Genomic DNA, 244232 nt, shown 5'->3' with positions numbered 1-244232 from the left:
GCGCTGTTAATAAAAATGTTAGGGGGAGGCTTTGCTGGGAGGGGTCCCCTCCCTCCCTCTCTCACTGGTCTTTGGTCATTTCAACAGCCTGGAAAAAAAATCAGAGTCATCAGGAGACCCTAGTTTGTTAGGGGCACGTGTTTAAATGTAGACATGTGCTTAGGTCCCACTGAAGACGAAGGAAGGGTTTGGCTACATGGGGAAATTTATTCTGGAATAGCTATTCCAGAATAAAAGTGTCCACACAGGGAGTTAATCCAGAATGGCTCTAGCTCTTTACATTCACGCCCTGCCTTATTCCCAATTAACTTCCCCACGTGGAGAAGCCATAAGGTTAAGAACCGTTGGATTTCCTGACTCAGTATCTTGGGCAGGACTGATGCTGTTTGTTAGCATCATGGCCTAGTGGCTAGAGCAGAAGACTCCAAGGCCTGCTCTACATACAGGTTTGACACCAGTATAACTGTGATTGGTTGTTCTCCCGTGTCCAGTGAAGTAATGGACAAGAAATATTGGGCTGAACCTGCTGCAAAGCAGATTAAGGGTGTGCATTTTTTTCCCCCAGTAGTTTTGCTGGTACAACCCCCGTAGTGTGGCCCGGCAGCAGCTCCAAAGGTGCCGTAGCACCTGGAGGGATGGGCCCACATGACGCAGGGAGTCTGTGGTGACTAGGGGCTTGAAGCTGAGTCTCCGGAGTCCCACTGCCCTGCATTAAGCACAGGGAAAAACTCAAGTGCCATCCCCCTGCCTGCTCAGTCAGTGGCCGTAAGATGATCGGCAGGGGAACCATTCCAGCCCAGCCAGGCAGGGGCTGAGAACAGGATCATGCCCACCTCCAGGGGGAGATGGATGGATGGATGGGTGGGGGCCCTTCCCCCCCCCAACTCCTCTACACTCCCACAGCCCCGAAGCAACCTGCCTCAGCAGGCAGAGCGGCGCTTTCAAGCCCCCAGCCGGTGAGGAACGCCCAGAGGCGTCCCCCGGGGCTTAACTTTGTTCCCGGGGAGCAGGTGAAGAGTTCCCCTCTGGGGCCGCACAGAGCTGGATTGAAACACCCACGCATTCAATGGCTGCCTATTAACCCCTGACATGCTGGAGGAGGACAGCTCAGCACCGAGAAGCTCCACTGAGCTGGGACGGCTCCTGCATGGGTCATGGCTCCGCTGGCACAGCAGGCAGCTAGCGTGTTCCACCTTCTTTGGGGTCATCTGCTTTTGACGGACCAACCGGACCGAGCCCCACTCATCTCCAGGGCCGGGGGGGGGGCTGCCATTCAGGGCACATGCCAGGAGAGCAGAGTGGGGTTGTTAACATCCTTGAGGCTAGGGGTGCTCAAACTATTTTGCTGAGCTCCCCCCCCCTTTGAAAATATTTCAGGCTGTGATGACCCCCACCCCGCCAAAAGGGACAACCCTGCCATACCATGCCACCCTTACTTCTGCGCTGCTGCTGATGGCAGCACTGCCTTCAGAGCTGGGTGCCCGCCCAACAGCTGCTGCTTCTGGCCACCCAGCTCTAAGGCAGCGCAGGAGTAAGGAGTACCGTGACCCCCCCAATAGCCTTGCAACCCCCTTTTGGGTCAGGACCCCCAGCTGGAGACACTCTAGACCTTTGCCTCATTGTCCTTGGCTAGGCTCATCTTCTGAGCAGCCCAATCGGCTCAAGTTTTTATGATGCATCAAGTGTGTTTCTGTTCTAGGCAGGTTCTTATTCCATCCTCATCACGGCCTTTCAGCCACTTCCAGTCGCGCATTCAGCCAGGTGGCTCGCATCCCTCCTGTGTGGTTCCTTCTGTCTCAAGCCCAGGGAAGAAGGGAGTATGTGCTGGGGTGGGTGGGTTGTTTTGGTAGGGTCTCCTATTTAAATGGTCACACTGCTCTGTGTTTCTATCAGAGAAGGCTGCTTGGAGGCATGGTGAGGAGATGTGGGATGATCCTTTGCTCCCGTGGGAGTTCGTTCCAGGGTCTGGGGCCAACCCCGATGTGCCTGAGTCCAGGTCCCCTGACTCCTGTATGCTGGTACTCAAATCCATAGTTTATCCCTGCAACAGCATCCCAGGCGTCCAGCCCTCTGTGTCTGCTTGAGGCTGCCAACGAGGGAGACCAGTGGAGGTGGTTTGTGACACGGACGCCTGTCCATGAGTGACTGGCCTGAGGCCCAGCAAACTCACTTCCCGTAGGTCACCAGTGGGGGGTGGCCACTTTCTTTCGCTACCGACCGGAGCAGGATTCAAATTGGTGACCTTGGACCGAAGGGTTTCGGCTTCCATTACTATGGAGGGGCCCAGGTCTAGTCTATAGACAACATCCCCTCCCAGGGCTCAGAGACCCCACAAATTCTGATCACTCACGGTCTTCCTGATCTGACCATCAGCCACCACTGCCACCCAGCTACGAACAGAAGCCTCTGCTCTAGTCACTAGACCCAATTTGCCTCCCACAGCGGGGAAAAGAACCCAAGCTTCCTGACCCCCATTCCCCTCCCCACGCCACCCCTCGTCCTAACTTCTAGGCAACACACCCCTCCTATCTAGCCTGCCGTGCAAAGGGGCGAGGGCCTTTCTTTCGGTTTAAATTTCCTCCTGCAGCCCGAGGGGCACAGAAAGCTCCAACTCCGCGTTAATTAAGGGGATTGGTTGAATTAAATAATGAACAATCCTGTCTCCAAGTGGCACATATTTGAGCCGAAGCCAGGAGGTGCGGCCTTAACAGAAGGGCTCACCCGTTTTGCAGGGTCTGCCTGCTGCCCTGGATTCAAAGCCAACTCATTCTCTTTCTGGCCTCGGGGGTTGCCGCTGGCTTGCAGACAAACCCATGGGCTTCCCAGCCCAAGGAAGGACCGGGGCATCGTTGGGTGCATGTGTCACTGAGGGTATTTAGTGCCTGCAGGCACTGTGCTTAGGTGGTCTGTGGATCTCAAAGCCCCTTTACAGACTTGTGTCAGTATCATGACTTTCCTGTCTCAGCTGGGGAAACTGAGGCACAGAGAGGGGACGGTAGCCTGACCAGGGTGCCTGTTTCCTGCTTTAACCATTAGACAAAACTCCCTCCAAGTGCCAGAAATGGAACCCAGGAGTTCCGGCTTGTAATCCTCTGCTTTAACCACTAGGCAACATTTCCTACGTATTTAGCTTAGGTACTTACCTGGCCTCGATCACGGTATGATTTTATTGCCTCAGAAGGCCCCTGTGCAGACAGGGAACAGAGAGAGAGTTGGCCAAGGTCACGCAGGGTGCAACATTACACCCCCCACCACACACACACATTTTCATTCAGATTTTTGTCCCTTGCCTCCCATGTGGGCCTTATGTTGCTCCAGCAGCCGAGCAGCTCCAAGCAACCCTGGCACCACCTCCTGCCAAAGCCTCCTTTGTGCTCAGGTTTGCCAGACCCCTCTGTCCCCGATGCACCACCTCTGCCATTCAGCTCCCCATGGCCCTCTCGCCTCTGTCCTTGATTTGCCTTTGGCAGAGTGCAGAGCCCCCAGAGATGCAGCCTTCCACTGCCTGCTCCCAGCCTCTGCCCTGGCTCCCAGCCCCTCCCTTCCCCCCCTTTCCTTCCACAGCCACATGGGGAGGATGGTACCAAATCAGCCCTGTTGTTCTTTCCTCTAATCAGTTCATTACAGACCCTGGGCAGGTGGGAGGGTCAGATTCCGAGATCAGAGTAAATCCAGAGTCACTCTGTTGACACTGACAGAGCTAGGGCCTGATCCTGATCTCAGTCTCACCACTGTAAATCCGGAGTCCTTCCTTTGACATTAATGCAGTTAGGGCCAGAGGCTTATGCCAGTTATACCAGTGTAAATCCAGAGTCCCCCCTGTTGACTTTAATGAGGTGACTCTGGATTTACATCAACATAGCTGAGAACAGAGTCTGCCCTATGTTCTCAGCTTCTGCGGGCAAGATTCTGTTCTCCCACATGCTAGTGTGACCCCATTGACCTCCCTGGAGTTACTCCTTTTCACAAAGGTAAACCTGATTGGAATCCGGACCAGTGTGTCTGACTCACCTAGGTACTAAGTTATTAATTAGTTAGTATGTTGCACCTAAGGATCTCACAGCACTTTGCAGTCATTAACAACTTAGCACTTTCACCTTCAGATATCAAATAACTGAGCAGGGCAACCCTCTACTGTTCCAGAGGGCATTTTCTCCCCATTTCATGCATGGGGAAAACCGAGGCACAGAGTGGGTAATGACTTGCTTGAGGACAAACAGAATAGAACTCAGGAAACTGACCCGAGCAAGCACTACACTAACCTCTAGACAACACTTGTCTCCCAGAACTAGGAAAGGAATCCAGGAATCCTGATTTCCAGGACTTCGCTCTAACCACTAGTCCACACAAAGGTGGCATCAGATCACAGTTGATGCAATTATTGGATGATGTGGGGGGATCCCGCATTAGCCCATTTTCCAGAAGGGCCAGAGGCTTTGACTGCTGTGAATCTGTTCTTTTTTTTCTTTTCTTTTCTTCTTCTTGTCTCATTCTCAAACAGCCATGGACTGTCTCCTCCCAGCCACACTCCCTGCATCCCTCCCAGCTAAACAAGTACAGCAGAAAATCAGAACTGGTCGAGCCCAGGGTCCCAATTAAAAGTTGAAAGGAGAGATTTTTCTGCCGGGGCGCAGCATCTCGATGCCGTCGGCACGGGAACGACCACTGGGAGGGGTTGAAATCTCATGGGAAATACACGGGAGCCTTTAGTTTTTGTATTACAATAGCACCTTGCAACCGAAACTGAGATCGGGCCCCGTTGTGCAAGGTGATGGACTGATACCTAAACAGCCCCACCCTATGCTGAAGAGCCTACGACGGACATACAGAAGCCAGACCAGCCTCCTCCGTTTACAGATGGGAGTTTGGGCACAGAAGGACAGATACCCCGGGGCTCAGTCCCCACAGAACTCGGCATTCATTTAGGGGCAGGTTTTCAGGTGCTCATGCCCCAGCAGCTCCCACTGTGACCCTTAGAGCCAGTTACTCCACCCAGCGCCTTCAGCTCTTTGGAAGATCTGGCACTTCAACGGGAGCTGGACTCTTGTGAAAATCTGGCCCATTTCTGGTTGGGGAGTCTTGGGAGAAAACACCCCCATGCAACTTGCCCGTGTCTACACAGGGAACCCAGGACAGAGCCAGGGAAAAGAACCAAGATCTCCAGGGCCTTCAAGCCTGTCCTCTCGTCTCAGCTGAGCCTTCCTGTAATGAACGAGGGACCTGCGTATTCTGCCAACATTCAGCGCCGGCCAATTCTCAGGGCAGGAGCCGTGCCTTGCTGCTGGTTGGAACGAAGGCCGCGGCCAGGAATCCAGAGTGCGCCATGCTGCAAAAGACTGACTCGAACGAGTTCCTGGGCTAACCACTCTTCCCAGAAGGGAGAGACAAATTCTTCCCCGACACGCTGCGAACGAACTCGGAGCCCGCGCAGCGCCAAGGACCATGGGACGCGGCCCCAGAAGTCCTAGTGCCACAGTGCCGGTCTGGGAGCAGCACCGCGAGGCAGCCTGAGAGATGTTATGACCACACCCTGTCCATGTGGTGCTGTCCTCATTTAGTGTCCCCTTGGCTAGGAAAGGAGACTGAAAGAGCTTGGCTTGTTTAGCCGAACCAAAAGAAGGCAGAGGGGGGGATACGATTGCTCTTTATAAATACATCAGAGGGATAAATACCAGGGAGGGAGAGGAATTATTTAAGCTTAGTACCAATGTGGACACAAGAAGAAATGGATATAAACTGGACACCAAGAAGTTTAGACTTTGAAATTAGATGAAGGTTTCTAACCATTAGAGGAGTGAAGTTCTGGAACAGCCTCCCAAGGGGAGTAGTGGAGGCAAAAGACATAGCTGGCTTCAAGACTAAGCTTGATAAGTTTATGGAGGGGTGGTATGATGGGAGAGCCTAATTTTGGCAATTAATCGATCTTGATTATTAGCAGGTAAATAGGCCCAATGGTCTGTGATGGGATGAGATCTGAGTTACTACAGAGAATTCTTTCCTGGGTGCTGGCTGGTGAGTCTTGCCCACATGCTCAGGGTTTAGCTGATCGCCATATTTGGGGTCGGGAAGGAATTTTCCTCCAGGGCAGATTGGCAGAGGCCCTGGAGGTTTTTCGTCTTCCTCTGCAGCATGGGGCAGGGGTCGCTTGGTGGAGGATTCTCTGCAGCTTGAGGTCTTCAAACCACGATTTGAGGACGTCAATAGCTCAGACATAGGTTAGGGGTTTGTTACAGGAGTGGGTGGGTGGGTGAGAGTCTGTGGCCTGCATTGTGCAGGTCAGACTAGATGATCCTAATGGTCCCTTCTGACCTTAAGTCTATGAATCTATGAGCTGGGTCTTTTACCTCAAGCTGAGGAGGTTCACGCATTACGCTCCTAAGATTCTGGGTTCTATTCTTGCTGCCGACAACTCACCCAGGAAGGTGGCATAGAGACATACCCTGGCTATACCTCCCAGCAGTAGGGTGAGCAAGAGGCCTGAACTGTGGCTGGATTAGCCACGGGGATCAAGCAGAGGAGCAATTAGCTAAAGCAGCCGCATTTGTGAGGGATTAGAGCTGGGGGAAGCTAAGGCATTGCAGGAGTGAAGGAATGTATCCAAAAGAGAGAGCGCGATTAGTCAAGGTGCTGGAGCTCCAGGGACAGAGAGAGAGTAGGTACAAGGCCCAGCGATTAGATAAGTGAATCAGGACTTCGGAATGATTAGGGAGAGAAATCAGGTTTTACACCAATTAGGTAAAGTCCCCCAGCGATTAAACAAAGCTTCCCAGAGGCCCTCAGTGGAGATGGGGCCGAGAATTGATTAGAGGAGGCATGGGAGGCCGGGAGGAATTTGATAAGAAAACAAAACAGTGGATCAATTAGCTGGAGAAAGAGGCCGAGGCTGGGAGATAATGAGAAGAGGGGAATGGAGCTGCAGAAGGACTGGCTGGTAAAGCAAATCAAAGAGGGTGCCTTGATCCAAAGAATGCAGTGAGGACTTGAGAGGAAGAAGGATCTAACAGATTGGTTCTCAGTGTGTGTGTGGATGGGGGGGTGTTCTCCAAAACAGGGGGCTGCAAACACTCTTGTTTTCTTTATAGCTAGATGAGGACTTCCCCAAAACTTTTATTTTTTCTCTGTGAGGGCCCTAATACAGTACAGGTTGAGAGAAACTCGTGTCGGGGTTAAAACACTGGAATGGGACTCAGGAAACCTGTGTTCAGCTTCTGCCTCTGCCACAGACTCATTATGTGACCTTGGTCATGTCACTTAAGTCCAGATTTTTTTTTAAAAGTATGAAATTTGAATTGAAAATTGAAATGAGTGGGAGTCAGGTGCTTTTGAAAGTCCTGTTAGGCACCTATCTACATCTTTAGGTGCATAAGTACCTTAAAAAACCTGGCCCTTTATCTGTCTGGGCCTCAGCTCCCTATCTGCAAAAGGGGAGATATCAGGATTCTTCTTGGCTATTAGTTTGTAAGCTCTCCAGTTCAGGGACTGCCAGAAAGAGTTCATGTGCCCCTTGTATTTGAAGCAGCTAGGAAGGTAGATCCAAGCAAGAAAAGGCTTGGAATAACTGGGAGTACATTGGGCCTGATTCAGATCTCATTTACACAGGTATAACTGTTGATTTGGAGTAATTCTGGATTGATACCTATGTAAGTGGGCCATTGGGTCAAATTCTGCTCTCATTTATACCAGCATTAACACAGAGTAACTTTACTGGGCGAGGCCAACAACAAATTTCACCCTCTGGCTTCAGTGAAGTCACTCCAGATTCACACCAATGTAACTGAGAACAGAATCTGGCCTATTAACTCTTAATTATTCATGAGCCAGATTCTGCTCTTGTTTACACCAACATAAATCTGGAGTAATTCCATTCACTTAAAATGGAGTCACTCCAGATTTGCATCCACGTAACTGAGATCAGAACTGACCCCAGGTGCTTGGGGAGCACCTAGATGAGGGAACCAGGCTGGCAGAAAAGCAATTAGGTAACGCAATGGAGCCTTGGAATAATTAGACCAAGGAATGCAGCTTTAGCGAGCCCAGTTCAGTGAGGAAATGGAGCCTTAGAGACCGAGATGAGAGAGACAATCAGGTTGTGATGCAATTATCTAGAGAAAGTCTGATTGGAGGAAGAGGAGAGAACTGTGTAGGCAATTAGGTGAGGAAGATCGACTCAGGGCAGGAGCTGGTGAAGGAAACAGGACCTCGATGACATGAGGATAGTAGATCACTTGGAAGGTAGCTATCCAGTGATCAGGAATTAGACCAGGTAGCTAGATCAGGAACTTCAGCCATTGAGGAGGGAATGAGGTTTAAGGGGGATTTAGGGTGGGGAACAGAATTTGAGGAGGCCCGAGATGGGTGGGGATTGGAGAGGGCATTAGGGAACAGAGCACAGGGCCAGGGTGCTATCTGCCAGGGATTAATTGTGTGAACGTGAGTCTCTTATGTGGTGAGGAAGGGGAACCAGGAATCCCAGCCATACATAGAAGGAGAAGAAGAAATGGTAGCTTGGAAAGGTAGTAGCTGGGAGGTGTGGATGGCCTAGTGGTTAACACACAGACCAGGGAGTCAGGCTGCCTGGGTTCTACTCCTGAGCCTAGGGGAGTTATCTAGTGGCTAGATCTGCAGTGAAGACTCCTGGGTTTTATGGCCGCTTCTGGAGGAAGCGTGGGTTAGAGCAGGGAACCAAAAGTCCCAAAAAAAGAGGCTCTATTTCAGACTCACCATGTTGCATGTAGTTTCCCTAATCTGTAAAATGGGATTTGTACTTTGTGCCTGGAGAAGCTAAGGGCAAGCAGGTATTTTGCACTTTCATGATATTTATTTTAGGTCAAGAAAATAACAAAGCCAAAGAAAGAACAGAAATAAAGTCTCAGAGAGGGAGAGAGCGAGAGAGCGAGCACAGTGTGTGCGTCTATTCTATAACAGTCTGCACCGAAATAAACACAGAATGGTTCCCAGGCCCTGCAGCCATCAGTGACCTTAGAGATTTAAAAGGTAGAGACCACAGAAACAGAGCTGTAGCAATGACGTATGAAGCTATCGATACCGCCTGACCCTTCAAGGGCATTTTGAGACTTACTCACAGGACCAGATTTTCAAATGCTCAGCACCCACAATTGTGATGGCTAAATGGGAGCTGAGCTTTTTTCAAAATTCTGGTCTTTTTTTAGGTACTTACCTGGTCCCTGTTATCATAGTATGTGAGCACCTCATGTTCTGTAATGTATTCTCCTCCTAACACACCTGTAAGGTAGAGCAGTGCTCTTATCCCCATTGCACAGATGGGGAAACTGAGACACACTGACTTGCTTAAGGCCACACAGGAAGTTTGTAGCAAAACAAGGACTTGAACCCAGATCTTTAAGTCCTAGACTAATGACCTAACCACTGGATAACCCTTCCCCTGAACAACCAATACAGCTGGTGGTGATCAGTAGCTACGGCAGTGACCTGGGAGTCCAGAGACAATCGTTCTACTCTTGACTCTGCCACAGACTTCCTCTTTAACCTTGGGCAAGTCATTTAGTTTCAAATCCTCAAAAAGTGCCTAACTCTCCTTGGAATGCTACTGAACTCCCACTGATTTCAATGGGAGTTTGGTGCCTAAATACATCTGAGGATCTGGGCTGTAATCTCTCTGTGCTTCAGTTACCCAATATTGCCAGCCTCATATATTCAAAAAGCATGAGTCAGGCCCTCCCAAAATCACGAGATTTTTAACACAGCACCCGTTTGGGCGCTCATTTTATGGGTCTTCTGGATTCTGAGCTTTTAAGTTTACACTCGGTTCACATTTTCAAGCTTTTCTCTGCAACACAGAGTTAGAAACTTGCTCTTTATTTTAAAAAAAGCTGCGATTCTCATGTAATCACATGACTGCAGCAGCTGGGGCTTTAAGGAACACACCAAGTATTGCCTACTTGTTACATTTTCAGACAAGCATCTTTGTGCTTTCTCCCACGCTTGGGAGACGCCCCCAGGAACCATCCACAAAACTACCTCATTCCCCTTCCAGTCCCTCCTTAAAACTCTCCTTTGCCAGTTAAGCTGCTGGTGTGCTGATGTCTCAGCCAGTCATGCTGACCAATACTGACTCATTGTTTCCCTGCACGCCCTCCTGTCTGTCTGTCTGTCTCCCTCTGTTGTTCTATACTTCTGTAACCCTTCTGCCAGGTGTTAGCAGCAGCAAGTCAGGCCGGATTCAGTTATCTAGGGATGCCTTCTGTCTGAGAACTGAAATAACACCAGCTCGAGCCCCCTTGTACAAGCTTGGGACAGCGATGGGTATGTCTACTTTGTGATGATAAAGTCCCACAGCACCGAGTCTCAGAGCCTGGGTCAGTTGATTCAGGCTCGGGCTGTGGGACTTAAAACAGCATGGGAGGCGTTTGGGCTAGAGCCTGGGCTCTCGTGGGGACTCGGACCCTGGACTCCAGCGTGAGCCCGGAACAGCCACACTGCAACTGTATAGCCCCAAGTCAGCCGCGGCCGTGCCATGGGCCTTTTATTGTGTGTAGCCCTATTGTGAATTACCTGCATGTGGCCCCTGGGATGGGCAATACTTCCTCACCTGCAGGCACTCGGTCCAGGCGGTTGAAACCAAGCTTGGGGCTGGGACGTGAAGGGGGAAGGCACAGAATAAACATGGGAAAACTGACAATTAATAAATCAATAATATCCATTAGGTATGGACCCTCCCTCCCCACTACCCACCCAGCCTTAGTCTTAGCCTCTGTCCTCCACCCACCATTGTGAGTGACTACGGAGGCAACGTATTCTAGCATTAACCACTGCTGCATGCTCACCCTTTGTTGTCCCAGGATTGGCGGAGTCCAAAATTCGGGAAGGTCTGTCTCTAGCCTGCTAAGGGAAGTGTTGCTGCTGGAGCTCCACCACTGGTCCCAGGTGAAAGTGATCATGGTTTGGTACCAGGAAGGGAGGACCCAGCATCCCTCACCTAGGCTGCAGCTCCAGCTCAATATATCTTAAAGCCAACACTTTGCTATCTGTGGCTCTGCCCTGACTTTTCAAAGAGAGACCTGTAGCATATAAGACCCTTAACAGATTCCTTACCACCAAAGAAGCATCCTAAATAGAAATGCCTTTTTTATGCTTGTTCTGGCCTCTGCTACCCATCCATGCCAGACCCTAGAAAATCAGGGTGACTCCATAACTTCAGGCATATTTGATGCATTTCTCTTGTCCTTTCATTTTCCAACAGGGACAACTATGTTCTATGACCCCCAAACTCAAAACATAACTGTATTTTGACCGAAATGTCCCCAGAGTGACATAAAACTGGCATGAAAATGAGGCCTGGCCCCTTCTCTGGTGTCCTCTGGCTCACCAACAGATGGCAGCAGAGAGCTCCTTCCCTATGGCGCCCTGTCCATCTGGCATTCTCAGGCAGCTCTGGGCCACTCTTCTCCCTGTTCACCTCCAGCTGTCAATAGCGACCTTTGTAATCTCTAGGGCTTCTGGCCACAGAGTTTATACTTAGATTTTTTCATTCTTTGGAGGCAGGGCCATCTTTTTGTTCTGCATTTGTACAGCACCTAGCACCCTGGTGTCCTGGCCTGTCACTGGGGCTTCTCCGATAATACCAACAATAAATCCTATTAAATTCATGACAGCTGGCAATACTGTTTACTCATCTGTAACATAGGGTCATGTCCATTGAAACTGTAAGCTCCTCAGGGCAGGGGACTGTCTCACTATGGATTTATACAGCACCCTGCTCTTGCATACTCCAGGTGCTATCATGAAACAAGCAATAACAGTGAGCTGTAAACAGAGCCAAGTCCAAGCTCGCGTAGCAGGACAACAGCAGCGATGTGGCTAGCAGTTGCTGCAACGCTGGGGGATGGATTGTTATTCAATCAGCTTTGGCTGCCCGTTGCTGCATGGCTTTCTCTACTCCAGCATGCTCTTTTGTTCGAGTTTGCACGCTGAGCTGGGATGGGGCTCTTTGCATGTTTGCTCCATTCACGCAAGAGGAGAGGAAAGCGAAGCCAGCAGAGAGGAAAGGACAGAAACACAGCATCCTCCTCACACGTGATGCTGACTTGGGCACTGTTGGAGGGGAACTTGTGGTTTCGCTGTCAGGTCAAATATCAGGCCTTGGAAATGACCCCTGGGGAAGATAAGCGGTGGCTTACCAAGTATGGTAAGGACTGGAGCTCTGCACTGCTCCCTTCTCCGGGTGAGGAGGAGAGATTGCAGGACATCGGAATGTCACTGAGCTCAATGCTCCAGGGTTGTAAATGGTCCCTTCTCAGACGCTTGCCTCACCGTGCAGGGGCCCTTCCAATTCCCAGCCACACCAGCAGGAGACCAGGAGCTCAGCGCTTCACAGGATCGGGCCCTTTGAGAGGGACTTGCATACAGGGGAGCATTTTTAAACAGCGATCAGGCCTAAAAATAACAAACCCGTTTCCCTTTTGCAGGCTTCAGCATTTGTCTTACCATGTGGTTGGACTGGAGATAGGGTTAGTCATATAATCTAAGGGTTGGTCCAGGAGTAGGATACAGAGTTAGTCATATGGTCCAGTGGTTGGAGCAGGATATTGAGATTAGAAGATCTTTTTACATAGGGACCATTATTATTATTTTTTTTTGTTCTGTCCCCAGCGCCTACCACCATGGAGTCTACAGGGTTAGTCCTTGGCTGATATAATTCAATCTACACCAGTTTATACCAGCTGGGGATCTGGCCCCTGGATTTTATTCCTCTGCTGGTTAACCTCAGACAAATCATTTAACCTCTTTGTGCCTCGGTTTCCCCACCTGGGAAAATGGAGGCAGTCAGATCTGAGGCTGTGAAACCTGAATGCCTTTTTTTCAGTCTACTTCCACTGTACATCTTTCTGGGAACTGCCTGTCTGCTGAAGTAGCAGCTCTCTTGTTCTCAGAGCTGCTGCAGGCTCTTAAAGAAGAGATGCACACACTGTGCTCTCTCTTGTTCTCCATGAAGACTTCACTTTTGCTCTTTCTTGTGGTTCTCCTTAAATCTAAAATAAGCTTCATTCAGACTAAAAACATAAGATACAGGAAAGATAACAGCCCCTGGCTTTTAACTGCCTAAGATCCCTGGGTGAAAGGTGCTATGTAAGAACAATTGGCGAGATCCTTATATGTTGGGGAGGGAGAGTTGCCTAATGGGTAGTGCACTAGGCAGCTGGAGACATGGGTTCTATTCCTGGCTCTGTTGCTAACCTGCTGTGTGACCTCATGCAAACCACTTCCTCCCTCTGTGCCTCTGTTTCCCCATCTATGAAATGCAGATAAGGATACTGACATGCTTTGAGATCTGCTGATGAAAGCAATAGCTCTGTTGCTATCCCTGCAGCTAAGGATCTGGTCCAACAATTGCAATTCCCTCTCTGGAGCATTGACCTTCCAATGATTCTTCTCCTACTTACACCACCAGGAGCTTTCATAGCGCAACACCTGATTTGCAAGTGGAGGACGCAGCCCTGGGATCTCTCATGAGCCACCTGTGGCACTGTCTACTTTAATGACATTGGCTTGGCACGAGTGTACTACATTGATATAATGACACCCTTCATGGAGGACATAAGCCCCACTGCGGCAACACAGTTTCATTGCTTCTTATTATTTGCATTACAGTAGCACCTATGGGCCTCAGAGCAAATTAAGGCCTCAGTGTGCTAGGCACTGCACAGGGTAAGACAGAGGCCCTGCTTCCAAAGAGCTTGTAATGTAAGCAGAAAGGTGAGAGGGGAAGTGACTTGCCCAAGGTCAGCGAATAGGGCAGTGGCGGAGGTGAGAGATTAGCCGCTAGGTCTCCTGCCTCTCAGCAGTCCAGGCAGGGAGCCATGTAGACAAGTCCTCTTCTTCCCCTGACAGGCCCTATAGCAAAGCTACTTGCTCGTGTCCCTGTCTCTCGCTCAGGGAGCCGTGCTGCAGCAAGAAAGAAGCTGTGCTGACAGCACACGGGGCGGCCTTCAAGACAATCAGCTTGAGCTGTCACCAAACGCCCTGCAGTGTAATAGGCGCAGCCTTCGCTTCCTGCCAGTCAGCTGTTTGCACCACACAGGGCTGCGGGGGAGCTGACTTCGCCCCGTTCCCGCATGAACAGGCCGACCCCAGAGGCGTTGAGCTGGAAGAGGCGCCTGGAATTCTCTAAGGCACCCACACGAGCGCTGTGGTTTTTGGCTTATGCAAACACTTAGCATTTTTTTAATTTAAATTTCCTAGTGGGCTCACTGAGACCTCAGCTTCTCTTCAGAGCCAGGGGACCAGCTGTGTGTGTGGGGGCGGGGGGGACGTGTCTGATGGCAAAGCCCATCCGCTAAGAACTGAGACCCACCCTACTGATGTCATACAGACCCCCAAAGAGCTCTCGGGTCCAAAGAGGCAGGGTAGACCAGTGGGTAGGAAGCTAGCTGGCCGTTCTGGGGAACAAGGTTTAATTCCGCCCTCTGCCATGGACTTTCTAGGTGGTCTTTCAGGCACCTAAATATCTTTGTGAATCCCACCTTACATGGTTTGCCTAACTCTCACTGATTTCAGTTTCGAAGCGAAGCACTTTGAAGCACGCGTGGACCTCTGTGCCTCAGTTTCCCATCCACAGCATGAACTAGTAATCTTGTGCACCATAGATCCCTTGGGGATGGTGAGGTGCTCCGTTACTGTGGGGACAGGGGTCACAAATCTACCAGCGATCCAATGACTATCCGCCCGGGCTGAATTTGAGCTTGGTAGCCTAGAAATTCTTCATCTCCCAGGCCCCTCTGGGCCCCCCAGCCCTTTAGACAAGGAGCCTGCACCTTTTCTGGGACAACCCCAAGGATCTCGCGTACTTCATCCCATCAGCACCCTCGGAATGTGGGAAGAAAAGCAGGAAAGGCTCTGAAATGATGGCGCCAGTGGAGAATAGCACCGAGCTGTTTGGGAAGCCGTCCCTGGGCTCGATTCTGATCTCTTGCCAGCTTTACGCAGTGCAACTCCATTGCCTTCAGTGGAGTTACTTCTGAGGTGCACCCGCATGAGAGGAGACTGGGGTCACGTCTACATTTAAACCTGTCGCGCTTCAATGTAGACACTCCCTCCAGCCATGGCAGGGGTGTGCCTGTCGCTGTCGTTAATCCACCTCCCTGAGAGGCGGTAGCTAGGCTGACAGAAGAATTCTTGCGGGGGTCTACACCAGGGACTACATCAGCCTAACTACACTGCTCAGGGGTCACACCCCTGAACGACGTAACGAGGCCCATGTAAGTTTTCAGTGTAGACCCGCTCTCATGCATTGACCTCTGTGGAGTCAGGAGCACCCGAGAACTGAGGCCCCGCCCCCCGTGCTGTGTCACCCCTGTGGCCCCGCCCGTTCCTGCCGAGGCCCCACCCCCACACAGCCTTTTCTCCTTAAGACCCCGCCCCCTGTTCACTCCTCTTCCCCACATTGGTTGCCCTTAGGGGTGGTAGGATCATAGAATATCAGGGTTGGAAGGGACCTCAGGAGGTATCTAGTCCATTCCCCTGCTCAAATCCCCAACTAAATCATCCCAGCCAGGGCTTTGCCAAGCCGGGCCTTAAAAACCTCTAAGGATGGAGATTCCACCACCTCCCTAGGGAACCCATTCCACTGCTTCACCACCCTCCTAGTGAAATAGTGTTTCCTAATATCCAACCTAAACCTCCCCCACTGCAGCTTGAGACCATTGCTCCTTGTTCTGTCCAAAGCTACTCTGAAACCTGTCAACAGAGTGTGTGGGTGGTGTGGCCTGGCTCTACTGCGTAGAGTTACTTCTAATCTACACCAGTGAGCGGGGAGACTTGGGCATTGAATTCAGTGGAGTTACTCCTGATTTACACCAGTGTAAATGAGAGCAGATGCCGCACCTATACATCTAGCTTTAGTCTTCTCCCTGCTGTCAATTGCTGTTGTGCCATTAAAGTCGATGGGCCAGATCCCTGACTGACGGACAATATGGGCTTCAGCGGTGTGATTTTTTTTTTTAAATTGCTTTTTACATTTCAGTGAAAATGGATAGGAGGAAAATAGAAACTTTGAGGCATTTCCCCGCCTGCCTGCAGGGCTGGGAGCTTTCTGACCATGGAGCACAGATTGCTTGTATGGTTATGAACCCCAGCACAAAACTCAGGCTCCAAAGGTGTGTGTGTGTGTGTGTGTGTGTGTGTGTGTGTGTGTGTGTGTCCAACTGCCTTGCCGTGAGTTCACACTGGGATCAAAAAAGTTTTGCACATCAAGGAGGAGAGATGCAGCCCTGCCAGCCCCACCTGTTCAAAAGCGGTGACACGCAGGTCCCCCTGAAATCACGAGAGATAGATAATTCTTGGATACACATTTATTTACCCTTCTGGTTTTTGAAGCTTTATAGGTCAGGCTTTTCGGCTAGAAGCTTGGGCCCGGCTCCTCAAAGGTTTGAGAATCTGGGTCTCGGTATTTATTTGTAAATGAAAGTTGAGCGTCTCGCGTCATCACTTGAGTCCACGAGTGGCAGCTTTAAGTGGTGCACAGAGCAAAAGGCAAGAGCTAATACCACCAGAGGTTGGGGAGTGTTAGGCAGCTAACAATGCGCCATCCTCTCTCTGCTTGCAAGTTCAAATCCACCGTGTGCCAGCTGGGTGGGTCTCTGTTATACAGACCCGATTCATCGTTGCCATAGAGACCGGAACAATCCTGCTCTATTTTAGGTACTGACAGGGCTCGTATAACGAGAGAACCTCACAATCTTTAACATAGTTATAGTCACCTCTCCCCTCTGGGGCAGGGCAGTGCTATTATCCCTCTTTCACAGAAGGGGAAACTGAGGCACAGAGACACCTGGAGTACTTTAGGTAAAGTCATGCAGGGAATCTTCGGCAGAGCAGAGACCCGAATGTGGTTCTGCTAAGCCCGAGGGAGGCAGGATGCAGAAGGGAAAGGGTGTAGCTGGGCAACCCCGTACCACTGCAAAGGCCTTTGGAGTGTCACCTGAGGCTGCCCTGACCTGCGCCGAGGGCTGAACTGGCCTCCCAGTAAAGGCACAAGCTGCCCGGGCTGGTCCCTGCCTGTGCCAGTGCAGGCATGAAGCTGCCCCCTAGTGGGCAGGTGGCCATACTGCAAAATCCTCCATCCACCTTGCTGGCAAGCTCAGCGGAGAGGACTGAATGGGCCATGGAGACCCAGCTCCCCCTCTCCCCCCCAGCGGAGGTACCCGCAGGGAGTGAGGAGGGAGCTCACTGCTGTGGATAAACAGGGGGGATGGGGAGAGAGAGGGGTCTGAGGTTCCAGGAGGCTCCTGGATCCAGCGCTACCTTCCCAGGAGCCAGAGAACTCCCCCCACCCTGAAACTTTCCCTGCCCCACCCCATTTTTCTATCACAGCCTCATTCTTCATCTCCGGGAGATGCAGGAGAAGGGGCTAGACCTGTTCCCCAGAGCCCAGGCCGGGCTGTAACCCCACCCGCGGCCAGGGGGGACTGGAGTATCAGGACTGCGGAGGCCTCTCCCTCCCTCTCCCCTTCCCCAGGTCAGGGAGCTCCGTCAAGGGATGCTCTGCTTTTGTTACGTGCGAATATCGGCGGCCCCCCCACTCCCATCTCGTGACTGGATCTCTGCTTTCAGTCACCCCCCCCCCCGTTCCGCACACATGCTCTGCCACCCGCCGGGAGGTGGGCATTTCACCCAGCCCTAGTGGCCCTCACTGGATCCATCACTGCCCCATGGCTCCTGTAGGGCCTTTTGTCAGAGGGTTTGCGACTGTTTCCCTCCAATAAGGATCTCACAACAGCTCATCTGATCACCCCCCCTTCCTCCAGAGTGCTGGCATCATAGCAGTGTGGGGCAGGGGCAGCCCTGGGGCTCGGGACACCTGGGTTCTGTTCACAGCTCTGCCCCTGACGGCGGCCAAGCCGCTTGCCCTTTCTTGGTCTTGTCTATTTCGATGGTAAGCTCTCCAGGGCAGGGCACACTATGTGTGTGTGTACAGCACCTGGCGCCGTGGGGGCCTCTGGCTGCTACTGTTATACAGGGGTGGGAGCGGGTTAGAGCAGAGAGCTGCAGAACTGAATGGAAGCCTTCCAGTAAACTGGGCCAAAGGGTCCTTTCGGTTGCCAGAGGGCTGGGGCCCAGTTGTCCAGCGGGCAGGATGGCCTGTGGCTGATGATGTTCCCAGAAGGTCCTTTCTCACCTCTAACTCCTGTGAGGCTACAGATCTGTTAAGTTTGTCTTGTTTCCTCCCGCTCCCCCCCTTCCTCCCCCTTCCAATGAGTCACCAGGACAGAGAAAAATAAACATGTCTAAAGAGAGCGACGCCTGTGACTGTGTCTTAAAGGCAGCGACTGCAAACCAGTGGGCTTGACAGCTCTGCTGTCTGGATCCAGCCTTACGTTCCACGGGCTCAGGAGAACAGCTGGCCTCTCTAAGACAGAGCCGGGAACAGGGAATCAGGGCGCCTGGGTTCTGTTCCCAGCCCTGGGAAGGGAGCGTGGGAGTGGTCTAGGTGGTAGAACAGGGGAGTGGGAATCAGGAGTTGTTGTTCTCTGCTCAGGCAGGGTAGGACCTAGTGGTTAGAGCAGAGGACTGGGAGCCAGGATTCGAGTCCCAAAATCTGCAGCTGTGTGACCTTGGTAACCCCTAGTTTCCCCCTTTTCCATCTAGGGCGCAATGAACCCCACCTCCCAGGCTCAAATAATTCGTGTTTGGGAAGCGCTCTGCAATCCTTGCACTGAAGTTGGTACAGGAATGCCAAGTATCATCACTAGCTGCCTTTGGAGACAGACTTACTTTGCAGCCCTGCTCTGAGAGGAGATTTCTCCAGCTACTTTTTTTATTGGCTATGAAGAACCTCATACTCCCAGAGCCTTTGCTGTATGAAAGGTTGAAACTTTCAGCTGCGTCAGGCCAAAAGTTGGTTGGGTTTTTTTAAAGAAAAATGATTCTACTGCCATCTACTGGATAGAATCAAAACAATTCAGGTATGTGTCAAAGGCCCTATATAGCTGTTGGAGATTCTCCCATCGCTCAAGTGGCCCAGACTTTAGAAGCAGGAGACCCCGAGTTCTGAGCAGACATGAAGTCTTAAATGGCTGCATCTCCATTGCAAGGAGATTTTATTTGGAGATTGTGGATGGATCAACTCATTAGCTGACCCCAGGGGCAGAGTGCTGGGATCCGTGCTGGCAAATCCTTTCCTAAGGTTTCACACTCTGGGTGGGAGGCAGCCAGCAATTTGCAGGCCCTAGCCAGATGCCATTTACCTCGTGGGTGGCTCGGGCTGTGGGTGGGATCCAACTCCTTCCCCCCACCTCTCTCTCTCTCTCTCTGCACTCGTTAACGTGACCCCTTATTACACTCTGCAGGCTCTGCATCGCTGCCGTTGCCGAGGCAACGTGTCGTCTCCACGGCAACCGTGACAACCTTATGTTCATTAATTTAAAAAGGTTCACAGTGTAACAAATGAAATAGTTATAAGCTTGTCAGGGTGTTAAGGAGCAAGGGCTGGGAGCGCATAGCCCCCCCTCTCCCTGTCTCACTAGTTCTAGAATATCAGAGCCCCATCTGTCCCCCCTACCCACCACCCTAGACTCATCCTTGCCCAGTAGTCACTGAGCAGCCCATTTTAGAGGCTTGCCTGTTGTTTTACATAGGTAAGGAAGAGGGGAGGTGTGCCCCAGAGACCTGGATCCAGACACTGATCCATCTCCGGATATAGAGCCCACTGGGCAAAGGTGGCTTTCCAGCACCATTGCACTTCCCAAAATCTGGGTCTGGCTGGGTTGAAGAGGCCCTGTTTGTTCCCCAGCGTAAATTAGAGCAGTCCCAGGGCTGCTCTGATGTTTGGTGCTTGCAACGGCCCCCTAAGGAGCTGTCCAGCAGTGCAACTTAGCTGTTGCACGGAGCAGTCTGGCCCTGTCCCCTTCCACGTCTGATTCTTGCTCCTTCAGTGGGTGAGTGATGTTGGATTGTTACCCTCCTCTCCCCTGTCCTGGGGGGGTTCCCAATTAGGGGGACCCCTTTGAGGACCCCAGCAGAGACAAGGGGCTGAAACGCAGCCCAGTCAGCATCTTGACTTGGATGTTTGACTGCACTTGTCAGTTTCACTCTTTCCCTCGCACAGTCAGTTTCCAGGGCTGTTTGTGTGGGTCTGGCACAGCCATGGGGCAGAGAGACACAGAGAATGAAAGAGGACATTTGCGATTGTAAATCCACAAAAAAATTGGCTCGGGGCAGGTGTAGTTCCTGAGCCTGTACTCAGGGCCAGATCCCCCCCGGTGTAAATCAGTGTCACTCCATTGAAGTCAATAAAGCGATGCTGATTTACATCAGCTGAGTAGGTTGCGTGTAATTCATTTGGTTTTTTTTAACCTGACTAGACTGTTTGACAGTCCCTTTAATCTAAAACAAAGGCCACGCTGGGCTCCAAATGTTGGTTCTCTGTATGTGTAGAAACATGAAAGGAACTGATTATAAAAACCTCCTGCCATTGAGATGCCACTCAATGAGCTGAAAATAAGGTCACTTTTCAGCAAGAAAAGCAGGAGGGACCAATTGGAGTTAAAAACTCCTGAGCCGTCAGCCAGGTGATCAGCTGGTATAAATCAGGTTAGCTGTGGAGCTGCGCTGATTGACAGCAACTCAGAACCTGGTTCTGTATTTTCAAGCACGAGTAGAATACAGTTGTAATATTTAATATTTCTAGAGGGTACCATAGGTGTGGATGGAACCTTACAGAGCGCTTTGCAGAGGAAGTCAGTGTCGTGACTCCCCATTGTACAGCTGGGGAAACCGAGGCACAGAGAGGGGGGAAGACACACAGTGGGTCAGTGGCAGAACCAGGAGTAGAATGCTGGTTTCCGAACTCCCATGCCAGAATTTTAGCCACTAGGCTGTACCGTCTTGTACAAGGAATCTGACTGAAAGAAAAGTTACTGACTTCAGAGTCTGCAGGATCGGGCCCCAACTTGGAGGCAGTGTGTGGCAAGGGAGTATGGCCTAATGGGGCCCAGATCTTGGTCAGGGCCTCTGAGTGCTGCTGTACTACAAATAATAATCCCTAGCTCTTATATAGCCCTTTTCATCAGTAGATCTCATAGCACTATACAGATGGGGAAACTGAGGCACAAAGAGGGGCTGTGATTTGCCTAAGGTCACCCTGTGGGCCAGTGGCACAGCTGGGCACAGAACCCAGGTCTGTGTCCTAGCCTAGTGCTCAATCACTAGGCCACACTGCCTCCCCTACAGCATGTGAAGTGTCTGTGGTGGATGTTGGCCTCTTCCCACAAAGAAGTGGTGCAGTGGGAAAAGAATTGCATGGGTGCGCCTGTCATCAACTCCTGAGCTTAAATAGATCCTTCAAAATCTTTCTCAATAATTAAACAAGCCAGGACTAAAAATAGCAGAGAGTTCTACAGTCTGTGGCAGGATAATTTAAGGGGAAAGCAGGGCTCTAGGGAACAAAATGTCCTACCCCAAGTCTCTCCCGATGATTCAAATAACGGGCATTGGACGGACATATCAATTTTGCCACATATTAGATGAAAGACTCCTGCTGATGGATGGTCTGGGTGTCCTTCAAAATGACTGGGCAAAATGGGCACTGAAAAATTTTACTCTGAGGAGGTGAAGCTGTTTATTCTTTCTTTGTATCGCAATAGCCCCTAGAAATCCCCAAATGTTCTGCCTTGTGCAGATCCATACACAGTCTCTGCCCCAAAGAGCTTGCAAGCTGTTGTGTCCCTAGCACACACATGGAGAAGTTAGATAAAAACATAAAATACTCTTTCTGGAAAGCTGTGATGCAACACAGCTTTCTTGCGTAGAATCCGGAACGATAATACATAAGACACCCCCCCCCCAAAAAACCCGAGAGAAACAAAACAGGCTGCTCCCTAATACAGAATGGCACCACCTTGCTCTAGTATGGCTCTTTGCAGACTGCCTTAGATGGATCCCATGCTTCCGGACAGAGCCCCCTAGCCTGCAAGCAGGCCCAGGAATTTAGAAATTAAAGTGACAGCATGTTGGTTTAACACACTTTTAAATGCAAAGAGCCAAGAGGTATGAGAGGAAACAGAGGTGGGAAGTGATGTGATCTAACTCAGGGTGATGGCACAGCCTGGAACTGCACCCTCAGGTCCTAATCATAGGTCACAGCCAACCCGCAAACAATGGCATCTCTTCAATGGGCTACCACGTCGATACAGTCCTGCTGTCGAGCCGATAAGAATATCACCTCTAAGGTGAACTCTCCTCTGTGTGGTTTCAGAGTAGCAGCCGTGTTAGTCTGTATCTGCAAAAAGAACAGGAGTCCTTGTGGCACCTTAAAGACTAACAAATTTATTTTAGCATGAGCTTTCGTGAGCTGCAGCTCACTTCTTCTTCTCCTCTGTGTAGCTTCCATAGGGAGGAAGGCTGGTTTGTGGGTGGGTCAGGCCATGTCTACATGACAGTGGCTACAGCAGTGCCACTGGAGTGTAAGTGCTTCCTACACCGGTGGGGGGAGGAGTTTTCCCATTGTTGCAGTTAACTAGGGTGCTCCTGGCACAGCGTTTTCCACAGCCCTGAGTGACGTAGCTGGGTTGATCTCTTTTTTCAGTGTAGACCAGGCCTCAAGCACAGAGCTAGGACTCCAGAGACCTGGGGTCAGTCCCTCGGTTTGCTACAGGCACGGTGACGTGGGGCTGAGTCCTGCCATCTGGCTGGCGATTCCGATGTCTCGGTTTAGACTGTCAATTCTTCAGGGCAGGGACTGTCGCTCGCACTGTGCATGGCTGCTTAGTAGGCTAGGACCTTGCTCTCCGCCGAGGTTCTTGTGTGGTCCTGTAAGAATAATCGACCGATTACGGAGCGCTGCAGCAGGGTGAGTGAAAGGTGTATCGAGCCCAATGGTCCACATCACTGAGATCTGAGCACCAACGGGTTTAATCTCACAGCTCTGCTCTGGTAGTGTAAATGGGTGTAAATGATACTGATTCTCATGGGGCCTGGGTGTGACTCTGTTGGAGTCAAGGAGAGTTACTCCTGATTTCCACTGATGTAACCGAGGGTTTGTCTACACTACAGAGGCACAGCTAGAGCGTAGGCACAGCTAGAGCGTAGACACAGTGGCATAGACGCTTCCTGCATCAACAGAAGGGTGTATTTCTGTCGCTGTAGTTAATTCACCTCTCCAGGAAATGGTAGCAAGGTCAGCAGAAGAATTGTTCCCCTGGCCTAGCTGAATCTACAGGTCATCAGAACTATGGCTCTCAGGATGCAAAAATTTTCACAGCCGTGAGCGATGTAGAGCTATGATTTAGGTTTAGACCAGGCCCAAGAATCAGGCTGTACTAATCAGATGCGGTAGCATTTCACCCCCCACTCAGTACTGGTCTAGACGACTGCACAATGCGCGGGCAACAGACTTCCCCAAAGTCATCCAGCGGGAGAACATCAGGGCCAGGAATAGAACCCGGAACTCGTGAGTCCTACACCGGTGCTCCATGGCAGTCGAGGAGCTGGATCCTGCAATCTGAGCAACGCAGAGCTCCACTGAAAAGAGAGAGAGAGAGATCTTGGCTGGCCAAGTGGGTCCATGTGCATGGATCCGAATGCAGAATCCGAGGCCTGACTGGCAGTGACTCACGCAGGGTGGGGAAACGAGCGCAAACAGCCAACATACAAGCAGAGCAAACCAGGAGATGGGGCGCGGACGTCATGACAGCTGAGCACGTTTTCAGCGTGAGAGGAATGACACTAGGGCTATTACCGCTCATTAATTTAGTGATTATGACAGTAGTGCCTAAGGACCAACCAAGAATCGGGCCCTGGCCTTAAATTCCACTTACCGTCAGACAATTACAATTTCCCAGGCTCAACGTGCCTACGGCCTCTCCTCCTCACGCTAGGCGCTATACATGGTCTCTGCCTTGGAGAGCTTACAATCAAAATAGACCAGACCAGGGTAGGAGGAAAGGGGTGGAATGCACCAGCAGAGGAACAATAGGGGGGAAACATGCAATTTTTGGGGGGTGGGGAGGGGTTTAGTTAGGAGGGGATCAGCTAAACGGAGAGAAAAGTGGAGGGAGGGGGACACAGAGGGGAAGGAAGACGAGGGAGGCAAAGCAGGGGAGAAGAGGCATTATGATAACAATCGTTGTGATTGCTGTTCCCTGCATTGCAATAATCAGCTGGCAAGGGGTTCCCCTCCCTGGCCCTGTCTCCAACACGTCCCCTTGCAACACGAGGAACGCAGCTCAGCCACACATTACATAATCGGGAAAAATGTGTTCTCTGGAGCCCAGTGGCTCCAGGCCAGGGTTTGGCATTAAAGCGAAGGCTGCTGGGAGGGAAAGTTGGATTACATGGGTAGGGGATGGCGGCAGGTCGCTGCACAATAGCAAATGAGCAGCAGGCTGCAATGGCAGATGCTTTCAAGGGGCTTTGTTTTAAAGGGGACCAGTCTGGAGAAGTATCACTAGCGATTGCTTCTCTACTGCCCTGCACCTTTATGCCACCATCAAGTGGGTGTAAAATGCTCCCAGGCCAGCTCCTCTGCTGAAGGCAGTGGGACCATGTGGATTTATGCCAGCTGGTGCCCAATCATGGTTTGATTGCAGACTCACTTTGCACAGGTGTGACAATTTGCAGGACAAGCCAGAGTCTGGTCCTATCATTAAAGCCTGATCTACACAGAGACGTTGCTCTTAAATTAACCCAGCAGCATTACCATGGAGTGCCAGCTGGCATTCTTTGCATGATGAGAACGGGGGAAGTCTTGTAGATTTCCACTGAGGTGTTCTAGCCACATAACCTGGGGCCTGAGTCTGATCTACTGGTGGAATGCCATTAACTTATTTGGAGTTCCTTCTGATTTAGGTCAGCCAGGTGTATCTTTAAGCAGTCCACTGAAATCAAACTGCAGCCGTGCAGCAGTACTCCGTGTGGGTGCCAGGAGCTTGCTGAATGAGTGCCTCACTGAGCTCAGAATCGGGCCCAAGATAAAGCCACACAGCTCACCAAAAAAGGGAAAGCCGGGGTGTCATTTTGTGCTTTAAAAAGAGAGTGAGAGATCTGGCTAATTTGAAATCTCAGACGCTTTGCATTTTTGTTCTGTGAGATAGACGCTTTCACAGCCGTGTTAGCTGATAAGCGGCACTGCTGGGCTCAGTCCTCCAGGGTGCTGCAACACACCTCCCTTGCCAATAAAGCGAGAACACTGGGAATTGGGAAAGGATCTCTCCATACGGCCTTGTGCATGCTGGGAATTTGCCCCAGTTGCAGCCAGGGAAAGCTGCGATTAGCTCCGACTGACTTTATCCCAGGCAGGGGTAAACTCCTTAGCAGTTTTGATGATGTTCAGCAGGTTTACCGATGTAATTGTACCAGTGACTGTAATGTTCTGTCCAGGTCCTCGGAAGTGATGAGTCCACTCTGGCAGCATAAAGGGGCAAGAACAGTGTAAAGGAACCTCAGTGTGAACCAGCTGTCGAAAAATTTTCTACAAAACTTTTTCCCACTGAAACACCACCACTTTGTCCAAACTGTTTCTCAGGTCCAGGATGGGCTTTTCTGCTCAGGAGGGAAACCCCCTGGAAGAGGGAAGGGTGTAGTGCTTAGGGGAGTCGCCTGGGACGTGGGCCACCAGCGTCAAGCCCCTGCTGCAAATCAGATACAGCCGGGACTTAAACATGGGTCTGCTACCTCCCAGGGGAGCGTCCCAACACAGAGCAAGTGAATGCCCTTCGGTTGGACGGTCTCTCCTATCTTTTCCTGAATGTTTTTGGAAAGGTCTCTGTTTTGTGCTGCTGCGGGATGAAAAAAAGTTCCGAAACCTCGAAAGCTTTTGCAAAATGGAAATGTTGTTTTCCAGCCAGCTCTACAAAGAGGATTTGAAATCCAACTTTGGCAGGTAGGGCCACTGGGCCCTCAGCTGAGGACAGTTGGCTTCACGGCCTACAAAGGTGCTGTGCTCGTTGACATCAGCTGAGGACCCAGCCTTTTATGTGTATAGCTAGAGCTCTGCAAATCTGCAGATATTCACATCCAGGGATATCTGTGGGCCTGCGGATCGGATGCGAATACCAATGTTGTATCCACGCAGGACTATATTTATAGGGGACAATGGGCCAAATGACTGGATCTGAATGCTGGGGTATTTGAAATCCAGCTCCAAATTCTGCAGCTTGATCAGCTTTACTAAAAAGGAAGGTTGCCCTTCTCCCCCCCACTCCCCAATCTGAAAATAAATCCAACCAACTGGACTGAATAATAAATAATAATGTAGCAAATTAGATCCCATTCCCTGCAATTTCCCACTACCTGCACCTGGCACAGTTGTTATAGAGATGTTGTAGCCTTTTCCACTTATGCCATAGAAAGGAAGGTTGGCCTAGTGGTCGGGGTGCTAGCACTGAACCTGGGATCTGTGGGTTCAACGCCTTACTCTACCGCAGACTCCTTGTGTGATCTCTGGCTGGTTTCTCGCTGCCCCAGCTTGGAAATGGGGACGGGTGGTGTCTGGCCTCACAGGGGGAGTTGTGAAGATGAATACGTTCCAGGCTGCGTGTGTGTGGGGAGGTGTGCTCAAATGCTAGGGCAATGGAGATATAAGTACCTAAGAGATACTTGATGAAGAGCTCTGTGGCAGCTCGAAAGCTTGTCTCTCTCCCCAACAGAAGCTGGTCTAGTCAAAGATCTTACCTCACCCACCTTGTACTGAGTGAATGGCTGCATGGTTCCCAGCTGTCACTTTATTGAGAACTGTGCAATAAAACTGTTGCAGTGGGGGAGGTCTAGGTTGGATATTAGGAAACACTATTTCAGTAGGAGGGTGGTGAAGCACTGGAATGGGTTCCCTAGGGAGGTGGTGGAATCTCCTTCCTTACAGGTTTTTAAGGCCCGGCTTGACAAAGCCCTGGCTGGGATGATTTAGTTGGGTTTGGTTCTGCTTTGAGCAGGAGATTGGACTAGATACCTCCTGAGGTCCCTTCCAACCCTAATATTCTATAAAATCAGGGCTAGAACTTGGGTCCTCCAGCCTCTAAAAGCCCTAAGCCCTTCTTAAGCCAAAGGAGAATCTCTGTTAGCTGTATAAAGTCCGTGACACACAGCTCTGGTGTTCCAATACCATCCAGCAGAAGGCAGTGACACTCATACCAGCCACCAGTTTGTTACAGTATTATTACGTAGAGAGGTCAAACGATCCTATTTCAAGGCAGAGGATTAGGCACAGGGATGAAAGTGCTCATGCAAATACTATAGGAACCTAGAGCTGCAGAAATGTATTGCAAATAATAGAGGGGAAGGGAGCAACAATACATCTCACTGATGCACTGTTGGCTTACGCAGGAAGTGGAGAGTTTATAAGGGTGTGTGGGGGGGAATTTCTTTAGCTCCCCCCAACCCTGTTGCATGAGAGTCATTGGGAAACTTCACCCAGTTTGTTTTTTAGAGTTATAACAAAATGCCCAGGAGAAAAAACGGCAAATGGATCTAAAGGAACACACCTGTGACCTTGCAAAATTCATGTACCTCCCGTCTGAGACCGTGCACAACTCATTCTACCCAAAGTCCTGCATATCGCATTCTGCCCAACACCCCCAGACAACTCCTTCATCCCATCCCCAAGATCCTGCAGAACTCAATACACCCCACACCCAGCTCAGACCACGCCGTGGCTGAGACCACACACAAATCATTCCACCCCACATTGCAGCCCCTTCCCCTCGCGTGCAAACTAAAGCCATGCGATTCCAGCGAGTTAGGAAGTTCAGCCAAACGTCATTCAGGGTTTTGGGTTCCTTGGAACCCAGACCTCCAAGCAAACCTCAATTGAAACCATCAGGCTTAGCTGGCTCAGCACGCCTGGTATGTCAATAACAAAGGGACACAGCACAGGGGGTTGACCTGGCCACAGCGTGTCCTGGGGCTGCAGCCTGGAAGGTTGGAGAAACGCTGCGGAGCGGAGCGTGGTTCAAGGCCGTGACGAACGGTTTGCACATGTGGCTCTAACGCAAACCACTTTGCTGGGCCCATTACGATTCCCTGACAGGGAACGGGTTTCAGTTCAGGATCTGGTGGAAGAGCTGCAGCTGTAAGGATGGAACATGCCGAGATATTGGCCTGGGGGCAAATTCCCCAGTCGCTGTGCCCTCCTTTCCTGCGCCCGCAAACTCGAGGCCTGCGGTTTCCCTAGGGGATCTCAGCTCAGCCCAGCCCCTGCTGCAATCCAGGGCTGCAGCCCCCGAGGGTGCCCCCAACCCCTGATGCAGTCCAGGGTTGCGGCCACCCAGGAGGCTCGAGCCCCTCATGCAATCCCAGCCCCTGAGGGCCCCTGACTTGCTCTGGTTGCGTTTGCACCCGCGACGCCCCCCTCTTGCAAGCGGGAGCCCGAGGAGGCGCCTGCCCCTTTAAATCTCTCTCTCCCACGTGCTGTCTGGTCGTGCTGGAGACGGTGACGCACGCGGGACGTCAATGGAGGCTGTGGGAGAATTTAGGTGGTGGGGGGCAGGGAGCCCCTTTGCACTAAAGCTCTGCCCAGCCAGGGGTGGGGGGTCGCGGAGCAGCACTGCCCAGAGGCTCGTGCATGCACTATCCAGGGGGGGGGCAGCCTCAGCCCCTCCCAGGGTGCATTCACCCCCCCCGCCCCCTTGCCCAGCCTCTGATCAAACTCCATTTTCTCCCTAAGTGACAGCTGCACCGCCCAGGCCGTGCGGTAAACACTGTGTCCCTCCGCCACCAGCTGGGGAGGGCAAAGAATCCGCCGCCCGCGTGCGCCCTGGCCAGCCCTGGCTGGGGGTGCGGGCACGTGACGGCACGCGAGGGGGGTGGGGCAGCTGGGAGCAGCCAAGCAGCTGACTTGGGGCCACAGAGCCAGGGCTGCCCCCTAGCCCCACTGCCCAAGCTGCCCCTGGCATCCCGCCTGCACCCAGCCTGGCTCCTTGTGGCAAAGGCTGGTGCATGGCCAGATCCCAGGGCTGCTGCTCCCGGCAAGGGCCCTGCGGGCATGGCCCCAGATCGGCCCCTCGTTTGACTATGGCTCTGCTGCCATCACTTTGCAAGGGGGACCCACCGGCTGGGGGTGTATGTGTCCCCAGCTGTGCCTGAGCGGGCCCCCCCAGGGCTGCCCCTTGTATATCCTGCATGCATGCAGCCTGGGAGCACTGATTCCCCGTTTCTCTTCTCTCCAGGGGCCTGGCCCAGGGCATACACAGTGCTGGCTCCTAGATAGAGCTCTTGGCCAGTCACCAGACCTAGGGAGAGGCCCCTGGGGAGAGGGAGATGGAGGAGGGAGTGGGCTTTTTAAAATGTTGCCATGGAAATACTGGGAGAGGGGGAGGGAGAGGGAAGGGATGGAAAAAACGATAACAAAAATGATGAAATATTTTCATGCTGGGTTTTGAAAGTAAAAAAAAAAAAGTTTTGGTCTCTTTTTTCATCCACAGAATCAGTCATTTTTGAAAATTACCAGGAAGTTTTTATTTTTGCAAAAACATTTGTGTGTTTGAAAAGGGCGAGTTTTCTTGGGAAAAAAAAAAAGTCGACTAGGTCTAGTGATCCGGGAGCATTTCGCACACCGTTTCCACTGGAGCAGGTAACCCTGCAAGGTAGAGCCCTGTGCGGGACGAGTGCAGAGCCCTGCAGCTGGACCAGGATCCCATGGGTCCCGCAGGATCCGCTGCCATAATAGCAGGAGCGGGATTAAGAATAGTCCTGGCTCTTGCACAAGGTGCAAGGCTACAGAAGATGGAGGCTGCAGTCTCAGGCTCCCTCCTGAATTCCCTGTAGCGCCTTGAGGGGTGGCGTCAGCCATCAACCATGGCCCAGTGGGACTGGAAAGAACAGCCTGCAGTGTTGTGGTACTAAACTCGATCCTGAGGGAAATTGCTGGTCAGGGATATGCCTTTTGCACCAGGGAGCAACTGGGAGGACTTACATCTTGATGAGCGATAGACTTTGCCCTTATGCTACACAGTGCTTCTGTCTCACGTGGCTTCACAACAACCGTCCTAGTGGCACCACACCCCTGCGTGGTAGGGAAGTATTAACATGCCCACTTTGGAGATGGGGAAAACTGATACCCGGAGTGAGCCCAAAGTCAGCACAATGAGTGTGGGAAAGGCAGTGTGGGCTAGTGGATAGGGCAGGGGGCTAAGAGACCTGGATTCTGTTCCCAGCTCTCTCATTAACCTGCTGTATAACCTTGAGTGAGTCGCTACTCTGCCTCTGTTTCCCTTCCTGACCTTTGTCCTGTCTATTTAGATTGTAAGCTCCTTGGGGCAGAGACTGTTTATATAGCACCTGGAGCCCTGGGCCCTGATCTCAGCTGGGGCTTTGAGCTGCTGTTATAATACTATCAGTCATAACAATGACAGAATTAGGAAGAGAACCCAGGAGTCTTGGCCCTGTTGTCTAGCCACTAGACCATGCTGCTTCTTGCCAAAGGTGCGAAACTGTTCACATCTGCCATTGACTCGCTTCTTCGTGCCTCAGTTTCCCCATCTATAAAAGGAGGCTAATGGCACTCGCCTACCTTGGGAGGAGGTTGTGTTAAAAATACTCTTAATGATCCTCAGAAGTACCAAGTATAATTATACTTATACTCAGCTTTTTCCAGCTGTGCATGACCTGCTGCAGGGGAGACCCTAGCGCATTGGCCCACAGCTCTGGAGACCCAGTGCTGTTCATGGCTTTGCCATGGGGCAACCTTGGACAAGTCACGTCACTGCTCTGTGCCTCAGTTTCCCTACGTGTATCTCGGGGATAATGATGCTGACTTCCCTTTGTTCTATGGATGAACAGTGCGATATAAGAGCCAGGGATTGGTTTTTAACCCCATTATAGACCCAATAAACTCACCCCACAATAGAGGCCGTTCCCACAGCAGCCTGATTGCACTGGAACCAAATTCCAAAGGACTTCTCCCGGCTTGGAGGTGGGCTGGGGGGATGTTGTGTGTGGCAGGTGGAACAGCATCAGTGGAAACAAGCAGAAGTGGCTGACTGGCCAGAGGCAAGAAGCACTGGGAAATGCCCAGATAATAACAACCCTCCTGGGGCTCATCAGCAGGGTCTGATGCAGGACTTTCAGCCCTGCTGCTACTTGGGCTACAGGAGGCCTGCCACGGTGCGCTGGGACTCTGCCTTGTCCTGTAGCAGCTACTCCGCATACGTTGGCTAATGGAATCCCTTCTTTAGCAAAAGCTAAACGCTCCAGGGCCGCCGGGGGGGGGGGGGGAATGGGGCAATTTGCCCCAGGCCCCGGCCCCCACAGGGGCCCCCCCAAGAATATAGTATTCTATGGTTTTGCAACTTTTTTTATGGAAGGGCCCCCCGAAATTGCTTTGCCCCAGGCCCCCTCAATACTCTGGGCAGCCCTGAAAAGCCCTGTGAATTTGAACCCCACTGATGGCCCCAGTGAGTGCTGGTTCCTCCGGCAGCAGTAGTAAGTCATTATCCTCTAATTGACTAACCACTAGAGGGGGATGTGGTACATGTCAGTGTGCTACCCATAGTTATACCCGAACGGCCAGATCCCTGGCTGGGGTAAATCCACATAGCTCTGTTGAAGTCAATGCTGACTTACACCGGCGGATGGTCTTCATCCCAACTGCGGGGAAATTATATTCCTTCTATTTGTACAATGTGTGAAAGTAGCAAACGTTTTTCACCCTTTGTCTGAGCTGCCCAAGCGTAGATGGCGCGTATTTATGTTTGAGCACCCAGGAGTCCTCCTCCTACCCCCCTCCCGCCCCCGGTATGGGGCAAGGAAAAGTAATTTCCATTGTCAATAGACTGCATACCAGCCGTACGAAAAGATCAACCCATCGCCGTAGTGTGGGAAGAGAGTTACTCAGCATTTGGTTCCCAAGAGAAAAATTGCAGCTGAAACTGACTTTCCAAAATACTTTGAGGCTCACAGAAATGTTCTAATCTTCCAGGAGCTGCCAGGAGCCTCGGAAATATCCTGGGCTTCATTCTTCCCTTGTTTGCACCAGTGCAGATCAGGAGGAATTCTCCTATACTAAACTGGCGTAGGAGAGAGAGTGGGGCCCATTGGAGATGTTTTTTTTTTCTGGTTATATGATTGCAGCTGATTGGAAAACAAACACCCAAGATTCTGTGCAAACAACCCTCAGTGGGATGACTAATTCCGTCTCAGCATAAACTGATATGGTGCTAAAAATAGGACCAGTAACAATAATAATAATAATAATAAACCCAACCACGAACAGCCCCAAAGCCAAACAAACCGAAAAGTCCACCAGAAAGATGCATCTTAAGATGACGTAGGAAGGATCTGACATGAAATCTGCTAGGGTCAGCTGGGCATATCTTCTTCATCGATTTCACTGGCATTGTTCCCCATAATCCTCTCTGTTCTCGGCCTGGGTACCACAATCGTTGAGTCTCCTGAGCTCTAGGTGGTCCCTTCTTGCGTCTATGAAACTGTAACCACAGCGGACAAAGGGAAGATGGCAGGGTTGTTAATTAAACGATCCTTATCACTGAACTCAGGTCCAAAATTTAGGTCTCCTAAAAATAATAAGCTATAAATATATTAAGAAAATCTAATATTGATAGAGGCCTTCGCATGAAACGGATTCCTTATAGGTCAGTCAAATGCTTTTAGGCCCCGATCCTGCCCTCGGCTCCATTCATGTCACAACTTTCCATTGGGACTGGAAGCTCTTTGGGACAAAGGCCGGGTGTTTGTTCTGTGTGTGGATGGTCTCCTGATCCCAGAGTGAAGCCTCCTGCCGTGACGGCAGGGCAACTATTAGTACTAGTCCTGTTTATTGTGGTCGTGCCAGGGGGCCAGTGAAGAATTGTGCTAGGCACTGATGGCCGTATTTGGGGTCTGCAAGGCATTTCCCTCCGGGTCAGATTGGCAGAGACCCTGGGGGTTTTTCACCATCATTTATTTATTATTTGTATGTCAGTAGCACCACGGAGCTCTTGTTATGGACCAAGACCTTGCCGTGCCAGGTGCTGTACCAACACAGAACAGAAAGACAGCCCTTGCCCTAAAGAGATTGCAGTGTAAGGATCAGATGAGAGACAACAGCTGGATACAGACCGACAGGGGAGTACAAAGAAACAATGAGACAGTACTGGTCAGCACGATCTCCCTGCCCCCTATTGGAACATACAACGTCCTGTATTAGCTCGACTTTAGTATAAATGCAATGTTTATGTACCTCTCCCTGCCATAAAGTCTCCTGATGCTGCGTGTGTACACACACACACACACATTGTGTAATTCACCACCTACCTTCCATGCACTGGGAGCCTCCTTCTACACCAAACGTACTGTAAAACTTCCCTATTCCTCCTCAGCCTGAGTCACTTGCTTTGTGGATCCTCCCACCGGCGCTGGAACTTATGCTCTGGAAGAGGCTGATTGCTTGTGTCAAAAAGGCTTAACTGGAGTCTGCATACGGCTGAGCCCCTAGCTTGGAATTCTTTTGAGTCTGTGTCTGTACCGCACCTAGCACCGTGGTGGGGGGTCCTGACCCACAGCTGGAGCTATTAGGCGCGACCGCCACACAAATAATCAATAATGATCATCATTCTTTCTGCTGCCAGAAATACAGTCCTCACCCCGTCGTCCTTCCCATTCCACGCTTCCCCTGATTATTCTATGGGCCTGGCGCTCATTTGCTCCGTTCCTGCGGCTGGGGCAGGGATGAAGGTGGCTTTAAGGCTACCTTTGTGCTTCTCAGATTCTGAGGCCATGTAGGTCTCTGCACAGGTCCTGATGTCAGTGGGAGCTGCCTGATGTTGCTGTAATTTACCCACTGCTTCCCATGTTCCTACAATGCAGTGCGCTCTGGCTACACCACCCTTATTTCAGGACTGGAAGCAGGGTCCTTATACCAGCTCCACGCTGGCTAGAGGATCCCTGTGCAGGAGGGGATTCTCAGGGGGCCGTGTCCACCCACCTTAAGGCCCTCTGTGCTGCCTGAGTGGCCGAAGTGGGCCTTATTGTCTCTGGGAACCAGGTTTTTCAGATCTTCCATCAAGAAGGAGGCAGGTGTCTGCTGCCCACATCACAGAGGAAGTGGGATGCTATGTAACAGTTGTGGTCAGTGTGTGGTGCTTCTAGCAGTCCCGAGGATTATCTCATTTCCCAGAGAAGTTATTCCCAACCTGTCACTCACACACCACTCTCCAGGAACTTATTATTTAAGGTCTCAGTCAAGATCAGAATGGGTGTCGGGGCCTGGCAGCTTCTCCCTTGGCTTTAATGGCTGCTGCATTGGTTACACTCTGGGCAACTCTCTGCTTTCGGAGCAATTGTCTCAGGCTCTCTGCAGAGTCAGGCAAGACATCGCTGTGCTGGTTACATTCAGGTCACATATCCAAGCTTTTCATCACACCCATAAACATAAATTCTTTATTTAAATGAAAGCTGAGATTCTGAGATGCTCTCCTGGGATGCCATGAATGGGAGCTCCAGGCATGGGTCTATATAGTCTGTGCCTTAAACCGACCTTACTCCAGAGGGTGGAATGTTGCAGCCAGAATCATTCCAGGAGATCTTCCACCCCCCCCCCCCTATTTTTTTAAAGGAGTGTGATCCCAGCATAATTAATCCAGATTGAAACTACGTATAGGAAGAATTTTAGAAGGTGGCTGGAGCTGGGCCAGGAAATTGTGGAACACAAGAAAAATATTAGTTTTGGAACTTGGGTGTATGGATTTGATTGACTTAGTAAAGTAAGATTGTCATTTAAAAAGAAAGAATTAACTTCCTTCATTTTATTCTTATTGTGGCTGAATAGGCCAGTGAAGATAGAATAGAATGGGATAGAATTCCTATTTATGCCTATACAAGAGAGGCAGTCTGGTCCACTCTATGGAGTCCTGGGTGGCCTGGGAGGGGAAAGCATTTCATCTCTTTGCATAGTGTGAGCTCTTTGGGACAGGCACTGTCTCTTGCTGATTGTTTATACTGCACCCAGGACAGGAGAGCCCTTATGTTGGTTGGGGCCTCGGGGTGCAACCGATATTGAAAGTGAGCAAGCTGATTTGTAGAGCCAGCAGAACGATCCCTTAGCCCAGCTTCCCAGAGCCCATCCCACGTTTCCTATGGTGTGTTTGATATTATTGGCCCAGCACTTTGAACAAACTATTTTCAGACAATGGGCGTGTTTTGCAAACTACTTGGTTCAATTCCTGTGGTGTGATTCCTCCCCCCCCCCCCCCCGAACCACATGGTATTGGTTCTGCTCCTTGATTGGGTGAGTGGAACTTTTAATTTCATTTATTTAGGGGCCACCCTCCCCCTGCTGTCTGAGCACCTGACAGACACTAATGGGCGTGACATTCAGGCCCCTTTTCCTTGCCCTGTCAGTAGAAAAGCACCTTAAAGTGGACGTAGGTATAATTAGCACAGCCTTTAATGGCCTTTTTACTCAGGCAGAGAGGAGTAAAGGGGCCTTAGTGTAAATGAGGATCAGGCAGGCCCTAATTGTTCACACCGTTGTCACTAAATTGATGTAGATACACCAGTGCAAAATTTCTTAGTCTAGGCAAGCCCTCAAATTGGTGAGGGGCGAGGGAGAGAGGGGGTATGATCCAGTGCAATCAACCATTCGGGTTAGGCTGTAAGCTTCATACTGGAATCAAGTGACTTGTCCGAGGTCACCTGGGGAGGCTGTGGCGGGGCTGGAAACTAAATCCAGAACTCCTGGGTCCCATTCTGAGGCCTTAGCCACAGGTCCAGCCTTGAAACGTTAGAGGAGCAAAGAGTGGCACACATTTTCCAGTGTGAATTTGAAGACTAGTAATGACTCATGCCGAGGGATGGGGCTAGGGGCCAGGAACTCCAGAATTCGAATCATGCCTCTGCCGCTGAGTTGGTCTAGTTGCTTCACTGCTCTGTGCCTCAGTTTCCCCTCTAACATGCTGATAATCTGCCACCTCCCCATACAGAACAGTTGTCAGGTGTTAGTGAATATTTGTACAGTGCTTGGAAATTGTACAACACAAAGTATTATTTTTATATATTATTATGTAAGGTGAAAGTACATTTTTGGCTTTAAATATTTTGTGCCAGAGCCTCAGCGGGTTTAAATTGACGTAGCTCCATTTAAATCAATGGGACAGATTCCTAGTGTGTATACATCACCTTAGTTCTGTTGAAGTCAATGGGTTAGATCTCTAGCTGGTGTAAAGTGGCATTCATTGCAGTTCACGGCCCAGTTCCTTGTTCTCATCTCCATGCCCTCGTGGAGTGAGGAACAAAAACCCAGGAGTCCTGACGTCCACCCTTCACCTCTAACCACTAGATCAAACCTGCCTCCCAGAAACAAGAATAGAAGCCAGGGGTCCTGACTCCCAGCACTTTCTTCTCTAACTACTAGGCCACACTGCTCTTTATCTGAGATACATCCCGCAGTATTGCTCGCTGCATATCTACAAACACCCCACTGCCTTCCGAATTTCGCCATCGGTGCAGGGGCGCTGCTGGAACAAGGCGGGCAAAGAGGGAGGGGCTGCCGCACCGCCTGGCTTGAAATGGTTTCCATCCGATACAGGGTTCAATGGCTCTCAGCACCCCCACTCTACACATTGTTCCAGCCCCGCTACATCGGTTAGGGCACAGCTGGAAGGCGCTCAGATGCTACGGTGAGGCTTGTGGCGCGAGAACCGACGCAGACCAGAGCTGGGGTTGCAATTGTCCACGCCTGGAGGATTTTGCTTGAGAACAATGTGTGTGTGTGTGTCAAAAATAGAGGTGCAAGGGGTCTGAAGGACTCTCCTGACATAGGGTAACCAGACAGCAAATATGAAAAATCAGGGCGGGGGTAATAGGGACCTGTATAAGAAAAAGACCCCCAAACCAGGGCTGTCCCTATAAAATCAGGACATCTGGTCACCCTATCCTGACAGCTAGTGATGGGATGGGGATGGGGACCAGAAACCGGCCAAGTGGAAACCAGGCCCCTTGAAACCTTGCAAAGCTCAGGCTCCTAAATAACCCTGCTGCTGCTGCTAGTCCTCCAGGCGGAAGGATTTGCAGCAAGCCACGCTGCAGCCTAGCTTGGGGGGAGGTGGCTTGGGTGCAGGGGTGGGGGGTGGAGAGGAGGGTGCTGGGTGGCTAATCCCTCCCTCCCTGGGCCTTGCGTAGGGCTCGGCCATTGGTGGGTGGGGACCCATCTGTCCGTCCCGGCATGCTAGGCTGCGCTGCCTGGTGGTTACGTTGTGTCTTTTCCCCAGTGGGTTGGAAGTAGTTACCTTTGTAGCCAAAAAGGAGGAAGGAAGGAATCGACACACACACACACACACACACACAGACGCAACCAAAAGGAGGAAGTTCATTGAGACACTGAGATTGCTCCTGGTTGCCCGGGCTCGCCTCTGAAGTGTGGCTGCGGTGCTGGTGCTGCAGTTGTTGGTTTGTTGTTGTTGTTGCTGCTGCTTCTTTGGCGCCTCCACTTCGCCAGCAACACCCCATCCCCGGGAGGGGGCTCCGGGCTCCTGGCAGCGACTTTTTTGGGGGAAGGCAGCGCGGGAGCGGACGCTGGCGGGTAAGTCGAGTCCTGGGGTGTGTGTGTGTGTGGGTAGCCTGGGGGTGGCGGTGGACTGACAGCTCTGGGGAGTGCGGGTGGGGATCGTCTCGGGTGGAAACCAGTTGGCAACAGCCGGGGTTAGGGTGGCCGGAGAGCAAGTGTGAAATACAGAGACGGGGGAATAGGCGCCTTTATAAGACAAAGCCCTGACTGTGGGGACTGTTCCTATAAAAGCGGGACAGCTGGTCGGCCTCGCCTGGGTACCACGGTGATGGGCGGCCGGGGGGCTGTTGTACAGAGATGGAGCCATAGATCGGGATCGATTCTGGCTGCGGGGCGGGAGGGTGGCGAGCGCATCCTGCAGCAGCCTCTGACATTTCAAAACAAACCCTCGCCAAAATGGTGCAGAGGTGAAGGGAGGAATACAGGCGGCGGCGAGGTGTTGCCTCCCTTGTGTCTGCCTGACAGCAGCGGCTGTTTGCAAAGGGGGGGGGGTCAGAGCTGGGGGACCGGTGAGGGGCCAGGGCTCTGACAGCTCCGCAGGGCAGCCGAGGAGGGGAGGGTGGGGGGTCGATCCCCTGTCCCTCCCCTCGCCTTGGTGTTAGATGTCGCTTGGGGTGGGTGACAGGAAAGAGAGAGAGGTTCTGGTGCCATTTGACAGCAACCACCGGAAAAAAAAATGGTGCACAGGGGAAGAAATGCTGCCAGGGTTGGAGGTGCCTGGGGGAGGGTGGCTGGGAGACAGCAGCTGGGAAGGGGGCGGGGAGAGAGTCCCAGATCTGTGATGTTCGCCTGTTGTTTGGGGAAAGTGTGTGTGTGTGTGGAGCTGACAGCTGAGGTTGTTGCCGAGGGTTACGGGTGGTGGTGGTGGGGAAACGGGGACTTTGGATCCTGCCATTTAGCAGCAGCCACCAAAATGGTGCAGAGGGGAAGGAGGATCTGTCCCAGGAGGGCGAGTGGGGAGGGGGCTGGGGAGCAGCGGGAGTCTGGTGGGGACAGAGGGTGCCTGGTAGCTGGGGGATAGAGGTGTCTGGTGGGGGCAGGGGTATCTGGTGGAGCATAGGGGTATCTGGTAGCTATGGGGGCAGAGGTGTCTGGTGTGGGGCAATGGGGTGTCTGGTAGTTGGGGTAGGGGTTCCTGGTGTCTGGTAGCTAGGGGATAGAGGTGTCTGGTGGGGGCAGGGGTGTCTGGTAGCTGGGAGGGCAGAGGTATCTGGTGGGGGCAGGGGTGTCTGGTAGCTGGGAGGGCAGAGGTGTCTGGTGGGGGCAGGGGTATCTGGTGAAGCATAAGGGGGTATCTGGTAGCTGAGGGTGGAGGGCAGGGGGTTCCTGGTGTCTGGTAGCTGGGGGGGGGGCAGGGGTGTTTGGTGGGGGGCAGGGGGTGCCTGGAGTTTGGAAGCTGGGGGGGTAGCGGTGTCTGGTGGGGAAAGGGGTATCTGATGGAGCATAGGGGGGAATCTGGTAGCTGGAGGGGCAGAGGTGTTTGGGCAGGGGGTGCCTGGTAGTTGGGGGCAGGAGCAGCAGTGTGGAGTAAGTACAGAGAGAGGGTCCCAGAGCTTCTTAATGCCAAAGTGTGCGTCTCTGCCACGGGGAAGGACAGCGCCCTGGGCAGCTGCTCCTTCCTGGGGTGATGGGCGACAGCTAAAGCCACCAAAATGGGACGGGGGATTGGAACAACACCCCCACCCTATGCTTGGGGTGTTGGGGGGGTGGGAGCAACAGGCACCCCATGTTGGGGGAGCCGGGAGCAGTGCCCCTCTGTGTTTGGGAGGCTGGCTGGCTTAGTATATGGAGCACCGGGGTGGGGATGGTGGGGGGGGGGGAGAGATTTGATTGGCAACAGCAGCTTTTAGGAAGGGCGATGGTAAATAGAGTGCTAGGACTTGGACGGCTGCCTGTTCTGGGGACTGACAGCTGTGGTTGTTTGTTCCTCTCTGGTTGAAATGCTGCTGAAGGCTGGTCTGTGTCTGTGTCTGTGTTGGGGGGTTGAACGCTGGGGACGACGACGAGGCATTTCTGCCATTTGACAAAAGCTGGAATAAGGTGCCATGGTGAGGAGCCGAGACTCTCCTCAGGGAGAGGGGGCGTTATGTGGGTGTGGGTGCACGCCTCGGGGGTGGCAGCAGTCACCACAGGACGGGGGTGTGCGTGCGGGTTTCTGGGACCTGGCAGCTGTAGGGGATGCTGAGGTTTGTCTCGGGGGGTGCCAGTGTCGCTGAGGGTGACAGAAGACAGAGGCACGTCCCACAACCTGAATGGGGCGGCAGGCCAACAGAAATATCTCAGGGGAGAATGAGGGGGTGGGGGACGGGTTTAAGAAAGACTGTGTGTCAGAGGCCCGCTGAGGTGCCGTCGGATCTGGGTGTTGTTTGGCATATGTGTTGCATCTGAGATGCTTGTTTGCCGTCAGTAGATCTCTGCTTGCCCCTTTGCTTGCATGTTGTCTGTCTCTTACGCAGACACAGACATGCACACGGCTCTTTCCTTCTGCGCTCTGGGTGTCTGTTCTCACCCGGTGCCAAATCCCCAAGTAGCTGTCTCCACATGTGAAGGAAAAGGGGGGCTGATGGCTCCGAAGGGTCAGCCCTAAGTTGGTCCATTTCCTTCCCCTGCGTGCTCCCCACCCCCACAACATCCTCTGCCCCAGTTCTCCTGGCTGTGCGGAGCTGACATTTCACAGAGGGCCCTTTCTCCGCTCTCCCTGCCGGTTTGGTTTTGGGAAGGCAATGGGAGCTGAGTGCTGGGTCTTTCGACTGTAGGTGGAACAGTATCTGGAGCGCACCTACCGAGGGCTGCTCCGGTTGGAAAGTGATGGTTGAGCACCATGCCGCCCATTCGAATGTCTGATTCTCATTAGCACTAAGGACCCTTTACCCATCTCTGGCCGCACAAAGGGGCCTGAGGCCCGGCTGAAACACAGATTTTGTAGTAGAATAACAAGGTCAGTTAGGGGTGCAATTTCTCCCCCCCCCCCGATATAGTTGCATCTGAAGAAATGGGTTTTTTTACCCATGAAAGCTTATGCCCAATAAATCTGTTAGTCTTTAAGGTGCCACCGGACTCCTTGTTGTTTTTGTGGATACAGACTAACATGGCTACCCCTCTGATAGTTACACCAGGACAACCACTAGTGTGGGTACGGTTATAAAGGTACCTTTATGCTGGGATACTTACTCCCCTGTAGCTATACCAGTATAAGCACCTTTATCCTGGTATCACTGCGGCTATGTATCACTTTAACTATACTGCTATCATTAAAGTGGTACAATTTGTGCCTTGAACTATTTTTCTCTCTGTCCGCGCAAATGTGTTATAGATGGACAGGGCCTGGTTCTCCGTTGCCCTACAACTTGCGTAGACTCAGGAGGGAGAGACGCGTTCTCCCCCCATACACCGTGAACCAGCTCCGGGCGCAAGTCAGCAAGGAGCTAAGAACCCTGCAAAACACCCGCTGAAATCCTAGTGTCAGACCCGGGTCACTGCAACGTGGCTGCGGCTAGACAGGTCTGGAGGGTGCGTGGCTCTGCCATGGGGGTGCTCAGCAAGCGCAGGTTGAGTGCATCCCCTCAGGCCTTGATTCAGCAAAGCAGTTAAGTCCGTGCTTCACTGTTAGCGCGCGATATTGAAGTCAAGGCCACTCCCCTGCTTAAAGTTAAGCACGTGTTTAAGTGTTAAGCGGAACGGAAGCCTCACAAAGTGGAGGTAACAAAAGGTACCATTCTGCTCTGGTAGCAATTGCCACCCACCTGGCACTGGTGTAAATAACAACTCAAGGTGAAAAGCAGGGGAGTTTGCACCACCCTGGATTCCCTGTATGACCTTGGGCAAAACTGAGTCTAGACGTTAATGTCTTAGTAATATAACACTTTTTTTGGGGGGTGGGGTGGGGAGGGGAAGGGTGTGATTTTATTTTTTACCGAAATAATTATACCGATAAAAGCCCTCGTGTGACTGAGTTATACTGAACTAGCTTATTTTGCTTCCTAAACTGCAGTGTGTTGTACTGATATAAGCACTTCGATGCCGCTATAATTGCATCCACAGCGGAGGGTTTTTTTTTGCCGCTTTTATGATGCTGGTATAAAATCAGAGAAATGGAGAGCTGGAAGGGACCTCATGAGGTCATCTAGTCCCAGCCCCCTGCGCTGAGCCAGGACCAAGTAAACCTAGATCATCCCTGACAGGTGTTTGTCCAGCGTGTTCTGAAAAACCTCCAGTGACGGGGATTCCATAACCTCCTTTGGACGTCTTAACTCCCCTTAGAATGAGAGAGTTTTTCCTAATATCCTAAATCTCCCTGCAAATTGGGCTGGTTTTCCTTCTTGTTGTACCCGTGGTGGACGTGGGGGAACAATTGATCACTGTCCTCTTTCTGTCAACGTTTTGCTGTTCTCATGTTCCTTCTCAGTCTTCCCTTCTCTACGCTAAACATGCCCATTTCTTTCAAGCTTTCCTCATAGGTCATGTATAGAATATCAGGGTTGGAAAGGACCTTAGGAGGTCATCTAGTCCAACCCCCTGCTCAAAGCAGGATCAATCCCCAGACAGATTTTTGCCCCAGATCCCTAAATGGCCCCCTCAAGGATTGAACTCACAAGAGCTATCCCTCCCCCAAATGTATAATTAAAGCAGTACTACTTGTAAGTGTTCACAGGTCCTCACTGTCCCCATGCCTCATTTTCCTCATCTGTAAAATGGGTTTAATAATAGCTCTCTGTCTCATCCTTTGATGCCTGTCTGTTTAGAGTGTAAGGCTTTTGGACCAGGGACTGTCTCTTAGTTTTATTACTGAACATTTGTATTGTGGTAGCACCTAGAGGCCGATCAGACCTAGATTCCATTGTACTAGGTTGCCGTGTCAACCTATAGCAAATGACAAGTCCCTGCCCCCAAAGAATTGAGACTTAAAGACATAACCGGTGGCTGTGATAGGCAGGGTGACAATAAGTGGGAGAGGGCAAGGTAACAAAAATAATAAAACACGCACAATGCTTAGCCAATTGGGAACAGTAATTGGAATGGTGTGTGTGTGTGTGTGTGTGTGTGTGTGTGTGTGTGTGTGTGTGTGTGTGTGTGTGTGTGTGTGTGTGTGTGTGTGTGTGTGTGTGTGTGTGTGTGTGTGTGTCCTAGCACAGTAGCAATACCTAACCCCCATCTAGCACTTCTCCTTAGTGGATCTCACAGCCCAAAAGAGGTCAGTTACCATTATCCGCAAGAGAGCTGTGATCTCAGTTGCAGTGTCTGGACCTCACCATAGCACTCCCAAAAATAATAATCAGGGGAGAGAGAACGGGTCGCTGTTAAATATGTGCATCTAAAGGACATGCTGCTTTTTTTTTTTAATATGTTGAAACAGTTTCAGATTTTCTTTTCCCGAGTTGTTTGTCTCTGTTAAATTACTTTTGTGTGTATGAAAATCAATATTTGGAGGTTGGTGTCTCTAAATTCGTGTTCGTTGTCGACAGGGTGCTAGCCTGGGATGCAGGATACCCAGGTGTATTCTCCTGGCTTTGCTATTGACCAGGAACATCTCTGTGCGTCTCTTTCCACTCCCACTCTTGGTCTGTTTTCATTGCAAGCTCTTTGGAATAATAATACCACCACCTAGCTCTTGGACAGTGCTTTGCAAAGGTCAGTTTCATTAGCCTCATTTACAGGTGGGGAAACTGAAGCAGAGAACGAGGACAGGGCTTGGCCAATGTCAGATGGCAGCAGAGGCAGGAATGAAATTCAGGTCTCTGGAGTCCTAGTCTGGTGCTCTATTCACTAGGCCACACTGTCTTTTGCTGGGGCTTAACCTGTATGCAGAACTTGCTCTGATCTGACTAACCGTGTTTCTAAATTAATGTACTTACATTGGTGTGACTCCCTGGCCGTAAATTGGTTTTAAAAAATCCACAGAAGGCGATTGCAATGACTTAGCTAAAAGCTAATCTCCACACAAATTTCCACTGAAATAACAAATAGTGTGAATTAAAACCAGGGTTGATTGTCATTTACACTAAAGCCGTGTCTACACTACAGGCACTACAGGGGCTTTACCCATTCGCCCCAACCCCAACTTCCCAGCAGCATAAAAGGGCCTTTGACTGGGTATGTTGTAATTTACACTTGTTTTCAGGCTGATGCAAAGGGGCCAGAGTGTAAATGACAATCGGGCCCTGCTGACGTTAGCTGAGTGCTTGGCTAGGCGCTGGTGTAGCTTTAATCAATGTAGCTGAATGGAAACGATTTCGGTGCAATGCATTGCCCTGCCGCTTGCACTGGTGCAATTCATTTTAGCCACTGTTAACTCCAGAATAAGAATTCCCACACCGGGTAGCTTGGAAAAAAGGAGTGTTCTTAACTCGAGTTAGGGCTTGTCTACATGGGGAAAGTTAATCCAAAGTAACTAGGGGTATGTCTACACTACAGTGACTATGGCAGCACAGCTGCTTCCGTTGCATTGACCTTGCTGCATCTACAGCTGGGGTTAGGTTGACCTAGCTAAGGTGCACACAGGGCGCAATTTTTTTCATGGTTTTAATTGTACAGGAGACCCCCATGTGTGACTTTGAAGCAGATTAGTTAACCTGCATTAAATCCTTGTGTGAACGCTGTTCTTCCCAATGAAAGTGGCCTTCATTTGGTTCCAAAAGTGAATTAAAATAAATCAAATTAAGGTCATTTAATTCTGAATGAGGGTGCTCACACAGGGGTTGAGTATGATTGGAATAATCCACTTCAAATTCACACCTCTGCTTAATTCAGATTCATTTTCCTGGACGGCTCCCTGTAGACAAGCCTTTAATTGATTAAAAACCCGATTGAATTAAATCAGTGCCATTTCTGTGTGTAGAGAAAGTCCTGTTTACTTGTACAGCCCCTAGCACAATGGGGTGCTGATCTTGGTTGGTGCGACTGCCATTTAAATAAGGAATAATAATATTTAGGCCGTCAGAGTTAAGATGGCACAGATCAGCCTACGGCTTCCTAAGAAGTGGCATTTGATACTTTTCTCTCTCTGGCATTTCTCTCTTCTTTTTAAAAAACTACATAAACCTGTCAATAAAGAGCTGTATTTTGTTAAACATCTGGTTTGAGCAGAGCTTCGGCGATGTTGGGAGACCTCTAGGCTGACCTTTTTTTAGTATATATATATTTTTTTACTACAGAAGCAGTTTGCTGCGTGTGGTGCTTTTCCCTTTAAGGTGAATCTAGTCCTCTCCCGACTGTCGTCTGCCAGCAGCTCTGCCTTCGCAGATCTGTCGTTTTCAATCTTTCACTCCGGCGTCACGTGCTCCATCCTTTTTCTTTGCACTTGTTTGCTTGCAGCTTTTTTTATTTCCTCCTGTTTAAAACAACAGTCGTTCTTGTTGATAATAAAAAGCACGGGGGGGGGGGGGCCCTATAAAATAAATACATCTTTCTGCAAAAAGTATCCAGGAACGTATTCAAACCACTTTACTCTCTGGACTGGGCAACTGACTAGTGTGTTCTAAAGCCGGGAGCAGAAGGGCTAGGTGCAGAGTGTGTGTGTGAGGAGGGAGAGACATGCGGGGGCGAATGGTCCAACCTCTTAGAACTGCTCTATACTAAAAATGTTTACTGGGAAAGCTTGCCAAATTCCCACAATTCTCAGCGAGACATGTGGGTATCCCGTGATATTGTTAGTTCTTTGGGGGCAAAAATGGTCGTTGGGTTCTCTTTTTGTACAGCACCTGGCACGATGGGACATGACTGACGCTCTTGGGCGCCCCCACAATATAATAATTGTACACAGCAGTGGCGCACTCTGTGCAGCAACAATTTCCCCCAAGGCAGTGCGCCTGACAGCAGGGGGACGCTGGGATGCCCACCCACAATGCACTGTGCTTGGTGCTGACGTACCAGGAGCAGCATGGACATAAAGTGCCAAGTGGTAGACTGTGAATGCGCTTTTCCAAAATAGTTTTGTCCGTGGCACTGTGCCGGCAAAACTTTTGCCAGTGAAACTTCCTACTGTAGGAAAAGCCCATTCAGCCTGAGTTTGCAGAGAGCCTGAAACAATAGCTCTAAAGTGTCAGTTGTCCCATTCATTTAAATGGATGCTAACTTAGATGCTCAGGATGCATCAAATGTCGACACTGGTAAGTATTTCTCTGTTCGACTAAATGTGTTAGAAAGGAGAGGGAAGATCAAATTATAATATAGATCTTTTGAGCCATATATCTCAAAGTGCTTTACAAAGGAGGTCAGTATCATCAGTCCCCCAAGGGGAAACTGAGGCACAGAGGTGCAGTGACTCACCCAGTAGGCCAGTGGCAGGGCCCGGAATAGAACTCAGCTCTCTTGAGTCCCTATCCGCTAGGCCAGACTGCCAGTTATGAAGGATTTCCCAAGGGGTGTGTGTGAGGCACTAGCTGGTGAAGGGAGGAAGACATATGAATGTGTCCGCCACGCTTTGAGGCACAGCTCTGAGCTGGGGTCGGCTCCACCACCTGAGGGGTCATCCCACTGACTCTGAAACGTTCCCAGCTCTTAACCAACTCTGCTGCTGAAACAGCCAGGGACGCGCCGAGCGTCAGAGATGCGTGTTTAACTTACTGCTCTGTGACAAGCAGGTCATAGATTATTCCTGCAACGCGCAATTAAGTGCTGGTCTTTCTAGAGGCCGAGTGTGTACGTCTCGCCAGTGGAGCTGGAACTCTGCCACGCTTTGGCTAGTATTGCTCTGTGTAAATGTCTCAGCCCCTACCTGATACATGTGCTGTGTTTGTATAGAGAGGAACTGAAGCCACAGACCTTATAATCAATGCCAAAAAAACCTGCCGCCCTCTTTCCCTGCTTCTGAGTAAAGATCCAAACAACAGATACTCTTATGACTAGGATTTTATTCTTTGTATCAAATTGATACTTACTAACGTGCTATGAAGGACAGTGAAACTAAAATGGAGGGCCTGAATTCTTTCCTGGTGGTAGCATGTTGGGTTCTTAAATAGGGTGTGCTTGAGAGCTGCATTCATCCAATGCCCCTTTCCACTATCAGAGCGGCGTCAAGAGATCTTATCGAAAATGAGAATCTGGTCCCAGGCAATTAAAATAAGAACCCTGTCTTGCAAACAGATTACATATATGTGTAATTTTACTCATGTGAGTAATCTCATTGAAGTCAATGGGATGACTTGCTGGAGTAAAATTGCTCATGTGCATCAGCGTTTGTGGGAACAAGGTCTAAAGGGATTTTCTTTGGGGCAATATTTTAGGCATGATTTTAAAAACTGTGATATGACATTTGCACTCTGGCCCCATTGCAGAATAAAGGGGATTTTAAGTGAGGTGACCAAGGACATGTCTACACAACAGTGGCTATAACGGCATGGCTACAGTGCATTAACTACAGTGGCATAGCCCCATAACATAGACGCACGCTACAGCGATGGAAGAGGCTTTTCTGCCATTGCAGGAAACATTCTTCCGTCGACCTAGCTGCATCTAAACATAGCTACGGCGCCCAGAGTAGGGTGACCAGATGTCCTGATTTTATAGAGACAGTCCTGATTTTTGGGTCTTTTTCTTATATAGGCTCCTATTACCCCCCTACCCCTGTCTCGATTTTTCATACTTGCTGTCTGGTCACCCTAGCTCAGAGGTTTTGATTTGTCACACCCCTAAGTGTTGTGGCCATGTCAAACTTAATTCTAAGTGTAGACCAGACCTGTAATTTACATCCAGAGCAGAGGAAAGGGGTCTTAGTATAAATGAGAATCAGGCCCTTTAAATCAGTAGTAATTAGGGTCTTTCCAGGGAAGCAGAAGGAGACGTTTCCTAGCGGGTGGTGGTGGTTTTTCGAATGGTGCCTTGTTTGAAGCTGTTCATAGCTTTGAAAAGTTGTCACTCCACCAGAGATGTGTTGGTGGGCAGAGTGCAGGTGAAAGAGCTAAAGATGCATGAAATTGATCACGTGGTTCTCCATGAGGCACAAATTAGTGATTTACGCGGTAGTTGTCTCATGGACATCATCCCTCCATATGGGGCAAATACCATATAGACCAGTGGTTTGTTTGTAAAGTGCACTGAGGTAAAAGGCCTCATGTTATTTTAAATGTATAATGCCAGCTGGGGTGGGGATAGCGGGTGTGAGTTTGCCCAGTTTATTTGCACTGGAATCTTACAGTCTCCTTTCTTTGTTCAGTGGATTGTGCCCATCAACAATATCCCATTCCAGGTGTGTTAACTGGAGCCTAAATGGGTGCGTCTGCATTTGAGCCGGGAGGTGTCATTCCCAGCTGGCGTGGGCCTAGCTGTGCTAGCTTGAGCTAGCGTGCTAAAAATAGCCCTGTGGCGGGGTGGCATTTGAACCCCCTGGGTATGTACTCGGGTGCCTAGTCTGCGCTGCCACCCGGCTATTCTTAGCACACTAGCTCTGCTTGAGCTACTGAGGGCAACTCTGCGTGAGCTGGGAATCACACCTCTCAGCTCAAATGTAAACTGCACCCGATAGCTTGGTCTTGCTGTTCTTTTTAAGTAGGTCAGATCCTGGGCGGATGTAAACCGGTGCCGCTCCATTGACGTCTAGGGAGCTACACCGATTTACACCTGCAGAAGGGATCTGGCTTGCACAGGATCAGCTGAAGTCATTGTTAGGGCAAAAGCAGCATCTCAAGATGGTTAATAGACTGACAAAGCCAATTACCTGCGGCTAAGGCTTTCTCTGGGGCTTAAAGGAACCGTCTGCAAAGCTTGCGTGCTACTGCTTCTGTCTTACTGCCCCACGGGGTTCTAAGATGCACTTTTACTTTATGTTGAGTAAATTGATTAAATAGTTTGGGACGGGTTAATAAATGACGGTATAACCGTGTTACAGACGTCGTCGTTATTGACGATCTGGATTGTGCCAGCGTCACGGACCGCGGCGTCTAGGTGCTATTGTAAGACACATAAATAATAAGGAACAGAATCCAGTTTTCTTAGCTTCTTGTCTTGTGCTTTTAAACTCTGGACCATGTCCCCTTTAGTCCGTGCTAGGCAATCCGCAGGCAATTGCAAAGCAGGGGTGTGTCCAAGGGCGTGGGATTTGTCATGAAACCAATCTCAGCGCGCCGATTGGTCAAGACGACAGAGCCCTGTAATTTACTTGTCATGGAGCTGCTGAGCAGGTAGCTTGTCCAATACAGGTCTTGATAACGCCACTGAATACATAGGTCGGTTCGTTGGCCTGCCAAGTTATTACTCTGACGTCTCGAAAGAAAACTACCCTGCCATGAAATGTTTGTGGGCTGATTCTTTCCTCTGGCTTCACTGGGGGTTAATCCTGATTTCACACTGGTGTTTGGGAGAAGGGAGCCAGGCTTGGGAGGGGGTTAGGTTTGGAGATTCCCTCCCCATGCACCAGTTTTCCTGACAGTCGTGATCTCTCTATTTATAATTGAATGGGACCTCACTCTGCAGGCATCCCTCTGGCATGCAACTTTCCTTGAAATCAGTGGACATTGGCAGAACTGGGCCCCTGTCTTTCAGCGTTAGGGACAGTTGTTCTCATCTTCTGCTGAATCTGAAAGTCATTGTCATTATCTGTATTACAGCCGTTCCTCAAAACCCCATTGTGTTAGGCTATACAGAGCATGAAAGAGTCCTTGCTTCAGAGAGCTTACAGTTTGATTAGTCAAGGCCAACAAGGAGTATTATCCCCATTTTACAGGTGGGAAACTGAGGCACAGAGTAGCTCAGCGATTTGCCCAGGAGAGCCTGTGGCAGAGCCACAAATTGAACACAACCTCCTGGAGCCTTAGGCCAGTGTCTTGACCACAAGACCAGCCCACTGTGTCTCTTGTTGCGACAGATGTCACCAGGTGGCACTGTTACACACAGTTTTCCAAATTCTCCTTGTGCGAGCAAGTTTTTAGTCTTGGAAGGAAAGCTTGGGTTGCTGTTGGTTTAGTTACAAGGCTCTCTGTAGAGAAAGTGGTTGCAAGCAGATGGAAGGTTTAATTTCAGCTAGAGTCAGCTCTTGGGATGGCATTGTGGCATTGATGTTGAGATGAGATCTCTGGAAGATATGTGTAAATAAAGCAAGCGACACTTAGAACATACCCAGACTTTACGCCACTAACTTCTGTTCCTCTGGGAGGCTGATGTGCAAAGGCCACAGATGCCTGCTACTGCCCATCAGAGAGATGATGGTCGTGTTAGAACATGACACTGGTGTTGGAAAAAGGAGCATCAATATTACTGTTGTTCTAGCATGGCTTATGAGCTGTTGAAAACTAGATGCTTGAGAAATAGTAAATGCATTGAGGAGAGCATGAGCCCCAGGTTTAAGTGGCACATACGTACTGCATAGGGATTGTGAATTTCACCCTGTAAAGCCATGGTGGCGTGTGCAAAAGGAAAACTTTTGTGTAATGCATACACTGACTCTGGCATTGGCCAGCCGCACAGCTAAGAAATATGCTGGCCAAAGAAAGACCTGAGCCTCTCATGCATGAAATCATCATGTCATTATTAATGGTACTTATATATCCATATCCATCTATATCTATATATACTGCAGCTCACAGACCTTGATGAATAACTTACTGGAAACCCAGGGCATTAAGTCATGCGTTTGCACTGAGAACCGAGTCTCTCCTACAATTCTCACGCTGCCCAGGGTCCTGGCAAAGGGGTGAAGTGCCAGGAAGTTCGTTGCTTGGGCCCCCGGGTGTGGTTATATCAGGGTGCACCAAGCACACCCTTGAGACTTGCCTCTTGCTCTTACGAAAACTCTGTTATGGAAGCAGATTGTTTGGATGACTGGAAAGTGGACTGGGTCAGATGGGGTCAAACGGGTCCCCAAAGGCTAGTGGATTGCACTGGAAAGGGGGTTTTGTTTGGTGGTTTTTTGCTTTTTGGGTAACGTTTATGCCAGGGGTCTCTGGATGCTGCTGCTTGTCAGTGGTATTTCAGCGGCGACACCTATTGACGTTGCTGCTTGTCAGCAGCATTTCGGCAGATGCTCATCTGCCGCCACAGTCCTCCGTGGCTCGTTGTCTGGCGCCCGCCAGATGAAGAAGGTTGGGGACCACTGGTTTATGCTGATGCTATTTAGTTCTGATTTATAAAATGAAACTGCATCCCGTGCCTGGGCTGAACCCCAGGCAAAGTCACTGCAATGCAACTTTATTTGCAGGTGTAAATGGAGAGGAAGGATGGCCCAGTGGTTAAGGCACTGGAATGGCAGCTAGGGGAACCTGTCTTCGGTTCACATCTCAGCTGAGGGCTGGATTTTCAAGGGTGGAGCACCCAGAAGTGAGGTGTTCCCCCTCTCCCCCCAAATAGTCCAGCTCCTTTTTAGGCACCTAAATAAAGGCCAGATTTTGAAAGGTTTCCAGCACCCCCCACCGCAAAACTTCTGGCCATGTTTTCAAGAGCTCCATACCCAACGTGCTTTTGAGAATCTAGCCCCGGCTGACTGGCCAGGAGTCAAACCCAGATCTACTGAGCCCCATTCTGGTCCTTTAACCACAAGCTCAACCTTCTTTGCCACCCGTACAGCCCTCCTTCCTACCGGCTTGCAAGATGCCACGTGGAAAGCTGACAGTCGTAGCTCTTTTCTACTCATTTGCTCAAAGTATCCGAAGCCCAACCCCGAAGATGCTGCCCAGAGCTCTAGCTGGGGGCTGCTACCTCTTCACCCTGCAGAAATCTGTCGCCTTGATCTGCGGGGGGGGGAGAATGGGAGACGTGTATCTGTAAGATTCTCGCTTTTTAAAACAGAAGCAGAGCAGATGGTCTAAGCAGGATCCTTGTTGCTTGAGCAACCATGTCTCTCTTCCTAGGCAGCTGGTGGCTTGTATGGTTCTTGCTCCCTGCACCAACTGACTGGAAGGGGGCTGCTGCTGTCCTTTCGCGTGGGGGTGGTGCTCGGTGAAAAGGCGCCACGTGGCATTTAGCAGCATGGAAGCACGTTCCCCAGTTCTTTTCACTCAGGGTGCACACGCAAGTTCCTGTTTTAACTAGACACTGGTGCATGTCCCGCCCGCCACAAGCAGAAGGAGGCGCCTATTATTATTTATTATTTGTATTGCATGGACCCTATTGTGCCAGGTGCTGTACAAATACAGAACAAAAAGACAGTCCTGGCCCCACGGGGCTTTCAGTCTAAGCTGTTGCCGTCATTTGCACCAGTGTGAATTGAGTGTGGAAAAACTGAGCTGGTAGCATGATAGACTCGTTTTGCACTGGGGTAAATGACTGCATCAGGTGCTGGGCAATCAGGGCCCTACTGTAGACAAGGTTGACACCAGCGCTGCGGGAATTGCACTGGTGCACGTTACCAGGTCGGAAGCCAGACACCGGTGCAAAACGTGTCTACACGAGGGGCTTGCCCGATCCCACTGTAGGCAAGGCCTAAGAGGAACTGCCTTCTTCAGGGTCGTTGTTATTTTGGGTGGCTCAGACTTAAAAGGAAAATTATTCTTTTTAAAACATAAGCTGAGCCTCCTACATGTTACGGTACAGCAGCTCCGATCTGGCACGTCCGACGGGTGGGAGAAAGCAGCGTACAATCAGATTGTTCTCTCTCCTCCATCCTTCCGTGAATCCTGTTGTGGGTCTCCCTCCCGGGCCCCCCCAACTTCTGACTCTAAGGAACCATCTCTGAGTCACTCGGCAGAGGTGGGGTGGCCTGGAAAGTGTGAGATTGGCATGGGACGGTCACAAGATCTAGGCTTGGTAAGCGGGTGGTTGGAGGAGCGTCGGGCAGTGACCTTTTTCTGCAGAGCGAAGGAGAAGGATGTGCGTGAAAGCATCGGGGGTTCCCAAAGGACTTCACGAACGGGCTCCCAATCGACTGTACAAACACAAAGCAGCTCGCAGTGGTTTTGAGGATTTCATACGTCTCCTCCCTCCCCCCTCCTGGAAGCCATCTACCCCCCTGGAACTATTACATCTGAGCCCTTCCACTGTCCCACGGCAAACTCTTCCAGGGTGGGTAGGGGGCTGGTATAGCCTTTGTGTTGCCAACCCCAAATGTTCAAAAATGGTGAGTCAGGCTCCCCAAAATCATGCTTAAAAATGAGATGAAAAATACATTTTGGCTTCTTTTTATTTATCTTCTGGGTTTTGAGCCTTTGGGCTTCATAAATTTTAAAGCCAGATGGGACCATTAGACTCATCTGGCTGGGAGGCATTGAGGTTAGGTTTGCAACTATGAGGGCTATTACTTGCGTTTGTTTTTTCAGGTGAAAGCTGAGATTCTCAGATTCCCAGGGCTCCAGGAGGTGGGGCTTGAGGGAAAAAAATAACAGTTATCACGAGACTTGCAGTAAAATCGTGAGAGTTGGCAATGCTGTGTTTTGCATTCGTTTGAAAAGAACTGGAGAGCTGATTGTTTGTAATAACTGAGGTGTTAGAAGGTCTATCAGTTTGAAGAGGATTTTATTTGGATGAGTAGTGACAGCAGGTGGTACAAGAATATAGGAACAGTTGATGAAATAGAAAGAAGGCAAATTCTAAACTGATAAAGGAAATTTGTGTTAAGGCAGCATATAATTAGACTGTGGAACTCATTGCCACATGATGTCATGGAGATCAAGGGTATTTAGGCAACTAACTCCCACTGAAGTCAATGGGAGCTAGATGCCTAAATGCTCAGCAGATTTTAAGAAAACCTAAGGTACCCTGGTATGGGGGGAGATACTCAGAACTCCTGGCATGGGGGAAGATTGGGAGGAGTTACAGGGAGTCTCACAGGGAGATTGTGAGGTGGAATGCAAGGAGCCCCGGTCACTTAGAAGTGCTGTAAAACCTCATGCTTCAGGGCATAAAGCAACCTCTAACTGATCAGGGTCAGGAAGATACTTCCCTTAGGGACAGGTTATCCAATCACTGCAGGGATTCTTGCACCTTCCTCGGAAGTAGCTGGTACTGGCCACTGTTTTGAGAGGACTAAATGGATCGCTAGTCTGATCTGTCAGTTCCTATAGTCCTCAATGTATTGCTGCGGTACTTGAAACGGTGGGGAAGGTTGCTTTGCATATGATCTAGCTCTGACACAATCCAACAGAGTAGATGTGGGGTCTTATTGTTATGCAAATACCGGTTGGCCCAGCTTCTCTAAGACGAGTAAGTTTTCAGGCAAACGTGGCAGCTCAGGATGCTTCTAAAAGCAACCATACCTCTGTACAACCGTTCCATTAGGCTCCGGGGACAGATTTTTCAGAGTTCAGCTTCCATCAAGGCCAGGAGTTGGGTGCTGGGCTCTGTTGAAAACCCAGTCCCAGTTCTGGGTGCTGAGCACTTAAAAATCTGGTTCCAGATCCCCAGCTGGTGTAAATGGGGCTAGATCCAAAGCCAGTGTGATTGGATGTAGCTGGGGCCAGATCTCCAGCAGGTGTAAATAGGCATCACTCCATTGAAGCCCTGGGAACTGTACTGATTTATACCATCTGAGGCTCTCACCCCAGGTGCTGCGGACCAGAGCAGATGCCACTTCTCTCACCTTCTCTGCCAGGCTTCAGCTGTTGTGACTATCTGGGTGCGTGGGAGAGGGTGGCAATGGGCTGAGGGCGTGTGGTGTCCCATGGGCTTTCTGGCTTCCCTTGGGGCTTTGATGGAGGACTAGCTGAGGTCAAATCCAAGCAGGTGAGCTCAAGCTAGTGCAGATCAGTGCTGTCATTTGAGCCACAGCTGTGTGCCAAAAAGTTATAAGAATAGGCAAAAAGTATGGTCCATCTCTCTTTTTCTAGGCACCGTATCTCTGGAACCTCTGCACCAAGGGACCTCAAATTTGCACTACGGACCCTACCCTGAGCCCGGTTGAGGTGTAGCCATTTTCAAGGCAATCTGAGCATGCAGGTGGATTTGAGAGCATTTTGAAACGTTGGGTTTTCACCTGGGAGTTCTGCTCAACCTTAACTAGGGTGCAGCAATATTTTTGAAAAACCAACCGGCTTTAAATCAAATTATCAGTGCCCAGATAGGGGTTTGCATCTGATTAACTCAATCAGTTTAACAAAATCACCAGTCTAGTTAAACCGGTAAAACCGTATGTCATCCTCCTCCCTAGTGTAGATGCTTTGCCATTTAATCTTGCTCACAGCAGATGCAAATAAGGACGGAGACTGACAAAGCTGCCTGGAGAATTTTGAGGCACAACAACCCATTTATTGCAGCATGTGTCTAAATCCTCTGGATTTGAAAGTCTCAGGCACAGTGTGAAGAATGCTCGCCACTGCCGGAGCCTTATCTATACTAGGGCTCCCATCGCTACAGCTGCAAAAAGATACTCTCGTGTCAGCTGGGTCTCTTTGCATGGGAGCTAATCCGCTCGCCTAGGCTTGAGATTGGGAGGGGGCTGGGGACAGCTGAAGCCAATGGAATTCCACCCAGGAGGAGCTTGGTTCAGAGATTTCATTGGTTTCTCCTTTTCCCCTAATGCGCCTCACCCCGTTTTGCTAATTGTCAAAGATCCTTGTTAACTGCTTATATCGCATTGGGTGCATCCCTACAGCTCAGCAAGAGCTGGGCCCCATTCCAGTTGTTCAGAGACAGTTGTAAGAGACAGTCCATGCCCCAAAGAGGTTGTAATTTAAACAGACGAAGAACGGATTATAATCAGATAGGGAGCTAAAGCCCTGGGAGATTAATTGACTCACCCAGGGAGTCCATCGGGGTGTGACGGCTACCTGGATTTGCCTACGCGTGCTAGCTCCAATCTAGCTACCTCTCGTCTAGCTCGCGTGGCTGAAAAGAGGACACAGCGGCAGGAGCTAGCACCATACGGGCCCCAGGTGCTGCCGTGTCTTCACTGCTATTTTGAGCCCTGCTAGCGAGCGTGGGTTTCTCAGCCCAGGCTGTAATCCCATCTCCGGAGATACTGCAGATACGCCCCGGGACAGGAGCAGAAATCGAACCTGCGTCTCCTGAACCTCCGCGCAGTGCCTGAGCTACAAAGCTTGCCTTTCATCTCTAGCGGCCGTCTGGTTTGAGCCCATGTGTTTTTCCTTCGTCACAGTTTTGGTTCCTCTGCTAACAAATGATAGTCTCGCAGTCATTTCCATGGCAACACTCTGGGATGCTTAAAAAAAAAAAAAAGAACCCCAATCCCTCCTCCCCCACTGGATTATGACTTCAGTGAAGGATCAGGCTGAAGGGGAATCTGGGTCACAGTGGGAGGAAGCTTGTCCTCCGGTGTCTCTTCAGTAATTCCTAATGCTATCCGGGCAGCGCTGAATGCTGCTGGCAAGGGAGAAAACAATTGAGGTGAGAAGGATATTTAGCACATAGATTGTCCTTTTCAAGTATTAGCTCGTTTAATCTTTCCCAGTGCACTACGAGGCAGGGATTATAATGGGCTGGATGTCTGCTCATGCATGTGTATGTAAGATTGCCCTGTGCTGGATGGAATCAGAATGGCTCAACTGTGTGTCATTGGCCCTATACTGCTAGGAGCAAGTGGGGATTCTCCTTTAGCTCAACCATCAGCTTGCAGCAGGAAGAGAGAGCTCTTAACATAAACTTTTTGCAGCAGGAAGATGGAGGCTAGGATGATGTGACTATTCTCCACAAGACGCAGAGTAAAGGGGCCAGAACACAGCTAAGAATCAATGCCCAGGTCTCTTGGCTCCCAGCCCAGTGCCCAAATCGCTGGATCATTCCGAGCCACCGCCCTATGTTAAAAAGAGGGCCATATAGGGTATTACGGCAAACATGGAAACCACCCTTGCGATGAGAGGGGCTGACTCTCCTAGGTGGTATATGAATGAGATCTTGTTAAATTCTCTAGGCGTAAGCCCCAGGAAAGAATATACTTAGTAAGTTAAGTATTCCCACCAGAAATCTTGGATCTTAAACAAAAGTCTTTATATTGCGAGGCGCGCAGTGTTGGCAGGAGCGACAGAAACACTTTTTTTTTTTTTGCCTCCGCAGTTTGTACATTGCAAGTTTTCTCTCATCCCCCAAAATAAACACTTATTTTTTTTCCACACCCCCGGAGCCGCTGTTGCTCATGGCAGGTTGCCCAGACTCCGTAGGAACTCAGAAAAGCTGCAGCATCCAGGGCCTAACTTTGCTCTGGGTTTTCAGTCCTAAGGGGATAAAATGGGAGGGCATCTTGTTTCTTTTTCCTGAAGTTTTCAAGACTTTCCCACCAGTCGAGACAAGCACATTGCTGGACCAGGGCAGCAAATTTCCTCTGTAAGTTTCCAGCCTCAATTTCCCTAATCTTTGGCCTCTTTAAAAGTCAGGTGCTTCTTGTATATTGATTGTTTTGAAACCAGTTAACACTAAGGGCAGCCTGCATCCCCTGGCTCACCAGCATTTGTCTTGAGACAACAGGATGGGGATGTACCATGTAATATCTTCACTCCCGTTGGACCCGAAAGCCACTTGAGACAGTTGTGTCTCCTTACCGGGCAATTTGAGTCGAGCTCAGAGGTGGTAGCAGATGCCTGATGTGTTGTTTGGGTAACAAGGGACAACGTTTGATGAGACCTCCCCTTCTATCTATATTTCATTAAAAGCCAGAATTCTATTTCTGGGCCTCATCTTCATAAGAATGGCCATAGTGGGTCAGACCAAAGGTCCATTTAGCCCAGTATCCTGTCTACCGACAGTGGCCAATGCCAGGTGCCCCAGAGGGAGTGAACCTAACAAGCAATGATCAAGTGATCTCTCTCCTGCCATCCATCTCCACCCTCTGACAAACAGAGGCTAGGGACACCATTCCTTACCCATCCTGGCTAATAGCCATTAATGGACTTAACCTCCATGAATTTATCCAGTTCTCTTTTAAACGCTGTTCTAGTCCTAGCCTTCACAACCTCCTCAGGCAAGGAGTTCCACAGGTTGACTGTGCGCTGCGTGAAGAAGAACTTCCTTTTATTTGTTTTAAACCTGCTGCCCATTAATTTCATTTGGTGACCCCTAGTTCTTGTATTATGGGAATAAGTAAATAACTTTTCCTTATCTACCTCCCCACTCTGTAAGATCCCCATGCTAATTTCCCCCTTACTGTTACTCACACCTTCTTGTCAACTGTTTGAAATGGGCCACCTGATTGCCACTACTAAAGTGGTTTTTCCTCCTGTTGATAATATCCCACTTTAATTGAATTGTCTCGTTAGAATTGGTAAGGCAACTCCCATCTTTTCATGTACGATGTATCTATATCTTCCTACTGTATTTTCCACTCCATGCCTCTGATGAAGTGGGTTTTAGCCCACAAAAGCTTATGCCCAGATACATTTGTTAGTCTCTAAGGTGCCACAAGGACTCCTCGTTGTTCAGGCTAGAATGGTTATTAGAGCATCTCGTCCAGGGGTTCTCAAACTTCACTGCACTGTGACCCCCTGTCTGACAGTAAAGTTACTACATGACCCCTGGGGAGAGGGGGGTCAGAGCCTGAGCCCTGCCGCCCTGGGTGCGGGGAAAAGAGGCTGCAGGTCAAGCCCTGCCACCCAAGGTGGAGGGAGAAAGGACTGTACCCCGAGCCCCATTGCCCCAGGTGGGGGTGAAGCTCAGGCTTCAGCTACAGCCCTGGGTCCCAGCAAATCTAATGCTGGCCCTGGCGACCCTATGAAAATGGGGTCCCGACCCGCAGTTTGAGAACCGCTGATCTAGTCTGACCTCCTGTATGAGAGAGGCCACAGAGTTTCCCCCGGTTTCCTCTGTATTGAGCCCAATCACTTGTGTTTGACTGAAACTTCTCCTCCAGAAAGGCATCCAGAGCCGGACAATCCACCGCTTCCCTTGGTAGTTTGTAAAAGTCACTTCTGAATGTAACTTGGGGCCGGAAGTAGCATGGTTCCCACTGGAAAAGAGTGGCACTTCCGGTCATACAGGAAGACTGTTTGGGTGCCTCTGCTCTGTATTTCCAGACCCAGAACGTGTTTGGATTTCTTCGCTGTTTTCCCTGGCTTTGCAAGGCTTATTCTGGGGATAATTGCAGCATTCTTGGGATTGATTTGTATTCTTCAATTACAGAGAGGTGTTCTCGGCTTTGCAGTGTTGCTGTTTTTTTTGTCTTCGAACATCATTTAAGGGGCTGAATCTCATTTACACTAACGTCCCTCTTTATAGTGTAAAGTGACACTCGCTTTGGAGCCGCTTTCCTGAGCGGTATAAAGGAGCCTTAGCGTAAATGACAACGAACTCCTTCACCTGCAGTTATCAGCTCTGTCTGCACTGAGCGCCAAGCCAGTTATAGCCAGTACTGGGCATGAGGGATTTAAGAAAATGACCAGTTATGACGTATGATGGCATTGTACAAAAACGCTTTTTAAAATATATAACCTTAGGGAACCCATAAGGCACTGGGTTGGTGTTAACTTCTTAAAGCCTGTTGTGATTTATTATTTGTATTGATGATACTGTCAAAGTGCGTTAAGCCAAACAGGAGCACCACCCCCTTATTCTGGAACAAGAGGGCCTATGCATGGATTTATTCAGAGGTAGTAGTTCCTGAATAGCTCAATGTACAGCGTAGGTAAGGGAAGATGGAAGGCCCCTTCACACCACACCTTAAGTTAGGTGTCACTGTAATTTACTGTCATTTTAAGTCTCCTCTCTGTGTGAAAGGGCCGTAGTGTAAATATGAATTTTTTTATCCCCATTTTACAGATGGGAGACCTGAGTCACCAAGAAAGAACGGTCCTGGTGCTCTCTGTTGGCTTGAATCTTGCACACTCTGCTTTGCGCTCATGTAATACTCATCGGGAATTACAGCTTACTGCGTGCTGGCGTAGGGGAGGGTGAATTGGACGTGGAGGGCCAGACTTTCAAGGGGTTCAGAGCCCACGGGTGGGGCTGAGTTCTCAAAAGAGTTCGGTGCCCATTTTGGCCCTAAATAAGGGTCAGACCCAGAAAAGAGTGCAGTGCCCAGCATTCCGAGCGCTCTTGAAAACCTGGCTCCAAAAGTACGTCTACACTGCATTGCAAACCTGGGTCTGTGGGACCCGGGCTTGTGGACTCAGTGTTTCCAAGCCCACATTTGAGCATCCACATTGCCTTGTAAACCTGGGTTTACAGTTGTTGGGCCCGGGTCTCACAGCCCTGCTAACGCATCCATGCTGTGCTACGGAGACCTTTTGATTTTGGTCTGCGGCTTGAGTCAGGGCCCGGGCTTAGTCTGCAGTGTAAACACACCCTAAGTGACTTGCCCAAGGTCACACAGGGATCCTGTAGCAGAGGGTGGAATTGAACTTTGATCTCCTGAGGCCCCACCCCTGGTACATTAACAACAAACGCTGTCCTCGGGACGATGCCGTACTTCCCAAAGTCAGGGCAAGTGACGCACAGACGTAAATTACAAAGTGCTCGGCATTGAGGTGACTCTTCAATGTTTGGATTGAAAATCAGCAAACGAGTCGGCTGGCCCGATCTCTGCGGGGAGAGAATCCCAGGAAAGTGGGAGGCAAAGGCTCTCTGTTGTGGATGCAGTTAGGGGGAGGGCTGGCTCGTTCCAGGTCCTGACGCAAACCTGGGGAATGTGCAAGAGCTGGGACCCAAAGAGAAGATGGCGAGAGAGGCAGAAAGCACCACCAAGGTGACGCGAGGAGGACAGGAATAAACTAGGTTAGTCAGAACCAAGGGCACGGGGCTGGAAGGGGCCGCCTGGGTCTCTGCTGTCGCAAGGCTGCCCCGTCATATATTCCCATTCATAAACTGATCAAGCTCCGTCTTGCAGCTAGATAGGTTGTTTGCCTCCTGCTGCTGTAGAATGTCTCTGCTGGTTAGAAACCTGCTCACTTCTTTCCCTGCTGCGTGACGGATAAAGAAAGCCTGATTTCTTTTTTCTTCTTCTCCTTGATCTTTATTATTCTGTATTTGTATGACACTAGCATCTAGAGGCCTTGAATGACGTCAGGTCCCCACTGTAAGAGACTGCCCGTGTCCTTAAGATCTGACGCCTTAAATAGATAAAAGGTGGCTCTGCCCCCCCCTTTTTACAGATGGAGAACTAAGAATCAGCGAGATTAAGCGTTTTTTCCCAGGGTCACACAGCGGGTCTGGGAACTGGACGAGTTCTCATTGGCCCCAAGCTGAAAGAACCAGGGGGTTCAAGTGGTACATTTCGGAAATATTGGGACCTAACCCTGGACCAGAAATAGAGGCTTAGGCTGAATCACTGACCACCTGGGCTTGGTTCTTTAGCTTCAGCAGTGCAGGCTCCTGGGTTTTAGATGCAACAGCTCCCCGCCCAGCACTGTGGATCTCTGAAGCTCAGGGTAGGTTTCCCAAATCAGGGTGACCCCTGTTAATCCCGGGTGGCCTTTGTCCCCTGGTTACTGTAGATCACTGATACAGACCGAGAGCCAGCTGGGGGATCCATGATCAGTGTGGGCGGAGAGAGTCCTGTTGATTTGGAAAGGCCGAGAGGGGCCGCTGGCCTGGCTCGCTTTGCAGGATCAGTGCTTTGCTTAGTATATTACTGCATCCCAGTGGTGAGGACGTTCCCAGTGCAGAGGAGGGCACGGGGCATTTATTCTGCCTTCCCGCCCCAAATAAATACATAAATAAAACCCTCGCATGATCGGCATTTAGGCCGAGCAGAACTGCAGCCCTTGGGCTCAGGGTCTTTATCTCCCTAGGGACATATGGGGCCCCTAAATGGGGCGGGGTGGAGGCGGGGCAGTGTCTCTGCTTCCCCCTTGTGGCTAGTGCAGCATAGTGAGCTGCATATCAGTGGGGTGTAGCAGTGGGAATACGGTTTCTGTTGCAGGGATTTTAATAGGGATTCTGAGTCCGAGCCAGGGCTCCCTCTGGGACTCAGTCCTCCCGCTCTCCGTAAGAGCTGTGCTGTGATGAGATTTAGGTCCTGGAAACTCTGGTCCAAATGTCTGATGATTAATGAGATTGAATCTTAAGTTCCTAGTGATTTCATTTTGCGTCTGGTTTTCTCAAGGGTTGGTTTTGTTGTTGGTTGTTTTTTGGGACGCTCCATTCTGAGATCTGATAAGATAAGGGAAAGATGCCTGTGGAAAAAAAATTCTTACCAGATAATTTATTTATGCCTCCATGTGCGTCACTAGTAAACATCTGGATCTGCTCCAAATATCTTCATTTGATTTGTTTTAAAGTCTCTGACATGGATGTTTTCAAATTCCCTCCCCCCCCACCCCGGAACAATTTGTATGGGGGTGTGCTGAGAGCCATTGAACAAAATTGTAAACCCTGGATATGATGGAAACCACTTCAAGCCATTGGATGCTGTCACACCCGTGTTCCAGCACCCCTACCCCCAGCCTTCCTTGGGGTTGTATCTGTTAGTTACGACTTTGCTGAAATTAGGGGTAGTTTTTTTTAAGGGGGCCTAAGGCAATCGGGCACCACCCACTCAACTCCTTTTTGTGAGTCTAGTGATGTTTGGTGTTTTTCTTAAAGCCCCAGCTCCCGGACTCCCATGAGAAGCTCAGCTTGGGATTTTGAAAATAAATAAATACTTTAAAAAAGTTTCTAGAACTTGTGGTGGCAGAGAAAAGCGTCTAACACCAGCAGGCTAATAAAGAACACCCCCCAAATATTATTTTATTTCAAAATCTCCTGATTTTTTTTAAGCCAATCTCATGGCACCTCTAGGCCTGGCAGTTCAGAGCCCCGGAAAAAAAAACTGCTTGAGCTCTGGCAATGTAATTTTCTCAGGTAGACAAGCCCTTATGTGAACGAGAGTATGAGCCTTCCATTCTGGTTTGGCAGCACTTTGCGCTAGGGCTGGCCCTAGGTATTTTGCTGCCCTTGGCAGAAAATTCCCCCCCCCCCCGCCCCCCCAAAAAAACCAAAACAAAAGACTGAGCAATGTGATGCCCCCTCCAGATGCTGATGTGGTGCCTCCAGAAGTTGATGCCCAGGGCTACTGGCCTGATCCCTTGCCCCTAAGGCTTTGCTGTAGCCTGGCTCTTTGCGGACTGAGTGCACGAGACCCAGAACCTGCGCTTCTCTACAAAGCCCCCAAGCCTGCCAACAGGGCTAGGAAAATTCCCAGAGAATTTCAAGTAACAGCTTGCAATTTTAACACCGTTTTCGATACCCCACAGTTAGAGAGGTGGGTTCTGCTGTATGGCAGATCGTTTTTCTCTGCCGTGGGGAGAATGCGTAATCTCAAGCAGGTGTCTGCCTCAGTGAGTCATGCACACGCAGAGGAAGATGTAAAGTACACCGGCTTAAACTCCCAGTGACCAGTCACCTATTGTCTGATTTTCAGAGTGCCAAACACTGGCCACTCCCTTTGATTTCAATTGCTACTAAACTGGAAAGAATAGTTAAGAGGTGAAGGGCAGGGTGGCTGGGGCACCTGCGTGGGAGTCAGGACACCTGGGTTCTTTTCGTGGCTCTGCTGCGTGACCTTGGCCAAGTCATTTCGCCTGTTTCCCCTCCAGTCCGTGTCTCTTTAGCCTGGAAGCTCTTTGGGACAAACTTGATGAGGCTGATTCTTAGTGTCTTAGGAGGAAAGGTGCATTGTTAACCTGCGTTAATATAACCAGTGTTAAAAACAAGGCAGTTGTCATTTTAAACTGTGTTAGTCCAGGTATACCCCAGTAGTGGAGCGGTGGATTTACCTGGATTGGCTAATGTGTTAACACTGCCTTGTCTTCACTAGGATTTTAACACAGATTCGCTTAACATGGGTTGGAAACGCACTTTTTTTTTTCCCCCTTAAGAAGACAAGGACTAAATCCCCTTTACTCCACAAAAGGGGCTTTTAAAAGGTGTCAGTTATGTTCACGTTGATGCCAAGTCCTTTTTTTTCACCCTGCCGGAGCAGTGCAGATGAGAATTCCATGCCTCCCGACAGCTCAGTGATTTTCCATTTTGCTATGATGAAATCTACCGAGGATGGTGGAGCTGGTCAGCTGCCGCTTAGTCAATCGCAGACTCAATCCAGCCGACCACTCGGCGGGCCAGTTTACAGTTCACTGGGGAAGCATGAGAATGACATGTTCTTGGGCAGCACAGAGTCTGGCATAGTACTGCAAGCTCCCAAGGGAAGAGATGTGGGAAGGGGAGGGGGCTGATTCTGCACCACTCTGGCAACATAAAGGGGTCTTGAAGTGTGTGTAACTGCCAGGGAAGTGTAACAGGCCATTAATGTATCTGACAATCAGGCCCAGGATAATTATGGGATGCAGTCTCCAAAGAGAACCTGGCAGGCTAAATAAATGGCCATATTCATGTTACTGATGCATTATTAAAAATACGCTACTTAGCGCTTTTCGTCCAAGGCTTTACGAAGATGTTATCGGTGTCTTCAGCCCTGTTTCACAGTTGGGGAAACTGAGGTACAGAGAGGGGAAGTGACTTGCCCAAGGTCACCCAGTAGACCAGTGGCAGCGCCAAAAAAATCGAACCCAGAGACCTCATTCTCACTGTTGCCAATCCCAGCCATTGAAAAACCATGACTCTCGCCCCCAAAAGTCATGTGATTGGGATTAAAAATCATGGGATTTAAATAGTGAGAAATGTAGGGTTTTTTTTTCATTTGCCTTCTGGCTACCAAGCCTGTAGGGTCATGTTTTTAAGCTTTGCTCCATGATCTTGAGAGCTAGAAACTTTTTTTTGTCAAGGAAAGTTGAAATTCCCATATTATCTCATGACTCCAGAAGCTGGGAGCTTTGAGAAAGATGCTACATCTGACAAGACTCCCAGTAAAATCATGAGAGTTGGCAACGCTGTCTCTTCCTTCACCCTGCAGCAGGTCTGAGCATTTACACCAGGGGAGAACTGGTGTAAAACAGTGTTCTGAATTCTCATGCATGCAGAGGCTGTTTGACATCGCTCCAACAGTATGAAGGAATCTTAAAGGGAGCCCAGCTTTTAATTTACCCCCCGTTTCATGCTGCTAGAGCAGTGTAAATTGGCCTTGGTGTAAATGAGAATCCGGCCCTTCGCGTGGTGCTTAGGAATGTTTGGAATTCCTTTTCTCCTGCAGCTTTTTGCACCAAGGGGCATGAAACCTTTTAAACCTCGACTTTCCTTTGCATAGCTGCCTGCTCCTGAGCTGCTCAGCTCTCCAGCTCGGAGAGGGCAGTGCCTTTCAAATGCATCTCTTGTCTTTTCCTATTCCTATCATTAACGTTGGCTCCCTGCCACCCTATACTGTACAATCCTGGAAAGAGGTCACGGCCCCTTTTGAAATTCCTGGGAACGTAGCTACTTTCACAGCTGGGTAAGCTGTGGAATTTTCGATGCGATAAGAAAAGGGGGAAAACGCAGCTCGCTCCCTAAAATAACTTCAGGGGGGAGCATATTCGGCATCTGGATGTTCCCCCCGCCTTACATTGCTTGAAGGAACAAAATGATCCTCTTAAGTAACACGGCACAGCTGGGCCTACAAAGAGGCTGAAATTCCCAGCCGCCTTCAGCTTGTTGCAAGGTATCTGTACAAACCCAGAATGCCAAAGGAGGGAGTGGGTGCGTGCAATGTAGGGTTGTGTAAATTTCAGTATAAATCTCACACCTAATGTGAATTGTGTGTTGCATGGGATTTTTTTTTTTCTGTTTTGTTTTCCCCTCCCTCCTCTGTCCAGTTTTAGGGCTTGTCTAGACGTAGGGAAATTTGCAGGGGTGTAACTATAGCTACATAGTCCCCGGCTGCAGACTGCTAGGGCCTGATTCTTTTTTACAGTAAGGCCGCTTTGCACTGTCAAGCGTAAATGGCCTTAAAGTGAATGTAAATTTCATTGGTTCAGTAACATTTGACACAGGCTTGGTACTGGTGTAAATAACAGGGTGGAGGAGAGTCAGGGCCAGTGGCTCTGCTCAGCAGGAGACAAGTTATTCATGCATGTAAGGATCAGAGTCTCATTTAAACTAAGGCCCCTGTACACCTCTCTCAAAGCAGCTCGGGGGAAGCGGTGGGGCCTAGTGGCTAGAACACTGGCCTGAGTCTCAGGAGATTTGGGTTCCCTTCCTAGTGCCGCTGCTGGGCAAAACACTTCCCTGCTCTGTGCCTCAGTTATAGGATACGGACCTTGACACTGACCTCCTTTGTAAAGTGCTTTCAGATCTACTGATGAAAAGCTCTGTATAAGCGTAAGCTGTTTTATTATTATATTCAAGTGAATTGTAGGACTGGAGGGGACCTCAAGATGTAATTTATGTCCAGAGTTGGGTCCAACAGCTTTAGTGTAGCTGATGCTCAAGCAATAAAAATGATTAAAATCTATAGCGTGATGTGATTAAGGTCCAATTTATAGTTTTAAATAAAACGTATTGTTCTGAGTCTCATTTACATTAAATTAAGGCCCTTCTACCCAGCTTTGCCAGGGTGTAGTTTACACACATTTTAAGACCCCTTTACACTGCCAAGGTCGTGCAAAGGGGCCTTACTCCATATCCACAGGAGAAAGCTGTAATGTGATTTTTAAACCGATTTAGCTGAACTGGTGCAAACCCCTGTGTGGGCACACTCGTTTTGGTTTAGCTGAAGTCAGTTGGGAATTGAATTAAGCTAAACCAAAAGAAGCCACTCTTTTACTGAGCATCCATACAGGAATTTGAACCAGTTTAATTAGAATGGCTTAAAATCACACCTGAAGTTAAACTGGTGCAGCTTTCTCATGTAAGCAAGGCCTTACAGTGAGAATTAGACTCTAATCTCCAGCTGCTCTGACAGGGCACAGGGGCAAATTCTGGTCTTTTGGTGAAACACAAACTTTGGACTGATCTAAGCTTTACGAGCATGATTGTGTCAGTAAGGGGTGTTTTTTTTTACTGAAATAGTTATGCAGGAGTTCTCCAAGCCCTATACTATGGTATAAAATGCTTTATATTGCTGTAGATAGTTTTGCTTTGCCAAACTGGAATAGGATCTCCTGTTGTTAGCACTTTTATTTCAGTATAACTGGGTTTGCACTAGGGAGGTTTGTCACTCTAGAGCAGTAAAACTTTTAAGTGTAAACCAGGCCTGCTATGGCAAAACTTCTAAGCCCCTTTCATCCCATGGGGGATGGAATTAGGAAATTAGACTACCCCTTGCTGATCACCCCCTCTGACTCTGCCCAATCCGATATTCAAAGTGAAAGAATATTTTTAAAATGTAAAACTCCCAGCCCACCACGGGGAAGAAGTTCCCCGACTAAAAAGTTTCTGAAAATTCTGATTTTTTAAAAAAGCAGTACAGTAATTCTAAGAAAAATGTGTGATACGTATAATGCAGGGGAAGATGACAGGAATAAACAATATTGCCTTGATTCTCTATTCCTGACCATTCAGGACTTGGGCCTCCCCAAAATCATGATTTTTTTTTTAAATACTACATTTTATATTCTATTTGACTTCTGGTTTCTGAGCCTTTGGGGTTCATCTTTTAAATCTCTTCTCTACAACTATGAGGGCTGGATGCTTACTTTTTTAAATGAAGGCTGAGGTTACCACCTAATCCCATGAGTCCAGGAGCGGGAACTTTAAGAAAAATCAGTAAGGGTGAAATTGTGGTCGCACTGATGTCAGTGGAAGTTTTGTCAATGACTTTCATGGAACCAAGGTTTTACTCCATATTTAGAGGCTCACAATAAAATTGTACAATTCAGCAATTCTGTAGCAACATTGATGACATCGTAAGAGGTGACAATCTTATGATATTTGGTGATTGCTTTTTGACACCTAGGGGAGGGGTGTCAAACACAAGGCAGAATGCTGGATTCTATGTGTAAGTAAGGCCCGTGGGCCAGGGTACCTGGATAACTTTAATATCCAGAGTTAAAATAGTTCATGCTAACATAAAGTTTGGAAGAAATATTAAACTTCATTCTTCAGCTCTTATGCCTATCTCTGAGGGCATGTCTACACAGGAAAATTAATCCAGAATGCTTTAAAGTGGATTAACCATTCCTGATTAACTCCCTGTGTGGATGCTCTTATTCCAGAATAAGAGTGTCTTGTTCTGAATTATTTTAATCCCTTTTGGAAATGAATTAAATTATTTAGAATAAGGTACTCTTACTCCGGAATAAGAGCATCTGCACAAGGTGTTAATCAGGAATAGTAATTCTACTTTATATTTGCACCCTACCCACATCTGAATTCAAGTATCTCCCCGTGTAGACAAACCGTATCCATAAGATCCTATTTCCTCTCCAGAGAAAGTCATCTGTTTAGAGGTGTTGAGCCAAGATTTATTAGATTAGTTCATTATCCTATCAGGTCAATTTTTAGGCCCAGCCACTTTTGCAAAGCCCTTTGATGGCACAGATATTGCAGTGTTCCTTGGCCATTCTGAGACTTCTTACAATGACTCTCCCTATTAGGGCGTGTCTACACCAGGAGCTATTCTGGATTAGCGATTCCTGATTGGCGCTCATCTTCTGGATGAAGTCGATGTAACCCCGCTGAATGCCTTGGTGGTACACTGATGTACACCAGCTGAAGACCTAGCCCTGTCATTCGCAAGCCCCAGGCAGGATTTTTGGTTTTCTGGAGGCTGTTATGTCCACCCCTGGCTGGAAGGTCGGGCATTCTCCCCTCCCCTGTTTGCTGTGCTTGCTGGATCCTGCGGCAGTCACGAATCAAACCGATTCCAATCAGAGACAGCTCTAAGGGAGGTCAGCACACAAAGGCCTTTCACGTGATTTCTGGGAGGAGTTTCCCAGCAGGGCTGTAGCGTGGGATGGGCCCACCTACCACTGTGATCTAAAAATACCCCTGGGCTTCGAGACCCTGTGACCTCTAGGCTTAGCGCCCATGGAAGCATGGAAAGCACCTTCTATTCTTAACAGGCAGAGTCCTGTGCTCCTGACTCAGTTAAAACTCCCTTGGAGTCGAGGGCCGCATTGTTTGTACAGGTGCCTAGTGTGATGCGGCCCAACATTCTGTGTCTTACAGTAGCATCTGGAGGCCCCAATCACGATTCATAGGTTGCCAGGCCAGATGGGGGGGAATGTCTCAGTGGTTGGCCTGCTAAACCCAGGGTTGTGAGTTCAATCCTTGAGGGGGCCATTTAGGGATCTGGGGCAAAAATCTTTCTGGGGTTTGGCCTTGCTTTGAGCAGGGGGTTGGACTAGATACCTCCTGAGGTCCCTTCCAACCCTGAGATTCTATGATTCCATGGATCCACTCTGATATCTACTGTCTGACCTCCTGCATAGGGTTGATTTCACTGCACACACACAAACTAGGGTGACCAGACAGCAAGTGTGAAAAATCAGGACGGATGGGGTCGTAATAGGAGCCTATATAAGACAGAGTCCCAAATATCGGGACTGTCCCTATAAAATCAGGACATCTGGTCACCCTAAACACAGGGGTCAGCAACCTTTCAGAAGTGCTGTGCCAAGTCTTCATTTATTCACTCTGATTTAAGGTTTTGAGTGCCGGTCATACATTTTAACGTTTTTAAAAGGTCTCTTTCTATAAGCTGTAATATATAACTAAACTGTTGTTGTATGTAAAGTAAATAAGGTTTTTAAAATGTTTAAGAAGCTTCATTTAAAATTAAATTAAAATGCAGAGCCCCCCGGACCGGTGGCCAGGACCCGGGCAGTGTGAGTGACACTGAAAATCAGCTCACGCGCTGCCTTCGGCACACGTGCCATAGGTTTCCTACCCCTGTCCTAACACACACTGATTTCCATGGATGACCGCTGAAATTTACGGACAGGCGAAGTAAGAAGGATGCTGCTTGGGGGCTGATCAGGGTGTGATTTATGGATATTTATGTTGTATCTTTTGACAGGGGATGTTGACCGACTATGTGTGAACGGTTATAAAGCTATAATTCTTTGACTCTCAATATCGACTGTCACTAAACAGTTATTGTCTGAAACTCCCCCCACCCCCACCTCCCCTTAACTTCCTGCAAGTGTGAAAATTTGAACAGATAAAAATTGAAAAAAAAAATGCTTGAAAATGAACACGGAGGGTACCCGTAGAAATTATAAAAATGTCAACACCGAATTCTGCCAAGCCTAACTCTAGTGCATGTCGTCCCTGCTCCCAAGCGCTCACAGATGCAAGATGGACAAAGGAAAGATTATATTTTCCCCATTTTACAGATGACAAACTGAGCTCTGCTTCTTCATTGCCCTGCACTGTGTGTCGTCTTTAAACCAGCACAGGGACACCCGCCTAAATAATCACACCTGATTAAGGGCCATTGTGCTCAGCAGGGGCAAGACACACAGGGAGGCTGTGGCAGAACCAAGAATTCAAGCTAGATCTTCCGAGTCCCAGTCTGATGCCGCAAGCACAAGGCCAGCCTTTTCCTTGGCAGAAGCTCCTTTTTATTCTCCATGGCAAGACACCTTTAAGGGGGGGGCCGAAAGCTCCAGGCCGTGAAGGCGGTTGGCATTTTTTGCACCTTTCTGCGGGGCTTGGTAGTGAAATCGAGAGGTGGGATGATCCTAAAGCCGAATGGAAAGCAGTGAGGGGGATTCAGAGCTAATTTACAGCTCCCGTGTGCCCCGTACATAGCAACAGCATCAACCGTAAAACATCTCCCGGCCTGGGCTTTGATATTTCTTTGTCTTTGTTTGCAGTAACTAATAATCAGCTGGGTGCTGGGCATGGTAAGAGATTAATGACTTGCTTGTGTGGTCCATTGGCTTCGCCCCAGTCAGTTATTAACCCCCCTAGGAAAAGCCCTGTGCCTCAACTCATTAGGGCTTAATTACAGCCAGGAGGTGACTTATGACCTGCCTCTGTTTGTCAGAGTGAGGAGAGTTATAGGCTGGAAGGTTTGGACCTGGGCGGACGTGTTTGTTTTGTTCCCATGGCGAGAGGACAGGCCGAGCAGTCAGTCAAAGCCCCGAGCTGCTCACGGAGGCGTGGGCCTCGTGAGGTATGAAATGTCCCGTGGAAGTTACAGGGCAGGCGGCTGCTGACTCATGCGAAAGGGGAGGGAGCATGAGAGAGAGAGCGGGCGAGCCTTGATCTTCCCCTTCTCTCTGCCCATCTCTGGAAGGGCCCTGGCCCGCGATCAGACTCACAGCCCCGGCCTCGCTCATCCCTCGCCGGGAGCCTGCAGCCGGCCACGCCTCACCTGCCGGCCGTGGAATTTGGACCCGACTCTCCGATACGTTCCCCACCCAGGGCCCGAGAGCGAAGCTTGTCCCACACTTCCCGAAGCGTCCGTTTGCCCGGCCGGGGAGGCGGCATGTGAGGAGGGGGCGGAGGGTATCTCTTACCCAGCTCTCATCCGGTTACCGGCCCTCGTGAGAGCTGGCCGCCTCCCAGGTTGATTTAAAATCCCAGCTTCTGGGAGGCTGCAAGGTGATAATGGCCTGCCTGAAATCGGCCTGGCTGGCAGCTTTGCTGCCTTCACCGGATGCTAAAGACCAAATCCGTCCCTGGGATAACGGAGTTATAAGATGGCGCCCAAAGAGTTTTCTCATGTCTTCAGCAGGTTTCCTCATTGCAAATGCCCCGGAAAGAGGGAGGACTGGCTTGAATTTACTAAAATCTGGACTCTTTCCTGTTAAACCCTAATCTGTGATGCTCCTGCCCGGCCTTTCCTCTCGTGGGCCATCGCCAAGGTTTAAAAGGCAGTGTGGTCCAGTGGTTAGCACACTCGACTGGCATGTCCGAGACCTCAGTTCCGTTCCTGGCTCTGTTGGGCAACCTTGTGCAAATTGCTGCCCCCCCTGTGCCTCAGTTTCCCCTCCCATTCTGTGCCTGTCGTGGCTATTTAGTTAGTAGGCTATTTGGGGCAGAGAGCGTCTCTCATGATGTGTTTGTGCAGTGCTCAGCCCAATGGCGCCTCTGGTGTACTGCCATATACATCGACACAACAGCTTTTAACTGGGTTTGTAACTGGTTTTGCATTTGAGTGGGCTCCGAAGAGAGTTTGCATCCACACACAACACTCAGGAACCACGGCAGCAACCTAGCCTGGTGCATGGACGTCCTCCAGGAGCTGGGTCCACACACAGGTTCACTGTAGTGTAGGCAGCACCCGCCTCATTGTGTTTATGGAACCAGTTTGGCCACGCTTCCTTCCCAGCTGTCAGTGCCATGGGGGACATCCCAGAATGCATTGCTGCATGTGGTGCTGGTGCCTTTCTGTGTGCACGTCTCCCGTGGAGGCGTTTATATCCGTGGAGGCATTATGGGATAGCTGCCTGGATTTTCCCAGAATGCACTGGTCTGGCAACAGCCATACAAACATGGTCAGCAAAAAAATCTTGCACAATGCAGCCAGGACTAGGGTGACCAGATGTCCCGATTTTATAGGGACAGTCCCGATTTTTGGGTCTTTTTCTTATATAGGCTCCTATTACTCCCCCACCCCATCCCGATTTTTCACATTTGCTGTCTGGTCACCCTAACCAGGACTGTTGTAAGAGAGTGAGATGAGTGTCGTAGATTGGTTACAGAAATGCAGTTGTGCTTGTAGGGTAAAGAGGGCCCTTAAAATTCAATTCACTGTAAACATAATGCTGCTCCGAAGATGCTCAACCACTCAGCAGCTGTGGCTTGTGGTAAAACAAGTAGCATTTAGCTTTAGCTTTGCAGAACCTTCAGAAATGGCCCCACCACCACCAAAAAATCTCCTGCATTACTGGCATTGATTTGATGGCTACGTTGTATATTTGTAATTCTTGTGAAATCGCTCCAATCAATGGGCAAAGGGGCTCCAGTTACAAATGGAAGGAACAATCAATAAAGCAAACAGAGAGTCCAGTTCTCAGGCTTGGTTTACGCTTAAAATTACATCAGCATAGCTATGAAAAAAACCAAAACCCACACCCCACGAGTGACATAGCTAAGCTGACAAAACCCCCAGTGTAGACGCAGCTGCGTCAAGGGAAGAGGGCTTCTTTTGACATACACTGACAGAAAAACTAGGCCGTGTCTACACTGGGGGACTCTGCTGCGATAGCCATGCAGACGTAGTTATGGTGGTGTGGGCTTTCTAGGGCAGACATACCTGTAGCGGCTTTGTGTCTTGTGCAGTCATTTATGCTGGCATAAAAAGTGGATGCAAAATGGTACCGAACAATAGCAGTTTGCATCTGCCACTTTACACTCACTGGGCCGGACCCTCAGCTGATGTAAATCAGCTTTACTCCACTGATGTCAATTGAGCTGACAATCGGGCCCGCTTTGTGTTGGATGCAGGGCTGTGGGAATCAGGCCTGTGCAGTATTTGTTGGGCGTGAACGGCAAAGGATGGGGAGAACTATTTCATATGGCCCCACTGGGGAGAGAACTAGGAGTGACAGGTTGAAGTCAAGAAAGAGAACATGGAGGCTAAGTACCGGGGGACGGGGGGAGGATTTCTGAAGTTGGGATGTATTAAACTCTGGAATAGGCTTCCAAAGAAAGCGAGGGAGACCTCTAAGGGCTGGTCTACACTAGAGAGTCAGGTCGACCTAGCTGCATTGCTCAGGGCAGTGAAAAAATCGCACCCCCCTGAGAGACGTAGTTAAGCCGACCCAAGCCCCAGTGTGGACAGCCCTAGGTTGCCGGAAGAATTTTTTTTTAGCTCCCGCCTCTTGGAGAGGTGGATTTAATGCAGTGCCGGAAGAACCCCTTCCATCGCTGTCGTAAGTGACTACAGCAGCATCGCTATAGCGTTCCTGGCGTAGACATACCCTGAAGCTTGGGTGGATCAAAAGCCAAGAAACATACTTGTAGGGAATGATGGTGCAGGGAGTTTGGCCAGATGGAGCTTCTCCATTGCTAACCTGTCTGATGATGCCATGGAGTTCTCCCCCAGCGGATGAAGCAAAACTATCCTTAAATGATTTTTTTTTAAATGCAGTGGGTCCCCCAAGCAGGGAGGGAGGATGGTCCTTTGGTTAAGGTAGTGGCTGTGGGTTTGGTTCAGCTCTGCCATAGTCTCATTGCATGATCTTGGAAAGGTTGCACAAGACTGGCTTTTCTAAAGGGCTCAGCTCCCAGGCGGGTATCTCTGTGAATTAACCAGATAGTGACTGAGCTTTTGAAAACCTGGCATTAACCTCTCCTGTGCCTCAGTTCCCCAGCTGCAAAGTGAGGCCGATGATTTTCCTGTCTCCTCCTCTTCCTTGTTAAGGTCTTTAAGGGCAAAGCGATGGGTCAGTGGGGAATAGAACCGAGGTCTCCTGAATTTCAGTCCAGGCCCCTATCCAGCGAGCCAGACTGCCTCTGGTTGTTTTAAGGGCAGGGAACGCGTCTTGCTGTGTGTCTGTGCTGTGCGTAGCAAAATGGGGCCCCGATCTCAGTTAGTTCATGCCTCTGTGTATTATTGTAATACACATTAATAAATGGAGTTCCCAAACAATCACTCGTTAACTGGCTGTCTGTTACTGTGGCAGCCTGCCTGCAAGAGCTCAGAGACTTAAGTTAATATGATTTGCACTGCCTAGCTTTTGTGCAGTCTGATATTTACCAAAGGACTGAAACACCTAGATTACCACATTAGCACATCTTTGATTGCATGTATAAGCAGCATACCTTTCGGACTTGTGCTTAGGCAGACCTTCTTGTCCTCCGCACAGCTTTTCTGTTCCGTTACATTCACAAGCTCCTCATTAAGGATTGAAACCAAGTTTTCGGCACTTAGGAGGATGGGAGTGCTAAGCATGCAGGTTGGTTCTCCTAATGCAGGGTTTGTGTTGGTGTGGGATTTATGGGCCTGTGAGGGCATGTCTACAGTAGGCTCAAAGACGTTTAAAAAGCACTTAACTAACATGTTTTAAAACCCTTGTGTGGCTAGGACACGATGTGTGGTAACACGTGTTAGCTGGTTGAGATGACGTCTAGGAGAGAACCTAGTGTTCACTGTCGCCAGTGAAAATGTTTTACGATACAATTTGCCTTGTCTGCACGAGGTTTTTAAACCATGTTAGTTAAAACGTGTTAGCTAACATGCCTTAACCCCTCCTCCCGCCTTTTATCCTAGTGTGGACAAGTTCTGCGTGTCTGTGTAAGCAGTTGTTCAGTGTGTATCACATGTGCGTAAAAGGCTACCATATCAGAGTGGCACTGTTTTAAACTCCCTTTGCACTGGTCTAAATGACAGCATAAAAGCCTTTGTTCTCTTGCGCACATGGGGACACTCAGGAACATTAATCCAAATTAACTCACGTTAAACCACATTAAACACCTGTGCGGATACTCTCATTCGGACTTAAAATGACCTTCATTTGGTTTCGCTTAATTAATTTTGTAAGTGAATTAAGATAAAAGGTGAATTAAGCTAACCTAAATTAAGGCCGCTTTAATTCTCAATGAGAGTATCCACACAGGCATTTAATGCGGTTTAACTAATGCCCTGGAAAAATTAATTCAGATTAACTTTCCTGTGTCCCCATGTAGACGAACCCAAGGGCTCACGCACAGAGTAAAGAGGGCTTAACGTCGTAAATTTCACTTTAAGGCCTCATTGGACTGCTTGGGCAGCGTAATAGGCTTTAGTGCAACTGAGAATCAGGCCCAAAGTGCAGGCCATCCGAGAGTCAGGCCCATACGCACCAGCAGAGGAGCACGGTTAGCACTGGCTCACGTTCGTTGTTTAGTGTGATACTCGGCTCGAGCTAACTCTAGTATTATATAACACTGCAGCGTACCTGGCCTTTAAATCATTAATGCCTCGTGAGCTTTGCAGCCGTCCAGGGCTGCTGGTAAGTAGGTCAAAAATTAGCTAAGAAAACCGAGCGGTGACTCCTTTGATTGGACCGTGACCGTGGTTGTTGATTAGGTGTTGTGACCTTTTTGCCTCCGTGTTGACACACGCTGGAAGCGCGTGGTGCTTGGAGCGGCAGAGTGGGCAGTCGCACCGAGGCTGGTGTCTGACGTTTCTGTGCCTGGTTGATTTCAAGTTTACGAGTGCATCTCTTCGTGATGTCCTGGGTTTCAGAGGTTTACATTTAGCCGCATTCTGGGAGGGGCACAAGGCAGCATTGGGCAGTCTGAACTCTCCACTAATGAAGTTTGGGGGCAGTTAATTGCCTTAGCTTTCACAGGCTCCTCTCTTAAAAAATCTCCTGCAGTAGATACGCAGTTTTAATCAATTATAAAATGGATCCCATAAATCTTTAAGAAAAACCACTAGGCGCATAGTCTAGTGGATAAAGCACTGGACAAGGAGTCAGGACACCTGGGTTCTCGTTGGGTATGTCTACACTGCATTGTATACCCAGGTCTGTGGGACCCGGGCCTGGGGACTCGGTGTTTCCAAGCCACTTCTTGAGTGTCCATGGTGCATTGTAGACCGGGGATTACAGTTGGTGGACCCAGATCTCATAGCCCTGCTAACGCGTCCACACTGCACTACGCCGAGCTTCTGACTCAGGCCTCTGGCTTGAGCTGCGTCCACACTGCAAAATGACAGGGCTTGGCCCAGAGTCGCAGCGGGACTCGGGCTCTCACTCTCCTCCCCAGCAGGGTGTTAGGCTGGGGTCCCCAACTGTCTAATCACAGAAACCCAAACACACTTGCCTTGCCCCTTCACCGAGGCCCCACCCCTTTTCAGAGGCCCCTCCCCTACTCACTCCACCCCCCCTTCTCTGTTGCTTGCTCTCCCCCACTCTCGCTCACTTGCTCATTTTCACCGGGCTGGGGCCGAGGGGTTTGGAGTGCGGGGGAGGGGGAGAAGCTCCAGCTGGGGGTCAGGCTCTGGGCTGGGGATGAGGGGTTCAAAGTGTGGGAGGGGGTTCAGTGCTGTGGCAGGGGGTTGGTGTGTGTGGGATGTGGGCTGTGGGAGGGGGCTCTGGGCTGGGGGAGGGGGATGGGGTTTGGGATGCGGGCTCCGAGCAGCGCTCACCTCTGGCAGCTCCCAGGAAGCAGCGATATGTCCCTCCATCTCCCGGCCAATGGGAGCAGTGGAGCCGGTGCTCGGGGCGGGGACAGCGCGCAGAGCCCCCGTGGCTGCCCCTATGCCTAGGAGCCAGAGGAACACGTCGCTGCTTCCCGCGAGCCAGGTGGAGCTGGGTAGGAAGCCTGCCAGTCCCGCCGCACCACTGACCCGACTTTTAATGGCCCAGTTAGTGGTGCTGACCGGAGCCACCATGGTCCCTGTTCGACCAGGCGTCCCGGTCAAAAACCAGACACCTGGCAACTCTGTGTTAGGCCCCTGGTCCTGAGCACTTGCCGATCCATGTCAGACTGATTTGTGTGTGGACAGAAGGGGGGCTTGGACTCAAACCTGTGTCAGAGCCCAGGCTTAGTGTGCAGTGTAGACAGACTCCTTTTAGCTCTGACACCAACCAGCTTTCTTAGACCTGCATTCTGTCCCGAAGGTGGCAAAATCCAGGCTCTGGTAAACTGAGACAGGCAGTGAGTTCCAACCCCAGGTAAATATAGGGGGGCTGTTAGCTTGAGAGCCATAGAGGGTTGCAACTACAAGGAGAAGGATAGCTCAGTGGTTTGAGCATTGGCCTGCTAAACCCAGGGTTGTGAGTTCAATCCTTGAGGGGGCCACTTAGGGATCTGGGGCAAAAATCAGTACTTGGTCCTGCTAGTGAAAGCAGGGGGCTGGACTCGATGCCCTTTCAAGATCCCTTCCAGTTCTAGGAGATTGGTATATCTCCAAATATTATTATTATTAAAACAGTTAGAGGGATATAAGTCAAAACAAACAGAGGGAGAAAAGAGCATCTGGACTCCTGGGTTCTTTTCCTGTCTCTGTGAGGGAGTAGGACGAGCTGGTTAGAACAGGGGGCGCTAGGAACGAGGACTCCGGAGTTCTATACAGCAGAGGTTCTCAACCTTTTTCTTTCGGACACATTCCCAACATGCCATAAAAGCTCCATGGCCCAGCTGTTTTTCTGCATATAAAAGCCGGGCCAGCATTAGGGGGGGGCAAGCAGGGCAGTTGCCTGGGGCCCACACCACGGGGGTGGGTGGGTGGAGCACTGCGAATCTAAGTTGCTCAGGCTTCGGCTTCAGCCCTGGGGAGTGGGGCTAGGACCCCCGGCTGCAGTCCTGGGCCCAGCGAGTCTAACGCCGGCCATGCTTGGCAGACCCCCTGAAACCTGCTCACGGCCCCCTCGTTGTGAAGCACGGCTGTGCCGCGCTCTGGAAGGGCCTGTAGTCAAGTGTTTGGAGCAGGGAGGACTAGACATCAGAACGTCTGGTTTCTGTTCCCGGCTTTGGGAGGGAGCGTGGCCAAGTGGGTAGAACTAGAGCGACTTCTGGATTCTCTTCCTGGCTCTCACGCGGATTTACTGTGGGCAGGTACTGGTACTCCTCAGTAAAATAGGGGTGATCGCGCCTGGCAGTGGAGCTGTAAGGGTTAATCCCCGTTTGTAACGTGCCCGGAGGTCTGCCAGAGTGCTGGGTAATTGAGAAGCACTGTGGCTGGCTGGCTGGCAGAGAGGTTGGCACGGCTAAATTGCCTGGGCCAGTAGGTGTCACTCTGGGTCAAACGTCAGTTCTGTAGGGCAAATATGAAGAACGTAGGGCCGGATTCTCAGTCGCCCTGTGCCTTGCGTTGCCAGGGACGCCCATGCGAAGTGGGCGTGTGCTGTGCACTTTGCCCGGCTGTAGATGACTGCCCGAGGCGCAGGGCAAGAGACTGTCAGGCCCTCTGTGTCCTTGGCTCACCTCTAAAATCAATTCAACACCAGCGTCTCCCCACACCTCTCCCGCCCTGTATGTTCTCATTGCCAAGTTCGGCTGCTGAATCCTCTGGCCAGGAATCGGGGAGCAGGGTAGGAGCTAGGGGTCGGGAGGGTGACTGTACGTGATAGAGGCAGTGCAGCTCAGTCAGTAGGGTCTGGGCTTGGCAGCTAAGACTCATGGGTTCTGTTTCCAGTTCTGCGGCAAGTGGCGTCATCACTCTGTGCCTCGGTTTCCCCTTCAGCAAGAGGGGTGTAACGATGCTTGCAGGGCGCTGCGAGATCCTTGGATGGCAAGCTCTGTAAAGCGCTGAGGGCACCTCTGCTCTCTGACGCGTCGTGTATCCTCAGATGGTGTGAACTGGTTTTGCTCCATTGATGGGATCTTGCATGGGTGGGTGGGTTGGAGAGCATTCCTGCTGTGTCCAGATGTGTGGGGGGACAGGGGCATTCCTGCTGTGTCCAGATGTGGGAGGAGGGGTGGATTCATGATGATTCCACTAGGGTGGGGAGTGCGGAGGGCGACACTCCTGCTGCAGCCAGGTACCCGTCAGCCTGGGTCAATGCAAAATTTATTGTAGGCGCCCCAAATATTTTGCTCGTTAGTGTTTTCCGTTGCATAGTAATGGGCTGTTGAGGCGCCTGTCACGTTGGGCTCCATGCTCAATCCCCATCCTCCTTATACCTCCCGCTCCTCCTCATCCCCCTCTCACCCCCCCTGCCCACCCCCCCCACCCCCTCCAGCATCCATCCAGCTGTCAGTTTCACTTCTGTATCCGCCCTGGCAAGAAGGAAGTTGGCCAGTGAGAGCGAAACTCGGCGGCTCTAACGGTCACACATCACCCCACATTCTCTCCTTTGCATCCCACGGGCCTGGCGTGGCCTGTGGCCCCTCTCCCAACACCTGCTCGCTGCGTCGTCCATCAAGCTGCTCCGTCGCTGTCCCACCAGCCCTCCTTGCCACCCAGTGCTTGTCCCTGTGGCTTGGTGTGTCTCGACCTAGCCCAAACCGCGACGCCACGCTACAGCATGAAAATGTTTCAGGGACTCACCCAACCAGCTATAAAGAAAGGGGGAGGGATGATGCTCCCCCAACACCTGTTCACATCCACCAGGTGGAGCAACTGTGGTCTGTCTATCCTGGGGACTTTTATGGTCCCCATTTTACAGATGGGGAAACTGAGGCACGGAGAGACTAAATAACTTGCCTAAGGGAGTCCGTGGGAGAGCAAGGACCTGAACCCCAGTTTCTGGTGGCCTGCAACTTGACTCCAACCGCTGGTTCGTCCTTCCTTTCCTAACCTTGTCTTTCTCCCTCTTCTGCTTGCTCGCTCTCTTTCTAACTGACTTCGCAGCAAAACTACGTGTGTTTTTACACCCAGATGGTTCTCTCAAGATCACCTTACCCCTATATCCCCCAGCTGTGTTTGGGGGTAGAGAATTGACCTGGGCTACTTCAATCAAGCTAAAAGCCACCTCTGCCTTGTCTCTACTAGGATTTTATTCTGGGATAGCTATCTCCTTGTGAAACACACACTCCCCCTCTCTCTAATCCACTGCCTTCCTCATTATTGTTTGGATTCAGGTAGCAGCAGCCAGCCTCGGGGGGCCTGTACCCACACACAGCGTCGCACTGGGAGTGGTGCCTGCCCTCCAAAGCATGTACCAACTGCACAAATGAAACAGACAAAGGGTGAGGGGTGAAACAAAGGATTTAGGCAGCGGGCCAGCATCAGAGCTAAGACTAGTCCCACTGAGCTCAACACCCGACCCACTGGATCCTCGTTAGCTTCCTCGTTTTCTGTCTCTGCGGGACAGATCCTCAGCTCAGCATCCCGATTTATGCCGGCGGGGGGATCTGGCCCAGTACATTTGTCTAGTTAGTCTCCAGTGTCCATTTGTGTCTCTCCCTCCTTTCCCAGTCTGCTCTCTCTTTCCTCGGCTTGTACAGCTCCTGCCACCGTGGAATCTAGGGTCTGGTTTGCAGAGCACCCACAATTCCAACCGCAACCTCTGGGGCGTCTCAGCGCTGCTCCCTTTCCGTGACGGCTCCCCCTTAGCGCGCCACCCGCCCCCGTTCTCGCAGCCGCAGTAACTTTCCTAGGGGAGCACGCGGGCCGGGAAATCCACGGCCTTGTCCATATCCGTTCTGCTGGGGAAGCTTCGTCCGTCCTCCCCCCACCCCCGCCTTCTGATCTCTTCGCAGGCTTTCCTTCCTTCTTGTCTTCGGAAGGCAGCGCAGAGAGGCAAAAGCCCCATTTGGCCCAGTGAAGAGCTGGGGAAACTCCCACTGGCCAGCGCGAGCTGTTCGCAGCTTGGAGCCTTTGAATATCGGGCCACGTGTTTATTGGCCTGAGATGGAGAAGAGCCGACTCTGATTGGTTCGGGGCATGCTCTGGCTGGGCAAAGGGGCCTTAAAGTGAGTGTATAGGTGGTTTCTCCTCCCATTAAGGCCTCTTTCCGCGGGCAGAGCGGCGTAACGGAGCCGTCGTGGCATGAGAACGAGGCCCTGCCTTGCTGTGGGTTAAGTTTGGCCCGTTGGAAGCCAGGAAGTCAGGTAGCCAGGGGCCCTCAGAAATCAGAGATGGCTCAGGAGCCGCACGCTCCCCGAATGATGGGGAAGTTTGGGTCGGAGACCAAATGTTGTGGTCCAAGCTCGTTGCTAGAGGAAACTCAAAAAAAGGGAAGGGGAGGTTGTGGTAATGCCGCCCTTCCCCCTCCACAATCTGGGCCTGGTTCTCAGTCGCACTCCGATCCCTTTAGGCTGCTCCGACAGAGTAAAGCGGGTGGAAGCACGCCCCCCCCTTTGAATCTCCCCAGGGCAGGGGGCCTTCCCGGCTGGTGTGGAGCTGGCATAAGGGATCTGCTCCCAGCCTCTGGTGGAGGGGGTGGATTGGGGGCATCGCTGAAGTGCAAAGCACTATGGCAACTTGCTGCTTCCCAGAGCCCATAGGGGACTGCGGGGAGCAGAGCGTAAGTTAGAGCAGCCCCGAGGTTGCTGTAGCTGACACCAGGGGCCAGAGCACAGAGGTGGCTTAAATCCACCTTTTCCCACCCCACTCCGCCCCTATCCTGAGCACGGGAACAGAGGACCTGAAAATCAGGCCCTGTGTCTTAACAGATGCCCCCTAAGCTAGGCATGAAAGTCACCCTGCTACGAGTCCCACAGCCTCTGGGGAAACTGCGTTTAAGAAACTCTCCATGGGGGCGTTGGCCTTTCGCAGCCATTAGCCACATCCCCTTGCCTTGTCCAAGCAGGGCCGTCCGGCTGCACGGGGAATGAATGCAGTGAAACGTCTGGTTCCCATGTCCCAGGCGGTTCACATCAGTGGCTTCATTGGCTCACGACTGATTGACTGATGGGGCTGGGACTTCAGCCTTTGGGCGGAGGTTAGCAGGGGTTTCCCAGAGACCTTCCCTCCCTCGGGTGGAGCAGGTCTTGAGGGTTGTCATTAACAGCTGGCTACACCTTTATACCAGCCATACTCTGTCCCCACTGGGGTGGTCCTGGTATTCCTGTATTGGTGAAAAAATCAGTCCCCTGTCCAACATAGTTATACCAGGAACAATACTGTGTGCAGGCTGGTTCTAGTCCTGGCTCTGCGGGAGGGTATGGCCTAGTGGTGAGAGGGGAGCGACTGGTGATTCAGGCTCCTGGGTTCTCTTCCTGGCTCTGTCACTGCTTCCCTGTGCCCTTTCAGTCAGTCTGTTTGATCTTTGTGTCTGTTTCCTTCTCTGCCAAAATAAAGGCAGTCAGACCTGCCTCCGCGGGCTGAAAGAGAAGCACTTTCCGTTTTCGAAAAGGAACAGTTTTCCCTTTATTCAGGCTCTTTTTCAAAAGTTTTCGTCCAACATTTTCTTCTTCCCCAATTTTCCATTTTGCCACTGAAAAGGAGGGGGGAGGAGAAGAAGAAACAAATTATCCCTCCCACCCCAAAAGCCAACCCTGAAAATATTTTGTTTTCAGGTTCTGCCAAAATGATTATTTTTGGGGGGCAAATATTTCCGTTGTCAAACAAAAGGCCATTTTAACAATGACATGGGAGCCCAATACGGCTGATTTAGGGTTGCTTGCTGGGAGCTCCTAAATTATGTCTCTTTGAACCACTGGAGTCCCAGCCGGGGATGCAGATTGGCCAAAATGCTCACTCACTCCCCTGCCTCTCCCCACCCCACTACTGTGCCACAGTGCACGGCATGACCTTTTGAAATCTCCCAGAAAGCACTGCTGCTGGGAGCTGGGCCAGGTACGGCATGATAAATACCCAGAGGGCACTGCAATGGAAACTCTCACATAGAGCCAGGCAAACTTGCAAAGGTTCTTAACGCAAACCAGCGAGGTTCGTTGCTGAGCTGTCTGTGCTTAAAACAATCCCTGCCAATGGGTCAATAACTAGCATAGTTGCAGCTCTCGGGGGAAAGGTGCTTCCGAGGGAATGAACAGGACATGGCAATTACGGAGTAATCCATCCCCTGTCATCCAGTCCCAGCTTCTGGCATCGAGATGAATTAGGAAGGTGCTCGGAGCCTCGTGACCCCCAAGCCAGGAAATTTTGCCATTGATTTCATTGGGCTTTGGAGTAAGCTCTCAGAAATCCAAACCCCTGCTCTCTCAAGAACCACCTGTCAGGTTAAACTATCCTGTGACTAATCCAGGGTAACTGAGGGCTTCTGAGGTGTCACCGTGTTGTATGTCACAGCCAGTGGGAATATCACAGCAGTAGTGGGAATAGAACCCATTGTCTCTTGATTGAAGAGTTTAAGGAGAATCGCCATTAGCTGATAGGAATATAGGGCATAGGACACACAGGTGAGCAGTTCCAATTGAACGCACTGACTAGAGGATGATAAATGTGCATGTACACACTCTCTGAACCCCTCTCTCAATCATTACAATACATTTTAAGACACGTATTTTAACAGGGAGGTGTGTTTAACCATTGGAACAAACTACCATAGGAAGTGCATTCTCCATCTTTTGATGTCCTCCAATCAAGACTGGCTGTTTTTCTGGAAGAGGTGCTGGATCCAAACCCAAGTTATTGGGCTCTGTAAAGGGTACCTGGGTGAAACGTAGTGGCCTGGGCTATACAGATGAGGTGATCTTATGGTTCCTTTTGGCCTTAAACTCTGTGACTGAATTACAGCACATGACCGGCTTTGCCGTGAATAAAACCAGTCTGCTTCTCCCGATTTCAACCTGCTCCCAGGGAACATTGTGTGGTTCCTGGATTATTTCCCAAAGGCGCTAAACATCAGCTTGCCAGCTCTGGGTTCTGAGCAAGGAAAAATCATCACACTTGATAGTCTGGTACCTTTCGGTGGCCTTTAATGTGAAACGTCTTTGGGCGGGGAAGGGAGGGTCTCTGTCCAGTTCCTGCTAGGAGGAGCCTTCATGTCACCGCTCAGCACACAAGCCAAAGTTCCAATGGGATTCAGGATAGACGTGTCTCTCTAAGGAGCTTCTTGCCTCATCGGGTGCCGCTCCATAGGGTGGGATGGCGTATGAGCCGTGCGCGAGGACCCTAGAGACCTGGAGGCAATTTCTAGCTGTGTTATAGACTCCATGTGTGACCATAGGCAAATCACTGAAAAGTTTAGTTCCTCCTGTGTAAAATAAATATACCAGTTAGATCTAGAGGCTAAGGTCAGATTGGCAGGGACCTTGTTTTTTTCCACCTTGTTCTGCAGCCTGAGGTGTGGGTCACTTGCTAGGGTCATCGGGGTTTATCTCACTTAATCAAGTCTCTGCCATTCCAGGGCCTGGGGCGTTGGTGCAGCTTGGTCCCTCCTGTTCTCTGCCTGTGGCACATCACAGTCTCCTATAGGCTGTGATGCTTTGGTCTAATTTCAGTTGTTGGGTTTTGTATGTGGGTGCTGGGTGATGGTTAGTGGCCTGTGATACACAGGAGCTCAGACTAGCTGGTCTGGTGGCCGCTTCTGGCCTTAAACTCTGCGGGTCTGTCTACACTGCAGTGTAAGCCCAGGGTTAGGAGAACTTGAGTTAATAGAACCTGGGTTTGTTAACCTGGGGCTGGAGTGTCTACACTCGTTTGTAACCCTAGGTTAGGAATTGTTGAATCCTGGGTCCCAACCTGGGGCGGCAGCGTCTACACTGCATTGTGCAGGCCCGAGTCCCACCATCCATATCCCAGACTTCTGAGTGCCCTCTCAAAAGGTGGCCACTCCACCTTTGTTCGTGGTACAGTATGGAAAAACTTGGCTGTCCACCAAACTTGACCGGCCAGAGGACTAAGAAAGTTGGCCTGTGGGTCCTGGGATTATGCGGTACTTTTGGCGGATCCGCAGAGCACGAGTCCAGTGTGACTGCATCTACACTGCAAAGCAACAGGGCTTGAACCCTCGGTCCCGGCTTGATTCAGGCTTGGATCCTCCACCCCTGTGGGGTCCTGGGACCCTAGATGCGAGCCCTGGGTTAGTGCGATTTCTGTGTAGACGGAAGTGGGGAGGGTAGGCTTGAGCCTGAGTTCAAACTCTGGGTTTACACTGCAGTGTAGACATACCCTCAGGCCCTGTGACAGATCAGGGTGCTGGTAGGTGCTGCACGGACATGTAGAGCGAGACAGTCCCTGCCCTCAACGAGCTTACAATTAACTACACAAAACAGATAAAGAGGAAGCAAAGAAGGGTAGCAACTTCCCCAAAGTCAAACGGCCGATCAGCAACTGCAGACCCACGTGTTACAGGCCAGCGCCCTGATCATCTGCATTGTTTCTGTGCCTGCCATCTTGGGGTTTCATTATGCTGGGAGCTTTACATACCCACAGGCAAGACAATCCCCTCTCCGAAGAGCTGGGGCTTGGATCCTGAAACGTATGTAGGCGCCCAACTTTCAGTGAAATCAATTGACGTTAGGAACCTCCAGACCTTTGAGGATTTGCCCTGGTGGTGGTGGTGGAAATCAAGAAGGTGGGGGGTGGGGAGAAAGGACTAATGCTGTTCTAGCATTGACTAGCTGTGTGTCACCATTCTTAGTCACTCCGTCGCAGCCAAACACACCGAGCCGCGTGGCCAGCGGTTCCCAGAGGGCTGCGATTATTTACAATCATAGTAACGAGAGACAGAAAACTCTTCCCATCTGTAAAAGGTTGTTGTAAAGGAGATGGCGCTTAATTGTTCTCTGTGCCCACCGAGGGCAGGACAAGAACAAATCGGCTTAGCTTGCAGGAAGGGAAACTTAGGTTGGAAATTAGGAAAAACGTTCTGCCTTAAGGGTGGTTAAGCATTGGGCCAGGGAACCAAGGGAGGTTGTTGAATCCCGTCACTGGATTGGATAGTCCTGCCAGGGACGGTCTAGCTATATTTGATCCTGCATTGGCATGGGGGGGTGAACTAGGTGACCTCTTGAGCTTTGTTCCAGCTCGACAGCTCTGTGATTAATAGAACCATTTGTTCCATTAAAATGTCTCTCTAAATAAACAGAAATAGGTTTTTTTTGCTATCTATTTTGTGGTCTTTGTAAACAATAGCTGACGTTTCTATAGCACTTGCCAGGCTCTTAAGAGGAAGTTGCCTAGTGGTTAAAGCATGGGCTGGGATGCTGGAGCACCGGGTTAAGTCCCTGGTCTGCTACAGGCTTCCTGTGTGATCTTGGGCAAGTCATTTAGTCTGTCTCTATGCATCAGCCCCCCTTCTATACAATGGAGATAACCTCACGGGGGTGTTACGATGTTAAAGAGCATGAGGTAATGGAGGCCAGATATCTATGATCGACAGAGGCCAAAGGGCACTTGATTGATATATAGGTGTGATCTATAATTAAAAATTAGATGACTCTAGCTACGTCCTGACTCAGGGCTGTGAAAAATTATGTGCCCCGAGCACCACAGTTAGGTCAACCTAACGCTCAGTGTAGACGCGGCTCGGTGGACAGAAGAATTCTTCTGTCCACCTAGCTACCACCGTTGGGAGCTGTGGATTTACTGCAATGATGGAAAACCCCCTTCTGAAGGGAGATGCTGTAGCGCTTGTAGTGTGGACATAGCTTTAGTCCGGGTTATTAAGCCACATTTCTCCTGCCCCTTGAACAGTCTTTTCCACCCGTGCTGCCAGATCAGAAAGGTAGCCTTTCCCACCCACTTGGCGCTCATTTGACCCGCACAAGGTGCAGGGCAGCAGGGGATCGAGCACTATGTATAATATAGTGACCACCTCACTCACCACTGAAATGCTTCCACCTCGGAGCGGGAATGCAGCAGCTGTTTTAGCAACATGGGGCAACACTGCCCAGCAACTGCGGGAGGGACGTGAAAGATACTGCGTACACTCAACTCAGGGCTGCCAACACTTGTGATTTTTATCACAGCCCTCATGATAATTCGGTGTTTTAAAGCCCCAGCTCCTGGACTCAAGAAATAAAATCTCAGCTTTCATTTTCTTCAAAAAAAGAGTAAGTTTCTAGCCCTTGGGCTTGCGATAAAAAGCTTGAAAATGTGGCTGCTGAAAGCTCCAAAAGGAGAAGGCAAATAAAAAGAATGCAAATCTATTGTTTAAACATTACCCTCATGATTTTTAAAGCCAATCTCAGGATATTTTGGGGCCCTGTCTCGTGATTTTTGAATACCTGATGATTGCAACACTGCTAGCTGCTGGAAGGAATTTAAGCCTGGGGTATACACAGTTTTTATCCTGGTATCACTCTGTCTGTTAGGGGCATAATATTTTACTGATACAGTGAAACCTGTACAATTGCCCGTGTGGATGCAGTTATGCCTGTATAAAGGTTCCTTTATACTGGTATAACGTATTCCCCTTTCCGCAAAGGAATAAGCTGCACCAGTATAAGCACTTTGATACTAGTCTAACTGTGTCCAGACCAGGGGGGTTTGCATTGCTGTAACTATATTGGTGATGCACCTGCACACGGGAGTTAGAATGTCATTACCCAAAGTGGAATTTGGCCAGGACATTACGGTTAACACTCTGACTCCTACGTGTGATACCTCGGTAGGCCAGGAGTTGCTGTGGGTCCTCTGTATGGTCTGAAAGACAGAACCCAACTCCACTGAGATAAGGGGGCCGCTGGTCTGGAATGACCCTGATTAGCTGGCGATCCGAAAGGATTGCAGTGCAGGGATATGTTTGCTGCAGGCAAGAGCTTGCGGAGTTGCATGTGCATCTGCCTTTTAGAATGGATGTGCTCAGAAGCCAGCACTGAGAACAGGGGCAGGGAAGGAGGGTGGAGGTGTGGGGAGAGGACGCGGTTAGGGCTCAGCGTTGTAGCGCAAACCCTGCACAGTGACCTAAACCACATATTCACACATCCTCCACCCACACGGCAGCCCCCATCCCGTCACACACTGCAGGATGTTGGGAAATTGCTCTCTGCACAGTTCACGGGGCACTCAGACCAACCCTGAATGCCCCTTTACGTTCAAGAGGACTCATTTTCAGAGCAGCTGTGGCTTCCGCAGAGATCACTGGGAGTGGCACGTGCCAATACAGTAGCACCTGGAGGCCCCAACTGAGATCAGGGCCCATCGTGCTAGGTGCTGCACAAACCCATAGTAAAAGACGGCCCCTGTCCCAAAGAGCTTCCAGTCTAAACAGGCAAAAGGGAGAGCAAGTGGATTGCCCAGGGTCATACAGGGAGCCTATGGGAGAGCCAGGAATTAAATCCCTCTCACCTGAGTTCCAGCCCAGTGCCTTAACCATAAGACCCAGACTTTCTCCCTTCGAACCCCCACCCTCACCCCTTGCGACAGAGTAATTGATCGGATCTGGAGCCTGAATTTCTTTGGACTGCTCCTCTCTATTAAAGGAAGTGAAGGGCCAGAATTGGAGCTGACTTGAACTTAACACAAAATGTAGCCCATAAAGTGCCGGGAAGCTGTTTGAGGTTAATTATGCATCATATTTCTGTTGCTACCCCAGATCCAGCCGAGGAACAGGGTTAGAATCTCCCTCCACCCCTTCTCGGTCGAGTTTTGAACTAAGGAGATTTACTCGTTTGCTTCAGAAGCTGGAAAACTTTCTAGCTCATATGTCTGAAGAGATCTGGCCCTCACGTTTCAAGGTTTGATGCGTTCTGACAGCTCGAAAGCAGTCTGTGCTTCAGCTGCTTTGAGAAATTACGTACAGCATCTTCCTGTGCCAGGCCGTTTGGTGAGGAGATATTTGTTACAGCGAAGGCCTCGAGTTCGAGATGGGGCCATGAGCTGAACCCTCCGCTGGCTTCCACCAGAGCTGAGCTGCGTGGGGGGTAGGAGGGCTTGGATGAAGTTCTACGCTGTGCGGTTCTCTGGCCCATCTGTGCTCGGGCTGAATTTTGTAACGTCAGGAAATGAGCTGGTGAGGGGTAGGCGGCTCAGCGAGAGGAAGGCTGGCGTTGTGGTTAAAGCGGAGGCCTCGGACTCAGAAAAAGTGGGCTCCGTTCCCAGCTCTGCCACAGACTCCCTGCATGACCTTGGACCAATCACTACACTGAAAACATCGGTCGGCCTTGCTACCTCACTCGGGGGTGTAAAAAATTCACGCCCCCCTCTGAGAGACATAGTTAAGCCGACCGGAGCCCCAGCGTAAACAACCGCTTGGCCAATGGAAGGATTCTTCCACGACTTAGCTCCTGCCTCTCCCTGGGGTGGACTCACTACGGCGATGGGAAAAACACCTTTGTTCACTATAGCAACTGTCTACGCTACAGCAGCCCACCGTGGTGCCTCTATTATGTCTACACTACAGCCCCTACAGCGACACAGCTGTAGTGCCGTAGTGAAGCCGCTTCCTACATCTGTGGAAGGGGCTTTTCCGTTTGATGTACTTAATCTACTTCTCCGAGAGGCGGGAGGAAGAATCGTACCTGGGTTCCTGTCTGTTTCGAGTCACAAGTGAAATGAATTGGGTGACGTCGTTGGGTCCCCAGTGGGATGCATGGCCTCCAAAACCAGGGCCTGAGTTCCAGAGGTGCTGAGCAGGCGCAACCCGAGTTGAAGGCCATGGGAGGAGCTGCTGGTGCTCAGCGTCTTTGCAAACCAGCCCAGGGTGGCCTCTGGTGGGCTTCCACCTCTGGAGTACTTGGGGTGCGGCAGAGCCCAGAGTGACGTGCAGCGGCTGCGCTTTGCGTTTGGTAGGGCTGGTTGACAATGTTCCATCGGAACTGTGTTTTAACGGGACGCTGGGTTTGTCATTCAATTAAACGTTTCAGCAAAAGTGTCAGTTTTCCATGACAAATGTTAATTGAAGCCCAAAACCCTAAAATCTTTCAGTTTGGCTATGTTGGGGCAGTTCCTTGTGGTATTAGTTGTTCAACTGTCTCATGTCGCCATTCTGCAGTATGGGCTGGTCTCCCCAAGCCATGTGGCATTTCCCATCGTGCACCATGACTTCCAAGGGAGCTCCAGATGTACACTGGTCCGGCTGAGAGCAGAATGTGCAAACTGCACAGACCTGAAGCGTTCGCTGCAGTGGGTTATGCAATCTTTGACTGCTCAGGAATTCAACCTGGGGCACTGTGGGCTATTCAGCTGTGTCTTTCAGTCCACCAGCTAGTCCTGAACAGCTGGCAGGATGGACAGCTGGTTTTCCATTTCTTAAAGCTTTAAGATCATAGTTTTACAGGGTTTCTTTCTTTCTTTCTCTTACCTGAAAGGTCTTGTGTCCCTCAGCTCCAAGGAGTAGAGAGCCCTTAGTACCTTGCAGGATCAGGGTCTTAGCTGCCTTTCTGTCAGGATTCTTGTAATTATTTGTCAGCCAGGTCAGAACAAATCTCTGGAGTATGAACCTTGAGATCCCAGCCCTTCAAGGATGAGGGATGCCCTGACAGGAGAGGAACCCTCATTCCCGGTATCCCCTTATACCCAGATCAGGACAGAATATGCACTTTACCTGCATTCGTCACTTTATCCCCTTGGAACTGACGGGCATTTCCTTTTTCAGTTTGATTGACAGGCAATGGCTACAAATTGCTGTCTGGAGTGAGCTGAAGATGCAACCATCTGACTAACAGGTAGGAGGGAAAATCCTTATTTAACACCCACTATTGTTTTTTGTTCATTGTTTTTTTTGACAAAGAAGACTTTTGGGAACAGATCCCCAATGGGCGGGAGGGGTCAGTTGGGGCACCTCCATTGGGATCAGTGGGCCAGATCCCTGTCTGGTGCAGATTAGTGCAGCTCCTGAAAGAAGGGGCATCTTGCCAGTTTACACCAGCTGAGGATCTGACCCCTAATTATTAACTAGGGTTTTGTTTCAAGGCAGAAAGCAATGGGGGAAAAATAGCTGGTTTCCTGCCTGTCCAGTGTGGTGTTCTGTAAATGGGCATTGCGCCATGGATGTCAATGGGCCGGATCTCCAGCGGGTGCAAACCAGAGTGACTCCATTGAAATTCAGCTGAAAACCTGCTCCAATATCTCCCAGGGCATCTTCCTTCTTAACGGGACAAGATCGTGGTTCTCTGGCTTGTTGTTCGTAAGCCTCCATTTCCCTGCAGAGCCCTGGCCAGTTGGTCCACAGGGCAAAAGATTCTGGGACCCCAGCATTGGTGGGAATTGGAGGGTGGGACACAGGGTAGAGGATGAGGTTTCAGGACAGAATCTCTCTCCTGCCTGTGCTGCGTGGAAAACCTGGAGAACGGCTACGTTTAGGGAGTGTGCATCCTCTGTGCTCCACCCTTCCAATTATGGCAGTGTCTTCCGTCTGGGCTGCTGTTTGCTGAGATCGAGGGAGAAGGCAGAAATTTCCCCTCCCTATTTGGAAGGAGAGGCTGAGCTGAGATCACATTTCCTGTGGTCAAACCGGAGGGGGTAGTGACAGTTTGACGTGCAGCCATTTCACAGCCCGAGGCTGCCCACCCCCTAGGCGGCTTCGCCAGCCTCCGCTGGTGAGCCCTGCACGGGGATTGTGGCCAAATCTCCGTTTGTTACCAGTTGCAGGCAATAGGTGGTACAGTAACTGCCTGATCTGCCTTGAATGCAGGCTGAGGATTCAGGTCATGGAGAGAACTTGCATGCTGGGGCGGAATGAGTGAGGACTCTGTAGCTGAAACGAATCACACTGGGGCGGGGAGCAACTAAGGGACTATCCTAGGGTCAAATGAGAGAACGGGTGGCACCCCTACAGCTTTTGGGGCAATGCACCTATCCTTTTAAGTGGCTAATGGGATCCAGAGCCTCTAAGGCATTGGTCTGAATCCAGCCCAGGTGTGCAGTGAGTGAATCCATTGCTATCTGAGGGGTGCTGCGTGGTCTCTGTGTGAAACCAGTTAGCTAGGGCTCAGCCCAGGCCCCAGCTGGCAGCGGTCCTGCTTGCCACCTGCTGGCACTAATTAGCCCTTGCGCAGTCAGTTACACTAGTACAACGTGGGAGTGAAGCGCTACCGGGCCAGAACTTACAGCCACTTTGCACTGGTGCAAATGACTGCGCAAGGTGCAGGGCAGGAGGGGAGCAGGCTCTGAATTCCCCTCATCCCTGAAAGGGAGGGTCCCACCGGACTCAGAAGTGCGGCACATTGGCAGGGGGCCGTCTGCATGGGAATTGCACCTGGCCAATGGCCATGCTGTACCTGGTGTGTGTGTGTGTGTGTGTGTGTGTGTGTGTGTGTGTGAACAGAGGCCTTCCGTCGTCAGTGCATTCACAAGCAATTTAAAGGAGCCTTAAAGTGACCTTAAATTATAGTTGCTTCCACTTTAAGGCTCCTTTGCACCACTCTGGCAGCATAAAGGGGCCTTAGTGTAAATGAAAATCTAGCCATGAATCCACATGACAGGTCAGATTCCCAGTTACTCTAGTCTGGCAGTGCAAAGGGCCCTTTAACATACATGCAACGGTAATTTCTTCCTATTTTAATAACAGTGATAATCCGTAGCTCTTATACTGAACCGCTTTTCATCTGTAGCTCTCAAAATGCTTTACAAAGGAGGTCAGCATCATTATCCCTGTTTCACATGGGGAAACCGAGGCACAGAGCGCTGAAGTGTCATGTCCAAGGTCACCCAGCAGACCTGTGACAGAGCCAGGGACAGAGCCCAGGCACTCTATATACTAGGTTACAATGCTTTTAAGGCCCCTGTATGCTGCCAGAGAGGTGTAAAGCGGCCTCAGGGCTTCTTTATACACCCGTTACACATGGTCAGCCTGAGAGGACATTTCAAGTGGGAGGCATCCTGGGTCCAGTACTATTCAATATCTGCATGAACGAGCAGAAGACACAGTGGAGAGTACACTTAGACAATTTACGGCTGGCAGCAAGCCGGGAGGGTTGCAAGCACTTTGGAGTACAGGCTGAGAACTCAAAATGATTGTGATAAACTAGAGAATTGATCTGAATTCAGTTGGGTGGAATTCGGTAAAGAGAAGGGAGAGTGATACATGTGGGAGGGGGAAATCAGATGCATGATACACAGTGGGGAGTAACTGGCTTGGTGGTGGTACTGCTGGAAAGAATCTGGGAGTTATCGTGGATCAGAAACTGAATGTGAGTCAACAGTGTGAAAAAAGGCATTCGGGGGTGTAGTCACAGGAGCGTCATATGGAAAACGCTGGCTGTAACCGTTCCACTCTTCTCAGCTGGAGCAGGGGAACAGGTTACCAAGGGAGAGGCTGTAGAATTCTCATCACTGAAGGTTTTTAAGAACAGGTTAAACAAGCGTCGGGGATGGTCTAGTTATATTTAACCCTGCCTTGGTGCAAGGGGATGGTCTAGATCAGTGTTTCTCAACAACTGGTCCGTGGCCCAGCGCCAGTGCCTGAGATCTCCCTGGCACAGTTTAGGATGGCAGTAAGCCAGTCCCTGGTATCAAAAAGATTAAGAAACACTGGTCTAGATAACATCTTGAGGTCCCTTCCAGCCCTACATTTCTATGGTTCTGTGGAAAGTTGTACCATTTTAACTGTCCTGGTATAGATAAAGGGATATAACCCACTCCTGTGGGAGCAGTTCTTCTGGTACAGAAGCACTTGTACTGGTATTGCTATTCTCAGAAAGGAAGGAGAATAAGCGATCCTGGCACAAGACACCGTTATACTGCCACAGCTGCAGCCATAGGAGGGGTTGTACTGTATTTTGGTAGAAAATCACAGCCCTAACTGAGATAGTTATCCCAGTACAAAGCCTGTGTGTAGAGTACACCCGAGTGTAATTCGGAATCAGGCCAGTGTCACTGACACTAGTGCAAAGTGCCACTGGAGTGTAGACATCCCCCTTTGTGGTTTGGTTGTGTTTGACATCCACTCTGCACTGGTTTAAGCGGATACACAACCTGAAGAACAACGTAGAACCAGATCCTTACATCTTCTAACAACAAGGCTCTTGGATGTGTGTGGGTATCGGGAAGGATTAGGGTGAGCAGATGTCCCGATTTTATAGGGACAGTCACAATTTTGGGGTCTTTTTCTTATATAGGCTTCTGTTACCCCCCACCCCATCCCGATTTTTCACACTTGCTGTCTGGTCACCCTAGGGAGTGAAAGTTCTGTAGCTAGCCAAAGAGTCCCACAAAAAGCTCTGAGTGGATGACTCCAAGCCTGTATTCCTCCAGCCGCATCCCGAATGGGATAAGTCCCGTCAACAAGGTTGTAAATTTCCCATGTCAGAAGACATTGCAATAAACAAAGAACAAGATGAGCGCAGATTTGGCCATAATGGCTGGGCTTGTTAATGCAAGAGCTCAGGCGTGGGCAGAAAACCTGGTCTTCTGCTGTGCCAGCTTGCAGGGGTCCAGGAGCAGTGCTGATTAGATAACTACAGGGCCAGATCCTGAGCTGGTGTAAATCATCTGCAGCTCCTCTGATGACAGTAGAGCTAGACAGAATGATGTCATCTGGGTATCATGTGCCTCTTAGGACCAAGATCTGAATCCTCGTTTCCACTAAGGCCTTTTATGCCACCGTGGTAAAGTAAAAGGGTCTTAAAGTATTTATGAGTGTAACAGATTGACACTCACTTCAGTGCCCCTTTGTAAATAAGAATCATGCCCCAGATGTCTGTGTAAAGGCGTGGCCATGAAGCTATTGGACGGAAGAGAGGAATCTCAGAGCATCTATTTCTCTATCAAATAATTCTTGGCCTTCATGTGAAGATCTCTCACCTGAGGCTTTCAAAGTGCTCTGCAAACATTCGTTACAACCCATAGAGATAATTAAGTATCATCACCCTTTTATAAATGGAGAAACTGAGGCACAAATATAGTGATGGGAGTTTCCCATGACCACACTGAGATTAGGTGGCAGACCTGGGTACAGAACCCAGGTTTTTTTCTGCTCCAACCACTGGACTCCACTCCTCTCCAATGCCAGGAGCCCCAACTCCCTGTCCTCTGCTTTAACCACTAGACAACATTCCCTTCCTGTGAAAGCAGATTGTATACTTGGTCTCATCCATCATGAATCCGAAATACTGTGTAAGTGTGAAAAGACTCTTATCCTGTCCCTATCTCCTTCCCTTCCCCGGAAATGAGGCCTGCTGATGGCATTAACAGAAGCGGGGGGGGGGGGACGTCGGAACAATTTAAAAGAGGGTATTTTTTTTCTAGAACTCATATCCCTGTTTATTGCTGTTACAGTAAATGTTTGCATCTCCATTGTCTGTAATGAGGTTGTGGGTAGAGACAAGGCCGGGTAACCGTTTTATGAGGGTTCTATGGTTTCATGTAATGTATATTCTGTATCTGATATTAAAATCAATACAAGGAGAGATTTTAAAAATAATCTGACACCAGCTCTCGAAGTGGGCGGTGGGGTGGGGGGGGAGGTGTTATTTTCTCTGCTGAGCAAGCAGGTTTTGCTGGATGTTGAGAAGAGGATTGAGACGCCTCTTTAATATCAGATCGGGGGCAGATAATGTACTTGAGATCATAGCAGCTGTATATGGAAAAGACTGAGTGAGGTCATTGTCCGTTCCCTTGCAAGGTCAAGATGAAGGTCCTAATTCTGATCTAAATGACACCAGTATAAATCACAGAGATATGCCAGTGTAAAATCAGTATAAGATCCCGTAGTATCTCACGAGATGGAAGATCTGCTGGATCGTAATATGTTAATTATTATTATGTGTTACAGAAGTGCATAAAGGCCTCAGCCGAGATCAGAACTAAATGCTGCACAGACACATAAAGAGAGACTGTTCCTACCCTCGAGAGCTTATGAGCTAAGATCACGTCTACACTAAGGGTGCTACCACTTCAGTGCTGCCACTCTGCCGCCGTAGTGTAGATGCTTCCTACCTCAACAGAAGGAGTTTTTCTGTTGCAGTAGGTAATCCGCCTCCCCGACTGATGGGGAATTCTTCCATCAACCTAGTCCCTTCTACCCCAGGAGTAGGTCGGGCTTAACTATGGCGCTCGGGGTGTGGATTTTTCACACCCCTGAGCAATGTAGGTGTGTCAACCTCATTTTCAGTGTAGATCAGGCCGGGATGTAGAAAATAGAATCAGGCCCTAAGGCCCAGGCCTGGTCTACCCCTAAAACTTAGGTTGACCTAACTGCATCGTTCAGGGCTGTGAAAAATTTTGCATCCTGTGTGACATAGTTAGGTTGACCTCACCCCAGGGGCCGTTGACGGAAGAATTCTTCCGATGACCTGGCTATTATTGCTTCTCGACGAGGTGGATTAACGACATAGATGAACAAATCCCATCTGTTGATGCAGGAAGCGTCCACGCTACAGTGGCAGCCCCAGAGCAGTGTCACTGTAGTGTAGACACACCCCTTGATTCACAAAGGTATGTAGGTGCCTAGCCCCTGTTGGGTTCACACAGGGACTTTGAAACAGAGCCAGGAACTGAACCCATCTTCCCCATCCTATTCCTTACCTGCCTGATCAAACTTTCACTTTTTGTAGTGGAACCTGATCTGCACATTCCTTGTCTACACTGGAAAGTTTTGTAAGTTTAACCATACTGGTGAAACTAAACCGATGAACCCCTCCTAGTGTGGACACAGCTACGTTGGTATAAACGAGCTTATTCGGGTATAGCTTATGCTGGTTCAGGAACAGCTGAATGTATAGGTATGAGATCCAGTTAGACTGGTGTAACTGCCTCTTATACTGGCTAAAGTTATATTGATATAAAATCATCCACCTAACCAATCTAGCTATATCGGTATCACGCTTCCAGTGTCGACCAGGCCTGGGCTACAAAGTGGTGCTGTTTGGAGGACACCGGGGTTGTTGCCGGGTGCCCAGACATAGGTTTTAATCGTAGGGCAGAAGGCCCCAGGACCGGTGAGTGATATGCTCTATATTTTTGATCAGGCCAGGGCTTTTAGCAGTTGCTCTGAGGCTGCAGAATTGCTCACTCAGTGGGTTGATGCATCAGGTTTGAGGTTGGAGGAGGACTTTTGAAAAGTGCTGCTTTGAAACTCATCCCCTTCCGTTCCCCAAGCCGGCCTCGCGGTAGGAGCTGAGCGATTATATAAGCGCGTTATTGACCCTGCCTCAGAAGTATATGACAACCAATACTGGGGTGATTTAAAACCCACATGGCCCCGCCCTCGCATCCTGGAACACACGGCGCTGTTGTCCGTGATCAATAGGCACTTTGGGTTCCTGTGTCCAACGCAATTTGAGGTACACCAAGAAAACCTCTCCTGCATTTTGTGCCCAACCACTTCTGGTGCAGAAAGACTCTTCGGGACAGTGACCTTCCTTGAATTGATGCTTGCGCCTCCCAGCGCCCGCAGCACTGTCCCACTGCAATTGTACTCGGTAAATCACGTGCCTGGTAGTACCATGCGCTCCACCTGCAGGGGCTAGGCTTTTCGCCCGTGCCAGTCCGGGAACAAGGCTCACTAAACGAACCTCCCTTTTATACTGTACGCCATGAGCCTGATTTTCAAAAGCGCTGAGTCAATGGGAGCAGTGGTTGCTCATTACCCCTGAAAATCTGGCTTGATGAGGATATAGATCATACTCAAACCATATCCCACATCCAAACTCGGTGATAGTTAGGGTCCAGAGCTGACTCCATCTCTAGTTTGAATGAATTCATGGTTTGGTTTAACTTATGCAGTAGCTGGAATGTTGGGTCCCAGGGTTGAGAAGGTGACCTCCAGGACGCAGCATTGAAAATAAGGACCTGGTGTTTAAGGTTCTGTCCTAGGACTAAGGCACCCTGGATTCAATTCTCTGCTCTGCAACAGACTCCCTGTGTGACCTAGGGCAGGTTATTTACTCACTCTGTGCCTCAGTTTCCCATACACATTTTGGAACTGCCTCTTATATGTATGTCCAGCACCCAGCACAATGAGGAGCTAGTAGCCGGTGGGAGCACTAGATACTACTGCAAAGCAAATAGTTATGCAGCACTGCCAGCTCCTAGGTGTTCAAAAACCATGGGTCGAACCCAAAACGTCATGAGACTGACTTAAAAAAATCATGAGATTTAAAAAAAAAATAAAAAATCAATCTTGGGTTCTTTTCATTGCCCATGTGGTAACTGCCCTTTCAATGGGAAATGGCTTTTTGTCAAAAATGGAAATGTTCAGAGAAGAAAATCTCACTCTTTAATTACATTTTCCCAGTCTTTCCAGGAAAAACGCCTTAGCCCCCCAGAGCCCCTGGTGAGATGGGCAACGCTTTGCTCTTCGGTGTAAGGGGCGGTGCTGTCCTTGCTGTTCAGAAAGATTCCTAACCGGTAAATCCTAGAAATCCCCATTTCATAGATGGGGAAACGGTTCACATTAGACAGGCAAAGTGAGTTACCAGAGATGACACGGCAAATCAGTGGTACAGCTAGGGACAGAACCCAGCAATCCAGATTCGCCAGCCTCACCTGCTTCAACCAGTAGACCAGGGGTAGGCAACCTATGGCACACGAGCTGATTTTCTGTGGCACTTATGCTGCCAGGTCCTGGCCACTGGTCTGGGGGGGCTCTGCATTATAATTTAATTTTAAATGAAGCTTCTTAAACATTTTAAAAACCTTATTTACTTTACATACAACAATAGTTTAGTTATATATTACAGACTTATAGAAAGAGACCTTCTGAAAACATTAAAATGTAAGACGAGCACATGAAACCTTAAATCAGAGTGAATAAATGAAGACTCGGCACAGCACTTCTGAAAGGTTGCCGACCCCTGCAGTACGCCATACTGCTTTCCCAGAGCTGGGGCTAGAACCCAGGAGTCCTGACTCCCCGCCCCCCTCCTCCACCAGGGCCGGCTCCGGGCACCAGTGGAGGAAGCACGTGGCTGGAGTGGCACATGCTAAGGGGTGGCATGCTGTCCATCCTTGTTGCGGCACAGTCCGGGCGGCTTTTTTTTTGTTTGTTTGTTTTTGTTTTGTTTGGGCGGCAGTCGGAGCGGCTTTTTTTTTTTTGCTTGGGGTGGCAAAAATGGTAGCGCCGGCCCTGCCCCCAAGCAGTAGGCCATCTCCTCTTCCAGAAATCAGACTGAGAACCTAGGACTCCTGATGTCCAGCCCCTGACCCCTAGACTTCACTTCTGTAACTTATCTAAGTCGCGTTGGGCAAGTTTTGTCTTTCCAATGCATCCAGTGCCATTTGGTATTTTGCGACTGACTGAGATCCATTTTCAAACCGCGGAAGGAAGCATCCTTTCCCAGGAAACAGCCTCTCACGCCGTCTTCATCGGAAACTCTTGTTGACACACGCATGCGTTCCTGCTGTAACCATACCTGTATCTGAGGGTGGGTGCAACTATATCAGTACAAAAGTGCATATATTGGTATAGCTGTTCCTGGACGGGAAGGGGAATAAGCGATACTGGGATAAGGCACTTTTATACTGCTACAACTGCGTCCACGCTAGGGCGTAGAATCACTGTAATGACACTGGTGTAGTTAAAGCTGTACAACTTTTGTGTGTGTGCACACACCCTCAGCGAGTCTCCCTGGGTTTGCGTATTTGTTCCAGACTAGTTTGAAAAGTCCCAAGTGTGCAGGCATCCTCTGGCTCTGACCAAGCCCCCTGCGTCTGGATCTCTCACCAGCATTTACCCCAGTGCCCAACGCTCCCACTGAGTAGCCTTTTCCAGGGGCCTGACGCAACCGTCCACCCACCATGCAGTGCAGTGGAAGAATCCAGCCCTGGGGTTTTATTTACCAGTTCCCTTTCCATCAGGAGATCGCAGGAGCGAGTGGGGCGATAGAGACAGGACGGATTATGGTGCATGGAAGTGCAGGGGCCATGCGTGTGTGGGTGTGGACGTCGGGAGGATTTTCAGTCCAGGTAATGCTAGGCTGCCTTGCTGTCTGATCTGGTAGGCAGGCCCCCACACACACTGTGGTCACTGCTCCTTTGGCTGCAAAGGAAGCGAACCAAGCGGCTGCTTTCAACAGCTGTTTCCAGGCAGGCTGCTTTGGCTTCTCCCATCCCCCCGCCCCGCGCTTTACCACCTCCCTCTAGTTTTACATCTGTCTCTGCCCTTTAGACAGGCCGAGTTCTTTCTGTCACTCTAGGACAGTGTTTGGGGAAAGGGAGGGGGGTTGGCTCACTCCCTCTATGGTGCTGTCAGTGACAGATTGGGGACAGTTGTCGAGGCGCTGGCGAGGGGTGGGGGGGGGGAGGAACACGGGACACAAGACGGCTTTCCTGCAGGGTTGGGACTGGCTCCCTTGTCCTCAGAGCTTCCTTTCAGACGTCCAGGGCTGAGCATACGTGGAAAAGGACGCAGCCATCCTGTCTCCTGTAAGTACCTCTCACTCTTTCCGCTGGGGAGTTTAAAATTAGCAGCTTCTTTTTTTTAAAAACAAACCAGGCGTTGCTTTAGCTTGACCAGCCCAGCTGGGTTAGGGTTTTTTTTTTCGGTTTTTGGTTTTAAGCTTGGATGACGCGCCAGTGGCCCATGGGGTTTAGGAGACAACTCAGCAGCCGACAACCCCCCCCCCAACCTCCTACCAGATCAGCTTTCAGAGAGACTGCCCTGTGCTGTGCTGTGTTCAGCCTTCTTATCTATTGTCACCCTCTGGTTTTGTTGCATTGTTTCTTTAGCTGGAGAGTTTGTTATTAATATTAGTAGTAACCATGAAATAGACCTTCGGTGTGTGTGTTTCTTCATGAGTCACTTCCTGAGCAAAGTCAGGAGCTGGTTATTATGTGTATTACGGTAGCACCCTGATGCCCCACCAGGGATCGGAGCCCCGTTGTGCAAGGTGCTGCACAGGCACATAGCAAGAGACCGTCCTTGAAGAGCTTGCAGTCTAAATAGACCAGACAGACAAAAAGGTGGAATGGGGAAACCGAGGTGCCGTGCGGGGAAGGGACTTGCCCAAGTGGGCTAGTGGCAGAGCCAGGAAAAGAACTCAGGACTTGCGAGTTTTGGTCCAATGTACTAGCCACTTGGCCATGCTGCCTAAAACAAACAAAAGCCCAGCCATGGCAGATAAGAACGTTGAGGGCGTGGGAATGTTGTCCCTACCTCTAACTAAAAACAGGCATCCTGACATCCTCAGAAGTTTGCATCATGGAGGGGAGGGAACCCCTTTTCTTCCAGAAAGAGGAACGCCGCTGCTTTAAGAAGTCAAATAGCTCCCATCTCTCAGGGACCAAGGGTGTGTAGAAAGACCAGATTCAGCAGACGCCCTCACAGCACCTTTGGGTTGGCTCTCCTAGGAGGCTCACCCTGGGGAATGGCTCCTGCCAAGCACAGAGCCAGATCCAATAGCCCCGGCAGGAGTCTGTTCTGGGGTATTCAGGGAATGGGAGACCTAGCCGGTGTGATTCTTAAATTGTAAGCTTCTGGGGGCAGGCACTGTCTTTTTGAAATGTGTTTGTACAGCACCTAGCGCCATGGGGTCCTGATCCATGGTTCCTATGCTCTATGGTAATACAACTGATTAATAATAATAAATTCCTGGTTGCCATGAAACCCATAGAGTTATGGCAGTGCGGGAGGCAAGTTATACTGTAGGCTGTTAGGGGCAGGAACTGTCTTTTCTTTGTAGGCGCGTACAGCACCCGGCACCATGGGGCCATGATCCTCGATGGGCGAAAGGGGGGCCTTTAGGCGCTCCTGCAGTACAGATAATAAATTAGGGCAGTGCTGGGAATCAACTGGCTCAGGAAGCCCCAGAATAGGGGAGACATAAGCTGCTCCCCCCACTCTCCATGGGACAGTGTAGGGATGAATATCTGCATCTAATCTCAGCGTGGCAGCTCTCAGACATAGTAAGATGGTCAATTTCAGGGCTGTGACAGCAGCCCGGAACATGCTGCGAAAGAAAACAGGAAGCCGGGTTGGGAGCAACCCACTTTATTTACTAGGTTTTACCCAGGCTGTTTATAGTGGTTCCTCTGAGGTCTTTTTTTTTTTTTTTTTTCCTCTCTAACACCCTTCTGCAAAAGCAATTGCACAGGGTTGTTTTGTTTCCATCAGGTTTGTTGTATTGCAGAGTGGAAATTTACACCTTGGGTGGGATGGTGAATGTGTCCGGAGCTGGATTTCTTCCAAAATTACCCAGATTTCCCTGAACTCAGCACCCCCCACTGGGGGGGGGGTAAGAGTTTCCAAAGAGATCAGCACCCAGGTAGGCCCCTAAGTAAGGTGGAGATTTCAGAAGCACTCAGCGGCCAACGTGCGGATATGGAGCTATTTCTGTGGGTGATAAGATAGGAGCTGAGGTCTTCTGAAAAATCTGGCCTTGGATTCTTGTTGTTAATGAGACCTAGCTCTTTTTGTCAGTGGACCCCAACACGTTTTACAAAGGAGGTCGCCATCATAGCCGCCCCCATTTTGTAGATGGGGAAACTGAGGCATAGAGAGAGGAAGTAACTGGCCCAAGGTCAGAATCAAGCATCACACTCAGGTCTCCTGAACGCGACCCAGTCAACCGTCCTAGCCACTCGGCCAGCAATACTCAGATTGAGCTGCAGCAGCCACGAGTGGCTCTTTAATGTGCCTCCTGCAGCAATTTGCAGCACATGATATTAAAACACTGGATGATTTAATTATTAAAGAGTCTAAGTTATTAACCAATCAGGATACTTTTACTATGTTATTAACCAATTGTAACTGATAAAATAATAATCATACTTGGTCAGTCGTTTTGCTGTGAGAATTTTTATCTATATACACAATGAATTCACACTATTGCGGCTCTTTCGGGTAATGTCGATTGCTAATTTAGCTCCTGAACCACTTGGAGAACAACGGTGCACCGTTGTGCGAGGTGCTGTACGAACGCCGAATGGTAGACAGTCCCTGTCTCGCAGAGCTGACAGTCAAATAGAGACTGCAAACACAGGGTCGGGAGAAGGGGAAGAACGCACATATTTTGCGTGATCATGTATGCTCAGTTCTTCTAAAACTTCTGGCCTAATTGTACTGGATCAGATAGGACTGTTGGCTGCCTGAGGGTCTCCCAGCAGGCTGTTTTGGAAATCCCGGCTGAAAGCTGAAGGCTGATGGTCTCTGCTGCCTAGACCTATTCATGAAGCAGGAGCATAACATGTAGCAGAATAAGAAATCATCAGGCAAGGACCCAGAATCAGGGTGAAAATCTTCTAACGACGGGCCTGGTTTTCTAGTACCTTGTGCTTCATTTTGCATCTGTGCAAAGTTGGGGAGATTTCCCCAGATTTGTTGCTTTAAAGAAGAGCAGGGGTCCTCTCTTATTCTGTTTTTTCCCACTCCCCCCATTACCCTGGTATCTGAGCACCTGCCAAGCTGGGTATTGAGCGATAGGACTGGCATTGTTCATGTGGGTCTCTTTCCTTTTTTTTCCTTTTCTTCTCTAGGGGAAAAATGGTGTGTGGATTTTTTGGGGTGTTTTTTTGTGGAGAAGGGTTTGTTTTTGGAGGTAGGAGGAATGGGTAATTCAAAATTTCAAAATGCAAAAAAATAACTGGATAAGTTGAAAAATTGAAGGTTCCAACCAGCTCGCTGGTCCACTCACAATTTTTATATCCCTTTACCTGTATCTGCTTAGAAGCTACGAACATGCCTAGTGTGGAGGCAGTTATACTAGTATAAAAGTGCATATACTAGTACAGCTTACTCCCATAAACTGTATGTCAACTGGCTCCTAAGCACGATGTGCTGTATGCTTGAATCAGGAACAGAACGTGGTAAATCCTTGTCTCTAAGCGTTACTCTCACTGACTTCTCTTTTAAGCCTCACGCTCTACGGGAAGCAATATGGCCCCGCGGGTGGGACACTGGGCTGGCAATTGGGAGCCCAGGGTGCTAGTCCTGCTCTGTTTTCTCTGTGATCTTGTGCATGTCACTTCTTCTCTCTGAATCTCACTAGGTGGGTAATTGATGCTTGCTTCCCTTTCTAAAGCACTTGAGGGTTATGGTTGATTAGACCTAAGTTTTGTTATGTCTTAATAATCTCACTGTTACTGCTACTGTGGAGGCTATGGTGGAAAGGACATTGCAGTGGGAATCAGGACTCCTGGGTTCTATACTGGCTCTGTGAGTGACACTGGGAAAATTCTTCACTTGTCTTGTCTATTTAGACTGTTAGCTCTTTGGGATGGAGGCTGGCTAGCTTGGTGATCTCGGCTGGAGCCTCTAGTCACTGCTGAAATATAAATAATAATAATGTAGATGTAAAAACCTCCATGAAAAACTAAAGGACAAAAGCTCCTAAGAAGGAAAACAAGGTCTTGTTCAAATACTTTTCCCACCCAACCCCCCCCCACAAAACCCAAAAAACAATTAGACTGTGGAACTCATTGCCTCAAGAAGTAACTGAGGACAAGAGTGTAACAAGATTCAAAAGGGACTGGGCATTGATATGGATATCAAGAATATCCAGAGTTGTCATAATTAATGATAAACATTCCGGAGGAGATTCTAAACTTCAATATTCAGGCTTAAAACAAAAGGAGACCAGGAGAACCCAGATCTATTGCTGGTGGGTTCTCACACCTTCCTCTTCAGTACCTGTAGCACCCAGGATACTGAGCAAGTTGGATCTCAGGCCTGATCCAGCCTAGGGATCTCTCTGTTTTTATCTTTAAAATGACTGTATCCATACAAACGAGCTAATAACATTTTTACTTAGAGTGACAGAGCAAGGAATAGAACCCTTCCTATCATTGACCTTGGACACATGAATCTCCATTCTGTGCCTCAGTTTGTTCAGGTTTGAGAAACTTACAATGACCTTTCATGTCCCTGTTTGCTGTCTTTCATGCAAACAAATAGAGCTGGGCACATTTTTTTGTCTGGATGTTTTTTTCGACACAAAAAATCTCCCCCTCCCCCAAATGAAAATGTTCACAGCAAGTTTTCATTTCTATCCAAATATGTCTGGGTTTTGAAAATGATACATTTTTCTTTCTTTTTTTTTTTAAATGAGCTTCCCCTCCTCCCCCCAAAAAGTCTATGAAAAATATTTTTAAATGCAAATTGTTTTTTTAAAAGATTTTTTTTTGCAGTACATACATTTTCTGAGCAGCTCCAGTGATCAAGCACATCAGACATAAATTTGCTCCTTTATCTATCACCCTTAAATGACCACAAACTACTTCTGAGCACCTTACAGTCTTTAAGATATTTATCCTCATAACATCTCCCTGAGGTAGGGCCATAATATTATCTCCGTTCAACTGACAGAGACACAGAAAATTTCCCAAGATCGTGCAAGAAGCCCATAGCAGAGTAGAGAGCAGGTTTTCTGAGCCGTAGGCTAACACCTTAACCACTAGACCATTCTTGCTTCCCTCCGTCCCTGCTCGAAAGGCTTTGCTATCTGTATACCTGAGGCAGCTTGGACAAGCTCAGCTCTTGATTTTCAGGCCAGTTTGTGAGCATATGCAGCCATAATCCACGGCCATCCCATATGGCCAGCAGGTGATGCTTCCATATGGAGCTGCTCTCAGTCTTTTCTCAGTTCATCAGCCCGTGAACTAGCGTGAACTCCACCATCCTAGAGTGCTGGTGTCTTCACCCCATGGATGTGCAGTGATGTTTTTGGTTTGGAAGCCGTGTAAGGGTTTATCGGGGCCTGTTGTGGAGGGTCTCGTTTGGATTTACGATACATAAAGCAATGCTGTTTCAAGTAAAGCCATTTAGTCTTGAGGAACTCTGTTTATCGGCGTGATGGCTGAAGGCCAGATTTCCTTGCTGAGTCAGTCCTGGTTTCCATTCCCCGCTCTGGAAGATAATAGGGTCTGGTGGTTAGGATAGGGGACTGGGAGTCAGGACTCCTAGGGGACCAGCTCTGGGAATGAATGTAGCCTGCTGTGAGTCTGTTTCTGGCTTTGATAGGAAGTGTGTCTATGCAGGGGTTCTATTACCAACTCTCTGCATGACTTTGGCCAAGTCTCAGGTGCCTCAGTTTTCCCATCTGTGGAATGGGTATATTTACCCTCCAAGGTACGTTGACTGTATGTTTGGTTGGAATCATGGCCACTCCAGCAAGATGTCCTTTGGCGTTGGTTCAGCAGTGACTCAGAAGGAATAGCGCCACTTAATGAATCACTGTTTCCTCTAACTACAGAGGCCTCCCTGCTGAATGTTCCTCTGGTGGCCCTGCTTTGCTGGTGGGAGCTGGCAGGATGACTGACTGAGTTCAGGCCATGAGAATAGCTTCATCCATCCATGGCTCCCCTTAAGTGCTGTGATAGGAGATGTTAATATTCATAACACGGCTATTGCCTTTGCTGGCTTTTGGGATTTGAAGGGTATCATTTCCACTGGGGTGGGTGAAGAACTTGGATTTTGGCAAGAAGTGTCATGAACTGGCATGTGTATGAGAGAGAGCACGAGCGTGAGAGAGCTGCCCTCTACTGGATGGAATCAGAACAGCCCAGCTATGTATCATATACCCTATACTGCTAAGTATTAGTGGTGATTCTCCTTTTGCTTAGGTGGCAGAGACCTGCTCTTTTGGAGCAATAAGATTAAGGGTCTAGCCCCACTGTCACCATCAAGAACACACTACATGTTCATGTAGTGCAAGACAGAGGCAGCTAGTGGGCCACTGATTTGCATCAATAGTTTGCCAGGCTGCTTCTGCGGGGAAAAATTCCTTTCTTCTAAGAGGACTGGACAGGAATGGGATTAAAAATCTTCCTTATAAAAGCAGATCTGGTCTGGGGTAGCCTTCTTCGCGAACAGGAAACATTATGAAGTGAGTCTGGATGAAATTTTCTTCAGTACCTTGAGATGGGGCAAGCTTATTTATTTTAATTTTCACTTCCAGTTTGTCCCAGCTCAACCCATGTAATTTACAGGCAGCAGGGCCAGTTACGCAGAGCAGGGGGGACAGGTTTTGTGTGCGTGTGTGTGTGTCTGTAGAATATGTTTCCTATGAGTGAGTGGCAACAGCTGATAACCAGCTGTCTCTTTGCATTTCAGTTCCTTAAAGAGCCAGGGCCTGATTCTCATTTGCACCAAGCCTCCTTTGTATCAATCTGGCTTTAATGTTGGTGTCAATGGGCCCCTGTACATTGCCAGGCTCGGTGTAAAGAGGCCTTAGAGATGAGGATCAGTCCCCAGGTTCCCTTGTCAGCCTTTTGCTTGTAGACATATGTGCATGGGGGCTGTTAACGAGTTAGGGGACGGAGCTGTATCTCTTACTGGCAGGTGGGAAGGGCCTTTGTCCAGCCTGGCCCGGGGATGTGCCTGTGAATCGCTCGCGTTCCTTTGAATGCGGTAATAGGCACGACCGAATGTACCTTGTCATCATGCAGTCACATGCCTTGGTGGAGCCATGAGTCATGCAGCTGAAGGCAAAAGGGACCCATCCCCTGGGCTCAGTTTTCCCTGCCCCTTGTGTGGTCAAAAGCACCGGTGCAGAAGGCGTGCAAAACACTCCTTGATTCGGATTCGGTTGTATTCAGCCTGCTTTGCCCTGGTGCCAATGGCTACACAAGATGCCGGGCAACGGAAAATCAGGCCAAGTATCAGAGAGCAGCGTGGCACGAACCTTGATATCCACGCACCCCCAGAAGGGAAAGTTCAGAATCTAGGTACAAATGTCATGGCTGAACCCCCACCAAAAAAATACATAATAAAAAATCTGGATCCCTTGAAAATAGAGAGGTTCAAAGCCAGGTTCTGAACTACGTGACTACCGCCCTAACTTGTCACTATGTTACATCTCCTTTTGCCTCCTCTTGGTTGACAATAACAGCAGTTGGTATCAGAATGCTAGTCCTGAGAGGTAGTGTGGTCTAGCGGCTAGGAGACTGGCTTGTGTGTCAGGGTCTGTTCTCATCGCTGCTTCTGGGTGAGGTTAGGTGGCTAATTGTGCCTCTGGTGCATTGTCTGCTTAGACTATAAGAAGCTTGCCTGGGCAACGGCTGCCTCTCTCTGTGTCTGTGTAGCTGTCGTGCCTAGCACATTGAGGACCACTACTAGTTATTACTCAGGTTATTGTAGCACCTCTGAGCCCCCGTCACGGACCAGGACCCAGTTGTGCGTGGTGCTGTGCAAACACAAAACGCACAGACAGTCGCCACCCCTTGATCTTGGTAGATCACCCTCGGTTCTACTGCAGTACAAAAAATAATGAATAAATCCATCAGAAACCTGATCCCCTTTATTTACAGCAGCTCTGCCTGCTGGAAATCTTCACTCTCGTGCCTAAAGGAACTCTGTGTTTTAACTTCCAGCACCGCTGGTTCTACAAAATCTCACAGTACATAAAGCAAGGCTTTGAACTGGCCGTGTGTGTGTCTAGGGGTCTGAGTTGATTAGAGGATCAGTGCATTATGGTTGGGGAACGGAGGGAACTATGTATGCTTCTGTATTTCATTTGTGTACATGATCTGGATTGATTTGATCAGTGCTTCACATACGAATGCAATTAACATTTGGGTAATGCAAGTAAAACCCACAGCCCCGTGATGTTTATTATTGTTATATTATTGGCAAAGATTTTCAAAAGTTACTAAAGATTTTGGATGCCCAACTTGAAACATATTAAAGATGCCTGGTTTTTAGAGGAAATCCAGAATGACAGCCCTTTCTACCTCTAAACTCCTACCAAGCTCCTCCCCTTAGAAAATCAAACCAAAACCCCAACCCCAAGCAGAATTTTGAGTCTGAAAATGGAGAAGTGCCAGAGACTCCATGAAATCTACTAGAGACTTTGCTATTGCTATTGGTTCTACATGGTCAGATACTGAGGTGGTGAATCACAGTATAGAATACAATGATAGATACACCACATAGCTATTAGTTGTACATCAGTAGCACCTCGGCCAAGGAAAAAATACCCAAAGTGGTAATCAAAAATGGATCATTGGAAAATGAAAATAATAACTGGAATATTGTAACAGGAAATTGAAAATGATAACTGAAAGAACCCCGGCAATTAGAAATTGAGAAAAAAATGGATAACTGGGAAAATAAAAATGAAAACAGTTTAAAAAAAATCCCCCCGTTTTTTTTAGAAGAAACTTGTGGAAAATGGAAAACAATGAGAAAATCAAAATGTTTTTGTAAAATTGTTGTATTTGAAAAAATGGCCACATTTAACTGAATTTTTTTTTTCAAACCAAAAAATTCAGCCAGCTCCAATCACTGCGAATGTGCCATTGGCTTGAGCCATATTCATCAGTTGCTGCCTTGTGACCTATAGTATTATTAATATTATTCATTATTGTGGTAGTACCATTCGTGGACCAGGACTCCATTGTGCTAGGCCCTGTACAAACATAAAGCAACTATTCTATTCTATTCTATTCTATTCTATTCTATATAGATTCTTCTTCTGCCTTCATCTCTGTAATAGCTGAGTGCCTGGCAGTAAAGCAGGAAGCGATATAGCTAACATCTGGTGGACATGGGTGCTGTCCATCCAGAGATCTCTCTGAGAAGGAAGAGTTGGGAGTAATGGACCTGATTCTCCTCTCATTTATGGCGATGTAAATCAGGAGTGTCTCCGTTGAATGGGGCCTGATTCTTGTTGCTCTGCAGCCTGCGCGGTCAATTACAGCAGTGCAACGTGGGCTGTAAAACGGTACCAAATCAGAACGGTAGCATTTCCCACCCACTTTGCACTGGTCTGAATGACTGAACAAGGTGCCGGGCAACAGAGAATCAGGTCCAGTGGAGTTTCCCTTGGGTAAAACCCACGCATCGGAGAGGACAACCAGCTGCTATGATTATTGGGGGAAAACCCAACGCCCACTATGGATAGCCCCTAACTTTCCTTCAGAACATGTTCTCCTCTTTTGCAGCCTGTCATGCTTCTTAACTTGGAGGTTTGCCTTGGTTCCAAACTCAGTGCACAAGATTTGACATGGGGGCGAGAATCTCATTCTTCTCAGGCCCTTCCATACTGTCCTTGGGGTCATCTCGGCATTTCCTTCTTCCCCTTTCTAAACTGCTGGCCCACTCGCTGCCTTTCTCATGCAGTCGGTTCACTGAAGTCCTTCCACTGATTCCCACGGCCCAGGGGTTAGGATTTGAGAGACCTAGATTCAAATCCCTGCTCTACCCCAGACTTCTTGTGTGATCCTGGGTAAGTCACTTAGGGTAGGTCTACACTTACCTGCCGGGTCGACGGGCGGCGTTCAACTTCTCGGAGTTCGAACTATCGCGTCTAATCTAGACGCGATAGTTCGAACTCCGGACGCGCTCCCGTCGACTCCGGAACTCCACCACCGCGAACGGCAGTGGCGAAGTCGACGGGGGAGCCGCGGACGTCGATCCCGCGGCGTCTGGACGGGTGAGTAGCCCGAACTAAGGTACTTCGACTTCAGCTACGCTATTTGCGTAGCTGAAGTTGCGTACCTTAGTTCGACCCCCCACCCCTTAGTGTAGACCAGGCCTCAGTCTCTCTTCACCTTCTGTTCTATAGAGGTTCTTATGGCTTAGTCCCCTTGCCTAATGCACAGAGGGTTGTGAAGAATAAACATGAAAGGTTGCGAGGTTCTCAGATATTGTGGTGATGAGGGGCAGAGAAGTAGCTTAGGTAGGTGGATAGGATCGTGAAGTACATGTCGTGCTCAGGTTCTGTCACCTGGATCTGAGCCATGGACCTACCTGCCTATTGTCTTTAGGCTTCCATGGCTTTTCGTCTGTTTTTCTGTCAAGTGTCATTTCCAGCATCGATCTGTGTGGTCCAGTGCCAGTGATGTTCTCAGGATCAGCGAGCAGGAGGCGCTAAAACAGCAGTGCAGCTAGCGCAACCTTTCCTCGCCCAGACATGAAGGCAATCTGCCCTTCGTCCAGTCTCCTGGCTGCCCGGGTGTGTTTCCTGGGTCTCCGAGCTTCGGTCACGTCCCCGGACGGAGTGTTGTAAACTCACCGCGCAGCTCGAGCTGCCTTCCTTTGCCTTGATGTCTCTTCCTTAAGATCCAGGCCAAGTGAAGCAAATGATATGAACAGATGTTTGGTGGTTCCCCAACCCCAGTGTGAAATATTCAGGCGTATGACGCACCTTCTCTGCCATACAAAAGGGAGAATGTGCTATATCACTATAAGACACCTTGATACTGAACTGCATCCATAGAACTGCACCCAGGGGCTGTGAAACTTTGACTGTATTGGCACAGATAAAGTGGCACAACTTTTGTGTGTAGGCAAAGCTTTAATCTGGAGACAGCTAGCTAGGTGATAAGAGTGGTCAGGGTGGTTAGGCAGCTTAGCTCGCTGGTCAGGGCAGGTGTGCAGGGCTACATCTGAGATCGCTATCGAGATCCTTCCGTGGTACGTCAAATTTCAGCTTTGATGAGGTCTCAGTTTCAGATGCCACAGATAGTAAATGGTCAGTGTCAGGCAGTCTGACTTAAAAAGTGCTAGGGAATGGAGAGGCGTTGCCTAGTGATTAGAGATGGGGGGAAGGTGGACACGGCCAGGTCACTGTTGTCTCCACAATCGCATCTCTGCAAGACTTTAGGCAGCTCGCTCTGTGCAAACCATTTCCCTACTTAAACTCCTGTTTGACTGCAGCTTATCTTCCTGATCCATCTGGAGCCACTTACGTGGTGGTATATTATTATTATTATTATTATTATTATTATGTATTTTCCAGTAGTGGCTAGAGGCCCCAATGGAAATCAGGGTCCTGCTGTGCTAGGAGCTGTACAAACACAAAGTATAAGACGATCCCTGTCCCTAAGAAGTTACAGTCTAATTAGACAGGCCAGAGAAAGGCTGGGAGAGGAAAGAGAAGCACAGAGAGGAAATGAAAGCAGCAAAGAATCCTGTGGCATCTTATAGACTAACAGACGTTTTGCAGCATGAGCTTTCGTGGGTGAATACCCACTTCGTCGGATGCAAGTGAAGTGGGTATTCACCCACGAAAGCTCATGCTGCAAAACGTCTGTTAGTCTATAAGGTGCCACAGGATTCTTTGTTGCTTTTACAGATCCAGACTAACACGGCCACCCCTCTGAGAGAGGAAATGATTGGCCCAAGGCCCCTTGGCAGGTCAGTATAACTGCGTCTACACCAGGGCTTTTGCCAGGATAGAAATGTGGCCAAAAAAAAATCACACCGTTAACTAGAGCTGTGCGAATAAGGGACTTTTGGATTCACTTGCAAATGCGGGGTGGGGGTGGGGGGAAAGAATTGTGTCGAGTCAAACTGCAAATGAATTTTTTCAAACTTTTCGGTGAACGGACAAGCTGAAAAATGTTTGGTCTTGAACAAAGCATTTCATTCAGATGAAATCAGCATGCCTGGGTTTGATTTTGACTCGCTTAAAGCATTTGTAATTTTTTAAAGGAAATTAAAGGAACTGTAGAAACAAAAAGTCACTTCAGGCTGAAAAATCAAAACATTTCGATTTTTTTCTAGTTTTTTTTTTGGACTGAAACAATTTGGCCAAATTGACACAAACTCACAGAACATTCAGGCATCACCAAATCTGCATTTTTTCACCTCCTCTCCTCTCTCCCCCTCCCCCCCAAGTTGTGTGTGAAAAATTTCACTTGGCTTTACCTGTAACATTGCTACACCTGTGAAAGTTTCTAGTGGAAATCTGGCCTGTGAGGAAGTCCTACTTTTGCTCTTGAGATCACTGGGGAAATTCCACTGACAGTCTCCTGCTTTACCCCAGCATGGATGAGACCAGAATCCAGCCTATAATCGTGTGTGTGTGTGTGTGTGTGTGTGTGTGTGTGTGTATTAATGAGCCAACCTCTCATCTGTCACATTAAACCTCCTCATTACCAGGTATCTAAATTTTGCTCTGACAATAGTGACAGGGGAAACGGCAGCGATCCTGCCATGGCATGGGGCTCTGGGGAGTTGGCAGGTGGTTATTTCATGCCCTGCAGGGAGCCGAGAGGGGTGGGCGAGGGAGCGATTTTAATGGGCTCTCGCTTCCCTTCATTTAGAAAAGTGTAGTTAGTGCAGAGGAAAATTACCCAAGTCCCCGGCTCAGGAGCCGTCGATTGATAGAGACCGCTAGGGAAATGAAACAGCAACTCTGCTCCCCACTTCCCCTCCCCCTACTGGAGAAGAAACTACAATTCAGGCTGCAAATAACTCAGGCAACTTAGTTCAGCTTGCTCTTGGCTTGTCGACCTGGTGATTGGAGCACGGTACTGGGAGTCAGGACGCCTGGGTTCTCTTCTGCCTCTGGGAGGAGATGTGGTTAGAGTAGGGTGCTTGGAGACAGGCCTCCAGGGTTTTAGTCCTATGCTCCGTTCTGGATGCCCCAAGACCTTGGGCAAGCCGCTGGCCTCAGTTTACCCCCTTGTGTGATGGGAACGATAATCACTGCACACAGAGGCGCTGAGGCACAAAGTACTGTGGGACACGCGTGTGCTGTTCACATCTAAGCATGTCCCCAGTGAACAGCCATCAGCAGCCACTGAATGTTGGAGAGTTGGGGATCCAGACGTGGAAGCTCGTCCCAGCCCCGTAACGGGCGGAACCAGAACTCCGGATCTGAATGTGGGGCTTAGGCTCCAAGCTCTGGGCCTCGAGTCCATTTCACGGTTCTTCAGATCTTGCCACGTTTCACAGCGTCGGCTTGGCTCAGTCACAGGGTGGGAAAACCAGCAGGACGTGGTGCTGGCAGGGCTCTTCTCTCAAGGGAACCGTGTCCAGCTGGGGGGATCAGGTAAGGTGCCAGGGAGTCGTGGCCACTCTGCCCTTCCTCTGCCGGGCTGCTGGTCTGAAAAAGTTCAGAGTCGCTGTGCTGCTGTTGAGACCAAGGCAGAATTCCGCTTACCTGGCTCTGGCAGTCGATGGGATGCTAGGAGGGCGACTTAACCAAAGGACTGTATACCCCATATGCTGCCCCACTGGTTTCTAGGCCTGATCCAAAGCCAGTGGGAGTCTTTTCACTGTCTTCAACGGGCTGTGGATCTGGCTGCAGACACTTAGGAGGAGTGTTGGGAAGACGGTGTCTGAGCCCCACGCTGCTTTTTTCCCCCCCTCCAGATCCTCAGCTGGTGTAAATGGGCCAAGGATTTGGCCCATGCTACTGAAGCTGGGAAAATGCTGTGGCTAGCTGACCCGATTGCGTTTCTCTGTGAGCAGGAGAGGATCAGCTGGCTTTCCTTGGGAAACCACTCAGGATAATGAGTTACAGATCCTCCCTTGCCCAGAGTTTCTAAATTCTCTCTCTCAGTCTTTTCTCGGCCTTTACTCAGGGTAGGAAAACTCAGAGCCGACCAGCTCTTGGTGGGCTCTGAACAGGAGTCGCGGACGTGCCTGCAGTGTCGCTCTCAGAGTCACTGGTTAGAATCGCCGGCTGCCAGCTGTCCTTTCCAGAAAGCAGCTGCAGCACTGACAATCCCGAGCCTGATTCTCAGTTACACTAAAGCCCCTTTAGGCCATGCTGGCAGTGCTGAGAGTGGGTGCAGATGGCCCCCATTGATTTCTTCCCTCTTCTCTCAAGGCAAAGGAGCTCCCTGGTTGGTGTGGTGATGGCATATCGGTCTGCTCCCAGCCCTTGGTGCATGGGTGTGGACGGTGTGCACCATGCTGTGGTTATTTTAAGGCCTGGTCTATGCTTAAAAATTGGATCGACCCTGCCACGTCGCTCAGGGCTGGGGAAAATCTCAAACCGCAGTCAGGTCACCCTGACCCTTGGTGTAGGCGTGGCTCGGTCGACAGACGGATTCTTCCGTTCCCTTAGCTACCGCCTCTCAGAGAATTGGATTAATTTTGCCAGCCGAAAATCCCCTTCCGTTGATGGAGGACGTGTCTGCATTATGGCGCGTAGCTGTGCTGCTGGAGTGTATGTTACAGCCACCCTGACTTAGTACTGAAGCAGGTTAAAACAGAGGAGGGGGGAATCAGAGAACCTGGATTCTGTCCCCAGTTCTGGGGCTGTGTGGGATTTAGGGGGCTAAAATAGGGGACTGGGTGTCAGGACTCCTGTGTTCTGTTACCACCTCTGGCTAAGTCACAGGTCATCTCCATCCTCAGTTTCCCCATCTGTACAATGGGGATTATGTTTCCTTACTTCAGGGGGTGTTGTGTTACATTAATAATAATCCTTTGCTCTCATCTAGTGCTTTTCATCCATAGATCTCAAAGCGGTTTACAAAGGAGGTCAGTGTCACTGCCTTCATGTTACAGATGGGGAAACTGAGGCACAGAGAGGGAAGTGATTTGCCCAAGGTCACCCAGCAGACCAGTGACTGAGCTGGGAATAGAACTCAGGTCTCCGGAGTCCTAGACCAGTGCGCTATCCACTAGGTCCCACTACCATTAATGTTTATGAGGTGCTCACTTCCTGTAGCAATGAACACTATGGAAATGCTTACAGATAAAGAACCGCTGTCCTACAGAAATGCAAAGGGAGGGAGTTGATCGTTCTGACTGCTGGTCTGCTGTGGTAAAAGGCAGTCAGCGCGATTCCCTAGTGCTCTGCAACTCCGGCAGTCATTTGCACCAGTGCAAAGTGTGGATGCATTTCACACTCTCTTTACACGGGTGCAAATGACTGCACAGTGTGTAGGGCAGCAGAGACGCGGGCCTGGTATATTCATCATTCCTTCCCCTTCCCTTCGGCACCCCTCCCGCAACGCACACACTGGTTTTCAAGTGTTGTAGGAGGGTTGTGCTTTTCTCCACAGAGCCTGTAGATCTTGGCATGGGCTGTGGTTTTGTTATAGCTCAGCAGAGCTGACTGTGCAGCTGGCATCTGCTTTTCTCCAGAGAATGCCTGAATCTAGGTCAGGAATATATGTATCTTTTAAAATTCCTCAGGGGCCTTATTGAATCCAACCTCAATTTTTATCCTCGGAGCCTCCCGAGGATTGTACCTGACGCCTCGGGGATGGATTCTGTTACACAGGTGTACGGGCCTGATCCAATCAATCCACTGCACTCAGCTTTGGAACGGGCCAGGAACCCCTTGGGCCTGATTCTAATCTAATACATCTGTGCAAAGCAGGAGTCGTTTCCCCTGAAATCCATGGAACAACACCGTTGCGAGAGTGGAATCAGGCCCACTGACTCCTGTCCAGTTTACTCTGGATTTACATCCGTTGGACTGTGGAATTTGGCTCCGTGAGGCTGAGCCGAGAGGAGCAGGACTCTGGGGCTTGGTCCCTGCAGCTGCATTTCCGAGGGTGAAGTTTGTTTCAAGGCTGCACTTTTGTTCGCTCTCCTTCCCCTCCCTGTGTCTGTAGACTCGACACCGGAACCTAGATAGCATCATCCTGAAACCAGAATAGAAGCTTTGGAGGAGACTTTAACATATTTGTGCGGTTTTGATCTTGGTTTGCAGATAAAGAGGTGCTAAACAATTCTGTGTTTGGTGACTTGTTACACTCCACGTCTCTGAGCACCGGGGCCGACGGGGAAAACACGCACGCACACAAACACTCACGCATGATGTCATGTCTCTCTGCCTTCTGCAGTAGGGGGCTTTAGTGCAGGTTTGTGCAGCTCTTGCAACGAGCTGTCAATGGGTTTGCACCAGATGAGTGCTGGGTTTCATTTTCAGAGGGTGAACGCTCAGAACTGCAGCGGGAGTCAAGGTGAGTGGCAGGTGCTCAGCACCTTTAAAAACCAGGCCTTTTCTGAGCAGCATTCAGTCCCACGCCTTACAGACCAGCAAAGAATCCTGTGGCACCTTATAGACTAACAGACGTTTTGCAGCATGAGCTTTCGTGAGTGAATACCCACTTCGTTGGTTGCATCCGACGAAGTGGGTATTCACCCATGAAAGCTCATGCTGCAAAACGTCTGTTAGTCTATAAGGTGCCACAGGATTCTTTGCTGCTTTTACAGAACCAGACTAACACGGCTACCTCTCTGATACTTTACAGACCAGGGTTCCCTCTTCCCCGGGGAGAGGGAAATAAGCACAGAGTAAAATCCATCACTGAATGTGGTATCTTGCTAATGAACCACAATTGAATGCTTAGAGATGAATTAATAAACTTCAGTTTCATTTAAAAAAAAAAAGCTGTACTTATGGTACAACTTTAATTATTTCCACATATTGAAATTGTAATAAAATACATGCAAACTAGCCAGAACTTCACAAGGTCCTTGAAAAATTCAAAACCTTCCAACTTAATGAAATACTCCTTACTTAAATATTCTGCAATTCCAGCAAGAGCATGTGGTGACTTCATAAGTTATGTGTTCCACTTTCTGTATTTTTTGGAAGCCAATTTTTTTTTGATGTGGTAGAAAAATATCTGTCTTTGCTTTCTTTCCCAGTACCTTTATAAGTGTCTCTGTGCCCCCTTTTTAGTGTCTCTATGCTCCTCTGATGCTATGAGCATGTGTCGCCAGATCCGGGGTGCAGTTCCAGACCAGTAGGGGAGTATGTCATCCTTTGCCCCTAAACCAATCCAGGGCTGTGTTTGACCTGGTGACTCCAGTTAAAGGAACAAACAGCTGGACACTGATTCTTTAAAGGAGCAACGAAGGTTCACGTTCCTTGGATAGTTCCAGGACACCGGATGTTTCAGAACACACGGTTTTGAGGAAATTTGGGGCTACGGGAGAATGTGGAGTCCCCTGACTCCTTGTGAACCAAGCCTGGTGGAAGAGCTGTGGTATTGCAGGCAGGCGCCTCCGTCCGAGGTGTTGGACCGGGGCTGCCGAAGAAATGGACAGAAAGTGCGTGCGTGTGGCTGATTGTGGGCCTCCCAGGCAGAGAACTAGAGTCGCAAAGCCTTAAGGCACTTATGGGTTATAGGGTAAGAGCTGATACAACTCTTCACCCCAGACTGTAACAGCGTCAGCCTCTACTGCTTGTGCTGAAGGATTAATGTCTGCAAACTGCTACGTGTGGCAGAGTCAGGGGCCAGCCGCTGGAGGGGGACAGACACCCACCCCCTCTGTGCATAGGCTGTACTGGCATTCTGCCCCCATCCAGAGCTGCCCAGAGGGGAGAACAAGTGGGGCAATTTGCCCCAGGCCGCCACGAGAATATAGTATTCTATAGTATTGCAACTTTGTTTTTATGGAAGAGGCCCCCGAAATTGCTTTGTCCCAGGCCCTCTGACTCCTCTGGGTGGTCCTGCCACCTCGTGCTTGGGGGGAATCTCCTGTAAAGATCCACACAGCTACTCAGTGGTCTCCTTTAAATCTCTCCTGTACTGTGATGCCTGTGTGCCAAGAACACAGCTCATCCTACTGGCCAGAGTTCTTGTCTTGTTTCCTTGTGCTCCCCTGTCAGTCTGTATCACCCTTCTCTCTTTTTTTCAACCAAAATGGCTTTTTTTCAAAGAATATTTCCATTTTGGTAAACATTTTCTGTTCGTTCCCCCCACAAACAGCCAGAAACTGGAAAAAAAAATACAAATATTTAGCAAGCCCCCACAAATACTTTGTATTTTTTAAAAGTTTTCAGATTTTCATCAACAAAGTGAAAAATCTTCATTGGAAATTTTGGGGGGGAGGGAATGATTCCCCCCATAAATTTTGCATGAAAAATAATTGCCATTTTTGTGACCTGATTTTCCTGTAAGATATTTAGACCAGTAATGTCCAGCCTGTGAGATCGTTAAATGATGGCTTATTAGAACAGCTAAAGCTAGAACATGTGCAAAAAAAAAAAGCTACAAGAATCGCCCAGGATTTGGTTCAATAAGTTAACTGTCGTTGAGTAACCACAGTGTGATTCAGTTCAATATCCTTTGGAGGGGGGAGAAAGGTACCAAAAATTGACACTCTGACAGTAAATTTTAGAAAGGAGGATTTTTCATTTTTTTTTTTTTAAAGGAAGCTGGTCAACAAGAATCTTAAGCCAGTGAGGAAATTACAATCCTTAGGCTCAGTGTGGCGGATAAGTAAGGAACAATAACTGAGTCACAGAAGGCATGCAGAGCCCTCCATGAAAAGGAAACAGGAAGGCAAGAACTGTGGTTAGGTAGCCAAGTTCAAGAGGTTATTATAGCTAAATATGTATTTTTCAGAAAATAGAAATCTAGCTTGTATCTGCGGTAGTGATGGCTGGTCTTTTGGTTCAGCACTGCCATGGGACCCAGGAGATCTGGGTTTGATCTTGGTTCTACCACAGATTTCCTTGGGCAAGTGACTTACATCTTTTGACGTTGCATTTTGGCCCAGTTTAAGGCCCTTTACACTGCCTGGGCAGTCTGGTCTACTCCCAAAAGTTGTACCCTTTGAATTATACCGGAAGCGCTAAAGTGGTATAATCCTCCTGGATGCAATTGTAGCGGTATAAAAGTGTTTGTTTATACCGGGATAGTTGATTCTCATATGGGAAAGGGAATAAGTTATATTAGTATAAAGCACTGCGTCCACACTATACTGGCATAATTGTATCGGTATAATTGTGTCAGTAAAAAATGACACTCCTAACCAGCAGTTATATCGGTACAAAATCAGTGTGTAAACCAGGCCGTAGTGTAACTGAGAATTCAGGCCTGTATCTCTCTGTGCCTCAGTTCCCCATGTGTAAAGCGGGGATAATAGCTTTTTATCTATCTTGTCTATTTAGACAGTAAGCTTTTCAGGGCAGGGATTGTCTTGCTATAGTATGCACATTAAGGCTCTGATCTCAATTGGGGCTTCCAGGTGCTACAGACAATTATTAATAAGAATAGCCATAGTGAAGCTAGCGGGAAACAGCATAAACAATGCCAGGTGAAGTATAAGATGGAAATCGGGAGGCTACAGGGGAATATGAAAAGCAAATAGTCAAAGAGACTAAAGAACAAATCTTTCCACTCTGAAAGATCATCTCCGTCTTACTGGCCTGAGGCAGTGGAGTTACTCTAGTTCTTCACTAGCGCACATGGGATCAGAAGCTTGTCCTCTGAAGTTCATGAGAAGCAGGAAGCTTGCCCGACAATTGGGGAGGGAGTAGGCCAGCTGGGAGTAAAATGAGATGTTAAGGAGGATAAAGGTAGTGCAGTGAAACGACGTGATTTCGTGCTGTCAGTGTTTGCCACAGCGAATGTTGGGGAGATACCTTGCCTAGATCGACTCCTTTCAGGTGCCTGTTGTACAGTGAGATGCCACATAAAAACTCTGTGAACCAGGTGAACCCTAGGGCTTTCTAATTAGCTGTGTCCTCAGTGGACACAAGTTATTCAGGAGATGATGAGGTAAATATCCTACAGATTCTGTGCTCTAAGGGCTACCATCCAAACCCCACTGAATTCCATGGGAAAGATTCCTGCATTGACTTGAATGGGATTTAGATCAGACCCCGAATCCACAGCAGGATACAAGTACTTCTCGTTGACTTCAATGGGAACTTACCCAGATGTATAAATATAATGAAAATCTACTTGTAAGGATTTTTTCTTGGCATGGCTTTAGAGCTCAGGCTGCCAGTTCTAAGCCCACTTTATTTCTGTGCAAGAAAGAACTGAGCAACTCAAATCTAGGAACAGAAGAATATAGGAATTGTTAGCCTGGATTTGGGCTCCAGGTATCTCAGAATCCTGTCGCTAACAATGGCCAGCACCAACTGCTTCAGATGCCAGGGCAGGACACCCTGCAGTGAAGGGATAACCTGCTGTAACAGGGATATGCCTCCACTGCCATTAAAAACCTGCAGCTGGCTTAGGCTGCAGGGCTGTTTCTTTGCAGTGTATCAGTCCCACCGTCCAAGCCCCGTGAGTGTCTGATTGCAGCTGCGGGTGTCTGATTGCAGTGTGGACTTATCTAGGGTGGCCTGCCCCTTAAAGGCCAGGAGGCCTGGGGCTAGCCAGGCTTGGACAATCAGATGCCTCCAGCCTAAGGGGTAGAACTAATTGGTGGCAGGTGACAGCCTGTTAAGCACCGGGGCCTCAGAAAAGGGGCAGAGAAGGCAGTTTGGGGAGGAACGGCAGGAAATCAAGGCCATCCACAGAAGCCCCATTTAGGTCGGGTGTGTAGGTCAGTGATCCATCCCAGAGCTGGGAAGACTGAAAGGTACCGTAGGGGACCTGAGACTGTGCAAGGGGAATGCAGAGAAGCAGCCTGGGAGTCGAGGCTCTATTCCGGAGAGACTGAAAAGTAACCCTAAAAGGACTGGGACCCGAGCCCAGAGGGATGAGTGCAGAGGCGCCCAAAGGGCGACAGAAGAACCTTTTGTTTGTCTGAGACTTGTATTTGGCCTCTCTCTGGAAAGGGATCAAACTCCAAGCGACTCGGCTGGATGCCTGGGCAGTGTGAATCCCTGGGCGAGGGGAAATCGCTGCAACCTGCAGAGCCACGCTCAGCCAGCAGGGGATGCTCTAGGGCAGCCACGCCCTATGACACCTGCCCCAATGAAGGTGTTTTCCAAATCCTAATGAGAGGTTGGCTCTTGTCTGGAAGCAGGAGCATTTCTCTCTTCCATAAGTCTTGTTTTCTTTTTGAGTTTTCATACTAACTCTTGTACCTCTGGCTCTTCTTGCTCTTCGTGTTGCTGTCCGAGCCAAAAAGTTTCCCTTTATCAGCTTTAAACATCCTGCTTTCGTCGACCATCCCCTGTCCCTTGCATTATGGGACACGGCCCCCAATCTGCCTTCATTCAGTATCACATCAACTTTATCAGGTTCTCTCATTTATCTCCTCTATGAGCAGTGCCAGTTCTTTCAGTCTCTCTTCGTAGGAGAGATTTTTCCAGGCCTCTCGTCATTCTTGTCTCTCATCTCTGAGCCCCTCCTAATCTCTCACTCTGCCCCGCTCCCCATCCCCCTGCTGCCTAGGCATGGTACGAATGACAACAGAGGGGCTCCGGGCGGGTTACAACGTAGCACAGCTCCGTTGCGCGGGTTGCGGTTGGGAAAGCAGGTTTGAGAGCGGGAGGTCGGGAGACTGTCGGTGACACACACACACCGATAAGACAAAAAATCTCTATTTTGAATACTTCGCCCGCCTGGAGCTGCCTTCCATCTACCGCTCTCGATGTGCTTTGCAAACATTCCCTTTTTAAGACTCTCCATGCCCTTGTGGATAAATGTTCTGCAGATGAGAGATGTGGTGGCAGAACCAAGCGGTCTGATTCCCACTCCCCTTGCCCTTAACCACTAGAATCACATGTTCTTCCAAAGCGGGGAGTGGAACCGAAACTTTTGCCTTAGTTACTAGGCCATATTCCTTCCCAGACCTAGGAATAGAACCCACGCATGTGTTCCATCCTCAGATCTAACCACTAGACCCCATTGCTACACATTTTAAAACCAGTTACTTATCTTCTGTTTTCTAAGTTCAGGATTCTGTGCTTCTGCTATATGAGGTCAGGAGGGCCTCACCTTGCTGGTGCAAAGAGGGCAGATTTAACCACCGGTGCTTGTTGTGACAGGGGGACAGAGGATCTGAAACTTAAGGCTTTCTAAACACACACTCAGGGTAAGACTTTCAAGGGAGCCGACTCATTTTGACTGCTTCAGTTTTCAGGAGCTCAGCTTGAGAGACCTGAAAGGGGCGTGACTTTCAGAAAGGGCTGAGAATCCACTCCCTGAAAATCAGGCCCCTTAAAGCATCTTCAATTGGGCACTTGGAAATAACAAGTGACTTTGAAAATCAGGGCCACGTTTTTTAAAATGCACTTGTGATTTTTTTTTGTCTGTACAAATTCTTTCACTGATTTGAGAGATTAAATAGTTTTCTTTTTTAAAAAGATTACAATTCAGTTATGTTAAAAAAAATTTAAAACAAGAAATGTCATTGTATTACTAATAATATTGAGCTGATTAAAACTGAAAGGGTTTTTAAAATCCAAAGCGACATTTCAGTCTCTGTGGATTGTTCGCTTTGTTACATTTGAATGACCTTGAACAATGAAAAAGGACTGGGCAGTTTCTAGTCAATTTCACTTTGAGCCTTTGAGCTCCCTGTCCTAGTGTGGGGTTCTGATCATCCCCTCTGGAGAGGATATTTTTGCACTAGAGGAGGTTCAGGGACAGCCTGCAGACAAGAGTGATTAGGAGCATGGAAAAGCTCCCATGAAGAGAGACTGCAAAGATAGGAATCGTTCCAGCGTTGTCAGCTCTAAACTTCCAAAAAAACCAAGTCAATCCCCTCCTGCCATCAATTCATGAGTTTGGCTTAAAAATAATGAGCTTTTAAACATAAATAAAACTTAGGTTTTTATTTGCCTTCTGATTTGGAAAGTGATGAGATGTACAGAATAATGAATGGTCTAGAGAAAGTGGATGTGGAATTTCTATTCACCGTGTCTTGTAGCATAAGAGCAAGGGGACTTTCAGTGAAATTGAAAGGTGGAGAATTCAAAAATAATGAAAAGAAATACTTTTCCCCATACAATCCACTGTCCAGTAGTAAGATATTTGGATGAGATACGGACCCTCTCATTGAATTGCCCGCTCCCTAAGCCTGGGGGGATTGGATCAAGGGGACCCAGATTCCTAAGCACCCCTGCTTATGCAAAAATATTTTCCAGCGGAGATGATTTTCCTCTCCCCTTTGCCATTTGCAAACTCTGCTCCTTCGCCCGTCTCTCCAATTTAAAGCAATTTAGCTAGAGTCGGGTATGAATTACTCAGTGCAGAGTTAACCAGCACCTGCTTGTATTTAATTGGCATGTCTGTTAATTGCTGTGATAGTCATACTTGTATAATAGCGAGGAGGTGGGAGAAGCGATTCTGGAGTTCTCTGCTTCCTGTGTTCTCTAACAGGTTCCATAGCCCAGGCGCTTTGCTGTGTGCCTTGCAGAAGGAACCCACCAAAGATCTATCACCTTCCTGGCTTGATGGCAATGTATTGGGCACTCTTTAAAGGCCCCAGGTCCCTCAAGCCGGTGGGCTGGCTACCTAGGTCTCTTCTGAACTGTACAAATATTTGGTGTCCAGTAGTGCCTAGATGTCTCAACTGAAGTCAGCACCTCATGCAATGGGGTGCTGTGGGACCGCACAGTGAGAGAGGTTAAAATCGAAACAGCCAAGAAGAGAACAGCTATTCCCACTTTGCATGTGGAGCAGTGAGATGCAGACAGATTGAATGGTTTACCCAATGTCACATGGGGAGTCCAAAGAATGGGACCCAAATCTCCTGAATCCCAGCCCGGTGCCTCAACTGCAAGCCCTCAGACTTCTATGGCCACCATGACTGTAGTATCTGAGCACCCCACAATTGCCACCTGAGGTAGGACAATCCCATTTTACGAGCTAGGTAGTCACACTGTTGAGCGCTCTGACGCTACTGTCATAAAAATGGTCTGGGTTGGGGCTCTGGCACAGCAAGGCCGTGCCTAGTGGTTGGCGAGCGGTTGCGACGTATCTTTGGAGACAGTCTGGATAAAGCAGTCGGACTCGTACAGAGCCGCTGGCGTCTCTGACACAAGCGAGCGCTTGCCAGTCAACCTGCCGGGGCAATTCTTAGCGGCTTTTCTTGTCTCCACTTGCACCAACCGGCATAAAAACCCGGCGAGTGAGGGAAGAAAAGCCGAAGAGCTGTTGCATGGTAATGGTTGCCATGGAGACCCCCTCATCCGTAGCCCCGTGTTAAGAGTGTCTGGCTTGCTTTGTGCCCTGCTTTCAGAAACGCGAGATAAAGGTGATGGAAAAACGGTGCCAGCGATGGAACTGGGATAAATTCAGGCCAGTTGGAACCAATGGAGTTCAACTAAGGAAGGGCTGGTCCTAGATTCGAAGGCCAGAAGGGCCCATTGTGATCACCTGGGCTGACCAACTGGATAACACCACGCCACAGACCTTCTGCAAAATAATTCCTACTGACTGTATGAAGTAATGTCTTATGCGGGGCTTTAAAGACCCAGGCCCAGGTCCTGCTCCCACCATAGATTTATTTCTATGACTTAGGCTAGTTACATAATCTGTTAATGATTGCGCGGATCTGGGATACTGCCAGGATGAAGGCTAGATCCTTGGATTGTAAGCACCTTAGGGCCGGGACCATCTTTTTGTACAGCGCCTAGCGCCATGGGGTCCTGGTCTGTGGCTGGGGCTCCCAGGTGCTACGCTCATATAAATCAAACCAATTAATGAATAACACAGCTATGAGCTTGTGTAGTGTGAAATGGCAAAAGTTATGTATCAGGACAAAGCTGATCTCTCTCAACTTAATAATAATATTAATTATTATTCATAAAACATTATTTGTATTGGGGTAGCACCGACAGGCTGCAGTCAAGGGTCAGGGACCCATTATCTTACGCACTTTACATCCACATGGGAGGAGGCGATCTCTGCCCTGGAGAATTTATAATCGAAGGACAGCACAAATCAAATATTGGGACCGTCCAGTGGTGTGTTAGGTCATAAATCTTCCCTCTCTGATGGCCATTTTTCATTTGCCCCTTGCAGAGAGGGTCAGCGTTGTTATCCCTATTGTCCATATGGGTAAACTGAGGCACAGGTCGGGAAGTGACTTGCCCAAGGTTGCCCTGTGGGCCAGTGGCCAAGGCAGGAACAGAACGCAGGTCTCCTAACTTGCACTCTCGTGCCCTATCCATTAGGCCTCACTGCCTCCCTGCTCTCTCAGCAATTCTTTTATTTCTGTTGCCTTCATTGCCCTGCGTCTTGGGTAGTCATTTGCGCCGGTAGAAGGCAGCGTCTCCACACCACTTGGCACTCGTGTTGGTGACTGCACGAGGTGCAGGGTGCAAGGACCTCTCACTAGATTTCCTTTGCATGCAAGTACTGGCTGAAAGTACCCTGTTGCGGTTAGTCTAAGCAGCCAACCGGTCTGGCTACTTGAAAGAACAAGTGGGTTTTAAAGTGTGTGTAAAGCAACCAAACTGTAGCATCACTAATGCAGGTGACTTGTCCCTTCTCTTGGCCAGCTGATCACCCTCACACTGCTCTGCACGGCCCGGACCGTGAGCTATTGTCTGTCATTAAACAATCGCCGCAAGCAATCTGTCTCTCTCTCCCTTTGAAACAGCCAGGCAGATGGGTGGATTTTCGAGCATCTTTAAGAATGTGTCTGTCAAGGGCTGGATTATTCTTTACTGACATCTTCACCTCTGCTTGGATGCTGAACTCAAAGTAAAGCTGGTTGCCTGCAAGTGGCTTCCTTTCTTTTCTATTCAGGGTCGTCTTCCTGTATTACAGCAGCATCTAGAAGCCTCCTTGTGCTAGGCGGATCCCATGCAAGGTCACTTCACCTAATTGATTCCCTTCCCTTGCAGGGGCCTGGGCCGTTGGTGCACCTCGGCCTCTCCTGTTCTCTGCCTGGGACACACGTCCGTTTAGTCTCCTGAGGACTGAAATGCTTTAGCTGAGCTCAAGGTAGAGGAACGTGGGTGAAATGTAATGGCCTGTGATACACAGGAGGTCAGAGTAGATCAGTGGTTCTCAGCCAGGGGTCCTGGGCCTCCTGGGGGGCTGCGAGCAGGTTTCAGGGGGTCCACCAAGCAGGCCGGCATTAGACTCGCTTGGGCCCAGGGCAGAAAGGCGAAGTGCCACCATGTGGGACTGCAGCCCAGAGCCCCACCACCTGTGGCTGAAGCCGGAGCAACTTACCTTCATGTTGCCCCTATGCTGTGGGGCCCTGGGCAGCTGCCCTCCTCGATACCCCGTAACACCAGCCCTGGCTTTTCTATGCAGAAAACCATTGTTGTGGAACTGCTGGGCCGTGGAATTTTTATAGCATGTTGGGCGGGGGAGGACGACTCGGAAAGAAAAAGGTTGAGAGCCCCTGGACTCAATGATCTAATGGTCCCGTCTGGCCTTAAACTATAGGAAATGGGTGTGTGTTGCACAGACACCTAGTGAGAGACGGTCCCTGCCCCAAAGAGCTTACAGTCAGTATAGCCAACTGGTAGGTGGGGAAACTGAGGCAGAAAGTGAGAATGTGACTTAGCCAAGGTTACATGGCGGAGCTGGGAATGGAACCCATCTCTTCCAACTCTCATGGCAGTGCCTTAGCCACTAGATCCCATTGCCATTCCTGCTGCAGTGATACCTGAGTGGCTGCAGGCATATGAGGTTAGTTCCTCTTTTCCTTGTTTTTCATTGATGTGGGTTGATCTGGAGGGGGTGGGTCTTTCCGCAGGTCTCCAGGGTTTTCATTCCCTGCCCATTCATCCCCTGTTTGTACTTTGGTCAAGGGCTTCTGCCCTAGGATCTGTGTCCCAGGTGATGACGTCCACTCGGCTCTTAGGTACCGTTTCCATTTCGATCACGGAACAAGTGCTAGCTAACGGGGGCTGTCGTGTGCTCAGCACCTCTGAAGAGGAGATGGTAAGTGACTTGCTCCCAGGATGATACACTCGGCCAGGAGCACAATCAGTAACTGCACTCAGGAGTCCTGATGTAGGCGCTGTGCTCACTGCTAGACAATACTGCCTCAGGAAGGCAGGAATGGAGCCCAGCGTCAGTTCTACAGCCCAGAAATCAGGAGTCCTTGCTGCTGCTCTCATCACACCCTCTCCCAGACCGGGGAAGAAAACACATTTCAGTCCCCCCCACCCCCAGTTCTAACCACTAGACAATGCTCCCATCCAGAGCTGCAAATAGAAGCTGATGTTCTGGCATGCCCCTTCCACCTGCTCTAATCTCTAGTCTACACACCCTCTCAGAAGTGGGGATGGACCCCAAGGGTATGTCTACACAGCAAAAAAACCCATGGCACTAAGTCTCAGAGCCTGGATTAGCAGGCTCAGGCTATGGGGCTGAAAATGGCAGGGGTAGACCCCGAGGCTGGAGTCCAGGCTCTGAGATCTCCCCCTTTACAGGGTCTCAGATTCTGGGCTGTAGCCCGAGCCTGAACTGAATGTCTACACTGCAGTGTTATAGCCCTGCAAGCCCGAGTCAGGTCAGCCACAGCAGTATAGACAGGGCTGCTGGAACAATGTGTGTAGTGGGGGTGCTGAGAGCCATTGAACCAAACTGCAAACCCTGGATAGGATGGAAACCACTTCAAGCCAGGGGGCAGGGCAACACCCCCAGCACCCCTAGTTCCACACCTATGAGTGCAGATGTACCCCAAGAGTCTATGGCAGCTAGTCTCCCATGCGTCCTTCCTGGAGGAAGCTCCAGGTCCCAGTCCTCTGCTCAGTCCACTAGGCTACACTCCCTTCCTCAAGGTGGGAACAGAACCCAGGCATCCTGACTGACTTTGGCTCCAGACACTGTGGCTTCAGGGCTGCTCCCATATAAACTATGGGTTTAGAAGAGTTGGCTCCAAGTTCCACACCTAGACAGATCTCCATTTCTCTCCCCTGCCTTATGACAAACACGACTTACGAGAAGGCGGGATGAAACCAGCAGAAGCTTAGCGTCTCGGAGCTGGGGGGCCTTGATTGGACTGTCAGATTTGGGAGCCTCGTTTTCCTGCCGCGGGGGGTCTCGGTGTTGCTCATTATTGAAAAAGGGAAGAAAAGGCCAGGACTGTGAGCAGAGACTGCCTTGCAAGTCATCCCCTTTGTATGAGGATTAACCCAGCCCCGTTCATTGACAGCCGAATCTCACAGTGGATCTTAATAACGCCTCGCTTTTCTGAATTCTTTTCTTCTCCCTCTCAACGGTCTGAATTTGTCTTGGGCTATTTTTTGTTGGTTGGTTTGTTTGAGGTGGAAAGGATACATTTTGTAAAGTCACAGATTCTTTTTTTCCCCCTTTGTGACGGACACAGAAGCAGTGCAAAAAATTATTTTTCCTGCAGTGTTGTCTAGTGGTTAGAGAAAAGGACCTGTGCTCAGGATGCCGGGGGCGGGGGAGGGGGGGTTAATCCAGGTCAGGAAGGCATGTTCTCTAATGATTAAAAGAAGGACCTAGTTGCCAGGATTCCTAGGTTTTCTTCCAACTTTGGGAGGTAGTGTTTTCTAATGGTTAGAGCAGGAGACTGGGATCCAGGACTCCTGGGTTCCATCCCCAGCTCTGGAAAAGAATATGGTCTAGTGGTTCAAGAAGGTGACTTGTATTATGACACCTGAAGGGGAGTGCTGTCTACCCCTGCCACTGCTACTTTGTGGGACTTGGGGCAAGTCACTTATGACTTGATTTTCAGAAGCGTTAAGCATCCACTGCTTCTGCTGTAACTCTGATAACTTCAGTATCCAAATCTTTTTTTTTTTTAAATCATGGAACAGTACATTTGTAGGGAGCTCCTATTGACTCTAATGGTACAGAATTAGACCCTGAGGCCTAAAACTTCAAATATGATAATTTCCATTTATGTACCCATCATCAGATGAGTGGGGCTTGCTTTTCAGAGGTGTTAGGGATCCTTGACGCTGGTTGACTTTGGGGGTTTTGAAAAGAAAGGGTTTTGCCCGGTTTTGAAAAGAAAGAGCTAGGCAATGTTGCCAACTTGAACATTTTTAATGCAACATATAATTAACATGTGGAACTCACGGCTGCTGGATATTATTTAGACATGCAGTAGCCATATGCAAAATAGGATTAGACATTTAACCTTTTCATGTTCTCTGTATGTATATATATTTCTTACTATATGTTCCATTCTATGCATCCGATGAAGTGGGCTGTAGCCCACGAAAGCTTATGCTCAAATAAATTTGTTAGTCTCTAAGGTGCTACAATACTCCTTGTTCTTTTTATTAAAGACATACACACTTATATATGATAGGATTAAACATTTGTAAGGGATGTAAATACTCATGCTTCAGGGCATGAACAGAAAGCGCATGGGTTAGGAAGAAATTTCTCTTGTGAGCAGATTATTACATATTTGTACATTAGCGGGTTACTTGTAGCGTCCTCTGAAGCAGCTAGTGCTGGCCATTGTCAGAGGCAGGATGCTGGGGTACCTGGACCAGAGCTCTGATTCTACACAGCAGCACGTTATGTTATTTCATACACCTTGAGCAGAACACAGCGCCCTTTCAGCCTGAATGCTTTGTATTTCAGATGAAGGAAAGCAGAAAACAAAGAACCAACATAAAGTATCCATGAGAGAGTAATCACTGCAGATCGCTCCCCTCCCCATTAATTACTAGTTCAGATCCTCAGCTGCTGTAAATCAGCCTAATTTCTAGGCTGATACATGCTAGCTGAGGTCCATTATGTATATTTCCAGCGCCAGGATCCTTCCTGTTGTGATATAAACAGCTAATAATATGCCAGCTTGAGTTGAATGAAAAATTTCCTTTGAAACCCTTTTTTAAAATAGCAAATACGCTTTGAGTAGAAATGTTTCATGTTTTGACCAAAAAAGAAAAAAAAATAATCGAACTCTTTGTTTAAACTCAATGGGGAAAAACCAAACAAACAACTCCACTTTTTTTCACTTTCCTCCGGGGGGCTGATTCATGGGGACAGATCTCCTAGCAGACTAGCTGAAAGTTTTATCTTCTAGACCAGTGGTTTTCAAGCTTTTTTTCTTCATTTGCGGACCCCTCAAAATTTTTGAATGGTGGTGCAGACCCCTTTGGAAATCTCTGACACAGCCTGCGGGACCCCCAGAGGTCTGTGGACCACAGGTGGAAAAGCACCTCTCTAGCCCATTCTTCTTAGCTGGCTAGACCACTGTCCTGATCTCATGTAGCAGGAAGTGGGTTACTTGGCTACATGGTCTGATCTGGTACTGCAGAAGGTGGGCTGCTGATGGACCAGTGATTTATCTTGGTGTGGCAGAAAGCGGGATACTGAGCTAGTGGTCAGAAGAACGGCCACACTGGGTCAGAGCAAAGGTCCATCTAGCCCAGTATCCTGTCTTCTGACAGTGGCCAATGCCAGGTGCCCCAGAGGGAATGAACAGAACAGGGAATCATCAAGTGATCCATCCCCTGTCGCCTATTCCCAGCCTCTGGCAAACAGAGGTAAGGACACAATCCCTGCCCATCCTGGCTAATAGCTAATGGACCTGTCCTCCATGAACTTAACTAGTTCTTTTTTGAATGGTCCCGTATGGCATGTCCTATCTTATCATCATATAGAGCGGGCCCCCATCTCACATGATCATATCAGTCCCACTTCCCGTTTGTTGCCGCTCTTCCATTGCCAGACAACTGCAGTTGCACTGCTGTTTATTAACGGCAATGGGAAAGGTGCATACGTTTCAGTAATGAAAGAAAGAAAACCAGGGTTCAGCTGGTAAATGTCATTTCAATACGATTTGTCCTTGTAAAGAACCTTGGTATGGGGGAGGTAAAAGGAACTTTTTGTTGTTTGTGTGTCTGTGGCCTCCTGTGAATACATGTGTCTTAGCCGTCCAAGTGTTCTTCTTTCATGGAAAATGAATAGTGGGTTTCGGAGAAGAAATCTTCCCCCTCGTATGCTTTGATACCTGAGTCAATAGGACTGACAAAGAAGCCAATTCCTGCTGCTGTGCCATTTTTTTATGGCATTATTAGCAAATGTGATTTATAGATGTACATATAATCCCTTTTACCCAGAATTAAAGTAACTGAGGCAGAAGAAATAAATTGGACACTGGCAAACTTCACGGCAAATTTGTAAGGCAGGGAAGGCTGGGATTGCTTGGTTTTTGGGGGTGTAGACTAGTGATTAGGACAGGGGACTGGCGGTCCTGGGTATTCTGGATCTGGGAGAGAGTATGGTCTAGTGTCAGAGCAGGGGCCTAGGAATCAACATTCCTAGGTTCTCTTCATAGTTTTGGTACATTAGAGCAGTGGGTCAGTTGCTTGGCCTCACTGATATCTTGTGGCAATGAGTTCCACAGGTTAATGATGCTTTGTGTGGGGGGAAAAATAGTACTTCCTTTTGTCATTGTGTGTGGTAGGACTGAAATTGTATTGGTGAAGTCCTTGGAGATTTTTAGGATGAAAGAGCTGGGACTGTGTTTATCTCTGGACAGCACCTAGCACACGAGCCTCGATTCTGATCCAGGCCCTCAAGTCTCTGCTGTAATACAATGTAATATTATTATTGCTGTTTGTCTTGCTCCCTGTAAAAAGAAGCGGAGGGAAAAGCAGAGGCACAAATTTCATCCCCATTTTCCCTACCAAAACGTGACATTTCAAGGAACAATGATAATCCTAAATGTTGAAATTTGAAAAACGTTGTCTTGCTGTTGTTACTGTCCACAGAAAGGAACTGCGCGGGGCTGAAAAACCCATCCAGGGCTTGGGCTGAGAAAGAAGCTGCCAAGAGCTTTTAAGGTTGATGTGGCGAGCAAGAACAGCTCAGCCTAGTAGAAAAACGAAGAGCTGCCAACTTTGAAATCCTATTGCATGCAGCTTAGCCCCACTCCCTGCTGAGACACGCGGTCTCCTTGGGGCTGGTTGTAATGCTAGACAGCCTGGTGCTTTGCCTTGCTGGGTCACTTCAGCCTCTTCCAAACAACCTCTGAAAAAATTTCTGCTGTTCAGGTCTCTTTCCAGGGCCATTTAGCAGGCGAGATTCAGGGCTAGCACTGAGCGGGGAGAGGAGAGGCAGGGTGGGCTGCGGGTCTAGCAGCAGCCACAGACCTGGGCTTACGTCCCTGCTCTTCCACAAACTTCCTGTGTCACCTTGGTGAAGGCACTGGGCTGCCGCAGTTCCCCATTATAAAATGGAGAGGAAAGCACGGCCCTGCCTCGCGGGAGTGTTGTGAGGATAAACACACGAAAGATTGTGAGCTCGGGGACATCAAAATGCCTCCGATCGCCTCATGCTCTGACTTCCCCGCAGCAGCAGTCTGCCCGTGTGCTGCCGAAGGCAGGATCAGAGCCTGAATATAAACCAATGAAGCAGAATTATCCCCTTTATACAGATCAAGGAACTGAGGCCCAGAATGACTTGCGGGGCGTGCCTACATTGCAGTCAGGGGGTGTGATTGCCGCTCATGGAGACATACCTGGGCAACCTTTAGCTAGCTCAGGGAGCAGAGCCGTGGCAGGTGGCAACTCAGGGGATCTCACCACTGGAGTAATTACTGAGGGATCCAGGCAGGTTTGTATAGCGCAGGTATGTCCATCGAGCTGCAGTCACATCCTGTGACTTTAGTATAGAGACATACTCAGGAGTCTGTGTCAGAGCTGGGAATACAGCCCAAATTGCCTACAGTCTAGTGCTCCCCCCCCCCAAATCCTTCCTCTCCGTGTCACAGCTGATACCCGTCTCTTCACCGCATGCGGTGCTGCACGCTGAACCCCAGGTTTCCTAGAGTAGTACTGTTATGGTTTTGTAATTGGGAATGAGTTGAGTTTTGCACTTAAAGCCGGGATTCCCTTGCTTGGTGATGTGTGAAGAATGACAACACATCTGCCCCCTCCAACCCCCCCGATTGCCGCACTTGCTTTTTCTGAGGACAGAATCTTAAACAGAAGGATTTAAATAAACACAGACATCAAAGCAGATTGATCAGAGCACTCCAAATCCAACGAGTGTTAATAACAGAAAAACTCCAGGGCTGGCTTGGCTTCTTTTTAAAATTTTCTCTCTGATGCCCCTTAAGAAACACCTTTCTGCGTCAGCTTGGTTTGGGCTGTTCAGGTACAGACATTTTAAAAAAAATGCAAAATTGAAGATTCATGCAGAAAGCGGCGAAGAATTTAAATGACCCAGGCTAATGACTGGCCACTCGACTTCTCATGACTTAAAAACCAAAAAACAACCCCCCCACACTGCTTGTTTGGAGTGGAGTGTCACAAACGAACAGAAATTCACTGGTTTATTATGGCTGTCTTCTCCCACCCCTCACATGTGTACAAAAATGCTTCCTGTCTGTGCCCTGGATGGTTCTCTGCTGTCTCAACAGGACTGTGGAACTTGTGGCTAAGATATGACCCTGGATTCACTTCCCTGCTCTATCCCAGCCTTGCTGCGTAACCTGCAGCCGGGGTTTGAGTTGCTGAGCACCTGTGATTCGGGGTATTTTCGAAAGTGCTTCAGCTCCCAGTTAGGCACTTAATAAAGGACAGATTTTCAAAAGGGCTTAGCACCTACTATCCACTTCTACGCTGCTCCCTTTGGTGCCTGACTGAGACCTGAGGGCTTCTGGAAAGCTGGCCGTGAATCACTCTGCGCCTCTGTAAAATGGGGATAAATATGCGCTGGTGTCAGTGAAATTTCCATTCTCTGTAAGGCTCCTCGGTGCTGCTCATCAGCGCACGTGCAACAGACCCAGTCATTTAACAGCGTCGTCATCCAAAAAATCCAGTTAGCATGGGCAGCGGTGGGGGAGATGCAGGATCATTAACCCTCACCAGCCCCTGCTCAGCCAGGGGTGCCTACTACCTGCATCTTTTGGGCAGGAAGGCAGCAGGCTCCGAGTCGGGCTGCAGCTCCCATCCCAGCCCCGGAGCAGAGGGAGCCCAGCTGGGGTGGAGAGTGGGAAGTGGAAAGAATCGAGCAAGTGGGAGAGCAGTGAGTGATGGGTGGAGAGGGGAAAGGAGCGAGCAGGGGGGCAGGACCTCAAGGGAAGGAGTGGAGAAGTCCCGACCCCTTGGCCTTTCACGCAATAAATAATTAAAACATAAGGAACCACTACAGGTGAATTTATGCCAAATCTTCATTTGTCTGCAGGCTGCCTAGATTTTTAGACACTGATATAAGAAATACCTTGGTTGGACAAACAGATCGGGTTTAAATTAGGCCGTGTGGAACCTGCTCTAGACACGGGTTGTGTCTTGGTATAACTGTTGGTTCAGGGGGTGATTTTTTAAATTGATATTGTAATATCAGTACAGCCGCTAGTACAGCCTCACTTACACAGGTACGAATATATGCACCAATATAGCCTAGTCCCTTTCCTGTATGGAAATGACCGTATCAGCATAGGCACCTTTATACCAGAATAGCTGCATCTACACACACAATAGTACAGTAGAGTTCAAGCAGTGTTTAGGCAAGGCCTAGATTGACCTTTCACCCCCTGAGCGGTGTAGTTAAACTGAGCCTCCCCCCCGACTCCCCCAGGTGCAACAAGCTTGATAGAAAAATTCTTCCGTGGACCTAGCTATTGCCTCTCGGAGAGGCGGGCTCACTCCAGCAGTGGAAATCCGCCTTCCGTTGATGCGGGAAGCGTCTGCACTGTGGTGCTGCAGCGCTACCGCGTCTGTCGTGTAGACGTGAACTCAGACACAGTGGTGACGGGCATGGTATAAACAGAGAGAGAGAGAGAGATTAGCTGCTTTCTGTTACCAGAGTCGATGTAGATAATCTTAATGCAGTTTTGTTTGTCCTGGATAGGAATTTTGCTCAGAGTCCTTTTATTTTTTTGGTGAATTGATTACGATGGCAAGCTCCTCGGGGCTGGGATGGTGTCTCACGGTGCATCTATGCAGCACCCGGCACTGTGGCATCTGGATACCTCCTGGGGCCTCTAGGTGCTACCATGCTTTGGCTCAGGGACTGTCTTTTTGTGCTGTTTGTGCCACCCCTAGCACAATGGGGTCCTGGTCTGGGACTGAACCCCTAGGGGCTATGGTAATCTGAACGATAACCATTAGGAAGGCTTTGCTTGAAAAAATTGTTTTAATTCCTTTTTTCCTCTCTTCCCTAGGTTTCCGAGCAGCCCCTGGAGGCCCAAAGCGCCTGGAATTAACCAGACGGCAGCATAACATGAACTGAGAAAGAAGCAACCCGGATTTTTGTTCGGTTTTTTTGGTTTTGGTTTTAAAAACTTTTACATAACAAAAAATTCTTTCATGAAAACGTTTTAAACCAGGGTTATTTTTCCCCTCCCCCGAACAAGAAAGTCGTCCCCATACGGTGAGGATTTCCGGAGAAGATGGGGAGGAAAAAGATCCAGATCCAGCGGATCACGGATGAGCGAAATCGACAGGTCGGTAATTCCTGATTTGGTACCTTTTGTAGGGCTGATCCTGCCTCTTCCCCCAACCCCAACTGACGCTCAAAGACCAAACTCCCATTTATTTGTGCCTCAGTTTTCCTATCTGTGACATGAGGATAATGGCCTACATTTTCCACAGTGATGAGCGATTTTGGCTGCCCAAGCTGAGACACCTTAAAAAGCCTGATTTTTCAGACAGTGCAGAGCATCTGCTTCCTGAAAATCTTCTTTTATAGTGTCTCAAGTCAGGGCAACCAGAATCACTAGTCGCTTTGGCAAATGTGGGCCAGTGGCACGTGCCCACCTTTATAAAGTGGTTTGAGATCAGCAGATGAACAGAGCTCTAAGGGGGTAAGCCGGCCAGGTTTGTGCCTGGGGAGTTTTAGAGGAACATTCCCCAACTCGGTGCAAAGCGGTGGCGTTACGAAATAGCGGCGCATTCATGCGAAATCAGGGGCGAACGGCTGCAGCTGGAGCTCTCCTCTTAGCGCTCAGCAAAGCTTTGCCATTGAAACATTTTATTCCAGATGGAAAATGCCCGCTTTCCCCCCATCCCTCGGGGGTTGTGACCTGGCCCAGTTGGGTTTAGCCTGGAGGCTGCTGGGCCAAATTTCAGGGAGTGGTGGTGTGACCCGGCATGCAGTGTGTTAACCCCACTCAGGTTGGGGGAGCTGCCCCTTGGAGGGGCTTTGCTGTGATCCTGAACGCCAGGTTGCAACGCTACTCAGTTTGGAAGGCAGCGCGAACTGCGGGGGCGGGGGGAGAACTGTCCCTTTTTGCCCCCACCCTCCGGGTAGCCCCATCAGCACTTTTCAGGATCAGGCCCATGGCGTGCATATGGAGTATCAGTCTATCCCCTCGCAGCTGCAAGATTTTGGCCATGACTGTGACACACCTTTGGCTCTGCCTGGGTTTTATGGTGACCCTGGGCTTGGCTTGCCATAGAATCATAGAATCTCAGGGTTGGAAGGGACCTCAGGAGGTCATCTAGTCCAACCCCCTGCTCAAAGCAGGACCAAACCCAGGTGATATCTCGACCAGCACACGGGGATTGAGCTGCAGACCTCTCGGCCTAAAAGCATCAGCTGTGCTGCAGCCTGATCTGAAGAGCCAAGGATCTTGGACCTGTAGCACTGTATATCCCCTGTGGATTGAGCACAGATTGGGGGTGAGGGTGTCGGGTTTTATAATGATCTGGCCGTAATCCATCAATGTCGCTGCAACACCAAAAGACTGCACTGTCTCCGCTCAAACCGATGGGCGGGGGATTGTCAGTTTCCCTGAGTGTGGATGGCATGGTCGAGATTACATGGGGGAAGAAAAACAATCTCACAGGGGATGAGTCTGCACTAGCAGGAGGATGGATCAGATAATGGGGATCAGATAATCAGCCAGGCCTCCCCCTCTCTCTCTCTCTCTCTCTCAAATAAGAGGAGCAGCTCTTATTTATAATGAGCAAACCGTATCCCGATCTGCAACATGCCATGTTGATTGCTGTACTTGCCAGTGGCCCTCCAGTTCTGTAGCTCGCACTGGAGATTCTTCGAGTGGGCTGCTATGGGGAAGTTGTGGGTTACTGCTGCAGCAGAATTTTCCTAGCCTTCAGGGAACACCCTCAAAGTTGTGAGGTCTTAAAATTAACCCTACTGAGTAGTTCTTTCCTTAAGGATTCCAGTGGGCTTGTTGTCTTGGTGGCAATCCGTGGGATGATGTTTTCTTTAAAAGAAAGGCCTCTGAAACACATTAAAAAAAATAAATAAAAGCCCTGGTCTATTTCCAGTTCTGGGAGGAAGTTTAGCTTAGTGGCTAGAACGGGGCAGAGTTGAAATCTAGACTGCTGGGGCCAGATTTTCCAAAGACAGCTCCCCAACTCCGGACATGCAACTAGAGCGACTGAGCCCTGTTGAAAATGTGGCTCCGTTTTAAGGGCCTGAATGGCAGCAGTGAATCGTGTCACGTCACGCACGACTGGAAGGTGCGTCGAGGCTATGGTGAAACACACGGGATAAGGACCTCACTAACTCAGAACAGAGAGAGGCTCTTTGGAAAATAGGACCCCAGTAGTGCTGAGAATTTGAAGGAGCCTAGCTTCGAGTGGCTTCCCAAGGGCGCCCAGGGCAGCTGTAGCAGAACCAGGAACTGAATCCCAGGGCTGCCCAGAGGATTCAGGGGGCCTGGGGTCTTCCTGCTGCCGAATTGCTGCCGAAGACCCGGCACTTTGGCAGCGGGTCCTGGGACGGAAGGACCCCCCCGCCGCGGGTCTTCGGGGCACTTAGGCGGCGGGTTCTGGGACGGAAGAACCCCCCCACCGTGGGTCTTCGGGGCACTTCAGCGGCGGATCCCGGCACAGAAGGACCCCCTGCTGCCGAATTGTCGCCAAAGACCCGGAGCGGAGGAAGCTCTGGGGGCCCAGGCCCCGCGAGAGTTTTCCGGGGCCCCCCGGAGCGAGTGAAGGACCCTGCTCCAGGGGCCCCGAAAAGCTCTCGTGGGGCCCCTGCGGGGCCCGGGGCTTGGGGCAAATTGCCCCACTTGCCCCCCTGCTCTGGGCGGCCCTGTTGAATCCCTATGTCTCCTGCAATGAGTAAGGTGCTTCTTCTGAGGGCCACTTTGCCTTCCTTTCAAAGCCAGCCTCCAGTCTTGCAATGTGGACCTCACCACCTGCGTGCTCTTAGCCTGGGACAAGGTCTGATGGCACCACCTTGGACTGAAAAATGTCAGGGGTTCACCGATTGGAGAGACACGCGAGGCGTAACGGAGAAAGCAGTGCGCCATGCACATTCACCTCCAATTGCCGTCACCTGCCGATGGGGCTGCAGCCCGAAATTGATCTCCCGTCTCATCTCTGGGCCCACAATCAGTGACTGTAGCTTCTCCATCGAACTCGATGGGAGATTCCTCATCATTCCTCACCCAGCAGCAGGGCTTTTGCTGCTAAAAGAAAAACCATTAGCACTGCAGCAAGTTCCATCCAGGAGCTTTATTGTTCCATGGTGAAACAATAGAAAATTGCAGGTTTTCTTCATTAAAGTTTCACTTGGGTGGGCAAAGGGGGAGGGAGGGAATATTTTTGACAGTATCCCACTTGCTCAGGGCAGTGTTTATTTCCATAACGAGCAGGAAATGGTGCATTAGTGATTATTAAAGGAGCTGGAGCTTTTTTTTATTGGGGCAGCACAGCTATCTGGCATGCCAGCGCGTTGCTGAATGCCGTACATGGGCGGGAGGTTATAACATATATAAAGCCGGTTATTGGAGCCCTGTTCAAAGTTAAAATGAATGGAAAATATTTAGTAATCCTGGAGGCCGAAAGCCTGCGCTAGCCCTGTTTTATAACCCTTTAGGAGAGGAAAGAGTGAATTCGCTGCCAAAGCCCGGGGTCCAAGTGAGCTGTAGGTTGGGGGCCGGGGGGTTTGACCGGTGGAGGAGGGGTTGAGCTGCAATATGCTGGGTGAGTTTAGCCAGACTTTTGGTGAGAAGATGGTTGGGAGGAAGGTCTTGAGATTCAAGCGCTGGAGTAGAATGTGGAAGATTTGGGTTCGGTTCCCAGCTTTGGGCACTGACTCACCTTGGGCAAGACAGTTAATCCCACTGTGCCTCGATTTCCCAAGCAGCAAAGTTATCGTACTCGACTCTAATAGCTAATTTCCCCATCTCATTTAGTAACAAAGGAACACCAGGGTGACATGGCCTGGGGTTTATGAGACCTGGGTTCTATTCTCAGTTGTCCTCCTGGGTGACCTTGGGCAAGTAGTTGCCCCTTTCCGTGCCTCAGTTTCCCCAGCTGTAAAATGGGGGTAGTCCATCCATTGTCTGTTATCTTATACATAGATTGCAGGCTCTTCGGGGCGGAGAGTGCAGTGCCTAACACCACAGAATCTCGAGCTGGGACTCCCTCTTTGCTACCATTGAATAAATAAATAACAATGAGGAGAGGTGGTAAAAATGAATGAGGAGGGGGATGTTAGCTGTCAGACTCAGTTTCTCTTGTCTGCCTGCCTGTCACCTTCGTGGAGTGCTTTTCTCGGCTGAACTTGTGAAGGTTGGGTGGGGAATAATAGAAGACAGCTGTGACAGTCTGGTTCCCACAGGAGCTACTACTCAGGGTTGCCAATGGCTGCAATTTTATTGCAAGTCTCACAATACCTGGTGCTTTCTTCAAAGCTCCAGCTCCTGGAGTCAGGTGATTAGGTGAGAATATTAGCTTTCGTCTTTTATTTTTTTTAAAGTACGTTTCTAACTCTCACGACTGCAGAGAACAGCTTGGGAACGTGGCCTGAGTGTGATCCAAAAGGCTCAGAAACCAGGAAGCCTAGAGAAAGCACCCCGCCTTTTTTTTCTTTAAATCTCACGGTTTTTAAGCCAGTCTCCTGATTTTTGGGGGCCTGCCTCGAGGGTTCTAAATGGTTGGATTTGGCAGTGCTGGCAACTGCGCTGCTCACGCTGCCACAACTCTGGGGTGGGGTAGGGGCCAGGCCTGTTCACTTCAACCACCAGGCTCTTCCTTTAGCGGCAAAGCTCACCCCCGCCAGCCTCAGTTAAGCCTTGTGCTAGCCCTCTGTGCAGGGGGGAAATAAACCCCTGGCCACCTGGGGCTTGGATTTTTACATCTACATTGGAGATGGGAGGTGTGATTCGCGTAGACGTACTGGCTTGAGCTAGTGCCTAAAAATATGTCTGCGATGGGCACGTCCTTGGATGGCTGCCCCAAGCTACTACCCGTGCTGTGACGGACACACTGCTATTTTTAGGTGCTAGCTCAAGCAGAGGGGGGGAAACACCCCTCCCAGGTCAAAGGTAGATGGATGCTTAGATAAGGCAGGAACTGTCTGTTCTGTGCTTGTACAGCACCGAGCACCATAGGGGCTTGGTCCATGCTCCTAGGTGTTATGGTAATAGAAGAGCAACTGAGATCATGGCCCCAGTGCGCTAGGTGCTGTACGTACATACAGTGTGAGAGAAACCCTGCCTCAAAGAGATCCCAGTCTAAATAGACAAAGAGGGGGAAATGAGACCCAGAGAGAAAGTGACTTACCCAAGAGGTCAGTGCTGGTGCTAGTACCCGGGTTCCCAGAGTCTCCGCTCTGGGCCCAGTCCGCCAGGTTACGCCTCACTCCCAGTAGTACCTCTCTCCTCCGCCTTTCTTCCTGCTTTGCCACAGCACCACCGGCAGGAGAGATGCAGGCAGCTTGGGAGCCAGCATGAGGACGACAAAAAAAAAAAAAAATAAAAAAAAAAAAAAAGAATCTGGCAGTGGGATTTATAGCTACTATAAAGGGCTAATGGAAAAAGAGAAAGAGAGAGAGTACAGCATGTACATGTTACCTACAATAAAAACACAAAGTGGTCTGATACAAAGAGAGAGACAATTGAGGGCTTGAGAACATCTGGCTGGAACGGTTGCCTGGGGGCGAGTCACGGGGTTCCTTTATCTTTCCTGCAGCTCCTTTTTTTTGGATATCTTGTTCTCCCTCCACCCTCCCATTGTAATCACAAACATTTCTAATGGGGATGCTTCTTATCTGACACAGCTGGGATTCCATCAAGAAACACCCCCCCACACACACACGCTTTGAACCGCGTTCTTTGCATGATCAAGGAATGTAGCGGTTGGCTTTTAAAACAAACCCAGCAAAACCCTCTCAGAGCCAGGAAGTTAACGAAGCAGCAGGGCTGTTTAATTGGTCATCGGCGCTGGCTTCGGAATCAATTATTTCCCCCTCTCCTTCCCTTGCCCAGCAAGGATGCACCGTGACGAGAGGAAAGAAGCCGCTTTTGGAGGAAAGAAGCAAAGCGCTAGAAGAAAGCGGGCCCGATCCCGGCTCAGCTCTGTTGCGGTCACTGGCTCTACGCTGACGTAAATCAGCACAGGATATGGCCCATGGTCTATTTAGGTATTTCTATAGTCACCCAGGTAGTGTGGCCCAGTGGATTGGGTGCCGATCTGACACTCTGAAGACTCATGGACTTTGAGGCCACATAGGGTCAGTATGATCCTGTAGCCTGACCTCCTGCATAGTCCAGGCCTTAGAAACTCAGCCAGGGATTCCTGAATCAAGCCCTTTATCTTTCGGCAGCGCTACAGTGTAGCTTTAGAAAGAAATCTCGTTCCAATTTCAAGGCTTTGTGTGATGGAGAATCTGCTACGGCCCTAGCTGAGACCTAGGCAGCTGAACCCGTGATCAGATGCAAGCAAACAGCCCTCTGATCCAAAGTCAGACACCTTATCCATTAGGCGTGTTCCTGGGACCTGCAGCCTGTTGTTGGCCCTGCTATGGTCTTCCTGTGTGACCTTGGTCACATTACTTAATGTCTGCAGGCCTCAGTTCCTCATCAGAAAAACAGAGATAATAATCCTACCTTTTCCTGCCCTTGTCTATTTCGATTGTAAGATTTTCAGAGGAGGGGCTTTCTCTTTCTATGTGTATGTACAGCACCTAGCACAGGGAGGGCAAACTTTTTGGCCTGAGGGCCGGTTAGGAGAGGGGGTCGTGGCCCGGTCTCCACCTCCTATCTCCCAGCCCCACCCCTCTGGGACCCCTGCCCCATCCACCCCCCGCTCCCTGTTTCCTGACCGCCCCCAGACCTCTGCTGCCCCATCCAACCCCTCCTCTCATTCCTGACACACACCCCCGGACTCCTGCCCCATCCAACCACCCCGTCTCCCTGTCCCCTGACCGCCCCTGGAACCCCTGTCCCCTGACTGCCCCCTGCCGCCCCATCCAACCCCCCTCCTTCCTGACTGCCCCCCAGAACCCCTGCCCCCATTCAACCACCTGTTTCCCCCCGACCACCATCCACACCCCCGCCCCCTGACCACCACCTCGAACTCCCCATCCCTCTATCCAACCATCCCGCTCCCTGCCCCCTTACCGCGCTGCCTGGAGCACCGGTGGCTGGTGGCACAGAGCACCGGGTCAGGCCGGCCAGAACATCGCACCAACGGCAGAGCGAGCCAGCTGAGGCTGCAGGGGAGGGGGGGAAGCAGGGGAGGGGCTGGGGGTTGCCTCCCGGGCCAGGAGCTCGGGGGCCAGGCAGGACGGTCCCGCGGGCCGGATGTGGCCCACAGGCCGTAGTTTGCCCACCCCTGGCCTAGGCAATGGGGCCCTGATCTCACTTGTGGTCTCTAGGTGCTAACAAAGGTCCCACTTTCCTTCCATCATTTCTCTCTCCTCTGTTGTTTCAGTTCAAGTGGTGGGCCACCTGCCGCCCGCCATGCAAACGGGAGCTGCGGGCGGCCATGCAAACGTAAACGAACTGTCTGGCGGCCGCCGGCAGATTACCCTGACGGGCCGCAGATTGTCCCCCACCGATCTATTCCAGAGGGGTGCGCTTTGGACATAGCGTGACTGAGGAACTGCCCAAACTGGTTGCACGGTGCTGACTCCGAATGTTAGCTTCTCCCTGGGACGGGGTGGGGAAAACAGGCTTCAGTCCAACGCTCAGGTCCGCCCTGCATCCTTAGCCCATGCGTTGTGGCAGCTCAGCTGGTAAAATTTCCATCTCTGTCTCCACAGAAGCTTTCCTGAGGTTCAGAGAGGGGAGAATCTCTCCTCTCTCCTGCTGCTAACCAGTAGTTAAGGAATCTGATGCTGCTGAATTATGCATGTGCTTTCATGTCATGGCTCTGCCTCTGGAAATGTAGGTCTTCCAGTTAAAGCTGCTTTGCGTGTGGGATGTCTCCGCACATGCATCTGTGTGTGTGTGTGTGTGTGCGCGCGCGCGTCATGTGTGCTCTTTGCTATGCACACGCTTGTTTGCATACCAGCGCTACTAGCTCCCAGCAGAACCTGACCTCATTGAGAACTTGCAGTTAGCTAGGTTATTGGATTGTTGTTGTTGTTTAACATTTATATGGCAGTAGCACCTCGAGTCCAGGTCCCATAGTGCTAGGAGCTGTACAAACACATTACAGATGCCCCAAAGAGCTTACAGTCTCAAAGGGTTCCCAGGCACTGACCCTTTTCTCAAAGATGACTGATCCGTCATTATTATAGATATTATGGTAGCACATAAAGGACTTAAGCTAGACCGGACTCTATTTTGCTAGGGTGCTGCACACACAGGTGGTAAGACATGGACCCAGCTCTGGACAGCTTACACTCTGAGTAGAAAAGACAGACCAAGGAAATATTTTACAGATGGGGACCTGAGGCCTGCAGCAATTAAGTGACTCATCACAGGTCACACGAGAGAGTCTGTGGCAGAGCCATAAATTAAACCCAGATCCTCTGAATCCAGCTCGAGAGCCTTGGCCACAAGACCTGTGTGGATGGTCTCTGGGGAGTAACCAATGATTCTGCTACCTGTGCAAACTTAGTTCATAAATAATCATTTGCCTCTGCCGTGTAAGGAACTCCAAGACACTGGGGCCCTGATCCAAAGCCCAGCACGTCTGTGGCCAAGTCGAAACCGAACACAGGTCTCCTGAGAGCTAGTCTGCTGCCTTGGCTACAATCTTCCTCTCTTGTGCTGTGACTGTCTCGTAGGGAACTTGCCCGACCAGATCTGCACCTTTGCAACCTCAGGGCTAGCATGTTGCACGGAGCTCTCCTGAGAGTCTACGGGCATGTTTCTGGTCCTGCCTGCCGAGCTAGGAGACCAGGATGACTCCCCTGAAATGAATGGAGTTACCATTGATCAGTGAGACCAGAATCAAAGCCCTAGTGTAGAAGCCAAACACAAGAGAGGAGAGCCAGTAATAGTCACTAATGACATTAGAGGATAGGATAAGATTTGCCATAACACATCAGCCCACTAGTCCATCAAAGCGAGTCTGGCAAAGACCAGTGCCTGATGCGTCAGGGAAGGGAAAAAATCCTCTGATAGCGCAGGACTGTGTGTGGAAGTAATTCCTTCCTGACCCCTATGGCGATCAGCTTATGCCCTGAAGCATGAGATTCAATTACCCTCTTAGTCTTATAAGGTTAATTCTTCTAGATGAGGGTCAGGCCCATGTAAATCCCAGCCTGTCTGCTTATCTATAATTGAAAGGTTTTTGGTTTCTTTCCTTTTCACTGTAAGGTTGGCAGACTTGAATGGCAGGATAATGATAATTGATGGTTTTATGTGTCAGGGGCTTTGCTAGTGGCTAGAACGAAGCACTGGAAGTTGGGACTTCAGGGTTCTATTCCTGGGTGTGGAAGGATGGGTGGGTCTAGTAGATAAAGAAGTGGTGACTGGTCAGCAGGACTCCCCGGGTTTCAGTTCCTACTTCTGGAGAGGGAGTATAACCTGGTCATTAAATTGGGGATCCTGGACTCCTGGGTCCTATTTCTGACACTGCCAGAGATGGGTTTGTTAATCTTGGGTAACGGGCCTGATGTTGTTTGCAGAACAGGGAATTTAACTCAGGTCTCCCAAACCCTAACCACTGGCCCATCCTTCCTCTCACAGAGGGCTGAGAGCCGCCAGGCCTTGCTTTCTTTTCTCTCCCCCGTTTCCAGCTTCAGACCTCCAGGCATGGCCAAGAGCCGCCTCCCTGCCCCGTCTGCCCCAGATATCCCTATTATTGGTCACTCTGAATAGCGTTGCCAGCGCTGAGTTGGTCCAAAGAGACCAACTCAGCCGCGACCCCATCACCGCGTACTGAAACGTCACAGCATCGTGTCTATGGGCTGTTGATTGACACATGACACCGCATCAAATCATCATAGCTCCTGACTCTTCCTTGGGATGTGCGTCTTCTGTGGCCATTGACACCTGGTTGAAGTGTGTGAAATGCTACCACCATGAGCAGAGCTGAGTGAAAGATCTGGACTTGGTAGCGTTATGAACCTACTTAGTGCAGCTGTAGTTTGTCCACATGCCATGGCAGGTCCTCAGCCATTGCGACATGGTATTGGCCAAATTCATGCGTGGTGCGACTCCGTCAAAGGCGAAACAATTAGACAGGGGATGAATCTGGCACGATGTTTTGTGGATGCCCAAAATGGAAACCTCTAAATAAAGCTCTTCATCATTTTTTGTGCGTGAACTTTTTGGGGGTCAAATCATGGCCTTTTTATTCAAAACCAAAACTTTTCATCACCGGTATCATTTTTCCCTCACTTTCACAAAACTTTCCATGATATATTTTCCTGGCGTTTTAACAAAAATCATTTTCAAAATTATCGGAAAATTGTTGTTAACCGAAAGCCTGAAAAACATGGCGGTTTTGGTAAAAGAACAGTTTGAGTAAAAAAATAAGTATTATGGGAAAAGTTCATGAAAAAACTGAGTTTGTCTTGAAGCCTATGAAATGGAAACAAGTTTGAAATTTTTCGCCAAATCATTTTCCTGTTTTTTCCAACCACCTCTATCTCTGACTTTTTCTTTCCCATAAAGGCCCAGTGTCTACTGTTGTTTGAAGGCTGGAGAAATGGGATCAGATAAACTAAGAAGTAATGAAGTTTTATTTGGAATACAAATAACCTCTAAAATAGTCCCCTAGAGCTGGTCACATTACTCATTGCAAGTGTAACCCATGATAACAAGATCTGGCTCTTTGTCCCCCTCTAGTGATTAGTCCATGAACGGCCCTATTGGGTAAGACCAGAGGTCCATCTAGCCCAGTATCCTGTCTTCCGACAGTGGCCAGTGCCAGGTGCCCCAGAGGGAATGAACAGAACAGGGAATCAAGTGATCCATCCCCTGTCGCCCATTCGCAGCTTCTGGCAAAGAGAACCCTGCGGCCCGCACCACTTCCTGCGGCTCCCATTGTCTGGGAATGGTGAACTGCAGCCCCTGGGAGCTGCAGGCGGCCGTGCCTGCGGACGGTCAATGTAAACAAACTCTCGCGGCTCACCAGTGGGTTACCCTGACGGTCTGCGTGCAGCCCGAGGGCCGCAGGTTGCCACAACTGCACTAGAAACTTGTGCTTTTAGATCCATGTTTTTGGGTTCAATCCCTGAAGGCAGCCCAAGAGGCAGTGTTGTAACACAGATAAGTTTGGGGATTAATTTCACCCAGGCACTTGTAGCAGAATCACTCACGGACAGATCCAGTTTCTGTGAACCTATTTCTTGTGTATAGGCATCTACCAAACAACTTACTAATGGCGCAGGCATGTCTGCCCGAGCTGGGCATTCCAGCTCCAGGGGTAGAGATACCTTTGGGCCCCTTTATGCTTCTCCGGTAGCGTGAAGGGGCTGGAAATTGGGCGCCAAGTGAAATGTACCTGTGCTTCAAGGCCTCTTTGTGCTGCCCGAGCCCTGCCAAGGGGCTTCAATGTGGATGAGAGGGGTTCGCTCTGCGGACTTGAGAACAAAACGCCGTTGGGGCAGCTTTGGGGATTCGTGGCCGTTTTCACGGCTAGCCTGGCGGTCACGCGACTGCTCGTGGGGGAATGACTCTGGAAATAAGAGCGGAGCTGACTCCCCGCCTGGAGTCGTGGAGAAGACGTACCAGCTGCTGTGGGAGTTACTCGCCCAGCTCTTCAAGAAACCTTTTCTTTGCAGAGGGGAGGAGCCGATTTATTTCAATCTCTCGCGCTCAGTTCATGTGTATGGTTCTATCTGTCTAATCTAGCCCCATACACACCCCTCTGTCTAGCTAGCTATCCCCATGCATACCCCATTATCTAATCCAATGGTTTTCAACCTGTGGTCCGCAGATCCCTGGGGGTCCGCGGACTATGTTCAAGATTTCCAAAGGGGTTTGCAACTCCATTCAAAAATGTTTAGGGGTCTGCAAATGAAAAAAGGTTGAATATCACTGATTCTATCTATCTATCTATCTATCTATCTATCTATCTATCCAGTGCCCACCTGTCTGGTTTCTGAGCCCTGGACTCAGTTGTTCAGATGCTAAGCTGTTCTGCCACTAGACAGAAGGAAGTGCCTTTCAATGGGAGAAGCTGCCCCTTATAAATGTGGCCACACGGGGCATTTTAACTTCTCTCTCCTTACAAGAGCCAGAGTGGCCAGAGGCTCTCCACTTAAGCTCCTGGGCGCACAAGTTTCAAACTGCCAAGATATCCTTATCATGCAGCAAAGCTAAGCTTGCCCCCCCGCCCACCGCACCCCCCCTCCCAATCTGTCAGCACGCAGCAGAGAGAGAGATGGAGTTTGGCGATGACACTCGCGCTGATCCTGAAGTAATTTGATTTGCCGTCGAGCAGGCCGGAGCTCTCGGAGACCCTGGCAACGTGACCGGGAGGGCTCAGAGGCAGAGCGAGTTAGCCCAGAAGACAAAGTCTCCGAGGGGGTCGGCAGCCTCACGTGGCGGAGAACAGCTGCGTGGTGTGCCATCCCTGCACTTTAAAAGGGCTGAGACGATTAGAGCCGAATCTCGTTACTACTTAATCACCTCAGAGAGGGGAGGGAGGAGGCGGCCCCTGAACTGAAGTCCCACGTGGGAAGCTGTGATATGCAATGTAAACGCCGGGGCTCGATTCTCGTGGACACCGAGGCCCTGTCTACACTTGGAACGCTGCCGCTGCCATGCCTTGGAGTAGACGCCAGCTCCGCCGAGAGGAGGGGTCTCCCTGTGGCCGTCGATAATCCACCTGCCGAGAGGCAGTAGAATTCTTCCATTGCCCCAGCGCTGGCTACACAGGGACTTAGGTCGGAGAGACAGTCCCTCCCTCCAGGGACCACCTCCCAGCTTAGGGCACGGCCAATCATTTATATGACTAACCTAATGGATGTACAGGGTCCAAGAGCTTTATTCTCGAGCTCTGACAATTTTGTCGAGATTTATTTGCTGTTCTAAATTTTGGGCCGGGTCATTTCAGCAACACGGTTCTTGTTCCGTCAGCTGTTTGGAGGCGTTCAAAGTCTGCGTGGCGCTGCTTAGGTTTTGATTGGCTGAACTGGTTGCTTGGTTCCTCTTTGCCCTCCCGAATTGGATGAGGGTGGTTCTTAGGGCGTGAGCCTCATTTACGCTTAAGGCCCCTTTACACCAATGTCTGGCAGTGCGAAAGGATTTCCACCCATTTTGAAACCCCTTTATACTGCCACAGCCATGTAAAGAGGCCTTAGGATCAATGAGACTGGGGCCTATTTCAGACTGAATGGTAAAGGCCCAAGCCTGCAAATCCTTGCTCTCTCTTGAGTATTCCTTACTCCCGTGGGTGAGTCATTGGACTGCCAGTGGGAGAAAGGGTTTAACAGGGATCGGGGCCCAGTTTGTTAAAATGATCGTCAGGCATGCTACAGTTTTTATCGCCTTGTAACCAGGGCCACCCAGAGGATTCAGGGGGCCTGGGGCAAAGCAATTTCGGGGGCCCCTTCCATTAAAAAAAAGTTGCAATACTATAGAATACTATATTCTCGTGGGGGCCCCTGCTGGGCCTGGGGCAAACTGCCCCACTTGCTGCCCCCCGGGTGGCCCTGCTTGTAACAGGGGAGGCCTGCCAACTGTAGTCCCAAAGGTGGCACGCACCTGAGCAGGGTTTTGGCTGATTCCCCTGTACAGAGCAGCAGGAAGCTGCAAAGGGTGGGGCTAGCTCGGACCAGAGTAGGCTCCGGCCAGGGCCGGCTTTATGACCCGCAGGGCCCGATTGGAATCATCGGCGGCAGTCCGGGGCTTCGGCGGCACTTCGGCGGCGGGGGGGTCCTCTCCGGGTTTTCTGCGGCGCCGAAGGACCCCCCCGCCGCCGAAATGCCGCGGACGACTCCCGTAGCGGGGTCCCCTTAGGCGCGGGTGCGGGGCCCTCTTTGGCGCGGGGCCCGATTCCGGGGAATCGGGTGAATCGGCTTAAAGCCGGCCCTGGCTCCGGCAGTGAAATCTGGGATTTGGGAGTGAGCTTACATGGATGTGAGACTGATCTGTTGTGAGCCTAGCTGGGAGAGAGATTGCAGGCCCACCTGGAGGCAGTTTGCTCTCTCTGACAGGTCTGGTTCTCGGTTGCCCAGCAGCCATTTGAACCAGTGCAAAGAAGGTGCAAAATAGACACACACAGCATGGCGGTGTTTTACACCCCAGCTTTGCACTGGGGTAAATGGCGGCACGACCTGCAGCGCGATGGAGAATCGAGCCCTTTAATCTTCCCTGACACAGGCTCTTCAATCCAATAAGAAGCCAATCCTCTGCGCGCTCTTCAGTTTCCCTTTGCCGTGGCCTCTGCTGAAGTGCACAGTGTGATAAGACGCAGCCTGCCCCGGATCAGGTGGCCTTATCAGCAGATAAGGGCAGGCAACGCTCCCATTTGTCAGGAGCAAAAGGAACAGAGGATCCATCCAGCAAAAGGCGCCTCTTCAGTCGACATTGCTAATGACAGCTAATTTAGAGGCAGGGTGGGTGGGGAGGACGACAGAGTGGTGCACCGGGGCACTCCTGACAGCCTTGCACCTTTGCATGTGAATTGGTGGCTATGGTGGGTTTAATAAGGGCTGGAGCAGTGAGTGGTTAACGAAGCAAAGAGTCAGCCCCCCTTGGCTTTAGTTCTGCAGCTTCCGGTGAAGCGTGCGCTTTGAGCTACTGCAGCCTGTGCCAAAGAGATCTCTCCCTGCTCAAAAATCAGTCTTAAAAGCCAGACAGATGGTGGCTCTGCTGGGGATTTTGCTAAAATGTATTTTCCCTTGATTCTGCAATATGTAACTTCCAACAGCGATCATCGTCCTTGCACTTTGGTAGCATCCGCCTTGGGAGGATCCTGAAGCGCTCGGCAGATATGAATCGGTTAGGCCCCGCAAGGGCCCAGAGGAGGAGGGGGAGGCTCAGTATTGTCCAGTTGGGGAAACCGAGGCATAAAGAGGCCAAGTCTTCTGCTCCCACCACTCTGGCTGCATAGCCCTTTAAATCTCCCATAATACCTCGCTCGGCAGCCTGCCCATAGTGTGTGTTTTCCCCTGTGTTCCCCTTTCTGTCCATGGTAGCAGCGTGGCTGGCCCAGTCAGGAGATCATAACCCACATAAACCACGTGGATCCAAAGTCCTCCCCTCAGATCCAGATTGGATGCCTTTCTGGACAAGACACGTTAGTCAAACGCAAATCACTGGGCTCAGTCCAGGGGAAACTGGATGGAGCTCGGTGGCCTTTGTGAGGCAGCAGGTCAGGCTGCAGGATCTATGACTCTCCTGCCTTCTCCCTGCAGGTGACCTTCACCAAGCGGAAGTTCGGTTTGATGAAGAAAGCCTACGAGCTGAGCGTCCTGTGCGACTGTGAGATCGCCCTGATCATCTTCAACCACTCAAACAAGCTGTTCCAGTACGCCAGCACGGACATGGACAAGGTGCTGCTCAAGTACACCGAGTACAACGAGCCGCACGAGAGCCGGACCAACGCAGACATCATCGAGGTGAGTCCTGGCCTTCCCTTCTCCCCACCCTCAACGAGGCTAGAGTCAGAGGCCCTGTTCGTAACTCCAGGGTTGCCAACTCTGGAGTCACCACAGGTCTGCCAGAATGGCGAGGCTCGCCGTGTTTGGTGTCTCCCGTAAAAGTCCCAGCTCCTGGAGGCATGTGGTGGTGGGGGAATCTTAGCTTTTCTTTAAAAAAAAAAAAAAAAAAAAAGAAGGAAATGTCTAGCCCTGGAGATTGCAGAGAAAAGCTGGGAAATGTGGCTGCTAAAGATTCAGAAATGAGGAGGCGAGTGAAAGGACCCCAACTTTATTTATTTCTTTAACATCTCCTGATTTTAAAGCCAATCTCATGATTTCTTAGGCCCGACTCATGATTTTGGAATGCTCGGGGCTGGTGCTTCTGTAACTCCAGTGTTACAGCTCTCGCGGTTGTATTGTAGTCTTGCACTGTGTGGTGTTGCTCTTAAAGCACCAGCTGCTGGAGTCATGGGATGACATGAAAATGTAAGCTTGCTTAAAAAAGAAAAAAAAAAGTAAGTTTCTAGCCCTGCCTGGGGAGAAAAGCTGGAAAATGTGGCGTGAGTGAACTCTAAAGGCTCAAAACCAGATTTCAAATAAAAAGAAGCCCAAATTTATTATCTTTTACAAATCTCATGATTTTTGAAGCCAGACTCGTGATTTCTTGGGCCTGATTCATGGGTCGTGAATGATAAGGAGGGGCAGTATGACACTCCAGCTAATTATGTGCCAATTAACTGGAGTTAACCAACCCCATTGGAAAATAGTAATGTAGACACTCTGCAAATGTTTGTATTTACCGCTCCCCTCCCCCAAGCATGAGGGGTGGCCACGGCTGGGGATGGGACATTGGAGGGGGAGGAATTCTCTCTCTCCGGTGCTTGGCTGGCTGGTTCTTGCTCCCATGCTCAGGGTCTGTGGGGTCAGAAGGGAATTTTCCCCCAGGTCAGATTGGCAGGGCTGTTGGGTTTTTTCACCTCCTCTGCAGTGTGTGGGTGCAGGATTATCTGGGTCTGTCTCAATCAGGGGCCTCGGGCCCTGGTCCAGCTCGGTCCCTCCTGTTCTCTGCCTGTGGCTCGTTCGAGTCTAGTCTCCTGTGGGCTGAGATATTTTGGTTGTTGGGTTTGGTGTGTGGGTGGTGGGTGGTGGTTCGTGGCCTGAGCTGCACAGCCATTCAGACTCGATGGTCTGGTTCTTGCTTCTGGATGGAAGGAGGCCGGGGAGCAGGGTATCTTGACCTTGAGATAAAGCTCTAAATTGCAAATAGGATCGAGAGGATGATAGAAACCAGGATCCCTACCCGCACACAATCCCTGCTCCTCTAAGTAATCGCCATGATCTCAATGGGAGTATTTACATGAGGAGGAAAGCTTGCTGGAGCCGATTTCATGAAATGAGCATGGATTTGCCGCACTCAGGGAGTCTTTCATAGAATTAGGTGTTGTACATTGAGTGATAGGTGCCTGGGGGAGATGGCTGGATTGGTGTAGGGGATCAGTAGCAGAACCTTTCACCTCTAGGCCAGCAGCTAACATCCAATCCAGGACAAACACTCGGACACGTCTGGTTGCTGCTTGGTGGGTCTCAGTCCAGTTTCCACTGGGCAAGTGGCCCCTGAGCCACATCAGCCGTTGCATTAATTAGCTGCCTTCTGGGCGTTCTCAACACAGGAGCCAAGGCGTGTACGGGCGATAGAGACCAAGCTCCCGACTCTGCCCTCATGAGGATCCAGCTGAATTAGGAATGAGGCACAGTAGTTGGGCTGGAATTTTGGAAGAACCCAGGGACAAATTTCCAGGAGGTCAGCGTCCACCCTTGGGGTTGGACTTTCCGAAGAGCTCGGCTCCCATTTTAGGCACCTAAAAAAGTGGCAGGGTTTGCACAAGGGGGTAGCACTTCGGATAACTGTTGGGTGGAAGTTTGCCCATCGGCGTCACCGTGGGAGCTGCTGCGTGCAGAAGTCTTATGCAAATCTGACTTTTTCTTCTGGTGCCTAGATGGACGCGGAGCGGAGCTGGTTGCTTGTTTGTTTTGATTCAGTGAAAGCTTTTCGGTGAAAAAAATGCAACCAATACTTCTTGTCACATTTTTTTCAATGAAAAATGGGGGGTTTAATCAAAAACAAAATTTTCTACCCAAAACCGATAGTTGTTGACAAAAATATTTGGATTTTCATAAACAGATTTTTTTTAAAGGCCGCATTTTTTGTGCATTCTGTTTTAGTGAAAATATTTGGGTTTTCATTGAAAACGGGGGAGAGAATGGTCACAACCCTAACATTTCAGGGCAGAAAATTTTCAACAAAAAGAGACTTTTTGTTATTTTTTGTCAAAAATTTTCACCGGGATTGGGGGAGAGTTGTTTCCCAGCCAGCTCTAAAGCTGGATTCTTCTAAAAACCTAAACCCGGTTGTAGGTGTTGAAAAAAAACAGGCGTGAGTGAGTGTGTTTGAGCACTAGCCTGTGTCCACATTAGAATGATTGTATTGGCAGCTGATGAGTTGTGCTCACTCGAGTTTTAATAGACGCCGGTTCTGAGTCATTTTTCACTGCAGAGTTAGCTCAAGTGATCTACACTCAAGTGACTCCTCTTGTGTGAGCGGAGCTCAGGTGAGAACTGCCACATGGTGAAATAACCCTCAAGTTGCTGGGTCCACACTGGCACCGGTGCTAGGACTTCTGGGGACACCTCCCGGGGTCCTTAGCGCCACAGGAAGCTGAGCTGCTGTATGAATTTTTTCCCAATGAATTGTGGGAGAACCCTTCCAGATGCACAGGGGGAATTGTGGGAAAGCATTGGAGGACTAGCTGCACTTGAATGCTGCTACCTTGTGATCCACACTACAGAGTGGTTGTGTTAACAGCTGATGAGTTGCACTCACTCAGGTTTTGGCCTATACATCCCTCTCAGGCCAGACAGCTCGAGTAAATAGCATCACTGCACGTGAGTGATAGAGTTTTGTGTGTGGACGGGGTTAAGGGCAACCCTGGGGTTATAACTCGAGTTAACTTCGCAGTGAAGATGACCAGGTTTGTGCAGAACTTGCACTGCCGCAGGCAGCACTGAGAACCGTTCTGCGTTGGAGCATCTCCACCTCTCAGCTGTCAATCCAGCTCCCTTCCCACCAGCAGCGAATTCGCAAGCACGAAAGGCTCAGCGAGACATGCGCCATGTTCCCGAGAGCCAAGAGAGCTCTGATTAGAGCCGCGCGTTTGTCACTTTCGATGAAGAAGCTGCATGTGGGCAACTCCCTCTACGTCCGAGCAAATTTAGACAAATGAATGGGTTGGCTGGGTAATTATTGCCATTACAGGCGGACGTAAATTAACACACACAGAGCGCACAGAGCCTCTAGTCATTCAATTTATCTGCTGGAGATGGCATGGATGCAAAGGATCAGCGCAACCACTGCACAGGCAGAATGATGGTGCTTGGACCTCACGCAGCAGCAAGGTTTAACCTCTTCAAAGCGCTGCTGGAGAAATAATCTCCCCCTTGCTGTTCTGACCATGTCACGTCTGCTTTTAAATCCTTGTGGTGTGATCTGGCAGCCTCCCTCATCTCTCTGAGGCTTTGATTTCATGGGGGTGGTGGGGGTAACTGGAACCTCCTCAAATCTTGCTTCTTTTCTTTCCTTTCAAATACATGCCTGATTGCTTTTTTTTTTTTTTTTGGAGAGCAGGCTTTGAACTAAGACGCCTTCCACCTCTTTGTTCAGCTGATAAAATCCTGGAGCCTGATTCTCATTTAGGCTATGTCTACATTAGGAGCACTTTACCGGTATTGCAGCACCAGTCTACTAGAGCGGCAAAACGCTCCTAGAGTGGACGCAGCTGTACCGGCAAAGCCGTGCTCTGTACCCGCATAGTAAAGCCACTCCCCTACGAGCGAAGCAAGCTAAACAGTGTTGTCATTATAACTTCATCTTGTGCCAGCACAGCTCTGTCGGTCAAAGATCCCACCCTCCTCCACCCCCCTGACTGATACAGCTATGCCAGCAGAAGTCTGTAATGTAGACTTGGTCTCTCTCACAGTTTTTGTACTGGTATAACTATGGCAGTTGGGGGTGGGTTCTTTTACTGTTATACAGTACAATCCTTAGTGTGGGTGCAGTTATATGGGTATAGTATTGTCTTATCCCAATATAGCTTAGGCTACGTCTACACTATCCGCCGGATCGGCGGGTAGTGATTGATCTGTCGGGGATCTATTTATCACGTCTAGTGTAGACGTGATAAAATCGATCCCCGATCGCTCTGTCGTTGACTCCAGAACTCCACCGTGGCGAGAGGCAGAAGTGGAGTTGACGGGGAAGCGGCAGTGGTTGACTCACCGCTGTCCTCAGGGCCAGGGAAACCGACCTAAAATACGCCGACTTCAGCTATGCTATTCGCGTAGCTGAAGTTGCGTATCTTAGGTCGACCCCCCCCCCCCCAGTGTAGACCTAGCCTTATTCTCCTTCTGTACAGGCATTGCTATACTGGTGTAAGAACCTTAAATTGGTGTAGCTGCGTCCATACTAGGGAGCTGCACCACTGTAACTATACCAGGGTAGGTAAAGTGTTGTCTACACACAAAAGCTGTAGCACTTTGAATTCACTAGGGCAACAAAGGATGACGATGTCTGGTCTTTCTTACTGGACCTGTTTGCATGAAGGCCCCTTTACACCACTTTGGCAGTATAAAGAAGTGTTGGCGTGAGAGTCAGTGTAATTTACTCCGTACAGGTGTGAATGGGTGCAAATGAGAACCTTGTCCCTTGGGTAGTTGTATCTACACCACTGCAAAGTCAGTGAAAAATTCTGCCCTCCTGATCTGATGGGGTTTCACCCCCACTTCGCGCTGGTGTAGATGACCCTACAAGGTCACAACGGCTCTGATACTGCTCTCATTGACACTGGGATAAATCCTCTGTGACTCAAGTTGGTGGAATTACCCTGGTGCCAGTGAGCTCAGAATCAACCCCCCTGCCTGGGCAGAATAACTGCCCCCACCCCAAAGATGCAGCCGTTTGCTCCCACATGAGTGGAGCTGTGTGAAGTCCCGCCTTTGCTAGTCTATAATAACATCCTTGCCAGCCTTCTCCATGGTGCTAGTTCCGCTTAGCTCGCACCATTCGACAGATTTGTCTTGGCCTAAAAATATAAACATTTTGGGCAGCGTTCTCCTCTCCTTATGGTCCAAGATCCAAACACTTGAAATCCAGCAAGTTTCATCAGTCAGTCCTTGGCACTCGGGGAAGTGCTTTGTTTGTATCAAATAAATAGATGGATCCGCATCCAAAATTGAAATAAGAAAAAATGCATCGGGAGAGGAAAAATATGAGTTGATGTGCAAGAAAACTGAATGTTCTGGGCTCTGCAATCTGCCAGTGGGGCCCCGTAGCACTGGATTCTCCCCTGCCCAACCACCCAGCAGAGGAAGACCCCATATGGATGGGCTTTTAAACCTCCTTTATAACCCTTCCTGCCCCAGACTGCTTGCCCGGCACAATTTAGAGCAGCCTCGAGGCTGCTCTAAGTTTTTCCCAGCTTCCCCCAGCCCGAAAAGGCTGTTCAGGCAGCCAGGGATAGCCAGCACACAGAGGCACTTCAGACATGCTCCCTTTCCCTTAGCCACAATCCATGCACCGAGTGACAGGAAGTTGCTTCTTTAGGAGCTGGAGCTGACTCCCGCTGAAGCCAGCGATCTACGCTTATTTGCTCCAGCTGAGGATCTGGCTCAGGGGAGCAGGTTCCATGGACCCTTCCCAGGCCATAACAGCCAGAAATCGCACCAGGGTCCTTGTCGTGGTTTGGAAGCTGCTTTGGGCCGCCTGGTGTAATTCACTGTCTGCTGCCCTCCACCCTGAACAGCATCTTAACAAGGTTCATCGTATGACTGAGCGGCAGCTTCCAGCGTGCACGGAACGCAGAGTCTCCTTTGGAGCCCCGAGGACAGAGAGTTTTTAATTTGCTGCCTGAGCTGATTGTTTTTTGGCTTCACCGGCGAGACAAGCCCTGATATAAATCTCTCTGTTAAGGTGTTTCCTCTCGAGAAGGGATTAGACGGCTCACCCCTATGTAGGAGCAGCAAGTGGCTTGTTTCTTTAATTTCAGGCATTGGCTCGCAGCACCCTGGGGACCTTTCGCTTGCAGATGTTGCAAGCCAAAGGCTAAGCTGCTGTAACCTGATTGCAAGGGAGTTCCACCAGTTTGCACCAGCTGAGGGGTCGGGACCCCTGATTTGAGGATGTGTCGCTGGGCTCTCTACACTGCTTCCCTCCCTCCCCTGCAAATTCAAGCCAATGGGGATTCCTCACCTCCCCTTCGGAAGAGACAACATGGCTCAGTGGTTAGTGTGTTGGACAGGGAGGCCTGGGTTCTATTCACAGCCATGCCACTGGCCTGCGGGGTGACCTTGGGCAAGTCACTTTGCCCTCTCTCTCTGTACCCCCTCCCCTCCTTTGTCTTGTCCATTTAGCTTGTCTGATCTCTGGGGCAGGGACTTTCTCTGGCTGCATGCAGTGCCCCGCACAATGGGGCCCTGATTTCGGTTGGTGCCTCTAAGAGATATTTATGCTGCTTCTGGATACAATATCTCGTCGTATCATTGACACTGCTGCCACCCTATCAGAGAGGTCTCCTTTGCATTAAATGTGACCTTGTCCTCAGATGCAAAGCTCCATCCCGCATGGAATTGCTTTCCTGCCTCTCCCTTCTGGCCCGTGTATCTTTAGCCCCGGATGGAGCATCGGCTCTGATCTGCATTAACGAATCCTTGGTAAGCACTTTTAGCGAGCAGTCCCAGGGGCAGAGAATCTGGTCTGCAGACAGATTGGGATCTGCAGGGTGGGAGCCAGGAGGAGGTGTTGGCATTGGTCTCTGAGGAGGGAGGACAGCTGTTTATTCTGTGCAAGGAGACAAGCTGCTGGCTGGGGAAGCAGGGAGGGTTGGTGTTAGCTGGAGAGGTGTCAACTTAGCCTTGTATCAGCTGCAGGAAGGGTGCTGTGAATCAGCCAAGTGTGAATGTGTGTGTGTGAATGTACGCGAGTGTGTGAATGTGAGCGTGTGTGTGTGTGTGCGTGAATGTAAACATGTGTGTTTGAGTACGAATGCGAGTGAGTGTGTATATGTGTATACACCCATAGGCGTGTGTGAACGAACACGTGTGTAGTGGGTATACCCATGTGTGAGCGTGGCCATGTGATCACGTGTTGTGTGTGTAAGACTGTGAGCTTGAGCGTAGGTGTGTGATTTCATGTGTGCGCATACGTGTGGGGCAGAGAGAGCTAAAAGCTGCTCTAACTTACCTGGGGGGGCCAGGCAGGGCCCTAAAGGATGGGGAGGCTCAAAGATGGTTTAAAACTGGCCTCTTTTTATCCCAGACATGAGTGCAGGAACAGAGGCCTAGATGCTGAAATCAGTGGGAGTTAGGTGCCTAAATACCTTTGAGGGTCTGGGGTAGAGTAACTGCGAATCCGACCCCCACTTTTCCCCGCCGTTTGGTATGTTGTAGACACAAGACATTGCCTTGACTTGTCGTATGGTTTGCAGTGACAAGCCCCGTCCTCTTTTTCCCTGCATGTAAATGCCAGCAGCCAGATGGCTCTGGAACTAGATCGCCAGTATCCTGGTTGCACAAGCCAGAAAGGATGGCGAGCAGCTCTGTGCTCTCCAGGGGTAATTCACAGAGAGCGCAGCACCTTTTCTTTTCTCTGATGATGGAAGGGAGCAAGAAGTGATGTCCGGGTCTCCTTGCTGAGCGCAGGGCAAACAGAAGGCTCATAAAGAATAAACGCCCCTTGCTCGACCCTGGGGGTTGCCAGCTTTGCTGTCCTAACCCTTGAGCTAGCTTCACAAAAGCACTTAAAGAAACAGGGCGTTGTCTGTCAGAGCTGCACCCTCTGTAAAGTGGGGATAATGGTGCTCACCTCCCATGTGAAATGCTTGGCGATCTATTGATGAAAAGTGCTAGATGAGAGCATGGGAGAAATTTGCAGAGAGCCTGAAATAGGTGCAGTCCCGTTCAATGGGCGCTGACTCAGATGGTAACGATCACGCATGGAGTGTCAGCAGCGAGAACTGTTTCACAGATCATCAAATCATGGAAGAAAGGAGAAGTGTCCTATCATGGTGCTGTCCACCACCATTTCTCAAAATGAGAGAGGGGGGTGGCAGGTGTAAAAAGGAAGCTGTGCAGGCTGCTATCAGCACATGGTAGGGTTTTGATGGGGCCGATCAGTTCATTTTCCTGACTGAGGCAAGGAGAGGAGGCTGGTGCTTAGTTTTCAAAGGTTTCCAAACACTGATAAGGCACTGCCAGCTAATGATGTTGTCGTGAGTCTTGCACGTGGTCCCCTTGAAGCCCCAGCTCCTGGAATCCTGTGATGATTGAGAATCTCAATTTTCAATTTTTAAAAACAAGTCCTAGCTGTGGAGAAATGCTTGAGAACGAGGCACCCGAAGGCACAGAAATCAGACAGAAAATAAATGCAAAGAAACAAACATATAACGCTGAAGCCAATCTCATGATTTTAAAGCCAATCCCAAGCGTTTGGGGAGCCTGTTTCATGATATTTGAATGCTTGAAGTAAGTAATACTGCACGAGAGCGGGAGAGAGTGAGGCATGAGTCACACAGTTTGGAGAGGGCTAGATCTGGCCCAGTTTAACTCCAGCAGCCATTTAGGGCCAGTCTCCTGGATGAAATGCCCTGCAGAGAAATGTTGCAAGCGCTAGTGAAATGGCAGCGTCTGTCAGCAGAGGATTTTAGCTGCATGGCCCCCATGGCTCTTTCTGGCCCTGGCAAAGTTCTGGCTGTTCCAAGGTTTTAAGTCTGAGGAAAATCTCTCCTAGTGCAAAGGGGGGTTTCCTTAATCGGGTGAGGGACAGATGAGTCTCCGAGACAGGCATGCTGGCAGCCACGTGATGGTTAAAGTTGAGATCACGCCGGCTTTGCTCCTTGCTGTCGCTTCTCATTTCCTCACAGCCTGGCTGATGTGCCGGTTTCTGGTAAGCGACTTGGACGGGAGCAGGGCTGACAGGGGACTGGACGCTCAGAATCCATTTAAAGACATGCAGCGTTCTTCCCTTCCCTTCCCTTCCCTTCCCGCATTCAGCAGCCCTATCTGGGGCCTGGTTTTTTTCCCTCCAGAGCACGCTTGTGCTGTCATTTTCACACACCCAAATTGCTGCCAATGGCGGCTCTTTACGCCGGTTTTAAATGACAACGCACGTTGCAGGGGATGGCAAATCTGGCATACAAGGGTGAAGATGGCAAGTTCTGATCAAGATCCAAACTTTTCCAGCATTTGGGGTTGTTTCGATTACAGCCTTTAAAGGAAGTTGACCCCATGCTGAGTGAGCATCCTTTGCTCTCAGACTCCCTGAATGTCCCGCTGGCTCTTGAATTAGAGTGCTGTTGCTTTAAAAGCAAAGCAGGCTGGGTATCTCTTCCTGGGTATAAAATAAGAGAGCTGCCATCTGCCAAAGGGAAGGGCATCTGTGGCGGGTCACACTGAAGGGACAAACCGACGGACATAGCAGTGACAGCTCATCAGCCAGGCTGGGCAGGGAGGGTGTCCCTGGCCTCTGTTTGCCAGAAGCTGGGAATGGGCGACCGGGGATGGATCACTTGATAATTCCCTGTTCTGTTCATTCCCTCTGGGGCACCTGTCAGAGGACAGGATACTGGGCTAGATGGACCTTTGGTCTGACCCAGTACGGCTGCCGTTCTTATCGACGGAACTAAGGCTGGTTGAAAACCGGGAATTCTTTTCCACTAACATTTTTGAATGAACAGAACGTTTTTTTCTCCTGTTTGAAAACGTTCCAATTTTTCGATGGAACTAAAAAGTGAAAAATTTTGTCTTAAATCCGTTTGTGACCCACCTTTGCTCTTCTGACTGCTCTGACTGTCGATCGAATGGGACCTGGATTTGGCCTTTTGTCCTTTGAATGCAGTTCGGAGCTCTGAGATCCAGAGGCCGAAGCCTCACTCCGAGCATGTGGCCCACCGATAGTGCTGTGTCTGCTCCAGCTGGTGGCACTTTCCATCCATCAGAGCAGTGTCATCCGAGCCTGGAAAGAACCAGCCTTGCTCTTGAACAAACAGTGGTCTCCTCCTTCCTCCTCCTCCTCCGAACAAGCTGCCCAAGGGCCAGAAAGGGCCGTGATGGAGATTAGCAAGTGCTGAAGAATCTGCAGCCTACATGACACATGGCGTTGTTTGCCACAGAAGTGCACTGTGCTTCCTCACTGCAGATGGATTCCCTGCCCCAGAATGCTCAGTCTAAGATGAGAGCCAGCAGAGGAGGGCTGGGAGAGCAGTGTATGATCATTTAATCAGTTAGGAGGCTAATGTGTGTGTAATCAGCCAGTAGAGCGAAATGGGAGGTGGTGTGGTCCAATGGATACAACGCTGGACTGGGCTGGGAGTCAGCAGACTTGGGGTCTAGTCCTAGCTCTGCCTCGGACCAGCTGTGTGACCTTGGGCAAATGCCTGACTCTCTGTGCCTCAGTTTCCCCTCCCATCCTGTAAGCACTGCAGGGCTCTCGTGCTGTGTTAACACAGAGCTCAGGGCAACGGGGGTCTGAATCTTGGTTGTGAGTGCTACTGGAATCCAAAAAAATAATATCAAGAGCTGCTTTAAAAATGGGCAGGAGGGGTTTGGGGGTTTGGGTTTGGTTTTTCCAGAAGTAGAGCTGAATTTCCCCCAACTCCATTTTCTGTGTTGACATTTTGATGAAAAAAATGTCCTTGAAACGTCACAATTCGAAACATTTGGACCAGCCCTGCTAAGCAGCCGTGGTTAGCGGCGGGCTGGCTGCTGGTAAACGCAGTGCTGGCCAGCGATGGGGAGTGGGAACTAGTTTCATGGGGAACCTCGGGCTAGATCCTCAACTGGTGTAAACTGGTGCAGCTCCCTTGATTGCAGGTACTTTATAATTAATGGAGTATGGTGCTTTCTGTAAAATCACCTGTGCTCAATACCAGCCAACACCCCGTCCCCAGAGACAGCCCACTTGTGAGGGTGGAATGTTCCCCAGTTGGCCAGAGGTATTTGCTGTTTTTACAGCGAATCCGGGCCGTGCTAAGCTCTGTACCTGCCACGCGTGGCGTGTCCATCAAATTAAGCAGGCAGCTATTCGAACAGGAAGGGCCTGTTTTTCCTCCTCTGGCTGAACCTTGTGAAAAACCAAGATCTGCTGAAGAGCTAAAGGCGCTTTTAACGAAAAATGGCATTTAGTCGAAACCCCCAATTTGCCTCTGAATCACCGTTTTGATGGACATTTTCAGCCAGCCCTGGTTGGTAGGTAACACCTGGCCCAGCCCAAGACAAACCCCGCTTTTAATGATCTTACAGGAGCCCTAGATCTGTCATTTCAACCCTCGCCTAAATTTGCAGCGCCGTCTCATGTTAGGTATGCCAGTCACCCAGGCCCTGATCCGAAGCGCTTTGAAGTCAGTGTGGGAGGATATCCATTGACTTCAGTGGGCTTTGGCTGGGACCCTATGTCCCTTTTGCTGGAGAGGCTTGTAAGCACTCCCACAGAACGTCTTTGAGGGCCGACTTAAAGGAGATTTTTGTCTGAACATTGTTCTCCCTTTGCACTCCCATCTGCGGCTTTGTTCTATATCCAGACGGCAAAATATATGCTGGTTGGGGCAGAGCTGGGGTAGTTGAAAGGATTCAACCCAAGTATTCATTATGGGAAATGCCAGCCAGGGTTGCATTCACCTCTTTGAAAGTTACCTAGAGCCTTCTTTGATCTTCCATTTCACCCACTCATGTGGGAGGCAATTAATTTAACCTCATCGCCGAAGGAAGCCACCTGCCCGGCCCTTCCCCCCAAGCGTTTTCTTGCTAGAGATTTCAGTGCAATGGGACAGGGAGATATAAGCTGGGAGAGAACTATAGTCGCTGCTGATCGTGAAAACCCCGCTCGGCTCAGCCACCGGCCTGGACGAGTCAATTCATGTCTCCGTTCCTCAGTTTCCCCCTCTGTAAAACAGGGATAATGCTACTGCTCTCCTTTGTAAAGCACTCTGAGACCTACTGATGACCAGCCCTAGATAAGAGGTAGGGATTATTGTTATTTGAAACGCTTTGTGAAAAATTTTGCTTTGGAGCAGGTTTTCCCCCCATTTTTTCTACTCCCAACTCCCATTTTTGTTGTTTGCTTCCCATTTCACCGCCGAAAAGGGAGAGGAGCGAGGACAAAGGTTAGAATGAAAACCAGAGAAAACAACTAAATTTCTCATTGCTGGGAAAATGGAAAATTCTGGGAAAAATTCCGATTCCCAAAACAAGGATGAGTTTTTTCCACCAAAAACCAAACCAAAAACAATTTAGATTTTTTTTACCAGTCCTAAAGAAAAATACAGTGAAAGTCTTTTACTTTGTTAAAACTTGATCGCTTGGTTCTTTTACAAGGTGTGTGTGTGTGTGTGGGGGGGGAAACCGGAGGTCTTGGCCAATCCTTGGGCGTGGTTTTGAACCCATCCAAGCCATCTCTCTCCGTCAGGCCACCCACACAGCTGTGCTGGGTGTAGCTAGGGTTCTGCCGGTACCAGGCTCCTTCCAAAGAGCTGCCACGTTCCATCTGCGTTGGGAAGTCACCTCCATTTGTGATTGGGGTCGCCAAGCGAACCAGCATGCCAAGCGCAGCTGCTGAGAAGCGCGATTGTTGTTGTTGGAGCTGGGTTTATTTTTAGCCTTTCCTGTGCTGGTGGCCTTACCAGCTGGCTTGCTTCTCTCTCCAGGCAGGAAACCACTGGGCTCCTTCATCGTGACCTTTAGACCTGCCCTTTCGCACCACTTCCCAGTGGGAGTCTCTGACACACACACCCTGGCAGACCCTCCACCCCGGCCCAGACAAAGGCCTTCAGACAAACCCCCGAGAAACCAAGTGTTTAGCCCTTGCCCTGGCTCAGACCTGAATGCCGATATCTAGGGCCTGATCCTCAGTGGGTGTAAACCGGCCATCAGCGCTTTTGTGACTTCCAACGCCCGAGGCTCTGACCCGGAATCTCTGACTGTTCCCTTGTGTCCTCACTTGCTGGGTGCTCCGTAAACCAAAGCACGGCGAGTGAGGGGCATAAACGCTGAGCTTCATTGATCCCATCTGGGCTGCATGGGCATCCGCCCTGGCTAAACGCCCAAAGTCCGGGCTCAGCCTGTACTGAGCTGGAAGTGAAACCTGGGATGGATTCTGCTGGAGGGGGGGGGCATTCTTTGATGGCTGCCAATCCCAGAACAACCTCCCAAGTGGGAAGACCGCTGTACCTTTGAGGGCCCAAGTAGGGTCTGATGGCTGCAGGGAACGGCCCTCCCAGATTTTATTGCAGGACTGGGGCTTAAGAACATAAGAATGGCCGTATGGATGGCTCTGTACACACACATCGTGAGGGGCTGTCTGCACGCAGATTTGCATCAGTTTACTAGTTTGTCTACATGCAGAAATTAACCGGCATAGCTATTGCGGACTAGCCCTTTTGCAATAGGTATTCCGGAACACACTCTTATTCTGGAATAAGGGTGTCCGTATGTGGAGTTATTCTGGAACAGTTTATGCACTTTAAATTCACACCCATTCTTAATCTGAAATAATTTTCAAGTGTAGACAAGCTCGTAAACTGATTTAGTTAAACTGGTGTAAACCCTTTGTGGAGGCTTTTATTTTGCTTCAAGAGCAGTTTGTTTCATCTGATCTTTTTTGACTTAACTTTAACCCTAAACTAAACCCAAATAAACCTGGTGTAATCTGGAAGAAGAGCAGCCTTTTATACCAATTTAACACCATGCCTCAAGCTAAACCAGTGGAAATCCATATGTAGAAAAGCCCTTAGAGACAGTCCCTGCCCCAAAGATCTTACACTGTAAATAGACAAGACAGACACAAGGTGGGACAGGAAAGAGAAAAGGAGAGTGATGTTGCAGAGCAAGGTTTAGAACTCAGGTCTAGACATCAGACTCCCTGTTGCATGTTCCTTGTATGTTTACCTGTTCCAGGTGTATCGGCCCATGTATATACAGGTGTGCTGCAGTATAGATGCAGTAGATGCACTGAATTGTTAGAGGCCAGATTGCATTTGAAGCTGCTAAATTGGGTAAGCAGATGCCTTGAAGGGGCTTTCTTTGTGGAGCAGCATTTCCAGCCCTCTCTGTGTCAGAGAATCAGGAGTGTTGCGTTGGAGACCGCATTGCTTCATTTTGCAGCCAGTGAAATGGTAGGAAGTTGTTCGGCTTTCATTGGTGTGAGTGACTCAAGCAGGCACGGCTCTTCCCTCTGAATCAGTCCTGAGCCCCTGCCCTGCGCTGTGCTGAGGGGCGCTGTGCTGCAGGGAACGGCGTGGGAGGCTCCGTAGACGGTGCTGTCCTCTCTGAGTCAGTGCTGACACAAATGCGCCAGTGCTGGGCTGGGGAGGGCTGGTGCTTCAGGAAGCAGGGTGAGCGGCTCAGTGGGAGGCGCTGTTCTCTTGGGAGCGGCGTCCAGCACGAGCACATGCGATTGGAGATATTGTCTTGTAGATACGGTGTAAAAACTAGGTCCTCACCACACCTGGTTGTTCTAACAACATAAGACCGGCCATGCTGGGTCAGACCAATGGTCCATCTAGCCCACTGTCACGTCTTACAACAGAGTTAAGTTGAGATTCTGAACAGAGTTACACGGATGTTAACAGCTGTGAAATTAGGATCCCAGTCACTGGTTGGGTCCTATCCCAGCAGTACTGGGCCATTTGGATTTGGGAGCTATGGGTTTTGGTATGCCCAGCAATGTCGAGTAGGGCTGCCAACCATCCAGGATTGTTCTGTAGTCTCCAGGAATTAAAGATTAATCTTTAATTAAAGATAATGTCATGTGATAAAACCTCCAGGAATTCATCCAACCAAATGTTGGCAACCCTAAGGCCGAGGCATTGGAATCTGAAGCTTTGGACAGGCCCTGTTTCATGAGCAATAACTGATGCAGCAGGCAGTTAGAGTTGTAGGAAAGAGATCTTTATTGAACGTGCAGAGAGGCCCAGCCTGGATATCAGGTTGCACTCCAGAGCCGCTAGACATCACATCAAACTAGCTCCCTCCTGAAACCTGACTCACTTTCTTCAGTTCCGCTCCCACGCCTCAGACTCCAGGCCCTGGTTCTGTTTTTAATATTGCTGTTGGGCCCAGACCGAGGAGCCTTCTCCTGTCTTGCAAAGGTGTAGCTCGGGCAACACAAGATCATACGAGCGCTGCAAAATGTGTTACATTTTGCAAATGACCACGTGTGTTAGTGTGTGCATGTGTTGTATGTGTTTACATTGCGGGAAAGAGGGAAGAAAGTATTTTACAGCCCTTTAATGTTCAAAATGATAATAACGTAATAATTAAATATTATAAAACTGATGGCAACCAGGCAATAGGCAGCCCTCCATTCATGTGCCGTCTGTAACAAGCTAGATACTTCGGTGATGAGCATTGTATAAAAGCAGAATGGAACGGGCAACAACACACAGTGACAAGCCCTAGTGCACAGTTCCTGCACTTGTGTAATAATTAAGTAGTTGATGCACTCCAGGCTCATGGATCACCCTACAGTAACAAACCGGCATGCCCCCTATGATTTGAAGTAAGTTAGCAAGGAAACTGAGTTCACTTTCATTCAGCCAAGGGATTATTAGAGATGATTGAAATTTTTATGCACAGAAAAAGGTTTGTGTGTGTGTGTGTGTGTTTGTGTGTGTGTGTGTGCACGCACTTTTTGGCAATGTATCTTGCCACGAGAAATGTATTACTGAAAATTTTTAGGGTTTTTTTGCCAAATTTTCCATCGCATTTTAAAATCAAAATTGTTAGCAGAATGCTTTGCTTACTTGAAAACCCAAACAGTTTTGAAAATGATTTCAGTTAAAACATTGGGAACAAATACTGCTTTTTAAAAAAAAAAATTGGTGAAAGAGCAGAAGGGAAATGGCTGCATTTCAAACGCTATAAAACAGAAGCGGCTTCAAAATGTGTCAGAAAATCGGTTTTCCCATTATTTTGACCAGCTGTAAACAATAAAAGGAAATGTTACATCCTATTATTAAATAATGGTAAGCCCTAGCTCTTATATAACACCTTTTCATCAGTAGATCTCAAAGCACTTTAGCAATTTCTTGCAGTAGCACCTCTGAGCTCCAGAAATGGACCAGAACCCCAATGTGTTAGGTGCTGTACAGACACAGAACAAAAAGCCAGTCCCTGCCCCAAGGACCTTAGAATCTTAAGTGAGAGATACATCCACCGTTGCTGCGTCAATTCCATTATAAACCCATATTTCCCAGTGCTCACCGTGTAGGTAAGGCACCTCTTTGAGATAAAAATTGGCTTAGAAGCAGATATGTTTATCTGTGTTTGGGAAGACGAGAGGAGAATTGTCAAGGCATTTTTTTTCTCTTTCAAGTTTGGCATGAAAAGAGATCAAGACTTCCAGGAAATTATATGTTGCTTTGACTTTTAAAAAAAAAACCAAAAAACTGGCAAGTGCTGGTTCCATAATAATGCCTAATTGCTTCTGGTATTTTGAAAATAACATGATTACATGTGCGTGTGTAATGCAATCTGTAAATTGGCTACTGAACACGAGACAGGAACTTTTTGTCCAAACTCTCCGAAGGATTCTTGCTGTACGCCATGCACAGCCTACACATGGAATGCCTGTGTTTCCAATTAATGGGACTTCCTTAAGAGTAGAAAGATGGTCTTGCAGTTAAGGAGCTGCAGTCAAACTCCAGATTCAGTTCCTGGCTCTGCTACAGACTCCTTGGCCTGCATTCTCTCCCCTGCTAAGGGTTTGTCCACACTAGATAGTTTTAGGTCATGTTTACACTAGGAGTGTTTTACCGGCACACTGCACCAGCAAAGCGATCCTAGTATGGAAGCAACTTATATCTGCAAAGTTACATTCTATTGGTATAGCTTGTTAACTCCCCCCTCCCCAAAATGAAACAAGCTCAACTAGTAAAAGCACATCTTTGCCAGTATAACCGAGGTTATCTCTACACCACAGAGCCATACCTCTGGCACTGCAGCTCTAGCGTCGTAGTGTGGATGCTGCCTACATTAACGGAAGGGGTTTTCCCGTCAATGCAGACACTCCACCTCTCCGAGAGGCAGTAGCTAGGTCGAGGGAAGAATTTTTCCATGTCTACACAGGAGGTTAGGTCAACCTAACTATATTGCACAGGGATCATGCCTCTTCACGCCCTTGACGGCCATCACTGTGCTGGCAGAAGTCTGTAGTGTAAACGAACCCGTATTGCTTTAACTATACCGGTGTAGTTAAAGTGATACAATCCTCCTAGTGTGGCTGCCATTATATTGGCACAAAGGTGTTTATACTGGTATAGCTATATGCCTACACTATAGAGATTATACCGGCCAAGCTACATCACAGTAGGTATGGCTTTGTCTACACCAGTGGTTCTCAAACTAGGGCCGCCGCTTGTTCAGGGAAAGCCCCTGGCGGGCCAGGCCAGTTTGCTTACCTGCTGCTTCCGCAGGTTCGGCCGATAGCGGCTCCCACTGGCCGCAGTTCGGCGCCCCAGGCCAATGAGGGCTGCAGGATGGGCACCCAGCACGTCCCTTGGCCCTTCCTGCAGCCCTCATTGGCCTGGAGCGGCAAACCGCGGCCAGTGGGAGCCACAATCAGCTGAACCTGCACACGCGGCTGGTAAACAAACCGGCCCGGCCTGCCAGGGGCTTTCCCTGAAGAAGCGGGGGTCCTGGTTTGAGAACCACTGGTCTACATGATAGGGACTCTAATGGCATAGCTACTGCTCCATAGTGTAGACACAGCCTACACCCATGGAAGGGGTTGATAGAACCTCTCTTCCTTTGACCTAGCTGCATCTACACTGGGAACTAGATTGGCACAGGTACGGTGGTTGGGTGCCCTGCTATGTCGACCTAAATTTGAAATGTAGACCAGATCTAAGTCACCTTTACAGCAGTAGAACTGTTCACACTAGGGCCTTTTCTTGTATCTATTTGAGTAAAATAAATCACCCTCTTAACTGAAATTGTTTTATCGGTAACACTTTTAAGTGTAACCCAGGCCGGCAGCTGTTCTTGCCTGGTCCTACGTCCCATTTTCAGGGCCCTTTACATGAGCAGAGTAGTGTAAAAAGACCTTTAGTGTAAATGAGAATCAGCCCAAGGTGCCTGAGCCACAAAATTCAGCTCCAGATTTCAAACACTGCAAAGATCTGAGCTCGGTCAGGTTAGCTCATATCTGCATTTCCTTTGGGTGCAACATTCTTCTTTGAGATCGGCTCTAACTGGGTCATTTGGGTCCAGATTTTGAATGCCCCAAAGGCCAGGTTGGCACAGAATCAGGTCTTTCCTTGTTTTGTGAGGTGCCCAGGGGCATTTGATAAATAACAGGTAGGACAATAACAAAGCCAGATAAACGGAACTAGAGAGCTGCTAAGCATACTGGGACAGATTCTGATCTCACCTCAGTGTGAATCCAGAGTGACTCCACTTCCCTGCAGTTGTGTTGCTTCGGATTTACACCACTTTAAGTGAAGTCAGAACCCGACCCCCTGATTTCAACCGAGTTGTAACTCAGCTTATGCCAAAGGTGAATTTGGCAGCTGGCCAATGAAAAAATGTGTGCTTGTTTATTTTTTAAGTTAAAGAAGGTCATTGCCATACAAAGTATACATCATTTCTTGGTGCAGACACAACCTACTTCTTTAATATAGTTCTGCTGTGTTGGTCTTGGCACATTCCATTGTACATTACCCCAAACCCCTTACATCTGTTTAAAACCATCTTGCAGAATTCCACCCACCCATTTTGCTTGGGGCAAGTAATATTGTTGTCTTTTAATAGGAGAGGAAATATTTTAATAGGAGAGTAAATATCATTAGGGGTTTCCCCTTCTCACCCCCCCCCCCCAATCATTATAATGATGGGAGAATAGGTTTTGTATCTGAGCTGGCGCAGGGGCAAATACATTCCTGATGTGAAGTCAATGGAGTTCCACCAACTTGCACTGCCATAGGGTCATGTTCTCTTCCAAAATAGAGGCACAATCCTAATCAGATCCTATGGGCTAGATCCTTATTACAAATGAGAGTAAGGCCCATAATTTAATCTTTCCGAATCCTGCTAATCTCAGTGGTCTCTTGTGGCTGTGAGTTCCATGGGTTAACGGGTGTTTTTATTAGTTTATAAAACTCTACTCAGTTCAGTTCCAAAGACCCGTTGTCTATTAACTACTACAAGCCTGATTCTCATTTACACCACTCCGGCAGCGTAAGGGGCTCTTAAAATGGGAATAAATTACATCTACACCCACTTTAAAGAAGAACCCAGGCCTCTGGGATTTGCCCATGATCACATAACGAGTCTGTGGAGAAGCTGAGCTTTGAGCCGAAAATGATGAGCCAGAAGAGCTACAATTATTCGAATAGGCAGTGTTGTTACCGCAGCTCCATCCCACTGAAGCAATGTGGAGGAGTCGCGGTGTAGATGAGGATCCGGCCTCGTAGGCTTTTTCTTGTAACTGGGAAGCAGAGCTGGTTGCATTTTTGGTGATTTTTTTGAAAATTGAAATTGAAATTTTAACAATTACCCCTGCCCAGTTTTTTTAACGTTTTGAAGATTGTTTTTCCAACGTTTTTGAAATTATTCATTTTCTTCAAATATTTTAAATTTGGGAATAATTTTTGGCCCCTTTACATTTTGTGGATGTTTTTACTCGTTTGGTTTTTGAAATATTGATATGTTCCCCAAATTTTGAGTAAATTTCTCCCATATTTCAGCTGCATTGCCCTCCCCGTCCCTCTGGCCCCGTTTCCGAACCAGGTCTACTGGGAAGCTAGTGACAATATTTTAAACAAGCTCCCGCCATCTCCATCCGTCACACACCTGCCTCCAACACCCCGCCAGCTCTCCCTTCTCCAGCGTACCCCTCCTGCTCCAGATCTCAACCTGTCCTGGTTGTGTTTTCAGACATTAAGAAAGAAAGGTTTTAACGGTTGCGACAGCCCGGAACCCGACGGGGACGACTCCATTGACCAGAGCCCCCTGATGGAGGATAAATACCGCAAAGCCAGCGAGGATCTGGATATCCTCTTCAAACGATATGGTGTAAGTACTGCGCCCCTCTGGGCAGAAATCCTTCATTATGTTTTTCTTTTTTTCTTTTGTTCGATTTCTTCCCAATCCTACCCCCGTCCCCGTCACCTCCCCCGCCCTCTCAACGTAACAGGCGCTGAACAAGAAGCACAGGGGATGCGAGAGCCCGGAAGGGGACGAGGTGTTTGCACTGACCCCGCAGACGGAGGAGAAATATAAAAAGATTGATGAGGAGTTTGATAAAATGATGCAGAGTTACAGGCTCGCAGTGAGTAGCTGGTGGCCTGCACATCCTGCCGTGGACCCCCTAGCAACGTAGAATGCAGAGCAGCGGGGGTGACGACTTTGCATGGCTTTGCTTACGGAGCCTTGCTCTGCCTTGTTCGTTTGCTGCCATAGGGCGTAGCAAACCCAGGGCTAGGGAACGTCTGGGAGGCAGCATGGTCTAATGGTTAGAAACAGGCCTCGGTGATGCCAAGGCCCCTTTCGGTCGCTATGCCAGCATAAAGAGGTATTAAAGTAGGTGGAAATGCCTCCCTCCAGCTGGTATGGAGGTGGCGGAACGTCCCTGTACCCATCCTAATCTCCTCTTCTGGCCTAGAACACAACACATTATGGTTGTTCCCTCCTATACAAGGCCTGAGTCTCAGTTGCACCATTCTGGCCTTAAAATGGGTATAAATTACCCACCTTAAGGCCCCTTTACGCTGTCAGAGTGGCGTGAAGAACTCTCAGGCCTGGTCTGCACTTAAACGTTTTAGGGGTATAACTCTTTTTGCTTGGGGGAGGGGGATCACCGTTTACTGAAATCATCATACCAGTCCAGCCCCTAGTGTGGCTGCAGTTAGAAAAGTGCCTTTTGCCGGCATCGCTTATTCCCCTGCCCATGCAAGAATAAGATACAAGCACTGTAGCTGCAGCTGCACTAGCGGGGGTTGCGCTGCTTACTGATCAATGCAGCAGAGACGCCCTTCGCGTAAATGAGACTCCGGCCCGAGTCTCAGCTATATTTAGGTGCCTGATTCCCATCGGTTTTGAAGGGAGTTAGGCGCCTAAATACATTGGGCTTCGCTGTCTAACTTTGAGCCCCCACACTGGAAATGTTAAGACCAAGGACCTTAAAAATCGGTCCCATTGCTATTAATACTGGACTCTTTTTACTCCAGCAAACTCCTCTGAACTTCAGTGGGAGTTTTGCTTCAGTTCAGAACCTCGGTATTAATATGTGTCACGGTGGGGAAAGGGAGGGTCGGGTTATGACAGTTGCACCCCCGCTTTGGGATCAGATCCAGTTTGGGGCCACTCTGCTTTCAATCCAGGCGAATCCATAAGGCTCCCGGTGCAGTTAGTGGATGTGGCAGAAATCCAGGGTGGTTTTAGCCTGAGACGACAGCCCCGGGGTGGCATCAGGACAGCGATGACAGGGATTTGTGTTGAGGGAGGGAAGAGGGGCATTGCAAATTAGTTGTTAGTTCAAGGGAGCAAAGACTTTTGAGTCAGGCAAGCCATCTTCAGGGAGATTAGCCTTCCAACTCAGGCAGCCGTAATTAACTCACGTTGCAGGAGCAGAAAGGAAGGCAGCTTTCCAAGCGCTGGATGCAGGATAAAAAAATACCCCAACTCCTTCCTACTGCTCCTTACAAGGCCATGGGAGCTATTTTTTTCTTTTCTTGAGACTTCACTCTTGAAAAAGCCAGAGGTGGTGTATTTTTTTGGCTGACTCTGCCAGTAAGGGTCGGATGCTCATTTTCCCCATGCCACCCCTCTGGCAGCATAAAGGGCCCTTTACGTGAGTGTAACTGTCTCATTCGCTTTACACCGCCAAAGTGGGGTAAAACAGGTTTTAGGGCTTGTCTGCTTAAGGAATTGTTCCTAAATAACTCCCATGTGTTGACACACTTGTGTTCTGGAATAAGAGTGCCTTCTTTCTGTTTAGCTTAACTCCCGCAGAAAGTGGGTTAAACTAACCGCAGGATACAGCCCTCTTATTCCAGAGTCAGAACGTCTACACGGGGAGTTATTCAGTTACAGCTGTGGCACTTTCAAGTCACACCCTCTGTGAATCTGCGTTCACTTTCCATTGTAGACACGCCCTTAGTGTAAATGAGAATCGGGGCCCCCGGAATAGGATTTTAAGGAACGTGTAGCTCCTTGGGCTTGATTCTGCCTCGTGCCGTTCATCTGGAGCTTTGCCACTGTCTTCATTGGTACAGGAATCGCAGGGTAAAATTCTATATCCTGCGCTATGCAGGAGGTCAGAGTAAAACCATCACAATTGTCACTGCTCTGCCCTCAAATCTGTGGGTCTGATTCTCAGTTGCCCCGTGCTTTGTCGTATCGTTCACACCAGTGCAAAGTGGGTGTAAAGCGCTGCCAGATGAGTGTGTAGCATTCAGCACTCGCTTTGCCCTGGGGCAGATAGTTACACCAGGGCAGGCGAATGAGAAAACAGGGCACTATCAACCTATACATTTTTTATTATTTGCATTATAGTAGCGACTACAGGCTGCAGCCTGGGACCAGGGCCCTATTATGCTAGGCACTGTGAACATTTATAAAAGAAGAAAAGTTCCCTGCCTCCAAAATCTTTCAGTGCGTAGCATCCCAGAAGCGGGTTGATTAGTAGCCAAAGCATAGCATCTGCCTCCTTGACTACACCTCTCTTGCAACAGGATTGAATAGTGGATTGTTGGAACAGATGCTTTTCTTTTTAACCAGCTTTTTTGTGTGATAATGAGAACTAACGCAACTCATCTGCCGGGGAAGCTAATGACGCCCTGGTCCAGAGAAACTGGCCGTAACAGGGTTCTGCATTCTGAGTGCATTTGAAACTGGCTTTCGAGAAAAAGAAAAGTCATTGGCGTTTGGCTGATTAATGTACCTCCCCCCTCCCCCACCAGATTTTGGATTGTTGTGTTCATTTCAAACCTTTGCCTGCCATAACACTGCAGCTCCCAGTGCTCTGGGAGAGTGGGAGCTTCTGGTTGAGGGATCATTTGCATGTGCACAACTCTCTTCCCCGCCTGGGCAGGAGCATGGGGAAGATTGGTCGATTAGTGGTTCAAAGGTGCAATGTGATAGTTAGGAGCTATGGGCCGAATCCTGTCCTCCAATCCATTCATTAACTCTCACGTACGTCAGCGGGTTTCACACGTGCATCTGGGGTAGAACTATGCCGTTAGTTAGTTAGTTAGTTAGTTTCTTTCTTTCTTTCTTACGCAATATTGCATTGTAGATTTAAGGGCCTGAGTCTCACTGACAGTAGGGCGTGTCTACACTAGCAATGCCACTGTAGCTGCGTCGATGTAGTGTAGACACTTCCTACAGAACAACGGAAGGGTTTCTTCTGTTGCTGTACTATATCCATCTCTCTGAGGCCTGGCATACGCGACAGGGTTAGGTCGACGTACGCTGCCCTGCATCAACCTAGCTGTGCAGGTGTCTTCATGTAAATTTCGCTCCTGCCCATGTAAAAGCCTCTCTACGCTGATCTAGTAACACCAGCTCTCTGAACAGCGTCGAGTCACGGACAGTGTAATTAGGACAATGCAGTGTCAGTACAGATGCTCCATTGCTTTTGTGGACTATTACTGGCTTTCAGCATCCACCCCACAATGCCGCACCCCGACAATACAATCGACACAAGCGCTTCTGGTGAGGACGCACGCCGCTGATGCAAGGAGCACGCACAAGCGATTTAATAACTGTGGGGGCCGTATGCCGACGAAAGTTAGGTTGACGTAGTTTTGTAGTGGAGACGTGGTCTAAGAGGCAGTAGTGAGGTTGACTGAAGAGTTCTTTCATCAACTTAGATCATGTCTCAAGTAGCACTTATATCGACAAAACTTTTGTCTCTCAGGGATGTGAAAAAAACACCCCTCCTGAGCGACATAAGTTTTGCCGGTGTGAGCTCTCTTGTGTACAGGAGATGCTCTCCCGCAGACGTAGCTGCTGCCGCTCGTTGAGTTGGTTTCATCATGTCCACGGGAGAGCTGTCTCCTGTTGGCATAACGCGGCTACACAAGCTTGTAAATGTAGACCTGCCCCTAGCTGTGTCTACACTGTGGCTTAGGTTGGCTTAATTACGGCTGTACATTTTTCACAGCCTGGAGCAATGTCGTCAAGCCAACCTAACTTTGTAGCATAGACCAGCCTTGAGTCTCCTCTATGCCGTGTTGGCTGTCTGTGTGGGGGGGCCTTAAAGTGGCCTTAAAGCTATCCCAGAGCCATCTGAAGAGGCCTGAGTGTCAAGGAGAATCTGGCTCATAAAGTCCCTTGCCCTGCAAAGCTTACAGTCTTAAAGCTCAAGTCAAGTGACGTACGGCAGCAGAAGCCACGAGCAGGGAGTGGTCTTAGCACCTGCTTGCTCCCTGAAACGGCTGGATGCCCTGGAGATCTGTGAAGGAGATGGGGGGGATGATTGGTAGGGAGGCGGCTTTCCCATCCAGGAGCCCCTGGGAGGACAGAGGCACGGCTCTGCCATCCTCTCTCATGCTCGTTCTTCCTCTCCTGCAATAATACAAAGCTGCATTTGCCCAGCAGCGCTTTTGTAATGATGTCTCGGCGACACCAAAAGACCGAGAAGCTTCCTGGCTTTGCAAGGCCAATGAAATTAAAAGAGGGTTTTAGCAAAGCCCTGGGAAAGCCTCTGAGCAGGTGCCTGCTCTTGCTAATGAAGAGCAAATCAGGGACATAAGAAAGAGTGATCGGATAATCTGGGCAAAGTCTGGCTTTGACAGGAACTGAGCGAGGTGGATCTGTCCCTCGAGCCAGGGGCCAAGGATCATGAATTAGAGGCGTGTCCATGCTTGAGGGTCAGAGCCCCAGATCTTTCCATTGACTGGCATCCCAGCAGCTCCATGAATCGATAGGAGCCATCTACAGCCTGCTTCTCTGGAGCAAAGCTGCACCTTGGAAATGCTCCGATCTGTCACTCTTTCTATTACAGTAACCACCTAGAGGCTCCGGTTGAGGTCAGCTGTGTGGAGCAGGGACCGTCTTTTTGCTCTGTGTTTGTACAGCACCTAGTGCCATGGGATCTGGGTCCGGGACTCCTAGGCACTAGCTCTGTACAGAGCATGAATAATAATCGGGGCCCTTTGTGCTGCATGCAGGACCCCATTGTACAGACTCCTAGTAAAAGATGGTCACTGCCTTGTAGAGTTTACGACCTGATTAGACAAAGGAAGTATTATCCCCATTGAAGGGGTGGGGAATTGAGACACAGAGGGATTAAGTGACTTGCCTAAGGTCTTTCATAGGGTCTGTGGCAGAGGTGGGAATGCCCCAGAGTCCGAGGGTAGGTTAGTACTGTAACCCCAAGACCATGCTCCCCTGAGCACAGGCGCTATCAAACTTCATACTAATATGGAGGGAAGAGCAAGCTCTTTAGGGCTGGGTCTGTGTGTCCGTACAGAGCCTTGCACAATCCCGATTGGAGCCTCTGGGTACTACAGGAATACAGATAGTAGCTGTGAGTAGGGCCCTGGGATCTTACACTTCTGTGCAGAATCTACAGGATCTTTTCACTGAGATAGACTCAGCCAGATCCGCAGGGTAGCTCCACTGACTTCAAAAGAGCCCTGGCCACTCACACCAGCGGAGGACCTGGTCTATTCAAACTCCACGGGGCTCCGTTTCTCTCCCTCGGAGGTTGAAGGGCAGCTGCTGGCCCTTGTCTCCTGTGGGTTCAGAGCTTCTCGTGCTAAGACCACTGCACTGTTCCCCTCTCTGGCATTCCAAGGGAGCCGCTTTGAGACATTCCCAACTCTCTGCGCGCTGTTTTAAAACCACTGTGCTGAGCTCTGGAGGTAAATAAATGCAGGTGTTTAGTCAACACCACTCTTCCCCCCCAAGCTTTTTAGCTTCCATGTGCCCAAATGGACATCCGTTTGCCCTTCTTTCTCCGTCTTCCTAGAGGGGATCCATGCCCCTTTGTGCCTGGGGCCAGATTCCCCAGTGCCCTGCACCATTTTCACCCGTGTAAAGTGGCTGCAGAACGCTAGCAAATGAGAATGGTGCTGGCTTTCCCCCACTTTGCACTAGTATAAACGACCGCACAAATTGCAGGGCAATAATGAACTGGGTGCATATTTGGACCAGATCCCTAGCTGGTGTAAATCAGTGTCGCTGCATTCCAGGACGAGGATCTGGCCCGTTGTCGCGCCATGAACCAAACAGAAACCTGCTCCTTGGCGGAGCGAAATGCCTTTGGGTGACTCCCTCGGCGCCAGTCCCCGCTTTCATCCGCCTCTCTGTTCAGTCTGCAGTGCCCGCTCCGAACTTCGCCATGCCAGTGACGGTTCCGGTGACCAATCAAAACACGTTACAGTTCAGCAACCCCGGGGGCTCCTTGGTGACCCAGTCGCTGGTGACCTCTTCATTGACGGATCCAAGACTCCTCTCGCCACAGCAGCCGGCCCTGCAGAGAAACACCGTGTCGCCGGGTTTGCCGCAGAGGCCAGCCAGCGCGGGTGAGTGTTTGGCCTAGTGTGAGAATAGCCTAGAGAGGGCACCTCTCTAGCCTAGAGAGGGAGTCTTCATTCCTCCTCCCCCCGCCTTGCTCCTTCTATCTGTTGTCTGTACAGCACCTAGCACAGTAGGGTCTGGTCCATGACTCGGGCTCGTAAGTGCTACTGCCGTACAAGCAATAAATAATAATAATACTTGAAATGGTCCTGGATGCTAACAAAGATCCCATGTGATGCAAATGGCAGACGCAATTCTTGTGTCACCCCTAGAGCTGGGCAAAGAACAGAGTTTTCAGTTGGCTGACAATTCTGAAAAATGTGGGGGTGGAATCGATTCGGGTTGAACCATTTGTTTCGAGAGGAGAGCATTCCTTCCCCATCCGTTCAGAGGTCCCTCTGAGGCAACTGCCATCACAGAAAATCCAGTGTCGTGGGCGCGGCGTGCTTGCACGGTGGGAAGGAGGAGACGTGCGTCAGAGGAGAACAGCGAGCCGCACTGTCGTTTCTAAATCAAAAGCGGTGCTAATGGAGCGGAGCTTGTGGTCGCCTTGTGTGAGGTCAAGGCTATCGCCCGGGGCTCCAAGGCATCTCTGAAACGGGGATGCAGACTCCTGGGTACTGTGTGTGTCTCTGTCCGGGAACATCAGGAATCTGAGGTCAGTTGCTCGAAGGCTGCTTCGCACCACTCTGTGTAGAAGGGTGTTAAAGTGAGTGGAACTGTAATGTGCATCCCCTGGAAAGCCTCTTTACATTGCCAGCTCTGTGTAAAGGGGCCTTAGTGTAAATGAAAATCTGGCCCTAATTATCTACCACTGGGAATTACTGGTTCAAAAAATCTTAGTGCAGATACTCATCTGAGGATATGAACTCCTGAGTTCTATTCTTAGCTCTGAGAGGGGATTGCGGTATAGTGGTTAGAGCAGGGGATTGGGAATCAGGACTCCTGGGTTCTCTTTCCCTCTCCGTAAAGGAAGTGTTGTCTAGTGATTAGGGCAGGGGACTGAGAATTAGGATGCCGGGGTTCTAGCTCCTGATTTTGGGAGGGGTGCGTGGGCTAGTGGTTAGATCAGTGGCATGGAAATCTGGACTCCTGGGTTCCTTTCCCAGCTGTCTAGGTGGTTATAGTGAGGAAGAGGGATTGTGGATTGCTCGAAGAAAGAAGAGTCTCGAGATGTGGTCGAACAATTCAAAACAGCAAATAAATTCGCAAAACTCAAAGTCTGTTTGCAAAGGGGATAAAGGGCTTGTCTCCCTGGGAATAGCAAACGTTCCCTGGGAAGAGCTTTCTAAGCCCTAGTGAAAAGCAGCACTTCCCACCCATTTGTCTTCACATGACACCGCCACGGCAGGCTTCTCGTCACGCCTCTCCGGCCGCCTCGGGAATGGTTTCCATTCGGTGCAAATGTTACGGGATAGATCCTCTTTCCAATCCCGGAGCCGGGAGCGGGTTCCCTTCTGCAGAGCGGGCCCCCCCCCCCCCCCCCCCCAGGAAGGCTCGGAACAGCAGAGCCATGCTGTTTTCCAAGCCTAGTATTTTGGAACGCGCGTCTGGGCTGCGTGCCGCATCCCCAAAGGGAATGCATCAGTGTAGATATTGTTTCCACGCCTGGAAGTGCTGTACATTTTACCCTGGATTTTCTCGATGGGAATGTTTCACTGTTGATTCCCCCCCGTCCCCCCCGTGCAGATAGTCAACCGCTGCTCAATGCACCGAGTTCTGAACTCACTTTGTCACCGTGTCTCTCGTTGCGTTCCAGGGGCGATGCTCGGGGGAGACTTGAACAACACCAACGGAGCCTCTCCAAGCCCAGTCGGTGAGTGAGAATGCGGCCCTCCCCCTTTCTGGATGCAGGCTGGCCCGGAGCACTGGACTGGAACTCAGAAAACCTGGGTTCTGTTGTCAGCGCTGCAGCTGGCCTGCTGGGTGACTGCAGGCATGGCACTGCCCCACTCTGTGCCTCAGTTTCCCCACCTGTAAAATGGGGATACTCGTACTGCTCTCCTTTGTAAAGTGCCGTGAGCTCTATTGATGAAAAGAGCTAGGTGTTATTACTGGCAGTAAAGATCCCCTCAGACAGCTGAAGTCAGGCCTGATGTGCAGTTTCAAACACTACCAAGTCTTTTAGATGTGGATTTTCAGGTCAGTAAATTTGGTGTGTCAGGAGGGGCCTGTGGTTAAACTGCTAGACTGGGCCGCGGCAGGTCTGGGTTTGGTTCCTGCCTCTGCCGTAGGGGATAATTTTCTCTCACCCGCCTCTGCCCCTTTTTGTAGTTGTGTCTCAGGGGAGACATAAACCCAGAAGAATTAAAATCTGAGTCAAACTTTGTTTAGTCTGGTGGAGGAGAATGGTAGCCGTGTGGCCAAAGCAATTGGCCAAGACTTAGGAGAGCTACGTTCGATTCCTAGCTGTGTCACGGACTCTATGACCTTGGGCAAGACATTTAGGGCCTACTTCTCACTTATGCTAAGGCCTGTATATACCACTCCGGCATCATATAGGCACCGTAAATGTTGGTGCAACATCCACTGCCAGAGTGGGATAAAGGGGCTTAGTGTCAATGAGAACTGGGTCCTCTGTGTCAGTTCCTCATCTGTAAAATGGGACTAATAATACGTTGCTGGTCCCACGTTGTGTCTATCTCAATGGTAAGCTCTCCAGGGCAGGGGCGGTCTCCTATTAGGTGCATGGCCAGCCCCTAGCGCAGCGCAGCCCTGATCGCAGTTGGATTTCCGGGTGCTCCCGTGCTGTTACTTCTAATAATAATGAGCAACATTTGTCAAAAAGAGCCCTAAATCCGAACAACGTGGCTGGGTTTAATGAGAGTGGGTCACGCGCATCTTTGGCACGGCATAGAGAGGGTTTAATCAAGGGTGAGTTCAGCCCTGGATGCTTTGATGTAAAGGAGATCGGCATTAACCCTGGGCTCTGGATCCTCCAGCCACATGGACCCTTTAGAACAGGGCCGAACTCGAACCCCACATCCACGGTGCTGATTCTGTGCTGCCCGTCCCAGGCTGCCAATGGGCTGCCAGGTAGTCCAGAATCCCTGTCGCACCGTGCGCTAGGGGCCAGGTCCCAGCATGCCCGTATGCAGGGCTGGCTGTGGGAGCGGGGCAACGTGATGCAGCTTATGGCAGACAGCCCCTCCCTTGCCCCGCTGCGGTGCCTTTAGGTCTCTGGTATATTGCCAGGGTGGGGAGCCTGTCCCTGGGTCTTTAGAGCATTCGAAATCTGGCTCTGAATTTTGCTGCTCGAGCTCATCTGCAAAGTCAGGGCTGCTGGGAAAGAGGCGCTAAGGACTGGCCCATACCTCCAGGCAGAGACACGCTCTGTCACTTTCTATCACCCCCCAACAACTCGCCCACCTCCCCCCCCCCGGCCCCCACGTCAGCTGTTGTGAGCGGCTGTTCCAGCTTCTAGCTTGGCAGGTCCCATGAATGTCAGAATTGACGTCACTGAAGCATTCCTCTCATTCCTCCAGCCACTCCAGGAAATGGAAGCGGGGCCGCAGGGAGCCCTGCGATTCTCTCAGCGCCTGTTGTTTTCAACCCAGGCCTCGTTCCCAAGATCCCATCTAGCCCCTGTCCTCACCAAGCCCCAGACAAACTTCAGATGGCAGCATTTTGGGGCAGAGAAGTGGGGAAGAGGCGGCGCGCCCCTCGTATTCACTAGGTAGATGAGACTCCACGGAGATTCCAAAATCTTGGGGCCAGCCGTCGACTTCGGGTTCCACATGAGGCAGTCGCTCCACTCCTCCATCCCCCTCACGAACGTCTCTCTTCTGTTCTCGCTCCCCTCAGCGAGAGAGCTGAGCCTGGCAGGCACCCAGTCAGCACTGTGCGATCACCTGCGACCCCGGGCGCAATCCTCCCTCTGACCGCAGGCCTGGATCACACTGGGGATTCCCAGCCAGTGTGGAGCTGATGTATCGGCTCCATACCCTGCGCCCAGCCCCAGGTGGAGAGAGGGGATTAGGAGGCTTGGCCAGAGTGCGTTGCACTGCGGCTGTTCTCCGATCCCCAGGAGTCACAGGGGGCAGATCGGGACCATGCCTAGAGCGCACCGTGCCGTGGCTATTCTGTGCTCGCCAGGATCCATAGGGAGCAGAGCGTAGCAGTCATGAGGCTGCTCTAACTTACCCGGGGGGCTGGGCTGGCTGCAAACAATCTCAGGATACAGGTGCAGACACATCTTAAGGTGTCCCCACTCCCAAGTACAGGAATAGAGTCACTGAGAATCAGGCCCTGTGTTTTCAGCCCTCCCTTGCTTACGCTGGGTCCCGCTCTGCGGAACAATGCAGGGCTGTAGGATAAGGGTCTTCAGGAGAGCAGGCCCTCTGAAACCAGCGCTGCTGCCACTTAGCTCCCCCCCACATCCCCCCCTTTTCCCTTAGAGGGGGGATCAGAAACGCGGGACGGTCTCAGGGTCGAGGTGCCAGACGTTTGTGGCCAATGGAGTGTGTGATCCGGAGGCGATTGATGTCGCTGGGAATCCAACCAGGGATTTTGAGGGGAACTGGGCCTGAGCAGAAGGCTCCGAGATCCTGCTTTTCTGCTGACTTGTTTTCCTCTGTCCCCCTGCGGTCAGCAGAGGGGACAGAGCGGGACAGCTGACATGTGGCACGTTGGGTTCTCAAAGCAGCATGCTTCCTGTGTGGCTTGAACACACCACATAAGGGTTCTGGGCCAGATGCTGGCAGATGGCCAGCAAGCAGTAGCAGGCACCTGGCCAGCCGTGCTGCTGACCGTGGGGGTGGGATGCAGAGGAGTCCAGATGGGTGAGGTTTTTCTTCAGCCGAATTTCAACCTGCAACCCACATCTTCCTCCTGTCCCTGCACTGCCCCTCCCAACCCGCTGAAAGACCCAGCTCTGTGGATACAGGGGACTGCATAATTATTGCTATTCTGCACTGGCTCAGAATTTCATGGTGATATCAGGCTTAGAACTCAGATCTTCCTGCTCCTAAAGTGCAAGCCCGTGCTGCTTGAATTCAAGGAGAATCCCTGATAGCAGTATAGGGCTTATGACACATGGTGAGAAGTTCTGATTCCATCCCGCAGAGGGAAGTCTTGCGCATACACATCAGCCAGCCCATTTCAGTATACACCCCCAGATCTGCCCAGACAGTAAGGCAAAATGGTTGCCATGGGAGCCATTTGTGCGTCTTATGTTAAGGAACCCTTATGGCTGGAAAACATAAGTGTTTTGAACATTATCTGGCCTTGCCCCACTCTGCTTGCACACGGTCTTGCATAAAACCCTATAGCAAGCGGCTGTGAAAAGAAATCTGCTGAAAGCGCTGAAGGTCGAAGAGGAAATTTTATGCACCTCCGTCATCAATTAATATAAAAGCCGGTGGCCTTGCAAACGAGATAGGGTCTATGCAGAACACAGTGCCCCCATGGACTAGGCTAATGTACTGATTTACGAACATGCTCAGGAGTTGCATTTGACGCAGGGTCCACACACCCCCTTCTGAACCCCTTTACAGGGCATAAGCCAGCCTGTTTGGGGTCAGGAGGAAAGCATCCTCAAGGGCAAGCTATCGCATCGCTACCAGGGTTCTTGCAGCTTTCTTGGAAGCAGCGGGTACTGACTACAGCAGTTGGTGCTGGTTAGAGGCAGCATACTAGGCCAGATAGACCACGGGTCTGGCACTCCCTGTGTTCCTTCAATACAAAGCAGCCCAAAACCGAGCAGATTTGACTCCCCGCAGAAGATCCCACCTGCAAGGAAAGGGGAACAGCCAGAGTTCCTTTATGGTCCAGTGATCTTCTGCTACAGGCCAAATTCTGGAGGCCGTTGGCAGCCAATGCAAATTAGAGCAGCCTTGAGGCTTTTCTAACTTACGCAGGGGGTTCCAAGCTAGCCCAGAGCAGTCCTAGGCCTGGTCTACACTAGGGGGGGAGGGTTCGATCTAAGGTACGCAACTTCAGCTACGCGAATAGCGTAGCTGAAGTCGAAGTACCTTAGTTCAAATTACTTACCCGTCCTCACGGTGCGGGATCGACGTCCGCGGCTCCCCCGTCGACTCCGCCACCGCCGTTCGCGGTGGTGGAGTTCCGGAGTCGACGGGAGCGCGTTCGGAGTTCGATATATCGCGTCTAGATGAGACGCGATATATCGAACTCCGAGAAATCGATTGCTACCCGCCGATATGGCGGGTAGTGAAGACGGACCCCTAGAATCGGATGAGAACAAAGACGGCTTTAAGACACCTTTGCCATCTCCCTCCTGCTCAGCTGGGTCAAACGCTCCTTAGCTGTAGTTGGGGATCAGGCCCTGTAAGCTGACAACACATCGCCAGTGTCTCCTTGTTCGCCCGCACGTCCTCACTGGGCCTGATTCCCCTCTCCTGCGGCGCCTGATCCAAAGCCCAGCTGTCGTCAGGGGGAGCATTTCCATGCTCCCAGACATGTACGGTCCGTGTGGTAGCTCCTTTGACTTCAGTGCGGTTCCAGATGTGTAGCTATGCAGAACACTGCACGTGTGCACCAGGCCAATGTAAACACCCACACCCACCTCCCTCCAGCGTCAGGGCATTACCATTTGGGGGCAGAGATCTGGCAGGGTAATTAATGGGTATAAATTACAGCACAACTCACTTTAAGACCCCTGCACCAGAGCAATCGCGAGGCAGGTCAGACCTAGGGGACGACTGACAGTAGCCAGGTTGTGCGGGTTTTCGCCCCAGCTGGGCGCACGTCACGTCTGAAACACCACTGCCACCAAGCCGCCCCCTGAAATGCAGATGTAGCGCGATTGTGAATCTGATTAATAATGCAATCAGCGACCTATTTTTCCCAGTCTAATGTGTGATGAATATGAGTGCTGAATCTTGGTGATTGCTAAATGTCTTTCTAACTTAGGGGCCTATTCAGAAAATAATAATAATAATCTCCTCAGAACAATAATCTCATCCAATTGATTCTTTTCCTGACGTTCATCAAATCTTTTTTTAATTTTTTTTTCTTTTTTTGCTTCGCACGTAAAATTCTAAATTGGGGTGGGGGGAAGAGGAGGGCGGACCTCTGCGCTTCACGGGGGTGTTGGGATAAGGGGCCCTGATTCTCAGTTACACTTTAAAGTCAGCGTGACTGTGATATGGGCCCTCTTTGAGGTCCCTTTACGCTGCCAAAATGGTTCAAAGCGGCCCCAGTGTAAATGAGAATCAGGCCCTTAATATTTGTTACTTGTATTGCAGTAGTGCCTGGAGGCCTCAATAAGTGGGAGGAAGGGTGGCCTGGTGGTTACAGCTCTAGGTTGAGGCTCCAGAAAGGTGGGGTCACGTCCCAGACATTTTTGCAACATTAGACAGATCTTGGTGCCTCAGTTCCCCATCTCTAAAAAGGGATAACAAAAAGGATAACAACCCTCCTCTGCCTTATAGCAGGGTGGTAAGTCAGGAGAGCTGGCTTTAGATCTCAGCACTGCCACAGATTTAAAACTAAATCCATTTCACCGGTTCCTTCTTAGCGCAGTTACCAGCATGTCCGTCTCAGGTGCAGCAGGCTCTGAGGCCGAGCCTCAGCCCGGGCAGCATTGTTACAGAAGGAACAAATATTTTGTATTGGGCTCTTCCGTCTAGCAGAGAAAGGTCCAATATGATCCAAAGGTTGGGAGTTGAAGCCAGACAAATTCAGACTGGAAATAAAGTGCACGATTTTGGGTAATTAACCACTGGAATATCTTGACCCAGGCTCACGGGGGATTCTCCATCCCTGGCAATTTGAAATCAGGATTGGATCTTTTTCGAAAAGATGGAATTATTTTATGGAAGTTCTCTGGCCGGTGTTACACAGCAGGGCAGAGTAGATCAGAGGTCCCCAAACTGTGGGGGGTTCACACCCTGGGGGGGGCATGGAAGAACATTTTGGGGGGGAGCGGCAGGGTCTAGGCCAGCCCCCATGGGGGGCGGGGAGGAAGCGCCACCCAGCCCCACTCTGGCCCCATTTCCAGCCTTGGCCCCTGGCCACGGCTCCATTCCCGGTCCCGGATCCAGACCCGCCCCTAGCGGCCCCCTTACCCCTGTCTGTGCCCTGCTCCCCCCCCCCCGCAGCCATGGCCCTATTCCCGGCTCCTGGGGGAGGCATGGACAAGGCTGGGGGGACTGGGGGTGCGACTGTGAAAAGTTTGGGGACCCTGGACTAGATGATCACAATGATGCCTTCTGGCCTTGGAATCTATGACAACAAAAATGCACGATCGCTTGTAAGGTGCCCAGAGACTGTCGTGGTGGGACCAGCTGAGAACTAAGCTGGGTGCTGGGCGTTGTGGTCAGACAGCCTCTGCCCCAAAGAACTCCCGTTCGAAGAGACCCGCCCGAAAAAGGGGTGAGAGCGAGGCTGGATCACAGGGCCTGATTCTCTTTTACACGAAGGCCCCTTCGCGTCACTCCAGCCGTGCAAGGGGCCTCAGAATGGGCAGAAATGACTTTAAGCCCTCGTTGCCCCGTGTAAAGGGGAGGTGGTCGAAGTCAGGATGAGGCCCCTGCTTTTTGGCGCTGCAGCCTTTGAACGCTCATTCCACAGGGGGGGTTGATGACCGCGAGATGGGCCCAGCTGTGGAGAATGGGTGTAGGGTGATGGAGAGCCGAGCCCTGCGTCTCCTCTTCCGACTGTTTCCGAAATGTCTTTGCTTCCCCCCTCCCCTGCCCCTTGCAGGAAACGGGTATGTCAGTGCCAGAGCCTCGCCAGGTCTCCTCCCGGTCTCAAACGGCAACACCATGGGCAAGATCATCCCAGCAAAGTCGCCGCCGCCGCCCTCCCACAGCACGCAGCTCGCCGCCAACAGCCGCAAGCCGGACTTACGTGTGATCACCTCGCAGGGCGCAAAGGGTTTGATGCACCATTTGGTGAGTGCCGCTGAATTCCAGGGTGGGGAGGAGAGGAGGGGAATTCTCTCAGTGTCTGAGCTGCTGCAGCTCCCACCGGCAACCAGATTCCCCAGTCAGAGCCCATCCTGCTGCAGCAAGCCGGGGTGTGGCCTTTGGCTTGTTACTCTAGACTGCTGCGGTATTTCCCAGCAACGGTGCATAATGCTGCAGCTGATGACAGCGCTGCCGCTGGATTATTACTATAAAGTACTCTTAATATTCCCCAGTAATGGCCCATAATGTTGCAGTTTACAATGGTGTTGCTCTAGACTATGGCAATATTCCCCAGGAGTAGCCAGGCTGTCCCACGACAAGCAAACAAGATTTTACTTGGTCCTGCCTCGGTGCAGGGGGCTGGACTGGATGACCTCTCGAGGGCCCTTCCAGCCCACCATTGCTAGGATTTTACGATTCTCAGATTGTAAAGGCGTATGACTGGCTCTGTCTTAGGGGCCAGACTCTCGTTTATACTAGGGCTGCTTTGCACCACTCTGGTAACACAAAGAAGTTTTAAAGCAACCGTAAATACAGTGGGCCAGATTTTCAGTTAAGCCCAGGCCCCTTTAAATCCCTCATGAAATGACCACCAACTGTAATTTATACTCCTTTTCAGGCCCCTTCGGACTGCCAGAGTGGTATAAAGTGGCCTCCGTGTAAATGAGACTCAAGCCCTGGGGGGAAAGGGGCGTTTCATTCTGGGCGTGTCTTCACTGCAAAGTAAACTCGAGTTACAACCCGAGCGTTGCCTCTCCCTTGAGTCCTGTCCACATGCACAAACCCTTAACTCAAGTGTGGTGCTATTAACTCACGCTGGCTGGCCCGTGATGGGGAATTGATTACTGCTTGAGTGAGCACATCAGCTGCTAACACATCACTGTGGTTCTGTCCACACTGCCAATAAAAGGTGTGTGTTTCATGTGGATTAGCTAACTTGGGTTAAAATAGCAGTGAAGACATGGTAACTCAGTTTTTAACTTGGGTGAGAGCTCAGATTCAACCCCAGCCTTCCCCTGGGCTTTAATTCAAACTGCTAACCCAAGTTAAGAACACAGCTATTTTGCAAGGTAGACCTGCCCTCTGGGTACGAATAACTAACTGGAGTGGTGTTAACTTGAGTGTAGAGAACTCGAGTTAACTCTGCAGTGAAGACATAGGTATTGAGTTAGCTAACTTGGTTTTATACCCCTCTCACACCTTTCTTCCCATCTGACAGTCCCAGTCAGAGTACTCAGAATGTGTCTACACTCCAGCTGCCATAGCAGCAAAGCCACAGCATTGCAGCTCTGCTCCTGAAGTGTGACATTTTTCACAGCCCTGAGCAATGTAGCTAGGTCAACCTACGTTTTTTGGTGTAGACCAGGCTTCGCATGTGGAAAGTTACCCACTCACATAAGCGTATGCGGGACTGGGGCTGAAGAGAATCAGTCTAAACTGTCTATGCAAAAAACGAAACTAAGTAAAAGATTCCGATGCACAAAAAGCCATGGGAAAGTTTTGAAAAACAAAACAATATTGGCCAGTTCAAATCCAAAATAATAGATGGGGATCACACCAAGTTTCTGAGACCTTGTCTACACACAAAAGTTGTCCCACATTAATTATATCAGTCTAGTTAAAGGGATGCAACCTCTAGGGCTTTGGCTACACTTGCATTTCAAAGCGCTGCCGCGGCAGCGCTTTGAAGCGCTAAGTGTAGTCAAAATGCCAGCGCTGGGAGAAAACTCTCCCAGCGCTGTCCGTACTCCACCTCCCTGTGGGGAATAACGGACAGCGCTGGGAACGCCCAGCGCTGGGGCTTTGACTACACTGGCGCTTTGTAGCGCCGCAATTTGCAGCGCTGCAGAGGGTGTGTTTTCACACCCTGCTGCAGCGCTGCAAATTTGTAAGTGTAGCCAAGCCCCTAGTGTGGACACAGTTATACTGGTATAAAGATGCTTACAGACACTCCCCGACTTACGCAATCATTCTGTTCTGGAAAGCCTTGCGTAACTCAAATTTTACGTAAGTCGGAAACTTATACCGGTACGTTACGCAAAAATTTCTGCAGCTCGAAAATCCTATTTCTGGCTTATGGAACTTTTTCTGTAAGTGCGCATTTGCGTAAGTCAGGTCTTGCGTAACCCAGGGAGCATCTGTATACTCTCCTGTACAGGGGCTGAATGGGTATACCTGTAAAGGACTCCTCGTTCTTTTTGCTGATACAGACTAACACGGCTACCGCTCTGAAACCTAACCTGTATAGTTATACTAGTGCACAAACTGTGTGTAGAGCGAGCTTTAGCTATTTTGAAGGAGTTTCTCAGGAAGATAAATGCATTAGCCTCTTTATTTCCGCTCATGAGAAGACAGCACTAAAGACTGCAGGCTTGAATTCCCAGTTACGCTAACGCCCCTTTACACCAGTATGGCAGCGTAAAGGAGTCCTAAAGGGGGTGTTGATGTCATTTATGGCCACCCTAGGGCCCCTTTCTCCTGCCAGAGCTGGGTAAAGGGGCCTCAGTGTAAATGAGAATCAGGCCTTTGGAGTTGGGCTTGGAAACAGTTGGCGAAAGGCGTAAATGTAACGGTGCCTCTTGGTTTTATTTCTGTTCTTCTGCATTCAGACGGAGGACCACTTGGATCTGGTGAGTTGCCTTGCGCTGTGTGTGTTTCTGTAGAGTCGTGTCCTGACATGAGTCTTTCTGTTTCCTTTAACACCTCCTTAAACACCAGGCCTGGAGGGATGGGGGCAGGGGTTAAAGAAGGCATTGAACATCACGGGCCTAATTCTCATTGACTCCAAGGCCCCCTTTACGCTGCTTTGGTGGTGTAAAGGAGCCTTCAAGTCAGTGCAACTGTAATTTCCAGTGCTATTATTTTATAGAGCAACCGAGAATTGGGCCCTAGGAATCTGTATGTCAGGGAAAATCATTTTCTGCATGGCAAAGAAAAGCTATAGGCCCGGGTCCCCGGCTGGTTTAAATTAGCACAGTTCCAAAGGGCCAACTCTCCAGCTGGTGTTAATGTTGATGTCACTCCATTCTAGTCAATGGGCCAGATCCCTAATTGGTGTAGACGGGTGTCACTCCACTGGAGTCAATGGGCCAGATCCCCAGCTAGGGTAAATCAGCATCGTCCCATTGGCGTCACGGAGCTGTATCCCCAGCTGGTGTAAATCGGCATAGCTCCAGTAAGTTCAATAGAGCTACGCTGATTTACACCACTTGGGGATCTGGCCTAACGCCGTTACAGGGAAGTTCTTCAAATATTAAGAACTCTTTAAAAAACAAAAACAAACCCAAAACCGGAAAGTGATATCTGAATTCTCCGTCCCACACATTCATTCACAAGAACTGATTTCTGCAGAGGAACACGGCTTCTCATTATTTTTATAGCTTTTCCTGCCAGCAAAGTGAGTGCTGTCACCTTGTTTGTGGCAATAATACCGTTTCGTCCTGATGCTATTCTGGTGCAGCGCGGACGGGTAACAGGGTCGTGGCAGTCAGGAAAGGTTGTAATAGCCATAAATTACGGTGCTACAGAGCAGTGGATAGCAGAGCACTAATGGAAAGGTCTCCGGAGGCAAATTGCAGGTGCCTTTCCCACCCTGCTAACAGGCAGTGTGGCCTAGTAGGTAAAGCACTGGATGGGGCCTCAGCAGACGTAGGTCCTACTCTTGGCTCTGCTGCTGGGTGACCTTAGGCAAGACACGTCCCTGCTCTATGCCTCAGTTTTTCCTTCTGTAAAATGGGGATAACGGTATGGCCCTCCTTGATAAAGCACTTTGAGACCTGTTGATGAAAAGTGCTGTGTAAGAGCTCGGTAGTATTATTGCTGTATAAACCCATCCCATTTAGTGCAAACACGCCCTTGGCTCTGTTAACACAAAGGTCAGCTCAAACCTTCTCCTCTTACTTGGCTCCCTCCATATTGCTCAGCCCACCTCCCAGGTCCTCTTTCTATAAACAACCTCTCCCACCTCCTTTATACACAGGCATAGCGATGAGTCACCTGCCTCTCAGTGAGTCAGCAGAACCCACTTAACCCTTCGCCAGCAGGATCAACCCCAGCTAACAGAGTGGGTGTGTTTCTGGCAGCTTCTAAACCATAGACCGTGGAGAGCACCACAAGAGGGTTCACAGACTATTTAAAGGGATATTACCCTATTCCTATACACGACACTGAGACTTTTAATTGAACTGTAGAGCTATCCCCATCCATCACGACGTCAGTGACAAGCGATTTCACCTGGGAGCACGTATGCATGATGTTGTAATGATCTCGAATGGAAGTGTGGTACTCAGAACAGTTAACAATCTCGCATGGCTGTCAAAATAACCAGGGGGATGGAGAGCATTAAAATGCCGACAAAATTTGCCTGCATGGAGAGGCACTAAAACTTTGTTAATTATAACAACCTGGCATGGCGTGAAATCACAGCGAGTCCTAAATTGCTGACTTGATTGCAGTGTTGGGGCCTGATTCTCATTTACACTAAGGCCCCTTTATACCCCTCAGGGAGTAAGTGTAAATTACACTTACACCTATTTTAAGGCCCCTTTACCCTGCGAAAGTGGTGGGAAAGGGCCGCAGGCCCCTGTGTGCTTTATGGTTTTATCATCTTGCTATTGCTGTAACACTCCCATCAACCCTGCGGAACGGAAGAAGCTGCCTCCCTCCATTTGCTCTTTAGGGAAGTTGTTTTTCACACAGTTTGGGGAAAAGCAGTTTGTTTGGCTTCATCCTGAGCCTTCCTGGGATCTTCAGAGTCAGGGAATAGGACCAGTGCTTGGTCCTTACAGGCTCAAATTCACTCCTGTGCAGAGGATCTGCAGAAAATCTGAAGGGCTTGTCTACATTGGAGGAATTGACCAGAATAGCTATTATGGAATAAGCTGTTCTACAAAAACTATTCCAGAAGAACTCTTGTGTGGACACTTCTATTCTGGAATAGCTATAATGCTTATTAGGGTTTGTCTACATGCGAAATTTATTCCAGATTAAGGTAGGGTGTTAATTTAAAGAAGAGTACCTATTCTTGAGTAACTCCATGTGTGGGCCACCTTCCCAAGTGGATTAAGCTAATTCAGAATAAGGCACTTTTATTTTAGAATCAGAGCATTCATACATGGAGTTATTCCAGAATAGTTATTCCTGAATAGCTATTCCAGAATAACTCCAGGTATAGACCAGCCCTTAAATTTCCATCCTACCTTTTTCTGAAATAACTTCTCCTTATAGACATGCCTTTACAAATTCCACTTAAATCCTAGTCTGGGAACTATGGGCCTGATTCTCCCTTGCCCTTTACCTTGGGCAAAGTGGATGCAAAATACCACCAATTTCACCTGGTAGTGCTTTGCACTTGTTTTGCACTGGTGTGAATCACAAGGGGCCTGATTCCCATTTACTCTACCCCTTTACACCGCTCCGGTTATGCAAAGAGACCTTAAAGTGAGAGTGACTGTAGCAAACCCTTTCTAGTGTAGGCAAGGCCTTAGTGTAAATGTGGGTCAGGCCCAGTGTGCAATGGGGGGAACTGGGCCCTTGAAATGAGACTGAAGTGGTGCATGGTCCTTGGGCTGGTGGAGCCCAGCTCTGATTTCCCTTGTCTAGGAACTCAAGTAAGGTCTGTACATTGGCTTCTCAGGAGCCAGAAAATGGCTTTTGGAAGGCCAGGTTCAGAGCAGCACACTGCACCCAATCCCAGAAGCTGGTCATCGGCTTGGCTTGTTACCGTGGGCTGGCTGGACCCCAAACTAAATCCTAGCCACCACTAAGGCATTTGTTTTACATACTCTTAACCCGTGGGGCAGTGGTCACAGACCAGGGTTTCGTTGGCTGCGGGATGCGCGCCTCGGAAACCTGTTTCTCCAGCCTCAAGATTTAGTCGTTGTCGCCCATATAATCGTCTGCCCTTGGTTCTTTGGAGCTGATCTGTCCACCGACCTGCCGCTTTGCAAAGAGCTGGCTTCTGAAACTGGCGTGCCAGGGTGCTGCCAAGCCAAGGAGACACTTGACTGACCGTTTGGTGCCTTCAAATGCTAAGGCATGGTGGAGTGGGGAGGCTCAGGAGTTGCATCAGCCTTAAGCGTGAATCCTGTCTGAATCTGTCTGTGTCTAGCGGCCCTATAGCACCCGTCTCACCGTCTCTGAATGCTTCCCCGGGTAAATCAGATCAGCACAGCTGAGGTCTCCTGGTGGCATCTTCACGTGCCATTTTCGGAGGTGGTTCCCTTGCTCCCTGTCCTTCACGACCCGCAAGGCAGCTGTCGCCCTCCACTCCCATTGACCGGGCGCAGACAGCAACTCGCTGTCTCGCCTGGGGCCCGAAATGACCCGGCGGGCATCGCGCCATGCCAAGCACGGTCTAAGCTGGATTCTGTTTCGGGTTTCTTTGGGTGACATGTGCCCGGGTGCCTCGGATTAGAGTCAAGCCTCTTGAATCTGATTTAAATCAGATTAACATAGGCAGCCTGGATTATCTGGTTTGCAAACAGGGCCTCAGATCCACCCAAATAACTGGGGGGGAGGGGGGAGGTGCTGCTATCCAGGGCAGCATGTTTGCATAGTGTGTCAGTGGGCCTCAGGGGGCCACTCTTTAAAATGGGGGCTTGTTAATGAGTGAAGCCCACAAATCTCACTCGGGGCCCCATCCAGCACTGCCAAGAGATGCTGAGTACCCTCCATTCCCAGGGAAGCCAAGGGGGCTGATTCTCAGGCACGTTCGATACAGGGATGGAGGACGTTAAGATAGCTTTAAGTCACCTTTGTACTTCTCGGGCCTGATCCTCATTTACACCAGACTGTTCTGGTAACTTAAAGGGTCCTTAAACTGGGTATAAATTACCTTGGACAAGTCAAAGTCTGTCCATGCCTCAGTCCCCCCCCCCCACAATGATAGCACTGCCCTACCTCACGGGGGGGCTGTGAGGACAAATGCATTAAAGACTATAGCATGCTCATGTACGGGGGTGAGGGGAGCCAGATAATTACCTAAGATAAATAGTCTTTCCAGCCCCTGGTGTGTAAATTAGAGCAACCTCAGGGCATTTGTCTTAAGAGTAAAATTCACCTCTGTGCAGGGTGCCAGCCCAAGAACTATGCAAGCCAGAAAAATAGGATTTAAGTGGGACATAAGTGGCACATAGGACCTCTCTGCAGGGTGAGTGTCCCTGAAAGCCCTGCTTTAGCCTCCCCTGCTGTTTTGTTTAAAAAAGAAGCATCTCTTTGAACCAATTCACTTTGGCTGGTTTGCTTGGGGCAAGTTACATTGAACTATATTCTCCTTTAAATGAAGGCCTCTTTTCCCTGCTGTGGCAGGGAAATGGCGCCTTAGTGCCATGGAGAATCAGGCCCGGGGTATTTTAAACATCAGAAGGAAAATAATAAAATAAAACCTAGTGCAAATGATCCGGCTACTGAAGGGAATACGGGTCCTGAGAGCCTGGAACTGATGGATTTGAAAGTGGTCTGGTGTTTTAGTCTTCTGCGTACCGGAATTCCTCCATCTAGCCTACTGCTCTGTCTCCAGCAGTGCCCAGCGGTTGGCGGTTGCAGACGAGATTTTGGAAACCTAACCCACTGGTGGGTTAAACGCATCCAGCTTATAATTCCTTCTCCGTTTGCTTCCCCAGCAGAATGCACAGAGGTTAGGAGTCTCCCAAGCAACTCATTCTTTAACCACGCCTGTTGTGTCGGTGGCCACTCCAAGTTTGTTGACCCAGGGCCTGCCTTTCTCTGCCATGCCCACAGCATACAACACAGGTAAGTGCGATGGACGTGAAATTATGGTGTTGACTGGAACTGCCGCCGGCATGTTGCCAACTTTTCCCACACAGCGCATAACATCCTGTGGAACTCATTGCCACAAGATATCGCTGAGGATAAGAGCGTAGCAGTATTTTTTGTTTTTAAAGAGTGGTCATTTATATGGATAATGAGAACATCCACTGTTACATCAGTAAGGATTTTAAGGCCATGATTCTCATTTATGCTAAGGCCTCATTACGCCGTTGTGGCAATGTCAAGGTGCCTTGAAGTGGGTGCTAATTACAGTTACATCCACATCATGGCCCTTTTATGCTTCCAATGCAGTGTAACGAAGTCTTAGTGCAAATGAGCGTCCGGACCAAAACCCAGCATCCTTCTGGGCATAAGCCAGTTACTAACTGGTTGGGGCTAGGAAGAAAGAGAGATGAAGGCTATGGAACACCTGTCCCCAGAAAAGGCACTATGTCTCTGGAACCTGCCCCACACCCGTGCAGAGTGGAAGGTTTATCGGTTTCTTGTATAACGCAGTTTGGCACCTACTCAGAGAATATCTTGTAAAAATGCTGCATGAAGCTGTTTGTCTGGATGAGCCCGGAGTAGGCGGGTGGGGAACACCCTCTTATAATTAATAGGTGTTGCCCAGCAGATGTCTGCTCACAGGCAAGTAGAAGTCTCCTCTCCCTGCATGGATTTCAACCTTGCTCAGAGCGTCTAGTGCAAGGCTAGATTATGAATGCAGCATAGGTTTGTGCTCATCCCTCTGCATAGGGGTGACAGGGAGAAAATGTTCAAACGTGGCTGCCTGAACTGATATCAGAGCTGCTATTGTGATGATCATTGCTCCTATTACTGTGGGGTCCTGCTGTCCCAGATGATACCAGGGCCCAGGGCCACCCAGGGGGGGGGGAGCAAGTGGGGCAATTTGCCCCGCAGGGGCCCCCACAAGAGTTTTTCGGGGGCCTCGGAGCAGGGTCCTTCACTTGCTCCGGGGGACCCGGAAAACTCTCGCGGGGTCCGGGCCCCTGGAGCTTCTTCCGCTCCGATGAGGGACAGTCTCTTCCCCAAAAAAGCTTCCAGTGCAAGAGGTCTCATCTTTCCTCCTCTCTTTGACGATGCAGAATTTTTCTCTGCTGCGCATCTGCTAGCGGATGAGCCAATCGGCTGTTCTTCAATAATAACCATTTCCAAAGTGGATTAAACTAAACCCAGTTTAAGCCCACCTGAATTCTGAATGAGAGCATCCACACGGGGGTTTAATTCGGTTTAACTAATCCACTTTCAATTCACACTTTTCGGTAATTGAGATTAATTTTCCTGAGTGTCCCCTGTGCACAATCCCCAGTTAGGGTTATCTGGAATTTGAACTGCCGTGGGCTTTTGATGGGCTTGGGGTGAGCGTTCTCCATCCAGGAGAAGTGTATAACCCGCTCAGCAGTGTGTATTATATGTCCCCCTCTATGTCTGCTCTGCAGAACCTACCAAATTAGCTCAAACTAATTTCCACGTGTAGGAAAATCTGCAGTTCAGTCCCCAAGCGTTGGCCAAAGCCAGTGGCTGTCATGCCCAGTGGCTGTAAAGTGCTACCAAGCCTGAAGGGTTCACAGCTGGTGTAAATGCCTGAGCCAGGCACAGAGCCGCAGAGAATCGAGGGTTGGGACTTTCTGGTGGGTGTGCCGCAAATCGGCATAAGTAACTTTGGCAGCCTTTCAGCTCCCCTTCAGCCATCACTTTGTGACGTGCTGCTGCAGGCAGGTTTGTCCCTGCAGGGATGGGGAAGACTGAAACCACAAACGCCCAACATGAGAGGTGGGGTGCGGTGGGTGATGAGTGGCGCACAGGAATTCTGGCTCGATTGTGTGCGCATCAAATGCTGAGACAATACAGCAGAACCGCCTTTGATCAAAGGTCAGTTCTTTTAGCAGAAAACAATTCTCTGGCAACGCATAGTTACTCCCAGCCTGACCAGCTCTCCTGATTTTATAGCAAGTTTCATGATATTTGGTCTTTTTCTGAAAGCTCCTGGTCCTGGAGTCATGTGATTATATAAAATGTCATCTCGTTTTTTAAGTACATTTCTAGCCCTCATGACTGCTGAGAAGAGCTGGAAAACATGACTACTGAATGCTCAAAAAACAGATTTTTAAGCCAGTCTTGTGGTTTTTCAGGGACATGATTCATGCTGTTTAAACACCTGGGATTGGCAAAACTGTTACTGTCTCTTTGGGATTGAGGTGCATAACAGATGTCTCCAGCCCCAGAGAGGTTACAAGAATTGTATATATAAAAAATACTTACATCCCCTAATGTGGTGGAGTAAAGAGGCGTTAATGTAAAGTGAGGCCCAGTATCTCTCTGTGTGTAGTTACTAAACCTATGTGCGCGCGCGCACACACACACACACACACACACACACACACACACACACACACACACACACACACACACACACACACAAGTTGTCACTAGAAATTTGCCCTTCCCCCACCCTCCTGTCCAACTGCATTTTTCAGGGCACCAAAACGATTTGTGAATCAAATTTGCAAAATAGTTTCAGCCAAACCTCATCCCCCACAAAAAAATCCCTGAACACAAATCTCCGAAGTGTCAAAATGGTTTGTTTAAAAAGTATCAAAACAAATTATTTTGACGTTTAATTTCAAATTGACTTTTTTGAAACAAAATGTCAATTTGAATTCATGTTCAAAACGTTTTTTTGACTTGAGTGAAACCATTTTGGTTTTTCATTTTGTCCAGAAAACTGAAAAAATTCCATTTTGGTTCAAAACAAATAGTGAGGTTTTTTTGTTTGTTTTTGTTTTAATTTTTTTGGTTTAGCTACCAAATTAAAAACAAAAAAAGAACCCACCCAACCCAAAACTAACCACAACCAATCTTTTGCTCAGCTCTAGTAGTTAGTATATATGAATGCCATCCATTGGCATATGAGAATAGGGTGTGTAATATTGTTCATAAGTTTATGTTTGATAAAGTTGTTGGCTCATTGCAAGATTGTTTCCTCACTGAGCAACTATTAAGACAAGCTATTGACAGCCCAAGGCCTTGTCTACATGAGAAAGTTGCCCCAAACTAACTAAAGTCGGTTTCAAAACTGGTTTAATGAAACCTATGCGAATACTCTTATTTCAGTGTAAGAAAGGGGATTAATTTGGTTGAATTGATCTTTAATCGATTTAAGGTAAACTGAAATGAGCCAGGTTGAAACTGAAATAAGAGCATCCACACAGGCATCTAGAGCAGGAGCAACTTCCTGGGGGTAGACAAGTTCTGATTCCAGTCACTTACCCTCTCAGTGCCCCTTTAAGAGTTCCCCTGAAGGTGTCCAAACAGACTTAGTGCCGGTAGTCCTTGTAGGGAACCCCACAGCCCTCTCTGCTGGGAGCCAGTGGGAAGCAGGTTAGCGCCTCAGTATTCCCCTGCCTTCAGCCTTCTCTCCCTTAGCTCCAGCTTAGAGCCAGCAGGCTGCTCCCTCTGCCTTCTCCTCCTCCTGCCTTCGGCATATACAGCACCTAGCACACTGGGGCCTCTAGCTGCTACCACGATATAAATAAGGAGATGACAAGATCTTTGAAAGGCTGAGTCTGGAGGGAGAAGAAAGGAAAGGAGGGGGCTGCCGTGCGCTGGAAGGTGGAGTGGAGCAGATTTGGAAGCAAAGATAGCTTGTATTTGATTACGCAGTATGATCACATGGAGTTCGTTAAAGTGATGGCCTTGCTGATGTGTCAGCTAACTCAATTAAACAGCAGCAAGATCAATGTCTGCAGCCGCTTTTATCATGCCAGGCATCTCAAGGAGCTTTCATAACAAAATAAGACGCTGATCAAACACAAAAAGTTGATTAGTCCATTAAGGAGCAGGCTTTGGTTGAGATGTAAACTAATTCTAATCAACGGAACGTACGATTCCCGCTTCCATTTCCTCTTCCTGCTTAGCCCTGCTGTGGGGTAGAAGTGCTGCTTGGTGCACTGCATAGGGTGTAATTAACTAAGTAAGCACTGCCCCGTACTTCTGTGTGTGAGTATACACTAGTGCCCTAGCCTGTGTGGAATCGGTGTGCATGTTTGTGTTTATATCCTACTATTCTGTACTGGATATAGTGTGTGTGTGTGTGTGTGTGTGTGTTCTATGTACCACTACCCTCTACTGGATGGAATCAGTGTGTGTGTATGTGTGTGTGTGTGTTTCTACACCACTTCCGTGTACTGGATGTAATCCCTTTATGTGTGTGCATGAACTACTGCAGTCTCTTGGATAGAATCAGAGCTGCTCATCCGTGTGTCATGAGCCCTATACTGCACATAGTGAATAGTGATTCTCCTTTAGCTCAAGCGGAAGGGGTCTGTGATTTTAGAGGAGGAGGATGTGCGTTCTATCCCTGGTTTTTCTGGGCTGTTCCAAGCAGCCGTTGTGCACATCACGGTGACCCCTGCGAGGTTCCTGAGCTGCCTACAGATTTCTTACAATGTGGAGAAGGATTTGCTCTCCACCCTCATTTGTAGCAGGCTTCAAGCTCAGGATTTGGAGTGGAGACAGATTTGCTACGGTAGCAATGAAGGGTTTGCTTCTGAACAGCATGTCTTCTGTTCCAGATTATCAGCTGACCAGTGCCGAGTTATCCTCACTCCCGGCGTTCAGCTCACCCAGCGGGTTGTCGCTTGGCAACATCTCTGCCTGGCAACAGCAACATCAGCAGCAGCAACAGCAGCAGCAACAACAACAGCAGCAGCAACAACAGCAGCAGCAGCAGCAGCAGCAGCAGCAACAACACCTTGTTCCTGTATCACTAAGCAACTTAATGTAAGGGAAATGGAGGAGTTGGGGACTCAGCAGTGACTCATAGTTGCATGGTTCCATAGGGTTTGAGGCCAGAAGGGATCATTAGACCGTCTAATCTGTCCCCCAGATATCCTTCTATTGAGCCCCGTAACTTGGCTTAGACGAAAGCATTACAGTCCGCAGTGAGTTTGTTTCCTTGAACACACACTGCAGCTGTGTATTTCGACAGCAGTTATTCCTGATTTGGGGAGGCAGTTTTGCCTACTGGTTGGAGCAAAGGGGACGTGGAGCCAGCACTCCTGGGTTCCATGCCTGGCTCTGCCACGGATTCCCAAGTCACTGCCCTGCTCCGTGCCTCAGTTTCCTCAGTTGTAAAATGAGGAAAATGATACTGATCTACCTCACAGGGCCTTAATTTAGGTGTTTTGAGATTCTGGTCCAGACATTGCTCTAGAAGGACAAATTCTTATTTCTTTCACGTTTGAGATGGTTGACGTTTTGGTGAAAAATCAAAAACTCACATATTTTTCACATCTGAAATCCTGCTGGGGTGCCTCATGGGAGTTGTAGTTCGGGTGCCTCATGGTCCCATTCTGTATAGCTAGGGCTCGTCAACATACAACATTTCCCATGATGCACCCTGGCCTTTGCCCTGGTGAGGGGAGGCAGTTGCATCATGGGAGTCCCTGTCATGGTGCATCATGGGAGATGTAGTCAAGAGCAGGGATGTGAGGAAACTGAGCTGCAGCTCCTATGAGGCGCCACAGAAGCTGTGTGAATTGAAACATTTCAGTGTTTTGGCTGAAATAACTAGTTCGTTTTTTGGATGAAAATGGAAGTTTTCTGTGGCAAGCAGACACTTTTTGCAAAAAAAATTCATTTAGCAGAAAACCTGATTTTCCATCGAAAAACTACCCTAGCTCTGAGTGTCATTGCTAGAGGAAAGCAAAATATTCAAAGCGAAATGTGAAATTCCTGACAATTTCAGAACCTGTAGGACCTGCTGCCTGAAGCTGCTGTTGCGTAATAATACAGTGCGGTTACACATTCTGCTCTGGGGTACCGACACCACTGTCATCAAGATGGGCCGGTGCTATGCCCCCAGGTTTTGTGAGTAGCGAGACTGATCTACACACTGGGTGGCCCATACGAACCAAACCAAAACAGCCACGAACTTCGAGGAATTCTGTATCTGAACTCTGTTATTAACGCCAGTGGCTTCATTCGCTGTGGGGACAGGGGAGGCGGTTGGCTCCCGCCGAGATCTACCCCCTTTGTGGGGTCTCAGGGCCCAGGCTCCAACCTGAGCCCAAACGTCTACATTGCAATTTTACAGCCCCGGAGCCTAAGCCCCACAAGCCTGACTCAGCTGACTTGGGTCAACCATGCCCATGCCGCGGATCCTTTATTGCGTAGACATACCCTTATTGAGAGACAGTTCCTGCTCCAAATATCTTGCAGTCTAAATAGACAAAGGGAGAATTATTGTCCTCATTCCCAAATGGGAAATCGAATCCCAGAAAGAATAAGGGTTTGTCTACGTGCGGACGTTGACCCAAACAGCTTTTGTTCAATATCTCCCCTTGTGAACACTTTATTCCGGACTAAATAGGGTGCTTCCCAAGCAGAGGAATTATTCTGCCATAGAATGTCCGCACGGAGCAACTTCAGTCAGTTTCCGCATGCAGACAAGCCCGAAGGTTATCCGGGAGTGATATCCACAGACTCATGCTGGTGTGCTAAGAAAAGCTGTGTGGATGGCACAACCTGGGTTCTCAAGCCCAGGAGGGGGTAGGCTTGAGACCCCGAGTGACAACCTCAAAGCAACATCTTGCTCCCAGGGGCAGGACAGACATTGTCTCGGTGGCTTGCCACAGGTCACACCACACGCAGGTGGTGGAGGCAGGAATCTATGTGGAATCTAGATGGGCCTGATCCTCAGTCCCCAATCCGGGCGGTTCCTGCTTTTCTCCCCTCAAAACACTTTTCATTTATACCAACCCCCATAGCTGCCCATGGCAGGACCTAAATACACACTGCGGGGATGGGGACAGCTCCTCGGCAGGCACAAATCGGCAGCGATGGAGCCACCCCAGGTGACCTCAGCAGAAGATTTGGCCCGGTCGCTGTAACAATATCGCATTGTTTGGATGGGCACCGTGCTGAAATCTCTAGTGGAGCAAGGAGCAGGGAAGGGGATCAGAGTGTATTCAGACTATGGCACAGAGGAGAAGGTTGCAGTCAGCTGGTGTGTGTGTGTGTGTGTGTGTGCCACTGCCACCTACTGGCTGGAATCAGAAGGGTGTGATGTAGGCCCTAGACTCAGCAGTGTAATAGTGTAATTTATATTATGATGATTGTTTACTTGTATTGCCATAGCAGCTAGGTGCCCGGTTCATGAACCAGCAGCACTCCAGCGTGCCAGGCATTGTACAAACAGGACTGTGCTTAGAGGACCTAGCCAAGATCCCCACCCCTGCATTGTGCTAGGGGCTGCAACAGACATTTAGGGGGCTTGTCAACATGCAGGGGCGCCGCTGTGGTGCATCACTGAAGACGCTACCTACAACAACGGGAGGGGTTCTCTTGTTGGCATGGCAATGCACCACCCCGAGAGGCGATAGCTAGGTTGATGGGAGAATTCTAGTGCTGTTGTATTGAGGGATAGGTGCTGTCTGTACCGGGGGTCGCTCAGAGGGTTGGCTTTTTCACACCCCTGAGCGACGTGGTTTACCAACCTAATTTCCTCATGTAGACGAGGCCATGGTAAGAGCCCATCTTTGCTCCAAAGAGCCGACAGCCTGCTAGAACTGGCTAGAAAATGGCTTATCCCGGTGAAAACATGTAATGAATATTTTGTCATTTTCAGCTAAAGTTTTCTATAGTGTTATTGGAGCTGTGTTGGTCCCAGGATATGAAAGAGACGAGGTGGGAGGGGTAATATCTTTTATTGGACCCACCTCCCTTGGTGAAAGAGACAAGCTTGGAGCTACAGGGCTTAGAGTCTAGTTAGACAAGACAAACAAAGGCTGGGATGGGAAAGAGATCCACAGAGAGAGGAAGTGACAGGCTCAGGGTCACACAGGGTCTCCTGGTTCCCAGTCTAGTGCATTCTCCATGCCTATATTCCCTTTCCACGCCCACTAGCCGCAACAAGCTATGCTGCTGGCAATAGCTGCTTAGCAAGGGCTAGCTTCTTCCTGGCCTCAGAACAATCAAACCAACCATTGCAGCTGGCCAGTTACAGAAGCACCCTAGGACTTCTAATTCCAGACAACCCCAATGTCTCCCTAATGCCACAAACGTCCTTTATCCTTAGAGGAAGCGCATTTGATGCTGTGCTATCGTTGCTAACGCAGCGGGTTTCACTGCTGAACATCAGGGGCCAGGTTCTCCTTGGCGTGAAGGAGCAGCATAGAGGGGCCTTAATGGGGCTGGAGGATGCCAGGTAGGGGGGTCTTGTGCTAAGGCGTTAGGTTGGGCTTTAAGAGACTTGGGTTCTTGTCCTGAGTCTGCCCCAGATCTGGGTGATTTGGGTGCAAGTTACTTCCTTTCTGTCCGTCTCAGCTTCAACTGTGTAGACTGATAATATTAAACTGCACTGAGATGGATGGATGCTAAGATCTCCTTTACAAATGTTAATTATCAATATTTCTCTTCCCCTTTCTCCATCTGTTTTTTTCACCTTCTGTGCATCTGTCTCTTATTCCTTCACTATCCCACGTGTGCACTCCTCTACGTTTTCTCCCCCTCGTCTTCCCTTCCTTCCCCCATCCCCTTCTTTTCTCCCCTTTCCCTCTCTCCACTCCCCATCCCTCCGCTGCCGCCTGCAGACAAGGGGGTCACTTATCTCACACCACCACGTTGACTGTCAACACCAACCCCAACATCAGCATCAAGTCGGAGCCCGTCTCGCCGAACCGGGAACGAAACACTGCCACGCCGCTCAGCTCCTTCCCACACCAGAGCCGGCACGAGCCGACGGGGCGTTCTCCCGTCGACAGCCTCAGCAGCAACGCCAGCTCCTATGAAGGCAACGAGCGGGATGACCCCGCCAGAGCCGATTTCGGCTCATCCCTCGGCCTCCTGAGACCCACGACCGAGGCCGAGGGAGAGAGCCCATCCGTAAAACGCGTGCGGCTGGACGCCTGGGTAACATAACTAGTCCCAACTCTCTTCGAGCTACTTTCTGCTCACGTCCGGGTGGGGGTGGGCAGATGTGTGTGTTGGGGGTGGGGTGGGAGTGGGATTGTTACCAGTGGCAGGGTTGGGAGGGGGAAAAGGGAGGGCCAGGGTGGAGCTAAATGGGTTTGGGGTGGGGGCGGGGACTTATTATAAACTGCCTGAGAAATAGCTTTAGGATTTTGTAGGCATTCATTCTAGCGCAGCAGGCAATGTTTGCAATACGTAAGGCACTCCATGGCTGAGAACAGCTTAGAATCAAGAATAAGGGCGTGGGGGGGGTGGGAAACGTGTCACCAAAAAAAAAAAAAAAATCAATCACTTATCCCAGCGAGCAAGTGTCGGGCGTGCGTGCTAGGTTGTTGTCGATAAAATTCACCCACTGGCGATCGGGAGTCGGGGAGGGCGTGAGACGTGTGCCCAGTTCGTAAGGTCGGACCTAATTCTGAGAGAAGAGTGCCTTGGATGAGAGAGGTTCTAAAGGAACTGTACCTAGGACTTCTGCTTGGATGCAGAGAATTTCTTATGCACACACAGACATATGCACATTTTAGCTCCAATTCCACAAGGCTCTGCGCACTCTAAACGCTCACTGATGTGCAGCCATATTCAAATACAGCTGAGGTTTTTTGCCACCCCCGTGCTCCCAAACAGAGAGTGACCGGGACCAGCGCGCAGAACGGCCAGCGTGAGGTATATGCGCCGCTTCAGTTCCACTCAAAAAAATAGCACTTCAGTGAGTGATGCCTCCCTTTCCTGGCCCCTCAGCACAATAGGGGTGGATGTCACTCAGCATGAACTGGTAACCTACCAATGCTGCTGGGTCACAGGCCATATCTTTCCTCTGTATCCTGCTCACTCTCACATCCCAGCACGCTTGGAAAGATCAGAATACTGATCAATATCCCAGTTCGGTGGCTTGGCTTCATCTAATCAGTTTCAACTCCAGTTATGTTGCTAAATTAAAAATGAATAATAATAATCATCTGTGCAAAGAGAGCTTTCCCAGCACAATCTATAGGGCCAGATTCGCAGCCAGGGTAAGTCACCTGAGCTGCATTGTATAATTGGTGAGCAGTCTAGCAAATGTTAGTACAGTCCATGCCACTTAAAGGCCACTTTGCACTGCCAGAACCATATCAAGGGACATGAGTGTAAATGAGAATCAGGCTCCTGATTTTTAGGGTTTTATCTGGCAGTTCAGATGAAATTTAATTAAAGAAAACATCCCCACTGATAGATCGTCAGATTAGTGCCACCCATCTTTGCAAACGGCAGCTTTTCAAACACCCTACTGAGGTCTAGAATGGTGCATAGTAGAACTATTGCATATACCTGAATAAAAAAAGAAAGACATTTAAAAGCAGGGGAGGAGGGAAGATCTTTTTATTTTTATTTTTTTTTAATAAAGCAGTTTTGCCAACCATAGATAGGGAAAAATGATAAAGAAATGTTTAAACATCAATTAAAATTCATACTAATTAGATGTTCATAAAGTTTAAATTAGAGCTGATAAAAAAACAGGAAAAATTATTCATGGACATTTCTAAAGTTTTTTTCATTGAAATTCTCATTTTTCTTTGAAATTTGAAGAATTCTGGAAAAGCCCTCGAACAAGAAGTGAGGAATGTTTGCAAAAATGTCATCAACTCTTTTTCTTCCTCAAAATGCAAAATTTGTATCAGTAATTTGAAATTAGAAAGTTTTGGTCAATTCTACATTTGGTTGAAGAATTAGGGGAAAATGTACAAAATTTTCATTGGAAATTGTTTTCCTTCCCCTCCCCCTCATCCAAATCCAGAACTTTTTTTGTCATCATTTTGAAACTCAAAAGTTCTGGGCTGTACTATTGTTCGGTCGCAAAATGGGTAAAAAAAAAAAATGGCAAGTCTTTTACTGATCTTCTCTCCCATTTATTTTTTAAATATTGAAACTTGATTAAAATTTTCTTTGTGATTTGAAAAATTCCAACTTAACAGTTTACATTAGGGATTCAACGGAGGGAAATCAGCTCAGTATAAACTAGTGAGGGCATTGCCCTGTGATACTTTCTTCCAGTGCAGGCCATTCAAGCTGATTTCTCCTGTCACAATGGCTCAGGCAGTTAGCTACATCACAGATGGAACAGAACATGCATCTTCATCCCCTCCTGACAATATTACCACCAATGTACTGTACTGACCCGACCCTAATATACTGTAATCGGCTCAGCTAAAGCTTTCTACTATCCAGTGAGCAGAAACACACACGTTGTGGAAGGAAAAATAATGTTTCTCCTGCTTAACCTTTACGGATGACAACGTTGTCACTCTAAGACTTTATCCGAGTCATAGTACAAACAGAGGCTGATAAAACCCCGATCAGGTTTATGAATTAGCAGGACAAAAAAATATATTCTATAAGGGGCCAGATCCTTTGATCTGACCTCCCATTGATGTCCATGGGAGCTTTGCCACTGATTTCAGTGGTAGCAAGATATATGCCTAAGGGTTGAGCTGAGAGAGAGCTTATGTGCTTAATGCGTATTTGTGTAGGGTAAAATTCACCCCAGGCAGAGGCCCATGTACCACTTCAGTCCTGTTTGGGGGATTTCTGGTGATGTATAGACATGGGACTTGCGTATCTGCATGGGTTGAATTCCACCCATCCTGCCAAATCCCTGGTTGCACTGAGGTAAATGGTACAAAGCTCCCATTCACTTCAGTGGGCCGGGAGCCGTGTGATTACGCTAAGCAGTTATCTGATGGGGCCTTTGTCCCTTTTGGTTACCGCCCCTAGGGGTAGCGTGTGGAATTAGAAAATCTGTTCGAAGTCAGGAGACGGCACGTTTCTCCACTGCGGGTCTCAGGTCACTCAAACTTATGCCTTCGCCACGTAGGTGTCACATAAGGGTTGGCACAGCTGCAAGGCGTCATCGTGGTTCACAGCTTTGTTTAAATGGCAGCGGCTGGGCAGTCCAATCAGAAATGCCAAGCCGCCTCCCCTCTCCCCCTATACTCTCTACTCCTTTAATTTGCCATCCCTGATCTTTTTCGTTTGGTCCCCCGATCTCCAGCAGGCAGGAACACATTTTTCACTCTTAACCCCCCGCCCCCTCAAAAACTCCCTCCCCCAAATTAAATAAACCAAAGGGCAGCATCCTCACTAGTCTACATTGACATGTAAACACCAGATTGACACCAGCTGAGGAACTGGCAACGTGCATGATCATCCAGGGTATGGGGAGCATGGGAGACTGGGGGGTGAGTGGCGAGAGAGGGGGCTCAGTCATTTCCAGCAGGCCACCTTCTCCCAGTGATTAGTGGTTTAGTTTACATGTGTGTGCTGCACCTCCAGTTCATTGCCCAGCTCGCAAACGCTGGGGAGGCTGTGGATGGGCAGCTTCCTCTCTCATCATTAGGTAAGATCTTCAGAAGCTTTGTTCTCCATACTGGGTATCCCCATTCCTGTCCCCCGCCGCCCCCACTGCCCCGGGGTCAGCAAATTGAAACGAGAAGGGAAGCCAGTGCAGTCAGCTCAGGAATCTTGTACCGAAGGGCTTTTGGGAACTCCCGCAGATAACGTCTGAGTCCTCTGCAGACAAGCGTTCAGTCCCTCCTTTCGCCTGCGTTTGCGAATGGATGAGCATTAATATCAGGGCTCAGTTTATTCCCTTACCTGCTCTCCCATCCCACCTTTTACGTTTATCCTCTGCTTGGGATCATGGTCCCCGACCAAACTTGCCAGGGCATCTCAGTTCTGCAGCGGGGGAACTTTGTTTTCACTGGGTTAATTACCTGTGCCAGTGGAGTTCTGCTACCATTTGTGGCTGCTCCCTGAGATAGTTGAGAAAGCAAATTCTCTTTCAGCATCTACAAGCTCAGTGGCTTTGAGATCCGCCAAACAGGCCAAGAAATACTTCAAAGTGGAGGAGGAAAAAGTCATGGTAGGACTTGCAGGTGTGGTCGGCTTCTTGTAGCCCATCATTTATTCCAGAAGTTTCTAGACTTTTAGAATACTTCCAACTCAGCGCGAGATGGAAGACTGAGAAGCAGAAACCTGTTGAGATGACAGCAGCTAAAGAATAAGAATAATAAAGCACTAAAATGCGAGATGGTTTCAAAACAGAACATTTTTGTTTGCTTTTCGATATTTTCCTCAACATTTTGGAATTTTTTCACCTTTTTGTTGTTGTTGTTGTTCCATTTTTGAAAATTCTCAATAGGAAAAATGGACATTTTCAGTTTTGAAATGAACGTTTTTGGTTTAGGAAATTTTCAGTTTTGGAAAAGCCCTTCCATGCGACTATGCTGACCGACCAAAATTAGCAATAAGGGAATAGGGGGAAAAAGCCCTCCAAACCCCCGAAACGAACAGTTACATGAAAATGCAATGCAATAAATGCAGGTTTTCTTATGGGGAAAAGGGAAAATGTAAACAAAATCTAATTTTGAGAGGTGACATTTTTCTTTTTAAAAAAAACCAACAATTTTTTTTGTTTAAATCGTTTTTCATTTAATTTTTTTTTTTTGGCCTAGTTCTCCCAGATCTAAAGCCTCTCTAAATATAAGTGTGCCGTTAAAACACAGCTCTCCTTGGCAGATTTCAGTTAATTCCCCGAGCGGTCATGAGTTCTCATCACAAAAACCACCATTGCCACTGGCGCAAACTAGACCCCTTTGCTTGCAGCCTCAGTAGAAAGGTCCCGGATTGAACGTGCCCCTCGGGGAGTCGTTCCAGAGCAATGAATAGCAGTAGCAATGCTGCTGACTGCATGGTTCTATGGATCAAGGAAGGACTTCATTGTCCAGATCCATCAGCCTTTCTCTAGTGAAGAGCAGGGTTCGACTGGCGCTGCTTTTCCTATATAATCAGATGCTAACTTAGCACTTTGTTTGGCAGTTCAGATGAATTCGCTAGCAGGTTCTTCCATAGATAACTTCTACCATGACTTTTTTCCCTTAAATGAAATTCCTCTGTGTGCAAAGGCACCGTCAAGGCCTGAGGAACATTAGATCCACTACTCTCCAAGCCATGGGGCTTAAATAGGAATTAAGTGGTGTACACATCTCGTGTCGGCCCCTTTGCGTATGGATGAGTTTCATCCTGGGGGCTAGATCTCCAGCAGGTGTAAATCAGTGTCATTTCCATTGATCTACACCGAGGATCTGGCCCTTGGCGAATTCTGGACTTATGGACTACTGCCGCCTTGCAAAATTATCGTGAAAATGGAGCAGCTTGGGAGCAAAATCCTACTCGCCATAATGATGGACACATCAACAAATTATTCTGTTTGCTTGTCAAAGAGACCTTGAAAGCTGAGCAATTTGCAACTTTGACAACACTTGGTTTGAGAAAAAGTTTTGATTATTATTCCTTTTTGTTTTATTAAAAAAAAAATCCCAAATGTCAACAGATTTTTTTTCCACAATAAAAATGTTGACTACTTTCCCTATGGGCTCGCAATCCAGAGTGGAATTTTGCAAGGCTACATGGGGCTGTGTTGCAAACTGGGCAGTGTGTGGGAGGTCTCTGTGGCAGGTTGTGTGTTGCCTCCATATGTCAATCTAAGCTGAAGTCCCCAATCTGAAACGTATCTGACCATCAAAATCAGAGCACGCCCACCTTATTACATTAGCTATGTATGGTACCAGCCAGCCAGCCGAAGGCTTTGCACGGCCATGCTTTGAAATTAAGCAGAATACAAAGCACTTTTCATCAATTTTATTTTTCCGTCACTATCCTGCAAATAAACACTTTCTCTCCTGTTGGGAGACTTACGGTGGAATGTCATTTGCAGCTCTCGGTGCATTCTGTAGGCAAGAGGATCCGAAATGGTTAACTCCATGGACAGGTATAAAAGACCATCTGGTACTCAGCCATCTGACCAGCTCAAACATCAATGTAGAACAAACCTGAGGAAAAACCTTTTTGCTCATTAACGTCATACCCTAACTCCCAACTTGGCGTGTCTATCTTGGAGCTGAGAGCTTGGAAAATAAAAATGCAACCTGGGTGCATATATATATTTTGAGAGAGAGAGAGATGGAGGCAGACCACCAACTGACTGGCTAAATCAGTTACAAAATGGCATTAAACTGTGGCACCAAGCAGCTAACATTTCAAATAAATAAAAAGCCAAGGTTCAGAGGTGATCTTCAGAAATCTGGTGGTGGGACTTTAAAACGTGCATTGGCTCAACCCGTTTGGAAATATGGCTTGTGGGAAAGTTGGGACTGCACCATGGGAATTGACAGAGGGGGACGTGGGGTTTAACAACCACATTAGCTTCACCGTTTGGGTGAAATGATTTTTGGGTTTGTTTGGGTTTTTTTTTTCGTCTGGGTTATTCTCTATTTCCCCACAGACTGTAGAATCCAGTAAACGCCTCCTGATTTTCAAAAGACAACCAGAAGAACGACAATCTAAGAAATCAACACCCTCCTTTGTGCTTCTATAAATATGTTTCTGATCTTTTAATTTTATTTCTCGTGCTCCACTGTACTGTTGACAGTTACATTGTGTATAATTTTTTTTTAATTTGGAATTTTGCGTTGTATAGGGTTTAGTTTTAAATATATATATATATATTTTCCATTTTTTAAAAAGGGGTGTTGCAAAAAAAAATTGCACGATTTAAATGACAAACAGTTCAAATGCTGCAGTTTTTAGAGATATGGAAGCAAAACGGAGCTTATTTATTCTCAAAAGCTATAAAAGGTGTAAAATGCATGAAGAAAAAAAAACATTTACAAAAAACAAAAACAAAAAAAAAGACGAAAAAAGTGTAACCTGAACAAAGTGTAGCGTTTAAAAAAAAAAAATTTAAACGATGACAACAATGAAAAACAGCTAATATATTGTGTTTGGCTAGTTTGCTTTTGTTTTTAATTGTTCCTTTTTTTTTTGGAGAATGAAATACAATTGTGTATATTTTCATATAAGAAGTATGCACTGATATGTTTTAAAAAAAATGATATATTACTTTCTAAAGATGTGGTTACTTACCAAAGTCTGTTTCCGATCTTTTCCTTCTTGAAACCTATGTGGATCCTTCAACATACATACGCTGGGGTTAAAGACAAGGAGCCTATTTGAAGATACACTAAGATCTCTTTACGTTGCTGTGGGAGAGCTACAGTGGCATGATCTTAACGTATCAGAGGGGTAGCCGTGTTAGTCTGGATCTGTAAAAGCAGCATAGAGTCTTGTGGCACCTTATAGACTAACAGACATGCATATGTCATGCATCCGACGAAGTGGGTATTCACCCACGAAAGCTCATGCTCCAAAACGTCTGTTAGTCTATAAGGTGCCACAAGACTCTTGGCTGCTTTTACATGATCTTAACGCTGCTTTACGCTGCCAGAGCAGCGGAAAGAGTCCTTTGTGTAACAGGTTTACTTCTCAAGCGACTCAGATGCGGGGTTTGCTTTGATGTGCGGTACCTCCCCTATGAACACCAAAAATGTAGGGCGTAGCCTAGGTTATGAACAGATATTAACCATAGGTTAAATGTTCCATCAAAGACTGTTTTAACCCATCAGGAGAACAAAATTGTCCTTCAAGGATGGGGCGTGAGACAAATCAAGATGTGCACTGAGGATTTCCTGGGTAAATTAAGAATCAAACACAACACTGGACTCCTGTGTAAAGTCATATTTTGTCGAGTCAATTCCAGTGCATGAAATTGGGTCAGGAGTTTTGTCCGTATACATCGGAGATGGTGCTCCTGGCAGTTGTAGCATTTTGGTGCCCTGGTTGCTGTTCCTTTCAACCCCTGGGTGTGATTATGTTTGGCCGCGACAGAGGCCATTTGACTGCGTTGGGACAGATTGTGGTCATGTGTATGGTTTTTGCAGCCCTAAGGCTTATGGAAATTTTAGGCCACTTCAAAAATAACGTGACATTTCCTGTCATCCCTTAAGGAAAGAGGTTGGGTTTGATTCACCTTTTTCTGAATAAGGAACTGGGGTGGAGCAAAATTTCAGAGATCGGTGTATTTTCAAAATTTGGGTTTGCAGCAAAATATTGTCAAAGGTGCCCTCAGTCTATGGGACACGGTATCTTCCGAATGAGAAGGGCAGAGAGAATCCCTCTCTGAAGCTGGAGTGCAGACTAGAGATTGGAGATAAATTTTATGGAGCCTGATTCTCCAGCAGAGTAAAGAGCCACAGCGGCACCTACTTTAAGGCCCCTTTATGCTGCCAGAGTGGTGTAAAGGGGCCGGGGTGAAGGAGAATTAAAGCTTGTAAGCAAGTGAATAGAATTAATTGGACAGCCAAACTCCTAACAGAGCTATCCAGTGGCAATCAGGTACCATTGTGTATGGGGATGGGTATAAATTGGGTTGAATGAAGTACTGAATGGGGATAAGCCAACAGGAAAATCTTGGATCCTACCACCCCTTCACTTTTCCGGAGGGGTCGGAGGTTGGCTCTGAATGCAAATTTCATATTTGGCTCCTGTCTCTATAGTGGGCGAAAGCCAAACACGAGGGGCCTGGTTCTCCGCTGGCCCGCGCCTCGTGTAATCACTGGCACCGCTGCAAAGTGAGTGTAAAACACTGCTGTTTCATCTGGTAGAGAATCACACTCATATTGCACTGACGTCAACGTGCGAACAAGGGGCCGGGCAGCTGCGAATCGGGGAGAGCAAAATCCAGAGCAGTGTTGCGGTCTGAGCCCACCTCTGGCCAAATCCTCTGCTGGTGTGAACTGGAGCCGGTGGAGCCATGCTGAGGCTGCCAGCATTGGAGGAGGGGGGATGTGCTGGACTAGGGAGGTGGCTATGCTAAATGAGTTCTCTCTAAACTCAGCACTACTACAACAACTCGTTCCTTCGAGCTCAGCCCAAATTTCCTCCATAGGGCGTATTTTGTCAGCAACAAATCATACGGTTTTCTGAAATTTTGCATACCAAGGGTCTTATGCTAATCCCCCACCCCACCCTCAGTTATACAACCATAAAGCAATATTACTACCCAGAAGCTCACGTGGGGATGTAATTGAGGGCAGAATTTGGTGTAAACTAGAGACGGTTGAAAAAAAACAACCCAAGAGCGACTGTGTTTCGCAGGAGGAAGCAAAGAAAATGGTCTGAACTTCCGCACTGCTGAAAAATCTCAGCCATCTGAATCAACAAACTGATTTTTTTTTTTATTTAAAAAAAGTTTCTTTTTTTGGGCCAGAAAATTCTGGTGAAATTTTGAAAAATAAACGTTGACTGGCTTAACAAAACCCAACCTCACAAATTTCAACAGCAATTTGAAACATTTTGACCAGCTGTAGGATAAACATTGTAAAACTTTGAATAACCATGCGGACGGGTAATCTAGAGAGAAATATTTATTTCTTTTAGTGGCTCTCTTAAGAGATATTGCAGGAAAAGAATATATGTATAAATATATATATGGCTACACGGGAGTTTTTACACTTTTTTTTTTGGTAAATGCCAATTCCCTACATTGCTTAACTATCCCTACTAGCAGCAAGGTTTCTATTGAACGTTTACACGGTTTTGTAACCTGATGGTGTCAAAGAATTGTTTTCAGTTTGCTAAAAGGTTTCAGGTATGTTTCTTCCCATGCCTATTGTTCCATGCCATTCCCCATTTCATCGTGATGTCGTCCTCTCTTCCTGGTTCATTCCCCCAAACGTTGGATAGGATTTTGAGAGATTCCGGCCTTTGAAAGCATCTGAAATATATTCTTCGTTGGCCTACAATTCTGTTTGCCCAATAAAATCATGGGGGGTCGGGGGGGGGGAAGCAATGGAGGGAGCTGCCTGATTCCTCCCTGGTCTGTCCAGTTGTCAGCCTTTGCTCCATGTTTGGGTTGGTGTACGACTGTTCGACCGCATGGCTTGGTGGCAGTGGGGGTGAGGAGAGGCTGGCAGAGGGATGGTGGAAAGCCAGATCCTGTGCTGGTCAAGACAGGTGCACCTAGCACTTGAGTGGTGGCCTGGTGGCTACCTCCTGCCCTGCACCAAGGAATGCCTCAGTTGTGAAGCAGGAACGGCTCCCTGGCAAAATGGCCACCCTGCACTTGAGTTTAGGTTCCCCAGTCGGGTTTAAGGAGGCCTCATGCCTCACAGGAATAAACTTAAATACTCCAGCCCGCCCCACCCCCGGCCTCCTCTATACAAGGCTGACACAAGATGAGCCAGTGTAGCGACCCGGGACCTTTAGCACCAAAAGCCTAGGTCTCTATCTCTTGAGCAAAAGGAGTATCTCCCTTAGTTGGTAGCAGTAGCAAGCTCTTATCCTCTGTGCGGACCAGCCATTAGAGGGGGACATGGCCACCTCATCCCGTGCGTTGCAGCAGCCTTGCTGAAAAGGGCAAAGGGCCCATTCGCGGAGGGACAGGGTGTAGATCAGCGCTAGCTGCGGCAGGGCCGCTGGTCTCCGACCTGTGCCAGACTAGAACACTTGATAGCAGGACCCAGCATGCAGCGAGCCCTGCTCTGCTCTGCTGGGGGAAGCTAAGGCTGAATGGGACTTCTCCAGTGTAGATGGCAGGAGAGTAAATCAACAGGGCTTACTCCCATGAGGAAAGCGAGCCGGGTTGGGGCCAGAGCCATTCAGAGGGTGCTGAGGGTGCTGAGGTGCGGACTCATCTCTACTGTTATAAAAGGCCAGACTCTTAAGTCCAAACTGAAGCTTCGAATCAAGATGGCTTCTCCCTGTGCGAGGACACAGCCCTTGGGGGCAAAGAGCGAAGGCAGTTTGGGAATGCCCCCCTGCAGCCATAATAAGATCCTGACTAGCTGTGCGAGGAGAGAGAAGAGTGCTTGATCCTGCATTCCCCCCACACCCCAAAGCTGCCCCTGGGGGGCGTTGGGAAAGCAGGAAGGGGTCTGATCCGGCCAGCTTGCCTTGGTACGTGGGAGCCGGGCAAGGAACAACCCTGTCCTGGTACTGCAGATATCCGAGAGCCTAGAAAATAACATTGCCCTCCTCTCCCTTACATCTTAGCATAAGCCACATCCTCAGCTGGTGTAAATCAATGGCGCTTTGTTGATGAAGCCAATTTACACATGTTGAGGGCAACGCCCTGTATTTTCTTCCTTTCTCACCTGTTTTCATCCTTCACCCCCACTTCACTCTCCCTCCTTCCCTCTGTTAACCCCCCCACACTCTATTAATTGAGTGTTACGTTCTCGCTACCTCCATCATCCCTCCTTCTGTCTGAAAACCAGAAGCCATGAACAGTTTGTAGACGAGGGCCTTTCCTCTGGCTTTTCTTTCTTCTGGAGCTCCAGTCTCCCGTCTTTCTTCCCTTCTCTCTGATCTTTAACTTGTAGTATTTTACCTGGCTACTGTAATTGTAAATAGCAAGTTTCAATATGTTAGCAATGGTAACAGTACAGGAAACTGTTTTTTTGTTGTATTGATATGAAATGAGATTATATTTTTGTCAGAGTATATTGTAATAATACTGACTTTGAACATGGCCGCAATTGTACAGATTATTCTTGTTTCACCCTCTCTTGACCTGTCCTCCTTCCTTTCCTTTATCCACAGACCTGCTCCCCCTTCCCTCCCCCTCCCCTATTTGTTCTATATTGTAGAATTTAAACCCATCCAGGCGAGATGCCAGGGTGGATAGAGGGCCAGGAGTTGGTGATGGTTTGAGCAAAGAGAAAGCTTGCAACAGAGCCCAGGATGATACTTCGTAGAGAAGTCCTGAAAGTCCCAGGGACTGATTCACCCACTCCTTTGCACGTTACACCAGTGCGAAGTCAGGGTGTAAAGCATTAGCTTTGCACGGGTGTCAGTGACAAGGCCAGTTGTGTGTTATAGCTCTCCAGGCTGGGTTGTCTGAGGAATGAACCCGAGACCTTGGGATCTGAAAGCAGGAGTGTCTTACTCCGGTTTGAGCTAGTCTGCGTGCAGTAAAACTCATAAACTGCTTTAGCCGCTACAGGGGACGGCATCACGCTGCACCAGCACAGGTTAAAGACAGTGAGGAATCAGGACTGTATTTCCCTGTGGCTTTAGCAGGTAGGAACTAGGTCCTCAGATAGAGTAAATGTATTCAGAGCTCTGTTGAAGACACCAGGGCTGTGCTGATTTATGCCAGCTGAGTGTCTGGCCTGCTTCTTAACTCTGTGGTTTCTGATGTAATTGTCCCCCTGCTAGTATGGAAATGGCCCACCTACCAGAGTGACCATCTCAGACACTGATTTAAGGCTAGATTGGTGGCAGGTTTGAGCCCCACTGCAAGCAATGAACCACCAGGAAGCAGTATTGGCAAGGGGAGTAAAGATCACGTCCCCGACAGAACACGGTCGTCTCGGGTGAATTTCCCCTCCTGCTCAGAGAGGCCAGCATGAGCCACTAGAATCCCATTGAAGCCTTCAAAGTCGGTCGGAAGCGATGCCCACGCCTCACGCTGGCCCCTCTGCGAGTGGGTGAGTTGTACCCCCACCTCTGTATTCCCCATAAGGGACAGAGAAGCCCTCGCGTTGCAGCAGAAACAGGAATGCTCCGACCTCATTGCCTTGAGTCCGGTGTGGATCGGAACTTTCCCGAAGTATTAGGTGGGGCTGGTTCTGCCCTGTCTCTGTTTAATAAATCTCGCTTTGCTAGCAGAAAGGAAATTATGTGTGACTGTCCTGGGGAGAGACAATCTTCCCTGCAGATCCAGGCTGGTTGTTCTGTATCCCCTCTACATGCTATAGGAACTGGGCCAGATTCCCAGCTGGTGCACAAATCAGTATGGCTTCATTGGAGTCAGTGGGCCAGATCTTCGGCTGCTGTAACTCGGGATAGCTTCTGCGAAGTCAATGGAGCTACGCTGATTTACGCTGGCTGCTCCACTGGGCCTCATTTACCCCTTTACGCCGTTCTGGCTGGGTAAAAGTGCGTCAGAGTAAATGAGAATCGAGCAGATTTGTCTTGAGGGTCCCATTCGAATATTGCTCTCCGATCCTTTCATTTCAGTCTCTCCAGCAGAGAAAACAAATCTGAGAGCAGGCCCACAACGACTGAGTGGGATCAAAGGTAGGGAAAGTGTTCTGCCAGCCCCTTCTCTATAGGCCTGGTTCTCATTTACACTAACACCTGCTCTACCCACAGATTTTGTCCCAGTATAACGATATCAGTTGGGGGGGGGTGAATAGTTTACCGACATAGTTATTCCAGTATAACCCCTAGTGTGTATGCAGTTAAACCGGTATAAAGGTGCCTTGTACTGGGTCGTGTATTCCCCTTCCCATATGGGAATAGCTATACCAATATAAACCCCTTCATGCCCGTATAATTGCATCCACACTTGGGAGGGATTTCTCTCTATATTGGTAGAAAGTGGAACAGCTTTTGTGTGCCTTAAACCTCTTTCACACAACTGTGGCAGCAGAAAGGAGGTCGCAGCGGGTATAAATTTGGGTCCCTTTACCCAGCCAGAATTATGTAAAATTGTAAATGAGAATTAGACCATATTCTCCTTAGGAAGGACAAACCAGAGAGCACGCTTTCTGGCCATGCCTGGGGCAGTTGCTCTTTGTTTCAGCTCAGCCCTGGACTTCTTCCCCGCCAGCCGCCCATTTCAGACTAGCTTGCGGTTACTGGCATGATGTTAAAAATTCTCAGGATTGTGGCCGCTCTGTGGTTGGTGACCACGCACGCCTATCTCAGATCTCCTCTGGGTGATGTTAACATCAGGTCCTCTTTCCCTCCAGCTCCCCACCCTCCTCGCTCCCTGAAAATCAGCTAGATCGGGCTAGATGTAGTGTTCTCTGGGCTATGTGCAAAAACCTTTGTAAAATAGAATAAACTCTTTAAATTATGCACTAAAGAAACAAAACAAACCCCCAACATATATATATTGTGGTTAGTCGAATTGCCTACACAGTTCAGCCCGCCTATATTGTCACAGGCAGCTTTCATTTTCCCTCCTGTGATGGTGCAAATGTACAAAAAATTGTGCACTTCCCTTTATTAGTTGTATTTATTGTTTAGAAAGGCAATTTTAAAAAGCTATACTCTGTATCTATAAGTATACATATATATATATATTTTAACCTCTTCTTTCCCCCCCCCCCAACGCTCCCTCCCCTTTTTTGTGTGTGAATTAAGGGTTTCTGTTCTCTTGGGTGGCAGCAGATCAGTTTAAAACAAAAAAAACAAAATCCATGATCTTCGTGTAGGACAGATATGGGGGGAAGGGTAATTTTTCTGGGGGGTTGCCCCTCTTTGATACATCTGGATCGTTGGGAGACCCTCGATCTAGTGAAAGCAAGAATGCAGTAGAGAAGTGGATACATGCGAGTAGCTTGTAAATTTCCATCCAGGATCTTTGGCTAGGTCCATCTTTCTCTAGGCATTTGCATCCCTGGGGTCTGGCCTTTCTATATTAATCTCCCAACCCCCGGGAGCTCTTTCTTGGTACATCCTTGCTTTCTCATTCCCAGTCCTGTCCCTTCCCACCCCCACCCACCCCACCCCACCCCCCTTGACAATCAGTGGCTCCTTCCCAGGGACGGCAGCACGTCAGTGAGATGTCCGTTTTGTTTTTTCAATATTCCTTTCTTTGTGCTGTATGGTGATGCGTTATTATATATTACACGATAAGCAAAAGAGATAAAAAAAAATTACCATGAAAAATTCTGATGAGTTTTGTTTGAAAACTCTTTCACTATATTTGTTGTAAAGAGGTTTACTATTAAAAAGAAAAACAAATACACGTTTCTGATAACTTTCCTTGCCTCTGGTTATTTTTCCCCCTCACCCCTTCTCTCGGAGTGTGACTGTGTGAATGCTAGAGCTGAGGGGGGAGTTTTCTCATTTGGAAATTCAAAATTCATTGGGAGGAGGGAGGGGAGCATTTCAGCGATGTGTTTGCCAATTTGTTACCTTTTCTTCCGGTCGGCTATAGAGCGGGTCACTTTTATTTTTTCTTAAATCTTGATGGAATTTCAAAATTGGGGAGGGGGGGACACCAACAAAATCTGAGGGGGGAAATAATCAAATTGCGGGGTGTGATTTTCTTCCCCGCTTCAACCAGCGTCACCATGGGATCACCATTGTCTAGCTCAGTAAAACAGCTGGGAGGGAATGATATAAGATAATATATGGAGCTATACCTATGTCATAGAGCTGGAAGGGACCTGGAAAGGTCAGTGACTCCAGTCCCCTGCCTTCACAGCAGGACCAAGGATCTTAATCCTGGGTTTAGCAGGCCAATGCTCAAACCACTGAGCGATTCCTCCCGCCCTGGAAGGATGGTCCAGGGCAGGGGTGGCCAACCTGTGGCTCCGGCACCACCTGCGGCTCTTCAGAAGTTAATACCCGGCTCCTTGTCTAGGCACCGACTCCGGGGCTGGAGCTACAGGCGCCAACTTTCCAATGTGCCGGGGGGGGGGGCTCACTGCTCAACCCCTGGCTCTGCCCCAGGCCCTGCCCCCACTCCCCCCCTTCCCACCCCCTCCCCTGAGCCTGGTGCCCTCGCTCCCGCCCCATCACAAAACAGCTGATCGGGAGGTGTGGGGAGGGAGAGGGAGGCGGTGATCGGTGGGGGTGCCGGTGGGTAGGAGGTGCTGGGAGCTGATGGGGGGCTGCTGATGTATTACTGTGGCTCTTTGGCAATGCACATTGGTAAATTCCGGCTCCTTCTCAGGGTCAGGTTGGCCACCCCTGGTCCAGCAGTTAAGGTGCTAAAATACCTCAAATGTCTTTAGGATCTGGGCTTTTCTATTGTCAGTTCCCCCTCTGTAAATTGGGGATACCAGCACTTCACTATTGTGTTATGAGGATAAAAGCATTAAAGGTGGTGAGATGCTCAACTACGACAACAATGGGCCATATAAGGCCCTGGCATGTGTAGCGGGCACTAATGTAGGACATATGGACTAATGGGGGATGTGGGAGGGGGTTGGATCAGATTCTAGAGCTGATTGGAAATGGGTTGGTTGTTTTGTTTTGTTTTTAATTTTGCACTAAATTTGAAAGATGTTTTGGTCGTGTGGTTTTGGAAAGAGGCTGCGTGTTTGTGTTTTAAAAGAATTTGTACACAGAATTATTTGTATTTTTCGTTTTTGAAAACTGGAAAGGCAACTTTTTGATTTCAGAATGGGGAAACGTTCACGCTTTGGGGGGACAGATCCCGTTCTGTGACTAAGCTAAGTTCTTCGTATTGGTGATACCACCATAAAAGGGGAAGTGAAAACCATCAACGCAACCAACCAATCAACGAAACACCAGGCCTGATTCTCATTTATGTGACGGCTCTTTTCACCCGCTGTAGCAGTGCAGAGGGGCCTTAAAGTGAGTGTAATTTACACTCACTGATGGTTCCTTTATATGGCCACTAATTTGTTCCAAAGGACGCTGACGAGCTCGGTTCAGCACCTTGCAGGATTGGGCCTGGGACTGGCTCTCACCCTACATGAGAAGGCAGCTGCATTCTGCACTTGCTTCTGAGGGTTCGTGAAGCAGTCGGTTGCCCAGATCCCCTCTGCTCTGGGTTCGTGCCCCAGAGCGCACGGCCAGGAAATAACCGGGAGCTACACTCTGCTCAGGGCCATTTATCTGTTTGCAATGGTCTCATGGACTTTTGGTTGCATTTAAATACTAGAGAAACAAACTGCCTAACTGGGCAGAGCAGTTGTATAGGTGTGTGTTTGTACAGCTCGCCCCTAGTGGGGTGACATGGAGGGGGGGCATGCTGGGTCATGTGCCCCCCCCCCAGATTTGCGGTTTGGCTTGGACTGAGCATGCTCACGTGGACTGAGCATGCCCAGTAACACTGCTGAAGCTGGCTGCCCTCACTTTGCCCCCCCACCCCCCCACTATCAGTAGGCACGGATGATTCTGTCTGGTGGCTGGGCCGAGCAATTGTGTGTGTGTGTGTGTGTGTGTGTGTGTGTACACACCTCATCCTCTAGTGGCTGGATTGAGCAATTGTACAGGACTGTGTGTATGTGTGTGTGTGTTTGAGAGTGCATTTACCACCCCCCACCTCCATGCCTGGTGCACAGAAGAGCAATGAAAGACCCATCACTGCTGAGTACTGAAGCAAGTCTCCTCTAATTCATGCAGCAGAAGAATTGCTGCAGCCAAAGATACAGAGATTCTCACCCCACTGCTGAGTGGGGTGTTTGCACATCAGTGCGGCACGGCGTTTTGTCCTGCAAGGGCAGGTTCCCGCTGATAAACCAAATGCACTGCCTGTCACGCTTTACGAAAGCAGCCAGGATCGTCATCCGCATTTTACAGACAGGGAAGTGACTTGTGCGAGATCGCCCAGCAGCAGAACCAGGCGGAGAATTCAGGTCTCTGAGTCCCAGCCCTGTGCTTGATCCGCCAGGCCTCCTTAGCAAGCCTCTCTGGTGCAGGGGCACGGACATTGTATCTCTGGGACACCCGGAGCCAAACAACAGAGCACTAATACAAAGCACAAACGGTCCATCCTCTTTTGTTCCATGCCTGGTGCTGCTTCCTAAACAGAAGCTTTACAGGCCTAGGGGTGGTCAACATTTTCCCATCTAAACTGTTTTCAGATGAAAAACACAATATTTCGATTCTGAAATGCCACCAGAGTGGTAGGGGTTTTTTTTGGGGGGGGGTGCAAGGGTGGGAGGGGCTCATGCCTCAATTCTCTCTACAGGAGCTGGGTGAATATCGGAAAAAATTGGGGAAAAACTTGTGTCACATTCAGCAAACCTTTCATTTGACCCAGACGAGATCTGAGCTGTTTGGTTCAGGAGTCACATGGATGCTAGATGGTTGGAGGTAGCTATTGATACTACCACACTCTGTGCTTGCTTTCTTTCTTTCTTTCTTTCTTTCTTTCTTTCTTTCTTTCTTTCTTTCTTTCTTTTCTTTTCTTTTCTTTTGAAAACAGAGGATTTCCTTTTCCTATCTGCTCTTGGTTGCACTAAATTCACTTTCTGTAAAAGCAAAACAAACCAGACCAAAAAACTCCATTGATGCTGTAGCAACAGCTAGTTTGATTCACGCACTTCCACTGACAACAACTTGGAGTAATTCTTCCTTTCAGCCACAAGGTGGCACCAGGTAGCAACTCAATGGGTGAAAGCTGAACAGAAAGGCCACGTGCTGGAAGGTCTGTAGTTGAGGCATCAGGCTGGGATGCAGGACACCTGGGGCCAGCTCCCAGCTCTGTCAGCAGACTCCCTGCATGACCTTGGGCAAGTCACTTAAGCTAAAATTTTCAAAGGTGCCTCAGGGACGTAAGAGCTTAAATTCCATTAACTTTCAATGAGACGTAGGCGCTTTTGAAGACTGAACTCTCTGTGGGCCTCAGTTCCCCCTCTGTAAAATGGGAAGAATAATCCTTCCTTGGCCTGTCTTTCCTGTTTAGACTATAAATTCTCTGGGGCAGGCACTGCCTCTTGCTAAGTGTATGTACAGCACCTTGCACAGCAGGCCTGTGATCGCTAGGCACGACCATAATAGAAATATTTACAACACTAAAGAGGATTACACTGAGACCTGCATCCTGTGTATAACACACGATTTCCCTTTGACAGCCACGATCCTGCATCTGTAACATTCTGTCCTCACATCTGGATAGCAGCAGAGCGTCCCGGCAGCCGTCCCTTTCTCCAGTGAATGTGCCAGCTGATGCTTCTTTAACCGGTTGGTAACTTTGGGTAGGACTTGGCTGCTGAGTTAGCTTGAGCGGAAGGAAGCTGAACCACTCTAGGACATCTTTCCCAGTGAATTGTAGGGGAACTTTTCTGTCCTTGCTGGGTGCACAGGGAGAATTGTGGGAAGGCATTGGAGGACTAGCTGCACTCCAGGGTGCTGGGACTTTGCGTTAGGGGCAACATTCACTTGAAATCAATGGCCTTTAGGCACCTGGTGCTTTTAAAACTCCCACAAGGCATCTGTCACCACCTTTAAAAATCTGATCCTATGCAGCTCATAGTGATTAATAGAAATTATTTCTATAGAGAATCCTGGTTGAAAAAGCACCTGCAGGTTCTGCACCTGAAAAGCCCAGGTCCGTTCACAAGGAGATTCCACCTTGTGGCCATTTTGCAGATCTTAGGCACTCCATGGTCCAGGCACTAGTGTAATTGTATAGGGAACATTTGAGCCAGCACAAATCAGTGGGTAATGGCCAGAAGTCAGGCAACCTGGATTCGGTTTCCAGATCTGCCAATGGGCTGTTGTTTAAATGTTCCCTCTCTGTGCCCCTGTTTCTCCATCTGTGAAATGGGGCTAATGGAACTGTGAGTGTTGTTTTTAACAAAGCACTTTGAGATCAGTGAGCTAGGTGACTGTGTCCACCACGGGATGGGGTGCATTCTCCATCACTTGAAATCTTTAACTCGGGAGACGACAGCCTTCTAAAAGATATTCTCCAGTTCAGTTATAGGCCATCAGGCTCAATGGAGGAATGAGGGAGGATGTCTGGTGTGTGTTATGTATGAGATCATAGTGGTCCCTTCTAGCCTTAACATTTATAAAGTTTCCTAATGTCTTTCTTTCAAATCACTCTGTGCCTCAGTTCCCCCTCTCTCTGGGTGCACCTTTACCTGTTTCATACTCTCAAATTAAGTATTTTTATTTATCAAAATAGAAAGAGTTGACGTTAATTTGTATTTTTGTATTATTTTTATTTTTATAGCTAAATATTTAACTGTTTTTCCCCAAAGAAAAATGTCTTTCTGACAAAAGAGAAATGTTCTTCTTCCTCTAAAGAATCAAAGTCAATTTGTGTCAAAGTGCTCAGATTTCCATCAAAAAAATGAAACCTGATGGTTTAGGCTTTTTGACAAAAAAGCAGAAAATTTGTGTCAAAATTTCCCCCAGGGACTCGAAAATAAATCCCCTCTCCTCTCACTCAGAGAACTGGGTAATGGGCAAACAGCTGCAGATTTGCAGGGACCAGTATTTCATCACTTTCAGGCCCTCTGAAAATGGGACCCATTCTATGTTGGGATGTTGGCGTCTTCTCTCTGCTTTGATTAGGTGAATATCTGCTTGGGAAGCTGCCTGAGCCACGGAGAAGTCAGATAATGCCGGGCCAACACGTAAATTATACGCCAGATCATCATTTGTAGCATCACCTCCTGGCTTGGCTTTCTCCTACACGATACATTTGAGATCGTGCCAATCTCTCCGAGGCATATTTCCTGACAAATGGAGATTCAAAAGGCTTCAGCGTGACATGGGCCAGGCTGATATCTCAGGAGCATTTGAACAGCCTGACTCTAAGCATTAAAAAATGTACTCGGGAGAAGTTTCCTGCATTGACAGAGAGATGGATTAGGTGGAACCTACCAGTAATAATACAGCTCTTGATTCTGTAGCTCTGCTAGGAGAGTCCGGTGCTTGAGAATGATAGAGCCTGGATTCAGTCTCTGCTCAGAACTCAGCCAGAGGATTGTGACACTAAAGCAGTGAGGTAAATTCAAGCCCTGAACGTCGCTTTTCCAGGGGCAGCATGGTCCAGTGGCTCCATTTGGGAATCAGGAGCCCTGGGTGCCATCCCTGCCTCTGATTTACTGTGTGACCTTAGCCAGATCATAGTTCCTCTCATACCCTTTGTCCAGCTTGCATATGTATTTAGATCAGGGCCGGCTTTAGGCCGATTCCCCCGATTCCCCAGAATCGGGCCCCACACCTAAGTGGGCCCCATACCTTAGGCGCCTTTTTAATTTTTTTCACATACCCCGCGGGGGTCCAGGTCTTCGGCAGCATTTCGCCGGCGGGGCGTCCGGAGCGAGTGAAGGACCCCTCCCTGCCGAAGTGCTGCCGAAGAGCCGGACCGCCGCCGGGTATTCGAATCGGGCCCCGCAGTTCCTAAAGCCGGCCCTAATTTAGATCATAAGCTCTCTGGGGCATGGCCATTGTAATAGATGTTGGGGAGGGGGCTAATACAATCACGGGACACCGTGAATACCAGGTTGAGTAATCGAGACCGCCGACTGGGGAAATAACCCACTTCCTTCCCTGACGAACCAAGGGACGCACCCCACCCATGGACTTATTCACTACACTGATACTGACTTGGACTGTTAATACATTCCATGGGTGGCGTAGCCGAGCCCACTTATCCACTGACGCTTTAAAAACTCCCGCACTCCAATCTGCGTCTATGCTGGTTATGTGATTTGTTTGTATCTCGCGTGATCCTTGTAACCGATACCTGTAATCCCTCATAACTCAAGCCTGACCCCCGATGTACAGGACCTTCCCTCTTAACTTGTGTATATTTAATTTTAAACATTAGCTTTAATAAATATTAAATGCCTGAACTTTGCCCTGCAACCTCAAATGTTGCTGAGGTGATCCTCGGAGTTTGAGAAGAAGAATCCTCAAAACAGCTTCCCCCAGACCCGTTTGGTTCAGTTCCCTCCTTTGGCTTTCTCAGATGAATTCTCTGTCCTCAGGCAGAGCCTCGGAGAATGCTGATGAACCATCTGGGTCATTGCATCCCGGGTGTAAGAGCATCAGGCTCTGTAGCTGGAGGCCAAGGGCTTGCCTGGGTGGCGAGTGGATCCTCCTCCTTTTGGGACATTTAAAATTAGGCTGGACAAAAGAGGCACTGTCAGGAACACTCCCACTTTGGCTCGGGGGGAGAAGGACTAGCTGATAGACTAGAGATAGAAAAGACCTGTCTGATTCTGCAACTCGAGCCCCAAACATCTGTAGAAGCAGCAAAGAATCCTGTGGCACCTTATAGACTAACAGACGTTTTGCAGCATGAGCTTTCGTGGGTGAATACCCACTTCTTCGAAAGCTCATGCTGCAAAACGTCTGTTAGTCTATAAGGTGCCACAGGATTCTTTGCTGCTTCTACAGAACCAGACTAACACGGCTACCCCTCTGATACCAAACATCTGTGCCTTTCAACTGATCCAATCTGTCCACCAGGGGGCAGTATTGAGCAGCAGAAGGCAGTGTCAAAGGAAGACTCTTAAAAAGCAAAGGCCTTATGTTCAATCCCAAAGAAAATAAGGTGGATGTTTCTATACAACAGATCTATTGTTTATTTGTATTACTGCAGCCCCTAGCCCAGCACCCCATTGTGCTAGATGCTTTCCAAACAGAACAACAAAGACTGTCCCTTCTCTCTCTCTCTTTCACCATCCCCGCCGCCTCTTCCAGGTTCCAACACTGCTCTTGTCTAAAAGTAGCCAATCAGTCTTGCAGACCCACATGGGCTTAGGTTTAAGCAGCTGAGGAATCCTGTTGGAGTTAACGGGACTATTGGTGTGTTTAAAGTTAAACACCTGTGTAAATGTTTAAAGGCTCAGGGCCTAGGCCTGGTCTCTTGCCTCAGCTCAAAGAGAATTTGTCCAATGTGGTGAGTGGCTAAGATTTTGGTCCTGATCCATTTTCTTTGGGGGGGCGGGGGCTCATCACCTACTAACAGTTAACATGTAAATAAATTCCAGGATTGGGAGGGGGGGGAGGATGTTAAAAATGGTTCTGGCAAATGGTGAGAAATGGAAATTTAATTCTGGATCTTTATTGTTTTGTAACTTGAAAATAGACAAAGAAACATTTAAACACAGCCCTGCAAGGTAGGCATGACTTTTAAGATTTTAATGTATTCTGGTTTGGTTTTTTTCTTGTTTTCCCTGTTCAAACAAAATCCTACAGAGAAACAGCAGGGAAGAAATAGACTGTATTTATGCAAGCAGGTGTTATTGTCTAGCGATGCAGCTTGTAGTTTGAAACAGAACAAGAAGGCTGAGCTGGATCTAAGGAAAAATTGCAAGAAGCCCAAAGAGGCTAATTTTCATTTACACTAAGGCCTCTTTGCATCATTCTGGAACCATAAAGGGGCCTTACACAATCAGAGTAGTGTAAAAGGGCTGTAGCGTAAATGAGAATCCGGCCCAAAGCGCCTATGACTTGAAAGAGTTAAAATCAACTGACCCTGTTTCTCATTCAGGTTTATTTTATTTTTTCTGGCTGAACTTGTCACATTTTGCAGTAGGAAATTAAATGAATTTGGAAAATAGAGCAGAAATCCAACCCATGCTTAAAAATCAAAGATGGGAGGGAAAGACAGAAAAGATCTGGAAGAAATAGCCAGCTGGATAGGTTAAAATATCCCTCTGAAGAAAGGAAAAGTGTATTTTTGATGTTCTTTTTAAAGGAAGGAAGATTATAATAGAATAAAAACTGAACATGGAGCTATAATTTTTTTCACTCTACTTTAAGATTTTTGTCTTTTTTTTTCTTTGCGTGGAATATATATGAAAGCAGTAAGTTAGTCTCAGCATTAACTATAGTGATGCTACTTCCCAACTATGATATTTACGTAAATAAAAGCAAAGCATTTTTATTCATAACTCCAAAGACTTTGCTACATTTCTAATATAATTTCAATCAGGTATTTTTTCACACCTGCTTTTGAATAAACAATGTGTTTTCTAGTGAATTATATTTTTTAAATTTAAAACTTGCATTTTTTAATCTTATGCAGTTGATTAGACTGGAGGGAAGTTAATGAAAGGAATTTAAAATGAATGACTCCAACTGGCTTCTCCTTAGAAATATAACAGGCATGGTCATTTCCTTTGCTGAAACAACAAAATTCCTGATTAATAATATACAGCACAATAAGGTGATATAAGCAAGAATTATATGTTTGGTGAATGCACTTGCAAATATTGAATCTTCTAGACCCCAAATGTTAGTTTAGGACTTATTTTGCTAATACATTTCAAATAAACAAATGACACCTATTAAATAGAAATTATTTCTGCAAAGATGCAGGCGAGTTTCAGTCTCTGACAACCGTTCCACCCCTTTTCAACCTCTGATCCTGAGAAACATTCTATTTTTTTTCATTACATCTTAGTTTAACTGAAACATTTTAATGCCTTTTATTTTTTCCCCCAACAACCAGACCTGCTTTTTTTCCCTCTGTCATATTTTATTCATTATCTTTTTTGGTGTTAAATTCCAGAGAAATGTGGTTAACACTGTGTTAGGATCTAAGGGAAAAAAATCGTTAACATTTGTGTATTTTGAAAGTGTGGGGAGGGGAGGGGGGGGGCTTGTGTTTGCATCTTTTGTTCTTATGGTTGTACCTCAGCAAGAGGGGATGTCATTTTCCATTGTGTTTTCATGTTGGGTGTGTTAGATTTGTTCATAGAGAACTACATGGAGTCACTAGATTTCTTGTTATTCAACATTTAAGTGGTTATAACAGAAACAGGGAGGCAGGAGAGTATTACAGGGTTATGGTATGAAGTTATCCTAGGAGTCTGTGTGCAAAGATAGGGAAATACCTTAGTAATAACTTCATTGTGTGACTTCAGTGTGCGCTGAATACATGAGCCATAAGTGTGTGTGTGTATCTTTGCCTTATAAGAGTGTGTGTGTGTGTGTGTGTGTGTGTGTGTGATGATAGATTGTGGAAAATATTGCTGATCAATGTAACAAATACATCTGTAAAATCTGCCTTTTTGTTTAATTTTGCTCTCTCCAATGGGACCTTGTGAAATGTCAGCCTTAGACTCCCTTGTAAACAGTTAAAATTAGAACAAAGGTTTTTTTTTCTTTTTCTTTAATGGACTTTTTTCATGTTTGTCCCTCAAAAATATTTGTAAAATGTTGCAGAATCTGACAGATTTTCAGTCAAACAGCTGGGATCTAGCTCTGGGACTCCCCTTTCCAACTCATCACCCGCCCCAATTCAGAAGGATTATTGGGTGTTGTTTCATGTTAGGGTGACCAGCTGTCCTGTTTTTAAAGGGCCAGTCCTGTTTTGGGGGACTTTTTTTATATAGGCTCCTATTACCCCTCCCAGCCCCTCCCTGTCCTGTTTTTTCCCCCAGTTGCTATCTGATCCCCCTATGTCATGTGTATTCCCCTTCCTGGATGGCTTGCCTGACCCCAAGGTTGCCTCTGTTGTTGTGTAGGCAGCAGAGAGTGAACACTGGGTCTCTGGCTTGTCTGTAGACACACAAACATCACCCGGGATTGCTTGGGTTTACTCTTTCGTGGATGGGTCACTTTACCGCCTTACAAGCCCCTTCCCGTCTCTCTCACCCCCCCTTTTCTACTGGGCTTGTTTGATCTTTTCGGTGGACGCGGATGAAAAGCACAGACCCCAGCGAGAGCAACAGGCTGGAAGACTAGACTGAACCCACCAGCCTCATCCATTCCAGAGCCCAGGACTGAGGGCAAATGTCCCCCCCCCCCCCGCCCTGGGCCACCTGCTTCCACTCCTGGCCTCTCCCAGCGCCGCCAGGTCCTGCAGCAATGCTGTGTGGCTGCATCGGGCAGGATTTCAACCGGACCCCCCCCCCCGCCTGCTTTGCGATCACTCTGCACCAAGAGCCCCTTCCTTCCCTGCCCTAGAGCTGCTGGATGGCTAGAAAGGTGAGCTGGGCATTTGATTGATCCAGAATATTATCATCATCCCCCCCCCCAAAAAAACCCTTGAAAATGTCCACACAGATTTAGGGGGGGCTATTGCCCCCCCCCCAAGCCAGTCTATTTTATTGTGGCCGGGCAAACAAACGAGCCAGAGTTTAATGGAAATATTCACACACACGCCCCCTTAGTGGTCTTGCAGCAGGGGAAGCAGAGTTGATGGGAAGAGAACTGGTTTGGATAGGAGCCCCTGTCCCCCTCCTTTGTAAAATAATTTGGGGAGGGGAATCAGATCACTCCATGCCTCAGTTTCCCCTCTCTGGGGTGGGGGGGAGGGAAGGAGTCTCAGCCTGCGGTGTTGCAGACCTTTCGCATTCTCCCCTCTTGCTGTATTTGATTTCCTCCTTCAAACCTCCCTCTCTCTCTCACCTGGAACTCGCAGCACTAAGTACCGGCTGGGGGCTTCCTTCCTGGGTTACACGATCCGAGTTTAGTTTTGAAACAGGTACAAACAACACGTCCCGCACAAGGGCGGCGGGCGGGGGCGGAGACGCTAAAAGCTCCCCTCGAGCTTGTTGCAACAGACGCGTTTGCTGTGTCGGCTCCGCTCCAAGGGAGCGGGCGCTTTAATCTGGTGGAGCAGCAGCGAGGGGGGACGTGGCTAAAAAAACCGGGTCTCCCCATCGCCTGCAGCCCGGGAAAGGAGAGAGCAGCCCAGCTATGCAGGGGGGCTTCCAGGAGGTCGATTGGCCTTGAAAGGAAGCCGAACTTCACCAGCGGGTTTGTAGCGGGCATGATTCTGGGTGTGCCAATCTCCCCTGGAGGCCTGTTTCTGAGTGGAGAAATGATCAAATCTAGCCCTGTTTTCACCCTCAGGTGTTGTCTCCAGGGTACAAACAACGGACACACAGGCACAAACTCACCCTCAGACAGAAACGCCACCGAAAAACACACCACAAACCCAATATTACAAACCTGCCCAAACCCCAGACTGTACAACAACACAGCACCAGCAACAACAAAGAAACCGCCCCACCATGACACGAGAACAGAAACAAACCTCCTAAACCGACCAAATCAGTCCTGGGGATCCAAAGCCAGACCTGCAAGGAAACCCCGCACAACCCTACCCAAAAGAGAAGAACCAGCCAGCCAGCCCTTTTAGAAGACCCATGGCCCTGCTGCCCTCAATGAGGAAATCAAATTATTTTACAAAATAAATACACATCCCCCTGCCCCGCCTGTGATGTTCGCAACCCAAGTATTGCTGCCTGCACAAACGGCTTGTGAAAGTGACTAGAAACAAAAGTGAAATTGACACAATTGATTTTCATTGCTCAACCCAGAGACGTAAAAAGAAACTCAAAAGCAAATAGGATTTTTTTGGAAAGAAGAAATCTTTCAGTTTTGCTATTTGTGTTCTGCTTCTGAGTAAAGCAGGGAAGAACCCTTAACCTGGGATGTTAAAAATAGACATGTCCCTTTAAACAGTCGTCCCTCTAAAGATACCTCGCTTAAATCTGGGGATACATCACCGCTTCTCCTTAGCACTTGGGGGCTCCGGGAATCTGCTCTGGATAAGTGTCACTAGCACTTTTAATAGGGCTTTCAATGATTGTCCAAATCTCTGCCTAATTCCTCTCCGGAGTGGTTTATCTTGTGATGTAGCGTGGCCAGAGAAGATTCAAATCTTGAACTGAAATGGCGCCGATAAAATAACACGGTAGTGTCAATATTTAATTTGTTTCATTATGGAAAAGTAAATATTAACTTATTTTTACCATGTTTACGTGAGCCCACGGGTAGAAAGCAAATTGAGCTGATACTCCCTTCCTTCGCAGGCCGAACTGTTGGGTATTTCTTCTTTTGGCTTTTATGGGTAATTTAATTGAATACGTGTTTCTTTCCCATTCTCTCTCTTCTTAAAATAAATATTTTGGGGAGAAAAATCCACTGTGTGATGTTTACACGGCACTGGGCCACCAGGTGGTGCTAGAATAGAAGATTCAACCTGGTCCTTTCTCATTCTTATTACATTTGTCTAACTATCCATCCATCCCCCTGTACCCTCCAGCTCAATCCATCCATCCCCTATCTGTCTACTGTATCTACCCGTCCCTCTAGCTACCCATCCCTCTATCCCTGTAATCTCCTTCTCTGACAACTGGCATGGCAACATTTTCGTGGTGCTGCGTTTTTAGCTTCCAGAAATACAGGCCTGTAGCTCCTTCTCACAGTCAAAAGGGTTGACACCTGCCCGGATCTACCTGCCCATCCTCCTTTGACTTCAATAGATTTTGCAAACTGCCCACAGCTCGTTGCTGTGCAGAATAAGGCCTCAGGGGTTGCCTGTTGGCAAGAGAGAGAAAAGCTGGGGAAGGGTCTGAAGTGGGATGACTCAGGAAAGTATGATTTAGCAGGTGAGAGATTTTAGATCATAAGTAGGGCCTGATCAGCTTGGTGCATGGATACCGGGCCTTCTTGGGAGCTGAGGTTCTGGCTCAGCATTGAAATGCGGTGTTGCCTAGCTTCTTTCCTTCAGAAAAGTTTCCCCAGTGCTCCCAGGTCATCCTGTCATCCTAACAGTCTTGCTAGTTACCGCTGCTTCCCAGGATTTTCCCTGACCTGCAGCATGGAGGCCGGTTCTGATGTCATTGTACCACTTGGTGTCCTAAACTAGCCTCGACTGGTGCATGGAGCTCGGTGAATTTGTCGCCTGGCTGCAAAGTGTTTGAGCTCCTGTTACTGATTTGGATTCCTCGGGATTACAATAAATAGGGCCACAGTCTTTCGCTGGGGTAAATTGGTCCAGGTTGGTTGACTTCAGGGGAGTTAGGCCGGTAAATTCTTGCATCAGTGTAGCTGGGGCGGAGTCTGGCCCTCCGTGTATTACAACACATTTCCACTTGTGGGACCAAATTCTGATCTCGGTGACTCCGGGGTAGGCCCAAAGAGTGAAATCCTTAGCTTCTGTAGATTGCCATAACTCCAGAGAGTAACTCTTCAGAAGTCAACAGATGCTGAACATGTGAACAACTGGAAGACTTTAAAAGATGCTTTTAAAAATGGAGCGATAATGTTATTTGTATTACAGGGCCGCATTGTGCTAGACACCTAGTGAGAGACAGTCTGTGCCCTAAAGAAACAACGCAAAGGGTGGGGGAGGAAACGGGAGGAAATAACTTGCCCAAGGTCAGGCAACAGATCAGTGGCAGAGCAGACTGGGAATAAAATCTGGATTTTTTTTCACTCTAGTTACTCCTGGGGGAATTCTGCACCACTGCACATGTGCAGAATTAATGTCCCCTGCAGACTTCTTTGTTTCCCGGCAGAAAAATGACTCTGTGATGGGGAAGCAAAGGGAAGCCACAAAAGCAGTCATGACCATCCCCAGCAGTATGTTACAGGCGCCCAGGACAGCAGACTGGAATAAATTGCCTAGGGAGGTTGTGGAATCTCCATCTCTGGAGATATTTAAGAGTAGGTTAGAGAAATGTCTATCCGGGATGGTCTAGACAGTATTTGGTCCTGCCATGAGGGCAGGGGACTGGACTCGATGACCTCGCGAGGTCCCTTCCAGTCCTAGAGTCTATGAATCTATCCAGGCCGGCGCATATATCCACACACACACACACACACACACTTAGAGACACGTGTATCCCTCCAGAGAGAGACACCCCTATTCAGACATACACACACATTTCCAGACAGACAAAGGCATATCCAAACTCTCACAAACAGACCCAAATATACATCTCCACACGCACAAGTGTTTGTAAGTGTCTATCTGCTTAATGAGTATTTATTTTACAGAAGACCATGCTCCAACTTTGAAGTAGATTTAAACAACAAAAAGTGTTATGCCCCATATAAGTCTTTAATCAGAATATGTTTTCCCCCCCTCCGCGATTGCACGCCGGTACAATCGGAACGCAAATCAAAAGGAAGCCTAGTAAATTATTCATTTGGAATCTATTTCTGCTTTTGCTACAGCGGCGATTTGGCTGCCTGGTTCTGGGGTGCTGGGCTGTCTCGGCGCCATTAATATTCATTTGAATACGTTGTATATATCCCCTCCGTCAAGAGCTTGCAGGGCTGCCTGCAGCCTCCTGGTTAAGCATCTTTGGGGCTTTCAGGTGTTTCTCCACTGATAGTTATAAATACTTCAGAGGGGCGAGGGACGGGTTGCTAAAAGAGGAGCAGATCTTCAGCTGGTTAAAGGGGTACAGTTCCATTGAAGTAAATGGGCCTTCTCTTTATCTACCCTAGGCCTCTTTACACCTCTGAGGATATGACCCTATTGACTGTTAGCTATTCCTGACAAGCTATTTTCATGCCTCTCCATCTTGAGACCTCCCTTTGCCCACCTACACAAGCTATTTATAAAACACCCCTTGGAATATACAACAGACACAAACCCTGTGTCTTTCCTATGAAAGATCCCATTATGTGGTTGCTAACATGACACAGAGGCGTTGGGAAGATCTAAACTTTTAGGCTGGATTGCCACTGCTGTTCAGAGCAAAGCACTGGGTATATTTGATTGTTGGTGGGTTTATGACTGTCGGAGGAATACTGGGGTCCCTGGAGATAAATGTCCCATGCGATGAATTAGTCTCAGGATAAAGTGGAATTCAACAGTCAGTGTCAAACTCAACAGATCAAATTGTGAAATAAATTTCCAACAGTTAAAAATATACAGGTCCAGCCCTTTCTTTTACCAGCCTTCCACCCATCCTTTCGTCCCTTGAAATCTAAAGTAGTGGAGGATTTCGTTGAAAATAATGGATCATTTTCCCATTTATGCATGATTCAAGGATTAATAACCTAATCCCATCAAAGGACATCTGCTTATATTGTTCCTTGTCAGTGAAAGTAAATAGACCCTTTTAGTCTTTAGACCTAAACTCCACTGAGGTTATTGTGCTCGAGGAACCTCCTACAAAACTGTGGCTTTCTATTTCACTCCTGCTGTGACTAACCCTGGAGGGAGAAAAACAAACTTTGCTGGTCCCTGGACATAAAGGTTATTCGCTAGAATGGAGAAGGGTTTTACGGGAGGCTGGGTAAGTTGAGAGACCAATCCTCCCCTAAGGTTAGGACATAAGAGGAGGTTGTGTCCTGGGAAGACCTTTGAGTGTATTGTCCTTCATCTCTATAAGATTTCCCTTTTCAGAAGATTGATACGGTCCCTTCGTGCCCCTGTGACTAAAGGCTTGTCCTCTGTCCCCATCAAAAACTGCCTTATTTACGGGTGTGTGTGTGGGGTGTGGGGGGTGGGGAATGGGGTGGGGGAGAAGTAGATTCCTTTAAAGCCTGATCCAAAGGCTTTTATGGTCAACAGAGTCTCATTGACTTTACCAGGCTTTGGCGCCAATCTAGGACATGCATCCAACGAAGTGGGGATTCACCCATGAAAGCTCATGCTCCAATACGTCTGTTAGTCTATAAGGTGCCAAGGACTCTTTGCTGCTTTTACAGATCCAGACTAACCCGGCTCCCCCGCTGATACTATCTAGGAATTGCTGCTTTTGAAATATCTTAACGTAGGGAGCCAGATCCTTGGTGAGTGTGAATTGGTGTCATGACACTGCGGTCAATGCAGGATCTGCCCCATTGTTGTGAACAGCTGCAAGCATTCTGTGGTAGGGACTGTGTCCCATTGTGTGTGTGGACAGTACCTACCATAATGAAGTTTCTGTATGGGGGGGGACCGGAGGTGCTGCTGCAATAGACATAAATAATAATGATCATGTGAGGTCCAGAGGCTTGGAAAATGTGTGCTCTTCTTAGACGGGAGTGATAATAACAACTTAGCTCATATGTACAAAGGAGGTCTGCCTCGCTAGTGCTATTTTACAGGTGGGGAGACTGAGGTGCTGGGCAGGGCAGTGACTTGCCCAGTGGCATATGATGATGCTAATAGCTTGTCCTGCTCTGCAGCCTTCCGTGAGGGGATATTAAAGCACTTAGCAAATATAAATGAATTCACTTTTCCCCGTGAGCTGTGTTTTGGATCATTTCCATTTTACAAATGGAGTCTCTCTCTCTCTCTCTCATATATGCCCCCTGGCACTGGGCACTTCACAGTCTTTAAAGGACTGGCTCTCATAACACCCTGGTGAGGCAGGGCAGTGCTGCTATTCCCATTGTACAGATGGGGAAACTGAGGCGCTGAACCTGAGCGTCTCACCCAAAGTCACACAGGAAGTGTGTGGCGCAGTAAGGGCCTGAATGTGGGTTTCCCAAGTCCTAGGCTACTACCTGAACCATTAGAGCTTCTTTCCTCTCAGCCAGAGAGAGACCAAGACTTGCTCAAGATAAGGCAGCAAGTCTGTGGCAGAGTCCAGAAACAACTCCTCCCTCCCCGTCCGCTCAGGTGTGATTTAAATAAGCCTTGTGCTGTGGTCATTACATGCAATTGGAAGTATGTCTGAGTGTCTGTTACTGTACATATTTTATGCATTCTAAGATTCAATTTTACCCTGGAAGTGGAATAAGCAATATTTTTTTTAAAGGTGGTGTCATCATCTACTGAATTTTGGGATAATGAAGGGATAACGCCTTTGTTGTTGCTTTGGAAAGGTTCCTTGCAAGCTACAGACAAAAATCAATGAGGTTATAGTCTCACATGAAGAGAGTTTCAAATAGACTACCACTAAGAACAAGCATGTACTGCTAGTATTGGTTATGATAGCAACTGGAGGCCCGGTCTGAAATCAAGCCTCTATTGTTCTATATAGACCACCTCAGCCCTTAATGACCCCTGGGAAAGCTTGCATCCAAGTTTTAGCCCATCTGTAGTCCGCTAAATTCACCCCTCAGCGTCCCTCAGTTCTTGCAGGCCAATACCCAATGCAGCATATACTGTGCCTAAAGGTGTGTGAGTAAAGAACCCATTGAAAGCAACAGCTCCTGCTACTGAAGTTGATGGGAGATTAAAAGGAGCTAGAGTGAACTGAATGGTCACAATTGTCCCTACATCCTATAGCTTAAAGAGGAGAATATTTAAAAAGGCAGGTTATCCTGTAAATACACAGGGATGGATTTTCTTTTTTTAACCAGCGTATTACTATCAAGCCATGTGCACGCAGGCCCCTTTTGATAACACAGACCGTTCTCCAGCTGAGCAGTTAACATCCGACCAAAACCTCTTGGATTCCATGGGAAAGTTTCCATTTACTCTGGGGGCCTTGGGATCATGCCCTGAGCTTCTGAGTCCAGTTTGGGGCACTAGGGGAAAGCACTTGAGTGACTTTCAGTGGAATTTCGCCTGGCGTAAGGCCCAGATCCTCCAATGTATTTAAGTGCCTGGGTGAATGGGAGCGAAGTGTCTAAGCTTTTGAGTATTGGGACCTAAATCACATTTGGAAACAGGAATCTCGGTGCCTAAGTCATGTAGGTGGATTTGAAACTTTTACCCCTTAGAGCTGTGGGTGGGATGAGCCCCGTCATGGTTACAAATTGGTATGAAATCGAGAGGTTGGGGAAGAAAATGAAGCCACATTTGACCTTAACCCATTTCATATAACCCAGTAAACCCCTCCTTGGTTCCTAAAGAATTCTGTCTACATAGAACCAAAGGCAGCAGCCCATGGCCCCCAGTTTAGCAAAGTACTTGAATGTGCATCTAGCTTGAAGCGCACCTGCACTCCCATGGGATTACTTACGTGCTCAAAGTTAAGAGTGTGTGTAAGGCCCTTACTGAATAAGGGCTCATGTTGTTAAGGGCTGGCCTGTAACATTTCAGTTAATAACATTCATTGATACAACTTAAGCTCTCACATGAATTCTCTGGGTCTGGGGTTTTCCTTGCTGCCAGAATATAAAGTGAGAGTTTAGTTTCAAAGAAACAAACAAAATCTTGCTTCTTGACTGTAAGACCAATTTTAACACCTAAAATACCTAGATAATAAACAGTAGGATTAGAGCGACTCTAAATTTTAATTTAAATTCAGGGAGCTGCACTTTTAAAAAAATTATTTCTATTTCACTTTCTACAGTGAACCATATTGCATAATATAGGGAGTAAATTTCATATCGCTAAATTTATTTTAAATTCACTTTGGGCCCAAGCCTGCAGAGTGCATTTGGTGTGTAACGCACTTAGAGTTAATCACATGCACAAATTGTTACAATTTTGGGGCCACAGAAATTTATAATGAGGGTATTGACATGTATGAATATCATACACAGTATTATATATAAGTATATAATATAAAGTAATATAATGTGTACATAAAATAACATGTATACACATATGTGCATATGTGTTTATATCATTTACACATAAGGTACCTACGTGTGTGAGTGTGTGTAGGTAGCTTATATGTGTAAATGATATAAACACGTTAATGTATAAAATCTTGCTGCTAAAACACTTGTTAAAAGAGTCTGTGGCCCTGATCTTGCAAACATATACGTGTGTGTAATTTAAATATGTATGTGGGCTTGTGTATAGTGTATATTTGTGTGTGTGTGAATACACACACATATATTCAGACATATGAGACTCAATCAGACACATTTGTGTGTCTTGCTTATAATATACTTGCTACAAATTCCCATATGTGTAGAAACTGACATAGGTAATACATGTAAAATGTGTGCATATATTTCTTAACTTTTTCTCGTGTTGTTGTTTGTTTTTATTATTAATACAGACAGTGGGCTCGATCCTGTAGTTATTAAATCAATCTCCCAGGAACTGCCGTAACAGATTGCCTTTAGGTAATTGTCAGCATTTCCCTTTAAAAATTAATATTTGTGTCTTTAAAAAATCCAATTTCTTGCGAAGGATGTTTCTGAAAAGATCATTATGTAACTGGCCTTGCAGGCGGTGAGGGATGAGGAAATAGGTTTACAACAATCGTCCTTTGGTTGGAACAGAACAGTTTTGACTGTAAAATGAGTGTTCTCTTTAGGAAAAGCCACAACTTGTGTTGTGAACCCGGGGTTCTCTCCTAGCCTGGGCAGCGCTGGGGCTGAGATGTGGTTTCTAGAATGGGTGGAAAGTTCTCAGGCGAACTGATCAAAAAGGTCCTAAGAGAATCTATGTTGAGATCAACTTTAAGCAAATAATTTTTCTTTTTTCTTTTTTTTCCCCTACTAATGGGTCTAAAAATCTCCGAAAGATGAAAGTTGTTGACTTTCAGCTGAGTGTAGCCTTTTGAAAAGCAGGGGAAGAAACAAGATTTGCAAGGGCATGAGCTGGCTGGCAGAAGTCTTGATTCCACTGTGCGACTTTCAGTTCCTGAACCAAGCTGAGAGTCTGCGGCAGCCGCTCGTGTGCCTGGCCCCTTAACACTACGGAGGGTCCTTAGTCTAAGATCCTGCCTAGAAATTCAGGCTTAACGAATATTTAGAGCAACACATCAGACCTAGAGCCCTGCAGATCTTTGAGCCAGAGCGGGGTGGCTCGTATTCCAATTTTAAATCCCTGTGGGGAGAGTTGAAAGTTTATTTATTTGGGGGTTAGATATTCTAGATCGCTCAGACTTTGCCTAGATGACTCTAGCCATGACAGTCTCTCTTCTTCAACACTTCCCTGTGTCTGATGTCAAAAGAATTTGCTTCCAGGCTTTCTGAATCCTGGCTCTGGAGAAGAGCTCTGGGGAGCTCGACGCTTGTCTCATCTCTCTCCAAACTTTGGGGTTACACATAATCAACAGGCGCACAGGGATAGAGTTAGCACAATCCTTCCGCTGCCATTGGATTTCAAGGCTTTCTGCTTCTCTTGTACGAGAGAGACTCGATGCTTTTGTCTCATGGAGGGACAAGGTAGAAACTGGAAGGTGGGAGGGGTTAGAAAGGACACTGCGCTGAAGTGACTTCTTTCTGCATTTGTGAGCGTTGGCTGCGAGCTTCCTTTTAAAGAAGCTCGCTTGCTGCAAGCGGAGAGATGTATTTTATTCAGGGCGCCTCTGTCAGTCTGGGTTTTCTTTTGGGATAGCTTGCGTGTCTTTGTACAGGAATCTTCCTTTTTTTAAAACTACCGATTAAAATGTTCACGCTCTATTTTATGATACGCCTGGGAGAAGGACAGAAAAGTTGTTCCCAGCAGAGAGTGATTTAGGTTGCCGGTTAAAAGGTTGGCTTTAAAACAAAAATAAAAATAATTGCAAGGTGCAAACTGCATTTTGAACAAAAAAATATTTTCAGGTGCCACTCTGACAGATTTCTTAGTCCACAGCATCTCAGATAAATAAAATGTGTGTGTGATTGTATCGTGTATGGGTGTATCAAAATAAAATCAATTTTAAAAAACCCTACAAATAATTAACAACTTTATTTAAAAAAAAACCTTCTCTGAAATTACTTCTCCATCCAGGTAAAAGAATGTGCAGCAGCATTTGAATACTGGAACTGATTGTGAAAGCGGTAAGAAATACTAGTGCAGAAATTATAGATGGGTATATGAAACATATAGACATATAGCCTGTATATATATTATAATACGATATAAACAGATCATCCATCTATTATAGACACTATATTTTGCAATATATAATGTCGTGATATTTCATATATTTAATATGCATAAATATTAAATAGATACTATATAATGTAAAATATAGACAATGTATATCAGCTATGTATTAAATAATTATTTGGCATTATATATCTAATATTATATAATTCTAGGCTTAATATAATACATACTATCAAATAACACGAAGAAGCTAATATTTTGTAATAAATTGCTTCTGTATTTCGTAGATACAGAATGCTAATATAATATATATGTATATAACAGGCATATCATTTCTATGTATAATATTTAAAAGCTATTGAAGCTCTTTATAATATTAAATAGTTTTAGCTATTTCATATAATATATACTTATGCTATTTACATTCAGATACCAAAGGAGAAACTGCTTTTTTTTCTATAAACTTTAACTATTGAGGAAAATTTTAAATAAATAAATAAACAGCGATTTCACAGCTTAATCTTCGTTTCTCCCAAATCAACAACAACTTTCTCTCCTTCCCTTAGTCAGAGAAAAGGGGAGTTTTTGCTATAGGCCCCGAGCCCTGTAGAAGTAGGATCGGGCCCCGAGGGGAACCAGCCTGTTCCCAAGCAGGTGACACACGTCGATTGTGTGGGCGCACCAGCTCCAGGAGTGAAGGCGGTAAAGAAACCCAGTGTAAACTCGACGTAAAGAAACCCGAACAAACCCCGCGCGGTCCCAGTCCCATCCAGAGCAGGTTTGCTTGGCCAGATCCTTGCCCCTCTCGAAGCAGCTGAAAAGAGGCCCGGGGTGTGTGGAACTTTTATAAAAGGGGGGGGAGAGATTCATCCTGGTTCCCCTGTGCCAACCGCTAACCCGGTACCATCACCCCGTAGCCTGTTGCATCTAATTGCATCTCACTGGGGGGATGTCCTCCCAAGTCACCTTTTGCAACCTCGCTGAGGGAATCTGTTCAGTCCCATCTCGTGTGTGTGCGCGTGTGTGTGTGTGAGAGCGAATGTTTATTTGTGCTTTGCCATGGTTATTGGTTGGCTGCATCACCCCAGCGCTGGCTTGATTCTGATTCTCACACTCACACACACCGCAGAGCACTTTTCAGCCACGTGCAAAACCGAAGCTAGAGAGCGGAGCGATTGGCGTCCCTGTGCACCACAGGCGAGCGAGAGCCAGGTGTGGGAATAGGACGGGCGATCTGATGCATATTTCAAATTAACCCCTGTTCTCTGCTCCGGTGTCCCCACCCCCACTCCTCCGTTTTGTGTCGCTGGCACTATCTGACCGGTCTGCCCAAGTGTCTCCAGGTGACTGGCTCTGTGCAAGTGGGAGCTGAGTTAAAATGTCCCACAGTTCGGGGGAGGAGAAGCTCTTTGGTGGGCTCCTTATGCCACGCCGAGGTCTGAGATGGAGCCAGGTCAGGTCCTAGCACTAGGAGCGCTTCCCCCCACAAAACTGACCAAGTCTGTCCTCAGACTGAGCAGTTTCCTTGAGCTAAATTCCTGGCTGTCATATCAAGTCAAGACATGCTCCATTTTTGCGTCCATACAGCCAAAGGATTCCCGTCTGTTGCCTCCAGAACCTGAGGCGGAATTCTGGCTAATCAACGTGTGCAGCTGAAATTTTAGATTAGTTTTTTTCTACCCCACGATTAGGGTAGAAAAAAGATCCTATTATACCATGAGGTGGCTAAAGTCCTTTGATTTCGTTTCATTTTTTTTTAAAGGAGCATTTTTCCCTCTGCAGGAAAGAAAGAGACTAAAGTTTGGGAAACCAATTCCTAAAAAAAATCCAGAAGGGTTGCATTGTTTCAAAGAAACGATTCCTTTTACAAAGTACCGTATCTCTTCAAGGTACCTGCGCTATCTGACCGGCTTCAGACACAGACCCCCGTTTCTCCTGATCAGTGGGTTGTTTGTTTAAATCTCTCTTCCCTCCCTCCTCTCCCCGGCACGCTGTGATTATTAACAAGAAAAGAATCGCACCTTTAAGCAGAACAAGGTGCTGTGCTGGGTGACTTTAATGCTCGCCAGACAAAAGGGAATTGGTCAGCTGGGTCTTCTGGAGTGTGGCTGTAGGAATTAGGACCAAGCAAAGAGAGAAATTGATGGCAAGGCAGTGAATTGAAATGGGGAGGAAAAAATCATTAAAAGAAGCAGAGGATTAAAAAAACCCCACTTTTCTTTTCAACAAAACTAAGTACAAAAATTATTGAAGATGCAAAAGTGTATGGATCTCTCTCTCACTCTCTCTCTCTCACACACACACAAATATAGATATGCTTCATGGGATGTGTGTGCATATTTACATATATGAGCAATCTTTACATGTATGAGCAATCTTGTGTGTGTACAGTATGTATGCGGTTATCTCCTTTGGGGGGTATGTGCATATTTAACTACCTGTCCCAAGATATATAATGGGAACATATATCTATCTCCTGTGAGTGTAGACGTGTGTGTATATATATCTACCCATATAGAGAGAAAAGTGTGGGTGGATGTGCTTCTCTGGTTTAATATGACCCGATCTCTTAATACTAACAAATAAACGTCTTTTGACAGTATCAGATATGATAGGCATATTTATATCATGTGTATATGTGTTTACTACATGCAATATGCACCTACACGCGTATTATATCTTTCGCATTTATCACACGCCTATAGCTAATAGAATATATAATAATAGAACATACTCCGGTTCTGTGTCTTAAAGACTCGCCTACAGCCAATCGTGCCCGAATTTAGATGATGATGTTAGGAAGTAGTTTGAAAAGGGAGGACTGGATGGTCCTAAGTGACATATTTGAATTTTAACTTCACTAAAGAAAGAAAAGCTACATCAATACGAAGGGGGAGAGATTAATTCTTCAGCTTTTTGGACTGCAGGAGACGTCTCTGTGTTACTTTCTGCTTGTGTCATTTTTTTCTCCTTAAGAGAGGGATAGAAAATAGATTTCAGACTCAAGGCAAGAACGCAAAATAGCTGTTGCCAAAGCAAGAATGCGAGAAAGAGAAATAATAGTTCAAAGCCGAACACCAATCCGTGCTGTATGGTCCTTGTATTGAACCAATCGGCACAGATACCAATGTCCCAATGCCGCCTTCGCGCTTGAAAGTTTAATCAGGAAAAAAAATGCACTAGCCCAATCCCCCAATGTCCTACGCAGAGGGGTGTTGGAAAGCACCATACATTCTGGCCATCTTTGGTGGCGCCTACCAAAAAATCTCACGTTTGAATCCCCCGCTTTCTCCCACCCAGCTCATAACAAAATACTCGCAACACAGCTGGGTCCATTGGACTCCGCGCTGAACAGCAAGAGGCGAAGGGGGGTTGTGGAAAACGTCCCTGCGGCTTGAAGCAAGTGTCTCTTTAACTAGGTCTAAACTTGAAGCCACCTTCCCAAAGGTCAGGCAGGGAGCGAGCAGAGCAGAGCAGAGGCGCCGGGGCGGCTTGTCAGAAGAGCTCAGCTCCTCAACCAAGTGGCTGGTTTCAGCACCCGGCGGAGCACAATGGGCGTTTGTGGGTGCTCAGAACTTTTTTCAAGCCACTTTATGTAGGTGCCTAAATAGAAGCTAAACCCTCTGGACTGCGTAATCTGGGCTGTGTTAAATGGACCCCCCCACCCTTCCCCCAAAGACCCGAGGTTCCATAAGGGAATCGGTCTCGTTCTTTTCTCTGCAGAATTCCCATGCCAGAGTGGGGGCACATCCCTCCCGAGAGGGAGAGATTGTTCGATTCTTTACGATGCTTCCCCCCCCCGCTGCCTCTCTCGTACATGCTCTCAGCGCAATTAGCCTAGAGTATGTTCTCACCTTTCCATGTCTACCATGGTTCATGGTGGGAGAGTCCATTGCCAGGCCTGGGAATGCATGTTCCTGTACCAGGCTTTCACTCGCTCCCTCACTTAGAACTGCACAGCGAGGGCTGCACGCGTATGACTTGTGTGTGGTGTCTACCATATACATTGTGCATATGTGTGGCTCCGCTATACACATCATGTGCAGCATGTGTTTGCTGCAATTAGGCCTCGGTCCAAGCCCAGTGGAATCGATGGAAATCGGTGGATTTGATTTAAGCCTAAATACAGTATAAGCGTCTAACTATGTTCGTCTGAGAGTTATAGGTGTATGGAATCATAGAAACGCAGGTCTATGGAAGGGTGTGTATAATTGCTATATATGTGTGTACTTCTATACACACACACTACATATTTATACCTACCATATATACATCTATATTTGTTCCTAAATACACACACATATTTTTCTTCCACATAGAAATGTGTTTGTACACGCTCTCACACTCTCAGAAATATAGTTATGCTTTTTCTGTGCACAAAACATGCTGCCTATTATGTAGATACAGTCTCTACACAAAACACACACACATATTTGCAGAATAAATATAGGCTGTATGTTAATGGTGTAGGTGTATATAAGTGTGGGTGAGTGGGTGTAGTGGATAGGTGTGTACACACACATCCATCCCACTAGATAGATATATGCATGTATATATGTATACGGATGTTATATATATAAACATTTGCATCGCTATCTACATATATTATATAGATATATGTATTTATATAAATATTATATGTTTATATACAGATCATGGGCTGAGGGTCACTTTTGAAGGTCCCTTTACAATGCCAGAACAGTGTTAAGGATCTTTAGTGGAACAGAATAAGGCCCTACAGGTGTGTGTGTGTGTGTGTGTGTGCGCGCCTTTGGCTAGTGGTATATTAACAGATCTGTTCAGTTAGTGGCATATAAAGTTTTAATACAGTAGATTATAAACGGACAAGACTAAAAGGGTAACAAGCTATGGAATAGACTGCAAATCAAACCCAAGTTCCCATGCATTTAACACATGCAGCTGTTAATCATATTGCAATTACTATTTACCCGGCAAAGACAGCCCCGGGAAGGAGACTGCATTGTTCCCCAGTAAAATACGGGTCCCTTTTTGACTGGGCGAAAGTTACCAAGTTAAAGCTCTCACTGTCTAATTTGATGCACTGCAATTGTTTTTAAGGTAAACCAGGACCTGGCCAGGAATTCTTTACTGCCAGCGATCCCCTGCCAGTGACTAGAGGACTGCCCAGCCCTGGCTGGCACTGCTGCGATTTTTCAGCGGATCTGAGGGGAGGGGAAAATCCAGCCCTGATTTCAGACAGGCACAGACATTCCTACGCTCCCCGCGCCATATGCTGCAGCGCGTGGGAATGGAACTTTTGCAGCATGTTCGTCGGAAGCTTCCTACATAGCTCAGGGGAAGAGACTAGATTTTGCTGTAACTAACAAGGGCCTTTTCTCTAACATACAACATTGCTGGCTTTGCGTTTCTGATTTGTGTGAGTCAAGCACGTGTGTGTGCACTTTCGCAAACCCCTTCAACAGAATGTTATAGTTTATGTTGGCTAAAAACATAGCCATGGGATAGTCAGTCTGTCTGTCTGTCTGTCTATCTATCTATGTGGTGTGATATATGTGTGTGTGTATGTATGTATGTGTATATATAAAAACCCCAGAGCTATATATCTGTAACCAATCTAAGCTATAGACGTCTGATTATATACCCCAAAGCAATATTATATATTACTGTACAAGAACACCTCTATAGAAGTCCATATTTTATGTTAGCTACAGATTTATAATCCTGTATGAACCCCGTACAGTACGTAGCTTTAGATATTGTCCTGGAATATAGTTTATAAACCCCTCCGGTTTTTGTATGCTCTAGGATAATAGATATTGCTGATTAATGTGTCTATGTATCTACTCATTTCTAACTACTATATATTTGTTTAAAAAGGGGAAATGCCTATTTTCCTTTGCTAGGCTGTCGTTTAAATGACTAAACCGTTGGTTGGTTTTGTTTTAAAGATATAACATCAGATCAGCATAAAACTCCCCAAATCTTTCCAAAGGTAAAATAAAGAAACAAAACAAATCCAGATTTACAAATGAAGCTGAAATCTCCAAAACCGGACGGTTTTCTTTGCAGGAATTGTCTTTAAAAAATCCAAACAAAAACAGCCCTGTAGAATGAAGCAAAACTCAGTGGTAAAGACGAGAAACCGTGGCTGTGCTAGGTTGCAGATCAATTCCAACCCACTGAAAGCAGTGACACCATATGATCTTCATGTAAAGGCAGAAGTCACCGCTAGTTTTAATTGCTACTTTGGAGCATAGAAGAAAATAAAATCCATTTATTTAGCATAATATGGTCAAAGAAGCAACTTCCCTCCCTAAAATTCAATCAAATGACACCATGGCCTAACAAATCTGGATTGCTTTCTGCAGGAAAATATATTTGTGCGTGTGTGTGTTC

At 48.8% G+C, this 244232-nt stretch overlaps 1 protein-coding gene and 1 long non-coding RNA gene across 15 annotated transcripts; both read left to right on the top strand.

Moving 5' to 3' along the window:
* The first annotated feature begins 37113 nt into the window (after positions 1-37113).
* On the top strand, positions 37114-209305 carry MEF2D (myocyte enhancer factor 2D). 12 transcript variants are annotated; one of them, XM_039512665.1, is made up of 13 exons: positions 37114-37483; positions 89779-89848; positions 134419-134700; positions 149727-149930; positions 170185-170319; positions 176314-176524; positions 178279-178335; positions 185187-185377; positions 188002-188022; positions 193015-193144; positions 197758-197965; positions 201778-202096; positions 208473-209305. In XM_039512665.1, exons 3-13 carry the CDS (start codon positions 134647-134649, stop codon positions 208563-208565), a joined length of 1623 nt encoding a protein of 540 aa, XP_039368599.1. In that variant the 5' UTR covers positions 37114-37483; positions 89779-89848; positions 134419-134646; the 3' UTR covers positions 208566-209305. The 12 variants fall into 12 exon arrangements, with proteins under 12 accessions (XP_039368599.1, XP_039368598.1, XP_039368594.1 ...); XM_039512664.1 differs by lacking the exon at positions 170185-170319 and adding an exon at positions 169926-170063 and having other exon boundaries at positions 193018-193144; XM_039512660.1 differs by lacking the exon at positions 170185-170319 and adding an exon at positions 169926-170063.
* A 15067-nt stretch (positions 209306-224372) lies between these two features.
* On the top strand, positions 224373-243855 carry LOC120390399. 3 transcript variants are annotated; one of them, XR_005591074.1, is made up of 3 exons: positions 224373-224390; positions 237753-237802; positions 242934-243855. It is a non-coding gene; the product is annotated as an uncharacterized LOC120390399 (long non-coding RNA). The 3 variants fall into 3 exon arrangements; XR_005591075.1 differs by lacking the exon at positions 224373-224390 and adding an exon at positions 224518-224610; XR_005591073.1 differs by lacking the exon at positions 224373-224390 and adding an exon at positions 236084-236152.
* Positions 243856-244232: the final 377 nt, after the last annotated feature.

The sequence above is a fragment of the Mauremys reevesii genome, linkage group 24 (genome assembly GCF_016161935.1).
Source record: "Mauremys reevesii isolate NIE-2019 linkage group 24, ASM1616193v1, whole genome shotgun sequence".
Lineage (NCBI taxonomy): Eukaryota > Metazoa > Chordata > Testudines > Geoemydidae > Mauremys > Mauremys reevesii.
This window is presented reverse-complemented; position numbering and strand designations above follow the sequence as displayed.

What these genes read in the sequence shown, in the direction of transcription:
- MEF2D (XM_039512663.1), top strand. Translation starts at nt 134,647, where the DNA reads ATGGGGAGGAAAAAGATCCAGATCCAGCGGATCACGGATGAGCGAAAT. An exon ending in CGGAGGACCACTTGGATCTG is followed by an intron (nt 188,023 to 193,014) that starts GTGAGTTGCCTT and finishes TTGCTTCCCCAG; the next exon opens with CAGAATGCACAGAGGTTAGG. An exon ending in GCCCACAGCATACAACACAG is followed by an intron (nt 193,145 to 197,757) that starts GTAAGTGCGATG and finishes CTTCTGTTCCAG; the next exon opens with ATTATCAGCTGACCAGTGCC.